General features: G+C 34.1%; 1 long non-coding RNA gene across 1 annotated transcript; it reads right to left on the bottom strand.

The window, feature by feature from the left end:
* Positions 1-53,048: 53,048 nt before the first annotated feature.
* LOC140433260 (uncharacterized) lies at positions 53,049-174,933 on the bottom strand. The gene is made up of 7 exons (XR_011949906.1): positions 174,809-174,933; positions 140,531-140,592; positions 118,855-118,977; positions 114,957-115,339; positions 66,469-66,566; positions 61,069-61,289; positions 53,049-53,473 (listed from the first exon to the last, which is right to left on the bottom strand). It is a non-coding gene; the product is annotated as an uncharacterized lncRNA (long non-coding RNA).
* Positions 174,934-288,358: the final 113,425 nt, after the last annotated feature.

Below are 288,358 nucleotides of genomic sequence, written 5' to 3'. Positions count from 1 at the left end.
ATTGCTTAAACTGGTCAATAAAAAAAAACATAGATATTTTAGTCCAACTACTGAACACAATCTATTCCACAGGAATCATTCCACGTGAAATGCTAACATCAACATTTATTTGTCTACCAAAGAAAGTAAATGCCAAAGAATGTAGTGATTATCGAACGATCAGTCTAATGTCACATACCTTAAAAACCCTGTTAAAAATCATCCATAATAGAATACACGCTAAGCTGTAGATGGATATTAGTGATTCCCAGTTTGGATTTCGGAATGGAGAGGGCATAAGAGAGGCACTATTTTCTATTAACGAGCTGACCCAAAGATGTTTGGATGTTAATCGAGATCTTTATGTGTGCTTTATAGACTACAACAAGGCATTCGATAAGGTTAAACATGACCGACTTATAGAAGTACTAAAAAACAAGAATCATTCTTGTTTTTTATGTAGTGAAGGATGTGAAGGATGTAACATTGATATCAAATTTATACTACAGTCAACGATCAAATGTAAAAATTGGAAGAGAAGTGTCAGAAGAAGTGGAGATAAGGAGAGGGGTCAGGCAAGGTTGCATACTGTCGCCGTTATTGTTTAATGCTTATTCTAAAGAAATCATACAAGAAGCTTTGGTAAACGAGACAGTCGGTATAAAAGTGAACGGAAATTTAATTAACAATATTAGATATGCCGACGATACAGTCATAATAGCCGACAACTTTGAAGAATTAGAAAGAATAATGAACAAGATATAGTGGAGAATACGGACTCTCTCTTAGCATCAAAAAAACCAAATTCATGAAAATTAGCAAGAACAACAATACAAATAAAATATTAACGGTAGGCGACCAGAGATTGAGAGAGTAAAAAGTTATACTTACTTGGGAACGATAATCACAGAAAATAACGATTATACTGCAAAAATAAGAGTCGTAATTGAAAAAGCACGTGCCAACTTCGTGAAAATGAAACATATTTTATGCAGCAAAGATCTGAAAAAGTCCTCAGAATAAGGCTAATTAAATACTATATACACAGTGTACTCTACTATGGAGCTGAATCATGGACATTAAACCAGATTATAATAAATCGACTTAACGCGTTTGAAATATGGACATTTAGAAGATTGTTAAGGATTCCATGGGTAGATAGAGTCACGAACACAGAAGTGTTAAGGAGAATAGGCAGAGAGAGGGAAATAAAAAATACAATAAAAGAAAGGAAATTGCAATATCTCGGACATGTGATGAGAGGCGAAAGATACATCTTGAGACTCATAATTCAAGAGAAAGTAGAGGGTAAGAGAAACGCGGGAAAAAGACGCGTTTCCTGGTTGAAGAACCTGAGGGATTGGTTTGGTTGCCTCGAAGGTCAGAATAGCCATGATGATTGCCAACCTTCGTGGCGGAGATGGCACTTAACGAAGCAGAAGACTAGAATTTACAGTAAGAAATGAATTTAAACATCAAATAAATACTGAAAAAGTAGACATGATTCACAAAAAAAAAACTTAAAAAACTCTAAAAGGTATGAAAAGTGGGATAACAGCAGAATTTGGAGGCATACCTATCGAAGTGGTAAAATACGTTTCAGACCAACTAATCGAAAAAATTGCATAAAAAATAAGTATCTCATGTATAAAGAGAGAATCCTTAAAGATTTGCAGTTATCATTAATTAGCTCAATATGTAAGAAAGGATAAAAAAACTTTATAAAACTAAAAAAGCTACAGAATACTTTAGTCCATCGCCAGTCGGCTGCAATTATAAAGGTATTAGCGTAACCAGTTCTAAAGAGAGACTGTATGGTAGAGTTTTAAAAGAAAAAATTGACAAATATTTCCCAGACATAGAAGAGCAAAGCGGTTTTCGCACTGGTAGGTCGTGTTTAAATAATACATTCATACTACAACAACTGGTAGAAAAAAGAGTTGATATAAGCTTAAAAACTAACGTTATGTTTATAGATTTGGAAAAAGCGTATGGCAGTGTGCCAATTACCAAGTTATTTGAGGTGCGTCAGAACTCTCGTTTAAATAATTTATATGCAAAAGCCCTGGAGAAGATGTAAAACCGATTAGCAGTATCAAAATGGGAAACAATCTATCTCAATCATTTGAAACGACCAAAGGTTTATTACAAGGATGTTGCCTTTCTCCTACCCTGTTTAAAATCTGCACGACGGACATACCATACACTACAGTTAAATGGGAATTGAAATAGAAGAAAACTTTCTGTATATCTTACTGTTTGCAGATCACCAGGCAGTAATAGCAAATGGTAAAGATAACAGAAATCATTTGGGAAATTAAAATATACTTAACAAATATAGAATATGTACAGAATATATTTACGTAGAGCTGTCATTATATATAACAGTAACAACAGAGAAATAAACAGAAGAATAATAATGTAATTTGAATATGATAAAGATCAGGATTTGAAGACCCAAATGTTGAAGTTTCGTAACTGTATATAAACATTTATAAAATATTAACAGACTTTGTGTTAGTTTTGATTCTCCTCGTATATTTAGCCAAGATTTGGAGTACAAAAATACAGACACTGTAGAACAGTAAACGGTTGTAATACTTTCTTTCAGACAAAAGACTGCTCTTTCATACATTGTGTGTTAATAAAGAACGATAGAAACATGAATGGCTTTCGTTAAAAGTGCAGCAGACATATAAATATACCAGGAATAACAGCATCAAATCCACTCTAAAACTAAAATAACAATAGAATGAATATAACGAACGATATGAAAATGGAAAATAAGTTAAAACATATATACTTACCGCAAAAATATTAATAGGCCAACCGCAAATGAGACTGGGCAATAATATTAACCATATAACAACAAATGATAGATATATGGAGGGAGGACGTCGAAGATGCAACGACCGCCACAAAAAAAATGGGATAACTGGGATAACGGGACGAATGGAAGAAGCTGATATTGCTAATAAATATGAATAAATTATTTTTGATATATATGTATATTTGATATATATATATATATATATATATATATATATATATATATATATATATATACACTTCTCAACAATTGAAGTGGATATTATGAAAATGTGTATTTTATTTTTTGCTCATAAGATCAAATAAAACAATGGAGTGATATAAATAAAGATTTATTTTTACTTCACATTTTCATCCAGATTAACCGAAAGAAAGAAATTCTTAAAAAAAAATAGAAAATAAACAAAAATTGTAAAAATAACAACCTAAAATTTCTATTCCTGCTCAATTTCTAATATCCCGAAAAGAAAAATTAATAGTGTGTGGGTCTACCTCTGTGTCGCCTTAGTGCTCTAACTCTATTTGGAAGACCTCCTATTAAATTATTAATGAACTGCTGCGGTATACGTTCCCAAATCGCGCGTAATGTATTGGCCAACTGATCTAAGGTTTGGGGCTGTTGAAGGAGCCTGTTTTGTTGCCTAGTCATTTCGGCCCAAAAATGTTTAATGCAATTCATATCAGGTGAACACGGTGGGCACTCCATTCTTGTAATGCCATGAGCTTCTATATACTCGTTGACAATTCTCGCAAGGTGAGGGCGAGCATTATCATCAATCAGAACAAATTGTTCGCCTATTGCACCAAAAAATGGAACAACTATCGGTACTATGACTCTGTCTCGATATCGTGTAGCAGTCATTGTCTCATTAATTAAGACGACTAAGTCCGTGTGACCGTCAAAACATATGCCTCCCCACATGCAAACGGATCCACCTCCAGAAAGAGTGATTGGGACTCTCAGATTTTCATTGTAACGCTGTCTTCTTTCCCTCCACACCAGTATTCGGCCATCATTCGTATACAAACGAAGTCTGGACTCGTCAGTAAAGAGACAATTCCTCCAATTTTCGAAATTCCACTGATAGTGTTCCATCGCCCAGCGATATCTGCATGCACGCTGCTCCCTAGTTAGTCGTGGATGGGTAGCGCGCCATCTAGCCCTTAAATTGGATGCATGTAACCATCTTCTAACAGTTTGATTGGAAATCGCTCGTCCAGTAGCATGCCTGAAGATACTGTTAATTCTGGAAGCCGTGAATGTTGGGATTCTTCTTGTCGTCAGAACTACAAAATGATCTTGCCGACGAGTTGTAGATCGGTCTCTTCCTCCTCCATGCCTGTATGTTGCAGATCCAGTTGCTACATACTGATTCCATGCACGACTTATCACACTTTGCGACACATTTAGCCTCATAGCAACCTCTTGTTGAGTTATGCCTTGTTGGATCCAACGAACTAATTGCTCGAGCTGCACTAGTTCTAAACGTCTTTGAGGCATAATGTTTTTGTGATAAATAGATTTCTTGACTTATTGACAACTAGTAAAGCCAATACAAGCACTTTTATACGAATGATATATTCATGTTTGGAACAACATGTCTCTCTTTGTACGAGATAAGGGCCGATAAGAATAGGGAGAAAAAAACCACATGCAAAAAATATTGGCAATAAAGATAGCATATAGAGTATAATACAGGCAATTATTTTAAAAATAGTTTTATATGTTAATTTTAGGAATTTTAAAATTATCCACTTCAATTGTTGAGTAGTGTATATATATAATGATTAGGAAATAAAAGTCGCACTGCTGTCACTCCAAGCGTGGAAGACAATATTATGTCTAATTTCGACTGCGTAAACCTGTTTTGTCACAATCATATAGAGCACATGAACAAAACACAAAATCATGAACATCGGGCAGTGGCGAAGGAAAGTATCCGACAGGACAGAATGGAAGAAAATTGTTAAGCAGGCCAAGACTCACAAAGGGTTGTAGCGTCATTAGAAGAAGAAGAAGAATATAGAGCACAAAGCTAATGTACATACATACATTTTTAAATAAAATTAATACAAAAACACGAAAATATTACAAAAAATTAACTGTTTGTATGTCAGCATTCTAAAGTACTCCCAAAAAAGACGTCAACAAAACAAACATGCACATTGTCAATCATCAGCAAAAAAGCATCGGAAACAATCAATTACTTACTCTCCTTTCGGCCCTGATCCAGGTCCGGGATTGTCGACAAACAATTTAATTAGACTAAAACAAATATCTTATTGTGAAAACGTATTGCCGCGTCATCAAATCGAAGAATCCCTTTTATTCGAGAGTTCATCGTAGGATCATCCAAGACGTTGCAGTTTCCGAGACGTTGCCAAGTTTATCTCGCCATTTATTAAAACCATACACAAAATAATAAGTCCCCGTTGTTTATTTCTAACAAACTTAAAAATATACTAAGACCATATTAATTGAGTATAACAGAAGACAAAAGACTGACACTTTTAATTTGGGCCATCACCATTATCAGATCACGTTGTTCTGTTATTGATGAAAGTATGTATAGTTATAGAGTACACTGAAAGAGTATATAGACACTGATAGACCCTAAGGCGTGCTGTGTAACTAATCTGCAAACATTAGTGGATATACGTTCAGAACAAAGTTACATCAACTCTGATAATTAACAAAACTTTATCTAGTTTGGTTTTGTTTTACTTATTTTTAATCAGCAAACAATATTATAATCTCTACTTGCTAACAACTTTAACTGGATGACAGAACTATTCAGACACTCCATACTACTACTCTGTAATCAGAGTAGAAACCTTGTAGTGGCCTATTGCAGCTATTTATTCACCTCACAGACATAATATCCTAGTTGAAGAATAAGACAGATTCTTCCAAACCCTTAGCTCGCACTTTCTAGTAGCAGGCGATTGGAATGCCAAAAGTACTCTACGGAGATCACTACTAACTGAAACGAAAGGTAGAAACCTACACATGTAGAGTAGCCCTCTACATTTGGGAACAAATATCAATAGTCAGTGTAATCCAAAAACAGAAATCCTATCACGAATCGAACAAGCAAGGAAAACATTCATGAGCATAAAAACATTTTTTACAAGATCAGACCTTAGTCTACAGCTTAGAATCCGAATAATCAGATGTTACGTTTTTTCTGTCTTACTGTATGGCTGTGAAAGTTGGACAATGGACTCTGAAATAGAAAAAAGAATAGATGCCTTTGAAATGTATATATACAGACGAATGTTGAGGATTCCATGGGTGCACAGAGTTACTAATATTAAGGTACTTCATCGCATGTGTAAACAAAAAGAATTACTAAGAATAATCAAAGAGAGGAAAATGCAATACTTGGGTCATGTGTCGAGAGGCGAAAGATATGAATTACTTCAAGTTATACTGGAAGGAAAAGTACAGGGCAAAAGATCAGTAGGAAGACGCCAGAACTCGTGGCTGAAAGACCTGAGGAGATGGTTCGACCGCTCATCCGCAGAGATCTTTCGCGCAGCAGTTTCCAAAACTACAATTGCCATTTGGATCGCCAACCTTCTAAAGGAGACGGCGCAATGAGAAGAAGTCGTAATATACTAAAACCCTTGATACTACACGAATTCTAATTATCCTAAAAATAATCATATACAATAATTATATCCTACAGTTTTATGGTTTTCAATTCGACTATTTTATTTAATAGTTGAATTTTTCTATCTCGCGTATGAAATCGATTTTCCTTCACACGATTACACGTAATAACCAGTTGGTGGCTCGATTGCATTAGGGCATTGTGCAGATATTTAAAAATATTTTTTAAACTTTCCTATGATTTCATAATTTCTGATACATTTGACAAATACGCAGTTTCTAGAAATGTTGCAATTTTCTGAAAGCTCTCCGGACTTCTTTTAAGCTCTGATAGAGAAAGAAACGAAAACCAAAAGGGAAAAAGAGACGGGAATATTCAGTGTCGTGCGCGAAGGCCTGATTTAATTATTAAAGGACTGAAGTGATAACGATATAATTCGGTACATTTAAATTAAATTGAAATTTTTTAAAAATAAAAAATGTATTAAGTCATATTTGTAAAAATTTGATAATTATTAAGAAATTGAATACATATTTATTCCATGTTGTTAATATCCATGGTAGACTTAGGCCAATTTCCTCATCTTCGTTTTAGATGCCTTACATTCTACTGAATGGTTTTGCAATTCCTCCGTACAACGTCTTCACTGTACGTACTCGTATTCATTCCATGTAAATTTCCTATTTTAGGACATTCACAGAAGAACATTCCTTGATCTCATATGTTGTTCCTGATGGCATTTACATTTTATTTAACTTATGCGCTACCTTCTTTTTCATGAACGTATGCTTATTATTTTTCTTCGTTTTTCTTAATAGCTAAAGTGACTTTTCATTTTTCGTTATCTTTATAATAGTCACACCTGCTTTTTTAGGTCAACAGGTTTAGCTGAAGACGAAAGCGACATAGACTATATGCTTAGAAAACTGGAGGAGGAGTACACCAAGTGGGGCCTTACAATTAATATACAACAAATCAAGTATTTACTTACAGAAGAAAAATCAGAAAGCCTACAAATTGAAATGGGAATTATAAAATCTACTGAAACCTTCAAATACTTGGGGGTTCAAATTGGAGGGGCAAACAGCAGCCACTAGACAGCTACACGGACTATTGTGGGATAATAAAATAACAAAAAGAAAATAAAAGAAGAATTTACAAAACAATAATAGAAAGTTTTGGATCGTACGGCGACGAACTTTGGGAAATCAAAAATTAAAGCAATGCAAATGGACTATTGGAAACGATCTTGCCGGTGTACTAGACTTGATAGGTGAGAAATGTAGATATTAGGAGAGAAATAAAAATTGACCTAGACATAATAGATACTATTGAAGCAAAACTAAACTGGTATGGACACCTGCAGAGAATGCCTAAAAATAGTTGCCAAAAAAATAGAAAAATGGGGAAAAATAGGTTAGCTCTGTTATGTTTAGGGGTATGAATTTATTATGCAGTACTTTTCCAAGTCACAAGCTAATGTACCAAGTCACGTTATTCTGTCAAAGGTTTTCTCTAATCTACGAAACACAAAAATGTTGATCTATCATCTTCGATAGATTTTTCTAATATTTGTTGCATAATATATACAGTTTCTCTACATGATCTTTTAGATCCAAACCGTTGTTATTGTTCTGCTACAGTTGTAAAAAATATTTGTAAGAACTTGTAAAAAAAGTATTTATTTATATTTTGCCTGTTAATAAATTATCGAAAATAGCAAATATTAATTGTGAATAAATTACGAAAATTAGCTGGCTTTAACTCGTTACTGTTATCTGTACGAAGAATAGATGTACCTTTTGAAATATTGGTGTATTCGTAGCCAGTGGAGTAGCGTTGGTACCACGTCGCGAGGCTCCATAGAGGACGTTACCGATAAACTCGTACGTTTCGTTCGCTGTCTCGTCTCGGTAGGAAGTGTTTCTTGAGATGGTCAGAAAAAACCCTCTGGCCGTTTTTAGGTAGTCTATGGGACGAGTGCTCCCCCATAAATCAGCGCTATTGTATGGCGCTTTTGAATGACGATAATTCAACTTAATGATCACAGTAATATGATACTTCACAACGTTTTCTACGGTTTGCAAGCAAGTGACCCAACATATCAAAAAAAGTTGAATCTTTGAACTTAAAACAGACTAAATGTGTTTAAGTCAGTTTAACAATAGGATTTTACTGAATAACAGAAAACAGTATATTTTAAAGCAGAGTTTCCCAAACTTATCTAAACCGCGACCCCTTTTTGCTAAAAAATTTGTTCGCGACCCCCCAATTTCCCCCCACTCATTTATTCAATATTATTTGACAGAAATAGCGTGCCTAATTTACAATTACCTGATGGTTTCTGAAATTTAATTTTACTTTACTGTTTAAATTTAAATCAAAAACAATTATTTTATTTTAATACAATTATTTTAATTATTGCGATCTGTCCCACTAGTAATTAGTAGTAGGTACTTCTGCCAGAATAGCACATTGTACACCGCGACATATTAGCTTGTGTCTACATCGCAAAACTCTTCCATGATAATCGCGAAAGCGCTCGCTACTAGATGGCACTCTGGAACGTTCTCGTAGCCTCGTTTTGGCTTTATATAAGCGGCGATGCACAACGAAACCTCAGTTCGAATCCAAACAGCCTATGGTGGCGAACGCGGTGTTGAGTAATGAGTAGATATTTTACGACTTACGTATTCCCGTTTACGTATTTACGTCTACGATAAATTATAAATTATGGATAAGTTTTTAAAAAGAAGTGCAGAACCATCTACGTCTGAAGTGGCAGTAGCAGCAATAAAAAGAAAAATAGATTCTACATTGATGAATATCTTAAATATGGTTTTACCGTTATTTCCAATAAACCACAATGTGTTATTTGTGGACGAAGAAGTCTTGTCAAAAGAAAGCATGAAGCCATGAAAGTTACTTCGACATTTAAATAGCAAACATCCAGATATAAAAGAGACAAGCCCGTAGAATTCTTTGAAAGAAAACTGAACGTCCTTCACAAACAGCAAGACAGTTTTCCCTTGGCAACCACTACTAATGAAAAAGCATTATTAGCAAGTTATAAATGCTTATCGTGTTGCCAAAACTAGTAATCCGCACACAATTGCTGAAAATCTGATTTTTCCAGCAGCTGTTGAAATGGTACATATAATGTGTGGGGAAAGAGAGGCTGCAAAATTAAATACAATACCTCTGTCAAATAATACTATCCAAAGAAGAATTAGTGATATGGCAGAAGATATTCAAGCGCAAGTTGTGGAAAATCTTAATAAATGCACGTACTTCTCTCTTCAAATGTGTTATGAAAACCATCATTAAAGTTGTAAATTACATTAAAGGAAAAGCTTTGCAGACCCGTATTTTTAGAAAAATTTGCGAAGACATGGGTGCTTTATTTGAAAATCTTCTCTATCACACCGAAGTAAGGTGGCTTTCAAGGGGCAACATCTTAAAAAGAGTATTTCACTTAAGAGCAGAGCTTTTAATGTATTTAAAAGATGAGAAGTCCCCATATGAAAATCAATTTTCCGATCCTATTTGGCTTCTGAAACTAGGTTTCCTTGCTGATATTTTCGAGCAATTAAATATTTTGAACAGTAATTTACAAGGTCGCGACATTAATATAATTACAGCCACAGATAAAATTAAGGCGTTTCTAAGAAAAATCGATTTATGGTCGACCTCACTTGGCAAAAAACAACTCGATTCATTCCAGTGCCTTCAGGAAATTATGGAAAATGTATCCAATTAAAGTGCTACAAATTTTGAAAAAGTTTTTGCTGACATGCATGTTACTTTGCTCAATTTAAAACAACAGCTCTGTGATTATTTCCCCGAAGAAATTCAAAACAGTTACGACAGTTGCAGATGGATACTACATCCGTTTTTAGCAGATTCCTTTCAGCATGTTGAAATACCAATAAACATGAAAGAAAAACTTATTGAAATATCAAGTGATGGAATGTTGAAGCTCCAATTTTTTCCCAGAACTCGGACCAATTTTGGACCGAAAAGATGCAGGAATACCCCTAGTTGGCGAGTGAAGCTGTAAAATGTTTGGTTCCATTTGTAACATCATATTTGTGTGAGTTAAGTTTCTCGTCTATGACTGCCATTAAAACAAGAGTTAGAAATCGTCTCGTACTTGAAAATGATATAATTGTGTGTGTCTCAAATACACAGCCGAGATTTGAAAGATTAGTTTCACAGAAACTGGCGCTTAGCTCTCATTAAGATTATAATATTTGACTTTGTTTTACTCTTTTATTTTTACGGACTTTAATATTTAGTTTTATATTTCGTCTGATAATTAATTGTTAATTTCTATTTACGGCGTTGTTAAAATAAAAATACATAATCTAACAAAGTGGTGCTTTTGTCTTATTTTGGAAATGTTCGGCGACCCCCCTAGTACCTCATGGCGACCCCCAGGGGGTCGCGACCCCCACTTTGGGAAACACTGTTTTAAAACAAATTAGCAAAATTTTGTCACTCTCTCTATTTGCTGTCCACCAAGAGTTAGTTGTTCATTATTTATTGGACTCCTTGATACTATCATAAATTTGGTCTTATATATATGTATAAAGTTACATAATAAAGCAAAAAGTACAATTCGTCTTTCTTTTGGGAAAAGTGCCTGCCCGACACTACGTAGCTACCCTACCAGCCCAATACTACAGTTTTACTATCTGTCGAACTTATATCACACAATTAACTTCTCAAATATGTATTGGAGATGTCAGAGACTCAACTTAGTTATATCGACGTTTATTTTTAGTGCATAGAGGCTCTAAAGAAAATAAATTAAGAAACACAAAATTACAAAAAAAAAAACAATGAACAAATCATTTATAAGTGAAATTGACAAAATTTACTTAAGAATAAAAAAATATAATTAAAAAAACCATTAGAAAGGAAAGAGGAGATAATTACTACCTGTGCTTGAAGCAGTCTGTAGTAATTAAATCTTTGGAAAATTTTTGGAATGAAACGACATTTTTTGAGTTAGATAGTGTGGTATTTATTCAGATGTTATCTATTACCATGACCCTTCCTTTTTATTTTTTAGATCCGTCTATACATTCCTGTGAGTCAATATGTTGTAGTAGTTGCTACAATTTATTTTCCAAGTTCTTAAAAATATTTGTTTTATTTGTATATCTAAGATTGTAGATCTTTCTTCCTATAATGTTAATCACACCATTCTATTTGTAGCTATATCTATACATTATAACTTCAAGAAATCAATTTTTTAACCCTTTTTCTATTCGATTTTTGTTCAAATATATGCCTCTTTTATTTCCTTCAACGTTTCTCTGTTCCATGCCAAATGTTTTCATGTTAGACCTCCAACACTTTTAATGTTATCACTTTACCGCATTTGGTATCTTCCTTGTGATCTATTTGCTCCATAACGTCTCCAACTCCCCATTTCTCTGTTCCATCTACAATCCTCTACGCGTTCGTTGTGTCAAGCCCACTTTTATTTTAATGAAGCTGCTTGTTCGATAACGTCTTTTACTTTTGTTCTCTCTCTAATTGATAAATTAGTTTAATGTTACCGAAATGAAATTTCCAGCATCTGTCGTTCCATTACTCTTTGCGTTTTCCTCAACTTCTCCAGATTTTCTTTGGTAAATGTCCATGTATGACCTCCACACGTCAGAACAGGGAGGATACGAAAAAAAACATACTAATAGCTAACGAGACATGATGATAATTTTTTATGACAGCTTAGATATATAGTCTATTTTATAGTAGAATTTAAAATTTCCTACAGATTTTCAAGTAATTCTGCGTTTCTTGTGAATTTGTGTGTGTGTGGGTGTGTGTGTGTGTGTGTGTGTGTGTGTGTGTGTGTGTGTGTGTGTGTCTGTGCATAAATTTCTGCTTATTTACAGTTTTCTAAGCGTTTATTGATCTTTGACTACGGCCTCACAGTTGAATAATTGTTAAAAATTAAAGACCTAGAAGTGAAATATGAAGAGCAATATATAGCAAGATGTGACGTGAAAAGAATGAAGAAAGATGGATTACCAATTATTTTACAATGACATGAAGATATAGTTGACAATCTATTTTACAAGAAATATTACTGGTGGATGAATCGGTAGAAGGATATCGTAAATTTTAAATAAAAGAAGAAGAAATCAGTAACACTTTATAAGGACGTAAACTTGGATATCACGTTAGCCCCCATACTCGCTATCATAACTTTAGTGATAGTAGCTCTAAATATTGATGTAGTTATTTTCCAAATCATTGTCGTAAGTTTTTTAGCCAAGATGTTTTTCTTCTACCAGGACCACATTTACCTTGTATATTTCAAGGTAGATCAATATTAAAATCGCGGCTGATAAAGACATTTCTTATTTTTACAAACGTGGCTCGTACCCGTTCTATTCGGCATCTAATTTCTACGGTTGGATCGCAGCTCTCAATAGATTTTACTGCTGAGATACATGAGTTTCTTTACCTTATCCTATACGGCATGTCCACTATAATACTATCACCGTTTATGTAATTTATTTATTTAAATATATTTAGATTTATTAATGTTGAATTTTAATGCCTACTATCACAGTTCTGGCTTATTTTGTTCATTAGATTTTAAAGGTCCTTACATCAGTTAGCTAGTACTAAAGTATCGTCAGCATATCTAATATAGTAGTTAACGTTTACACCATTTACAATAATATTTTCTGTTGTCTCCATACATAGGCGAGGGTATACAGCCTTTTCTCACTCCTGTATTTATATTTATTTTATCCAAATGTTCTTGTTCAACTTTAATTATTGCCACTTAATGCCAGTATAGACTTGTAATCATTCATAAATATGTATCCTCAAATCAAGTTGTTGTCAATGTTTCTACAATTTTTCATGTTGGACTTTGTCAAAAGCCTTTTCAAAATCAATTTCCCAAACGTATGTATACACTTTTTATGTCTCTACACCTCTGATTCAGTAGTTTGATTCTGAACAGAGGTTTTCTTAGCCAAACCACTTTTTATTTAGAACTAAGTATTAGTAATTAGCTCTTCTAATGTCCTGTATATTCTACTCCCTTGGAAGTATCTTTAAAAGACTCAGGCCTATTGTTCAGTAATTGCATATCATTGTACGAAGTTTCTTTGGTATTATGAGAAAAATCGACTTGGGCTAATCAGTTTCTAATATCTGTGTCATAGTGTTAAAGAGATGACAAAATGCTGACAAATTCCATTTGCTTCAAGCCACATCAGTATTTGAACACTCACTTCATCGTGCTTTTTCATTTTGTGCCATTTGCATACCCGTAAACCATCGCTTTTCGTCATTAACCCTCCGTTCATCGAGTGACCGATCCGTTCTGAAACACTTTCGGTCCGGTGTGGTCTGTAAGGGCCAAAATGAAATACCGCCTCCCGAGCAACAGCATACATTTTATTGCTAATTTGCAAATTTTGCAAAAAAAGCGAGTTTTGCGTCTTTTGCAATATTTACAATTTCCTCTCTTACCTGGCTGGGGCTCTGGTACAACGTCGACCTCAATGCCTGAGAGTCTCAAGGCCGAAGCGTCAAATGCGTGTCAACTGCTCTCCGTCGTATACTCTCCTGTAACAATTCCATACCTAGGTTTTTTTGGAATAATCTTCGCGTTTTGAAAAATTCTCCATCTGGGTTGTTGCCTTTGTAAATTACAAATGCATTAATTGCTGCGAGATTAAGGAGATTATTAACTACTACCATTGGCCAACGTTTCGTATTTCTGGAAACATTATATGATGTGATCATTCTGTCTTCAACATCTACTCCACTCTTTGTGGAATTATAAACAGTCATTATTTCTGGTTTTTTCTGATTACCAGTATCTTCATCAATCCAATCATCCCTGTGCACAGTGGAAACAGCAATCACATTTTTCCTTTCTTCGGTATATATGATACGGCAGTGTTTTTATCGGTAAATTGACGTATTTTCTCGGAACAACCGAATAATCCATTTCAAAAAAATGCACAGGGTTGCCAAGTGAAACAAGATTGCAAGAAAAATACAACTAAGAAGCAGTGCAAATATTGTTACACATTTGATCGGGTGGGGTCTGTCAGGATAAACTGCCCTGCAGCAGCTATTTAGAAATTTCAAATACAGTTTTGTATAAAAAAACGAATGGTATTTAGTTTCTACGAAGGTATTAAAAAGGTAGCAATTTAAAAAAATAAAATGAGAGAATTATCCAAAATTTTTATTTTGTCGTAGACTCACAGACCACAGCCGATGAACGGAGGGTTAATGGACCTTTTTTTTTTTTTTTTTTTTTTTTTTTTTTTTTTATGGCTTCGGCAGTTTGCCATACAGCCAGTTACATGATCTTTTAATCTCATTAGGTACAGTAAAAAGTTTTTGAGTTATTTACAATCGAATAGACTAAAATAGATAAATTTACAACATTTAACAAAAAGAAGAGAAAAAATATAAATAATACATACACATATATATCCATAAACATATACAATTAACATGGGTCACTCGTTTCACGTCCAGGGGACCATCAGGACATTATAATATATAACATACACAGGAGAACTAGGCCACGGTAAATAGGATTAAACATATAAAGGAGAGAAAACAAAGGTAAAAAGTAAAAACCAAATTTTTTTTTTTTTTTTTAACTAAAGAAAAATATTACATTTGGTCAAAAAATCGATTATGCAATCGTAAATTAATCTATTTTGAGTCGCTAGGGCAGATAAAACGTTAAACGGAGATTTACCGGTAATACGAACTATATTATTATATAATAAGGTGGATTCCAAATTATATTTGGCACAACCAAAAATTACATGATCTAGGTCACCTTCTACTCCACATTCCAAACAGTTTTTACTCTCGATCACATGAATCTTTGCAAGATGAGCAGGAAAACAAGCATGTCCAAATTTAAGCCTAGATATGGTTGTTATATAACGCCTAGGGACATTATAAGTTCTGTGCCAATGTGCAACAGGGACAGTTGTGTGTAAAGAAGTGTATCTATTTGGGTTGGTAAAACAAAACTCAGACCATAGGTCACTCCATTTATATTTTAAAACTGCCTTGCGTGAAGCAACCAAATCAGAAATACTGGGTAGAAATCCTGTGGTATCCACTGAATAAATACTTAATTTGGCTAGTTGGTCCACATGTTCATTATGTTTAATTCCACTGTGTGCTTTGGCCCATATAAATATCACATTTTTTTTATTTTCCTTAAAGTGTTTCACTAATTTTTTAATTAATATTATGTAGGGATTGGAGTATGAGGTTGGAACAAAAGGTTGGTTAATGGCTGTGAGAACTGACATGGAATCTGAAACAATAATAACGGAGGAATCTCTGTTAGAAACAAAAAGTAGGGCTTGATATATGGCAATTGCTTCCGCACTAAATATGGAAATATTTGCTTTTAATTTGAACATTTTTTCTACCTTCTCCATGGGGATGTAAAAGGCACATCCTGTACCGTCTTCTGATTTGGAGGCATCCGTGTAGATAGTACTGTAGTAATCCCAATTGGATAAAATGCTTGTTATAATGTTGTTATTTGCTCTTCCAGTGTTAACATAATTTGGTTTAATAAATTTAACGCTATAAAAAAGAGCTTCAAAATCATTTATATCTGTGTGTGATTTTAAATTAATAGCTTCATCAGCACAAACTGTGTTTTCTCTAAGAGCTTCACATAGGGTTGGAGAATTTTTCTTAATCCAATATTTATTCGTTAAATCATAATTGTTTAAATTTGTTAATTCGGTATAAAGGAAAGTGTTCTGGTGTTTAATTTTCAGTAAAAATTTTTCGGCCAAGAAATGTCTTCTAAGAGAAATTGGAGGCTCACGTGCTTCAACATAAAGGGGCTCAATAGGAGTTGTCTTCATGGCACCAATACAGATACGCAAACACTGGTTTATAAATATGTTTAATTTGTTTAGTAAGTTCTTGCTGGCAGATCCATATAACCAACATCCATAATCTATGATAGAGCGAATGTAAGTTCTATAAAAAAGTAAGGAAGTCTGAACATCTGTTCCCCACCAAGTTTTAGTTGTCATTTTCAGAAAGTTTAGGCCTTTTTCACATCTATTTAACATATATTCTATGTGAAATTTCCATGTGAGCTTGTGATCCAGTATAATGCCCAAATATTTAATTACCTTTTTAAAAGGAATTTCTCGCTGTTTTACTATAAATGTTTCGATATTGGGAATATTATGTCTACTGAAAATGGTCACTGCTGATTTTGTGGCCGACAGCTGAAGGTGATTTTCTTCCAACCATATTTCTACAACGTTGTAGGTATCCATTAAAAATCCAAAAGCTTCATCTCTCTTCTTTGTTTCACAGTAAATGCAGAAGTCATCTGCATATTGGATGATCTTAAAAGGATATTTTTCCAACTTTAATTTATGTAGGTCAGCTGTGTATAAATTGAAAAGAAAAGGACTTAAAACAGCTCCTTGTGGAATTCCTGTGAAAACATATCTTGGGCCTAATAAATGGTTGTTAAAATCCCTGGCATAAACATGTCTTTCTGAATATAATCCAATAATAGCATACACTATTGCCTTAGGAATGTTAAAATCAATAATCATTTTTTTACTCAAAATATTTAAGTTTAAGGTGTCATATGCTTTCTCAATATCAATAAAAATTGTTGGAAGAAAGTTATTTCTAGAGAAATTATTTTGAATATTTGTTACTAAGGTTGTAAGTGCATCTAGCGTACCCACTCCTCTTTTGTATGCAAATTGACAGGGCGTAAGTAGGTCTTTTTTATGTAGCCACCATTCCAGCCTATGTTTTATCATACGTTCGAAAGTTTTTTGCACACATGATAGCAGAGAAATTGGTCTATAAGAATGGGCCAAGTTAGGGTCTTTACCTTCTTTAGGAATCGGTGTGATTATAATTTTCCTAAAATCTTCAATGCACTCACCTGCAAGCATCTCATCAAAAATTTGTAGAAGAAAACTTTTTGCTATAATTGGTAGGTTCTCTAACATCGGATACTTTATTTGATCAAAACCCGGGGCAGTACTTTTTTTATTTCTTAAAGCATAATTTAGTTCATTAATGTGAAAATTATTTGCCAAAAAATGTTTTTTATCTAAGATCGTATGTTCGATATTTACAGTGAAAGGAACAGTCTGGGGAGCTACATGATTAAAAAACTCATCTATTAAATCATCATTATGTGGCTTACCAATGTTTATTGTTTTACGATTCATTTTTTTTGCTTGTTTCCATATCATGCTAGTTGGAGTATTTTTGTTGAGATTGGAACACCATTCAATCCAACTTTTTTTAGCTTTTTCTTTTAATGTTCGTTTAGTAAGTGCCATGCATTTTTGGTATGCAAGAAAATTATCTTTTGTGGGGTTTTCTTTGTATACTTGCAGTACATGTTTCCTTTCAGAAATTATGTTGTCACATTCTGCATCCCACCAAGGTGAAGGTGTTCGATTTTTGCACTTAAACGGTCTGTATTCTTTTAAAGTTCTTTGTGCCGCATTATTTATACAATTGATTAAGAATGCATATTTTTCTTTGGTGGTTGGATATTCTGCATCAGTAAAGTTATAAAAGTAGTCTTCCACAAACTCTTTATATTGTTCCCAATTAGCTCCTTTTAGGTTCCATCTATATCGCGGAATTGTGATGTCCTGCGGAATTTGCTGCATTGCAAGAGTTATTTTTATCATAAAATGATTCGATCCAAGTGTGTCAGAGTAAACTGCCCAATCTATATCACTAGCTACGTCCGAGGAGCAAAAGGTAACATCTATCATAGAATCATTGCATCCTGGCCGGGTAATACACGTGGGTTCGCCAGTATTCATAACTACAAAATCACAATTATTGCTTGCTTCAATGAGTTGTTTACCAATAGAATCGTTTTTATGGGATCCCCAAGTAGCATGATGCGCGTTAAAATCCCCACCAATAATACATGGAGTTGAAAACTGCGAAAAAATATTTACCCAATCAGTTGTGTTGGTTTTAATATCCGGTGACCTATAAACGGAAATTATACTTAAAGTTTTATTGTTGAATTTGATATTAATACCACAAACAAGAAGATCGACATTAAAATTGGAAACTATGCTTAATTCTAGGTGTGAAATCGACTTTTTGACCAAAATGCAAATTCCTGAAAAACCATCTTGTCTATCTTTACGAATTACATTATAACCTACGAAACTATATACTTTTTTGGGTTCAAACCATGTTTCACTTATTATTGCTACATCAATATTATTATTTACAAGATAATGCATTAGACTATTTTTATTCGAAACAGCAGAACGTGCATTCCACTGACAAATATTTAATGTCTTTGGTAATGGAGTGAAGGTTACTTTTTACATGTGTCCTCCAACACTTTATTTATTCCTGTTTGAATTAAATCATTATTCAAATTTTTGATATCTTCAATGGTATGAATACCTTTTAAAAATTCAACTATAAAATCTGCAATTGACTTTACAATGTTTTTGTTATTTAAATTTTGATAATTTGGTGGATTATTATTTCGAGGCAGTGGTTGATTAGGGCCAAACTGAAACGGAAACATCGGTTGTGGAGGAGGAGTGTCATTAGAAATTCGACGTTTTTTATTGCTATGGCCGGTAGGACTTCGTGTAGGATGGGTGGGCAAAACGTAATTGCTATTATTCTTAAAATTTGAGTGTAAAAGGGAGTTAGAATTTCCAGACTTAGATTCAATCGCTGGTAAAGGCGGAAAATTGGAGTTGGATAAAATAGAAAAACTATTGTTTACAGATATACCAGAATAAGACATTTCACAATATTCTTTTGCCTCAATAAAGGAAATATTTTGTTCAACCATAGCATTCTTAATTTTACGTTGTTTTTCATAATGAGGACATTTTCTTGAAATAGAAACGTGGTCATTTGTTTTACAATATAAACAGCGAATTTCTGAATCGTGACAAACATGGTTTTCAGCTTTTACATTACTACACTTAATACATAACTCTTCAATATTTTTACATTGCCTAGAAATGTGACCATAGCGTAGACATCTGAAGCACTGTGTAACTCTGCTAAAAAACCGCTCCACCGAAAAATATACACTATTTATTGAAATATAATTAGGTAAAGTGTTCCCTTCAAAAGTTACAATAATGGTTTTTTTGGGGACATACTGTATATCACCATCCTTTTCTATTCTACGATGTGTACGTTTAACATCAACTACTGTTGAAGGAGATTTTATGTTATCTAAAATATATTTCGTATCGAATTGAGTATCAATATCTTTTATCAAACCCTTAATTTCTAATAAATGATTTGGTATAAACGCTACAAGATCATTTTCTGATAAAAGAGGATTGTTTACTAAAGCATTGGCATCAGAACATGTTTTTAGACTAACTTTTATTCTATTTTTTCCAACAGATCTAATTTGGTTAATATTGTTAACATTTAGTTTTTTGTGTAAGATATCTCCCACAAATAAGGGATGAAGACGGCCGGCATTTTCAATATTTTTTCGTTCGATAAAAACACAAATATTACTCAAATTATACTTATCTCCATTTCTTAGATTAAAAACTTTAGGTGTTTTATTTTGTTTATAAATATCCTTTTCTTTATCACTAATGACCTGACGACTGGTTTCAGCTGTTGTCTCAGAACTTAAAGTGGTATCCATGTCTTGTACGGGGACCAATAAATAATTTCCTGACTCCGCATCACTTTTAGAGTTATTTGCACTCATTGTCTGTTTAATAGTTACACCTAACGGCGTCTTTCTTTTTAAAGCTTCCCCCATTTAGGGGGGAGCTATTTACACTCCGTACACGTTAACCACCGTACCACTCCGTTGGCTACCTGAATGGGAATCTTGAATACTTATTAATTGTAATATAACTATTAAATACTGTTTAATATACACACAATTATTAAAAACTAATAGGAGAACTTTTAATTATCAAGTTTAACTTTGACAGTTATTTGACGTATGTGGTTAATGGACCTATTATGGCAATATTTGTATAGTGTTCTATTCTTTTATTTTCAATTCAGAAATGTAGTTCTTTCATACTCTTAACTGATTTTTGATATCGAGTTCTCTTTAAGGCAAATAAAAAAATTATCGGTAATTATCAAAGTGAGCATTAAAATACTGATTTCCTTGTACCGATTTAAGCCTAAAATTCATCAGAATCCCTGATAATAAGGTAATTTACATTGAAACGTTGCTATTTAAAAGCGGATAAAAAATTTTGTTTTCAAAAAAAAAATACTAACGAATTGAAAATTAAGGTAGCAAGAATTTCTAATATTCTAAAAACTATGAAGGATTGCATTTTTTGAGTATAATATTCAGGAGGTAAAAAGATACAATAAATTTGAAAAGATAATCCAGTAAAACCTCGATATAACGGACCTCTATTTAACGGACTTCGGATATAACGGACAAAAATTTGGTCAAATGTAAAAAAAAAAACGTATTGTTAATATTATACAAGCTTAACCCGTCCCTTCCACTATATTTTACAAAGAATTTAGCATAAGACGAGATATTTCTAATAGTAATATGTATATATTTTTTTGATGAAATAAATAAATAAAGCATTTGTAATAGAAACCTAATATTTTATCATAGACATAATATAATGTGTCTACTACACACATGATATAAAAATTTACACATTTGTTTGACTTGTTTATTCGTTGTGAATGAACACATTTAGTGTACGCCAGTAAATAAGTTCAAATTTTTGCAATCCTACCCTTTAAAATATAGATAAATGGAAAATAATCAATCCAAACGATCAATCAAAAACTAGAGATTATACAAAAGTTGGAGTCTGGAACGTCTGTGTCTTTAATATGTGATCAATATGGTATAAAAAAGCAAACTGTTTCGGACAAAGAAACAAAAGCAAAATATATAAATTTACATTAATGTGTGATGTAGGAGAGAACAGCAATCTCAGAAAATGCATGAAATTGGCTCGTGAAACTTCATTGGTTGGAAGAAGAAATCTTAAAATGGTACGGCCAACAACGTTCTAGCGGGATCCCGGTCAGAGTCGAATTGAAATCTGCTGCAATTAAATTAGCACATCATATGGACATATCATTCACAGCAAGTGATGGATGGCTCTGGTGCTTTCGCAAAAGGCACGGAATCATGAATAAAAGAATTTACGGCGAAGCTTCAAGTGCACCAACAGAAGAAATAGAACCTTTTAGGCAAAAATTAGTGTAACATGTAAGTAACGAAATGCTATTAGAATCTTAAAGTTACAATGCTGACGAAACTGGTTTGTTATGGCGTACTTTTCCTAAAAGCACACAAGCCTCCAAATATGAAAAATCAAATTCTGGAAGAAAAATCAGCAAGGACGGGATCTTGAAGGCATGGTTCACCTCAGATATTTTCAAAAATTGGTTATTTAAAGAATGTGTACCTTCAGTGAGAAAATTTCAAGAGAACAAATTGGGAATACCGCCAGAAGAGGTGAAAGGTTTATTGCTAGATAACGCTACTGCTCACCTGTCTGAAAATATTCTACGTTCAGAAAATGACAACTTTAGCTGTATGATTTTGCCAAAAAAATACAACATCGCTTATTCAACCCATTGATCAGGGAATAATTTTGGCAACCAAACGAATATATCGCAAAAAGTTTTTAGACGAAGTAATGGTTGTATTGCACAATGGAGATAATGCAAAAGATACAAGAGGGCGGCGTGGCATACCTTGCAAAACTTTAGGTCTTGCAATTTAAAATAAACAATTTTTAATTTTGTTGCAGCATTGGAAGATGTGAAAGAGCAAACATTAAAAAAAATGCTTGGAAGAATTTGTTTGATGGCCAAGATTCAGACATAGATTTAGAAGGCTTGGAAGTTACTGATTTCTGTAGAACAATACATAATAATGTCACAGAACATGTAGCTGAAGAAGATGTTTTACCATGGCTAGAAGTAGATACAGGTGACCCTGGGTATAACATCATGACTGAAAGTGAAATAGCAGATGAAGTTATGAACCTAAGAAGTGAGGATGGAAGTGAAGATGGCGAAGAAGACGACAAATCAACACTGCCAAAAATAAAGTTATAAAAAGTAAGATCGCACCTCGACGATCTAATAACATTTATTGATTATTTATCAGATAACGAAGTTCGACTGTATTTTACGCATTTTCGTAATTTTAGAGAGTTGATCATAAAAAAAACAACAAACAACAAATCCGAAGACAATTAAATAGAATTTTGTTTGTATTTTGTTTATATCTAAATACAGTATACATACATATTTTAAAAAAAAAAGTTTTTTGATTTATTTTGAACATATTTTTATATAACGGACTTTCGGCTTTAACGGACGCCCCGTCCCCCCAACTAGTCCGTTATATCGAGGTTTTACTGTACTTTGTTTTCTTTAGCTGAGAGTCTTAACAATTGGCTCCCATCTAAAGTTGTAAGTTTTATTGTTAAATATTGGCTTCCCACTTTCAGAGGTTAGTTACGTTGTTACATCCTTAATATTGACTTCATGTATAAGGTGAGCCTTTCATAGAGAAAAATCTCTATAATGGCTCCAAATTTCTCTGAGTAAAAAGTATATGAACAAAGTAAAGGTTGTTCAAAGATTATTTTAGTAAATAATATAATATATTTTGCATAAAAGTATGGCAATGTGTTGGAGTACGCCAATGGAAGGGGGCCACGGTGCGGCGCGGACTGTTCTCTCAGAGCCGTCACTCAGTCTCCCAAACTTACCCATGATTAATGATCGCTTAGCGGCGCACAGCTTCAAACAACAAACTTTTCCCAGAGAAAAAATATTGTATATAAGAAACGAGCGTTCGAAAAGAGTCTTTCTGTATCTACCCTTCAAGATTTCCTTCATTTCGCCCTCGGGTTCTCCGGAGCGCTTTCCGAACAGCACTGACTCCTTTGACACTTTTCCAAGTTTATTTTCTGTTGTGTCTGTCCTAATTCATTATTATTTTCATTTATTCCGAGTAACTTGCTTCGTTTTGAATTATATTTTTAAAAATTTATTAGAAAAAACAGGTTGTTCCTACAAATGAACATACTCTCAGACAATTCTTTAAATATTAAATGTATAATATTGTTTGATTGTGTATAAATAAAGAAAACCTTACTACATACGGTATTAATGTTGTAAACTAGCCCATGAATCAAGCTATGTGATAACATTGCCAAAGAAACTTTATTATATCGTACTATTTTCCCGTTCTTCAAAGGACTTTCATAACTTCATTTAATTTTCGAAAAAGATTATATCCATCCAAATTAACAAATGCTATTTTGGCTTTTGTTCCAGGCTGCCAGCTCCGACCAACCAGCTACTAAAACTAATCTAAAAAGTAATACATCAAAACAGAATTCCTCAAGAATGGAGATCAAGCATCCTACCTAATACCTCTCTTCAATGAAGGAGACAAATGGGATCCGGCAAATTACAGAGAAATTAATTTATTAAACGCAATACTAAAATTAACAACCAAAGTGATATCAAATAAACTAAATGAACATAATATCAAAAGAACAACAAGGTTTTAGGTCGGGAAGATCATGCACCGAGGATATATTTATAATGAGACAAGTGCAAGAGAAATCATTCTTCTTCTTTTGGTGCCTATCCTCTGTGGATGTTGGCAAACACGTTGGTCCATACAACTTTGTTGACAGCTGCTCTAAATAGATGTATGGTAGTCATTCCTGCCCACTGTCTGATGTTCTTCAACCACGATGTCCTTCTGCGCCCTTGAGATCTTTTGCCTTCTATCTTGCCTTGTAAAATTAGTTGAATTAGTTCATACTTCGAATCGAAATCAACACAAAATGTCCAAAATTTATATTTACACAATGAAATTATCGATCGAGTTAGCAAATACAAATATTTAGGCACTTTTATAAATGAAGACAACGATAGCTCAGCAGAAATCAAAATAAGAATAGAAAAAGCCAGATCCATATTCACTAAAATGAAGAGAGTGTTCTGCGGAAGAGATTTGAGCCTTGAAATGAAACTTCGCCTGATGAGATGTTACGTACTTTCTGTGCTGTTCTACGGAATGGAGTCATGGACGTTGAAAAAGATTGATACCAAAAAATTAGAGGCATTTGAACTGTGGATGTATCGCAGAATCCTGAGAATATCATGGACCGAGAGAGTCACAAATGTCGAGGTCTTGAGCAGAATGAATAAAGAAAAGGAAGTCATATTTACGATCAAAAAACGAAAACTGCAATACTTGGGACACATTACAAGAGGCGAAAGATATGAACTGCTTCGAATAATTATGCAAGGGAAAATAGCAGGAAAAAGGTCCATAGGAAGAAGACGAAACTCCTGGCTAAAGAATCTACGGGAATGGTATAGCTGTAGCAGCAACGAATTGTTTCGGTCAGCAGTTTCGAAAATACGTATAGCGCTGATGATCGCCAACCTTCGGAACGAAGATGGCACTTGAAGAAGAAGAAGAAGAAGTTCATACTTCCCATTGCGCATTACATGCCCTAAGTATGTCATCTTTCTGATTTTCACGATACGCATAATTTCCAGATCTTTATTCATACGTTGGATCACAATGTTGTTTATAACATGATGGTGTCATCGAGTACCATAGTCTGAGAGCTCGTACGCACTCCGATATGCATTGCCCCGAATCGAATTTTCTTATTGGCTGGTAAACCTAAAAATACCATATAAATAGTAATACACTTCATGTGATTCAGATAAATATCGGTGATTTTCAGGCCAGCCAGGCCAGTCCTTCTCGGGCTCCCCTAGAGCATCTCTAGGGGAGCTCTAGGGGCGGCTCTGCTTACTATTTTCCCAGACTCTGTGGCTGAGTTTCGTTCTACTGCACCAGTTGTTTTATTTTAAACCTGGTAGTGGTTTATTTTATCTTACCTTGTCTTTTTCAAGACAAGGTAACATCAAGAGAGCGGTTTTCGTAGTTTTTAAGGGTTTTAGACCCCTATATTTATCCCCCGAAGACGACAATGGATATAGGAAATTCTGAGCATATTTCGAAGGCTTTTAATCATTTAGATGTTGCCTCCGTCAAGGTGCAGGCTTCGACTCCATATAAAAGGGTAGAAAATACATAGCATCTGAAGACTCGTGTTCTTATATCAATGTTCAGGTGCATATTACATAAAATCTTCCTGAGGCGATTGAAGACAGCTCTCGCCTTTTCTATACGACATCTTATTTCCTGTGAGTGGTCCCATTCCTTATTTAGGCTGCATCCAAAGTATGTAATTTTGTCGATTATTTTCAAGGGTTCATTATTAGCTGTGAATTGGTGCTGTATTACGTCGTTTTTACTTACTACAAGAATTTTGGTCTTCTTACAGTTTAATTTCATGTCGTATCTGTCACAAGCTTCCACTACACGGTCTATTAATGTTTGCAGATCCTCCGCATTATCAGCAATCAAAACCGTATCGTCCGCATATCTTAAATTGTTTATAATTTCATCAGTGATTTTTATACCTTCTCTTAAACCATCAATAGCTTCTCTGAACAGCATTTCCGAGTAAGTATTGAACAACGTCGGTGTTGCCCTTTGCTGTAAGTATAAATTTTTAATTAGGCATAAATCTTTGTCATCAATACTAGATTCTTTCAGTATCTAGTAAAAATAATTTTTGATGTTGCACCTTGTCAAATGCTTTTTCAAAGTCTATAAAGCATGCGTAGAGTTCGCAATTTACGTCTCGAGCTCTTTGTATCAATACTTGTATAGAAAATAGGACCTCTCGCGTTCCCAGTCCGCTTCTAAATCCAAACTGAACACTGCTAATGTTTTCTTCAAGTTTTCTATATATGCCAAAATGAATAACAGAAAAAAAGGATTTTGAGTGAATGGCTCAGTAAGCTTATAATTCTGTAATCAGAGCATCTGGTGACATTTCCCTTTTTGGGGAGAGGGATGAAGGTGTAAACTAGCCAATCTGTAGGAAATTCTGCAGTTTCATAAATTTTGTTCAGTAGACTCGTTAGGAGTTTGAGTTGGTTGTTTTCAAATAGTTTCAATATTTTAGCTTGTATGTTATCAGGTCCAGGTGCTTTGTTGATTTTTAGTCTTTTTATTGCATATGTTACTTCACTAAGCGTTATTTCTGGTCCTGAACATCCAGAAACACTGACTTCTGTCTCTTGCTCTTCCTTGAATAATTCTTCCATGTATTGCCTCCATCTCTCAAGTATTCTTTCATTTTCGTAAAGCAGATTGTTGTGCTCGTCTAGTATTAAGTTATGACTTCATGATCCTTTTCCTCCCGTTAAGTTTTTGATCTTTTTATGTAAGTTAAAAGTGGTTAAATAAATCATTAGACTATAACAAACCGGCATATTGATGTTTCATGGACATTAAAAGGGCTTTCATGACTATGTCAAATGAAAGTACGTTATTCATTTATTGTAAGCAACCTTTAGGAATAATCAAAACGATCAAAAATATCTAAAAAAACAACACAATAAAAGTAAAAGTAGAAGAAGAACTAACTGACCATATTGAAGCTGGCAATGGGATAAGAGAGGGATATTCTCTGTCCTTTACTATTTAACCTGATTATGGATGAAATAATAAAAGAAGTAAGAACTAAAAAAGGATACCAGATGGGAGAAAAAAACTTAGAATAACCTGCTATGCAGACGACGCAATATTACTCTCTCAAGGTGAAGATGATTTACAACGTATGCTGCCCAAATTTAATATAACCTCCAGAAAATTTAACATGTTAATTTCCCCAAAAAAAGACAAAATGCATGGTTGTAACAGCAAATGTACTAAGATATAAATTGGAGCTGGAAGATCAGATAATAGAACAAGTGATGGAGTTTAAATATCTAGGCATCACATTATCTAGCTACGGTAAGCTCGAAACAAAAATGGAAGATCAAGTGAATAAAGCAAACAGAGCAGCAGGTTGTCAAAATAAAACAATATGGAGAAATAAAAATGTCGGGAAAGAAATGAAGAGCAGGATTTACAAAAAATTCATTAGACCATTAATGACATCCGCGGCAGAAACACGACCTGACACAGAGAGGACAAAAAGGATGTTGGAGACAGCAGAGATGAAAACACTTGATGGTAAAACACTAGAAGGTGGACAGAGCTACAAGGTGGATTGGAAGGCGTATGGACAACAAGGACTGGTTAAGAAATAGAAGAGTAGAATGGACGATCATATAAGCGTCGATCAAATAGAGTAGTAAGGAAGTCAAGAGGCGGTTCCCCAATAGGAAGACGATCAGTAGGAAGACCACGAAAACTTACTACTGGGAGCACACAAACAGGCAGTCATGTCTACATAAAAATAAGAAAAAAAGAAGTTGCAAGCTGTAAGTTTTCACCCACTTAGTGGGTATATGATTGATTGGTAATTGTGTATTTGGTTTTGCTCGTTTGCTAATAACGATATGCATGGTGTTTTTTGTTTGAGTCTCAAATTATATATCTTAATTTGTGATATGCGGGTTAATAATATTCAGTAGTATTACTTATTTATTACAAATATAAAATGATGGAAAACATCCATCCATCCATTCAGCTCGCTGAACTAAAACTGTCTCTGCTAGTTAATCTTCCATTTTTATATTATCTGCATGATTATAGCAGAAATTTATTAACATTCTAAGAACATTTTTGTTTATATTGGTACTTTTTGAGATTCATCTTAGCGTTTTGTTGTGACTTCCAGGAACCAAAGAGTTTTCATCATTCGACCCACAAATAATTGCTAACACTACATTGGTAATGTTAGTAACCGTAATGATTGGTTTTAAATAAAAATCTACAATAGAAAATGAAGACAATAGGAAAAATGTAACATTTGGGGTACTTACTTAAGATGCTATTATCTTCATAAAAAACCTGAGGAAATGGTTCTCCACAACAACAACTAATCTATTAAAAGCAATAGTTGATAAAATAATTATAGCCAAAATGATCGCCAATATTCGAAACGAATAGGCACCAAAAGAAGAAGAATCTTTATATCTTTAACAGAATTCGGCTTGTTGTTGCTGCTGATAGTTGACATGAACTTACTTCAGGATTTTCATCATCTCAAACGGATATCTTATATTCTTGATTTATAAAGTCAATCGACAAAAAAAAGATTTAAATCGCAAAATAAATCAAAAACTAAAAGAAATTATGAACGAGATAAAGACAGAAAAAAAAGACACAACTCAAAACCATTGTACCAATACTTAAAACTAGGTAACCCAAAACGGACAGCTAATATAGCTATAGAATCAGAAAAATGGTAGAATTATTTCAAAGAAATATCAGGAAACGGATAGAGAAGAAGAAAATAAAACAATAACGAAAAAGGAACAAGATGAAGAAGAAGAAGAATTGATCTGTACAGAACTGAAAGAGAAAATATGCAAACTTAAAAACGGGAAAACAGCGGGAGAATGACGGAATATGTACCATAATATATAGAATCAGAAAAATGGTAGAAGTATTTCGAAGAAATATCAGGAAACGGATAGAGAAGAAGAAAATAAAACAATAACGAAAACGGAACAAGATGATGAAGAAGAAGAATTGATCTGTACAGAACTGAAAGAGAAAATATGCAAACTTAAAAACGGGAAAACAGCGGGAGAATTACGAAATATGTGCAGAACTTGCAAAATACGGTGGGGAGGCACAATACAGAAAAATTTACGAACTAATACAGAATATATGGATTAAAGAAATAATTCTCGAAGAATGGAAGAAGGGAATTATAGTGACAATTACTGAATATAACATATAAAGTAATTACTGGTATAATTACTTTGTACTATATACTTTTAGACAGACTGACAATATATACAGAACAAAGCATAGGAGATTACCAGTACTGTTTTAGAAAATAAAGATCCACGATAGAAGCCTAAACTTTAAACAGGCTATTCACAAACTAACCAGAAGAGAAAAGATTCAAGCCTTGCAATAGAGTAATATACCAAATAAAATTATAAGAATGATAGAAATGACAATGCGAGATTCCCAAGCAACAATAGATACCGGAAGAGAAAGAACAGAAGTAATAAACATAAAAAATGGAGTAAGACAAGGAGATGCGCTCTCAACGGTACTATTTCTTCTATTACTAGACAAGATAATAAAAAAGCTGTCAAACGCAAAAACATAAACAACAGTACAAATAATAGGATATGCGGACGATATAACCATAGCAGCAACAGATAAAAGGGCATTAAAGGAAACCTTAAAAGAAATATAAAACGAAGCCAAACTGAGAGGACTAGAAATAAATGAAAAGAAAAACTATATAAACGTAAGCAAGAAAAAGAAGACATAAATGACAGAACTCACGCTAGATCCACACAGTTTCGAAGAGATTGAAACATTCAAATATTTGGGAGTACTAGTCAACAGAAGAATGAAAGTGTAGATATAAAAAGAAGAATTCAAGCAGGAAATACATCATTTTATAGAAATAAAAAAATGTTTAGAGATAAGAAGACAAGCCGAAACACAAAAAAAATCTACAAAATGACCATAGGACCAATAGTGGTATATGCTACAGAAACATTTATATTAACAACAAAAGAAGAAGAGCAATTGAAAGTTTTTTGAGCAACAGATTATTAGAAAAATACTAGGACCAAAGAGGGAAAACGAAGAGGATGCAAGACAATGGACGAATCACGAAATACAAGAATGAATGGGTCAAGAGAACATAGTTAGAGCAATAAAAGCACAAACTTATAACGGAATGGATACCATCAGGTAAAAGAACCGGAGGCAGACCTACGAAGAAGAAGGCTTAAGGAGTATGGAAATTAGAAATATATAAAGAACGATCAAAACGAGAGAAGAATGGAGAAATGTAGTGGAAACAGCGAAGTCATACCAGAAACTGTAAAACCAAACCCAGAATGGAATGATCTCCCACACAAAAAGGATCTACAAGTGAAAACAGCTTCAGCTTCTTCGGGAGCGTATAGCTTGTATATATACTCATAAAAATATATCGCAAGAAAATACCTTAAAAATTCTAGCAAAACGATTTTAAAGTATTACACTTACTTTAAAATATATATACCATATGCCGTAACTAAATTTTAATTAGATCTGTGGAAGAACAGTCTAATTTACAAGAAGAATTAATTTTTTTGTTTCCAAAATATCAAAATAAATTATTTTTAAAAACAAAAACCATTTGTTTTTATAGTAAAAAATGTTGACTCTTTAATCCTATTGTAAAAAATTTGCAAGGTGATGGTTATAAAATATACATAGGAAATAATGCTACAAAGAATTTTTTTCTGACCTTATTTAGATTCTTATTAGACATTGGAAAAAAAAATGTAGATCATTTCCATTTCAAATCAAACTTGTGATAGTTCTTAAGTGAATAATTAATTATCCCATCTAAAGTACAATAGCCCTACTCACTATTCTAATATTTTTTCTTACCTAAGATAAGTAAAAGGGTGCAAATGTAAAGACTTACCTCAAACAAAACCTTGTAAGGATACAGTTGGGACTAGTATCCGTGGCACAGACTGAGATTTTCGTGTCACTTTTGAATCTTTAAGGCCCGACAATCATTAATCTTGTGTCCCCGAAGAATAGTTACGTCGGTTCCTTATCTCGAAAAACCCCCTTACTACGGTAGATCCAACAAGCTGCCTCTTTAATGCACTTAATTAATAAAAAAGATATGTAGGACCTCACGTCTGCGACTTCTTATTTGACACCATTAGCACATTGAGTAATTATTTATCAGAAGAAGTTGAGAAATGTTGCTTTGCGGCGGTCAGTAAGGTTTATTATTCGGTAAGTAATGCTTTAAGGGCGCAGTGGCGGACAAAACAGTTACGTACACTATCTACCCTTTGTTAATTCATTATGGTAATTCTAGGAGAGATGGCGTACAAAATTTAGAACTTGGTTATAATCTTTATTTGAAAAGATACAAAATCGTGTAAACTATCAAGTTAAAGAGTATTCAGCTGACTACTTTTTAATAATAAAATAAAGATGTTATTTCTAAAAAAAAAATGAATAAAATGAACAAAATGTATTTTAAGATAAAAGCCATCTCTCCTCTACTATATAGGAGAAATGACTCGCCACCTAAGGTGAGATGGCGTGTTCATATTTATTATTAAAAAAATAATATTTTAGGAGAATATTCAAGTCTACATATTAATATTTAGTTTTACATATTTTTCTTTCACACACATCATAAAAGTTAACGTATTTTGTACAACACTGTATCTAATCTTCGCGCTTAGTGGTCTTTTCATAATCTTCGCTGCAGCTAACGCAATGTTGCTTCTTCTTCATTGCCACTGGAAGAATCGTCATAAATAATAGATTCGTCCCCATGGTCTTCGTCAGAGGAAGAACCTTTATATTTCGTATTGTTTTTAGCGCGTGGTTTCTTAATTTTACATTTCGACACTGTAGTAGTTTTCTTCTTTTTACGATTAGTTTCAATTGTTTTTTTATCAATATTGGCGCTATCGGTTTATATAGCAGCAACTTGCTTACTTCTCTTTCTGACAGAAGCAACACTAGTTAATGCAGGTGCAGGAGAAATGATATCTAGTAACTTTCTCGGAGTCTCTTCCTCTGAATTTTCCTTTTCGGTAATAACTGTTTCTGGAAGCAGAGGAGTAATATCTCTGGAGCACTTTGGTTTGTTTATGTCAACTGAAAGATTGGGAATGTGCTCCGGAACTCTTTCGGAATTTGCTTGTGAATTGTTATTAGTACTGCTCTTACCCAAATAAGCGTATTCTGGAATTACGGATGGATCAAATGGGACAATACCAGTAGCTTTAAATGATGAAACAGCATTTTGAACTGTTGCTGGTTTTTCCCAAGCTGTGGCGAAGAGTCGACCAAATTGAAGTCTGCCTATTCTTCGTCCTGGATTGCCTCTTAAATATAAATTATATGACTTGTAATAGAAAGCTTTCAGCGATTTAAAAAATGCCCTATCAAGAGGCTGTAAAAACTGAGTAGTGCGGCTTGGAAGGCAAAACAGAATAACATCATTTTCGGAAGCGTATTCTAATGTTTCGACACTACTGCAATGTGAAGAGTGGTCATTAAAAAAAAAGGAGTAACACCATTCCTATCGTTTTTCTTGGGACAAATTGTTCTTTAAGCCATCGCAGAAAAAGTTCCTTGGTAACATACGCTGATTTTTCACCCATAAATACTGTTGCACCAGGTGGCATACCTTCTTCAAATTCCACTTTTTTGTTTTTGCCTTTAAATGCAGACCGGTGGTATAAAGGACCCCTCAGCGTTACAGCATGCAATTACTGAAATCGTTTCACGTGTTTTTGACGTGTGAAATGGACGATATTTACTTTATGAGGGGTCTCTATAATGTTCATAAATCCTATTTTGCATTCTACGATTTGTTTGACCTATGCAGGATCGGGAGCAGTATGCACAGGGAATTTCATAAACTCCGTATTGTTCATTTGGAATGTTATCTTTGATTGATCCGACAAGAGATGAAACTTTTTGTTTGGGGATAAATATTACCTTTATTCCTCTTGACCTAAAAATCTTGTCGATTTTGTCCGTGACACTTTGGATGTAAGGAAGAAAAGCTTTCATATGATGAGAGTCTGAGTCTTTGGGTTGAGATTGAGTGGAAGATTGATGTCAATGGATGCTCATATTGATGTTATTTTCACGGTAACCGTTTTGGATGAGGGCTTGTTTTAAATTAGAGAGATCAGCGGGGTCTACTTGCATCATCGCAAATGCGTCTTGATCTAAAGTCAAGCCTATTAATGACTGAATTAATTTGTGAAGGGGAATGATAAGAGCTGGCATGCAAGTAATGGATGGTATGGGTGGCTTTTCGATATTGATATGTTCAATACCTAATATTTTCGATATTAGGTATTGAACATATCTATTTGTTCATACTAATTTTGTTTGGGTTTAAGCTGAATTTGATGAATACATTAAAAAAAAATCTATTTGTGTCAGGTCCGGTGGCTAAGCTGGATATTCTATCGAATCTCGTTGTCCAAACCATCTACCACGATATTCATTACCTAGGAAACGTCTTACTGCACCATAATAGTGTGCAGGAGCATTACCTTGTTGAAGCTTTATTTCTCTAAAAAACCTCGCCTCATCGAAACCACAAGGAATAACGGACTATAATGGCCAAATCAACACCGACATATCATGATTGTTAAGACTAGAGTAAATTTTTACTCTAAAATCTTCTGAAATAGCAATCAAAACGTCAAAGTAGACTGTGGTATGCTTTTTCAAGATCTAATAAAGCTACATGTGTTTCTCTCTTCCGCTGTACCCTAAGTGTCACCTAGTGCCATAGCAGACTTTGTTAAAAAGGCTGGGCTGAAGGGACAACTTTAACCTATGGATGAACCACAATAGACCTCTTAATTCGAGTGGAAGGGTGGTTAAGCACCCTTTTAAATTGAACCTAACCAAACTTAACCTATCTGTAGTAGCCGCCCGATAAATTGTTTCAAAATTTTAGAATAAATTCTTCCTATTGTTAGTATTACCGTTATGACCCTGTAGCTTTTTGGGTCAGCTTTTGTACCTTTTTATGGATAGGCAAAATATAAAATCGCCTTCATTTTTCTGGAACATCCTCTCTGTTTAGGCATCCTTTGAAAAGTTTTTGGAACATTTCTAGTAATTTTACTAGACCAAATCGTGGTAGTTCTGGATTTATTCCCTCTGGACTTTCGCAGTTTTGTTCCTTTTCCAGCTCTTTCTACCTGTTCTAAGCTTAAATTCATCCTTTCACCGGTTAATTAAATGTTCTACTCCTTCTATAGAAAATTTTCTTGTGTTTCTTCGAATAATTCAGTAAAGTGCTATATGGTTACATTTATTTTGCCAGGCACTGTTCTCCTTCTCTTCTACTGTTCGTTCCCATCTGTTTTGAATTAACTCTTTATAAGTACTTTCTTTTGCTTAATAATTTTTTCAATGTTCTTGTTCCACTAGTACGATATATCAGCCTTTATAGCTCTTGTTAACTTTGGTTTTTGGTTTCTTAAAAATATTTTCACTGTGTACATTAAAGCAGCAACAAAGATGTTTATAATTTGTTACTCTATCGGTAAAATCTTTACTGAGAAACCCGATACAAAGCTGAAACAAAAAATAATCTTCAATGATAACTATTAGAATCCGCTGAGGGTGTCAATCCGTCGGTTTTCTTTCTAAAAAGCCAGCATTACATATTTAAAAACTGTTATTTGTCTAAAGTGCAAACGAAATGTTGCATGATTAATAACATCGGCATTTAGAAGTTTACCAACAAAGAAAATTCAACTGTAATTCATTATCCACTCTATCATCGGTCGTGTTAACTTTTTTTATAAAAAATGAAACCAGATATATACTACGATAACATACATATGTAATTTGTGGTAGTAATAAGTTAAGCATCATTAATCACGGACAGTTTTAAACTTCATTTCTAGATATTATTTTACTTAGTGGGCTTGCTGAGCATAGGATCAGCTTTATTGTTACTAAAAAGACCTTTTATTGTCTTGCTATAGCGAGTAACTTCTCGATTTGGAACTGGCACTGGGTATTTTACCAGGTGGTTTCAAAAAGTCTTAATTTTTTATACTTTCATACAAAGTTATCAAATATTTATGAAAATGTGTTTTAAATTAACTACTGAAAACTTCTTGAACATTTGTAAATGTACAGGAGGTTCGGACAATACTTGGAAACCTGAAGAACAGAAAAGCAGCAGGTAAAGACGGGATACCAAACGAATTACTGAAATATTGTGAAGCAGCAATGACAGAACAATTAACAATATTAATTAATAAAATTTTAAAACACAATAAAATACCGGAAGAATGGAGAACGAGCGAACTATTAAAAAAATGAGATAAAAATAGCCAGAAAACTACAGAGGTATAAACTTATTAAATACTATGCTAAAACTTACAATTAAAATTTTACAAGAAGTGCTAATAAATCAGAGGATAAGTTTAGCAGATGAAAAACAGGGTTTTCGTAGTGGAAGATCGTGTACAGATGCAATATTCGTTATAAAGCAAATTACTTAGAAATCACTAGAGTATAATAGACCAACATTTCTGTGCCTGATTGACCTAAAAACAGCGTTTGACAGAGTAAGACTCAAAGATGTAATCCAACTTCTGTATAATAGAGAAGTTCGCCTAAATATTATAAAAACTATCAAAAACATCTACATGATGGACAACTTACAGAACCTATAGAAATAGGCAGAGGAATAAGACAAGGGGATTCATTGAGCCCCATGCTCTTCAATTTGATCATGGATGAAATCATCAAAAGCGTTAACAAAAAAAAAAGAGGATACAGAATGGGAAACAAAGAAATTAAAATACTCTGTTACGCAAATGACGCAATATTGATAGCCCATGATGAAAATAGTCTGCAAAGACTAGTCCACAGATTTAACACAAGAGCAAAAGAATTTAATATAACAATCTCATCTTAGAAAACTAAAACAATAGTAGTCAGCAAAAAACTAACCCGATATAAAATAGAAATTAATGGCAGCTATGATACCTGGAGAAAGAAGTGAGAGATCAAGTACAAAAAGCAAATGGACTGGCAGGATGCCTTAATAAGACTGCATGGCGAAACAGACACATTAACACTGAGATGAAGTCAATAATTTCTAAAACCAGTGTGAGACCAATAATGACATATGCCTCAAAAACAAGACTCGACACAGCCACAACGCAAAGGCTACTAGAAACTGCAGAGATGACTAAGATGAGAGTACTGAGAAGAATTACAGGAAATACGCTGAGATCGAAAGGGAAGTCAAAACATTATAAGAAAATGTAACGTACAGTGTATAAACAAATGGACACAAAATAGAAAAAAAGAATGGAATAACCACATAAGGATGGAGTGACAACCTTCCATAGAGGTATTAATCCGCCAATGAACAAGTAGAATTGCTTATAAAGAGGAAGAAGAAGATGAAAACTTCTTCCTCTGCTTTTGTCTATATCCTATGGATGTTGGATGAACCTTGGTATATATAATTTTGGAGTGGATCATTGACCTAAATAGAGTATCAAATATTTCTTTGTATTGTTAGTTTTTTATGGCTGTACTTTCTGTTTGTCATAACATACTCAAAATATTTAACTGTCCTGGTTTTTATGGTGTACGAAAGTTAATTTTTTTTTCGTACACTTTCAAATGCCTTCTTTTTTCTTCTTCTTTTTATTTAGACATTAATCTGTTTTTCAATGTGCCTCCAGTAATTGGTTGTTCCATCGTTTACGTGGTCTTCCTACTGATGCACTGATGCCCTATTGGGGAACCTTCTCTTGCCGTCTTTACTAATATATTTGATATCATTCAGTTTATATGATCGTTCCTTTCTACTTCTATTTCTTACCCAGCCCTTGATGTTCTCGACCTTGTATCTACGGCGTGTATCTGTGCTTCTAGCTCTGTCCCATAGTGTTTTACTATCCATTTTTTTAAGTGTTTTTATCTCTGCTGTTTCTAATATCCTTGCCTATGGCGTTGTAATCAGCACACGATACACATACGATATTCTAAGTTTGCGGCAATAACATCAAATTTCGAAAGCCTCTCTATGTTGTGTGTTTTATCTTCATACACTTAATACACAATCTCAACTCTAGAAGAGTTTTTAATGATGTAAATGGAATCCTTAGGTCTGGAAAAGAGTATGGTCTAACAATGAATGTCAAGAAGACGAAATTTATGAGAATATCGAAAACTCAAAGAAATAACGAGCATTTTCTAAAAAACAGAACCAACGTCGAACAAGTGGACAAATTTGCATATCTGAGAACAATGATTAATTCCACAAATGATGCGACATCAATGAAAAAACTGAAATCATTCGATCTGTGGGTGTATAGAAGAATTCTAAAATTATCGTGGACAGAACACATCACAAACAAAGAGGTTCTGGGAAGGATGGATAAAGAAATAGAAATTTTAAATACAATTAAAACAAGAAAATTGGAATATCTCGGACATATACGTGGAGAGAAATATACCTTGCTCCAACTGATTATGTAGGGAAAGATCCAAGGAAAGAGAAGCATAGGGAGGCGTAGACTGTCACGACTGCGCAACCTGAGAGAGTGGTATGGATGTACATCAAATGAACTTTTCAGAGCAGCCGTCTCAAAAGTCCGAATAGCTATGATGATTGCCGACCTCCGCCGCGGAGATGGCACTTGAAGAAGAAGATAGGTCTGGATGGACAGAACATTCTGATAATAGTTGATTTGTACTGGAATCAAACAGCTGACATTAGAATTAAATGTTAGATGTCTGAAGAAGTTTCTATTAAGAGAGAAGTTCGACAGGGATGTCTGCTCTCTCCGCTTTGTGTTATTTATATGCAGAAAATATTTTCGGAAAAGCTGTGGAAAACAGAATAGAAGGTATAATTGTTAACAGTGTAGTCATCAAGAACATCAGGAGAGATGGGGAAATAGTGGAGAGAGTACAATCATACAAATATTTGGCTGTTGGGTGAATGAAAAGTGGGACATCTCAGAAAATCAAAAGCAGAGTAGAGTACACCAGAACATAATTTAAGAAGATGCTAAAGGTATTAACCAACAGAGGGTTAATTATTGCCTTAATAATACGGTTATTATGTTGTTATGTCTAACATATATAACTTGTTACAGACTATGTAAGTCTGTGTGTATGGAATTGAAACATGAAATTCCACTGAAACAATGTTTAAAATAATTGAGACTTTCGAAGTGTGCTGGTATTGCCGAATGTTGAGGATATCAGAAATGGACAGAGTAACGAATGAAGTCGTTTTACGGCATCTAAAGGAAAAAAGAGAGATTCTGAATAAAAAGGAGAAAAAATATTTTAGCTCAAGAACTTCCGCCAGTGGTATGTATCACGACACTATTTAGGTCTGCTACGGATAAAGTAAAGATCATGCGACTGGTCGTCACTGTTCTTGGAGAACAAGGCACTTAAAGAAAGAAATCTCATGACAAATTTTTAAAAATAATAAAATACGGTTAATTGGACTAATTAATCTAATTATTGGACTGTAGAGGACTGAAAAAAGTTCTATTTACAGATAAGACTCACTTTATCAAAGTTGATAATGAGTTAACCGAAGAAATTGAGATTCGTCGAGGTGTGCGTCAGGGTTGTGTGGTTTCTTCACTATTATTTAATATATATTATAGCGAAACAATATGTCAGGAAGCCCTCCTAGAGCAAAACATTGGTATGAACATTAACATAGAGTTAATTAACAATATACGATACTCTGATGACACGCTAATAGTAACAGATAACCTAGCAAGTTTACAGTTTTTGATGGAAAACATAAACACCCATACCAAAAATATGGTCTAAAACTGAACATCAAAAAGACTAAATTCATGATTGTAACAAAGAAGCTATACACCAATGTGAATTTAACCATAAATAGTAAGCCAGTTGAAAGAGTTACGTCCTACAAATATTTAGGGGTTTGCTTCACTGATACTAATGACCAGACAAGAGAAATCAAGAGGCGAATAGAGATAGCGAGACAATCGTTTGTCAGAATGAAAAAGTTCCTATGCAGCCGGGATATAAATATAAATTTAAGAACGAGAATGGTAAGGTGCTATGGTGTTACAGGAGAATGTGGAAAATACCATGGACAGAAAAAGTAACAAATCAAGATGTTCTGCTGAAGATGGGGAAGGAATGCGAAGTCATAAAAACCATACAAACGAAAAAACTGGAATATCTGGGCCACATAATGAGAGGAGAAAAGTACTCTCTGCATAGACTCATAATCCAAGGAAAAATCTCGGGAAAGAGAAATGTGGGACGTAGGAGGATTTCCTGGTTGCGAAGGGAGTGGTATGGGTGCAGTTCAATACAGTTGTTCAGAACTGCAGCAAACAAAGTAAAGATTGCTGTGATGGTAGCCAACCTCCGATAGGAGACGGTACTGCAAGAAGAAGACTCATTTTATAGTTAGGGACAGCAGCGGTCGAAATTCGTCAGGAAGTCTGACAATGAAAACCTTTCACCATCTCATACTGATAAAACATACAATTAAAAAATTGTTTTGGAGATGTTTGTGTCACAAATCAAAGCAAATAATGGAATTTGTCAAAAATACGAAAATTAATGTTTTATATTGACCCGGTAATTCGCCAGACCTCAACCCCATTGAAAATTTATGCAAAGCTTGACTGCGCAAAATCGACTTCACTACAAAAATAAAAAAGATAGAAGCGATCATCCTGGTTTGGTTTTGAGATGAAAGGATATTCCTTTCCAGAAGCTCGTAGAGTCCATGCGGGTAAAAACGGGTAAAAGCAGTAATTGCAGCCAAAGTGGGACATATTTACTACTAAATGATGTAAGTTTACCTTCATAGTTTTGTCAAAATATGATTTTTTTCTAAATAAACTGTTTTTCATCAGCCAATGATTTTATTTAATCGCACATTATTGTCCGCTTTCTTATTTCCGTCTCTTCCTACATGCGAAGTTACCCAGATAAATGCTACTTTATTTTCAAGATTGAATAGTATAAAAAAAAACAAATAGTATTGGTACCAATATTTTTTGGTTAGAGCTCTTCTTGAATGCTGCTCAGTGGTTTGGTTACCTTCATATCAAATATATATTTCCAATGTAAAGAGAGTCCAAAATAAGTTTATTAGATATTTAAGTTTTAAACTACACAGGCCTTTAAGTGAATGTTCATACCGAAAAAAAACACATTTATCGTTCCTAAAATGTCTCTGAGACGAAACCAAGCTGATATTGTTTCTGCATAAATTACCTAGACACTCAATTAAGAAATTGACTGCATTAATAATCTGTAGTCTTTAATTGATCTTAATGTCTCTTCCTGATTTACTAGATTTAGTGTTGCCCAAAATCGGTCTTGGTCTTGTTCTTGCGTTTTTTCAAGACCAAGACCAAGACCAAGACCGCCTAATTTTAGCAAGACCAAGACCAAGACTGACCGTGCAAGATTTTGATATAGATATAGATCTAAAAGACCTAAAAGCAAATTTGATGAGTTTTTTGAAATAATTCATGCATCCCAAATTGCTTTGTGTAAATTGTGCCTACATAGAAAGGTTGAAATGAAAATGAATAACAGAAACACGTCAGGTTTAAGGAAGCATCTAATATCTTTCCACAAAAAGGAATTACAAATATTTCTTCCTGAAAACCCAAAATTCGGTGGAGATATCACAAGCTTTTTAATAACCGCTGGAGAAAGTGAACATGTAAAAAAATATACTTATTACCTTATTACCTTTACATATATATTAAGAAACAGATTGACTTCCGTAGGGTATGGTAGATAGCTGAGTTAGTTAGAGCATAGGCACGGATCGCTTAGATCGTGGCTTCAAACCCCACTCGATGTCAGTTGTTTAGACATTTATTAATTTGGTTGGACTTTATTATGGCTATGTTAATTAAAGCTGTACTTACTCTGTTACGTTGTTCTAAGATCTAAAGTAAGGTTTAATAAATGGCAATAGGCTAATGGGTAACTACAAGACTTGCAAGACTCTTGCTGCAAGACCAAGACCAAGACCGGGAGTGCAATACCAAGACCAAGACCAAGACCAGCTGTATTGGCGCAAGACCAAGACCAAGACTATCTAAGTCTCGTCTTGTTCTTGCATTTGCGCAACACTAACTAGGTTATTTCAAAATTTTACACTCAAGTTTCATAGGTGTAATTTTGGTAAACATTCTCCAATGAACAGAATAATTATTCTTAATGGTAACAAAATAGATCTTGCTTTATTATTATTGACTTCGGAGAATAAAACAAAGTGTAAAGCGACTATTGTATGTTTTTCAATTTGTAATTTAATATCTTTCTGTGCATTACATGTACTGTACTGTACTATATTTATTGCTAATATATTTTTTAGTTTAATGTATCATTTTGTAATATTTTATATATAATTGGGTGGTACCTGTTAATAACAAATAAATAAATAATATAATATATTTTCACTGTATTATCTACTAGCTAATGAGGTGACATCATATAGACCAATATCACTCCTACCTGTGATGTCCAAGGTGTTTGAAAAACTCCTCCTGCGAAGAATCCTACCAATAATTGAAGAAAAGAAAATAATTCCAGATCATCAATTTGGATTTAGAAATAAGCATTCGACAATTGACCAGGTGCATAGAATAACTGCTATAATTGAAAGATCATTAGAGAAAAGAAAAGTCTGTTCTGCAACCTTCCTAGATGTGGCACAGGCGTTTGATAAAGTCTGGCATAAGGGTTTGATACATAAACTTAAATCATTCATGCCTAAACAATATTCAAATATATTACAATCATATCTAGCGAACAGACATTTTAGAGTTAAACAAGAAGATGCATACACTGATCTCAAGGATATTGAAGCAGGTGTTCCACAAGGGAGTGTATTGGGTCCAGTCCTATATCTAATATACACGTGTGATATACCTGAACTAGAAGACGACACCATAGCTACCTTCGCAGATGACACTGCTGTCTTAGCGGTAAGTGACACCGTCGAAGAAGCTACAGAAAAACTACAAAATTCAATAAACAAAATCCATGAATGGACCAAAAAATGGAAAATTAAACTCAATGAGAATAAATCAGTCCATATAAATTTTACCAATAAGAGAATTAATAATATTCCTATTAGAATAAATTATGTTCAAGTGCCCATTGCAACATCAGCAAAGTACTTGGGGATCACTCTTGATGCGAAACTTCGCTGGAAAGCTCACGTGAAGAAGAAAAGAGAAGAACTAGGCATCCGCTACAAGAAAATGTATTGGTTAATGGGAAGACATTCCTCTCTATCCATAAATAATAAACTCCTAATCTATAAACAAATACTGAGACCAGTATGGACATATGGCTGCCAACTCTGGGGCTGTGCCAAGCCTAGTAACATCAAAGTAATCCAGACATTCCAGAATAAAGTACTGAGGAACATCGTAGATGCGCCTTGGTACGTTAGGAACAACGACCTTCACTGGGACCTCAAGATGGAAGACGTCAATCAGATAATCAAGAAATTTGCAGGGAGCCATGAACAACGACTCCATCATCATGTAAACGTCGAGGCTATCCAGCTCCTCGACAATACGAACCTAGAAAGAAGACTGAAAAGAACAAAGCCTTTTGAACTGGTATAATAAGTGAGTGAAAAGCAGAGTAAAGTGTTGTGCGAGTATGCATGCTAAATTTAATGCTAGTTATTAGAAATAATAGGAAAGATACTAGTGAGTAGACACCTAATTTTAAGATTTCATTAGTAATTTAAGTTAGAAACAAATTGATAATTGGTCTTACTGACCAGATTTTAATGTAAGTACACTTCTGTGTCTTTAGTAAAAAAAAAATCTACTAGCTATTGTTTACCTAATTTTATTTACTACTGTATCATATTTTCCCATACCTCCTAATTTATTTATTTTCGGTATTCCTTTAAGGATAACGATATAAGTACTTAATGTTAATTTCGTTTATTTCATTGCCTCCCTTCACATTAGACGTTTTTTCTTTATATTGTTATTCAGTATGTCAGGCATGTACGTTTTTTTAATATAATTTTCATTACAATAAAAATGTATTTGTCAATATTTTAGACTGACTAAAAATGAAGGTGCAAAAGAAAATAACTTCCTAATTTCGAAAATACTTTTTATTTAATAAAAGATATTTAAATGCATTCATTAGAGTTTTAATATATGTACATGAATATGAATAGGAATAACTAAAAACATAATTTATTATTATTGTTACAGATTTAGGAGGTAGATCACTACTAGTATTTTTTCTTAATTTTATTAGGACCTTCAACAATAGATGGCGCCAGGTCGTATATACGTTTTAAATTTATATTTGGGCTTTTGATTTTAGATATTTTTTACTTATTAAATCAATATAAATAAAAAAAATTACATGAAAATTTGTTAAATTTAAATACAAACTTTAAGTTTAAAAACAATTACGACAATTATTATGTCTATCCTCATAATGTCATAATAATATTAGCCCAATTTCTTGTATTTTGGAAATTGCAATTGTTTTTTCTCCTTTTTTCGATTTACCTATTAAACGTTGTTTGTTTTAATTGTACAATGTGTATTAAGTGTATAGAATTTTATTGATATTACTTTGTTTTATAATCCAGGTCGCTATAAAAAAATTTTTCATACATTATTTTAGATTTTAATCCTTACCCTGTTCAGATGGAGAATTTTAGATGGACCGGACTTTAATTTGTCTCCTATTTTCTATTCTATTCTATATTTATTTTCTCCTCGCCGCACTTCATGAATGTATATTTAAGTTAATGTTAATGTTTTTCCCTATGGTAATCGACTTACGGAAAAAATATATATATAAAGTTGCGGAACACACAGTCAAAAATACAAAATATATGTCAGATGCATCAAAGAGCAAATCTAGAGTGCGCGAAAAGGATGGCAGAATGCGAATAAAACAAGAGTTTGAAGCAGAGCCGATAGAACAAAATAAGAACTAAAACAGTTGTGTATAAAAAAAATGATAAGAATATCTTTGGAAAAATATGGACAGTACTAGGAGAAGGGACACGAACAGGGCCGCCGCTAAGGTATTGGCCGCCCGTGTGCAACTTAATATTTGCCGCCCCCCTTTTAACACTTTAGACATACATACTATTATTTAAAGAAATGTGCAAAGATGCATAATATAACAATAATAATTTGTAAATAGATAAATACTTACTTGAACATTTAGACTAATCTCCATAATCAAAGTCCATATATTATCCTAATGTATATCTTAATGTATATCCTAATATCCCAATATCCCATCCTAATATCCTAATTTAAATGTCCTTTATCCTAATTTAATAATCATGATCCAATGTCCAGAATCCTAATATCCTTATTTAAACGTCCATTTAATTAAAATAAACCGTGAATAGAAACATAAACACATAAAAAAACTAAAAACGCACTTTTCGGGCTTTCGTCTCGGAAAACTTTTTGACAATGTCTTTAATGTCCAATGTCGCGCACACTTCATGTTCTATAGATAACATTGCTAAAGCAGAAAGTCTATCTTGCTTTATTAAGGATCGCAAATAGTTTTTAATAATCTTAAGTTTTTATTGTCATCAAATCCTCCGTCTCTATCCGCAGGAATATTCAATTGTTTGATACTTTTTTCTATGGTTTGGACTTCGCTTGAAGTTGAAGGTCCTAAATTTATATCCGAGTCTTCTATATTTTCATGTATGTTTTTCATCAAAAATGATTTCATAGCATCGCTAAGTTTTTTTTTCTCCTCAATTTTTGCCTCTTTTATTTTTCTATATTGAAAGCCTAAAAGTAGTTTTCTTTTTATTTCGGACATTTTGAAATTATCACTTAAGAACGAAGCCGGGCGAATTTAACAAAATAAATCCAAAAACACAAATAAGTTGTCCAAATAATTTTTCTCCAAATAATATGTAGCCGTAACGCGTATACGAATAAAATTGCTCTAATCTCGACGTTACTTTGAAATACAGTACCTACTATGCAAAAGAAACGGGTACACTACTATATTTTACAAACAAAATCGTTTATCAAAAGCGTGTCTAAATTCATCGAATTCTCAACTAAGACTGAAAATAAGACATAATAACCCATCTATAAACATAACCATAGGAACAATATTATAACAGAAACTTTACAACCACTTGCCTAAATTCTTGTAAAGTATTTGCGTGTGAAATCCCAAATAACTGAATTCCGAAAGCCGCCAGCCACTTTCAATTAAAAAGTATTTCCAAAACTGCTTTATGACTGTACCTGCAAAAGGGCGACAGTTCATACAATAAATAATATTTTCTATCATTTTTTTTTAGATTAGGATGAAAAAGGAAGTATACATAATAAATGAAACGCATTTGAGTATTATCACGTACTGAATAATTATTATTGTTTGGAATATTAGAGTTCACAGAATTATCCGAATCATAACTATTTAATTATTTGAATTTATTTTCGTTTTAAAAAAAGTATTATCATCAGTGGACTGCTTTTGGCCGCCCCTATTGTTGGCCGCCCGTGTGCGATGCACACTTGGCACACATGGTAGCGGCGGCCCTGGACACAAACATATTTGGTTTAATGGAAGGTCTTGTCACAAGAGATTCCCTAATTCAATGTACAAGTGTTGACATTGCATAAATACGAATTATAGCTTTTATGATTCATTTATAAACAAACATATATATAGTAGAAAGCGCTGGATTCGAAGAAGGCTGGGAAAAAATTAAATCAAATATCTTTGACTCGGCTAAGAAAGTTCTAGGCAAAAGAAAGATAAACAAAAATGAATTGTTTCCAAAGCCAAACACTCCATGGTTCCGTACAAAATTAAAAATCGTACCGAAAATAAGAAAGCTTACATGACATAAATGGCAATAAAGACAATACAAAGACTTCTGAAAATGGCGCGAATGAGAAGACTGAGTTATAATCTTCCTCGTTATTGAACCCTTCTTCTGACTGTATAGCATATCTTATTGTTCTGTTGCTTGTGCAAAATCCATGATGTCTTGGAGTTATAAACAAAAGTAATTCCAAAAGATCTTTTTTTGCTTTGCTATTGGATGATATCTAGTGAGTAAAAGAGAACATCTGCATTATTGCTCTATTTGTAGTAAATTGTAAATGAATTTGTTTTCTTGTATTGCAACCACTGAATCTGTAACCATTAGACTTTTACTTTTTGTATATCAAGTTTGCGATTTGTTAGATTTATTTCTAACTTCTTAGTAGAAATAGTCGTTTTCTGTCATCTTTATTACAGTAAAATGTGCTTTCTTTCGTGCACGTACTATTTATTACCTTTATACAGTCGTTAGCTACGGAAACATCTTTAAAAGAAATTTTGATTACTTATTACTCCGAAATCTTGCTCACAGGCAAAATAAGAATGTCGGCTGACTAAAAACTTAAGATGTGACACAAAGAAAAGCAACGATTTGTATAAATATATTTACCTAAATGTACAAGGAAAGAATATACTCCAGTCGCAGTCGTTAGAGACGAAAATGCCACTGAGTCTCTAAAAATCCTACGAACAAGCTAAATTTTGTTGAGAATGTCAATTTTAAGACCCCTTAAAAGATGCTAACCTACTCTCGGGCTTCTCCCTGAAACCGCCCCTTGTAGGGAGGGGCGGTTTTAGGCTGAAGTTTATTGTCTGATGTTTTTTTGCTTCGTTATTTTCAATAATTTTTTATCAATAAAATTATATTTAACTTTTATCCCCTAAAAGGTGACATTTCGATAGGAAATGTATTTTTGAACAACTTTTCTCTAGATGTATATGTACGAAATATGTACGAGAAGAAATATTGCACGCATTAAAAACAATGAAGAGTGGGAAAAGCCCTGGACCTGATATGCTTCCTATAGAAATCCTAAAAATTCTAGATGAGAAGCACATTGATGTTTTAGTGACACTCTTGAACCAAATTTATAGTTCAGGCGTATTACCCAAAGAGTGTTTAACATCTATTTTTATTTGTCTCCCTAAAAAGAATAACGCAAGAGAATGCAGCGATTACCGCACCATTAGCTTAATGTCTCATACGCTAAAGTTATTACTTAAAGTCATCCATAACCGAATATATCACAAACTGGACATAGACGTTAATAATACACAATTTGGTTTTCGCAAAGGCCTAGGAACACGTGAAGCTCTTTTTTCACTTAATATACTAATCAAAGAAGATTGACTACAACGACCTCAGGATCATATCAAATTTATACTATAAACAGCGAGCAAAAGTACGTGTTAACGAACAGCTGTCAGAAGAAATTGAAATTAGATGTGGAGTAAGACAGGGATGCGTGTTGTCGCCAATTCTTTTCAATGCCTACTCCTAAGAGGTCCTGAAAAAAGCTCTTGAGGGTGAAACAGCTGGAATAAAGGTAAATGGAGTTCCCATTAACAACATTAGATATGCGGACGACACTGTGATCTTAGCCGAAAACATTGAAGATCTTCAGAGACTGGTGACCAGAATAGCAGAGTATGGAAAAGAGTATGGTTTAACAATGAATGTCAAGAAGACGAAATTTATGAGAATATCGAAAACTCAAAGAAATAACGAGAATCTTCTAATAAACGAAACCAACGTCGAACAAGTGGACAAATATGCTTACCTGGGAACAATGATTAACTCCACAAATGATTACAATCAGGGGATAAAAATAAGAATAGAAAAGGCTAGAGCAAATTTCAACAAAATGAGAAGAGTTCTATGTACCAGGGATTTAAAACTGGAACTAAGAGTTAGGTTGGCGAGGTGCTATGTTTTTTCGACTTTATTTTATGGAATGGAATCTTGGACCTTGAATGCGACATCAATGAAAAAACTGGAATAATTTGAGCTGTGGGTGTACAGAAGAATTCTGAAAATATCATGGACAGAACACGTCACAAACAAAGAGGTTCTGGGAAGGATGAACAAAGAAATGGAAATTTTAAATTCAATAAAAAGAAGAAAATTAGAATATCTCGGACATATTACACGTGGAGAGAAATACACCATGCTCCAACTGATTATGCAGGGAAAGATCCAAGGAAAGAGAAGCATAGGGAGGCGTAGAATGTCATGGCTGCGCAACCTGAGAGAGTGGTACGGATGTACATCAAATGAACTTTTCAGAGCAGCCGTCTCAAAAGTCCGAATAGCTATGATGATTGCCGACCTCCGCCGCGGAGATGGCACTTGAAGAAGAAGAAGATATGTACGAAAAGGGCATTAAATTCACCCAAATGTACCGTAGTGCATTTATAAAAAACGCAACCCTTTTATAAAAACGCAACCCTTTGAATGGTAGCACTCCAAGGTTTTATCTTATTTGGGGGTCCATTGATTATATAATTCAATAAAACCCCTTTAACGTTGTAGTTCCCTTGTGAAGTACATAATCAATAGTCTTTATTGGAAACCAGTACAGCCGGATCGTCTAATGGGCGAATCCCAGTGCTTTTACATTGCCAAGATCACAAAACACTTGGAAGCGCAGTCGGTTGCACACCGTAATTTTGAAAACAGTTGCGCCGTGAGGTCTGGACTTAATATATAATGTTAGTTTCACTTTCGTAGTAAGGATATTAAACAATTGGTGGGTAAATACACTCGAAAGAGCATAACTCATGTCATTATCGCTCGGATCGTGGTTCTCCATCCCTATGTTTATTATCATTTTACTCTTGCCAAGCATTTTTTGAAGCCCTCCTGTTCTTCTTCATGTGTCCGAAGTATTTGAGTTAGTACTAATTAATTTCTGTTTATGGTCTTCTGTTGACGTTGTGATTTACAATTGAGTGCTCTGAACAATGCTCTGTTTGCAACTGTAATATTTTCTGACAGCTCATAACTCAAAGGAAAATATTTCTCTTCGGTTGGCGACTTTTAACAAGTATTTGATGCATACGTAGTAATTAACCTTTATTCTGTAAGGCATATTCTCTCAGAACGATGAATATATTTGTATCTGAATCACGACTCAACAATGTGTTTAACGTTCTACCATTACAGCTATATATTTGCAGTTGGCGGTCTGTAAGCCACAGACGTCGCGTCGTAACTGTTTTACAGTATGTTGGACATTACAAGTGTTCGAGAGACATTATCGTGAAAATTTGTTAAATTTCGTTGGCGATATCAGTGCATAATGAGTTATGAAGAAGAGCAGAGGCAGTTCTGCAGTTAATGGATGAAATGTTCGAGCCAAAGAAACTGATTTATAATTAGAACGTAATGATAGTAACAACAGGTTTTAAGTTTCGAAAAATTGGATGAATTTTATAGCAATAAAATTCAATATAAAGTTTAGATTTTCATTCAAAATTTGTGCAAATTTTACTTCTTAATGTTTATAAACAATGGAGATATAATTAACAAAAAAATTGTCGCTAACTTCGTTCCTATTGTTCATAGGTTTATTTTTTTTGTTAAATGTGATTTTTTTTACTAGCTATCTAATGGTTGTACGTACAAGTCTGTAGCTTAAAAAATATAGAAGTTATTACAATTGTTTATAGGTAAAAAACAGACCCCTTTTTTAAACGTTTATTTTGTAAATAATTTCGATGAAAACTCAATATTCATTTAACTTCTGAGATAGTATAAGTCTTAAAGAATCCTATGAAATTTGTTAAATGTGTCTAGCATTATTCATAGGGCAAGTACAATGGTTTAAATAATTAGTCCCAGGGATAAACAAATTGAATAACTTATAAAATATTTGACCGATCGGGGGGAAATTTCGCACAAACTTAAAGGACGGCAATTCCTCAATGTTGAAATGTATTAATAACATTTTATTTTGTTAATAAAAAAATTAATTAAATTTATAAATTAGTGCAAAAAAACTGCTTTTTTACAAATATCTCCGTAAATTATTTATCAATTTTAATTGAAAAAACGGGAAAATAAAGATATTCTTGATAGAAAAAAATGGTATAAATATTGTTTATTTAAATTATAAGGGAAAAAACTTATAGATAAAAAATCAAATTCTGACCAAAAATTATTGTTTAAAAAAAACGCAAGGTAAAAATAGGAGTATCTTTTTATCTATTCGCCATCTAGTAACCCCCACCTATGTCTTAAAAGCTTCAGATATCTGCGAAACATTTTGCCGTGAAATCGATGATTTTTGTATAACCAGACCAGGCTATAGCCAGATTATTTGTCGTAAGTTAGTTTATCGTTCATTGCATACAACTTTACTGGCACATTACATTGTAAGAGTTAATTATGTTAATGAACACTCGTCATATATCTAAATATTATTATATGTTTTTTTGTTAATTTTTACTTTTTTTACGTGATTTTTTTCTATTTTTTTACGATTTTAATCTTTTTTTTTTATATATTTTTTTTATATAGACACTTCTTTTGTTTCTATTATTTATTTTATTGTCTTTGTTTAATTCTTGTTTTTATACGTTTTTTATTCTTGTTTTATTATTTTATTTTTCTTGTTTTTTTTTATGGCATATTTACAATTTTTGATTTTATTACTTAAGCCTATTTATAATCTAAATTTACAAAGTGTTATATATGTTTGTAGACACAGTTTTTAAATTTTGTATGACATATTTACTATTTTTAATTCTAAGCCTCTTTATAATTTAAATTTAGAAGACGGAAGTTCGTAGAGACATTTTAACGTCTGCTTAATTTTTGGAACAATAATTGCATTTAAACTGACAAGTAAAGGACAATTTAGGGACGATAAAGGACAATTAAAATTTCATACATTATTTTGTCTCTACTGTCCTCAATCCAATATGAGATGTTGAGAATCACCTATTTTACCATAGAAATAAATAATATATGAATGAAATTGAAACTACTTAACAGTAAAAAAAGAAATAACATCTGTTTTTATCACTATCCTATAAATAAGTTGTGATAAAACTTTTTTATCCCTGCTGTGATTTTTGTTAATCTATAAACATATCAAAATCGTCTGGGAAATTCTAAAAGTGTTGCAAAAGAAGCTTGGTCTATAATAAACGATCTTCGAAAAACACTAACAAATCTTAAACAATTTCCTTTTCAAACCCTGAAAATCTAAAATACTTCGCTAATATGAGCAAAAATATAGCATTAACTATTTTGCCATAAAATCCCATTTCATATCTTCCCAATTCAAAAAAAAGGTCTCGAATTCATTCTTTATAGGACCAGTTGTTAAATCTCAACTGATCCAAACAATCAATAGTATTAAAAGCAAATTTTCTGTAGTGCTGATGGACTGACTATCCATAAAAATTTTCTCAAATCATCCAAAGAATGTGTTGGAAGTTCTGGTTTCACTAATTAATGATTTCTTTGAAAAAGGTACATTTCAAGATTTTCTTAAGACAGTCTTGAGGTTTGCCTGTGATAAAGGCGGTGAAAAATCTAATGCCCGCAACTATAGACCTATTGCCTTACTACCGGTGTACCGGTACTATCCAAAATCAATGAGAGACTTATAAAAGCCCGACTTATGTATTTCCTCGTTAAAAACAACATTTTACTACAAAATCAGTTCGGTTTTTTATCTAATAAATGTACCAGTGATGCTAGTTTTCTGTGCTACATGAGGTTTACCAAGTACTAAACAATAATCTTCACATTGTCACTATTTTTTGTGACTATGCCAAAGCTTTTGATTGTGTAAAACACGGAATTCGAGATATTTTTTTGAATTGGTTTTAATCTTACTTGGGGAATAAGAATCAACTGGTTAGACCAAATGATACTGACTCTAGTCACAAAAGCATTGTACGTGGAGTACCACAAGGTAGAGTATTGGGTCTTTTACTTTTTATTTTCTTTATAAATGACACCACTAATTTAAAAATCCATGGAAATTGTTTTCTGTTGAATGATACCAGTATCACCTGGAGCAACTGTAATATTGCAACTCTTCATGCAACTATAACTTCTGATCTACTTTTAATAAAAACCTGTCCGACTCTAATTTACTCTCTTTTAACGTGGATCAGACAGTAGAATTATCCTATAAAAGAGCTCTTCAACCCTTGCTTCTTAATAACCGCCAAATCAGTGTCGTTGATTCTATAAAATTTCTTGGTATTTTTATAGACAGCAACCTTAAATGCTTCCTTCATATCGATTTGATAAGTAAGGAACTGCCCTCAGCATGATATTCAATAAGATCTGTTTAAAAGGAAATCAATTTAGCATCTACCAAAATAAAATATTTTTTTACGAGTCTCATCTTCGATATGTCTTCCTTTTTAATGTTCTAGTAGGGCTTTCCAATCTGATGTTATTTTTAAATTACAGAAAAGAGCAATAGGTTATCTATTTGGCCTAAGAAGAACAACACGTTGCAGAAGCTAATTCGAAAATTACGGGATTTTAACTCTTCTCTCTTTATATATTTTAGAAACTGTTTGTTTAATCCGTACACCTACATATTTTTCCAGCAAGACCTGATCATGACTACTCCACCAGAAATTTAACTTTTGATGTTTATTTAAGTTAGTAAAGAAATGTATGTTACATTCTGGATAAAAACTATACAACCATCTCCCTTTACTTAAATCTGTAAGATCTTTTCCTAAGTTCTTTAAAATGACAAAAGCCGATCTATCGAAAAGACCATATTATTCAGTAGAAGAGTTTATTAATTAATAACTAAGAAATTACAGTACTTTTAGGTACAAATAACTTAATAGTACAAGTATTTTTATCTAAATTTGGGTATCATATCTTTAACTTATTAGTTCGTAAACTTTTATTATGCAATTTGCAATTTATTTAAAATTTGTAATTTTATTATATTAGGTATCTTTAATTTTGTGATATTGACCATTTATGTAATTTCAGTAAATTGTCATTGTAATTGTTATTTTATGACTTTTTGTAAGCTTTTTCCATAAAATTGTAAAATTTTTAATAACAATAAAGGATATTTCTAATTCTAATACACACAACAAGCGTTTATAATAATAAAATATAGTTCAGACATTAAAGAAAAATCAGTTTTATTAATTTTATGGTTTTATAAAAATCTCCCTAGACTTTTCCAATACATACATTTATATTAAGATACAACTTTCAACCAAGTATTTTTCTTATAACTAGCTAACAATTATAGTAATACCACGAGTAAGTGTTCAAATACAAACTACATATTTTTATTAATTACACTTAAAAACTAATACTCTTCGCCATGGTAATCGAGATTATTCCTGTCCAAAACTTATGGTTTCTTCCTATCTTCTACAATAAGGTCACGTTGCTTTGTATGCACCACACAAACCTCTCTAGAACCGAATTTGTCGCCTAATATCAAACAAATTCGGATCTACAGGGTAGATGTAGAGCATTAACGTGAAGCGAAGATTTAATATCGATCTAAAACATAAAAAAAAAATTACAATTTAAACTATTTTTCAATGAAGTTATTTTTATTAATTATGATCCAATTAGCTAGCTAGGTTGCCAGCTATTCAAAACGCAAGGTATCAAAGATAAAGTAAAAGACAGCTAGCTCGCCACGCTACTGGTCAGTAGTGTGAGTTTTTAAAGCTTGCGTCGATAGATATATAATAATATATTATAACTTTTCAAACCAGTGTCATTACGCGCAACACTATTTTTAACTGTATCTTTGATACCTCTGGGTTTTAACAGCTGGTAACCCTAATTTACGACCATTTTTCTCAGACAACCAAGCATAAGCATACTAAGAAAAAAAATAGTTAATAATTCGCTTTCTATTAACTTTTAGTTAATAGAAAGCGTCTTAATAGAAATAGAAAAATGATACGTGTTCCCTAGTGCTTTACGCAGGACTGGCTAATAGAATTCTCATTCCCGACGCAGTGTATGATGTTGGGAGCCAATGTGGGAGACATTTTTTAAGACAGTTGTGTTGTTAGAACTCATATACTTTTTTTCCAAGACAAACAACACACTTTTTGCACACTACATTTTAAGTAATACAATATAATACAACTGCATATCTTGTGTAAACCTGCGTCGTCAGTATAAGCCAACAATTCAAATTAACTCAGTGTGAATTAAGGGTATCCAATTTATATAGAAATACTTGTTTATTAAACTAAGTCATGGGAGCACGTTCCTACTTTGCAGTTTTATATTATGTACAATTATTAAGCAAACAAGGAGTTATGTAAAATTTCTTGCTCCCGTTTCTGGAGGGACACGTGCGGAGCCTTCCAATGAATAAAGAAACACGTCCTCACAAACACCCACAGATCAATTTAGAACATGATATAGGTTTAACATGACAAATTCAGATGCAAATATACACATTAACACATATACACCATGCGCAATCAGCATATAGCAAATGCTGCGTACCACAACTGCTACTAAATACTGCGCTCACCAATCCCGAAGTTTAACACCATATGGTCAAGGGAACGCATGAAACAAGAGAACAGTGTTGCCAAATCGATGCCCCAGAGAGCTGCCGAACTCCGGAAGATTATAGCTATGACCGTGAGTATAGCCGTGGTAAAAAAGCGTATCTCTTAAATACAAGTGTTAAGAAAACGGTGTTAAGCATCACGAAATTATTCCGTCTAGCTGTAAATAGAGTGAGAATTGCCATGCTAATCGCTAACATCCATGCGAAAATTTGATATTAACAACTAGAATAGGAATGTAGCTATTATGTAAATTGTTAGTTGAAAATTAAATTTTACAAACAATTAACATAATACCTATATTCCTATTCTAGTTGTTAATATCAATTTCCCTTCAAGGACTATCCCTTTACTCGTAAAATAGTTGCAGTCAAACGGATGATCACCTGTCACCAGTTTACCATAACGGATTTATAAAATATGTTTTCTCAAACATTTAATAATAATCCTTGTATCGGCATGTAAGTAATATTAATCACTAAATCATGTTTTACTTAATTTTTATTTAATTAATTTAAATTCATATTTAAAAAATCGCACACATATAATAATATTGGCATAATTGTTAGATATGTTGTACCAGACAGTACCCTAATATTGATTAATATATTTTCAGCATTTAGTTTACCATATACCGTTTACCTAAAGTTGCATAGCAAATTATAGTATGCGAAACCGGTCGTTAGTGGTACAATATATTGGTTGTAAGTTTTTATTTCTTCTACCTATTTATTAAATACTCTATTTTACTAACGCAAAACCTAGTTTGACTCTCTCTTGCTATGAGAATGCACTGCAGACAATTAAATGCCTTCAGTAATATCGGATTTCATAGTTTTGTTCGTAGATTAACGCCACCAAATGAGTTAGTGAGGTTCATGAAATTTTGTAAGACCAACATCTTCTTACTTCTTGGATTAGTGGTCGTATGTTTAAAACCTGTTCCCGTATTCTCTTTATAAATCCAGTGTGTTCTGGGCTATTTGTCGAGTGGTATTGTTATCAAAACTTCTTGTATATTGTACGCAAAAGAATCTTACTTGTTATCAGTGACCTTTCTTATACTGCGAAATAATTGTGAAGGTCGTTCAATCAACAAGCAATTTTAGAGTTAGCATAATTAATGTATTATTTTAAAGCTGATCTCCTTTATATCTTTTAAGAGTTTATATCTACGTCTTCATATTCTTCCAATAACGCTACAGCCCAAATTAAAATAGACTGAGGTCTACTGTTCAAAGGCAAAAGAGACCGGACTAAAAATAAATATTCAAAAGACAAAAAAGTTAACACAGGCAAGAGTTAGGAAAAACAGACGCACAGTTGAATTAGAGGACGATATTGTACTATAGTGTATTATACATTAAATACGGATGGAACAGAAGAACCAGAAATCCAAAGAAGAATAGTAAAGGGAAACAAAGCTTATTTTTCACTCGATCATGTGTTTCGCTCCAAAAACACACACTGGAGATAGAAAATCAGGGTCTATAAAACTATTATCACACCAATAGTATGTTATGGATGTGAGACATGGGTGATGACAGAAGAGACAAGAAGAAAACTGGAAGTCTTCGAAAGAAAAGTCCTAAGAAAGATATTTGGACCTATTAACGAAAACGGAATATGGAGATCCAGGTATAACCATGAACTCTACCAACTGTTTAAAGAGACACCGATCTCAGAATTCGTTAAACTTCAGAGACTTCGCTGGGCTGGTCATGTAGTAAGAATGGAGACAGAAAGATTGCCGAAAAGAGCCCTTGATAGTAAAATGCAGGGCGCAAGACAAAAAGGAAGGCCACGGAAAAGATGGGAGGTTGAAGTGGCAGCGGACGCGCAAAATTTGCTAGACGTGAGAACCTGGAGAAGATCGGTACGGGAACGACAAGGAGGCATAGATTTGGGCTGTTGTACCATTGGAGAGAGAGAGGTCTACTGTAATTTCTGCTTCCGATATACGCGGTCTTGCACAACTAGCCTCCAAGTTCTAAATTGTGCGCATCTGGTACCAATTCGCTCTCCCATCTTTTATGAGATGTTCCTTTTTTTCTTCTACCTTGCATTTTCACATCTAGAGCTCTCTAGGCAGTCTGTCACCATCCATGTTCTTTTTTCTTATCTTTATTATACTTCCAGCTATACAATAATTGTAATAAATAATTATTTTTCTCTCCGTACCACGTCTATTACTGAACATTAGCTATCATATTGGCCCTCACGTAAGTTACAAAGCCATGATGTTCTTCGACCGGGATCTCTGTTTCCACATATATGGCCCCGACTAATAAAATGGGGGATTCCGTAAAAACGTTCTGCGTATCGCATGAAATGGGCGAAATACTTTAGTTTTCGTATTTTTATAAGAAAATTGCTTTCGCCTATAAGCGGATTTCTTATCTCTTTGTTCATAGCTTAATGATCATATTTGTGTTTGGATAACTAGAGATAGTGCAAGCACTCCTCGCAGTAGACGAAATTTAGGTTAGTCCCCACTTCCATGCGAAACGCATTGTACTATGCACTGTATAATTCCACTTACAATAGAACCTTTCTGCCTTTACGTGAATTTGACTCAGCCTTCGCGCAGCTCCATGGTCAGGAGTGTTTAAACTATCTTTACCATATAATTAGTATTTAAGTGATACTGTCAGTTGAAAACTGTAGTTCTTCCCCAGAACTCGCAAGTAACACAATATCATCCGCATACTTCAGATCACTGATCTTATTTCTGTTGACCCTGATTCCGACATCCCTGGTAAGTGCCTCTTTCGAGAATATGCTCGTAGTATAGATTAAAAAGTAATGGTTACAAGATGCTCCCCTGTCTAACCCTACAAATAATTTCAATTGATTCAGAAGAATTCTGAAGAAATTCTGACATTTTCTTGCTGGTGGTGGTATAGATTTCGTATAATTCTTAAATTTTTTTTGTCTATTCCTAATCGTTTGGTTAAACACAGACAGTGCGGTTTGCGCCGCGTCTGCGCTCCGTCGGCTGCCGCGCGGCTTAAAACACATTGGGCGGTTTAACAGTGGCAGTAGTTTTGCCATTGTATTCGGTGTTATCAAATTTAGTCGAGTTTTGGACGTAGAATGGTATAATGATGTCTCTAGAATCATTAGTGAAAGTGACGACGATTTATTTTTCCTAATAAGTGCAAGTTTACTTCATATTAGATCAAAGAAGAAGAAGAAACGCAGGTATTGGATACATCCCATAGTAAATGAACGAAAAAATAAAGGAATGTTTTACACGTTAGTTAAAGAAATTAAAGATGACCCAGAAAAGTTTTTTAATTTTATCCAAATATCTAAGCAATCTTTTCAAGAGCTATTAGAAATTATTAAAGAGCCATGTTCAAGAAATAACACCCATATGAGAGAAAACATCACCAGAAGAAAAACTAATAATAACACTAAGGTAAGTTAACTACGTAGTTGTCACATACTTTATATGTATCTTAAAAATATATTTTTAATTTTAACTCGTTGACTGCGCATGTTTTGTAATTTTTATTATGTATGCATTATTTATGTGTTTTGTTTATTTAGTTTTTAACAATGTTTCTCCCGTTTGTTGTATTTTTTTAAATACAAAAAAAATATAGAAAAAATACATTTTATAAAATAAATTTTTAATTTTATTTAATTTATCGATATCTATAGCATCCATAATATATACAAAATTTGGCAAACACTCACAAAAGCAACCAAATAAAACCGCTGCAAAACAGTCACATGTCTGTGTTGAAGCACGAGATATCTATTACTGATGTACCGCCAGAAGTCATAAAACCGCCGACGGCGCATGGTACTCGGCCGACGCGGCGAGCTGACGAACGACGGCTCGTCTGTGTTGCACAACATAAGTACCATAGACGAGAGACCGCTTTCAACACCGCCGCGGCCGCCGACCCGGCGCAAACCGCCCTGTCTGTGTTTAACCTAAGAATTTCCATCAACGTTCAATGTCTAACCTTGTCGAATGCTTTGTCAAAGTCTATAAAGCATATATACACAAGATTATTGACATATCTACACCTCTAAATCAGTACTTGCACGCTGAATATTGCTTCTCTTGTTTAAAGATTATTACGGAAAGCAAATTATATAAATAAATTCTATTACTGTGCTTTAAATTACTTGTTTATACTTTAATAAGATATTTGAGGAAAAATTATAAAACAGTAGACATAGAAATAGACATAGAAATAAGAAAGACTATTCATGTAGTCACAAAATTTAAGAAATAAAAACTATCTAGGTATGCGCGTAAAATAAATTATTTTATGTACCGCCGCTGATTTATCCCATATGCTTATCAGATAATCTGATATAAAGATAGAATAATAATAGTCATTACCTTTTGTTATCACTAAACACCATAACGTTAGCCTTCCTGTATTCCGTCCTCTCGAAAACACAGACTGTTCGGTTATCTAGGAACGCGTGACTTCTCTTGCGTGACACTGCGAAAGTTAATTTGATTAGGTCATTTAATTAATCCGAATTGAGACCTAACAGCCGATGTTTACAACGCCGAACTTGCTAAATTGGTCGGAATGGCTCATTTAGTTTAGTTACATTTCGTCTATTTTATGCCTGCTCAATTGGTGACACGTTCCACGGAAAATTTTACGTTCCGGATGTGTGTCTCGTTGTTCTAATTATTTTTGGTAATTAGTATGTTTAATTTGTGTGGGAATTTTACATTAGTTTAATGGTTAACCAAACATTATATACTGACTGAATTCTGAATTGAACAATTGCTAGGATGGAGGTTAGATTCCAATTGAAACTTTTGTAAAAGATTCCTATTTATCGGTGTGTAGTAGTATTTACTACTATATTTAGTATGTAACGCCACTACATCCTTACGAAGGAGAAAAGATTGAGGAGGAGTAGTATTTATAAAATTGCACATATCTTTTAGTTAAAAAACTTGAAAACCTGATTTAAATTTAGCTTCCTTAAGCTATTTAGAGCAGTGCTATTCTTCTTCTTGTAGTGCCTATCCATTCCGGATGTTGACGACCATCATCGGCATCTGTATTTTGTAAACTGCTGCTCTGAAAATATTTGTGGTTGTTGTGTGAAACCACGTACTTAGATTTTTCAGCCAGGAAATCCGTCGCCTTGCTGGTCCTTGCTTTCCTTCTACTTTTCCTTGAAGAACTAATTGCAGCAATCCATTTCTTTCGCTGTTCCTCATGATGTGACCGAAGTATTCGATTTTGGCTGTTTATTGTGGTTGACAACTCTTTTTATGGGTACTGATACTGATAAATCGTGACATTTGAATAGCCATTTTTTGAAATAAATATCTTGCTGTATTCATTCTTCAGTGCTATTAAAAATACAAATCGTCATAATTATGACTAATATTCTTAAAGGAGATTTACACAGAAGCAGAAGCAATCAACTTGGTATATAAAAATTAATCATTGGAAAAATTTTATTAGTTATTAGTTTTTTGTCTCTTTGTATTCCTTCTTTTAGTGCCGTGATATAGATACATTTGGTATCTATCCAAATAGGGAAGTTTTTGATTCGCGTTACCATACTGTCTAAAATTTGTGAGCCATGAGGTTCTTCTTCCACGTTTTCCCAAAAACTTTCCTTGCCTCGGATGTAGTACCTACTTTATATTTTTAAGTTATTCGATGCTGTATCAAAATTTATCTAGCCTCTTCGCTTAATAATTATTTCTTTGTCGTTACCTATTCTCACTCAAACATGTTGAATTCTGACTTTGTGTATCAAAATATTTTATATTAAATGGTGAAAAGATTGCCAATGTCATATTATACTAACTAATATAATATGACATTTTTGGTATATGACAAAAAAACATCTTTTGGTATATGCCTAAAATTATTAGTGAAACGTTATAAACAAATTAGTTTCCTCTTACGACGGCTTTATATTCCAAATTGAGCCTTGCGTAATTTCTGCCTCCACAAATCCAATTTTATTACCTTAGTTCTTCTTGTCAATTTATCGTCATCCATCCTCAATACAACCTAACGAAATCTCCGAAATCTAGACAATCTTGAGATAGATGCTGCTTTCCTTGTTTAGATCCAAAGATCTTTCTTAGGATTTTTCTTCAAAGTAATCCAGTTCATTCAGTGTTTTGGTTACACATTTGTTAATATATGTTTATCATGGATCTTGTGAATGCTGAATTAGCTTTGTTCAGTCTTTGTTTTAGTTCTATATTATATACCTACCATATTACATAAAAATAAGCCTGTATTTATTAGTGTTACTGGGTAATTTTAATGGTTATATTTGCAACTGGGATTCACTGTGATTTGGTGTTTTGGACCATTTTTAAAACAAAGTTTCAAAGATTCAAAGTTCATGTTGATTTTTTTCAAAAATTTAAAATAAAATCAGAATTTTTTTAGGCAAAACCAAGTAATTTAAGGAAAGCAACGTGATATATAGAATAATTATTTAGAGACGAAATGAAATAATAAATAAGAGTTAATAAATATTTTTAAATAATATTTAAATTTGTATTAAATAGTATTTACGGATACTTACCATTTTGTTTTCGTTTTATTAGCTTGCGATTCATAATTTGCATCTGAGATTGCGTCGTCAATTTCAAAATGTTTTTTTTTGTTATCCTCTTATCCACTAGTTGATTCATAACTTCTAAAAGTTACTTCGTGTTCCATTAAATTTGGTTAATATTCAAGCACACTATCCATTATTTTTTTTATTTATAGGAGAATTCATGGAGTAATTATTATTCAGAGGATCTAAAAACAAAAATATGGAAATTTTATTGATTTTAATACTCTTTCATATATGAAATAACTATCTAATAAGACCCTTATCAGATTTTCGAGTGCATAATACATTGTATACAGTCTAACTTCCAATAAAGACCACTGACGATAGTGTTGCAATTTGTCGCTATAAAGAGGTGTCTAATAATTTGATGTGACCGAAGAATTCTAGCTTGTGATCAGTTGTGCCGAACATGGAATGGAATTCTTCATCGGCGAAGAGAAGTAGGAAATAAGTAATAGAAAAAGAAAAAATATAAAGACGGGAACCAACATATCGTGGAATACCGTTTTTCTTTTCAATATTTTATGGTTTATGATTCTTAGGGCTACAGCAACTGTGTATTTATGGCTCGCGCGTGATGTTCCTGTGTTTGTCGGTAAATCAGCACAGTTGAAAGGCAATCGGAAGCTGATGCACTGCATATGCAAAATTTCGGAGGCGGTTAGGGAAGGTACAGTCAGTGTAGTGGTAATTTTATTATGAATATAAGTGAGTATAAATTACCCAACTGGACGTTTTTCACATTTGGGACCAGTGAAGATAGCCTCAAGTTAGCAGTCAATTTAATTTTACAGAACAAAATATTGCGTTGGCAGTGTTGCCATGTTCTTATAATGTATATATTATATGCTTCAAATACAAATAGATAAAGCTTTTAAAATGTACATGTTTATTACCTATGTTATTTTATGGATTCTGCAATTTTATACCTTACATAAAACATTAATAAATTAAAATTTGTTTCGTTTGATATTAATTGCAAATAATTATTAGAAAATTTTTTTGGCAATTGCCCTTTGATAGCTTAGCGGATAGATTTGGCAATAGAGTCAGGACCCTCAAACCACCAGTTGCCAGATCGCAATAGATGTGTTTTTAACTTTATTATTTATACTGATATTTTACTATTTATTTTGACGTGACAACGTCTTAAATTAGGTTGTGGCTCGAAGTCATTTATGAAAAAGTGTAACGCCCGCTCACGTCTGTTACAGTGAGTCACCGAACGAGAGAGAGGCCCGCCGGACCGGCGAATGCCTTGCGTCTCTCTCCCACTCAAACATGATCGGTCCGCTGCGCGCGCAGCACTAGAGAATTAGGCGCGTTGAATCGGTGCGTGCTTCCGTGCTTGTGTCTCTATCTTTCTCGAGCGTTCTTGGCGTTCAAGACACATTACAGCAGAAACACTTCCTTTCATTTCATATTTCTCCTATCATCGTCCTATCCTCAACAAAATCACTCACAATAGAAATTAGTTAAGTTTAAGTTTACATGTACAATGTTTTAGTAAACAAAATATATTTCTATAGTTAAAATTTGTGCAATTCTTATTTTCATTCAATTTCTTGTTCCTATTGTGCAATTTAATAATATTCATATCAATAAATATTCTACCGAGAAAAAGACGTTGTCACGTAAAATCTTCGCCCGTAAAACCGACTTTACAGGCAACCGATTTTTTTAAGAATTGTTTTAATATTATTTACTTTTTCTTTTTTTGGTAATTGTTAAGTATTAGTTTTTAAATTTCTTATTGCTTTTGATTGCGTATGTTTCATTTGTAATGTAAATTTCAACACTGCCAAACACCAAAATTTCATTTTGTCAAACCCATTTGACGCTATCTTCACTGGGCCCAAATGTGAAAAATGTCCTACACAATTTGCTAAAATTTTTTCTCGCAACACTGTTGTACAAAAGTAAACTAAACCCTGATCTCAACCAGGGGTGGCTCGTCGAGGTAGGCAAAGTAGGCGCCGCCTAACCTTTTCAAATGTACAATAATAAATTATTTATTAATATAAATTACTTATTTCAAAATTGTAATTTATAAATTTTGACTTAATACCTATTTAAACTAAAAAAGCTATTTTTTTATATTCTCTTCGAAGCTAATTACTTTTCGTAGTAGGAAAAGGCACTTCAAATTTTCGCCTAAAAATGGAATAAAACGTATATATGTATCTCTGTCTTACGCTTTAACACGAGCAACAGACCTACAAGCTGTGAATTGTGAATATTTTGTCTCGATAGGCGAACCCATCGGCCGCCTTAGATGAGTTTCGGAAAGTCTCGTTAGAACCATATATAACACTTGTTCTGGACAAGGTTAAAGTTTTTGTTTATATTGGGTCTGTGTTTTGTCTTCTTCTTCTCATTGCGCCGTCTCCTTTCGAAGGTTGGCGATCCAAATGACAATTGTAGTTTTGGAAACTGCTGCGCGAAAGATCTCTGCGGATGAGCGGTCGAACCATCTCCTCAGGTCTTTCAGCCATGAGTTCTGGCTTCTTCCTACTGACCTTTTGCCCTGTACTTTTCCTTCCAGTATAACTTGAAGTAATATCTTTCGCCTCTTAACACATGACCCAAGTATTGCATTTTCCTCTCTTTGATTATTCTTAGTAATTCTTTTTGTTTACACATGCGACGAAGTACCTCAACATTAGTAACTCTTGTTTTGTCTAGTGCTGGTGAAATTATAATAATTGTTTTTTGTTTGTTACTAGGAAGTTAAGTATTTTATAACTAGGTAACGTTTTATTGAGGTAGGTATCAAAAAGTAAATATTTATCAATTTCTCCCTTACATAGGGTGCCATCCGTTGTCTCACGTTTGCCGACGTCAACTAGCGAAGAGCGTCATTCAACGAACTGTCTGATTCCGTCGAAGAGACATAGCAAATACATAATAGAAAAACACAAAAATTTAAAAACCTAAACCAATCGAAATTGGAAGCGATTGGAACCCATCAAACCTTACAACGTAACTAGAGACTGGTACGACCAGTGTCGTGGTAATTTTACTGTGGAGTGGTCTAACGAAGTTGTGTTCGATTTTTTGTCATTGTAAAATTACTCCACTTACTAAAGTTTTAATACTGGGAGTCTAACCACTGATCTCGAGGGGACACGCTTCATTGGGTTAATTATCAAAAAGTAAATATTTATCAATTTTACACTCACATGAGGTGCCAACCATGCGCTCTTTCCTTTCGACTGTATATATTTTCTGTTTCTCTTTGCCGACGTAAACCATCGAAGAACGTATTTCCAAAAGCTGTGCGACGCCAGCTTTAAGGCCTCCTCATTTCTCACTCTCTTGACTCAGCTTATCTTTAGTAGTCAAAATACCCACATTTCAAAAACTTCCAAACGTTTAAGCATGACCTCACTTCCATGCTTCACACCATAGTCCACGCTTCCACACCATATATAATATAATTCCACTATTTGGAAGAGTGATTTCATCGTTTGAAGGCAGAGAAATGGGGAAAGACGTATGAAAAATCCAGTGCCGTACACTCATTTTTATTTCAACGTTAATTATATTATATTTTTTAAATATTATTTGTTCGAAATAGGCCACAATATAAATTTATTTATAGGTTTTTACTGACGTTTCGATCTCTATATGCAAAGACCGTTTTCAAAGATATACACGATAGTTACATTTATTTTATTTGTTTATTATATATCTATTTATATAATATTGTTTATATACAACTTATTTAATTTCTTTTTTTTTTCTAACTTTAAAAACGGTCTCTGGAATAGAGATCGAAACGTCAGTAAATTAACTATGTAAATAGATATATTGTGGCTTATTTTCAAAATTCTCCCTAAAAATACAGAATTCCACAAGCAAAAATCTATAAAAAATAAATATATCTATCATTTATATATTTGAAAACGGTCTCTTTATAGAGATCGAAACGTCAGTAAATTAAACATTTGAATATATTTTGTGGCTTATTCCCTACATTCCCCTAAAAATACAGAATGCCATAAGCAAAAAGCTATAATTGATGGATTCGACCGTTGCTTGATGGGAATTCATTTTATGTAACAATAAAACACTGAAAACTTTGTTTTCGAAACTTCCACAAAATTTTCTATAAAATCTTATCACTACAGCTGTTTCGGCAGAGGAATTTTATGTGGAATTTTACGCCGAAAATAAAATGTCTTGTCTCGTCATCCAAAACAATGTTTTTGGTTGTTCGTCCATTATATTTTAATAATCACAGAATATAATTAAAAATTTACTATAAAACGAGAAACTCCAATAACACTAGAATTATCACCACAAACTTCAACCGCAAAAAATATAATCACAAAAGGCAACAGAAGCACTCCCGCCATCACCGCCTATGTAAATGATCGGAATCGACTACACTGTACGGCATATTGTGGTTACGTCTGCTATAGAGAAGCACAAATAAATGTACTAATTATACATTCTATGATATCTGATGAGAAAACGCAAATTAAACGGGTAGTTTTCGGGGGCCGCTGAGTACATTTAAATTTAAGGACATTCGTCGTTTAAACGATGAAATCACTCTTCCAAATAGTGGAATTTTAATATAGTTGTTTACTATTTTGATTCAATTTCACTTTAAACTAAGTTTATTGTGACGTTTCGATTTCCGAAGTGGAAATATGTATGAGTTAATCTTTATTAATTGGCATAACTATCCTCTTGAACAAACTTCATCCATATTTTGAAGCATCTTCCCTTTTTGGTTGCTTTGGGTTGAAAGTCTTCTAATATACAAGTATACAGAAATATCTCTAACCGCGAAGGTCACTCAGGTAGGAAATCAAGAGAGAGGACTTCAGTTAAACGCATTGCTGCAAAGAGTAAACCTCCATTTAAAAATCATTGTCTACGCAATCAGTGGTTTTGCGACATTGCTACATAAAATCGTCAATTAGTAGTATCTCAAGAACACTGAAAAAGCTTCATTCGATTCATAATAAAAATGTAAAAGCATTATAGAACTGCTACCAATTTTCCTGTGAAACAGATAACAAATAAAAAAATCGAAAAACCTTTGAAATTCGATTGATCTGACAACGTCGCGTAACCAAAGTTCTTTATCGGTCTGACCTTGGCGGTTTCAGACATTTCTGTCGACCTGTACCTTATTAAATATGAATATTATTTACACCTATTTTACAACACCCAACTATTTTTCGTTCTGACAATTTTACAGTAACTTTTGTTTCGTCTCAAGTTGTCGAGTACCTCAAGAGGTCAAATAAAATAAATATAATAAATAATAATAAATAAAATGTTATATTTTTTACAACAATAAACGCATGTTCTATATTTTATTTTACAGAAAAACTATTTGATTACCTTTTTATGATATATAGGTTCCTTTCTTTATTACTTTAGCACTATTCTTTTAATTATAATAAGTTTTTCTTCATACATCATCTGTCAAGCAACGTTATCTAAAAAGAAAAAAAGTTGTTAACATAACTATTTAAAAAGCCGAACAATAAAATACTGAAATCTTTTGTTTTCAAAACTTTCACAATATTTATTACGACTACAGCTGTTTCGGCAGAGTGCCTTTCTCAAGTGAATTATTTTTGGCATTTGGCATGTGTTTACACTTTATAGTCTTTAACTGAATACGTTAAGGAGGGGAGAACTGTTTGTCTTAAGTTGGACTTTTAGAATGTCTGTATTTTTAAATTTGGTAATATTGTAAGGCAGTACAGCTGTGTACAGTTTTGACAGTCGATTTAATAATAGCAGGTGCTTTAAAAATACAAACAAAAAATTGTATAATATGTATCTGTTTCTAAGTTTATGACATATGGGATAAGAAAAACATTTATTTTCAACTTTGTAAGTGAGAATAAGTTTTTGGTATGTCCAAATTTTCTCCTTTGTCAAGTGTTAAGTTTTCTCATATGTCAAAGGTGCGCGGTTAATTTTCCTCCCTTTTATTTTGTACCAAATTCTGTCATTTCCATTGGTACGTTTCAATTCTTAATTATTGATTATCTAATATATGCTCTAAATATATGCTAGAACAATATACCCACGTACCAAAGCTCACCGTTGTGTCCTTCAAAATATCTGAGCGCCGGTGTGTAAGGTCCCCATTATTCCTCCCAAACAAGTTAACTTACAAACTTATGTACATGAAGGACATACTCGTACTACGCCGAACAGTTTTTCAGATAATATGAGATAAAATGGTAAAGGATTGTTCAAAAACCTTTCAGAAGGAAGTAGGTTGGTTATCATTCACGGTGGAGGGCAAATAGATTTTATGGTTAACCAAAAAATCGTTAAAAGAACAGTTAATTTCCAATTGGCGTGTAGCGTCTGTTGCCAGTGACAGTACCATAATAGAGCACCTTCTATCAATTCTAACAAAGCGGATATGTTATCTTGGGTAACAGAAAAATACAGCTACCATTTGTTACATGAATGTTGAAACCGCAACTGTGTAAAATCATTAAACGACACAAGAAAGATCATATTCAATATAAATTCGACAAGTTACTGCAAAATACATATCCTTAAAAAATCCACCACATTATCCAGACTTAAACCCTATAAAAATGGTTTAAACGCAAATAAAATATGAAATTGGAAAACAGAATGTAGAACAGGATTTTTCAAAGTAACTGTAGATATCTGGAAGAATGTCGCATAGTTGTAATTACTGGAGAGTTAAGGATCGGTTTCAATGATTGCAGCGTTGACGGTAGTGGATCTGATTATGAAAGTGAATAACATAATATAATATGTATTAGCATATAATGTACTCACAAATGTTTTCTTTGTCTACTATTCATAGGTATAGAAGTAGAGGTTGGTTCCTTTGGAGCTTTAGATCAGAGGCTACGGGATTTTAAAACGGTAATCATAACAATAATAATAAGACATAAATTTTAATTTGGGCTTTTTAACGTATATAACAAAACCACACCTAGCAAAAGCACATGGTTTAAATAGTCTCTAATAAATCAAGCAATTAACCAAACAACCTTTGGGTGTTAGAGGCCTCCAAAAATTAACCTATTTTTCCCATCAACCTCCCTTTAATTAAACGGATAAACTAATTCGTGAGTATGTAACGGTAAAGGACGGATAACGTGTGGTGGTCTCATTCGAAAAGGGAACAATGGATTGCCGTTGACTAGCGAACTTTTCGGTATTGCCAACATTTAACGAGCAACGCCATTTCAATGGCGGCCGAAAATTGGCAACGTGAGTGACAGCGTCCCTCATTCAAATATGTTCGGCTCCAATTCGAACCCTACCCCAGATAGGGGCATCTCTGTCGATTGAAGAGAGATCGTTCGATTTAACTGGATGAAACACAGAGACGTACTTAGGGGTGTATTTCATTATTTACTTTTACAATATATTTTAATATGATTTGAGTTAAGACATTAAAGAAAATCGCTATCGCTTAGAAATATAAATTGAGTTGATTAAGACATGATTATTTAGTTATTACGTTTTTGAATAATGTATAAAAATGGAGTCAAAAACTACGAAAGGATAAAACTATTGAGTAAAAACGGCGATAAAAGAATGGGTGAAATTAATTAAAATAAGTTTTTCTATCGGTAAAAAATCATCAAGTGGTATTAAAAAAAAATAAATAATGTTTGATATTTGGTTTATTTGATGTAAAAGCAATTTATGAGACCAGTATGTTTTGAGCTACGTGATCAAATCGACCAAGTAATATACTTTTATTCTTTATATTTCTTATTAAAGTCAAAACGGTGCCGGATCTAAACATTTGGCTTGGGAGGATGAGACTTTCAACTTGGGGGGATCATCTAATGAAACACCAACCAAAAGACATAAAAAAGATAAACGCAAACTACATAAAAGACATAAACAATAGGTTTTTTTAAATTTTGGACCGTGGGGTGGAGTGAATTTCCCCATTTAACCCGATTCAAAATTATATGGAATTTTTCAGATACCTTAATAGAAAGAACCATTTAGTAAAAGTTAGATTCTAATAACCAAAAGGTCATCCCGATCAAAAAAAGTAAAATAAAATTTTTTACACTACTTCATCTATAAAACTTTCTTGTTTCAATCTTAATTCAAAAATATTTTTATTTTTAATAATAATAATCATATAAAGCATATTACCAAAGTGAAATAATTTTCAAAAAATCGATTTTAAAAACTTTATAGACGATTTATACTATCTTGTCATGTTAACCGCAACTGCTCACTCAAGGTATGGCAATTATTCAGGTCATGGCCGTCTTTAATTTATCAGATCGTTACATTAGATGTGTCAACACTGTCGATCTGTCAAATAGAGGGCCTATCTATAGATCTAATAGTGAGCCTATAACGGGAAGAATATAATTTTAAAGAGTTATCTTTGAATTAATTAACAGAAAATGTATATTATTTATTTTACTTAGATAAAAAAAACCATGTTATTAATATACAAAATACGCTGCGCGCTAAAATTAACGCACAATTTTAAAATTCTATTTTCAGTAGTAATAAAAAAACTGTTGTTTGTTCTTTTGTTCTTTAAGGTTGCTTTTAGAACATCTGAAATAAATTTTTTTTCTTTATTTACGAAAATAGTATTAGAGTAAAACTGCCTAACATCATAAATAAATGACGGAATTGAAAGTTCAACAAAATCAAACTAATAGTGACTATTGCCTCCTCTCCTTTTTCTACATCCACCTCATCAGACGAAGAGGAGATTTATGGTGATACTGCTGACGATTTTGATCCAGACTATGAACATCCTTCCTCTAAATCAAATACGCTTTCAACTGCTTCGTTCAGTGACACCGAATCAAAAGATGACCAGCCGCTGCCTTCATGATCTAGAACTGCGAAAAAGAGATCTGAACAGTACAGGTAGGAACAAACTAACTTTCGGCACATAAAATTTTTAACAGAACGGTCTTTCTATGCACCCGTTGACGAGTATACAACATATTGTATAGAACATATTTTTCAGCGATTTGTTTGCCTATATATCCAATCAAACTAATTTATAGAAAAAATTAAAGTGTTTATCTACTAGATACTACTACGTAAGTCATCTATACGTAATTATTATTTTATTATTGTGAAAAGCAAACGTGAAATAATAAATATACACCGTACAATCATTTTGTGAGGTTAGCTGCTTTAAGTAGCTTATAGTAGCATGCGATTGGTTTTTCATTTACCAGAGTCGGAGTAAGGCCTTCGCCACCGCAGCTTAAAATGACTTCACACAATGTAAACACACCTTCCGATCTAACCAGTCCAGTAAATCAACGTTCGAATATCACAAACAGTTATGCTTCAGCCGCTTCACATTCTTTTCCGAGTAAGAACCAAGCAATTGTATTTAGTTGTATCGATAATGCTAAACTGCAGGATTATCCCATTCCTTTGGGTACAATCATCAACCCAAAAAATATTATTTTTTCATCTAGATTATCTCATAATAGAATCTGCATGTATTTGGCAAACAAAACCGTAGTAGATAACTTCATGACACAACATGGCTCTATAGAAGTACTCGGCGAAGTTGTAACAGCACGAAGACTTGTCTCTCCAGCAGAAAGACTAGTCTTGTCTGGAGTCTGCCCATCAATTCCTCATCAAGTATTAGTTGAAGAATTACAGAATATCGGTTTAAAGCTTATTTCCCCAATATCATTTCTGAAAATTAGCTCGACTCTTCCCGAATATAGTCACATATTGAGCTTTCGGAGGCAAGTTTATATAAGCCCTATAACATCACCAATTCCAGATTCTATTCTAATAAATTTCGACCAAACACCTTACCGCATATTTTTGTCTCAAGGTACACTCACCTGCTTTATTTGCAAAAATACAGGACACATATCATCCCAATGCAAAACCAGTTCAGTAACGGAATCAACTCATATTGAGTCAAACAATGAAGTACCAAATCAAACAGCTTCAACAAGTATACTACACAAGGTACCAAACACCCAGCAGTCATCAAGTTATCCATTATCAAATCCGAGCATATCACCTACACCTACAAATCTCCACAACAAAGAAACTACTAATACTCCTACTCATAGCAACACTTTTAATCAACCTCATTCAGCGGCAATACCGTTTTCACAAACTTCGGAAGCAATATTTTCCAATCTATCAGCTCCTTTTCCATTAGATAAAACTGCAGAAAATTCTAATAAAACTGATACATCACCACAATTTTTTGAAACAACCAATTCAGTATCTCCAGTACTTCCAAATGTAATAAAGCCACATCATCTAAGTGAAAACTCCAATAGCAATTGCGAAAACGCAAGTTCTTCCATAAAACGCAGTATTGGTGAGATCGACACGCCTTCCTCAGATTCAGCAATTTCATCAGAAAATCTGTTGTGCAAAACCCAAACTCTCTAAACCAAAAAAACCGCGCTCATCTAAAGTTCAATCTACACGGGAAACTCTTGAACATTTCATTGATAATCATACCCCACCATTCGTTTTAAATTTCCACCAATTGTCCTTACTGATTGATAATGTCCAAGGCTCCCCCGACACTATTAGCGTCGTTAAAGAATTTACAACTGATATGGTTGGTTTACTCCGTCTCTTACAAAGCAGCTATCAATATGCAAATGATAGATCTACAAAAAGCAAGTTTACAAAACTTCAAAAAAAACTACACACACACTTAGGGAAAGAGATTTCTGACTTAGATAGTGACTCTTCTGTAGACAATCGTTCAGTATCATCTAACTCCGAATCTGTTAACAACATTCAACTCGATACTTCAATGGAACATTGATGGATTCTTCCATCGTCTCCCTATGCTACAGGTTCTTTTATCTGAATATTCTCTAGATATTATTTGTCTACAGGAGACAAACTTAAAGACCAATCAGTTGTACAATTCAAAAAATTTTACTTGTTTCCGCAAAGACCGTACAGATGCAAGTCGTGCAAGCGGTGGTGTAGCAATACTAGTAAACAAATCCATCGAGGCGATACAAATTCCAATAGTCAGTGATTTGGAGGCCGTTGCTATCAGAATCATATCTACCAGTTTAGTATCTATTTGCAATGTTTACCTTCCTTGTGACAGACAAGTAAGTTCTGATAGCCTTTGCAGGTTATTAAAGCAACTGCCACGTCTCTCTACATTCATTAAAACACATTTTTCCGAAACATCCTTTTGAAAAGTTGCTAAAATACCAGCTTTCCCAAGCTCATGAACATGGAAGAAGCGTCCAGTTTTTATGGGTTCCCTCACACGTCGGAATAACAGGAAATGAAGAAGCTGACAGGATTGCACGAGAGGCAATTTTAAGTGATTTGTCGGAACCGATAGACAAGTGTGTTTCCAGTGACTTAAAAGCTTATTTTAAAAATAAAGTGTTGTGTTTGTGGCGAAATGAGTGGTCTCAAACTAATTCCAATTTAAATAAAATCAAAAATAATGTGTCTCAGTGGTTTCCATCGTCGCGCAATAGACGAGAACAAATTGCGGTTGCGCGTTTACGTCTAGGATATATCAGATTAACGCACTCCTACCTCTTCACAAAGAAAAATCCACCTATATGTGATCAGTGTAACGTCCGATTAACAGTCGAACACTCTTTAACAATTTGTAGTAAATATGATCAAGAAAGACAGCGCTACAAGATCCCAAACGCTCTACCACAGGCTCTAGGTCAAAACTGTTCCTGTGACAATATAGTGAATTATCTCAGATCCATAAACATTTTGTATAATCTGTAGGTGTTTAACTTTGTTATATTTGTTTGTTTATATTTTGTTCCGTCGCTAATAACCTTTTGGTGGATGCGACATCTTTTTCTAATAAAAAAAAAAAAAAAAAAAAAAAAAAATTTATACTCCACTCTATCAACAGGCATATCTATCAACACAAACTCAGAGTAATGCCAGTAAAGAGATTCAAGAAGATGAGTCATACACTTTCAAGATAACAACATCGATGCAAACGTTGACATATTGTTCAAAATATGGCCCGTACTAGAAAAAGTACGTCAAAACTGTTTGTCTTTGAAACAAGAGACACTGTTTTCTAGTGATAAAATGATGATAGCACATAAGGAAACTAAGGCAGGTAACTTTCGTCAATATATGCCCAAGAAGCCTAAAAAATGGGGACTCAAATTGTTAGGTCGTGCAGCAGTGTCAGGTATTATTTACGACTTTTTAGTGTACCCAAGTTCGAGCACTTTTAAGAATATACCATTTTCAAATTATTAAGAATCGTTGGGGCTCAGGGCTAAAGTAGTTATATATTTATGTAAAACAATTGCAAATCTGAACGAATCTATAGCTTATTTTGACAACTTTTTTTGTTCTTTGGAGCTAATAGAATACCTAAAGAAGGAGAAAGAGTTGGCGAGTCTTGGTACTATTCGTAGTAACCTACTACAAAGTTGCACACTGGAAACAGATAAAGCGCTCCTCCAAAAGACAGAGGAAGTTTCGATTACAAAGTTGACAACACAAACGGTATAGCAGTAGTCAAGTGGGGTGACACTAAATGTGTCACTTTGGCTAGCTCATACATTTCTCGCAGCCCCGTACTCCAAGCAAAACGATATAGTAAGGAACATAGTATAATATAGTCAACAAAAAGTTGACGTGCAATGTCCTCAAGTAGTGAGATAATATAATAAACATATAGATGGTTTTGATCTAGCTGACATCATTATATAAAACACCGTTAAAATCGAGAAGGTGATATCTTTGTATATTCAGCCAGCTCATAGATATAGCAGTGAACAATGCTTGGTTGCTATTTCGTCGAGATATGGAGGCATTGAGAAAAAGTATGAAAAAATTTTGCATTAATATTGGAAGGTCCCTCATTCTCTCAAAAATATCAGAAAATCTCGATATTCAAGTGCAGATCAACAGCCACGAAACAAAATTAATTATCCGGTAGCTCCTCGCCCAACGATGACGTTTGATTTGACAACATATGTCACTTGCTAAGTTTTGTAGATAAAGGTAGATGTAAATTGTGTACTGATAGATCAACTAGGGTTTATTAGGAAAAATGTAAAACTCATTTATGTCTGGTATCAGGAAAACAATCTAGAAATTGTTTCATCACTTAGACAAGGAAAGAGATGGGACGCGTAATCTTATGGAATTGACTGAAACCTAAACCGGCACCAGAAAAGTTGCCAGGCCATATTTTATTTTTTCCGTGATTAAGAATAATGGATACCTATCAATAAATAGATTTTTTTCAAAATTTATAATTGAACACTGATATAATGAGCACTTTTTGAACATGATTTTATCATTACATATTTTTTATTAGATGGATATAGCGTTTCAGTAAATCAGTAAACTAAACATGAAATCAGTAGATCTACTGAAAAGTCAGTAGACCTGGTAACCTTGCGAGAGGTAGTAATGGGCAACGTACGGACACCAAAACATGGCGGTCACATCGAAACTGGTTTCACTGTGCGAAGATTTATTAAATGAGCGTTACCTCTCCTCTCTCTTTGATGCTATCTGATTTTCTTTTTGATTCCACTTCCATTTCATGAGACAATAAATTAACTTACAAATAAAATTTTCAATAAAAGTACAAAAATACGGTATCATATCACTAAAGCCATTGCTGTTGTTGTTTGTACTGTCTATTTATAATTCATTTCCTGCTTTCCATTGGACTGTTCCTGTTAGCATCATCTTGCTTTGTTAATGTTTTGAAAGTCCTGCAAATATTTTTGAAACAGAGTAGGTCTGTTTCAAAAATATTTCTCTAAGAGTAGGTTTTTTTCTTGAAAAAGTTTTTAATATACCATCAGCAGAGTGCATAAACAAACACAAACAGATATTTTCAAAGGCCTTCTATTCACTGTTGCCGAATTTCCATGATGTTGCATAATGATTACGATGGCCATGCTCAGGTATATTAAGCGATCCTGTAAAGACAATGAAACCGACTTTACTTAGCAACATGGCAAATGCTCAACACACACTACACATACACACATACACAATATACACACGTCCAATAAGCCAATTGGTAGGCGACAGGCGTCTACCGGTATTACGTAACAAATCGGCTAATATTTAACCACTAAGTGTGTAGATTGTTAGGAATAAAATATAATAATAGAATATTAAATTTGTCCAGATAGTTTTCCTATCGGAATGTATTCGTTCCACTTTTTTATAATACTGATCTTCAGTAAATTAATATAGACATTGTGATGTAATATTCCCTTGTTTATTGGTATGCCATTGGTATTGATTTATTGTCAAAATTGCCATTGTTAACATTTTACTGATACCATGTATAGCATGCTAATAGCGAGATTCTATTCTGTATTTTGATTTTAAGTAATGTACTAAATAAAACAAAAAAGTTAAAGTAGTAAAATATGTTCTCACGGAAGTAAATACTAACAGCAGTAAAATAAAAATCAACATGAAAAATCCATCAGGTCTCACACTTTTATCTACATCGGCGAGCAAAAACAAACAATAAAACATTCTTTTCGAATCCGAGCCTGTGTAGATGCGAGATTAACTCCATAAAGGAAATGGAATAGTGACGCAATTCGGATGTTGGGTATAGGTCGAAAAACGCAAAGTTCTTTTATTTTTCAGGGGATTTGATCGGTAAATTATACATATCTTTCAAAATTTCCGATCAATTTTCTGGATATTTGCTTCTATCTATAAAGTTGTGTAAAAAATTGTTCTCGTGTCGTTTTCAGGGGATTTTATCGGTAAATTATACACATCTTTCAAAATTTCCGATAAATTTTATGGATGTTTGCTTGGAAAATCAATAATAAATCTAAAAATCTGTTCTTGTTATAGTTTGTGTTTGTTTTTTGGTAATTGCTTTATTACTTTATAATTTTAAAAATAATCGCAACAATGAATGAACACCACTGTATGTTTTAAAGGACGTGTACGAACTCATCACTATATAGCCCCCCATAAAATTATTAGACCCTCGGAGATATAGTAAACTGATCACCGGCATCCTTTGGAGATTGGTAAACTCATCACCGCAGATAGGTAAACTCATCACCGGGATTTTTGCCTGGTTTCTAATGCGAAAGATTGCCTCTTACCTGTTATACTTTTCGTTTATGTGATAATTTAATAAATTCAGAAATAAATTATTTTAAGCAAGTTGCTTTAAAATTTAACTGAGATATTAATATGTCTCACGGTGTGGCCTATTAGACGTGTTACGATAAAAATCCTGGCCTAAAAATAACCGTATTATATTATGACTAATGCTGTTCTGTTTTAGAATATACGAGACCTTTCGAATAGCTGGCATAAACTCCAAGTAATAAAAAAAACTGGTTCCATTCGAATCTTCCGGAATTAGGCCTGTCCATTCGAGGCGAAACCAGGTCAATTGAGGTCAAAATCCATGGGATTCTAGAGCAGCTGTTTTCGTATAAATATGGAGGAACTTTTATTTTGAAAACAGTTAGTTAATACTCGGACGACGCGCTCGCGATAAAATGTTACGTTCGCTTTTTAATAAATTATGTATGTTTAGTGAAAATAAATAAATATCAGTCATTGTGCTTTTTAATGAATTAAGATAAGAACAAGACATTATAAATTAAAGACTTAACAATTAATAAATTCACAACAAATGGTGTCAGAGTGAGATCGAACATAAATTAGACTTATAATAATAATACAAGTGAATATAAAATAAATTGTGAAAATGGCTACGATTTATGAGCTGACAGTGACTAATTTAAGAAGACATCTTGAAGACAGAGAATTATCTTCCACCGGAAAAAAGGCTGAGTTAGTCCAACGACTAAAGAACGCTTTGCTAGAAGAAGGACTAGATCCAGAGACTTATATATTTGAAGACAAACATGATGCTGTCATCTCGTCGATTTCGAAATTGGAGAACAAAGTTTCTGACGATATTTCGAAAGTTTCTTCTGATGTAGCCAAAGTTTCCGGCGACATCGCATCATTAGAGAACAAAGTTTCCGACGATATTTCGAAAGTGTCTTCTGATGTAGCCAAAGTTTCCGGCGACATCGCATCATTGGAGAACAAAGTATCCGGCGACATCGCTTCTTTAGAAAGCAAAGTTTCTAACGAGATTTCTTCTCTGGAAAGCAAAGTTTCTGCTAACATCTCTAAAGTCACTTCTGAAATATCTGCTCTTGACGATAGAGTGTCTTCGCTAAAAAACCAAGTTGCTGCCGATAAGTTGGCCTTCGAAGAAAAGATTAAAGAGATGGAAAGGAAGATGGAAGAAACAGGGACAGCAGAGAGAGGTAACAATCCGATTACAGTGGAGATAAAAGAAGACGAGACGAAATGTAAGTTGGAGACACGGCCGAAATTTGAAGGAAGTGGAGGTTCTATTCATGTTAAAGTCCCAACTTTCGACGGAAAATCATCATGGAACAACTACATGAAACAGTTCGAATCAGCCGCAAGAGCAAATGGATGGTCTGAAAAAGAAAAGGCGGTAAACCTGACTATCGCTCTTCGAGGAGATGCCTTAGATGTGCTTCAGACCATAGCAGTAGAGGAGACCGATGATTTCGAACAACTGAAGAAGAGGTTAAATATGCGATATGGCCACGAACATTTGGAGCATGTATATCAGTCGCAGCTTAAAAATCGTAGACAGAAGAAAGATGAGGCTCTTCAAGAATATGAGGTAGATATTGCCAGATTAGTACGATATGCTTATCCAACAGCTCCCGAAGACATGATGGAAAAATTGGCCGTTCAAACGTTTATTGATGGTCTTCGTGATCATGAAATGCAGAGAACACTACGATTAGCTCGTCACAAGACGCTGGTTGATGTCTTATCCGCCGCCCTCGAATACGAGTCAGCTACGCAGGCCTCTGGTGGGTACAGTAAAGTTAGGACTGTAAAAGAGGAAGGAGATGAAGATAAACTTGACCAGCTCGTTAATATGATGAAAAGCATGACATATAAGAAAACGAAGACCATCAGATGCTGGAATTGTGGCGAAATAGGACACGTGCGAAGCTCCTGTAAGCACCCTAGGTACGACTCAAATCAAGAAACTCACCATCAGGAAAACTAGAACGGGTCAGCCTTAGGGGGGCAGCTTCGACCCAGAACTTTTCCAAAGACCCTCTCATACTAATAGCTTCTTTGAAATGTCGTGAAGATAGTGTATATGTAGATGGAGACATAAATGGTAAAAAGCATACGTTGTTGGTGGATACCGGAGCGACCAGAACCATTATACGCCCGACAGTTATAAACAGCCGAAAGAAACTGTTACCAACGAGGTTGCGACTTCGGACCGCTACAGGTGAAAATGCTAACATTCATGGAGAAATCCAGGTACAATTGGGAATTGGAGCAGAAAAGTTCGTCCATACTGTTATAGTTGCTGACATCGAAGAGGATGTTATATTAGGAATGGACGTAATGAATATGCATGGATTCCAATTGGATTTTAAGAATAAGGTAATCAAAGTTGGCAACGAAGAGGTATTTCTCCATCCACATAATGACAACACTGTGCAAGCAGCCATTACAGAAGATACAGTCGTGCCTGCGAGAAGCGAAACGATCATAGTAGCGCGACTACAGGGAATTGTAGACGAAGGCACACCTGTTATGATGGAGCCTTGGAACCACGACGATGAGGTTGGCCGTGGAATCATAATTGGAAAGGAATTGGTGACTTCGGCCAAAGAAATTCCTGTGAGACTTATCAATGTCAACGACTACCCAGTGACCATCAAGAAAGAGACAAAGGTAGGAACTTGTGTACCTGTGACATCCATAATCCGTCAGGCGACAACATCTGATAATTCCAACGACAAATTCGACCAAATGGTTGCAGTTGCAGGACAGTCTCTAAATCAGATGGAGAAAAGGAAATTAAGGGAATTTCTTCGGCAGTATCGTGATATTTTCGTACCGATAGGAGGAAAGACGGGAAGAACTACCGTTGTTAAGCATAAAATTGATACTGGTAATGCTAAGCCAATCCGTCAAACAGCTCGACGATTACCACAGGCGAAGAGAGAGGAAGCTGAAACGATTGTTCAGGAAATGAAGAAAGACGGGGTGATAGAACCTTCTACGAGCCCATGGGTCTCTCCGGTGGTCCTGGTTAAGAAGAAAGACGGAACGACGAGGTTCTGTGTGGATTACCGTTTGCTGAACAACGTTACCAAGAAAGATAGTTATCCTCTGCCTCGGATCGATGACACATTGGACACATTGGCTGGAAGTAAATTGTTTTCTACTTTGGATTTGAAGTCTGGATACTGGCAGGTAGAAATGGACCCAGTAGATAAAGAAAAGACAGCCTTCACCACAGGATCTGGATTGTGGCAATTCAACGTTATGCCATTTGGACTCTGTAATGCTCCTGCGACATTTGAGAGGCTTATGGAAAATGTGTTGAGAGGGTTATCTTGGAAAACATGCCTGGTTTATTTGGATGACATAATCGTCTTGGGGGAGACATTCGAAGAACATCTGAAGAATCTAGAAAACGTTTTTAATCGACTTAAAGCTGCCCAATTGATGTTAAACCCCAAGAAGTGCCAGCTATTTCAAGGTAAAGTCAATTATCTGGGTCATATAGTCAGTAAAGAAGGAGTGGCCGTGGATAAGGGAAAAATCGATTCCATTAAGGAATGGCCAAAACCAACTGACAAACATCAAGTGAGAAGTTTTCTTGGACTATGTACTTACTACCGGAGGTTTATTAAGAAGTTTGCAGATATCGCTAAGCCATTAACGCGACTTACGGAGGAAGCAAGAGATTACCGCTGGGATACAGACTGCCAAAATGCCTTTGAGACCTTGAAAAAGCATTTAATAACAGCACCAATTTTAGGGTATCCACTGCCAGAAGGAGAGTTCATCTTAGATACAGATGCAAGTAATGTGGGAATTGGAGGAGTGCTGTCTCAGATTCAAGGAGGACAGGAACGAGTCCTCGGATATTTTAGTAAAGTTCTTTCAAAACCTGAGCGGAATTATTGCGTCACGAGAAGAGAACTTCTGGCAGTAGTGAAATCAGTAGAGCACTTCTATCAATACCTCTATGGAAGAAAGTTTCTAATCCGAACCGACCATGCCGCCCTTAAGTGGTTGATGCAGTTTAAGAATCCAGAGGGTCAGATAGCCAGGTGGATCGAACGACTCCAAGAATACGATTTTAAGATTGAGCACCGGGCCGGAGTTAGCCACAGAAACGCTGATTCTCTTTCCAGAAGGCCATGCTCAGCAGAGTGTTCCCACTGCAACAAAACGGAATCCAAGGAAGCAGCAGTGCTAAGAACGACGATTGTCAACGACGACTGGACGCCTACTAAGATCAGGGAAGAACAAGAGAGAGATCCAGTTATACAGAAAATCCGAAAATGGAAAGAGGAAAACCGTCGACCACCTTGGCAGGAAATATCAAACCTATGCTCAGTAGTTAAGACGTATTGGGCCCAGTGGGACTCATTTATCATCGAAGATGGCTTGCTTAAACGAGTCCTGGAAAATGATGACGGTTCAGAGAAGAGAAGACAGTTGGTGATCCCAAAGAGCAGAATAGCCGAAGTACTTCGTCAGTTACACGACAGTCCATCGGGAGGGCATTTTGGTGTAAGGAAAACCCTTCAGCGAATTCGGGAACGGTTTTATTGGATGAACAGTTCCGACGATGTAAAAGACTGGTGTAAGAAATGTACTATTTGTGCCACGAGTAACGGGCCTTACCGAAAAAGGAGAGCTCCTATGAGACAATATAATGTTGGAAGCCCGTTTGAAAGAATAGCTTTGGACATCGCTGGGCCATTTCCAGAAAGTGAAAATGGAGGCAAGTACATGCTGGTAGTAATGGATTACTTCACTAAGTGGGTCGAGATTTACGCACTTCCAGACCAGAAGGCCGCCACCGTTGCAGATAAGTTGATCCAAGAATATATCAGCCGATTTGGAGTGCCTTTGGAGATCCATAGTGACCAAGGCAGGAACTTCGAAAGCGATCTATTCCAAGGAATATGTGATAGACTAGGCATGAAGAAAACAAGAACTACAGCATATCATCCGCAATCTGATGGTATGGTAGAACGGATGAATAGGACAGTTGGCAAATATTTGACAAAGATGGTGTCCGATCATCAGCGAGACTGGGACCAATACCTTCCGTTCTTCACAATGGCCTACAGATCTGCTGTTAACGAATCAACAGGCCAGACACCAGCGAAAGTCCTATTCGGACGCGAAATGCGACTACCTTGTGATCTAGAGTTTGGGTGTCGACCTGGAGAAGATGTAGCAGGTGAAGATTATGTGATCGAATTACGAAGAAGAATGGACGATGTACATGAGTTGGTCCGTTCCCACCTTCAGATCGCTAGCGACCGAATGAAGAAACGGTACGATACACAAGCCGAAAAGGGTTGCTTTAAGAAGAACGACAAAGTATGGCTGTATAATCCCAAGAAGCGAAAAGGTTGTTCTCCCAAATTGCAGCAGTTTTGGGAAGGTCCATACCTCATTATGGAGAAGATCAACGATGTCATCTACCGAATAAGCAAGATTCCGAAGGGAAAGCCGATGATAGTACACCATAACCGGCTGGCGTCTTTCGAAGGTGACCACGACGTAGATGAAGAAGTGGAAGTAAACCAAGTCCACGATGTGTCTGACCTCACGTTTGAGGAATTCATGGGTGCCTATGGAGGTACCGGTAAAGCGAGACATGGTGTTACCACTGAAGAAAAGCAAGATCTACTAGCGCTCCCCGATGACTACTCGCTGGCCCTCACCATCCCGGCCAGTATCAAAGACGCACCAGGGTTGGCATCCGTCTTTCGAAGGAAGTTTGGTCGAGTTGCAGAACTTCAATGCCAGGTGCCAGCTCCCGGTAAAACCTTGAAACTCCAAGATGCATCACGTTACCTTTTCTACCTGGTAACAAAAGACACTGCCCGTGACCAACCTACCTACCGAGATGTATGGGAAGCCTTACTTCAATTGAGAGAGCACGTACTAGAGTCCGACGTGCAAAAGTTAGCCATGCCAAAGTTGGAGTGCCGCCAATTAGATTGGAGGGTTATCCGAAATATGGTGGAGGAGATCTTCAAAGACACCGAAGTCCAGGTGTTAGTCTGTTGCAATCCGCATAGTTACTGGTGCGGAGAGAAAACCGTCCCTTGTCATTTTTATACAACTGGAAGTTGTAAAAGAGGGTCCAGTTGCCGATACCAGCATACAGTTCCGGTTCCAGTCCCGACAAGGTTCCAGGAGGAACCATCTTTTAAGAGGGGGGCAATGTTACGATAAAAATCCTGGCCTAAAAATAACCGTATTATATTATGACTAATGCTGTTCTGTTTTAGAATATACGAGACCTTTCGAATAGCTGGCATAAACTCCAAGTAATAAAAAAAACTGGTTCCATTCGAATCTTCCGGAATTAGGCCTGTCCATTCGAGGCGAAACCAGGTCAATTGAGGTCAAAATCCATGGGATTCTAGAGCAGCTGTTTTCGTATAAATATGGAGGAACTTTTATTTTGAAAACAGTTAGTTAATACTCGGACGACGCGCTCGCGATAAAATGTTACGTTCGCTTTTTAATAAATTATGTATGTTTAGTGAAAATAAATAAATATCAGTCATTGTGCTTTTTAATGAATTAAGATAAGAACAAGACATTATAAATTAAAGACTTAACAATTAATAAATTCACAACAGACGTATCTGCCAATCTAAATGGTTTTGAGATCTAAAAATTTAGTTACATAGGATTTCGATAGTGAACTTTAAAATGAAAATATTTGTCAACATGTGCTATTTTTGTTTATATCGGAAGTAGTCCCAACTTCGTTATTTGATTTTCATTGCATTTTTATATTTCTCATTGAATTCTCGAGATAATTTGTTAAACATACATTCGGTCTAAGTCTTACTGTTTTGGCGTTATTTGACTATCTTGAAAATAATAGACGATTTTGGACAGGAAGTAAATATAAAATGTCTAAAAAATAGGAAAAGTAAAAAAATGGGTGTGCTATTAGTGCGTTGAAGTCAAAGGAAACTTAATTTTTTACACGTGCAAAGCTTTACATTTTATGGCATCATTGGCGGAAATTTTTAAATTTAAAGTAATCAGCAATGCATTTATTGTGACAGAATGCATCAAAATGCTTAAGTACAGTTTCCTGTACTTTATCTTTCAATGACTTGTACAAAGATTCCACAATTAGAGTGCTTTTAAAAGCAATTTTTTTACATTTTTTGGTTAGTTTTCGCCATTATTTGTAGGACTCAGATGAGTTGTTCAATTCATTTTATAAACATCATGACAACTAACCTCAATTAGTGTAAGATACAAAATAATTTTTATTCTGTAATTTGTACTAATTTTCTTTATTGTAGCACCCTGATGATGCAAATGATGATGATGAAAAACAGTACTTCTTTATCCTATCTTCAGCTGCACACCCAAATAGTTGTGTTTTGTAGTCTAACTGATCAGCGTTGACTACAAGCGTTTATCGCTTTTTCAGTATATATATATATATATATATATATATATATATATATATATATATATATATATATATATATATATATATATATACAGGGTACACAATGTGACTTTAACAATTTAATTAGAAATCTCAAAATGTAATATCAGAAAAGGTAATCTACAGCAACAAAGTAATATTATGCCTTGCCTACAAGAAACATCTTATACAGTTAACTTAAAGAACTTAATTACGCTGATTTTTTCTGTTTGATCAGGATGATTCGCGAAAATCAGTGCGAAACAACTAAACAAAAACGGTATAAAATTTCTACTCACCAGTTGTATGACATTTAGCCTTACACCCTTCCGTCGCACAAGTCCACTAGTCCACAAAAGGCAATTCAATTTTTTTAGAGTTTTTCGCAATTGAAATTTGAAATTATTGATAACCATTATTTTTTGTCCGCGTTGGCTCAGGACGTAATCAATTAGAAGTTCACTATCCATGTTGAAGAAACAAGGGCAAATGAAGAGAAAATTTTTCTTTTCGCATGATTTTAGGTACCTATCAATAGAATTTTGTGGAATTCCCAAATAAAAACCAATAAATTGCAGTTGCATTTAAGACATCTGGATTTGGATTATTCTGTGAAATTACCAAAAACTAGCCGTTTGCTGGGATTTTATGGTCTATACCTGATCCGGGGTGCAGGTAGGCCAGTGATCAGTTTACCAATCTCTTAGGGTCTATTTTGAAAACCCTACTTTTATGGCGGTGATGAGTTTGTACTATGTACGAGGGCATTTATGGTAATTGGTGATGAGTTTACGTGTACCCGTTTTAAAACAAGTCATCTATTTATATAATTTTTAAAGTTATAAGGTTCTTAACCACAGAATTACGATTGCTATTTCCAAAGCAGTTTATTTTAGATCCTTAAGAAAAATTTGGGTTAGTTAATATCATATTTAGTCTATTTAAATAGCTGAAACATCTGCCCAAATAATATCGTTACAACTGGTACTTCAGAAATCCTTTGCTGTAATTTAATTTAGATGTCTTTCATGTCACGTCATTCTTAATTCTGTAAGTTAGGTCTATTAATTCAAAAAAAAAATTGACACTAAGAATCTTTTATCTACCTATAAACAGAATATGTAGGAAATAGTGGCTTTCTTATATAATATAAACCTTCTCGAAGCCGGACTACAGCAACTGAGCAACGAAACTAAGCAACGAATGAAGGAAATAAAATAACTACTAGCGGAAAATAAGAGCCATACTCAAGAATACGTCGAACTAAATAAAACAATTAGAAAGGAACTAAAATGTGACTTCAAAAACTGGAACAAGCACTTAAATAACAGAGGCTTAAATATAACAATAGGTGTTCCAAAGATTATCAAAATGAAAGACACCAATAACAAGGAAAAGAAGGACAAATACAAAAAATAACAACGACAGTTGAAGCCTTCTACAAAACCTTGTACAGCTCGCAATACGAGCCGAGTGAACCAACAAAAGACAACGAAAATAAAAATAAAAAACATGGGATCAGATTTAGTATCAAATATAGAGGAATTCAAAATAGAAAGAGCTTTAAAACAGCTAAAAAATTATAAAGCTCTAAGACATCAAGGTACAATTACCGAGCTTTTGAAAATGAGCAAAACAACAATAATCCCAATATTAACAGGGTTTATTTACTTTGCTCGCATTGCTATTTATAATGCTCCACAGTAGCACAATGTCTAAAGACTGAACGAGAGTCTCTAGTAATTCTTATTATAAAAAAGGGGACAACAGAATTATCACATGTGATCTACAGAATTATCGATATATATATATATATATATATATATATATATATATATATATATATATATATATATATATATATATATATATCATCATCATCATCATCATGTGCAGCTTTATCAACCGTTTCCAATTACGGTGCAGCCTCCCTTATTTCAATGTTATTTTATGTTCTTATTATTATTCGACGATGTCTTAGTTATACGTTGTTCTAATAATTTGCGCTCATTTGCGCCCATATTTTTCTATCTTGTGCTATTCGAGACCACGTTGTTCCTGTTAATTTTCTAATATCATAATCCCATCTGAGATTTGGGCGCCCCTTTGGTCTCTTAGCGTTCCTGGGGTACCACATAGTTGTTCTAGTGGTCCATCTGTTATCTGTTCTTCTTGCCATATGTCCTGCCCATTGCCATTTCAGGGATTTTATTCTTTGGATTACATCAGTCACCTGGGTTTGCCTCCGTATCCATTCAATTCTTTTACGATCCCTCTTTGTTATCCCTAGCATACATCTTTCCATTGCTCTTTGAGTTACTTGGAGTTTCGACGTTATTTCTCTCTTTAATATCCAAGTTTCACATCCATATGTCAAGACGGGTAATATGCATTGATCAAATACTCTCTTCTTGAGGTATAGTGGCATTTTGGACTTGAAGACTATGGAATTTCGTCCGAATGCTGACCACGCTTGTTTTATTCGTCTGTTGATTTCCGGAAGTAGTGATCCCGATTTATGTATGAGCTGTCCCAGGTATATGTATTCATCTACTACTTCTAGCGAGGTTTCATTAATTTTTATTTCCACGTTGGCGATCAGATCATTGCACATTATTTTAGTCTTTGCTAGGTTCATTTTTAGGCCTACCTCATTGCTGGCTGTATTAAGGTCATTAATTTGCAGTTGTAATTCTTCAGGACTTCTAGCAATTAGAATGATGTCATCAGCGAATCTAAGATGGTTTAGGTATTCTCCATCTATACATAGACCTTGGTTGTTCCAGTCTAATTTCCGGAAGATATTTTCTAAGGTTGCATTGAAGAGCTTAGGGGATATGGTGTCTCCTTGTCGGACTCCTTTCTGAGTGGGAAATTCTGGGGTATTTTCATATATGCTTACTCTAGCTGTGGCCTCTTTGTATATATTTGCTAGCGTTTCGACATATGGTTTATCTACTCCTTGGTCGACAAGAGCTTCTATGACTGCTCTTGGGTATACGGAGTCAAATGCTTTCTCGAAGTCTATGAATGCTAGCGCCAGTGGTAGATCATATTCTTTTGTTCTGCTCATTACTTCCCTTAATGTTTGAATATGATCCATTGTGCTGAAGCCACTTCTAAAGCCTGCTTGCTCTCGGGGTTGTGCAGCGTCAAGTGTGTTCTGTATTCTGTTGTTAATGATTTTGGTGAATACCTTGTATATCACAGGTAGCAAGCTGATCGGTCTATAATTTCTAATGTCTTCCTTGCTACCTTTCTTGTGAATAAGGATTATGTTGGCTGAATTCCACTTTTTTGGAATATGTCTCGATTTTAGGCAGTCTGTGTATATTTTTGCTAGGATTTTCCAAGTTGTTTGACCAGCAATCTTTAGAAGTTCGGCTGTAACACCGTCATTACCGGCTGCCTTGCCGTTCTTCATGCTCTTAAGAGCTGCCTCTACCTCATCCACGAGAACATCTGGTACATCTTCTTGAACCGCAATTTCTTCTTCGCCTATTTCTTGTGCTTCCGGAGCTTTATATAGACCCTCATAGAATTCGGTTACATGTTTTATTATTTCATCCCTATTTGTGATCCTTTCGTTGTTGTTTCCCAATGCTATTATTTGCTTTCTACCGATTGCCAACTTCCTCTTGGTTTTCCTATAGTTTTTATGGTTTTCGATTGTATTTTGTACAAGTCGTTCATTGTAGGTTTTTATATCTTCTGCGATTTTTTTCCGTATTACTTTGCACAGTTCGGTATATTCAATTCTATTAATATTGGAGTTAATTTTCATTTCTCTTCGTTGTTTCAGGAGAGCTGTTGTTTCATCTGAAAGTTTTCTATTGCTGTTGTGTGCTTGTGATCCTCCAACTTCTTTGGCGCAATTTAAGATTGTTTCCATTAAGTGTGTGCTATTCGTTGGGTCTTGTAATTTTTCTTGAATTAAATTTTGATAGCGTTCCGAGTTGTTGCTTAGGTTAGTGATATTTACCCCTGCAGTTGGTTTCTGGAGTAATTTCATTCTTTCTAGTTTAGTGTTTAGAACGACCCGAGATCTAATTAGTCTGTGATCGCTACCTGTTCGGAAGTTGTTGAGCACACTTACATCCTTTATGGTTTTCAGCTTATTAGTTAGGATGAAATCTATTTCGTTCTTGGTAGTTGCATTGGGAGCTAACCATGTCCATTTCCTATTGAGGTTCTTCTTAAAATAGGTATTGGCGATTGAGAGGTTCTGGTAATGTGCGTATTGAACCAGTCTCTCTCCCCTTTCATTTCTTTCTCCAATGCCAAACTAGATACTTAAATTGGCTTTTGTTCTTGTTAAGCACCTCAGTTATTTCATTGTAGAATTCCTCTATTTCCTCATTGGAGTGGGATATGGTTGGTGCATATACTTGCACAATTTGGATGGTGTATCTTCTGGATAGTCTTAGACTTAGACTAGCTACTCTGTCTGAGGTGCTTGCTATGTCGATTATCCTATCCTTCCATTTCTTATTAATTAGGAACCCCACTCCACTTGTTCGTCCATTTTCTGTTCCTTTGTGATAGAGGATGTTGCCCGATTCAAGTTCTATTAACTCTTCGTCCTTTCGTCTTACTTCGCTTATTCCGATGACATCCCATTTAATATTGACTGCTTCATTTTCTAACTCTATGAGTCTTGCCTGGTTATATATATATATATATATATATATATATATATATATATATATATATATATATATATATATATATATATATATCGTTGCTCAGTGTACAAACTGTTTATAAGAATTATTAACAACCTTTTAGTTACCAAAATGGATAATTACCAGCCTGTGAAACAGACTGGCTTGCGCAAAGAATATAGTACATCAGACCATCTGCTGACACTGAGAACATTGATAGAGAAGGCAAATCAACTACCCGTGTTTCTTGCCTAAGGGAATTTGATAGTATCGACATGTATGCCTATTAATAATTTTTTTTTTTTTTTTTTATTCACGCTGCAACCACAAGGGTTATTAGCGACCTAAAAAATATAATACAGGTAAAGGTAGAAAAAATTACAATAATTGATACAGTTCTGAGTCTTTAAGATAACTTATTGTGTTTTTTAATATTCATGTTTTTTCCTAAGACTTGTGATGGAACAGACATGAAGTCAACAGTGATATTATTATTCTTTAGAGGAATTATTTACCGATGAGTCGGAATCTTCTTCCGATAATGAAGTTTTCACTGTAGAGAGTAAACCTATGTGTTTGCCAAGTTTTCGTATTAATTTGGTGCTTATGGTTTTCATTCTTTTGTCGATGTAGTATGAATGTAATTCCGTTAGAAACTTTATAAGTACATAAGAGTCTTCTGAGTACAATTTTGTTACACTGATTATGTCTTTTGATCCTTGTATATTTTCGAATAGATCCACTACTTGATCGAAGCTTAACAATTGCTTTTCCCTTTCTACATATTCTCTAACTGGTTCCAATAATGTTTGGAGATTTGGTATATCATTTCTTAAGTTTTTGTCATCAGTTTTGGTTTTTTTCTTTAATTGAAGCTTAGGTTTTTCAAAGTTTTCTTCGGAGGGTGGCGTGATTGCATCTTCTAGGGTTCTTTTTCCGGTTGCTTTGTTCGAAGTTACTTGGGGTTCGTAAGAATTCAAATGTGTATTTTTATTTGGAGGTAAGTGTTGACTTGTTTCGGGTAAGGTTGATTTATGTTTTTGGGTATTATAGGATGACTCAGACGATGTAGGTGTTGCGATTGTAGTGTTAACTGAAGAAGTGGTCAAATGTATGGATGTATTTTGTAGTGAGCACTGTTGGGTTTGGTTTATTGATAAATTTGGGATTGCTACTCTTTGTAATGTGGTTTGAGAAGACGTAGTAAGTGTGGAGGGAGTGGTATTTGAGATTGCGGGAGTATTTTGTAGATTATCTTGTTGAGTATGATTTATTGATGAATTTTGTCTTATTTCTGTTTGCATTGCACTATCATTGTGAGGATGGTTAGAAGGTGAAATATTTGGACAATTAGCTGCCTGGTGTCCAGTTAATTTGCATTTGAAACAATTTTCGTTTTGGGCTATAAATATGCGGTATGATGTTTGTTCCAACTCGATAATAAAAGATTCAGGTAGTACAAAGTTGTCTGGAAAAGGTGAAACGAAAATTTGTCTTCGGAAGCTTAGAATATGACTAAAGGCAGGATTGGTTGCTCCTATCCGTAGATATGATATGTCTGAGAGAGGATTTAAACCTAGTTTTATTAATTCGTCCATTATTATGTTAGAAGGTATGCTTGGACATACATTGGACAGAATTAAGCGGACTGATGGGAGTTATTAATCTTCTCGCTTCTAGTATATTTCCATTTACTATTATTTTCCTTGTTTCTGCTATGAATTTATTTACTAGGTTTTTGGATGATAGATATATGCATATTCTACCGTTCGATATACGGGATGCGAAAATTATATTTTTCGGTTCTATATGCTGACTCAATCCTTCAAGATAGCCATTAATTGTACAATTCTCTAGAGTGTTAAATAAAATAGCTTGATCTCTGCTTGGGATTAATATACTACGTGGTTGACTAACTGCTTTTGAGTATGATGCATTTTGTGGTAGCTGATTGGAAGATGACATCTTTTAAATGGATTTTAAAATCCGACTAAAACCGGTGCTGTTTTACAGCTTTCGTTGTGATACCAGTTCATGTAAATTGGATAATACTTATAACTGATTGCAGTTGTTCACTTAAATATATAAATCCAAATAGATGAAAAAAGTATATTTTATCTACTCACGATTCCAATATTCAGTATACAAATCACTTTCACTTTTATACTTAATTACATTTCTTAAGTTATTAAACCACTATAAAATTAACTTCTTTGTGAGCTATTTTAGATTAGACTCGAACATGATTTTGATTTTAATATAATTCACTATTTACATGTTCAGAACTGAAGAAATAATCGTTTAAATATTTTCCTATTAATAATTGTAGAATATATTAAACAAGGAGATCAGACCATGGTATTTTGCGGTATGTGGACTATATATTATAAGTATGGGAGGACATGCATCTCCTTTCCTTATGCTATGGCATTCTGAAAAGATGAAAAATACTCTTATTAATTAACCTTCTGGATTAATCCTTCCTATTCTTACTTTTCCCTACCCCAAATGGCTATTATGTTCAGAGGGCAGACGGGTTACTTTTTTCTACTTCTCTTACTTCTTCTACAACTACTTCTCACCGAATGATTGCCGGTATAAGCAAACCCCCACCTAATGACCAACGGCTTCGGGCAAATGAGTTTGTGGTAGGGAACTGTAGGTAACCAAGAAATGGTCAACGGCATCAGGATGTAGAAGGTCAGGAGAAACCACTAACTTAAGATCCTTGTGGATATTTCTAGTCCAGCTTTCCAGGGCAGACAAGGAAACTATACATACATTTAATGATCATGGAATTTGGAAACCAAGATTCGGTAGGGAAGGAAGATCACAACCAGACCAAGGAGCCTCCCAGGTAACTAACCACTAAAACCCCATGTCATGGAAGTCCACAAGGTAGCTACGTGGAACGTCACAACTATGTTTTAAACTGAGAAATTACAAAATATTCAGCTTAAAATGGCTAGACTAGACATTCCCATTCTAGGTATCTGCGAAACAAAATAGCCTGTTTTAAACATATTTGACGGGTATATGTATATTATATTTAATACATTACATTGTATACCACTCAGGAAAGACAGAATAACTCAGACGTAAAGGAGTCGCAATCATTGTCAAATAAGAGATTCGTAACTGTATTCGAAATCTCGTTCCTTTCAATGATCGGTTATTACGGAATTTTAATACATATAATACAAATATATGCACCAACAGCTGATAAACCAGATGAAGAAATTAAGCAATTCTACAGCCAAATTAAACAAATTCTCTGGAGCACAAAATTACATGAAGATACTATTATTATGGAAGACTTCAACACAAAAGTTGGGGGCGAAATTAGACAAGATATAACCGAAAAATATGGACTTGGAGAACGGAACGAAAGGGACACAGACTAATACAGTTCTGCCAAAAAGTAAAATGCATTATAGCAGATACTTTGTTTCAGCAACCTAAAATACGACTATATACCTGGATTTTTCCAGCTGATCAAGATAGTCAGAAATCAAATTGACTAAATTATGATTAATAGAAGGTTCAGAAACAGTTTTACATTAGCAAATACATCCAAGTGCAGACGCAGTAACTAACCATAATCTGTTCTGTGCTGGATTCAAAATAAAACTAAAAAGAATAAAAGCTCCGACCACTCAGATAAGCCTAATAATCGACTCCTAAGAAATGCCATAATAGCAGATGAGTTCGGAAATAAGATAAATCGTGAGAGTAAAAACAGTTAGAAAGATCTGAACAAGAAAATATCGGCCCAAATCTAGATATAATTAATTCTGCCATGATCAGCATAGCAAATAAAGTTTTGAAACCAGAAAAAGACCCAATAAAGAAAAAGGATTTGATGTAAGATAAAATACTAGACCTTTTTCAACAAAGACAAGTGGAAAAATAAAGAGGAGAGTCAATATAGAGAAATATTTCGACAAATATATGGATGGAACGTTCTGGAAATGTTCCTGGATGAAACAAAGATGTGAAATGGAAGAATTACAAAGAAAACATGACGAGTTTAATATACACAAAAAACTTTTTTACACTTTGGGTAGACCCAAAATCAACAGTCGAGGATATCGCAAAAAGCATTGCCTAACTCAAATTGATCTTAACAGGTCACACTGCTAGAAAAAAGAATGCAGATGAGATGGGCAGATGACATAAAAAAAAATAGCCAAAACAAATTGGCTAAGTATATTGTACAGGATAGAAATCGATGGAAGGAGTTGGGAAGACCTATGTCCAAAAATGGACGATAGAAGACTAAAAAGAAGAAGACAAAACGAAAAATCGTATTTTATAAATACACGAAATTAACTATTTGTTTACGATTTCCATTTATGGTAGAACATTGTATAAGTAAATTGTAGCTAATTCTTAAAACATACTTGTGAATTAAGTATAAAAATAAAGAGCCCCTTTCAAATAATTCATACGTAAAAAGTAATGTTTTCATTAACGGTTGTAAGTAAAAAAACAACAAATCTTCACTGCTAATTTATCAACTCAAATTGCAAAAGAGCAACATAATAACAGGAAAGAACATGTTCTTTAAGACGAGTACGAAACGTTCCTGCATATTTTTTGTACCCCGTGCGTACCTGATACGAGTAATAAGCAATATTTAACGGTTCATACTTTTGAAACTGTGTACGAATATTATCTTTCAATGTGTGTATGGAATATTAACTGCATTATAAGCATTTCTAGGTGGATATGTTTATGGACCGGTGGATATTAAAAACGGTATACTTAATAGGGATGGGCATACAGACGTTTTAGATATACTTAACTGAAATGATGGTTAATGTGAAGTTGAATATTTAACGATTAAATTTATTTGTGGATCTTTGTTCGATAGCCACATGTGGGAATAAAATAACACTAGTTATTTTTCAAAAAAAATATTTTTTTTCTCAATACAATCTCTTACATGTTCATAACACTTATATGGATCGATATCGATAACTTTTTGTAGAGTATAGGTCGCTTAATATTTCATGAGCTCTTTTAATCCATTTGACGTAGTAAATTAGTTTGCATATATGCTTGAGGACGTCTGAGGTGGGTAGGCCATGTAATGCGGATGGAGCAAACCGACCCAGCTAGAAAAACGCTCCTTGATAGACCTATTGGTCAAAGAAGAAGAGGAAGACCCAGAACAAGATTCCTAGATAACATAGACCAAGATATGAGAAATATGGAAATACGTGCTTGGCGGAGGAAGGCGATGGATAGGGACGACTGGAGAAAAATTCTTGGGGAGGCTAGGACCCACACAGGGTTGTAAAGCCAAAATGATGATGATGATATGCTTGAGGTTATCTCTCAAATATTGTTGTGTTTATTTTGCTTCATCTAGTATCTTCTTCCACTCTCTCCGGTCGTAAATCTTTTCTCTGCAGTTTGCAATTTTCATCTTTCATATAACATCTAGAAGTTGGATTTCCCATCTATTTTTGTTCTTCCTCTTAGTCTTTTTATTACTGGTTTCCAGCTTGCTATCTTCCTAATTAGTTCGTCTTCTCCTCTTCTATGCAAGAATCCAAACCATCTTAGTGTGCTTTAATAAATTTTACTATTATTTCATGGTTCATCAGTCTTGTGTATTATCCTTGTTCTGTCTTTATTGGGCTGTGTATCCTTCTCATAATTTTTCTTTCAATTATTCTTGGCTTTTCTTTGTCCTTTTTAGTAATACACTGCTTGTGTTCCATATGTTACATTGCTGTTCCATATATATTTTTGTCATTGTTTTTTTACTCAGATGTTTGTCTTTGAGTAGTCGGTGATATTTGCAATATTCCCCATTCCCTGCTTTAATTCGATTATTTCTACACCTATTTTTGCCGTCCACTATCACCCTTAAGTATATAAAGCAGTCGACCTTCTGGAATTTATTTTCAACTAAATATTTTTATTTTTGTTATTGTGTTTACATAGTCTCTTATGCTTATAGGTATTTTGTTTTAGACTAATTGATTAGTAGTCTTCTGGTTTCTGTTTCTCTCATCAGCGTTAGAAGTGTTTCTTCTAGCTTTTGTTTGTCACATACTACTAATGCTAGATCGTCCGCTTATTCTATGATTTGTGTTGAACTTTGAATAATTGTTTTTTCAGCACTGTGTCTTTGATCACTTCTTCCAGAACGATATTAAATAGAGCCTTGTCTTAAACCACGTTCTATATTGATGTTGTTTATATATCCTTCATTTGTTTTAGCTCTTGCTGATGATGAGCCCTTCATTGTCATGCTAGTCAGTCTTAATAAATCTACTATTATTTCCAGCCTTTTCATTTCTTTTAATAATTGTTGTCTGTATATGCTGTTAAAGTATGTGTTAAAATATGTGTAGTTTAAGGTCATGTTCATAGCTTTTTTCGATGGTTTGCGTAAGTACGTGTACGTGGTTGCGTCTATTGTTGATCTCCTTTTTTCTAAATCCTTGTTGATACTGTATTGTTTTTTCTGTATAAGAATTCGGTTTCATATAATTGTGGTCTGGATCTTATAGGTTGTTTAGTAACATAACAGCTCTATAGTTGTGGCTCTTAGTTGGATGCTTCTTAAAACTGTGTATAATGTGTCCATATATCCATTTTGCAGGCATGTCTTCGCCCTTCCAACTTTTGATCATTAATTTGTACGTTCGCTTTCGCATCTCTTCTCCTCCGTTTATGATTAGTTTATAATCAGTCAGATAAGACACTACGACGATTTCTAAAATGAATGGATTTTTCTATAACAACTAAGTAAGACATGACAGTTATGCCGGTTACTTATTATAGTTATAGATAAGGCACTTCAAACAGAACAGAAGCAGTACTGACTAAAGATATCGACAAGGAAAGTACTAAGACAAATCTAAGTAGGAAGAAAACAGATAACGGATGAAAGCTAACGAAGAGCTCATGGAAACTCTATGGGAACAACGGAAGAGTATGACAACGATAGCCAGACTATATGGAAAGACTCTTGCAATACAAAGTGACAAAAAAATACTAAACTAAAATGATGAATGTGTTGCTTGTGTGAGTCCATTTCAAAAGGTAAAAAAAATGATAAATTAGACTTACTCACAATCAATTTAATTTAACTATCCAGACGACCGGTTTCGCTTTCTACAATATGCAAAGCATCTTCAGGGCTCGAAACAAAGTTAAATAAATGCTGAAATAATAAACCCATATTAGGGTGTTGTCTAATAAAGATAAACAAAGATAGATGGTATAAATTATATAATGTACATGTTCATTACAAAGAACATTACTTTCATCAAACAAACAATTACATTACACCTATCTCTACTTCATTGGATAAAATCTGTCTCCTCAAGAACTTCCCCGTTTACTGTCAAACAATTACAATAGCAGACTTGAGTTCTCCAATCAACAATAAAGGATAGTTTGAACCATGTTCTTTCAAACATCAATTAATAGAGTACCGGCATGTAAGTAATGTTTTATTTATTTGTTCATTCATTAATTTATTACAGTTTAATAGACTATTTTACCAATTTGTGGGTCTTACCTTGTCTGCTTAAACATTTTATTCATTTTGAAAAACCACAGACATGTAATATTGGCATAATTACTGTAATTTATATAATTTATATCATATATCTTTGTTTATCTTTATTAGACAACACCCTAATATGGGTTTATCATTTCAGCATTTATTTAACTTTGTATCGAGACCTGAAGATGCTTTGCATATTGTAGAAAGCGAAACCGGTCGTCTGGATAGTTAAATTAAATTGAAGTCTAGTTTATTATTTCTTTTACCTTTTAAACTAAAATGATGTCTGGAAATAGAAGAAAGGGAAGACCAAGAAACAGAATACGATCATCTATATAGAGAGATTGAAATGACTGTGAGATTGAATTGGCAGTGCAAAGCTATTAGAAACTTGTTAACAGCACAATTAAAAATCTCCATTATTTTTATATGGAAACAATTTTTTATTTTGGAACCACGAAATCTCCATTTGATTTTGTTGCTGTTTCTTTTTCTACAAAATTAACTAAAACATTCGGTGTTGTAGGTTATACCTCATTTTATAGAATCAATGCATCTTACCAATGCATAATTTTAAAAATTACTCATAACATTTTAGTTTTTTTATTTAAAATTAGCCGTAACAACCATATTGGATATTAGGCTTAGAAATCAGATTAGACAGACATGTTCATGCCAATTATAACGTATTAATAAAAAGAACACCTACAGACTGTTAATGTCCATTAGGTATTTATAAAATAACAGTTTTATAAAATAAATAACTTCCATCTCTAGAGCATAATAAACTTATATATATATAGAGGTAGGTACTAAGAGAAGTCAAAAAAGTGCAAATGTGTTTGCAAGACTATTTATTATTTTGTAATGCACTTTTTGCATAATGATAGCATATTATTAGTTTCTAATTTATAATATTAGTTTCTAATTTCAGCTATCAGTAGACATTTACATAAGATAGGATGGGTTTTAAGTTGCAAATAGATGTATCTGGTAGGTATTTACCTTTTTACGCTGAAGTAGTGAAAGAGGATAGTTGTAACTGTAAACAATCTTATACGAAATTGATTATATTGATACATTATTATTGATACTAAAATACACATGGGAATGAGAAAAATAAAAGGGTAGTGAAATAAAACTTATAAGATATTAAATGATCCAAGAATATTTTATGTATAACTGGATTGTTTAGGTCGATACATCGTCTGTATTTTTAAGTTTAAATTGTAGTCCACATTTTTTGTGTTTTATGATTATCAAAAATTATTTCTCGGTTTTATTTATGAATATTTTTGGTATATACGATAAAACACTGTAATATTTAATAATATCCTGTTTTAGATATTTTTGTAATTTCCCTGAACCTCGTCTGTTTCTTGTCTCATGTGGCGCTATTCTGTTAATCTGTTTGTAATAGTTTTACCACAAAAAAAACCGGAGCCACAGTTTTTAAATATTTGAATTCCAAAAAACAGAAAATAATGCTCATAATAAAGAAAAAGTCCAAACGTAAGGACCCATAAAAATGTAAAAAGAAACGAAAAAATGTACAAGGTATAGACAGATCTATTTCAAATTCTCTTTAGAACGGCTCGACAGAAATAAATAAGGGTGCAATAAAAAAGGCAGCAAGTTTTTACTTAACATGCTATTTTCTAACTTGGCTGAAGCGTACTGAAGACGACCAATAGTCAGAAATACGTATATACGGTTGCCTTCCATCGATATACCTTTTTTGGTATTCTGTTTTGCGAGACATGCCATTACATTTTACTTTAATTATTTACTCGCATTATCCTTTTCCATTTGTTTTAAACGTTTCAATGTTTGGCATTCCTTTCCCCAGGTAGTTGTGGCTTCCTCCGTGTTTATTGTTAGTTGTTGCCCTGGAAACCATCAGGGTCTTCTAACTCTAATAATCACAAATTGGTCGCATTGCTCCTGTAGTGATCCTTTCCCAAGTTAACATGCTCCTTTACTAACTTTTCTGCCATACTGAATACGACCAATAGTCAAAAATACGTATATACGGTTGCCTTCCATCGATATACCTTTTTTGGTTTTCTGTTTTGCGAGACATACAATTACACTTTACTTTAATTATTCACTCGCATTATCCTTTTCTATATATATATATATATATATATATATATATATATATATATATATATATATATATATATATATATATAAAGCACAATGACTGATGAATATCCGGACTTTCATAACAGTTCGAAATAAAAGAAGTGCATATATAACGGATTATAGTTGTTCATTGTTAGCGAGTTCTAATGACAATTTTTTATACTCAACCATTTTATTTACAATGAATACGAAAAACAAAAATACACAATTCCAAGAATGTTATTGTTGTCATATCTCAGCCAATAAAGTAACTGCTTAATACAGTAAAGACAGCTAACTACATGTACGTTGGGTTTATTTGTTTCCCGGTGCAACACTTTGTCAGTCTTATTTATCTGAAAACAATGAATTTATTATGAGTTCCGAATCAATATTAAATAGTAAGTGGGCATACAACAGTTACAGTAAATAGGTCAAGAATAAACTGCTAGTGACAAGAACAGACGACTTACTTCAGTCGTTTGCATTTTGTTTTTTATTTTATTGTTCTGTAAGTTATTTCTGTAATTTAATTTAATTATGTTATTTGCGATCTTTGGCTGTTTGCCAGTTAGAATTAATTTGATGTTTATAATATATTAATGAAGTTTTTTATGGCTAAAAATCAAATTTACAAATAAGATTCAGAACCCTTTTTCATCCTATCTCAAAGAAAAAGCCAGAAACACCAAGAAACATTTCTTTCAAAACGGAACCAGCATCGACATTAAAACGAAATTACAAAACTTATTTTAACAAATTTAATACAAAACCGTTCAGCCACGACAGACTACGTATACATGATGACCGTATGAAAACAAAACAGATACATTATGAAAAACTGTAACATTTTTTAAAAACCCACAGATACATTGATTTTGATTAAAGAGAGACATTATTTCGGGTATTTTTGATTATTTTACTTTCACCCATAAGCCAATATGGCAATGCAATATGCCATTTAATGGCAATAGGGGTGAAGTAAGATATCGTTTTAAAGCTGTTGCTATATGGGTTGTCCCATACTATATTGTATTTAAATCTTTAAATACGGTCCAAATCTTTATTTGATTTGTTTAAAAAGAAACACTTTTTAAACTTTAAATTATATCATCATCAGCCGTTTTGAGTCCACTGCTGGACATAGGTCTCCCGGTAAATAATTCCAATGCGTTCTATCTTGAGCGCCCTGAATCCAGTTGTGCTGAATGCGCTTGATGTCATCTGACCACTTTGTTGGAGGACGCCCTCGATTACGATAAGCATCGTGTCTAGGTCTCCATTCCAGAATTTTCTTCGTCCACCTTCCATCTTTTAATCTGGCAACATGCCCCGCCCAGTTCCATTTCAATGTTGTAATCCTTTGAACTGCGTCAGTAACACCAGTTTTTCTCCTAATTATTGTATTTGATACTCTGTCTCTGAGAGATATATTTAGCATTGACCTCTCCATCGCTCTCTGTGCAACTTGTATTTTATTGATTACTTTTTTGGTAAGGGTCAATGTTTCTGCTCCATACGTTAGAACTGGGAGTATACATTGATCAAAGACCTTCCTTTTCAAGCACATGGGAATATCTGATCTAAAGATTTCTTCAGTTTTCCGTAAGCCGCCCATGCCAGTCCTATTCTCCTGTTGTTTGATTATCTCTTCCTAATTTAATCTCGTGGCCCAGATATTTATAGCTGTACACCTGTTCAATTTGCGTGCCGTTAGTTAAGTTGTTTTTCGCCAGTACTAGGTTGGTCATATATTGTGTTTTGGAGAAATTAATTTTAAGTCCAACTCGTGTACACGAGTTCTGAAGATCTTGAAGAAGCTGGCAGGTATGATGTACCCGTTCTGCAATAAGGACTATGTCGTCTGCAAATCTCAAGTTGTTCAGAAATTATCCATTTATGTTGACTCCAATATTCCCCCAATTATTGTTTCTCATAGCACTCTGCAACAAAGCGGTGAATGGCTTAGGAGAGATAGTATCTCCTTGCCTAATACCCCTCTCGAAGGGAAATGTATTTGTGTTGCCATAATACATTCTAACTGCAGCTGTTGCGCTATTATATATATTCCGAAGAAGAGTAATTTAAATTATATGTACCTGCTTAATTAGTTAATTAAGTTCGACAAAGGTTTAGATTTTATTCGCGTGGTTTTTATTGTAATATAGAACATACAGCATAGAGCTTCAGTGAAAACGCTCCATCGAGTTCTATTTTGCGCTAAGGCCTTCACCCATTCCAAGACTTTCCTTGACCTCTTATCTTGTCCATGATGGATCTTCTCCAAGTTTGTACTGGGCGACCTCTTTTTCTTCTTCCTTGGGGATTCTACTCTAGGGCAATCTTTGCAATACTGGAATTTTTTTTCTGAGTGTGTGACCAATCCAACCACACTTTCTGGACTTTATTTGATGTTCTACCCTTTTTTGATCGATCAGGTGTACTAGATCTTCGTTTCTGATGATGTTATGCCAGAAAATACGAACTGATAAATACAATTAAAGATTTCTACGTTTCCAGAGAAAATTAATTCATTTATGTGAAATGGAAAACAGACATTTAGTTTTCGTAAGTTTTCATAAAAACATGTAATATTTCCTTGTTGGTTTACAAATTCTAATAGGATGTGTGTTAAATCTCCATATTTACCATAAGTACAGTTTGGAGTGTCTGCTAAATTCATTTTGTACATTCTTGAAGGTGTTAGAGCATGATTTGACCTCAGCCTATTAATAGTTTTAATAAAACTTCAGTTGGACTCTGAATGAAACCACCTTTTTTGAAGAAGTGTGGGTTGTCAATATTTAAAGGATGACTGACTTTCGGATTCCGTATAATTGGCTTACCATTTTAATTTGAGCCGATGTTTACTACATACATCTATATCTGACACCGGTAGAATATTGTTGTCTATGGTTTCTCCGCTTGATAATGCTTCTTTTGCCAAAGCATCTGCTATTATATTACCCTTTATCCCAGAATGGCCTTTGATCCATGTTCTGTATTCTTTATTAGTTTTTAAAACAGGAATAATTCTAATTTTTCGGTCTGTTCAATCATGTGGGTCACTATGTACTATGTATATCCCTATTAGCGTGTTATCGTAAATACCACACATGCCGCATCGACCGTAGCTATCATAAATACCTATATATTTATTGTTGGTTTAACAGTTAAAAATAGCGGGTTACGAAATAACAGTTCACAGCCGTCAATAAAAAAATACACTGCTCCATCAACAAGAGACATGTAGTTCAGCAAAAGTCACTAAACATTTAACTGCCTACAAATTTCGGTTTATGACTATTTTATAGCCATATTTATGATTTGTTAATAAAGCTTTTAATAGCCCCAAACAGATGTTCTAGTAAAGAGTGAAACCTGGGTAGAATTTGCTCGGAAAGATTTACGAGGACAGTTGTAAATGCCTACCTGAAGTTAATTGCTCTCCATAAACGGAACAAGATTTTTTAAGACGTGGAAGTGTCAGAAATATAAGTAAAAAAATAGTTTATGGGTTTCTTGTTCAACAAGATATAACCATAAAAATATTGTCAATTTAGACTTTCATAGAACCAATTACAGATCATGGACGGGTTAACTTGATGTAAAGCTAAGCCAATGTTTATTCTACTTAGTGTTGAGTGATAAAATATAAGTACTTTCTTGATATTTAGTGTATCTGATTCATCTATTCAGACATTATTTACATATATTCATATATTTAGTAAATATTAGAGAGACAATGAGTAAAAACTTCAGTAGTTATAAGTCTAAAAAATGCTAAAAAATTACAAAAGAGAAAACATTTAAAATTGACTTTAAAAATTTGTTCTGAGATGGAATTTTTAATGCCTTTAATATATTGACAATAGAAACTTATAATATTAATTATAAGTTTGGAATGCCAACATATTAAAAGAATGAGTGAAATGAAAGTAGACGAAAGAATAACGATTCATATGATACTGAATGTACAATTAAAAAGAATGTCCCAGAAACGAGAAATATTGTATGTATAAATACTAGAGTATATATACAAATTATTAAAACGAGTAAAAGAAGGAAGTTTGAACTGTTGCCTGCTGTTTGATTGTAATTTTTCAGTAACCAGTTTTTCACAAGAGTAATAAACTTAAGGTCGAAGAATGAGCAGTACTCAGACAACCGTATCAGTCTGAGACTGTGAATCTGAGTCCGCCTTCATTAAACGCAGTGCAGATTGGATCCACAAAACGGTACGTGTCAAGGAACGTACTACTACTACTAAGGATTTTCACAGTTTTCACTGTCTTCCTTCACTCAACCGTTTTCTCCAATTTTCCCTGTCATTCCAGTCTCCATCTCGCAGGGTTCTTTTCTCCATAGCCTCGTCGATTTCATCCCTGAATGACCTTCCGGGTCTTCCTCTCTTTCTTCTTCCAATCGGGCTCCATTCTGTGATTTTGTTTATCCAGCGTCCTCTGTCCGCTCTTCTGACGTGGCCGTACCAGGATAGTCTCTTCTCCTCTATATAGTCGATTATGTCTGATTGCACTCCCATTCTCCGCTTAATCTCTGCGTTTTCAATTCTGTCTCTTTTTGTAAGTAAGTCTACAGCTTCTCCTCAGGAACTCCATTTCTACTGCTCTTATTCTACCTCTATTTCTCTTGTTTATTGTCCAGTTTTCGGACCCATATGTCAGGATACTTCTTGTCAGGGTATTATATATTCTCTTTTTTGTCTTTATCGTAATGTTCTTATCCCACAACACTGAGTTTAGTTGTCTTATACAGTTTCTTGTTTGTCTCAGTCTGTTGTTTATATCTTCTTCTGTTGTTCCCTGGTTCGATATTATGGTTCCTAAATACTTGAATTTATCTGTTCCATTTACTTGTCTTCCCTCGTCTATCTCTAGGTTTCTCATATCCTCGTTTTCTGTTGTTAGGTATTCGGTTTTCTCTAAGTTTATTTCCATTCCGTTGTTTTTATATTCTTCTTCTAGTTTTCTGAGCATAAAGCTGAGATCTTCTTCATCTTGTGCGATGACTACTTGATCGTCGGCAAAACTTAAGGTGTATAGGAATTCGTCTCTTACTGGTATGCCCATTCCTTCGCACTTTCTCCTCCATGGTTTGAGTGTCTTTTCCAAGAATATTTTAAACAGAGTAGGGGACGTAGCACAGCCTTGTAGAAGTCCTTTTGTCGTCTTAAATGGATTGTAGGCTTTATTTCCACATTTAATAGCTACTTTGTATAGTGGTTTAACTGCTTTTATTAGTGTTTGTCGGATTCCGAGATCATTCATTGCTTCCCATAATTTGACTCTAGGTATTGAGTCATATGCTTTCTTTAGATCAACAAAGGCCAGATGGACCGGTCTACCTTTTGACATTTTCTTCTCTATCAGTTGTTCTAATGTGTACGTATGATCTAGGCATGATTTTCCTACTGTGAACCCTGCTTGGTCTTCTCCAATTTTTCCTATTATTTCAGTTTCTAGTTTTTCCTTAATAATTTTCCCGTAAAGTCTACCTACCGACGATATTATACTAATTCCTCTATAGTTTTCTCATTTTTTCCTGTTTCCTTTCTTATGTATGGATGTGATGTATGCTTGTGTCCATTCCGCAGGTATTTCTTCTCCATTTAGTCCTCTTTCGAACATTCTATGTAGCATGCGGAATAACTTTTCCGTTTCGTTTTTAATTAGTTCGTTTGGTATTCCTCCGGGTCCTTTGGCTTTTTTGTTCTTCAATGTCTTGATTGCTCTCTTAACTTCTGCCAGGCTTATTTCTATCTGGTCGTATGCCCCATTTCCTGCATGTTCTATATTCTCTTCCTGAAATTGGGGACGGTTTTCTGTAAGTAGTTCTACGTAGTATTCTTGCCACTCGTTTTCACTAATTTTGCCGATCTGGGTTTTCTCTGTCTTATTTCGTTGAAGTGCTTTTAATATTCGCCATGATTCTGAATTTCTCGTTCCTCCGATATGTCGTTCTATCTTTGTGCATGCTTGTTCCCATCGTTCGTTCTTTTCATTTGTTACTCTTTTCTTTACCTCAAGGTCAAGGAACGTACTTTAGATATATAGGAGCATGGAATATGTTTAAATGAGATATAACCAAAAAAAGAACAACTTGGATCAGCTGAGAACATGATATCCGCAGCAATGTTATTACCTAAGGATAACAGAAGGTCAACTCTACGTCAACCAATCCCCTGTAGAAAGAGTGACGCACTACAACTACCTCGACACCATAATAATACCATAATAAATGTAGAATGGACCAACAACCAAAAGATTAAAGCACGCATCGGAAAAGCTAGATCCACCTTCAATCGGATGGGGGCCTTCTTCAAGAGTCACAACCTCTCTCTTGATACAAAAGTAAGAATACTGCGATGCTACGTCTTCTCTGTCCTTTTTTATGGTGTTGAATCGTAGATCTTGAACGAATATATGTGCAGAAAACTGGAATCATTTGAGATGTGGCTATATCGGAGAATGCTTAAGATCCCGTGGACTGACCGAGTCACAAATGAGGTGGTCCTCAGAAGAATAAATAAGAACCAAGAAGTACTGACCACCATCAAATCTAGAAAGTTACAGTTCTTCTGTAAAAATTGCCATGATGATCGCCAACATTCGTAACGGATAGACACATCAAGAAGAAGATGTTATTACCTACATATATGTCGTAAACTTGTTTCTGCGAATTCAACACAGTAGAATATATAGAATATTAAAAGAAAATATATACATATATTATCTAATTGATTTCGAAACAGTTTTATCAATGTGCGACAAAAAATACTAAAGACAGTAAAGACTTCGAATAATTACAGTTAAATAGGTGTGATCGGATTAAACAGTGATAAAAAAAGAGTGAGACAAGGCTTTAAACTCTTACCTCTACTCTTCGACCTATAGCCAAAAGAAATATTTAAAGTTCTAATGAAGGCACTGGGGGTTAATCATGTAACCGTGAAAAACATCAAATAGGCCGATGATTAGTTCTGGCTGACTGTAATAAGGATCTTCAAAATCTAACAAATATAATTAGCCAGACCTATGATCAGTATCGACTACAACTATAACTCAACGATCAAAAAACTCTATAAAAAGATGGCATTAGAATCGGAGATGCAGTACTAAACATAGTACAGAAATCCTCAGTCGTAAGCTTCGAGTTTAATGGCTAATTGGCATAAATGGCATATTACTATATTTTATCTATATTACTATGTAGAGTAGAAGTAGTGACACTAAGTAAAGCTACGCTTTGGGTTTGGAAAAGAAGAGGTAGACAAAGTCAGAAATGGGAAGGTATTCAGATGGATGAACCAAAAAACACATACTACAGAGCAGGAACTTTTTTGTCAGGAGAACATCGTGGCCAGAAAACTTTGTTTGACAATTGTATGGAAAATCAACAACATCGTTATTCGAATAGTGTACACAGAAACAAACAAAGTGTAAGTAATGAAAAACACGCTAGAAAGAGAATTTTTAAAGAACTATCATCCTGATAAAGATTTAGACTTCACAGAATAATTAGAAAGAAGATATAGAAATCTAAAAAGAAGGAAGGGTAACATAGGTGTTCCTCACACCTCTACTGAAGAAGTCAGACAACTGATCAAGTTTACCAACGCCAAGAAAGCTCCAGGACCAGGACGTTACGAACAGAGCTCTGAAAAATCTGCCAACCTAGTATATTATAGCAAATATAATCAACAACATCCTAAGACTAAGATACTTTCCTTACAGATGGAAGAAAGCTCACGTAATAATGATCTAAAAAGATGAAAATGGCATATTTTCACAAAACTATCGACCAATAAGCTTATTACCATCTATAACCAAAATCGTAAAGCGGATCATATTAACTATAGAGAAAAACAGAATCAGAACAATACCGGAAGCCCAGTTTGGATTTAGATCGGAACACTCATGTGATGTTCTGAGACTAACCGAATATATCACGAAAGTGTTGAATGAAAAGAAATATACAGCAGCAGCCTCGCTAGATATCAGTAAAGCTTTCGATAGTGTATGGCACGAAGGCCTGCTATATAATATGAGCCAGTATAGTTATAGCGAGGCGATAACCTGTCGCCTGTCGTCATACCTAGCCTACAGAAGGTTTGGAGTTCGGATAGATCCAACTCTGTCCAAAGTCAGTACTGTGGAAGCTGGTGTACAACAGTGGGCGGTGCTGTCGCCATACTTATACACCATATATACGGCAGACACACCGTTTGAACCCAATTCGATGCTAAGCCTGTACGCAGACGATACAGCGATAGCTGCTAGCAGTATTAACACAGATCTAGCTGTGAGACACCTACAAAGAGCACTCAACGAACTTGAGGCATGGTGTGTGAAGTGAAAATTAGCCGTCAACCCTAACAAAACACAGGTCGTCATGTACCAAAAAAGAAAAGGCAAACCAAATGAGGTACTGTCCCTATTCGATATGCCAATCGAATGGTCAAACTAAGCCAAATATCTAGACATAACGTTGGAGAAAAACTGATCTTCACAGAGCACGTAAAACAAACAGTCAACAAAGCTAAAGCACTCAGGAGTCAACTCTCATCACTAATAGGTCGAAAGAGTAAACTGGAATTTAAAACAAAGCAAACTGCATAATTTTACCAACACTAACATACGCCTCAGCTGCATGGGAACATACGTGTAAAAGCAACAGAAAAAGGATACAGATCGTCCAGAACTTCATGATCAGTGAGGCTCTGAATAGTCCTCAGTACGTCTTATTAAGGTACGTATTTGAGGATTCACAATAAAAGAGAATCATGAGAACATTGCACTTGTTAAATCCAGCGTACAGTCCTTTTTGTGTTTTTTCATTGACAAAGAAGAAAACATCAAATAGAAACCAGCACTTGTCTGTAATTTTCTTACCATAATGATCTCTCCTAGTTGGATACTCTATAATATTTAACGTAAGTGAATCATTGTTAAATTAAAATTAGTTATTTACATCACTCACACATCACAAAGGTGGATGACTGATAAGATCCTTCTTCTCATGGACAATCGGAGAATAATGAAAGGAAAAAACGAACAAAGGTATAAACAAATACAGAAAGAAATCAAAATAGAAATTAGAATAGCAATGGAAAATTTTTATAAAAGAAAATGTGAAGAAATAGAGCAATTGCAGGCAAAACATGATATTTTTAATGTACATAAAAAAGTGAAAGAACTTGCAGGAACACAAAAACGTAAGCAGCCAAATACCCTGTATAATGTCAACGGAAACATAATAACAGAACTAGAAGAACAGTTGCAGACATGGAAAAACTATATTGAAGAACTCTTTGTAGATGATAGACAACAATCTGAGCTAAGTAACATACAAGGAGACGAAGGTCCAGAAATAACGGAAGAGGAAGTAATGTATGCACTAAAAAGGATGAAAAATGGTAAAGCCCCAGGTCCAGATGAAATACCAACGGAAATCCTTGAACTAATAGAAAAAGACTCGATTCATATTTTAGTTGAACTTTTCAATAGCATTTATACATCAGGAAAAATACCTCAAGAATGGCTTTTATCCACCTTTGTTATTATACCAAAAAACATAAATGCCAAACGATGTAGTGATTACCGTACAATCAGTCTGATGAGCCATGTACTGAAAATATTCCTGAAAATTATACACTCTAGAGTACACAGAAAACTGGAAATGAACATCAATAATACCCAGTTTGGATTCCGAAATGGACTTGGAACAAGAGAGGCGTTGTTTGCACTGAACGGTATGTCTCAAAGATGTCTTGACATAAATCAAGATGTATTCATGTGTTTCATAGATTACAACAAGCCCTTTTATAAAGTGCGGCATGATCACCTAATCAGACTCCTGACAGAAAAGAATTTAGATAAACGAGACATCCGACTAATAGCAAATATGTACTAGAATCAGAAAGCAGTAGTGAGAGTAGAGAATAATACCACTGAAGAAATTGAAATAAAGCGAGGTGTGAGACAAGGGTGTATACTGTCACCAACTCTGTTTAATCTCTATTCCGAAGACGTTATGAATAGAACACTCTCTGAGCAATCCGTAGGTATTAAAATAAATGGTGTTAGATTAAACAATCTGAGATTTGCCGACGACACCGTTCTGATCGCAGAAACACTTGAAGAGCTACAGACATTGGTGAATAAGATAGCAGACTGCAGCGAAGAATATGGACTATCTTTGAACATAAAGAAAACTAAATTTATGGTAATATCGAAATCAACACAAAATGTCAAAAATTTATATTTACACAATGAAATTATCGATCGAGTTAGCAAATACAAATATTTAGGCACTTTTATAAATGAAGACAACGATAGCTCAGCAGAAATCAAAATAAGAATAGAAAAAGCCAGATCCATATTCACTAAAATGAAGAGAGTGTTCTGCGGAAGAGATTTGAGCCTTGAAATGAAACTTCGCCTGATGAGATGTTACGTGCTTTCTGTGCTGTTCTACGGAATGGAGTCATGGACGTTGAAAAAGATTGATACCAAAAAATTAGAGGCATTTGAACTGTGGATGTATCGCAGAATCCTGAGAATATCATGGACCGAGAGAGTCACAAATGTCGAGGTCTTGAGAAGAACGAATAAAGAAAAGGAAGTCATATTTACGATCAAAAAACGAAAACTGCAATACTTGGGACACATTACAAGAGGCGAAGGATATGAACTGCTTCGAATAATTATGCAAGGGAAAATAGCAGGAAAAAGGTCCATAGGAAGAAGACGAAACTCCTGTCTAAAGAATCTACGGGAATGGTATAGCTGTAGCAGCAACGAATTGTTTCGGTCAGCAGTTTCGAAAATACGTATAGCCCTGATGATCGCCAACCTTCGGAACGAAGATGGCACTTGAAGAAGAAGATTTACATCACTATTCTCTATAGCTCTGAAGATGGCTTTGTAAGCCGAAAGTGCTCAGCTAGGAATTAAAATTGTTTACACACTTCAAAAATACTTGTCATAAGTGTGTACAAAAACATATCAGTCTTTTTATTTGTTAAATATTTTTAGATACCGCACAACTTATTATAAATAAGTAAGTAATATGCTAATACCTACCCTGTATATTAAAGGTGATAAAGTTATTCCCTAGTGAGCAGCATTGATGTACTGCAATATTGTTAATGCGTTATAAATTTCATTAAATAGACACGCTTAAGTAGCCACGGCGGATTTTAACAATAAAATATCCATTTAATGCATTAATTCAATTAGTTTAATTGGAATCGAACTGAAAGAAATTTTATGATCATAGTACCAATTTACGTACTGAATTATAACTCAACCAGTTCACAATAGTATCTGCAGTGTGAAATTTATGTGCTCAGATTTTATTAAGAGATATAGGCAAAGTAATATTAGTCAAGTTAGGGTACGCCCAATGACTTCTGGGCAAATAGCTAACACCTTGCAAAAAGTTGCGAAGAATTTTAAAAGGCTAAAATAAAAGCATTATAAATAGTAAAAGTTGTTTGAGATATATGAAAGTAATAGAATTAAAGATGTTATGAGTTTTTTGTAAGATTCTTTTTTGTAAAATGATATTATTTCCTGTTATGCTGTGGCTGCTCGTCAATATGTGATCGTCAAACCCACAAATTTGGAATATATATGTAAAAGGGCAAAACTGACCGACAAGGCATAAACATAAACGGAGAAAAGCTTAGCCATCTAAGGTTTGCAGATGATATTGTACTAATAGCTAATAGGATAGATGGGGCCAAAGAACTTTTAAATCAGCTCTACCTTTCCTCGTTAGAAGGGGGATTGAAAATAAATACATCTAAAACCCAGATGATGACAAATCTTGTAGTCAGCGAAGATATATGCGTAGGAACAAGATCCATAGACCAGGTAATGGCCTATAAATACCTAGGTCATGAGATTCGCATAGGAAAAGATAACCAAACCGTTGAGCTTCTCCGTTGTATAAGACTGACTTGGGCAGCCTTCGGCAAGCTGAACCATATTTTCAAATCGTCTGATATAGTATATGCTTTAAAAGGCCAATATGCCTTAAAAGAAAAATGTTTAGTCAGTGTGTTTTGCCAGTGTTAACTTACGGTGCAGAAACGTTGACCATGACAAGGAGAACAGTTCAAAAGATCCGTGTGTGTCAAAGGGCGATGGAGCGTGCTATGTTGGGCGTTTCACTACGAGACAAGATCCCAAATCGCCAGCTACGACAAAGAACAGGAGTGGCTGATGCAGTAGAGAGAGTAGCAACACTGAAATGGAACTGGGCAGGTCACGTGGCTCGAATGACAGATAATAGATGGACAAAGCGGATACTGGAATGGACACCAAGAGATGATGCCTACCGAAGCAGAGGTCGTCCACCAACACGTTGGACTGACGATCTAAAACGTTGTCATAGGAATTGGATGCAAGAGGCACAAGATCGAAATAGATGGAAAATTATGAGTGAGATCTATGTCCAGCAGTGGATAAGCGAAGATTGAATGATGTGGCTGCTGTTGTAACAAATTTACAACAATGGTAAGTATTATATTTTCAATAAACAATAATCTCAGTGGGCGATTCGTATATAAAAGCTAGGGCATAACTTTGTTTTTATGCTTAAGTAAACTTTTTGCGTTATCGAGTGATGCTCAGAACAATTGTCGGAAAATAATTTGACCAACAGGAATAAAATCACGTGATTACAATTTATGTCTTGAGCACTGGTGGCGCGCCAAATTATATCGCATATGTTTTTATAGTTGCTTGCGTGGTTGTTTCTTGTTTTGTTAAGAGGTGATCAGAAGTAAAGTTAGAAAGACTTTTGTTGGAGAGTGATGATGAATTTGATAGTGTTGTGTTAGCGGCCGAAGACAATACCGGAATTGAAAGTTAAGAAAATAAAGGCGATATATTATATAAACTATCCATATCAAAACGGAGTTCAGGAGGACTATTAGGTTCGTTCCTTATAATTTAGTTGCTAAAAAATGTTTACTTCATGTTTGGTATATTCAATGTTTATATCACTTTAAATAATATAATAATGATACATTTCTTGTTTTTTTTTTCTATAAAAATGAAGAATTTTGGAAACGGTACAAATATGTACCACCCAACTTTTAAAAGTTTTTCTGAGAACACTCAGTGGTTCGTATGTACCTCCACAAAACTCAAAAACTAGAATCAAATGATGCTGTTATTATAACTTTTTATTAAATTGTATCCCGCTCCACACAGTAATAATAATAAATATAACATTTAACAGTCTCTTTTATTTTACCCGTTAAAGGATTAAACAAGATCGCTGAGTTTCTCTCGAGAATTAGCTGTAAAATGGCTCATGCTGTTGGGGGACCAATTTCAAAACACACTTATTTGAGGAGACTGGAAAAAATGGAATATGGATTCTCCAGGGTAAGTTTTTACAAGCAACATTTATCTTAAATATTCAAATTTATCATAGGAAAAACCTCGTCTCACAAATAAACAAAAAAGAAAACGATTTTTATGGACAACAGTGCACATAAACTGGCTTCAACGTCAATGGGAAACATTTATTTGGAGTGATGAATAAATATTGCAGTCTTTGGTGGCGGTAAATGAAGGTTAAGTTCCCGGTATCTCTGATGGTCTGGAGCTGTTTAATCTATCAAGGAGTTAGACATCTCCTTTTCACAGCACTGTTAATGCCATGAAGTGCAAAATTATTTTACAAGAAGAATTATTACCTTCCATTAATGAAATTCCTTCATTCCTTTCATGGCTGAAAAATCTAAGACAATGGTACGAAAAAACGACTACATTACTATATAGAGCTGCTGTCAATATAGGTCACAATAGCTAATATGGTAGCCAACATGATATCCAATGATCGACAACGGTCATGGAACTAAAATAAGAAGAAGCAGAAGAAGAAGAAGAAAACGAAGAAGTAGAATAAAACTCCAGATGGGGAATTTATATTTCAACAAGACGGCGCAGCATGCCATACAGCTAAATCCGTATCATCATGGTTTCCGGAAACAAGTAGGCACTATGCAAGACTCCACCAAGTGGTAATGCTGACTAAATATTTGATCAAATTAATTTGCACCAGATATCACTACTTTTCCTTTCTGTCTACTTTATAATTATTGTAGTTATAATGTAAAATCACATAGTATCAAATAAGCACAACCGTATTCGTTCAATTCATAGAGGCAGTTGTAGTACGCAGTGATAGTGACAGTGATGATTAGCAGACAAATAAAAATGCTGATAGTTTTTTTTAGTGACACAATAATATAGACTTTGGAGAAAATTAGCAAAAATCACATTAACAGTGACAAGAAAACAGTTTGGCTTTATGCAAGGCAAACCAACAACAGATGCAATTTTCATTATAAGGCAGGTGATAGAAAAATTAAGCTATAAAGAAACAAACGCTCATATGGTATTCATTAATCTTGGGAAAGCATATATCAGAATTCCTCGTGAGATGCTCTGGTGAGCTCTCAATAAGAAAGGAATTCCCGGTGCATGAGTAAAGGTTGTGAGAGACATGTATTATGGAGTAACAACTCGTGATAGGACAGGTGTGGGAGAAACTGATAAATTTCATGTGAAAGTAGGATTGTACTAAGGCTACAGTAGGTTTATAATAGATGGCTTCCAGAGAAAAAAGAAGTGCACCAAGGCTCAGTGCTTAGTCCTTATTCATTCTCATTAGTGTTGGATCAGATAAAATCGAAACTACAGGGTAACATTCCCTGGTGTTTAATGTGTGCTGACAATGCAGTGTTAGAAAGAAATAGTAAATGCGATCTAGTACAAAAACTCTGACAGTGGAGACAAGCTATTGAGGAAAAAAAGTTTTAAAACTTTGTAGGACAAAAACGGAATATTAGGAATGTTCATTTAAATATGCAGCTACTACAAATAAAATGATAACTTTGGATAGAACAAGTGATTGTGTTAAGTAATAGTTTTAAGGATCTAGTATCGGTAATACAGAGTAATGGGGTAATATAAAGAGATGCATGTAGTACAATTTGGATTAGATGGATGAAGTCAAAGGAAGCGATTGGTGACAGAAAAATTCACTGAAGATGACTGGAAAATTCTATAAAACCGCCTGAAAACCCGCTATAGTGTACCAAATTGAATGATGGTCAGGTAAAAATAAAGAACAACGAATGCATGTGGCGGAAATGATAATGCTTAGATGAATAAGTGGAGTGACCAAAAAGGAAAAAATTAATAATGACTATATTAAGGGTAGTTTAGGGGTGGCACCAAGGGATGTCAACATGAGAGAGCAGTCAAGACATTTAACATTCAATCAAAGAATTGCTGAAGTGCAGATTACTGGAAGGAGTAGGAAAGGAAGGCTGATGAAGGCACCGGCGGCGGAGACGTTTGCTTAGACAGGCAGGACATGGACAATCGACAAAGAGGATTGTTATTAGCATGATTCAAGTTAGAAATCTATGGAGAAATGTAATTAAGGAAACCGACTCCGCGTGGTGATGATGATGATGATGATGATGATGATGATGATGATGATGATGATGATGATGATGATGATGATGATGATGAAGATGATGATGATGATGATAATGATGACATCATTATTATTTTAAAGAATAACAATAGGTGTACCACCTCAATTCAAAAAACTGAAGTGGTACAACTATTAGCAAATTAAACTAAACTGTAGTTTATTGAATATAATGGGAGTATAATTATAATAGACATATTACTAGCAACAACCTTAACGAAAATAATGTCCTATAATTTTTTTATAAAAGATAGAAACGACTGGATTTTTGCAAAGAAAAAATTCTACCAAAAAAAAAGGGTAGAGAAATAGGAATCATATATATATGAAATCAACGATGGAACAAATACGAAAAGCTTCAAAAAGAAGATACTGTTAAGATTTGGTAAAAATATTACTTAAAGCAAAATTAACAGTAATAAAGAAAGATGAAATGGAGACAGACATGTGGGATAGACTAAAAATTGAGATAATGGAAGAATCAATAAACAATAAAATAATCAACAACTAAAAAAGATAACAAGACATATAAGAATAACAAGAATAACAAAAATATAAACGAAACCATTTAGATCGTTTGAATTTTTAGTAAAAATGCACAAAAGTAAGATATTGAAGATGAAAGAAAGAATAAAGAAGAAAAGAAATTAAACGAGTTAGCAAAAGAATGAAACTCAAAGCAAGGAGAAGGTCGAGAAATAAAAAAACTTGGAGCAAAAAAGAAACAAAAGTAAAAGAAATGAATCGTGTTATAAATGATCGTAACTTACGAAGAAAGTGGAAAAGAAGCTTAAGTACAGATATTCGCAAATTATCGTGTAATAGGATATGTGAAGAAGAAAATGAGGAAAATTAAAGTAACTTTAAAATTAATATTTTATTCTTTTGTCATAATAAGAAAAATCATGTGACATATAAAAATGGTGAATGATATTTCTCCAATTATTGCAAATTATAAATAATATGAATAAATATAATAAAAATTTATTTAACTAGAGTGAACAGGACCATTTAAAAATGAAAAAAATATTTCAAATTAATCAAAAAATTTAAATATTTCTAGTAACGATATACCGGGATATGAAATAAATTATCCAACCTCATAAAACTCTTACCAGCTGATATGCGATTGGTGTTTCCCTTAGCAACAGATTCGGTATTGCTCGGTTTCCAGAATCCCTGATCTGTTAAAAACCCGTTGAAACATCCCTGACTAAATTCATCTTTTGCAAAAATTTTATATCAAATTAGTTTATAGTAAATTTGTTAAGCATTATAAAGTGTTTGTAGATGAATAAAAAAGGCTTTTAGAATGTTCTAGTAATTACATTAATTAAATTATATTTATTGTACAAACATCCCGTATTTGCAAATCAAAATCGCAAGCCAACTAGTGAAATATTATTAAAAAGATTAAAGAAATGATTAAACTCACCTGTCCACGGGATTAGATGATAAAGAAGTTGAAGAAATCACAGAAACAGAAAAGATTCAGGCACTTTTCGCGCATCTTGTTGACAGAGGACGAAGCTTGTGCCATATCAGACCGAGGTGCTGAGGTTGATGTGTTCGTACAGAGGGAGGGGGTGGAGGGACGGGATGGCGACCCCTTGATGCTCGATCGATCCTCTCTCACGCCCTGTTTTCTGGATGGTGCGCCGCGTTTAAGGCGCGTTATATATCCGAGTCCTTGGAGTCTGTAATCTGAGAGCCCCTTTGAGACTCCTCCATCCCGAATTTTGCCGTTTTCCCCTTTTCCTGGCCGAGCGTCGCCTTTTGCTTCCTCATTCCAGACTGATTAAAAGGCGGGTGCTGAAACTATTTCATTTCTGGTTTATATGCGGCGTAGGTTTAGATTTAATTAAAGCAATGTGCTAAAGTTTTTCGTTTAGAATATTTCAGCGCGGGCAATCTGTATTATACTTTAAAACCCCGTGAAAATTATAAGCGACTTCTTAATAATATGGCCAAACACCAATAAAACAACTATATAATTGTGTATACCGGTTGTATCATTACATTTCTATAGAAAGCTCTATCGAACTGGTAGTGATGCTCTGATTTAATAAACCAATTTTAAGTTTAGTAGTAAAAATAACATAATTATTAATCTAACAATAAAACACTGAAAACTTTTGTTTTCAACACTTTTACAAAATTTATTAAAACATCTTATCACTACAGCTGTTTCAGCAGAGTGCCTTTCTCAAGTGATCTATTTTTAATATGCGTTACACTTTATAGTCTTCAACTGAATAAGTTGAGAAGTAGAGAACTGTTTGTCTTAAGTTGGTCAATTAGAATTAAATCTGTATTTTTTAATTTGTTAATTTCTTTGTATTTAATAAACAGGCTTGAGGCCTTCATTTTGAATGTGAAGAATTTGAATTTGGTCATTAAAAGAATTATTATGGTCTAAAAGGTGAAATTTCTATAAAACATAATAAGGAATCAAATTGATAACATAATGGTGAACAAGAGATTCCGTAATAGATGCCTATCAGTTAAAAGTTACCCTGGTGCTGACGTATCGTCAGATCATATTCATGTTATTAGTAAATTTAGCTTTAGATTTAAAAAGGTTACAAAAAAGGATAGTAAGAAAAAATGTGATATGAGAAGACTAAAAGATAAGGACACAAAAGAGACAGTGGCACGGATTCTCAGAAAAGCTAAGTAACATGGAGCAAACATATGATCCAGAAGAATCACTCCAGAATATATGTGAAACTTTTAACAAGATCATAGAAGAACATCTAATAGAAAATAAAGAGAGAAGGAAAAGGTGTACGAATGACAATATACTGCAACTCATAAAAGAAAGAAGAAAATCAAAGAATAACAAAAGAATGTACAAAAATATTCCGATACAAATAAGAACCCAAATACGAAAGGCTAAAGAAAATTGGTTAAAAACACAGTGTAAAGAAATAGAGTTATTGGAACAAAAACACGATACGTTTAATATGCATAAAAAGGTAAAACAAGCAGCTGGTCTTCAAAAATCTAACACAGCTAGCAAACTGCAAGATCACCAGGGGAACATCATCAAGGATAAAAACAAGAAATATGCGTATCGGCCAAATACATACAAGAACTCTTTGGTGATAATATGTCCGAACAATCTCTGTCCTAAGATGTAATGACCACTTACCAATCACATCAGATGAAGATGAAAAAGCAATATCACTACTAAAAGATGGCAAAGCTCACGGTACTCAACGACTAACAAAAATATTCAATGACATTTATTTAAACGGAGAATATATTTGATCTGATAAAGAAAACAAAATTCGTATTCTGCACTGATTTCCGGACCAGCTTAATGAGCCACATTTTAAAGTTATTTCTAAAAATCATACATCAAAGGATATATAGTCTACGCAAAGAAAAAATCAACTGTACACAGTTTGGTCTTCGGACCGCAGTGGCTACGAGAGAGGCTCTCTTTAGCGTACAAGTGCTATTTCAACGACGACACAACACGACAAGTTTATGGAGATATTAACAAATATTAGAGAGTTTTTGTGCAAGCAAATACGTATACGTAACGTATCTTTTTGACATATAAGCATGCGCATTAATGGTTGAACTAACGTATCTAGATACGTATTACCTAACGTAACGGGCTAGTACCCTGGTACGTTACGTTCATACGCATCCCTATCGAGCCGAAGGTAACCGAATGCGCAAGGGAATCTTACCCGATTACCAAAATTTCAACATCCACATTTCATAAGCACACGTGGTACGTGTATTTTTACATTTGTGGTTACGTATATTTGTTTTGATTTTTATAAATAATGAAAAGCAGTAGAAAACGACTTCACTTCAGCAATGAAGATGATTTGTTCTTGTTGAAGGAAGTTGTAGGCAAGAACCCTTACGACCATCCAGAAAGGTGGAATTTAATTTCAAAGCTAAAAATATTTTTAATTGTATCACAATTAAAGCGGCCGTATAGTCGTGCAAGATGTGGAGAAGAAGGGCATCTTCTATGTCTTCTTCATCATCAATAAAGGCACCTACATTTAATATCGCGTCCATGTCAAAAATTATAAAAAATATTTGTTATTTGTTTTGAATATCAAAAATAGTGTTAAATGACAAGGACAAGACTGGCACTGACAATTTATTAGTTAATCACTAATTCGGTGAGGGCAACACCATCGTTACGTTACGTGCAGAACAAAAACTATCAATTTAACGTTCATCTTCTTCGATACGTTAGTTCTTTACGTATAGGGAGATACGTTACGTTAGGTAGTTACAAAAACTCCCTAATGTAATAAACACCTGCGATCTAAGAATTAGCAATCTTTACTAGAATCAAACATTGTCTATCCGTACAGAGGAAGGAGAATCATATGATATCAAAATCAAACGGGTCCGACAGGGATGTATAGTATCACCCTAGCAGGGTGAACAGAGATGTATAGCAGTAGAATAAGTTGAAACCGGAATTCGAATTAACGGAGAATGTATTAATAACATCAGATACGCGGATGACACGGTGGTATTCGCTGACAGTTATGATCCCTCCAGAAGTTAATGAATAGAATCACAGAAAATTAAAAAAAAAAAACAGCTTACATCAACACAGAATTAGATCCAGACCAAGAGATCAGGGTACGAACAGAAATGGCAAGGGCAGCGTTCTTAACATTCAAGCAATTGTTCTGTGGATGTTCTGAGGAAGTGCTGAGAAGGATGGGTCGAGACAAAAAATTGTTGAGAACAATAAAAGTATTATACCATGGACACATACTGAGGAATGATAAATATAGTCTTCTGCAGGTCATCATGCAGGGTAGAGTCGATGGCAAAAAGGGAATAGGTAGAAAGAGGAAGTCATGGCTGCGAAATATTCGAGACTGGACAAACATGACTGTAGACGAATTATTCCACGTTGCAAAAGACAGAGAAACTTTTAGATATGTGGTCTCCAACCTCCGTTAATGGGGACGGCATAGGAAGAAGAAGATATACAGCCCATTTAAATACTACCAATATTTAAAGCGTGATAAATTATTAATTTCAAAATTTCACACTGTATTATTCGTTATAGACCCTATATAATATAGTCAATGGAGATCTGGTGGTTAATTAGCATTTTAAAACATTTAAAAATATACAGAATGTTTTATTAAAAATAAAGATGATGGACTATGCGAGTAGTGTGTGAACCATTTAAATTTCTGTTTTAAAGTTGACGGTTCCCAGCGTTTTGTAAATTTGTTTAAAATAGGAATACCTACAATTTTATTCCATAAGTGGTTTCCACACTCTATGTACATATTAATAGTATTTAATAAAAAAATTATTATACTTACCAATTAATTAACTACGCGCTATGTTCCATATTAGTTTCAAAAAATGTAGTATATACCATGAAATATATTTCCATAAACGGACAGAATAGATTTCTTCATTATTTTGTCTTGTTGTAATAAGCTCTGTAACAAAAGAGAAAATATTGAAGGACTAAAGATATAAAAAAATATCGAAATAAAAAATTGGAGATTACAAATTTATTTAAACATCTAAAAAAATTCAGTGAACGTACATTATACAATTTAAGCATATATCCCAATATACAAATGATGCGACTTAAGATCGACATATTGGTGACACAAGATGGCTCGATTCCGGCGAACTAAATACAACCAATTGTCGACTTTTCTACTCTAGTAGTACCGACAGCCAACATCGGTATGGAGTAGCAATTAATGTCAGTAAAAAAGTTGCAAAATCAGTTGTATGCTTTATACCAATATCGGAAAGAATTATGCTAATACAAATGATGACAACACATGGGAAATTGAAAAATTTTACAATGACCTTCAAAAAACAACAATCTGGAGATATAACAGTAGTCATGGATGATTTTAATGCCAAAGTTGAAGAAGGAAGATGTGAGTCTACTGTAGGACCATATGGACTCGGTGTTCAAATGAGAGAGAAGAACGCCTTATAGAAACATATAGAACTGCCTAGAACATAATCTTGCGGTAATAAATACTTCTTTCAAACTGATTAAACGACGCCTTTATACTTGGAAATCGCCAGCTGACAAGGTCGATAAAATCGTTAGAAACCAAATTGGCTATATTTTAATAAACCACAGATACCGAAACGGAATACAATCGGTGAAAGCGTTCCCAGGTGCAGACATGGCGTCGGACCACAATCCTCTTGTAGCAAAATTTCAACTTCACTTAAAAAAGATACAAAAAAGCTACAAAATTGATAAACTAAACATACAAAAATTAAAATCAGAAGACGTCAAAGAAAAACTGAAACAAGAAATTAATGCAAACCTAGAATCCACACCCGAATCAATTGATGGTGATGTAGAACAACAGTGGCAATTATTTAAAAATGCAATTATCGAACCAAATAGAAGACTTACAAAACAAATATGATAACTTCAATCTCCATAAGAAAGTTAAAGAATTAGCAGGGGTAGCAAAACAAAAAACCTCAAGCATACTAATAGACAAACAAGGAAACATTTTAGTGGATACAGAACAAGAATTAGGAAGATGGAAAGAATATATAGAAAAATTATTCCATGACCAGACACAGGAAAATACATATGAAAATAATCAGAGTAAAGACGAGGGACCCGAACTAACAAAGTCAGAATTTATGCATGCAGTAAAGTCCATGAAAAATAATAAAGCTACTGGTCCAGATGAAATACCAAGTAAATTGATAAAAATGGTCAATGAAATAAAACATAGATCTTTTAGTCCAACTACTGAATACAATCTATTTCACAGGAATCATTCCACGTGAAATGCTGACATCAATATTTATTTGTCTATCACAGAAAGTCCAAAGAATGTAGTGATTATTGTGGACATTAAACCGAAATACCATAAATCGGCTTAACGCGTTTGAAATGTGGACATTTAGAAGATTGTTAAGGATTCAATGGGTAGATAGAGTCACGAATACAGAAGTGTTAAGGAGAATAGGCAGAGAGAGGGAAATGGAAAATACAATAAAAGAAAGGAAATTGCAATATCTCGGACACGTGATAAGGGGCGAAAGATACAACACCTTGAGACCCATAATTTAAGGAAAAGTAGAGGGTAGGAGAAGCGTAAGAAGAAGACGCGTTTCCTGGTTGAAGAACCTGAGAGAGTGATTTGGTTGCAGCTGAAGGCAATTGTTCAGAGCAGCTGCCTCGAAGGTCAGAATAGCCATGATGATTGCCAACCTTCGTCGCGGAGATTACACTTAAAAAAGAAGCAGAATATACATTAATTATATTGTTTCTTACTCTAGTTCTACAAGCTCTTGTGGATTTTGACTTGAATGACAACTTTAATCCATTCCTTTCTATCGTGTGTGAATCTCACTATTTTTGGGCTTTCGTAATTATTAAATAATTTTCGACATCCGACCTGTTTTTTTATTTATCCTTATCTCTTCGTCAATAAATTCGGTTAATTTTAAGTATTTGAGCGCCTTCCGAAGCTCTGAAGACTTCTTTGGCATGAGTTTTAATTAATATTTCTTCTCCTTGCTATAAATAATATGAGTACTGCTGAAGTTCATAGTAGGATGAAAAATGAGAAAATTGCATGGCTATATATTACAGTATACTCCCTCTATAACGAACACGGTTATTACGAGTTTTCGCTTATAACGAGGTACATTACATGTAACGTGAAATTTCTATTGAACTAGAACCCTCTATAGCGAGGTAAATTTGCTTATAACGAGAGAAAATCAGATTGAAAAACGTCTTTTTTTATGTTTTGACCCGACCGCAGCTATAAATAAATACCCTTTTTAACTATCGTCCGCAATAAACTTTTTACAATTTATGATTCTTAGTTGGAAATTTACAATTTATGATTCACAAGTGTTATTGTAGGGGTTTGACCATTCACACCTAATAATATAGGTCCTAATAGACAAGATGTGGAAAGTGTTTTAAAGGTTGTCAGAAACTTTATCCAAAGAAATAACGCAAATGAAGAAGCATAAATCTGTTTCACATTTTTATAAAATATGATAGATAGAATACTAGACAATTTAAAGCAGTCAAAAATGACAGACTTCTTCTAATTGCAGACGCAGTATGATGTTCTTTATTTACATGTTCTGCAAGGGCAGATCTTTCCGGATATAGTCTGCTGTCGCTATGATAACTGATTAAGCGACTACCTAGGCTACCTAGGCTACGTGTGGTTTGTCCCACATATACCAAATTACAATTATTGCACGGAATCTGGGAGACTATGTTGGAACAATCTTTGATGTCACTTTTATCTTTAACCTTGGAATATATAGATCTTGCAGTTAATGAAGTTTTAAAGGCTATTTTTAAATTGGTGAAATCTTTAAAAAGTCTTGTCAGTCTGGGTGTTATGCCTTTTATGTATTTTAATGAAGTATATGAGCAATTGGCATTTTGTTCTCCTCTTGTGACAATAATTTGCACCTCATCATTTTGGCGTGCTATGTTCGGGGTCAAACTGAATAAAATTTTGGTGACTAGGTGTTTTGGGTATGAATTGTGATTGTCGATGAAAAGGTTAGACAGGATTTTCAGGTTCTTCTGATGGAAAGAAGGATCACAGATTGATTGAATTGATTTTTATTGAATGTCTACGATATGACCAATAGTTGAGGAAACGTCCAGAACTATGAGGTTTTTTATGCCAGTCGATAATCAGGGAGTTGTTCTGGGTTCTGATGAACCGGGTATCAAGAAAGGGGACTGAGCATAGATCATCCTCATGTTCGATTGTGAACTGTAATAGAGGGTCATAACTATTGAATACATTTAAGATTTCTGTGGATCCATTGCTAGGAATAGCTAGAATTAAGTCATCCACATACTTTTTTACAAAAGGAATCTTCTTCTCATTGCGCCGTCTCCTTTCGAAGGTTGGCGATCCAAATGGCAATTGTAGTTTTGGAAACTGCTGCGTAGTTAGGAATATGAAAGGACAATTCTGGAATCACCATATCTAGTAAATGATCCATCACATAACCATCGAGGATGCTTTACTAACAGTAGCACTTTATTTCAGTTTTTCCTGATGATGAAAATAAACATTTTCGAAAGCTTGAAACTTAGTTAAAAAAGTACACTTATTTCACCGCTGCAAATCCCAATAAACCTCAAAGCTCCGCTATATATATATATATATATATATATATATATATATATATATATATATATATGCTTATAGTAAATTAATAGAGCATTTAGAATGCACTTATTAAAATCCCGTATTATGATTCACTTTTTCGTTGGACACCTTTCCATATCAATTGAATAGCTTTGATAATATGACAATAGATCATTGTCTAAGTCCCCAGTTAGTAGACGCAGTTCTATTACTATAACGAGATATTGCGTTGTTTTGGACATTAAAAACTAGAAATATTGATGGTGTTGTTTAAAATTTTTACATAGATGCATATTTTCTAATTAATTAAATCTATCTGAAATGTTTAACGGTCGTATCCGTTTAGCAACGACCGAGGCTCCCTATCGTTACACATCACAATTTAAATATGGATTGCTGGGCTGCCACCATCTGTGCTGTAATTAATGTGGTAATTTTATGAAGAGTTTAGCGCTATAAAAAATAATTATTAACATTGATGATTCCCGCGTGTTTATATACGACATTTATTATTTTTTTAGTCTCTTTAATGAAAAAAGAAATTAACGAACAATTAAAATTATTTTTTGTTGTCAAGGTATTCCATTTTATAAGTGGCGATAATATATATAAAAAATTATGGATAAGCAGATGAGCTCATTTAAAAAAAAAATCACTAGGACGCTAAATAATTTCAACACCGGAAGTAAATTATTAATGTTAATAAAGAATAAGGAAGTTAACAAAGAAGAAGTCATTAAAAGCGGAAAATTATTTTGTCAAGACGATAAAGGGAATCTGGTGGGGGAAACAGCAGAAGTGGAAAATTCAACGGAGACTTTTTTGACAATATATTAAATATCAACGTCCTCGACTGAACAGAAAATTTATATCTATAGGTCGCCGAAGCCTAAAACGACAAAAGAGAAATTAAATAAAGTATTTAGTCATCTTAAAAGTAAGAAGAGAGTAGGTATAAACGCAATTGTTAAAGAGCTCATAAACGAGTAGGTCGAAAACTTTAAGAAGCTTGATATAATCTGATAATGAATACAGAAAGAGTGGAAAGGTGAGAAAGAGTAACAAAATGACAGGAGGCAATATTTATCTCGACATTTAATAATGATGTGATCAAATCTAATAATTGGTGTTCGGGTTGTCAAGTTTTACCTTGGCAGTTTCATTTCCATGTCTGGGCCAGCCCATTCAAACCGAATAAAGCATCTCGTGTGGCCATACCATTTCTAAATCCAAATTGTGTGCCACTAACTTCATGTTCAAGAATTTTAACAATTCTGCTGAAAGAATTGCATTATTATATATAGTACATACGGTACTTACCAATGTTATTAACACAAAGTTAAACAAACAGAAAGGAAATATAGTTGAAGATTACCAGAAAGGATTCAGAAGAGACTGACCTACTACAAACCATATATTTACAGTAAAACAATAATTAATATATAGCAGTTAGAAATGAAATTTATAAACATTTATGAAAAACGTTAAGATTCCTATAAAATTAATGAGATTGGCAAAGATATCGGTAGAAAACAGGTCAAATATGATTTATGTAATGTGTCAGAAATTTACAGCTTTCCCAATAAACCGAAGCACGAGAAAACATCTCATCGACTACACTATTTAATTTAGTTTTACAAAAAAACTTTAACCCATAAGTGCCAAGCGTAACCATATGGTAACAAAGATCATTTGAAAGAAATTGCCAAGTTGGCTGTGTAGATTTCCTTATTTCAAGTTGACTGCAGTGCCATTTTGTTCCATTCAATATGTGTGAAAGTTTTAGAAATTTTAAATCAGAAATTGATATTGACGAATGGTAAGTATTATTTATATTTATTCTGTAATTTGTAGATTTTTTTTTTGTATAATATGTACGGCTATATAAATATTTAGGTTTTTTTTTTAATTTAAAATAATTATCTTGAATCGAAAATTTAGAAAAAGATGTTTATCTTTTTCCTCTTAGGGTGCCTGTCCGTTCCGAACGTTTTCGATCAATCTGGCTATGATGACTTTGTTGGTTGCTATACGGAATAGCTCTGTTGAGATCTTTCTATACCATGCTCTCAAGCCAGGATATTCTTCTTCGTCCTGGGGCCCTTTTTCCTTCAATTTTATCTTGCAAAATGCATTATAGTAGCTCGTATCTGCCTTGATTTCTCATTATATGTCCCAAGTACTGCAGCTTACGGCCCTTCACGATGTTGACCAAATCCGCGGTTGTGTTCATCCCCCGCAGTACTTCTTCATCGGTGACTTTGTCTGTCCATGGTAACTTCAGGATCCTTCTGTATAACCATAGCTCAAAAGCCTGAAGTTTTGATAGAGTTTTCGCCTTCAATGTCCACGTTTCTATGGATCTTCAGGATCCTTCTGTCCGTACAGAAGCACTGAGTACACGTAACATTTAAGGAGCCTTATTTTTGTTTCTACGGTGAGGTCATGGCGCTTGAACACAGAGCTCACAGTCAAGAATGCACTTTTTGTCTTTCCGATGCGACATTTAATCTCCCACGACTAATTGTAAGAAGTATTGTCCCACGACTCATTGATTATAGTTTCCAAGTAATTGTACTGTGAGACACGTTCAATTCTCATTTGGTTCCCATACAGATTTGCTCCAGTTATGTTTTCCTTGCTGATGATCATTAGCTTGGTTTTGCTGGTGTTTATGTCCAGTCCATATGTTCTACTTGTTTCCGTTATTTTGTTCATTAAGTTTTGCAGGCCTTCTATGGTATTGGAAAACACTATTAAATAATCTGCATACCGCAGGTTATTGAGCTTGATTCTATTTATTGAGATGTCTTCATCAATATCTTTTAGAGCCTCTTCAAAAATGTGCTCCGAGTACATATTGAATATCAGTGGTGAAATTATGCTCCCCTGTCTCATTCCTTAAGATTTTGACCTGATCTGTATCTTCTCCATCTATTTGGAGCACCGCTGATTGATTTTAATACTGGTTAGCTACTATTTTTAAGTCTCTTCCGTCAATCCCTGTTCTCTTCAGCACCAACATCATTTGTTTATGCCTGACTATCGAAAGCCTTCTTGTAGTCAATCATGCATGCAAAAACATCACAGCTGACATCTCTACATTTCTGAAACAATACCTGCACGCTTAATAAAGCTTCCCTCGTACCAACGGCGTTCACAAATCCAAACTGATTGGGCGCAATTTGTTTCTCGCATTTTCGGTAAATTCTTTTGTGGATGACTTTTAAAAACAGCTTCAGCAGATGGCTCATTAGGCTTATGGTCCTATAGTCTTCACAAACTTTTGCTCCTGGTTTTTTGGGCAATGGTACGAACTCCGATTCGAGCCACTCTACGGGTATTGTTCCTACCTTGTATATATTTATGTTACCATATGGTAACATTGGGCATTTGTCGATATATGTGTAATGTTACGTCTCTGAATTATATATTTATATTTTAGGGCATGATGGAGGGATGATAGATGGACCAGAAAGATTCTGGAATGGCCACCAAGGCAAGAGGCATATCGAAGCAGAGGACGACCACCGACTAGATGGACGGATGATATCAAGCGCATCACCACAAACTGGATGCAAGAAGCACAAGATAGAAATAGGTGGAAAATTTTACGGGAGGCCTACGTTCAGCAGTGGACAAATATAGGCTGATTAATGATTTTAGGGCATTGGTAGCAATACTTGCTACTGGTTTTAAAGTAAAGAAAGCATTAGAATTGGTAACCATGTTATTGATATTGACGATATTTTTATTGCTTTTCCTGAACCTGATGTTTCGCCAGACAAAGATGCCGGGAACGAGGACGATGGAGCAACTGCAGATAACCTGAATCACAGACAACTTATGGAGGATGCTGAAATTAGATTTATGCATCGAGAATTAGATATTAAATATTTTAAACAGATTGAGAAGACTCGAACTTGGATTGAAGAAATCTTTGAAAGTCACCAGAAATATTTTTCTTCTTTAGATTACTCCCAGTTTAAAGATAAATTCCCTTGAGAGTGATGTGAAATATTTTTAGACCAACATTTTTTCAACAATGTTCTCAATGCAGACATTACAGAAGATGAGACCAAGTGCTTTATTGGTATACTTCTAGCAACTGGGTGTAACAAGAATTCTACTAAACGCCATTACTGGGCCACAAAAACGAAAACAAGAAATGACATGATTATAGATTCAATGAGAGATGATTTTACGATTTTTACATTGTGAAGATAATCAGATTGATAAATTGTGGAAAATAAGACCTTAGATGGAACTGATAAAAAGTAACTGCATCAAATATTTTGTTCTTGAGAAAGAACTTTCTTATGATGAAAGAAACCAAACCTCTTTAGAAAGTTTGGTCCCTAAATGCAACTCAGAGATATCTGGTAAACTTCGATATGTATCAGAAAAAGTCATAACGTCAGAATGATAAAATAAGTACCACATTTGGCAAAGCAGCTTTACCACTTGTAAAGATAACAGACGATATTCCAAATGAGTTGAACTGTCTACTGTCAAAAATTTATTTACTAAGTTAGATGAGACAAAAAGACTATCGAGCACGAAATCTTTCTAAAAATGACGTATTGACAAAAAAGGACAAAGGCTCTTTTCTGTCTACTATAAGCAAAAACGATAATATATTTTTGGTAAAATGGGTTGATAATGCGATGATGTCGATAGCACCTAATATGTTTGGGGTAAATTCTATCTCTAATGCTTAAAAAATATTTCCAAAAAGGAAAAAAGAAAATGTAACAATTACTAGGCCGTAATTGTTAATATTACAGAATACAACAGATTTATGTATTTATGCGTGAAACAGATAGGATGAATCAAAATATAGTTATAATATAAATGTGGGCAACAAAAAATGGTACTGGCCACTTTTAATATGGCTCGTCGACATAAGTGTACACAATGCATCGATAATATGTCAAATATCTGAAAAAACAATTTCTCGGTTGAATTTTCGCAGAGAAGTAGTTGCAAAACAGCACCGTGCTGCTTATTATACTGCAACTTGGAATCAGCATAATTTTAAACAACTTATTATAAAACGAAGCAATGCGAAGAGAAAAATTATTTTAAAACAATAACAGGTTATATCTTTCAATGAGAAACTCGCAATGATGTAATAGGGACATCATGTAACAAGGGAATCCTCGAATTGCAAAGGCTCACTATACTGACAGCTGGATGTGAATAGTTAATATTTAATTATAATAGTTAATAATAGAAACTTGTGGATGAAATACAAATCGCACAACTTTAAAATTGAATAAAAATAGAGAGAAAGGGAGAGAGAGGGAGAGAGAGATAAAGAAGGAGAGAGAATAAATACATCAAACGGGAGTGAAACGTTAGGGCACAGAATAAAATGAAATAGATAAATCGCTAACCAAACTATATGCCTGCAATACCTGTAGCTCTGTAGACCTAAGGATGTCGTGGACGGACAAGATAACCAACGAGACTGTACTACGAAGAGTGGGAAAAAAGGAGAAGCAATGTATACGATTAAAAGGAGAAAGTTAGAATATATCGGACACATAATGAGAAATGGCACTAAATACAGATTACTGAAAATAATCCTTCAAGGCAAAGTATTCGGAAAGCGAGGAATTGGGAGAAGAAGAATATCATGGTTAAAAACTTGAGGAAATGGTTCTCCCCAACAGCAACTAATCTATTTAAAGCATCAGTTAATAAAATAATTATAGCCAGAATGATCGCCAATATTCGAGACGAATAGGCACCAAAAGAAGAAGAAGATCTGTAGCCCTAATATAATATTCGAGAATACACAGCTTTATAAGAATCATAAATTCTAAAAGCAGAATAAACTATTCTTGAAACCGCAAGTTAAAATAAACAACTGATATTACTATTGATATCACAAAATAGCAGGAATCTGTTTTACTACAAACTTGTACGAGCGAAAACACGCCATCAAGAAAAACATATTAAAAATTTCTGATTCCTTTGTTTAATAAACAGCATCTCTAGGGCCATCACCCTGATTGAAATTTAATGCCCCGGCGTCTCTCAACCACTTTACAAAAACAAAACAACATTGTTACGATAATATTTGCCTTTCCAAAGTCCATTGACTTGTCCTTGGAGTCTTGTAAAAGTCCTTGAGGGAAGTTCTCATTTCCCGTTTCTAGTCGTTGAGACGCTTTTTGATGTTTCCGCTTTCCATCACTCTGATTAAACGGCGAACGATGACACTATTTAATTTTCTACTGGCAAATATGTCGGAAAATGGATTTTTCGTGCCGACACGATGGTAGAAGGATATTACCAAGTGCTCGTTTTGAATAAAAAAAATTACTGTTATGTTATACAGGCAACGATATAGAGAGTAAACACCAAATAAAACCTTAGATCAAGATAGATATCGGTAAAAAATATTCTTTTGTTTATATTTTGACCAATATTGTTTGGAAAAATTAAGGGTATTAAACTTTGTTTGAAAATTGGTGTCGGACCGTAGTGATTTTGACGATGATGACAGCGTAGCAAATCCCGATTTTATTCATGACGATTTGTCACCTGACCGTTCAAGTCTACGAGATAATCAGATAATGAATGAAAACATGAACGTTCAGCATGCGATTGAACAACGTATGGATGATTACGATTCTGACGACAACAGAAATATTAAAGTAAATACAGCTCTAAGAACTGGCATGATACCAACTACAGAGCGTCAAATAAAAGAATATGATAAGAAATAAGAAAAATGGATGGAATTATCACATTCAGCCGTTAGATCGTCAAATTTTTAGTAACTTAGAAAATTATATACATACTGAAAACATTCCAGAAAATGCAGATGTGTTTGCAATATTTGCTCTTTTAGTTGATGATGATTTCTTTGAGTTGGTGATAGAACAAACCAACCTGTACGCGCTGAATAACTTATTGCAAATAATTCTACAGGTCGTTTGAGTCGCTGGAAACCGGTAAACAAAGAAGAAATGGAAAAGTTTTTGGGCATTTACTTGCTAACTGGTATAATCAGATTCCCTACATTAGAATGCTACTGGAAAAAAATCCCATTTTTTATCATCCTTTGTTGCACCAGATACAAATGTCCTACAATCGCTTCGTAACAATTTTACGCTGCTGGAATTTTGTTGACAATACTATTGAAAGAGATACCAGTAATCTCTTGTACAAAATCCAACCAGTTATAGACATTGTAATGAGAAACTGCAGAAAGTTTCTTTCACCAAAAGAGTGCGTTGTTGTGTATGAACCCATGGTTCTCTTTCAGGGGCGACTGCTGAGTCGTCAGTATAATCCAAACAAAACTCAAAAGTATGGACTAAAGATTTACAAAGCCACAACTGATGATGGAAATGTTTAAAAATATAAAGTTTATTCTGGCCAAGATCCTCAAATCTCTAATCTTGATAAACCTGGAAGCGTAATTGTCGGGCTTTGTGAAGAACTTTTAGACCAGGGGAAAATGATTGTTGCAGATAATTGGTATACCAGTATTCCATTAGCTGAATACTTGCTTCAACGCAAAACTGATCTTTGTAGGACATTGAGAAAAAATTTTAAAAACTTACCTTTATTGGTCAAAAAGAAGAAACTAAGGCGAGCAGAGCAAATTGCTGCACAAAAATATAATGTGACAATCCTAAAATGGAAGGACAAGAGGGCGTCCTTATGATATCTACTTGTCACGCAGATGAACAAACTATAACTACAAGTCGAATTCCGCGTCCAAAGCCTAATATGATATTGGAATATAATAATCGAAAAAAAGGTATCGATCGTTCTGACGAATTAGTTACTATTCACCAATTCGCAAGACCTTGACCTGATACAAAAACGTTACTCTCGATGTTCTGTTTGGACATATAACGTTCTTTTGGATATAAACGTTGTCCAGACACCTGCTATACCTACGCCGTCCACGTCACAAGTACAGCATTTAGTAAAACCGCTTGATAGAAAAGATGGAAAAATTACTAGACCTAGGTGTGCAGGATGCTATAATGAATTTCGTCAAAACGGAGAAACATCAGCAGCTGCCACTAATAAAGCCAAAAGAGTTTCACAAATATGCAACATCTGTACCAAACCGTATTGTCTGCAATGTTTCCAAAAATACATTGAACATGTAACTTTTTTTTCGATACTTTTTCTTTTTCGATAAATATTTACTTTTTAGGTATTATATTATATATTATTTTATCTTACATATCCATTATTATTAATTACGGTAAAATTACACATTTTTTCTCTTTGCCCCAACACTATTTATAATATATGGGATATCCACGTCTAATAAAGGCCATTCTCCCCACGTCCACTTTTATAAACAACCTGAAAATTGTATCGACGAACGTCTGTGAACGGTAGTGCTTTTAGTCCACAGACCATATGTCGTCTGTCTGTGGACAGTGATCCTGTTTAAACCATTAAGGCGTGCTTATTATTTGCATTTTACGACAAACTTTGTCGGGGGTGGGGGGGGGGGCTCATATTATTTTATTCGTCCTTTTTGATTTTAGGAAAATTACTGGTTTTATCTTCACGATCCTACTCCATTTGTGCTTAGATCATCACTTTTTTTCCAGCTTTCCTCATCATCCTTTTTCCTTCCATTCTTTTATGTTCCACCCACTTCTGAAGACATGACCCATCCATGTAAGTCTCCAGGATCTGAGTCTTCTTGTTATTAAGGGCTGTTTAGAGATGTTTCTAATTTCTGCGGTCGAGAGAATCTTCCAATTACCTTCAGGATCTTGCTTGGACCCTAAAATCTTTTTTTATATTTTGTTTTCAAAGGTAAGGAGGCGTTATTGTCCTTTTAGTGTTAGGCACCATACCTCGCAACCGTATAATACTACTAGTGTTATAATAGTATTATAGATTCTCGGTTTATTTATAGCTTCCCCAGTTTTATTTCCCGCTATTATTTTCGCTGATTTTCCTCTTCAACTTGAATATTCCTACCCAGTCTTGTACCCAAGGGCTTGAAGTTTTTTATCCTCTTCAGATTGTCTATCCGTCTATATCGAATTGGTACCAGAGTTATCCCAGTTTCTTCGCGGCACTTCCATAAATTTGTTCTTGTCTGTGTTGACAATCAAATTTTCATCGTAAAACAAATTCTTATCCATTGTTATATACATACCAGCACAAGTGTTATTCGTCGATAATAAGGCAGCCTACGATTCCATGGATAAAAGGAAGTTAACAGCAGTGCTAAGAGAATTTGAAGCATCGATAAGCAACTAAGGTTGTTTTTCTTTCAGAAGCCGTTTGTTATAACCGATTGCAGTCAATTGGTTTATTATACATCTTCCAGTCGCGTACCTTTCTGGTTCAGTTTTTAGTGTTGACGACTACATACGTAGCCGACAACGACCTCTTTACATACCTTCCGGAGCCTGGTGAAGTGTGTATTAAATTAAAACCAGCTGACGTAAATCGAGAAAAAGATTTATGAGAAGCGTTACGAGCGTGAATGCATAAGGCCAAGATTTCAAATTTACTTTGAAATACAGTTCGTTGTAAACTTATTACCTCTATACGTTAGATATTTAATCGATCAAGGCCACCAATATTATCTGTTAATTTCCATCACACATCCTTTTGTCAAACGATATAGGATGCAAATCCATTGAGAAGTAAATAAATTTCTCTGTAATGTCTCTCACTCTCTCACTTACATTACTTCTCCGATCTATTTTTTTTTTTTTGATTCTTTAATTTTATAGAAAACATTTGACTTTCCATCGATCATTATGCTTTTGCGATTTGATCAATATTTGCCTCTGTAAGAGAGCAGACCTGACTTGTTGTATGCCCATAAAATAAATTGTAGTACCTCTTAGGTATTTTCTCGTGATGCTTGTGATAGAAAATACCGACACGACGGCTAATGAATAAATAAATCATTAATAATGTCATATGGTATAAAAGAGTATTCGCAAAAGCCGATGACAAGACGGTAACAACTAATAAAAAAGATCACCGTGAGATTACGCTGTTTTAATAATGTCGACAGCTTTAATATATCTAATAAGACAAATGCATGCAATTCTACCTAATTACCAAGATTTATAACAACTTTTTTATGGACTAGTAATATCTGGACACATTACTTCCTTTTATTAATTAGGGAATATTGTAATTGCAAATGTTACCTTTACATTGTAAAGACGGCCAATACGTTATAGATCTTTGGCGTGCAAGCTTTCTTAATTATCACAATATTTTGTTTTGCAGCCGAAAGTGAATGGAGACTGTGAATCAGCATTAATGAAATGGCTGCGAATCAAGAAATATTGGTGCGGTAAAAATCGACTACGGCTCCAAACAAACCAAAATATTCTTTTATAACCTAGGGAGAAAAATATTGTGTAGAATAATATAATGATTGAATTATATATTGTATTGAATTCTTCTTGCGTTTAGCTTCTCCTTTGACCATTGCTAATCAGCATCATAATTCTTACTTTAGATACTGCCGCACGGACTACTTCACTCAAAACTGTTCAAACCATTGTTGTGCAGCCAGGAATACCGACGTCCTACAATTGTCCATGATTACATTACATATTGTAATGTAAGTTGTAGTGCAATTAGGGTGCAAACGAGTAAACCAAAGGACATAACGTTACTACACCCTCTGTAAAGGATAAATAATAGAGAAGTGTGCCATTATAGTATATATAATGCGGAAACCATGGCATTATAAATATTCAATTTAAGTATTTAATTGATCTGTAGTGGGATTTCTTTTTGTAAATATTATCAGTGTTGTTTAGTTGTGTTGTGGATTTATTAAGACTAGGATAATCTTTAGGAATGGACCTTTAAGGAACGATTGAGAATTATAACTGTTTAAATCTGTATACTACTGCGATTAACCGCAGAAAAGAATAAACCAAGAAGAGACGTAGGAGAATCTTGACACTTTAACTGTACAGGATATTTCCTGTACAGTTAGTTGCAACGCGACAATGTGTAGCATCAAATAATACATTAGAACTTCGATTATCAGTGCGCGGATTATGTGGCCTGCGGAATATCCGTATATTATCGAAATGGCGGGCAACTAAATATGTCTAGAGAAGAGTCGTTACTGTGCGATATTAAACGCAAGGGAAATGTTTTAACGATTTTGATCTAAAGAAAGTTCAATTTTTACACTGACAAATGCATGGATTGGAATGAAACCGAAGACTTGCAAAAGAGCATTTTAAAAAATAATGACGCTAGAGGAAGATGAAACCATCATGGTATATGATGATTAAAAAACTACCACAGCCGAACTGACTGCATAAGTGCGTTACACCGATGAGTTTGAAGAAATTAATGAACCCGAGGTTGTGACAAGGATAAGCAGGTTATTAGCACCTCAGTAACGATGAAATTGTCGAACTAGTTTTGAATCAGCCCAGTACCTCACAACCTGATTTATCCGAAAATAAGAATCAAGACGAAAAAAGTGATAGGGGGTATCAATCAATTGAGTAACTGACCGGGAAGCTTAGAAAGCTGCCAATGTCAAGTACTATACTATTTTGAGCAATGAGAACCTTCGTACCATGTGGACATTTTGAACTTGCGCCGAATATGTTAGAAGATTCAAAATTCGAAGACTTTTAACACAGACAAAGGCGACTTTTTTTCAAAAGCAAGACTGCCTAAAATATAAAACCGCTTTATGCAAATCCAAATTAATCTACATACCTATGTAGTTTTAATCTTTCTGTTTAGTGTAAAAGTTTAATTATGTAAAATTCTGTTTTTTTTTGTTATGTATCTATTTATGCAATTTAAAAATTAGTTACTACAACTTATGAGGTACATATTTATATACATATCAGCGAGCACGTAAAGGTAGGACTAAATTCGTTAAACGCTTGATTTAGCCATTGGGTAAAAAAAGCTCAGTCATGTCGATTTTATTTTTCAGTTGCGAATTTTCTGCTGAGCTCATATTTTTGATAAAGTCATCACTGTTCGAGTTATGACGTGATTATCATTTTTTTAAATGGCAATACCTTTTGCCATTTTAAAAAATGGTAAAAGCAGTGAAAAAAATAAAAGCGACACTAAGAATTCTAACGAATGTAACAACACATCGCGCGACCACACACTTCGCTCGTCCAAACACTACAAGAACAGTAAACGCAGTGCCATACGTGTTTATTAATAAAATAGCATTAAATAAAATAAAATTTACTATTTTTGATAGGAATAAGCCGCAATTTAAGTTTAAAATAAGTTTTATTTATATATATTTTATACAATAAAATAAAATTCAATAATCGAAACGAATCGTATCGCATCGAATCGAATCCAATATCAAATCGAAGCGATTATCGAATCGAATCAAATCTATTATCAAATGGAATCGATTGACGAATCGAATCGATTATCGAATTGAATCGATTATTTAATCGAATCATATATCGAATTAAATATCGAATTGAATCTATTATCGATTCGATAGAATCGAATCGATTATCGAGTCCAATCGATTACCGAATCGAATAGATTATCGAATCAAATCGAGTCGGTTATTGAAGCGATTATCTTATCGATTGTCGAATCAAATCGATTATCCAATCGATTATAGAAACGATTATCGAATTGATTATTGAACCTAATATCGAATTGATTATCAAATCAAATCGATTATGGAATCGAATCGATTTTCGAATTAAAACCATAAAATGATAAGAAAGCTATGCTTTCCTCCTCCGACACTCCCTGAGTGCCGCATCCCATTTTTTTAAGAGTCACAGTTTTTTAATGTCACATAAAATTTTCAGAAATTAATTCGGGAATACTAAATCACGTATTTTTCTCATTTTCGCTGTGCCGCTGCTCGTAAATAGTTTTTAAAATTACTTTTTAACGGTTTAAATCTTTTAGTAGATAAAAACATGTTTTATTAAGACTAAATTGCACGAATTTGACTTCAAATAATAGTTAGCTATCGAACAATAACTGTGTTTTAAAAAAGTTATCGACATCACGGCCCTTTTAAGCAAAAAGCACAGAGATTTGAATGATGATAGGTTATGAAAATAGGACTCGTACACAAGCTGAGATTTGTAGCTTGAGGTGAACAAAATCGATCAAAATTTAGAAAGTAAAAATTAAAGTATCTAAACGTCTGTTTTACTGGACACAAGATAACCCTCATTGGGCGGTAGAAGAGCACACTCAGTATTCACCGACAGTCAACTTGTGGGCGGGAATATTTGGTAATTAAAATTGTGGGACCATTTTTTATTGATGATCCTCAGCTATCGGACAATTCGCTATTGTACCAGCAAGGTGGAGCACCACCGCATTATGCAGGGCATTGACGTGAATACCTAAATAATGTTTTTCCTTACAGATTGATTGGCAGACGAGAATTTTTAGAGTAGCCTGCTAGATCTCCTGATCCGTCCCCACTAGATATTTTCTTATGGGGATACCTTAAGTTTACATCAACAAACCTATATTGATGAACTCAAAGATATAATTACGACCGAAATTAATGCTGATACCCTTAATAATGTTTTACAAGGGTTTCAACATCGTGTTGCATATTATCAAGCTAAAAATGGTTTGCAATTTGAGCATTTAATTTAATAGTTTGTAGGTTTACATAGTCCTGTTTATATTTTTATAAATTAAATACGCATAAGGTTATGCGTGTTAAAAAGTTGCGCTCTTTTCGATAATAGTATCAAAATAATGTTTAACGATTAAAAAAATGATTATGACGTCATAACTCGAGCAGTGATGAAGTGCCGTCATCAAAAAATATGAGCTCAGCAAAAAATACGCAGCTGAAAAATAAAATCGACATGTCTGAGCTTTTTTTACTCAATGGCTAAACCTTTCCTACCTTTATGTACTCACTGTATAAGAAATACATGTTCGGATTATCCGTGCCACGTCCGATCACGTGGAGCACGAATAATCGGGGTTCTACTGAATGCAAATAATCAACGAAATTATAGACATACGGGGGATTCCGTGTTAGACAGGAGTAGTTACTTCTGTATAATATAGCTCCTATTTATATCATTATGTCCCCTAAACATTTTTATGTATACAACGAAATTTTCTATTTAAATTCTCATTTTCAAATATACTTTTCAACTATTTTGTTAAAGTATTTGTACATATTAACACAATCTAATATTAAAAAAATTCAACTTATTCCAAGCTGTTGTACTAAAATTGCCGTACTAAAAAACATTCATTTAACGAATGACGCTGGTCTTTCGAACGTGCCGCTTACCGGGAAGTTGGCCATACCAGACGGTCGAAAACTGGTTTAGGAATCTGACCCCAGAGTATCAAGAATTGTGAATTCATCGCATAACAAATCCCACCTATACTCCGAAATTGCCGAATCGACCTAATCAAAGACGTTTTGCCAAAACAATCTTCCCAATCGATGTAAATATGTCTAATAAAAAGTTTACCTGACGATGTACAGGGTGGACCGAATTGGATTTTAAAAAGGCAGTGGAGATTATTGTTTTATTCAAAATAGATGATCTGATTAATTTATTTGTACACTACTATTGGATTATATATTAACTTATTTTGCATTGTATATGAAGTTTTTATTAATAACGTTTCGGAACTAAAAATCAAAATAAATTGAAACCGTACGCAGTTATCCAACTAACTTTTAAATAAACAAATATGCTTGACAAACGGCATTATTTGGGCTGTAGATGAGGGCATGGGCTCTCATGCTGCAGTAGTTAAATATTGCAGAATATTTCGACAAGGAAGAGAATCTCTTATCATTTTGATTGTATTTCTTGTAAATTAAGTCTGCTTCAGCTACATGGTCTGCTTTTTCGTTTTTGATATAGATAAGAAGAAGTCGACATAAATTTGATCATGACGTTTTTGTATATAATTATTTGCAAGTATAGTGTCTTTCTTGGATTAGGAGATTTGCTCAGTACCTAAATGTTTCTTATGGAATCGATTGAGGAAAGAGAATTAATACATACAGCGATGTTTGCTTCAATTTGTTGGCAGTCAATCAACCAGTTAGTTTGCTGGTATTAATTGTTGGATCAAGTTGTTCATTTTTCGAGCAGGGATAAATATGTTCCCTCAATCTTCCGTGACTAACATTCGGTCTGTCAGACGGACCACTTCGAGTTTTTATTTATCGTCGCCGCTCTCAGTAGAGTAGCTGCCTAGCTGTCTAGTTTTAGTGTTGAAGTTTGAGTCATCAGTGTTAGGTGCTTATGCATTTATCAGCAAGTTTTGTTTTTTTATTGATAAAAAATAAAGTTTTCGTATATTTTTAATCATTATATGAGTTTTCTTGTGGTGCTCTTTCATTTACTTTTTTTTGTATATAATAATTATGTCGAAATAGCTTTGTTGTTTCATATCACACTTTCGTTTCAGAAAATAGCTACGTGCAGTTATGAAGCTGAACAAGAGAGACTTAGACGACTTTTTGATGAAGTTGCATCTGATGTAGCAGAGGATAGTGATTTCAGCTTAGTTGACGACCGCTTAGATGTTCAAAATGGGAATAGGGATTTGAAACAAAATGTGTCCGACGATGACCTCTGTTTTAGCAGTTGTGGGAACGACCCGTGAACTTGGTTTCTTTGGACGTGACGGTACTCAATGGAAAACACATTTATATCAACACAAGAACGTGCGAACCTGTGCTGACAATTTCGTAACTTAATTGCCAGGAGTAAAAGGTGATGCTAGATACAAGAAAACAGCAATCGAAATATATAGCTTGTTTTTCACAAATGAGATGTTAGAAAAAATAGTAATTCTACACAAACTGACATATCGAATTAAAACATGCTTCTGAATGCAACAGGACAGCAAGGTTAACAGATATAGATGAACTGAAAGCCTTATTCGGATTACTCTATATTGCTGGTAAAAGCAAGCAAAATCATCAAAATGCTTCGGACCTTTTCAGAACTAACGTTATGAGCACAGAATATTTTTGATTCACCATGTCGATGAAAAGATTGAAACTATTACTTCAGAACTTGCGTTTCGACGATACTACCTCAAGATCAGAGAGACAATCTGTTTATAAACTGGCTGCTATCCGAGAACTGTTTGATGAGTTTAACGCAAATTTACCAAAGTACTTCTCTCTTTCACAGTACGCCACAGTTGATGAGATATTATGGGCATTTAGAGGTCGGTGCGGTTTAGAGTATATATTTCATCCAAACCAAATAGGTATGATTTGAAGATTTACTCTATAGCTGACGCTAAAATGTTTTATACGACAAAAATGGAGGTATGTGTCTGAAAACAGGTAATAGGGCCGTATGAATGGATAATTATTTTACAAGCACTGTTTTAGCGGATAAACTTCGGAATGATCATGGACTGACGATAATTGGAACTCTTAGGAAAAACAAACCTCTAATTCTAGTTGAAATGAAGATGAATAGGCCTAAAAAATCTATTACGTTTGCATTTTAAGTCAAAACAACTTTAGTTACATACATTCCAAGAAAAAATAAAAATGTATTTGTTTTTTCCACAATGCACCGTGTTGACGAAATGAAGACCGGCAAACCAGATATAATTTGTGATTAACAAGACGAAAGGAGGTGTGGACACGGGCGACAAATTGAGTGAGTCTTATAACTGTGCACGAATCACAAGACGTGTTGGATTGTTAAATAAAACTGGTATTAACTCATTTGTTATAATTGACAATAATTCAACAGAAAAACAAATAGAGAGAAGAAATTTTTTGGAGGATCTTGGGTACCAAGAATTAGTTAAAGCACACATGAGAAAGCGCACTAACCTCATCGGTGTACCAAGAAGAATTAAACTAAGGATTCAGAAAATATATAACATTACCGAGGTCAAAGAGGAACCTTCAAGAGCTAAATGCCGATGTTTCGTTTGTTCCAATAAAATAAGCAGGAAGACTAATAGATTCACATGTCATCATTGTAAACATTTCATATGCTTAGAACATGTGCCTCCCTTCTGTGAAAAATATACTCAATGTGTCGATGAATTTACTATATAGTTTTTAACAATGTATGGATATATTTCCAAAATTTTTCTTGTTTGTTTTTATTACTGATGCCATTGAGAATTGTTATTCAGTTTTGTTATCTAAATAACTATGATATAACCATAACCAGCTTGATATAATTAAATTTGACTTGTCTGTTTTTGTTTTCAATATTTTTTTGTTTGGTGTTTTGTTAATGTTTAGGAGGCTAAATAAATTAAAAATAGGTATTATTCTTGTTTAATTTCACTCCCTCAAGAAGTAAACAAAATCCTACGCTTGAATCAATGGAAATATTTTTTTTATGTTACTCTCTGAGACCGATGTTAGCTTTAATGTCCAGAAAACCTGATATCCTATAACACCGAACTCGTGTCACCACATTGTTAAAGTTTATTATTAATTTTTTTCATGTAGTCTAAAGGTTTTAATACCTAGATATGTGTCAAGTTTCAACTACTCTTAAGACGTTTTACTGATAATGGTCCAACTGGATCGAAAATGTTTTAAAGATAATTTTAATCCATTTGGATAATTTTTAAAATCTTAATAGAAATATACCATCAGAAATTTTTACTTTATTATAAGTTTACTTCATTGTAAGATTCTAACTTATGAGGTAATAAAAATTTACATTTAGACATTTAACGAAAACTTAAATTTTTTTGTGGTAAAATATAGGGTAAATTCAGGGGTGGATTATGGTTGCCGATAAAGATATATACAGAGCCGTATTAAGAAATATATTTTGTCGATAAAGAAATATCTGCAACAGTGATGATGACGAAAATATAAAGTTATTCTTACCTGTTCCAAATTAGGACGTAGGAATTACGGTTTCAGCTACAAAGTTCAAATAATAGAAGCACCTGTAAAAGAAATTAAACATAAGTGAATTGTAAATTACAGAATACTAAAATACAAAATACTAAAAAATAAAATAGTTACAATAGCTCTAAAAGAAAAAAACTTTTTGTCACTTAAACATCGCTTGCTACATTTGTGAAGTCGCTTCATGAGTTTTACATGATCCGATTTTTTACCTGCTGAAACTGTTTTCGTAAAATATTTTATTTATACGGAACTAAACAAAACTTGATAGTCCAGTCAGGATAGCATTTTAGAACTTTGGGCGAATTGCCCAAATTTTACTATTCTAACCTTTAGGGGTGAAACGCTAGTGTAAATTTAAAATCGCGATTGAATTGAATACCACTGTTGCATTAGCCGCCAACTTGACTTCAGTGGCGAACCATTTTTGCTCGATATTTCCACTATTTTCAACTTTTCGACAATAATGGTAAGAACTGAAATTGTTGCAAATACGATTTACTACAATTTAGTAAGTAGTAGTAGTAGTCCTCCTCTCCACAAAATAGTAGAAGGGAAGGGAGAAGCATAATTATTGAATTATCTTTGTTTATTATTAACGTAACTACATGAATATACGTAAACAACAATGGAGAAAAGTATATTTTGTACATTTTTTTTTCAAAATCAAAGAAATCAAAATTGTACAAAATATAAGTCACTCCAGTTAATAAATAACAAGATAACTTAATAATTATACATAGTGTTCATTTTGTCGAAAAGTTGAAAATGGCCGAGGTATTGAACAAAAATAATTCCTATATAACCAATTCCCGCAAGATCTTACGTTCCAGCTTTTACCGAATACGTACGACTTGAAAGGCCTCCACATTTTTGTTTAGGTACATTCTTGTCGTAAATTTAATAATAAACGAGAAATCAATAATTATATTTTCTCCTCTTTCCACTATTTCCCCTTAACTCTGAAAATATCGACTGCACGAAAAAAAAAATTTAAAAAGAAATTGTAGGAAATCGAATTTGCAAAAATTTCAGTGTTTAGCACTTTTATGGAAAAATTTGAGATTGAGCAAAAACGGTTCTCCTTAAATTCAAGATGGCGGCTAACGCAACGGTGAGATTCAGTCGCGAGTTTAAATTTACACCAGTATTGCAGCACCTTCTAAAGGTTAAAATAAAAAATTCTAGACATGAGTTTAATTAATGACAAATCTTATACGGAAACTCCGGATGATTTGAGAGAAGTCCTCCGCAACAGTCCGAGTTAAACCGGAACCGTGGTAGACTGTGGGAAAGATATCAAATTTCTGAATTGGACTTAGCATTTCTACAACAAGTATCCCAAGAAATGCCCAATGCCTACGAGACCTATTCGAGTGTTAGAAATCAGGAAAAATAGCTCCCAATTTATCTTTCACAAGAATACCTATTCTGGGTTATTTGCAAGCTCGCTGTTTAAATGAAAAAAACGAAACTCGAAAAGAAATTTAAGGAAAGCTCATATTACAATTCCGGAAGTTACTAGCCACAATCATTCCGAAGTTTTGTACAAAGACCCACTTCCGGTCAAAGCTGCTAAGTTACAAGATCTCCTCCACTTGACCACATATTTGGAAAACCTAAACTCTAGAAAGTTCTACACTAATTTACAAGGTACTGAACAGGAGGTAAATTCGGAGGAAGAAACATTTTGTGACGTCAGAAGCTTGAAGGTATTGGGGAAGAACATTCATGGTCCAAGCCGGCACAATCAATTTTTTGTATGATCTTTCGGAAATAAAATATTTTTGTGTCTTTCCTCTGTCAACGTACCACTGAAAAAATTTGCAGATTTATACAGTTGAGTTACAACAATTTGTTTGAATTTGAAACATTAAATTTCAATTTCCATGAAAAGCGTTTTTGTGGACTCAGATTGTTTTTCTCCCTGACTCCTCAATTTATAATAGTAATTGGTAATGAAACATGAATAAAAGTGAAAAATTCGAAAAATAGAATATCTACACCTGCTTGGGCTTTAGTGCCACTATAAAAGTCATTGAAATGGAATGAGGCAAAAACTAAAGATAGAGCAGTTGCACATAACAACCAACGAATTTTTGAAGAGTGGACTACTAAAAAATGTTGAAATAAAAAAAATCTAAATATTTAGAATTCAGACTCTTACACAAAAAAAAACACCATAATATTTTTTCGATATAAAAGTGCGGTAGTGCGAGTGGTACTTTTGATATAATACACTATCTATTAAAATAACACACTATTATCACCTATGTATTAATCATCTCTAACAAACACGCCAAACACCAGGTGTTATTTCTGATTCATAAAAAATTATAACAGTACTTCATTTAAAATTTGTAGCTACCGCATCCTCACTGAGCTAAATCAAAAGTCAATGAACAATTAAATACTGGTCTTTTACTACAAAGTTATTTATATGCAAATTCGTACCTCGTATATTTTACGAGTTTTTTAAGAACTTCTTTTCTTGGAAAATTATAATTTATTGTACACTAACTAACACAACTTGTATACTATTTTTATTTAAAGACAAACAGACCAGTAACCTTAGATAGCTTTGTTTTCAGAAATACAGTAAGTAGTTTTTCCTAAGTCGAATTAGACGTAAATAAAGCTGTTGTTGTCAAAAAGTTGTTCGTTTTGAATATACGGGAATGCAAAATTATCCGGACACTCAAGATTTTTATGTATTTTTTCGTTTTTAGACAAAAACTTATTAAATTTTGTTGAATTTTATGCCTTGTTAGCGATAACGTTTTTTTCTCCTTTGAACCCGTTTAGATGATTTTGCGAACAACAACCGTTCTACACTTTGTTATTAACCCATGAAGGACGAAGTTTTCGAAAATCTTTATTTTACATAAATAATACAAATAACTCTTATGAATAGACAAAACTTACTTAGAAAAAGACAAAAATAATTATTAAATATATTAAAACCTAAAAATATTGCCTGTTGCCAAATGGCAACGCTAGGTTCCTATGGCTACATTAACCGAATGAAATAAAAGTAAAAAATATTCTATGAAATTGAGAGATAATCGGCAAAAAACTTTCTATAGCTGTGTATGAAATTTAACATTACACTTTGTGCACAAACCTACTTCACATTTGGCGCATCTTGTTCTCATGATCGACCTGCATTCTTCACCTGCACACCTAATTTTCTTTTTATTTGGTACTGGTTCCAGTAAATGCCCAACTCCATCGTATCTAATATCATCAGATACTCTATGAAAGGAACGACTTGAGAGTGAACTAGACGGTCGGCCACCTTGTTTTGCAGGCACTCCGTATTTGGTCAGATAGGCTTGCACAATTTCACGCCTAAACTCTAACTGTGTCAACTTGTTGCCGGATTTTTTATGTAGCACCCACGCATTTTGTATAGTCGCATCTAGCATCCAGGTAATCAAGCTCCAGTACCATTTTTTTGCCCTCATTCCTATTCTAAAGCGGTTTATATTTTCGTCCATTAGGTCGGTGCCCCCCATTGCATTATTATATTTACCAATCAGGCATGGACTTTGAACCTGGATGATTTTCTTTTCAGCTTGTGAATATCTTTTCACGAGCGATTGTGGTTCCACCCCATAACATGTTGACGCTACACTTACGATGCTGTTATCCAACCATCTTACAACTATAATACCAGTTTCTCTCTCGAGAATCGACTCTACATCACCCCTTTTGCGTTTCTGCATATTAGCTTTCGATTCTATAGGGCAGTTTTTGGGAATGCGATTTTCCCGTATTGTTCCGGTAAGGCTATAGCCACGATCCTTTATATGTTTCAAAAGGTGGAGGCTCGTAAATAAATTGTCGCAGAAAAATTTGTAGGGTAATCTTGATTTATCATTGGGCAGTTCATCGAGCATTGTGACGAATGGAGCCGCACATGCTCCAAAAACTTTATAATAATGATTATTTGCTTTGGGATCGGTTCCTTGGTACATGTTGAAGCTTACAAGATACCCACTTTTAGTGTTGAGGCACCAAACTTTGTATCCGAAACGAATCGGCTTTCCTTTTATGAACTGTTTACATGAGTGGCGTCCAAAGTATTGCACCATAGATTCGTCGTAATTTAATTAGCCTTCAGGGACGTAATATTCTTTATATTTTTTCTGTAAATAGTCAGCTAAGGGTCTGATCTTGTAATATTTGTCCCTTTCATCGATGGCTTCATTATTTGCAAGGTGGAAAAAACGCCAAATTGTAAGGAACCGATCTCTTCGCATAGCGTTCATGACCATTGCATTACCCATATCGCCTTTCGTATCCCAGTAAAATTTTTTTCCCGGGAGCCAATTATACCCCGATAGAATCAAAATGGCAAAGAAACACCTCATTTCTCCTGCGGAAATTTTGGGGTCGGGAAAGTTCTTCTGTAGTGCATAACTCGTGCATTGGTTGAGAATGTAACTAATTATATCCTCGTCGAAAAATAATTCGAACATCTCGACAGGTGTCAACGTATTGAATGGTTCCTAGCTATATTCTGGGAAACTAGCGGCATTGTCGACCAAATCACCCGTTATCCAATTTAGGGACTCGTATTCAATTTTCTTCACTTGAGAGGTAGTTTGTGGGATGAAACTTCCGCTGCTTTCCTGGGAAATATCCATCGCTTGAACTGCATCTTGTTCGATGTCGTCATCCTCCTTGTCTGCTTTTTCGCCATACATTTGCACCTCAACATTTGCTTCCAGCTGTTTTCTAGACAGATTGTCGATGAATCCTCCTCGCCAGAATCTTCATCAGTGAGGTCTCCAATATTTGGGGGCTCAACATAAATATTTCTAACGTTGACGTCATCTTCGTAAACCATGTTCAAAGCTTCTTGTAGAGAGAAACCCCGCCTGAAAAAACAAGATGCCTGTAGATACTAGCGTTGCCATATGGCAACGCGATGAATAAAAACAAAATATTGTAAAAGATCGCTTTTTTTCAAGGGTTGTCAAATATTCACAGAGGGAAAATGACCTTTCTATTAGAGCATAATTGTTACTTTAGCCACTTAGATATAATAGTTATTCAGAAGTAATTGACAAATTGAGCTACTTACACAAATCTTATATCCATTTTTACAACCATCAAAAACGGTGACTATAAAATCTCACAAACACCAACGAATTAAGTTTTTGTTAGGTGTATATCTTCAAATCACTTATCTTCTGCAGACCGGCACGTTCTTGGAAACAAAACAAACTAACATAACCTCAAAATAATAAGATTCGTACGTCAATACCAGTGTTGCCATATGGCAACTGGAGTCCTTCATGGGTTAATGTGAAATAGCGTTTTAAATTGAACAGAATTATTTTAATTTTATTTAAGTATTCTATGTGTTTGCAAGTTTGCCTTTAGGTTTTTTTCTTTTCTCCTTTTTCAAAATTGCAATAAAAAAATGATAATAACAAAAGAAGTAGTACAAATTGTTGTTTTAGAGCAGGGGTCACCAAATGGAGGACCGCGGTCTGCATCCGGACCGTGAGCTTTTTTTGTGCGGACCGCCGTTAAATTCAAAATATAGTAATAAAATTATAGTGTAAAATTATAATCACATCTAAATATATAAATATCTTTACATTTTTAAAATGCACAGTATTCATACTATATAGAAGTACTCGTAATCTAAACAATATGTTTCGACTAAGCGGTTTTCCAAAATTTCAGGAAATATCTACCTACAAATAATTTTTAAGCAAACTACAATAGGGAAGCTGTCTGAACACTAAAATTTTAATTTGCATATTTATGACGTACGTAGTAACCAGTCTATAAGAAAACTAAAATGTTTTTTTTTCAAACTTTCGGGTAATAGAACCATAATAAAATGAATTTCTTTCGTATTTCAAATTTTGAAATTCTTTTGTATTTCATAATAACATTATTTCAATTTGCATATTTCTGACACAGTAACTATTCTGTGGAATTTTATAATAATTCTATTGTATTTAATAAAACTAAAGATTACTGGGGTTAATATTGGATATTTTTATTTAACATTGATTTAGCATCGATTTTTATCGAATACCTAAATATCTATGCCAAGGAGTACGATGTTTATCAGTCATCGATGAATATCGCTCATCCCTAGACTCGAGTATCAGTTTTGCTTGTCGCATTGAAGTTTTCGATCAGTCGTCATTCTGAGTGTTGTTTACATTTTTATTCTTTTTATCGTGCTTCTAGTTAATACTTTTAAGTGTTGTTTTCTATATAGATCTAGCGTTGTTTATATTTTACATTCATATCAATATGGATAAGAAGAAAAGAAAAATTGAATCAGAAAACAGGCAGTTTCAACCTGAATGGACAGATTTATATTGTTTTCCTAAACGAGGTGGCCTAGTTGCCTGGTTTCAACTACCTACCCAGGATGATCTGAGGGAGGTTACAACTACTATCTGGGTAACACCAGCAGATCAGGTCAAGATACACGAAGAACCACAGGTCAATTTGAAGGTTACTTTTTTAGATTGCAAGAGTTACGCGATCGCACACTTCCGCGACCAGTACTTATTCAACGATTAACTGACGTACATGGCAACACAGTTTCCATTTATACCATTCGAAGACGCTTAACAATAAGGATTAAGATCCAGAATAGCTATCACAGGACTTTTATTCACAGCAGAACATCGGAGGCAACGTTACACTTTGCTCGCAAACATCTGCTCGCCTTGCTGTTCACGGATGAATCAAGATTTAACAGATACTCATCAGATGGGCGGCATAGGATTTGGAGAAGAACTTCTGAATGTTATCACCAATGTTGTTTTACTGCCAGAGTTCAATTTGGTGAATATAGTACAATTGGGTGCACAGGCATTTTTCTAGAGGCCCATACAAAAATTCTAGGAGCAATTTAAACGCTAAAATGTATATTAAACAATGTTTGTGTCCCATTTGTTAGAGAAAACTTTCGTCTGGTGCAAGATAATGCTCGTCTACACATTGCAAGACGAGATTACTTGGGTGAAACTAAGATTCCTTTATAACCACGGCTCTAAGGAGTCCAGACCTGCATCTAATAGAGCATGCATGGGATATTCTGTGACGACATATTCAACACAACCATGTTCAGTTTCAAATCATCAATGACTTGGAGCAAGCAGTTTGTGACGAATGGGAGCAAATTTTTCTGGAAGAACTTGCTGCTTAATCCGAAGTATGCTTGATCGAATGATCGCAGTAATTAAAGCTAATACACACTACTTTAAAAAATTGAATTTTTGTTTCTTTGCAGGTTTTCAAGTTTTTTAAATTTTTTCTTTTTTCCTTTGTTAAATTCTTGATTTGTAATAAATTTTACTATTAGATTTTGTTTGTTTATTAAATACTAAAAAGAAATATCAAAACTTTTTAAAACGGCAGTTTTTAGGAAAAATCTGGGTATCCGGTTAAGTTTGCACTCCAGTGTATTAAATTTCAGTTAAAATCTCTAGCCAAGTGTTTTTGTTACTACATTTTCGTAAAGGGACGTTACAACATCGTTGTAATGTATATGCCATTCTGCAGTTAACTTATAAAGACACATCTTAAAATTTAACTAAAATATTTCAATGACGCTAGCTTAAAACTAAATGTACGGCATTGCGGCCTATATATGAACATCACTAAAACGAAATTAATGATTTCCTCGAAAATACAAACAAAAGCTATCCTTTGAAAAGACAACACTACCATTGAACAAGTGGGTGTCCTTCAGATACTTGTGCGCTATTAAATAGAAGTTGCGATTCGACGAAAGAAATTCTGTCAATAAAATTGATTATATTACGACAGACGTTTATTGGTATGAAGAACTTCTTTATAAGACGTGATATATAGTCTAGAGACCTAAAACTGAGAATCCGTATGCTATGTTCTTCGTTAGAGAAACGCATCGACGCTTTCGGAATGTACATAACATAATGAAGAGGAGCAAGGAGAAGGAGCTAATTCCAACGATCAAAGAGCGTAAGCTAAAGTGCATCGGACGCCTATTGTGAGGGGGTAGATATTTAATACTTCGGTTAATCATCGAAGGCAAAATTCAGGCGAAGAAATCAATAGGAAAAAGACATAATTGGTAATTTACTTAAGACAGCAGATGTTTTTAGAATTTAGGTAGAATTCAAGGGAATAGATCAATAGAAACAAGACAGAATTCGAAATTCACAGATTACAAAATTTAATTCGACAGAAGAAGTTTTTTATTTTAGAATTTTCAGAGACCGATATCAAAAACGAAGCAAGAACGATAGTATTACATCGAACTGTTGTTGAGGACTTATACCCCAGTGCATTTACTGAAGATATTTATCAAAATCGGAATAAAAAATATTGCTCGATATTTCAAGATGTGCCTTGTACCGAATCATGTGATTATATATTACGACCACTTCGACTCTAAAGCAAATGTTTCTGATGATATTTGTTCCTGAATAATGATTAACGAATCTACTAGAAGAGATTAGTACAATATTATGGAGCAACGTTAAAAAAAACTCAATAGACTGAACATCCATAAAAATTAGCTGCATGAACACAGCATGCAAAAACACTGTTAAAATATTGTTGAAAACTTTCGTTTCGTTGTCGTATTTACACTACATTGTATAGTAGAAGAGTGCACTGTCGAAAAAATTTAAAAAAAAACCAAAAAAGTAGAATAAAAAACATATGGTAAAAGAAACTTCTTTGACAGAAGTTACCGCTTGCTTAGGACTGTTATCTCTTAGCTGACTTTTTCGATCAGTAAGACAAAATTTGGTAAATTTATGGGCTTTTGATGTAACGCAATTCATATGTAATTAAAATGGTTTCAGTTTTTTAGAAGTAGATTTAACAAAGAAAGTAATAGAGAAGAAAAAACTTATATCAATAAAATGGGGCCAATTTGGGATATTTTTGATCACTTTGCTGATAACTGGAACTTTATTGTACACACTACCTCAGTATCTAATCATTTTGATGAAAAGATGAAATCTTTTAGACATGCTGTCAACTAGACTTAAAAACATTACATGAAACATTATGTTTAGTAAATAATCCGCTAGATACTCTTTGCTTAAAAATGTACTTCAAAATTATGGATTTGTATTGGTATCAATAGGAATAAAAAAAAACAAGCATGAAATACCCTCCGGAACTATTCAATAGTTTCAAAAATAGCGTATTAAAAGATGTGAAAAGTATTATACGTGTCCAAGAAAGGTAAAAATTAGATTCTGATTTCGACGTCATATTAGCCTTTGCCCGCTTCTTTTGTATCAGGAAGTTACCAGCTATAAATGCGATGGTGATTTTAAATTGTAATAATCTCGACTTAAAATTAGCAATACTATTCTTGAAAGGTTTGGGTTTGGTACGCCATATGGTGAAATGGGAGTAAATTCTATTCATTTTACAAATTCCCAATCGTCAATAGAACCACGTGTAAGCCAAACAGGGTCGTACTGATGTACGACCTATGTATCATATGATTTTTAAAAATATTTACTTTTGAAACTGTTAGTGTAAGAATTTCTTGAAATTTAATCATTCATTAATCATTTAATCACAATTAAACTAAACTCTAAAAAATAACACAACCAGTAAATAACTTAACAATAACTATAACATAAATATGTATAACACAATATATTAACTTAAAAATCAACACTATACAATTTGAATTTAAAATGCTGGCAAGTTGGGATCTGTAACATGAGAATTTGTCTCGCTTACGGTAATAAATTATATTTAATAGCCTCTTGACGAATGAGACGGCGAATATCAACAAGTGCTCGTGTTTACTGATGGGAATTTGGTAAACGAATGAACTTTAGGAATATTAACTAAAAAATAATTTTGTTCGAAGAGAACGTAACAAACAGAGTTCAGAAGGGGATACGATGAGAGACGATGTCTTCGGCATCACAAGAAATTTGGCTAGAAACACTTTTATATTTATTGTAAATCATGTGATATAATAGGTAAGTGTATTTGTTTGAGTCATATCAATCTTACTTGTGACGAATGTGATCTCTATGAAGAACAAACAAATTATAAATTTTTTTATTTTATATTTTTAAACTTTTTCATAATAAAATAATTTTTGACTGATGTTTTTTATTTAATTTATTTATTTATTTAATTTCAGAGTTTTCAAAAATTTTGTTTTGTAGTAAATAATGCTGTACGTTTTTAGGTTACAGCCGATTTTTCCATTAAACCTTGAATAATAATTGTCCCGAACTGTATCTCTGCATCATTTAATATTCACTTATTTATCGATATAAATTTTTATTGTCGAAAAACAATACACACTAATTTTGTATGTGAGTGTATGTCAAACATTCTGAATTTTTTTAAGTCGTTAACACCTAACAATTTGTTGGATCATTCTTCCACTTGTCATGAATTTGTCAACTACATTGTAGTGATAAGTGGTTTATTTGTTGTGAGCCATCGACTTTGGTAATTACTTACTAATCGTCTGGCTAATGACAGTTTATGTTTTTAAGAATTGTGTTGGGCGTCGTAAAACGTAGAGTCAGTTATGAGTTAATTATGTTTATTCGATTAATTTTATTAATGATATGAACGATGTTTTTAGAACCGAGGTCTAGACTCTACGTGAATCAGTTTCATTAATGACGCAATATCGGTACGCATTTGAAATTACAAAATAATATCTAACATAAAATTATATATATTTATTAATTTGTATGTACATATATCGTCAAAATTACATCACCGTTATTTATTAACATTAACAAAAAATTATTTATTCCATCTATAAGAAATGTCAATGTGACATCTATTATTGTGCCCCTCCCATTTGTCTCGATTTATACTTTATTTTCGTCTGTATCTTCTTCATTGGACCTATATATCTTCTTCTTCCCAAGCCGTCCCCATTAACGGAGGTTGGCGACCACATTTTTAAAAGTTTCTCTCTCTTTTGCAACGTGGAATAATTCGTCTACAGTCATGTTTGTCCAGTCTCGAATATTTCGCAGCCATGACTTCCTCTTTCTACCTATTCCCTTTTTGCCGTTTTTCTTAGTATGTGTCCAAGGTATGAAGTCTTGCGTACTTTTATTGTTCTCAACAATTTTTTTTCTCGACCCATCCTTCTCAGCACTTCCTCATTGGTGACCCTGGCAGTCCATGGAATTCTCAACATTCTCCTGTATATCCAAAGTTCAAAGGCTTCAAGCTTCTTAACTATTTGCGCTTTTAATGTCCATGTTTCTACCCCGTACAATAGTTGCGACCAGACGTAACATTCAACAAACCTCAGTCTCAGTGCAGTATTCAGATTTTTGTCACAGAACAATTGCTTGAATTTTAAGAACGCTGCCCTTGCCATTTCTATTCGCACCCTGATCTCTTGGTCTGGATCTAATTCTGTGTTGATGTAAGCTCCCAGATATTTATATTTTGTCACTCTCTCTATTTGCTGTCCACCAAGAGTTAGTTGTTTATTATTTATTGGACTCCTTGATACTATCATAAATTTGGCCTTATCTGTGTTAATGTCAAGTCCCATTTGCATGCATTCACTATTTATTGCATCTATTAAAGTTTGTAGTTCTTCTATACTCTCCTTCTATACTCTTCTACCGTGTCATCTGCAAATCTCATGGTGTTTATGATTTCTCCACCAATTCTTATTCCCTCTTTTATTTCCCATAAGGCTTTTCTGAATATGGAGACAAGACGCATCCTTGCGTAACCCCTCTCGCAATCGGTATATTATTTGTTTCTATATCGTTCACCTTTACTACTGCTTTCTGGTTCCAGTATATAGCCTTAATAAACTCAATGTCTTTTTTGTCTAAATTGGTGTTTTTTAATTCATCTATTAACTTTATATGCTGCACTCGGTCAAAGGCCTTCCCAAAGTCTATGAAGCATACATATGCACTCTTATTATATTCCCGACATTTCTGCAAGAGTACCGTCAACGCAAATAATGCCTCTCTTGTACCCATGCCTCCTCTGAAGCCAAACTACGTTTCATCTATCTGCTCCTCACATTTCTTATAAATTCGGTTTTGAACAATTTTCAAGAGAATCTTTAAAGGGTGGCACATTAGGCTTATCAATCAATTACATGATTTGGGATTGTTGTTTTTGGTAGAGGTAAAAATATCGATTTAAGCCATTCTTCCGGGATGTTGCCCTCTACATATATGTGGTTGAGAATTCGGGTGAGTCTCTTTATATTACCGGCATCTAAGGCTTTTAACAGTTCAACTGGAATTTGATCAGGACCCGGTGCTTTTCCTTGTTGTGCATTCTGTAGGGCATTCTTTACTTCTGAGGGTAAAATTTGTAGGTATTGTTCTTCTTTACCTATATCGTGTTCATTTTGGACCTATATATATATATATATATATATATATATATATATATATATATATATATATATATATATATGGAATTAAATTTATAAAAATAGACAAAAAAATTAATATCAATCAGACAATAGGAAATATATTGAAAAACTAGTTCATGAAACACTAGGCAAGAAAATGAAAATAACAATCAGAAAAGCTAGCAAAAAAAAATTTGTCAGTGGAGCAAACGGCTTTGAGTTCCGTTTATTGATATGCCTTCACTGATGTCTTATAGTGCCTCTTTAAACATCTCTTCTGAGCACATATTAAAAAGTAGAGGAGATAGTACACATCCTTTTCCTACTCCTCTTCTTATAGGTATCTCTTTAGATTTGTATTGGTCTACTCGTATTATGGCTTATGATTACAATATCGTAATATTATTTTCAAGACAAAACAACAAAATATTAAATATTTACATTTTTAAAACTTGTGAAGTCTATTGATGGGTAAAATTTATCATTTTCTTTCAAATATACCTCCTATAGATGGATCAAAGATATTTGCAAATGAATTCAAAGTAACGTTACTACTTCAACCTCTAGAAATATTTAGACGGATTGTTTAGTTTTCAGGAGCAAGGTCCGGAAAAAATATATTGAATTAAAATTTAATAAACCTAGAAATTAACAAAAGGCCACAAGGCAGATGATAACGAAGTGAGCCTGCGAAAACAAATCTAAAGAAAAGAAGAAAAAGTTATCACACTGCGGAAAGGTGGAGCACACATTTTTCCTAAGAGCTTAAAACATCACTTTGTCACATTTTTTGGTGTAGTAATTATTTGAAAGAAGAGGAATTTATTCTTGGAACTACAGAAGTGTACCACTATTGAGAAGAAGAGTGCGAATAGAGAGTTTAAGGAACGAAGGAAGAGACAAACACAAGAAACTCGTGTATGTAAAAGATTTTTCCGCAAAACTTTATGCATTTCAGCTGATAGGGATGAAAATGCATAAAGGAAAAGGGAAAAGAAATATGTGCAGCCGATCTCTCGATTACCATTTTTGTTTAAATATTTATTTTCTGATGATTAAACAATCATAATGACCGATCGAATAGACATACTGGCAGACAACTGTAAGTTGAAAATACGTATGGTTTATTTTTTACTAGAAACTTCCAAAAACACAGCTTGTAATAAAATATAAGAAAAGGACACGTATTTTTAGACATATTGCATGTGCGAATTAAAACTGATTAATATAAAAGTTAAAATATATCAAAGCCAACATTATTCTCATATCATAAAAATTGTTAATTATTTAAATGGACACATTATGTTCATTCCCTTTTTTGTCTCTACCCATGTTACACATTCGTTAATTTTAATTTTAATATTATTAAAGCGTGAGGCTTATACAGACACACAAAGATGATAAAAGTAACAGCTGTTGGCCCAATTAATTCTTCTAATATATTCCAGGCATATACCGGAATTACGGATTAGAGCTACGACACTGGTAATACCATTGAATTGAAATGAAACGTGGACTATATTGTACCGTTGAAGACCATGCCGGTGCTGTTACGTGCTTCTTCAACGGACTTGTGATTATGAAAACAGAAAACACGACAGATTTTCAGCAAGCTCATTATATTTAAATGTGACATGCAACACGAAACAAAACTTGGCTTAAATGTTGTGTGTCGCCTATCAATATCCATATATGAGGCGGTAAATGTCCAAAGTGATATCACATTTTGTTTCTTTTAAAGAAGACCATAACATTTAATATCCACAGTTAAATATGTTAATCGTATGACACAGCTTTTCAATTGTTCATTCATTAGAAACAGTAGCAATTGGCAAATTTTACATATTCTGCTTTTATTTTTGAGTCAAAAAATGAGAATAAGCAATCTTTTGATGGACTATTTGAAGCAATGTAGAAATACTACAGGCAAACTAAATTAACTAATTGGGAAGTAAAAAAATGACAGAGGTGTGAGAATGACCTCAATTTGACAAATATAGAAGTTTATTACTTAATACTTAAATAGTTTTAAATAAACAATATTTTTCTTTAGACCAAAATATTCGATTAACAAAATTACTTTGAACTTTTTTTGAACCAGTAAAAAAAGAATAATAAAAATGTATTCCATAGAAACAGTTACAGAGTACTGATATGATTTCCGAAGGTTGAATAAATCGACAATTTATTAAGAAGTGGTTGTTTTATTTTATAATATATAACCAAATCCTAATGTCTACATTAAATTACGCTACTCGTATGACCCAAGTTACAGCTTTCCAGTTCTTTACTCAGTATAACCAATAGCAATTGGCAAATTTTTATACTTGGAGTTCAGTTTTAGGCTTCATTTTTTTGTACTCCATCCATCCAATGACACTACAGCCCAAATCGGGCCTTGGCCTCCTTCAACAGGCTTCTCGATTCAATCATCTCGATTTACCGCTGTTCTTTTCCATGAACGCGTTCCCAGGCAGTTCCTGGCATCCGCATCGACTTCGTCTTCCCATCTCTTTTTAGGTCTTTCAACAGATCTTTTTCCCTGCATTCTTGCATTTAGTAATTTTCTGGGGATTCTCTTCTCATGCATGCGGACCACGTGCCCTGCCCACCGTAATCTCTGCAGTTTAGTGTATTGTGCTAGAGTTGATTCGCTATATTGCTCGTATATTTCTCTATTATACCTAATTCGCCAGTTGTTGTTTTCACTTATTGGGCCCAGTATCCTAAGTAATATTTTTCTTTCAAACACATCTAATGCATTCGCAGATTTCTGTGTCACCACCGATGTTTCACAACCATAACTTACTATGGGCCTGATTATTGTTTTATAGACCCGGAGTTTTGTTTTCCGGTGTACGTCTCGCGATTTGAATATGTGGCCCATCGCGAAATAGGCTTTATTTGCCAGCATAAGCCTTCTATTTATTTCCGGTTCTTCTTCATTGCTTACGACCAGATCCATTCCTAGGTATGTGAATCTATTTACATGTTCTATATCGTCAATAAAGTGTTGTTGCACCGGTCTATTTGATCTGGTTTGTATGAGTAGTTTTGTTTTATTTGTATTTATTGCTAGCCCTACTGCTTCTGCACTCTGTTTTAACTCAACGTAGGTTTCTTCCGCTGTATTCACTGTTCTGCTCATTATGTTTAAATCATCTGCGTATGCTGCTAATTGGGTAGACTTGTTTATAAGTATGGTATTTCCGCTCACCGTCAACCGTCTAATTACATATTCAAGATTTTTTTGTACTATATACTATTATTTTTGAGTAAATTAGTTGGTTTCTGTGTATTTTTCTGCTTATTCTGTTGATGCCTGAGTAGTATTGTATACAGAATGAAAGAAGTTGTTTCTGATGAATTTGAGATTCAAATGAGAAAGTTAGCTGTCTCAAAAAAAGGAAGATTTTAATTATTTTTGAAACGGTTGTATTTATAAGAGAAAATCAATCAATCAGTTTTTTATTAGGGTGTACTTGTTACTTGTTTTTTATCAAAATATGTACCTTGTTTGATGCGTATCTAGTTTGAGACAGTAGCTACCTTCACTGTTGAATGTGCAGTTGATCCGAGCCATACACAATACAGTCGCTAGAGAGACTTTAATTTTTATCATGAAAAACAACTAACAACACAAGAAGTTCTTCAAAAATTAAAAATTAAATTAAAAAATATAAACTCTGAGAATAAGTTATGGAAGATGGACTAAGATAATTTTAGATTGAAGACCCTGAAGATATAAACGAAAATGAGGGAGACCACAGCCATAGGTGAGTTGGGTGGATGATCTGAAATACCATGCTGATTCGAGGTGGATGCATATGGCTCGTGATAGAGAAAGATGGAGAAGCGAAGGAGAGACCTATGTCCAATATTGGATGTCTCAATGGTAATAGATAGAGGGACTTTAAGGGTAATGGTAAATAAGCAATATATTGATTTTCTCAACCGTCAACTATAGTACCATATTGAACGTCTTAATCTCAAACTGACCTAAAAATATCGACGTAGAACTGCAAGTAAAACCTGAAGTCCTTAGTACATTAAAAAAAATCTTCTGCGATTAGTTTACAGATCACGAGTGAAGCTTATTATTCTTACAGAAAAATGTAACGATCTTGTGCTGATATAGCAACCTGTAGCAAAAAAAGCATCTGCTGATTTTGTTTACTTCTATTTCATTTGAAAATAATATCCTACATTTTATACGAATAATAGTAGTAATTTTAATATTTGACGAGGATTTTATAGACTTTAAACATTTCGTTGCTAAAAGAACCTAAAAGAAGTGAAGTATTTTATTTGTTGTCTTATTGTACGCTTTTTGTGAAAAATCAAATACACACTTTTTTCTTATGAGCTTTCTCTCTCTCTTTGTTACCGTCTCTTGTAAACGAGATTTGAACACTTTTCGGCGTTTCTTATCCAATAATGAAAGATGACTGATTGGCTAGATAAACGCATCCACTTCCGTCAACCCAGTGAAATTTGATCTAGAAGTCCTCTCTAGTCCTCTTTCTTTTACTATCCTCTCTATTTATTTATTTTGGTATTTGAACTATCACATCAACGTTCCATTCATTTGGTAGGTCTTCCTCAGATTATAGCTTGCTAAATAACTTTCGTATGTGAATTGCCGTTTGGACCTCCTCTAGCGTTGGGGGTCTAGTTAATTCATTTTCTTCTCCATCTTTCCCCAGTTCTTGTTGTTGTACCTCCTGTCGTGCCTGCTGCTGCCACAGTTGTTGTAATGGTGGTTGTGTCCCTTTGTTTAGTAATTCCTTAAAATATGTCATCCAGGTTCTCTTAATTTCGTCCATATCGCTAATGATTGCCAGGATGATTGGAACTGCCTGGGAACGCGTTCATGCAAAAGAACAGCGGTAAATAGAGATGATTGGAGAAGCCTGTTGAAGGAGGCCAAGGCCCGATTTGGGCTGTAGCGCCATTGGATGGAAATAACTTTCGTAGGGTCATAACTTTGATATGAACTGTTTTGTCTTAAATATTATTTTCGTCCTCTACTAATTAATAAGTAGATCGATTTTGATTTTCTGTTTATTTGAAAATCTTGCTTTATTTACTTACTATTCTTGATTCTAGCATCTTTTATGCAAAGAATAAAAATAGATTCATTAATTCCTATTCTTCTTAGGTCTTCTTCTTTATTCTAGGCGAACCGCTTGTTTACACTACACACACCTGCCTCGACGTTCAAATTGTCCTGCTGGCGATTTATCTCGAGCGATTCTCGCCAATCTTCTTTCTTTCATTCTGCTAATGTGTTTAATCTATCCATTTTCCTGTTTAGCACTCAATCGTTAATATCGTCTACCCCACATGTATTCCTTATGCCTTTACTTCTTTTCCTGTCTAGAAGAGTCTAGCTCTGCCACGAAGCACCTTACTTTCTGTTGTCTTAATCAATCTATTAGTCTTTGTTGTTTCTTGTCTAGTCTGTGCGATGTATGTCATTATATTAGTATAAGTATATTCTCGATTTAGCCTCAATGCCAATGTTTTTGCTATGCCGTATTGTTTAGGCAACGAGCTCTTGTTGTTTGTTCTGTCCTTCTGCTTCAACGTCGCCATAGCCTAATAGTTCTATGCCTAAGTATTTAAACTTCATCTCTTGCTAGATAATCTACCCATTCATCTCGAGTTTACATCTTGTAGGTGTCTTTAATATTGTCATACATTTTGTTTTAGTGACTGATATCACCATGTTGAACGATTTGGCTGTGAGGTTAAATTTCATCGTTCTCATATTTAGCAACCAACCATCTGCATAATACTAGATTTTAATCATTTAGAATCATCCTATATCCCCTCATTTGGGCACTTTCTTTATTATATCATCCAAAATAATGTTAAAGAGCAACTGGCTCAGTCATGACGAATTACATTCCCTTCTGGTACTGGATTAGTACGATCTCCTTTTATTTTAGCTTGAATTTGATTCTCTTTATACATACCTGTATTCTACAGTTTTCATTAGATTGTGTAGAATTTGTCTATCATACATGAGTTGTCTAATGTCTTTTAGTTGGACACGGTCGAAGACCTTCACTAGGTTAATGAAACATACGACAAAGAATATAAAAAACAAAATGAATGGCCTTATATCCTTAGAGGACGAATAACAAGGATTCCGATTGGACAGATTTACACTCTTCTTCTTAAAGTGCCTATCCGTTCCGGACGTTGGCGATCATCACGGCTATCTTCACTTTGCTTATTGCAGCGCGGAACAGTTCAGTGGTAGTAGTGTTATACCACTTTCGCAAATTTTGAAGCCAGGAAATGCGTCTTCTTCCCGGTCCTCTCTTACCATTTACTTTCCCTTGGAGAATCAGCTGGAGAAGGCCGTAACGTTCTTGGTTTCTCATTACATGACCTAGATATTCCAACTTTTTAGTTTTGACGGTCATGAGAATTTCACATTCTTTCCCCATTCTACGCAGGACCTCCACATTAGTAACTCTGTCAACCCAGGATATACGTAAGATGCGCCTATAACACCACATTTCGAAAGCTTCGAGCCGATTCATAGATGCAACAGTCAGTGTCCATGCTTCCATTCCGTAGAGCAGAACTGTGAATATGTAGCAGTTCAATAGACGGCATTTTGTTTTTAATGATATGTCTCGACTGTTGAAAATAGTTCTCATTCTAACGAATGCTGCTTTTGCTTTTATTATTCGCTGTTTAATTTCTGTTGAGTGGTCCCATTGGCTATTTAAATTGGTGCCTAGATATGTATATTGCTCGACTCTTTCGATATTCTGTTGGTTGATTGTAAGTTGAGCGTTTAGTATTGGTTTTTTACTAATTGTCATAAATTTGGTTTTCTTTATGTTAAGAGCTAGTCCGTATCTGTTGCTGACTTCTGTTATGCGATTTGTTAATATCTGTAAGTCATTCAGATTATCGGCAAAAACTATAGTGTCATCTGCATATCTAATGTTATTCAACCATTCACCGTTTATTAGTATTCCTTTCGCACAACCGTCTAAAGCTTCCTTAAATACCCATTCAGAATAAATATTGAACAACAATGGAGACAAAATACAGCCCTGTCGTACTCCACGTTCTATTGCAATTTTATCAGTTAACTGGTCTTCTATTTTGATTTTGGCCGTTTGATTGTAGTAAATGTTTCTGATAATTCTAAGATCTTTGTTGTCAATTCCAATTTCTTGCATTAGAGTCATTAATTTGTCATGTTTTACTCTGTCAAATGCCTTCTGGTAATCTATAAAGCATACGTATATATCACAATTCACATCCCTGCATCTCTGAAATAGCACCTGTACAGCAAAAAGGGCCTCCCGTGTTCCCAGAGCATCACGAAATCCGAATTGTGTTCTTGTTAGTTGTTCCTCACATTTTGTATATATTCTTTTGTGGATGACCTTTAGAAATGTTTTAAGTAAATGGCTCATAAGGCTTATAATTCTATAGTCTTCGCACTTTCTCGCATTGGGTTTTTTTGGAAGATTTATAAAAGTTGACACTAACCACTCTTGGGGAACCACGCCCGTATCATATATACTGTTAAATATATTTGTCAACCATTTTATGCCATCATAGTCCATAAGTTTTAAGAATTCTGAGTGAAAATTATCAGGGCCTACTGCTTTACCATCTTTGGTGCTTTTGATGGCATATTTTACTTCTTCGACTGTAAATGGTGGTCCAGATTCGCAATTGGTGTTTGTTGTAATACCAGTGTTACTTCGTATATCTTCAAAAGTTTTTTCCACGTATTTGATCCAAATATCTCTTTTATGCTCTATTTCCAGTACTATGTTTCCCTGATTATCTGTCAGGAATCCAGTGTTCTTGTGTTTATATAAGCCTGCCGCTTCTTTAATCTTTTTATGGAGGTTAAATGAATCATGTTTTTGTTGTAATGACTCTATCTCTGTACACTTCGAGCTAAACCAATTTTCTTTTGCTATTTTAATAGCCCTTTTTATTTCGTTATTTATGTTGTTGTAGTAATTCTTATTATCTTTAGCGTTTCTTCTGTCTTCCATCATACATAGAATCTCCTCCGTCATCCATTCCTTTTTATTTGTTCTTTCAGGTTTTAAGTATTTTTCTGTTATTTCTTGACTTACTTTGTGCAAATTTTCTAGTTCTACATCTGTGTTATCTGTTTCTGTACGGGCCCATGGTTTTTCTGTACGAGCCCACGTTTTTTCTTTTAGGCGTTTTTGTACCTTTTCCTTTACTGTTTTATTTTTCAGTTGGTTAATATCGTACTTCATAATTTTTGGTCTTTGAACTTTCTTTAAACTAAGTTTCATTTTGGCGATAAGTGGATTGTGGTCCGAATTTATGTCGGATCCCGGGTACGCTTTAACAGATGTTATAGAGTTTCTAAATCGTTTGTTAATAAGAATATAGTCTATTTGATTTCGTACTGTGTGATCTGGAGTATCCTGGGGAGATTTCCACGTATATAGTCGTCTTGGAGGAAGATCATAAAAGGTGTTTGTCACTACGAGCTGTTCTTCAGTTGCAAATTCAATCAAACGGTCTCCGCGTTCATTACGTTCCCCTAGACCAAAGGATCCCACTAAATTTCCACTTTGTCCTTTGCCAACTTTGGCATTAAAGTCTCCCATTATTAGTATTATTTCGTTTTTCCGAATCCTTTTGACAATATTAGTAAGGTCATTGTAAAATTCTTCTATGATTTCTTCTGGGGCGTCCGCTGTAGGAGCGTATACTTGAATAATGTTTGTTTTTATGGGAGTTGTGTTTAGCTGAACTAAGAGCATCCTTTCTGATACAGGTACAAAGTGACTGACACAATTGGCGATTTTATTATTCATAATTAGGCCCACTCCATTTATATGTTCGTTCTTAAGATTTCCTGAGTAAAATATTTTGTGATCTTTGATAACTCGGTATCCCGTATCTGTCCAGCGCATTTCGCTTATTCCCATAATATTAATCGAGAGTCTTTCCATTTCTTGAATGGCATTATAGATTTTTCCCGCCTCGTACATTGTTCTAACGTTCCATGTACCTATCTTTATGGCTGTTCGCAATACTCTTAGAGATCCATCATCCAGAATGTAGTTTGGTTCGTGAGGATTTCTCTTGATAACGACCTGGAAGGCCTCACGGTTTGAGCTAGATTTACCTTCCCTGCCGGATCTTGAATTCCGATTTTCATGATCAGTAGTCGGAATCTTAAAGTTTTTTATCACCATGATAATTGTACTAGAGATACTTACAAGAAGTCTTTAATGCAGTGGTTTCTCCTTGCCTTCTGCATCCTTATGCCGTTCACTAAAAGTCTTAGTTCCTCCGCCTTCGAAGCCGATTTCTCAAACTCCAGGACAAAAGAGTGCCCTAAGATCGCAGTATCACAGCCGCTTAACTCATGATGTGAGTGTCGCCTGTGAGTATCTGGAATTAAGCCTACAGGATTTTTACTTCCCACAGCCTTAATCCAGTAATGACATTACTGCTGCCTAATGTCATATCCTCAGTTGATCCGCGGGTACTTATTTGGCAATGCCTTATTCGTACCTGTCCTGCATATCTGCAGGAACTTTCCCTATCAGCCATATGGGACGTGCCGTGTCGAGGTTGAGGATATCCCCCGCCCAGTCTGTCTTCAGTGAAGTACAGAAGAGCCCCTACTCAGTTCGGAGCTCCTCCTCCACGGTTCCAGATTTACACAGATTTTACTCCAGATTTACACAGATGCCGCCATTGTCCTAAGACCAGTAATAGTAAACATTAATAGCATACAAGCCCACCTATATATGTTTTATTAACCAATAAATATTACATACATTAATTAATAATTTGAATTAAATTTCACCACCATACAAAAATTATAAATTAATTTGTTGTAGTATTACAAGTAGGTCATATAGAAAGAAAAAAACGCTCTATAGTAGGTTTGGCACGATCTAGTGGTTTAATACAATGTGTTTTTGGAATACTGCCAAAAAATATTGAGCACTTATCAAATACTTTGTAACTGGAGATTTAAATGGACCACGAAAATCTGGGTGAATAAATAAAAGATATCTATAAATCAGAGTTTAAAAGTTTGAGCGAAGTGAAAATTTATAGAGACTATTACATAGCTATGTCAATTTACTACTCTGTTTTAGCTGAAGATACCAATTAAATTAGACCAAGAATTATGTTTTAAATCAAGAAAGACTATAAATATCATCATTTGAAAACTGTTCGTATAAAAATATTATATAAAAAAATTATATAAAATACAGTTGGACTCAGAAATATTTGCAAGATTACCCACGAAACAATTTTTACCTTCAGATTCATAAAGGTAAAAGGTGAAGAAAACTTTCTAGTTTAATGTGATGATATGTAAGTACAGGCTACTCAATAATTAGAACTACCTAAAATATATTAGAGAACTTCCACTTTATAGACATTAATAATAATCCGGGGTTGGTGTCTTGGGACCAAAAAAATCTCTTAAATTATTGTAATTCGAAAGTCGAGGAGTATTGCTTTGACGTTCATATTTCAACTGGTTTCTAATTCATCCCATTTAAGAGAATGTTTTTTTTTATTTCGGGGTAAAGCTAAGTGCTGAACTTCGTAAGGTGATTTATCATTTCCTTCTCTGTCAACCTTTATAATCCATATTAAAATACCATTATAACTATGGGCTATATATGTATCTCACATCAGCTCAAAAGGTTTACTTGGCCGCTAGAGATTTAAATACTCTCTGAATTGCACTTAGCCCTTTGTCCTGGGCGAACATGACTGTTACTCTCATTTCTATCTAACGGTGTTTTTTTTATTTTTATATTATTTATAGTTTACTGGGCAAGCTTTAATATGCTTTCTCCAAGTCTATAAAGATCATATGTGGTTTAATATTTTTCTCTTTGTTCTTTTCTGTCACCTCCTTTCTGTCACTGTCACATGATGAACATTTTATCTAGACACGATCTGGCGTTTCGGAATCCGGCTTGTTCTTGGCCATAATGGTCCATGTGTTGTTCTATTTTTTTTTATTACTGTGGAAAAGATTCTTGCTATTGAAGGCGTTACACTGATTCCTATAGTTATTTGGTGACCTTTTGACACGTTTTTTGAAAAAGGAGGACATGTATGATATATTCCACTCCTCTAGATATCTCCTTTTCTGCTTCGATTTTATTGAACAACAATCGTATGAATGACACGATTATTGCGCCTCCATATTTCAGCAGTTCCACTTTTATGTTCTCTGGTCCTGGTGCTTTGTTGTTTTTGGCTTTCTTTATTGCTGTAGTTATAGTTAGTTTAAAGCAAAGACACAAGTGATAAAAGTTTAAAGAAAAAGAAAAATATCTAAACTTCAAAGTGCCCTAGCAATTTCTTTAATATGAGTTGAACTTTGATCACCTCATCATTTGCCTTTTCTGTTAAAATATTTTTAAACACATTTATAATATATTATTATATTCTTAATAATTGTATTTTGTGTACTAATGACTGTGTCTATTATCTAAGTAAAATAAATAATATTTTGTTAATTTAATTTAAAAAATCTATCTAAAATTGTATTCTTCCCGCTATAGGCCCACTATTATATCGTTCTTCTTCTTCACGTGCCATCTCCGCGACGGAGGTTGGCAATCATCATGGCTATTCTAATCTTAGATGCTGCTGCTCTGAATAGTTCAATTGATGTGCATCCGTACCATTCCCTCAAGTTACGCAACCATGAATTATATCGTTGGTTGTATGCAATTGTGGCTTAAAAAATTGAGTTAACATCACAAGAGGGCTTGAAAAAGCCTTATTTACGACCTGCAAAACTGGCACAATAATAATAGCAACAATGTCCGCTAGACGTCACTTGTGTCGCTATGAGATGTTGTTGATATCAAGTTTCTATGCAATACCGGCACTTTCGAGTTGTTCCACTATATCAGGAAATTTTAGATATTTTTAAACCGTGTCAGTGAGAATTTTGGAGTGGTGTCACATTAAATAAAAGAAATAAAATAAAAATCATTTCAAAATTTCTTCCATAACTCATCGCTATTTAATTGTCGGCTATACTCAAAATGAGGGTGACAGCTGCCACTCTTTAATAGAAAGAATCTTTAAAAGGAGGGCATATTTATCTACCGACTCATTACGCTATAAGTACACAAATTATGTCATAATGATTTTTTTTTAACCTAAAAAAGTTAAATTTCAATTAGACAATTTTCAATGAAGACGTCCAAGAAAATACTTTTAATTTCAACAATATTTGTGAAATTCCTGTAATGTGCAGAAATATGTCTAGGTGCCATTAATATTTCCTTGTATAGTCTTTCCACTCTACTTAAAACCGTAAAAATCGTAAACAACCAGCAAATAAGTACTTTTTAAAATATAGTAGCAACATTACTAAGCAAAAACATGCTTAACAGGACATTGACATTAGAAACGTACAGAAATATAAACACACAACACCATCATTTTTTAGTAATTACAGTAAAACTCACTCAAGCACCTTGACCTTTAAAAGCTAAAATGTGCAATGTCAGAAGAAGGTAGAGAAAACATGGATAGTGCATGTCATGATGTGGCTCAATATAACTCTTGACCTACCTTAACTACAACAAAGATTAATGATATTGCGTTTCAGAAGCGGATTTCTCTTGGTGAAGTTTCTGTCTTTTCGGTTCGCTTGTTACTCATAAATAATGTAGAAATCGATATTATCTTTGAATCGTTCACACCCTTATGTATTTTTAAAAATAGGTACCGAAAACGGGGTTGTGACAACGCTGAGAATTGCACGCAAAAAAATATATTTTATTGATTATTCTTTTTTCATACAAGCACATTCTGCCTGTTTTTTATTGTGTCTCTGAACAATGACCATAAATAAGTTGCTGTTTTATTGTTTTTTTAAGATTCTAACCACAGTAGTTTTAATGGAAATTAATGGTTTATACTCATATAATTTATATTCTGATTTTGTAAATTTTTATCTTTTATTGCTTCCCATTTTGCTTCACAAATTTCTGTATTTATCTTAACTATCTTTTTCTATTTGTTTTAAGTTCTTGGTTTACTCATTTCCCTCTTACTTGATTTCTCCTATTGGACAATTTTTTTGCTATGAAGATCACCTTATGGAAAGGATCAACATAATTCCCTTCGTCGTTATCCCTTTGCGGGATTGATTGTTCTAACTACATTTTTACAGAGTTTTTAGTGTCGGTTTGTATCAATATTAATTTCTTTTATATACAGGTTGTCACAAAAAGATTGGTCATAAATTATACCATGTTTTTTAGGAATGAAAATGAGTTGATTTAGTCGTACTAACCTAACTTATCTGTATGCAAAAGTACAGCCAAAAAAGTTACAACATTAAACCTAATTTTTTAATATTGCTTCAAAACGGTTTAAACATTTTTTTTTGATTTTTCTAGATGTTTAGAGGGCCTCCAAACCTTTTCTCCACAACTTTTTTGTATTCTAATATTTGGTTCCAAATGGGACGTCAATAGAATGAAATACCCAATTTACAACTTTTTTTTCAGTTAGTATTACTTTGTAATGAGACATCCAGAGAGGAATAACCTTCTACACCTCATAATACAGGGTATGATCGCCGGAAGGAGAGGCCCAGGCCGACGAAGAATATCCTGGCTCTGAAATCTCCGGGAATGGTATCAAGAGACCACCGCTAATTTATTTAGAGCCGCCGTAAACAAAGTTATTATTGCCAATATGATCGCCAACGTTCGATAACCTTAGAGGGTACTGAAAGAAGAAGATTACTTTGTAAAATCATTAATTTAGAAGACATAACCAAATTTTTTAATGAAATATCCAGATTTAGCCATAGGTACAACTCACACTCCCTCTAAGGGGAAAATTCACGCATCCCTAATAACTACGCTATCAAAACGATTGAGATCTGGTGGGACTTTTTCCGTGTTATCGAGACCTAGGTGACTTCGCACGTTGGAGTATTTCCGCATGGTCTTATACAGGTGTTCACTTAGACCTAGATGTTTTATGATTTCTAGGAAGTTTTTCGGAATAACACCAATAGTGGATAGAATAAAAGTATTCAAAATGACCTTACCTATCCTATAACAAGATTTAGATCGTTTCAATGAATACTGAATATTTTAAAAACTTAAATGTCTGTCGAAATGCATTAGCAGCTTCTACGGTTCTTTAAGTATTCTGCACTACTTATTTCCACGGAATAAACATAATCTTTCATAAATGCCTTAAAAAATCCATTGGATTAAGATCTGGACCACGCGGTGTTATTCAATTAGGGCATCGGGCCCATTTCCAATCCAAACTGCTGGATATTGTTAAAATAAAAATTCTTAACCTTGGCGCTATAACGGGATAGAACACCATCCTAAAGAAAAACACATACTTTATTTGATCGCTAACGGTACATCTTCCAAATAGAGAGACAAAATTTCAGCAGTAAACGTCGATATTCTTTTTTCTTCTTAACTACTCAATACTTCAATTGCGTACATTATTATATCATAGTCTTATGGCAATCTTGTAATCTTTACGATTCTGTGATAAAAAGGAGTCTGTACCACGCCCTAAGAGTACTTGGAATTTCAGAAAAGATGATCAGAATAGTTAAAATGATCTTAATGACGACTGACAATAGAGTGAGGATAAAAGAAAGCCTAACAGGAAAATTTGAAGTATTTGAAGATCTGCTGTCCACAATCCCCCGGAAGAAATGACGAGAGAGAGAAAGAGAGAGAGAGAGAGAGAGAGAGAGAGAGAGAGAGAGAGAGAGAGAGAGAGAGAGAGAGAGAGAGAGAGAGAGAGAGAGTGGAATACGAACGAAAGGTATGATTTATGACAACATAAGCCAGGTCCTGGCCTTAAGGAGCGATAAGGGTCTACCGCTCGCTACCTGGAACGAAACACGGAGCTTCCTTGCTGACAGTCTGTGGATGAATGAAGGTAGTGCTTCGGAAGTGATACCGGCCTTACAGCGGCCATTCCGCTTTCGGATCGCTGTATAACAGAGGAGGGTCTGGTTTAACGTAGACTCGGCAACGAGAGGGTGTTTTAAAGTACTAGGGAATTATCGCTGTGAGTACAAAGAACGAATTCTGCACTAAAATAAAGGTCCTGGCCTTTGCGGACGATGTAGTGTTAATGGAAAGAACTAAAGGGGGACTTCTAAGGATTTTCCAACTCTTTGAAGTGAAAGATAAACACTATGGACTGATTATTAATAAGCAAAAAACAAAGTCTATGGAAATGTTATTCGTTCTAGCGCACTGAGATTTCTTTGAAACTTTCTACGTCATTCACGAGATACAAGTAAATACTTGTAAGAGACTGCGAGTAGCGAGTGCTTGTATCTTCTTCCACAAACATATATCGACCGTGAGCAAATGTTGTGGTTTTCTGTGGAGAAAAAACATTTCTCCTTGATCAATATGTTAAGATGTTAAGACCAGAATGATGATATGAACGTACCCTAAAAAGGATTCTAAATATTAAAACTAGTTCAAAAAATTACCAAGTGGCCATAAACAGATAGGAGAGAGTAGATTATGTAAAGGCGCATGTAAATACCCATCTGTTTTTAACTTCTCCTACAGTAAATTAGTGAAGAACTGAAGTATAATATAAATCATCATCAACTACCTACCCTAAAATATTTTTCAAGGTTCGCCACTGTCATCAAATTCAACATAAAATCCCATTTAAACTCCATCTCTCATTGTTGTCGCCTAGCTTATTTAAAATAATAAAATGAACACTGACACTGATGTGACAAATAAATTTTATCCTACTTACACTCACCACGCGAAATATAAAACTGACCTCATAGTCTAGGTATTTGGCAACTAGATGAATAACAATTTAACTCTTTTTCAACAATGCCACCACCTACAACAATAATTGCTGGTGTTTAGAAACAATTATTGTACAGGAGAGGAATCTATTTTAATGAGGAAAAGTGGAATAGAATTACTAATTAAGAGTTCATGTGGCGCAATGAGAAAACCTATTTTTAGAATTGTCTAATTCGGAGACATTCCAGAGACGTCCAGTGAAATTATTTTGATATTGCTACATACAAATACGATGATTCTTCCGAAAATTATTTTTTAATATTTCTCTTAAACTTGAGAACTGTATATAATAAACTTAACCATGACAAAATTTATGACAACGTAGAAATGAAAAACTCTACAACTTATATTCTGTCACGTAGGCATCACCACTCACCTTGAACTAACACCACCCACCTCTTTTAGTGGTGGGTGGTGTTAGTTCAATTCAAAAAGTGTAGATCTTGCGCTTTCATTTCCCATTGTTTTACCCTAATCATAGATAAATCGGCTTCAACATCATCCTGCCATCTTTTTCTGGGACGGTCTACTGATCTTCTACCGTCTGGTCTCCCAAAAATCACTGCCTTTAGCACTCTGTCTTCCTCTGATCTTATTACATGACCTCTTCATCTTATCCGGGCTTTTTACTTTTTGTTTTACTTTACATATTTAATAATATTTGAAAGTCAGTTACGATTTCTCGTAAAATAAGCACGTCTCAGAGCTCTGGTATATCAAAATATTCTTTAGAGTTATCCCTATTATGTAAGGATTTATTTATTACATATCCTTTCGGAAAACGTATCTTATTTATGGGCAAAATCCTCTACAAAGTTTTTGCGAGACCCCAAAATGGCTAAATATTCTCCGAGTAGACACTCTAATTCTGGCTTACATTTTAATGCTGCACATGTTCCCTATTTTACATTTGGGTATCCGCCCCATTAAGTTTTGGAATTCTTAATTTCTCCAAAGTATTTTAACTTAATTAATAAAATAGTTTAGTGTCTATTAACAATGCAATTAGCATTTGTTTATTTTCTTGTCGCTAACTAAATTTGATATCAAAATCACGTAGAAATTTCAGAGCAGATTTTTGCTTAAAATTCAGAAAAAATACAGAACAAAACAAAAATTATCTCACAGAATTGGAGTAAGAGACAAGCAGGAACCAGAGGTGGTAAATAAGGTGGACAATTAATTACATTGCTACCCTGAGACAAAAAAAAACTGGAAAATGGCATAGATAATCATCACATATTTATATACTACAAAGCAGCCTGCGACTCTGTAAATAGAAGATAAACGTTCAAAGCAATAAAAAAGCTAGTAGTGCCAAATCAGTTGGTAAATTTAACAAAACTAACTCTCGAAAAAGTTAAATGTAGAGTACGAATCCAGGAGGAACTGTCTGAACCTTTTAAAACAAATAACGGGCTGCACCAGGGAGACCCTATCTCCTGAATACTGTTCAATCTGGCTCTGGAAAAAATTAATATGTATGTCACAAATCACGATCACAAATCACCGGTTCAATATATAACAAATCAATGCAAATCCTGATATTAATATTAGTTTTTGGGAGAACGGAAAACGCTAGATGAGATGCCTATGTAGCACTAAATAAATCAGCTACAAAAATGTATTTAATAATAAACACCAACAAAACAAAGTACATGGAAATAAACACGCAACCACAAATCCTACAACTTGTTATAGAAAACGACGTCATCGAAGCAGTGAACAGTGAACGAATTTGTAAACCTAAGAGCGCTCGTTAACACTGAAAATACCACAGAATTTGCACGGCCAACAGATGCTATTTTGGACTCAATCTCCTGCTTAAATCCTCAATTATATCGAGAAATAGAAAGGTAAATCTCCACAAAACAATAATACGCCCATTTCTAACATACGGTTCAGAGACCTGGACTCTAACAAAAAGTAATAAAAACATAATGAGTTGGAAATAATAAAAACGTGTTAAGATGTTTCGAAAAAAAAACTACTAAGGCGAATATATGAAGTGGTGAATGACAATGAAGTGTGAAGAAGACAATACAACTTTAGAGAATATTCCAGGAACCAGATATCGTAAAATATATTAAGATATGACGTCTGAGATGGATAGGGCATGTAATGCAGATGTAACAAAATGACCCAGCTAGAAAATCGCTCCTTGACAGACCCATTGGTCACAGAAGAAGAGGAAGACCCAAAATAAGGTTCCTTGATATCATCGATGAAGAAATAAGAAACATGGGAATCCGTGTTTGAAGGCGATAGGACTGGAGAGAAATTTTTGAATGAATGTCAGAATACTAATTGTAAGTCTAAAAATAGAAGATGCATTTTCCGACCAACTGGAAACATTTTAAAATCATCTTTCTACTAAAACCAAGGAAGGACGGAAGAAGACCCGAAAGCTACAGGCCAGTATCCATCCTGGAAATATAAGGAAAAATCCTGAAGAAAATCATCTATGGAAGATTAATGAAGCATACAGAAAGAAGAAGAATCATCCAAGACGACCAATTCGGATTCAGAAGAGGAAGAAACTGCGAACTCTAGCTAGCAAGAGTCATAAGTGATCACTTTGACATCGAAAAGGCGTACGAGACAGTCCGGAAACTCTCATCTACAAGATGGACAAAGCTAGATTGCCTTAATATTTTGTTAATATATGTGATACATATTTATCTAATAGAAGATTTTAAGTTTCAGATGACCAAAATGTGTCCAGGATAAAAGAAATCCAAGATGGGATGCTACAGGGCAATATATTGTCGCCCATTTTGTACAATATCTTTGTTTCAGATCTAACAACAGATACAAGAACTAGTACAGCTCTATACGCGGATGACATGGCAATATATGCATTAGAAAAAGACGACAGAAGAATAGTCCATAACATTGAAAATCACTTAGGAACGATAGCGGAGTTCACAGAGAAATGAAAAATCAAGATCAACACCGAAAAGACGCCATTCATCATATTCAATCAGGAGAAAAATCCACCAGTAGTCGAGCTCACAATGGGAGGAAACAGAATCCAATCAGAAGAATCAGTTAAATACCTAGGAGTTCATCTCGAAAAGAAACTTAACTTCACGAAGAACACTCAACAAGTCAAGGTAAAAGCTACTGTTAAAAAAAAAAAGACTAATACGACCTTATATTTTTAGATCCAGCCCACTATCGAAGGCCAGGAAAATCCAACTTTACCAGACACACGTGAGATCGGTGATATTATATGCAGTTCTAGTATTAAGTTCCACATCAAAGACCAACTGGAAGAAACTGAAAGTGCTATAGACTTATCGACAGGGCAACATGGGAAGATAGAAAAACAAACGCAACTATCAGAGAATGGCTCCAGTATAGTGTGACCACCAAGTCACAAGAAGACTCGTAAAGACCAGGGACATCCCCGCTAAGAACCGAATACAGAGGATGTACAAACAAAAACACAGATTGACTGACCGTCTGATCAGAATCTAGTCGGATGGTTGCCAAAGACAACCGATCAGGAAAGTAGGTACAAACCCAAAACAAGTACTCACAGAAAAAGAAGCCAAGGAATCCATGATTGAAATAACCACATTTCTAAAAGGAGGAATAATATTTGGAAATCGAGGTCCACGAAGAGAATCGAATAAAAGAGATGCTTTTATCTAGTAGCAGACAAAACATATGGAGTTATCGAGAAAAATTATTGACAGACAATTGATTTTATTGTCATAGATTGGAAGATTGTCACCCAAAGGTGTCAAACGAAACACAAGAGGCATACCATAATTACAAGACAATTAAAAACGAAATACATGCACTTGTAGAAAAAATAAAAAATGATCACTGTGAACGCTTTTCGAAAGAAATGGAAGAGGTCAAAGAACGGAGGTAAAGGAACTAATAAAACCAAAACACATAGAAAAAGATGCGTGGATTGACTACCTAAAAAAGCTATATGCAGAAGAAGAACAAATGACGCTAGAACCGGAACACCAGAAATTCTTTATAGTCGTTATAAAGCAAATTACTGAGAAGTCACTAGAGTATAATAGACCAACATTTCTGTGTCTGATTGACCTAAAGAAAACGTTTGACAGAGTAAGACTCAAAGATGTAATCCATCTTCTGTATAACATAGAATTATAAATATTATAAAAACTATCGAAAACATCTACCAAAACAACAAAATGGAAGTTAAAATAGATGGACAACTTACAGAAACTATAGAAATAGGCAGCGGAATAAGACAAGGGGATTCATTGAGCCCCATCCTCTTTAATTTATTCATGGATGAAATCATCAAAAGCATTAACAAAGGAAGAGGATACAGAATGGGAAACTAAGAAATAAAAATACTCTGTTACGCAGACAACGCAATATTGATAGCCCAAGATTAAAGTAGTCTGCAAAGACTGGTCCACAGATTTAAAATAAGAGCAAAAGAATTGAATATGACAATCTCATCTCAGAAAACTAAAACAAAAGTAGTCAGCAAAGAACCAACCAGAAAATACCTGGGAATTACACTGTCTAGCTATGAAGACCTGGACAAAGAAGTGAGAGATCAAGTACAAAAAGCAAATATCTATATGGCGAAAGAGAAACATTAAAACTGAGATGTAGTCAAGAATTTATAAAGCCAGTGTAAAACCAATAATGACATATGCCTCAGAAACAAGACCCGACACAGCCACAACGCCAAGCCTACTGGAAACTGCAGAGATGAGAGTACTGAGAAGAATTACGAGAATTACTGAGAGATCGAAAGAGAAGTGAAAACATTAGAAGAAAATGTAACGAACAGTGTATAAATAAATGGACACAAAATAGAAAAAAAAATGGAATAACCAAATAAGCAGAATGGAGGAGACCAGTGTCGTCAAAATAGCAAGAGATAAGTCACCAATCGGCAGAAGTATCGGACGACCGCGCAAAAGATGGAGTGACAACCTTCCATAAAGGTATTAATCCGCCAATGAGCAAGCAGAATTGCTTATAAAGGGGAAGAAGAAGACGAAGATTGGAAGATTATAATGTACAATAAAAAATAAGAGCAACAAATTCAAATTGTCTCATGTAATTAAATATAAAATGAATAAATAAAACCCAAAGGCAGCAAAATTTAAAAACCCAAGAAATAGTGAGAATAGCGCAAAGTGACATTATAAAGGAAGACATTTGAAACCACATTAAAGAAAAATAGAGCAAAAGAAAATTAGGCAAGATATGCAATCAAACAAAAAAACGAGAAATGAATATATTTTATTGAAGATTAAAGCTATGGTATAGAAGCCCCTACAAGTGAATAAACGATATTAAATAAGTACTAGGTATGGTAAAAATAACAGGAAGCTTTAAATCATGTAAAAAGAAAAAAGTGTTGTATAATGATTATGTGTTTAGGATATTTTTTTAATTTTTAATCATTTAGTAAATTGATTTTTAGCATAATACATAATATATATATAATAAGTGAAAAAGTATAGCGAATAATTTTCTAGTTAATTCCACCCGTCAAAATATATAATTCTCAAATAAACGAATCAATTAACGCTGAAACAAAATTATATAGAGATAATTTTCCAGTGCCAAAGTGCTAATCACCCAAAAAACAGTAAATCAAGTAGAAAATGGCAGTAATCCATGCTTGAGAAATTCACTTAATGTAAATGTGCAAAATTTTGGTATTGATCCATGAAAACCGCCACACATGCGCGGTCCATACTCAGCGCACGCTACTGAAATAAACAATGGTCCATTCTCGCGCCAATCGATGTGCTAACTACCAAAACCGTGCAATAAAAAATTCAAAAAATATAAAAAATATTGCTAAAGGATTCGACAAACACTTAATATATAAGTATAAAATATATTTTTTTAAAAAGTATATTAAAATAGTTATTTTAGTGAAATATTACAACTTAATTTTTATTTTTTAAATAGTACTATTGTCATATTATGTTTTAAAAATACCTAGTTTAAAAAACTTACCCTCACTGTAGAAATTAAAGAAAATCTCCATATTAGTCGACTGATCTCTGTGGCAAGAAAAAGCAGAAGACTAAAAAAAGTTGTGAGCTTGAAGTCGAGCGCGCAGTCAAAAGCACACCACTATAGTTCACGCTGTTTCGTTAGCAACTGGCGTTTCGCAGTTCCCCGTCCGTAAGCTCAACACAAGCTGGCTCGAAAACCATTAACATAAATTATTTGGAGACAGTGAATATTGGGTCATAAACCTTGTGGGCTTTTGAAATCTAGGGTCGGAATAACTCTCTTCTTTTTTCATTGTTGATTTTTGGATGTTTTTGAACCTTGTGAATCTTTACCTGCGAGTTGTAGAAACGATTTTTATTCGATGTGGTTGACTGTTTGATTGTGGAATTTGGTGACAGAGAGACAAATATTTTTTTAAATTAAAACACATCTATTTACAGGGTATGCACTAAAAGACCAGCCCAAAAGCTACAGTGTTCATGTTTTGATACAAGTTTTGCTTTTATAGGACATTTTATAAATATACAGCATGATTTAAAATAGTTAGCCACTATAAAGGAACGGTTTTTCGTTAGAAGTTAGAACCCGTATATTTTTTTAAAAATTTCAAATACAAATTAAACGAGGCCATTATTTTCAAACCTTGCTCTTTACTCGAAAGTAATTTTTTGGGAAATCGAAAAAAAAAAACGATTAACGGCCGAGTAATGTTTAGCTCACAACGTAAAGAATTTTATTAATGTTGCTTAGAGGTTTTAGCAATAGAAATTTACAGATTTTTAGAAAGTAAGTTGTGTTGGGTTTTGGATTTTTAAGGAGTTTGAAAAAAGCCTTTGCTTTTACGATATGAACACGATGCTCAGTGGCTAACTTTTGCCGAACAGCTAAAGAAGTTGCTACTTTCAGCTGCTCCCCCTTTGTTCTTAAGCAAGTGGAGCAACAGTCAGTCAGCGGAGTTCCAAAAGCGATGTTGTAGGGTAAGCAATGTTTCGATAATGTTCGAAGAAAAGTTTCTTAAAATTTAAGTCACATAGCAAGTAGACCCGTACGCTTGTCTTGCTTCTACAGTAATGCACAGACTCTGGACATGTTATGGATTTTATAAATTTTTTTATGCAGTTTCTTTTTTTATCATTTTTTGGACCCACTCTGTTGCTACCTCTACGTTCCCTAGGTAGCCCCCCAGTAACAACCAAATTTCTTACAATCCTTTGTATGCGGTCCTTGCTTAAATTTGTGATTCCTAGAAACGACTTGGCACATACTGTAATCATCTTACACTCACTCAAATGTACACGGTATTTTATCGACACTGCAGCATGATTAGATTTCCCTCTTTTTGGTTTCTGTCACTTATCCTTATACCAAGCCAATATCAGAAGGTCTTGTTTTCTTTTATCTTTTGACTGAAAAAGGTAAGCATGAAAATCTATCACTTGCTTCATCGTGAGTGTGGTACAATAACACTGCAATCCGGGTCGTCCGTTATGACCACAAGTTGAAAAGGCCGGCAGTGTTTTTGGTGTATTTCTGTAAAAACAAGTGGAACTGCATAAAAAATCAAACGATTGTCGCAGAAGTCTAAAATCATTAATTTTAATATGAAGCGCTTACCTGGCAAGTTTATCCACATTCCTTTTATGTGTTTCTGACCGAAGAACTTTTTTGCGCCCTTTTCCCTGTGGACTAGGATTAACAAAACAACCATTTTCACTTACTAACTCCATAAAAATAAAAAAAAAAACTGTTCCTAATTCGCCAAAATACAACTGTTTAATCGCTTGAATAATAATTATAAACTACTAAAAATTTGTTTCTTTAACACAGCTGTTGTAGTAGTCCGTTCGTCACGTGAACCAACCGGAAAATTTCATTGGTGGTAGAGCAAACAGCGAGTTTTGCATGTAGACATTCAAAGCGCTAGTTCTGCAAATAACTGTAATTTTCTCGACAGCTTTTTCTATGTTAAAGAACGAGTTTTGGGAAATTCTGATTATATTATTCGATTCCTATTTAAAATTGAAATAAACTTATCAAAAAAAAAATAATTTTTGAAACCTTTGGCAATTAGCGAGTTTTGCAAATAATGGCCTCAAATAATGGCTTCAGAATATATTGAATATTTTAGAGATATAGTTACATAAAGCTATAATATATTAAATATTTTAATCTCCTATTGAATCTTTTAGAATCGGTATTCCACATGACATTGAAGTTTTCGAAATGTACGTTTGTAATACTAACATTCCTAGTACTAAAATAATAACTATTAAAGCTTACCGAAAAATGTGGAAGAATAAAGAAGACATGCCAAAGATCACAGAGCGTAATCTAATATATAACGGGCACCTAACGAGGGGGTATTGATATGAGAGACTTCGATTGATCAGCGAAGGAAAAATTTAGGAAAGAAGATGAATATGGAGAAAACAGAATTCCTGGACCAAAGATCTACAACCATGTTTCGACAGGACATGCTTCATCATTTTCAGAACTACAATTTCATGGCCAATTGAACCCACCATTGATGGGAGACGGCACAAGAAGGACAACAAATAAAAGTAAAACAAATTAACAGCCAATATTTTTAAAGAGTTAAATGAAAAGTATCAAGTTTTATAAAAATAACCAAAGAGAAATGAATGAATGAAAACTGCGAAGAAATTTAAACTGTAATAAATCAACATGATTCCTTTAATTTACATAAACATAGTACAAGGGATGAGCAAAATATCTAAAAAAAGTTTCATCTTCACTAATAGACATTAACACCAACATCATTGTTAATAAAAACTATATAAAAAAACTTCCCAATACTCGTATGATGTTTTAGCCATGTGAAAAATAACGAAACTGCATTTAATCTAGATTAAATTGAAGATCCACGAATCATGGAATTAGACGTAGAACAAACGGTAGAACATGCAAATACTAGAAAATTTCTTTATTTACATTAAACAACGATCTAGTTGTTTAGAAAATATAAAGGTGGTAAAGTATAAAAAAAATAAAAAAAAAAACGTTTATTGCCCTTAATATGATTACATTTCACACCTAAGATATTTTAACTTAAGATATCGTAGCCTTCTTTCTTGACGTCCCGCCTCCGCACCGCCTACTGGTTGGACTGCTTCCTCTCGGATCTTAAATTTTTCTGTCCTGGACTCCTTGGCGTCTTTTTCTGTACGTACTTGTTTTTGGCATCGTACCTACTTTCCCGATTGGCCATTTTCGGCAAACACCCGACTAGACACTGATCATATGGTTGATCAGTCTATGTTTTGATCTGAACATCCTCTGGATCCGATTCTTGGTGAGGATGGCTCTGGTCTTTAGGAGTCTTCTTGTGGCTTGGTAGAAGAAGCATCTTGTCCTTTTCTCAGCCACCTCCCTCAGTGGTGTATACTGGAGCCTTTCTTTAATGGTTGCATTTGTTATTTTTTCTTTCTATGTTAATGCGTTGATAATCCTGTAGCATGATGTCTCTGTAGCCTCTAGTTTCTTCCAGTTGGTTTCCGATGTGGAGCTCCAAACTAGGACAGCGTATAGCATAACCGATCTAACGTAGGCCTGATATAACTGGATCGATCTTCTTGGCCTTCGTTAGTGAACTGGACCTAAATATATATGGAAGTATTAGTATTTTAGCAGCATTGGCTATTACCTTGATTTTTTGAGTGTTCTTCGTGAAGTTTAGTTTCCTGCCGAAATGGACTCCTAGGTACTTGACTGAATCTTCTGACTGGACCCTGTTTCCTCCCATTGTTATTTCTACTACTGGTGGACTTGTCTCCTGAGTGAAAATCATGAATTGCGTCTTTTGGGCTTTGATTTTTATTATCCGTTTTTCGGTGTATTTTGTGATTCTTCCGAGGTGGTTTTCTGTGTTTTGGACTATTCTTCTATCATCGTTTCCTGTTGCATTTATTACCGTGTCGTCTGCGTAGAGGGCTGTACTTGTTCTTGGATCTATTGGTAGGTCTTAAACAAAGATGTTATATAAAGTGGGCGAGAGTATACTTCCCTGAGGCGTCCCTTCTTGGATTTCTTGAATTCTGGACGTCTTTTGTTCGGCTAAAACTTAAAAGGTTCTATTAGTTAGATATGTGTTACATATATTAAATAAATAATGAAGTAATCTAGCTCTGTCCATCTATTAGATTGGTGCTTTCTTCCAGACCGTGTCATATGCATTCTCGATGTCTAGGATGGTCATTCCTGTCTTCTGTTTCCTGTTAAATCTGATTTTCGTGTCATTGATGACGTTTGCTAGTTGAAGTTCTCAGTTTCTTCTGAATTCGAACTGGTCCTCCTGACTGATTCTTCTTCTTTCTGTGTGCTTCATCAGCCTTCTGTAGATGGTTTTCTCCAGTATTTTTTTTAAATTTTCCAGTGGTGAGATTGGTCTGTGCCACTTGTTTTCTGTGAGACTCCTGAGGTGAGACTCCTGAGTTCTTATTCCTATTTTTTCGGAAAGTTTGTTTCCGTACCTGCCTTTTTGTCCTGTTTCTGTCCTTGATGATGTCCTTCAGTTCGTTCGGTATGATTAGTGCTCTATTGTTCGTCATTATTTTAGGGATATTGTCCTCCATAACTTGCTGGATTTTCCTTGTTATTTCTTTTATTTTTCTTTCCACTTTTTCTGTTGATTGGAATTCTCTCTTTATTTCCATTTGGTTGGTGGTAAAGTAAAACTTTATACTACTGTTTATAACATTGGCTAATTGCCCTAGACTGGCTAAGATTTATATTTATAGCGTTCTTTAAAAAATCTCAAAGCAAGAAAATGTTTATAATATCGAATAATAAGTCTGATAAGCCACGACGTAAGATTTTCCTACGAATAATTTGCAGATGAATAAGACAAAATTGTGAAGAAAATTTTGAAAACACGTAGTTTGGTTTTAGAAACACATTTGAGAGTAGAGCAACACTGTTTGCGTTGAACGTCCTGTTATAGAGATGTCATGGTTAAAGAAAAAATGCTTTTGCGATTTTTTGGACTAAAAACATTTGATAAATTAATGGTGATACTAAAAACTATAGGAATTTCCGACAAAGATATTCACATAGAAATGTGTGCTAGAGTCAAACCACCAAAGTAAAAGTTAAAAATATTTGTACCAACCATATATCTATAACAAAAGTTGTAGTGTATCCCCAAAAATTGTTCAATATATACTCAGACCAGTTATTAAAAAAAAACTGAATAAAAATAAATAAAGGAGGTTACCTAATATAATTAGGTATAGTATAATTAGATATGCGGATGGTACAATAATTATATCAAATAGATATAAGTTTTGCTCAAGTTTTTGCTAAGGTGGCCTACACTGATGAAATCCTGAATGGGAAAGAGAATCAACATTTATACAGATAGTCAAGCGGTTATTCTGTCAGTAAAGAATCCTCTCAACAAATCAAAACTGGTGAGGAACTGCAAAAATCTCATTAATAACCTGGCAGAAGATAATAAAGTCTTTAAAATGAATGCCGAATCATGAAGGGATGGATGGGAATGAACGAGCAGATTTGTTGGCAAAATTCGGGAGCAACATTTTTAAGTCCAGAACTATTCTGTAACATTACTTAATATGCTACAAAAAACTAATTCAGAAGTGGCTGACAAGAAATCATCCAAAGAAATATAGAGCCACTTAAAGGCAAATACAGTCGAAGAAAATGATCAAGAATATTGTAGTCCATGTTGTGAGACTGCTATCGTAGAAAAATGTATATGATTCTGTTTCTTTGCGGATTCTTATTTAAAAATGTCCGCTTTAATCACATCTGAAGGGTTCCTTGCGAACTTTTTGGACAGAAATTGTTTTTTTAAACAATTTCCAAAAATCACCCAAAAGTTTTTTTTGTCATTTTAAACAAAACATTTTTCTCCAAAGTTGACAATTATAAGCGATTTAAAATCTGCAAAATTCACGCATTTTCGAGGCTTGAAACAATTTCTACCCAAAAATTTCGCTCAGCACCCTTCAGATTTGTTTTGAAGGGGACATTTTTAAACAAGAAGCCACAAAGGATTCGAATCAGAAACATTTTTTTACGGGAGCAGTCTCACAACATAGATATTATTGATAGAAAACTCTCGGATAATTTAGTGAACCTTAATAAACGATAGATCATTTATACAGTGTGCAAATCACTTACGGAAATAAATTGTTTGCGCTCGTATTTTAGAACTTTATAAAAATCGCTGGGACTCTTCAACTTTTATATATAAATGTGCGCTTTTTGAACATAAATTTAAATATACAGAGTGATACAAGCCAGTGTAGAATAATTCATTATCTTTATTTTTAATGAAACACACTGTATATTATGTTTTTAACAGCTCCTTCATTATGTCGGGTATATTATAAATAATACAAAGTGAAATTTTGAAATTAGGTATAATTTTCATCAAGACATTTTATAAATAAAAATTTTGAATTAATAATTTATCACGCTTTTTAGTATTTTTTTTTAAATGAGTTAAATATAGATATCAATTTTACTAAATATCAATATAATGAATTTTGTATTCAATTTCTTGACGAAAATTATACATAATTTCAAAATTTCAGCTTGTATTATTCATAATAGATTCAACAAGTATTAGTGCAGGTTGTGAGGCCGATCCCGTAGGAAAAATGTTTCTGATTCGGTTTCTTTGGGGATTCCTGTTCAACAATGTCTCCTTTAAACAAATCTGAAGTCAAACATATAAATTTTTTGTGAAAGGAAAATAAATTTTTTTAAACCAACTTCGAAAATTACGCATTTTTGTAATTTATTATTAACATTTTTTAAATATCTAAGATATTAAGTTATTAATTATTTATAGTTTATTATAATTGATTTTTTGCCGTAAATTAAAAGTAAATATTAAAGTACATATAAAAATTAATTAAATCACAAAATTTTATTAAATGTCAAGTAGGTACTTGTTGGGAATTTGTTGCGTAAGTAGGTAAGGTAGGTATAGTTATGAGTTATGAAAGGAACATGCTCCTTTCCTAACTTGGCTGCACCGTACTGAAGACAACCAATAGTCAGAAATACGTATATACGGTTGCCTTCCATCGATATACCTATTTTTTTTTTTGTATATATATACTTTTTTATTTCCTGAGTTTGTCAGACAACCACATGCCATGATGATAGTAAAATTCTTCTGTAAGTGATCCATAGTAAATCACGAGGAAAAAAAACAGGAAATAAACTTCATAATACTATCCCGACATGGTAAGTATTTGGTCTTACAATTAGTTTACTTTCAACAAACACCAAATTCTGATTTTATATGTATATTATTAAAAAAACATATGTATCCTCGATATGTTACTGACTTACTGATAGTGGTATTTTTCTTTTATTAACTTCCTCTTTTAATATGGGCAACCAGATCCTACTGCATTCTGCTGAGAAATTTGCGATCCAATTGGTCTCATTTAGAATAATTAGAGCCGCTTCTTTGATTCTTCTCTTTTGATCATCTGTTTCTTTTAGGACTATACTTGAATCATTCCATTGAACCCTAGTTCATTTTCCCATGCATGTTTACAAATCTGAGATGTATTTTTAATATAAGATTAATGCTCACTTATTCTAACATTTAATGACCTTGATGTTTGACCTAAATAAAACTGATCAAAAAACTAAGTATATAGAATAAGTAATAAATATATGAAACGTGAATAAACTTATTTTTAACCTCAATTCTTTCTTATTTCCATTAAAATATTAAATAATAAATGTATAGAGTATTTAATGTAATTCTAATTCTAATATGTTGCATCAAATTTAAGAACAATCAAAGTAAATATTTTTTGAACGTTGTATTTGAATTTGTAATTGCCTATAAAAGAAAAAAGATGGAAACCAGCCAAAGAAGCTGTGACGCATACAAACATATACATATCTCGTCATTCACCGATCACCAATGACCCTTTTTAACAGCTGTCACTCACAATTCTCGTAGACGAGATGAGGGTTCCTCCATCCGCCCATTTTATCATGGCTACTTGTCACTTTTAAAAAGAGACAAGTTTGATGCTTATTGTATGAATTTTCTAATAAAAGATAGGTATGAATGGAGTTAAACTGGTTTACATTGCATTCGTTTTTTTTGTGCGAATTGTATTAGTTTTAAAATGACTATGCCTCTTTCACTGATTTAATATCTCATAAAGTTGGAAGACTTTAAATGCATTTAAAATATATTATATATTGTTAATCACTTTTTATCTTTTTTATTACCTATCCAAAACAAATCAACAAATAAAACTACTAAAATTAATATTAAACAGGAGTAAGACATATAAGCGATTACAGTAAAGTTTTAATTTACATATAGAGTAAGGTTTCCTAATTTGGGCCACTTTTTAAATATCTATTGTATTACACATGTTAATAAATATTTCAAAATTTTATCAAAAAAATTATTTACTAAGTACTGTTTATATTCCAAAAAATTACAAATAGTAGATACATGATAGTTTATGTTTATATTTTATTTTTCAAATGAAACAAATATAAAAAAGTCTAATTTGGGATACCGGCAACTTTAATTACCATTAGCGCCCTAAATTGAACCGACATTAAAACCTATATTTAAACATGAGGAACATTAATTTTTAAAAATATATATTAACATCCATCCATCCATCCAATGGCACTACAGCCCAAATCGGGCCTTGGCCTCCTTCAAAAGCTTTCTCCAATCATTTCGATTTACCGCTGTTCTTTTCCATGAACGCGTTCCCAATCAGTTCCTGATATCCTCATCGACTTCGTCTCCCATCTCTTCTTAGGTCTTCCAACAGGTATTTTTCCCTGCATTCTTGCATTTAGTAATTTTCTAAGGATTCTATTCTCATGCTTGCAGACGACGTGTCCTGCCCACCGTAATCTATGCAGTTTAGTGTATTGTGCTAGAGTTGGTTCGCTATACTGCTCGTATATTTCTCTATTATACTTGATTCGCCAGTTGTTCTTTTCACTTATTGGGCCCAGTATCCTACGTAATATTTTTCTTTCAAACACATCTAATGCATTGGCAGATTTCTGTGTCACCACCCATGTTTCACAAACATAAATTACTATGGGCCTGATTATTGTTTTATAGACCCGGAGTTTTGTTTTCCGGTCTACGTCTCGCGATTTGAATATGTGGCCCATCGCGAAATAGGCTTTATTTTCCAGCATATGCCTTCTATTTATTTCGGGTTCTTCTTCATTGCTTGCGACCAGATCCATTCGTAGGTATGTGAATCTATTCACATGTTCTATATCGTCAATAAAGTGTTATTGCGCCGGTCTATTTGATCTGGTTTGTATGAGTAGTTTTGTTTTATTTGTATTTATTGCTAGCTCTACTGCTTCTGCACTCTGTTTCAACTCAATGTAGGTTTCTTCCGCTGCATTCGCTGTTCTGCTCATTATATTTATATCATCTGCGTATGCTGCTAATTGGGTAGATTTTTTTGTAAGTTATTTAAGAAGAACGTATGAAAAAACCAACAAGTTTCCATTGCACATAGTAACACAACATCGTAAATGACTGTATTTCTTGTTCAAGAATAGTTCACACGGTGTAACACATGTTACAACAAATAAATGCAATGAACTACAGTAAAACAAAAATACTGAGCCGAGTCCACACAAATATAACAATACAAAATCATACCATAGAAAATGTTGAACATTATATATATGATGTCATGTCATCAAACTAAGAAAAACAAATCATGATGCTGAAATTAAAAGAAGCACACAACTGGCATGGGGCGCTTTCGGCAAACTAGCATATATCTTGAAAAACACATCCATTCCTGTTCACTTAAAGAAAAAGGTGTATAACACATGCATACTACCAGTTTGTACCTACGGCTTGGAGACAGTAGTCCTTACCAAAAAATCTGCTAAAAAATTAGAAACAACGCAAAGAGCAATGGAACGAATCATGCTTGGAATATCACTGAGAGACAAGATAAAATACATCGAGATAAGACGTAGAACGAAGATTAGGGATATTGTGGAAGAAATTACATAAATGAAATGGCGCTGGGCAGGTCACGTAGCCCGATATAATGACAACAGGTGGACACGGAGAATTCTAGAATGGAGACCAAAGATGACAACAAGAAGCATGGGAAGACCTCAAAAAAGATGGGTAGATGACATAAGAACAGTGGCAGGCAAACAGTGGATTAGATTGGCGCAAGACAAGATAGAGAAAGATGGAAGCAATTGGGAGACACCTACATTCAAGAGTGGATGGAAAATGGTTGACAAAGAGAGAACACATGAACGTTAACTGAACAATGATTATTAATCTTTGATTTGCCAATGATATTGTTTTCAAGAATTAAAATACGACAAGAAATCACCTCTCCTTTCCAAACAACAAAGGGACTAAGACAAGGCTGCTGTCTGCCACCCACCTTATTTAAAATCTATTTGGACACATCCTTAGTGAAATGGGTAAAAAAAATGTAGAAACATGGGAATAAAGGTGGAAGAAAACAAGCTATATAACTTTTCTTCGCGGATGACCAGGTAGTAATTGCCGAAGACAGCTACGATCTTAGCTATATGGTAAGAAAACTGCAAGAAGAATATGAGGTGGCAGGTCTAAACATGAATATGACAACATGTGATTATCTCTCAGTGGGAACAGATGAAATATTTAACCTAGTCTTGAAAGACGACAAAATCAAAGGCGTGCAATCCTGCAAATATTTGGGGGTCATTTTCAACAAGAAGGGAAATAGTGCAGATGAAATCAGGGAAAGAATAAACAAGACAGAGCAGCGACCCATGCCTTAAACTCTCTTCTCTGGCAAAAAACAATTCGACGAGAAACCAAAAAACACATTTACGGTAGTATAGTCCAAAGTATTACACTTTACGGTTCGGAAGTATGGGAAGTCACCAAAGCTAATAGAAATAAACTTATGACGACAAAAATGGATTATCTCAGACGAAGCTGCGGTAGATCGAAACTGGAGAGAGTTAGAAACGAACAAATAAGAAACGAAATGAAACTGGAGCGAAATATCAATGATGACATAGAAAGAAAACAATTAATCTGGTTCGGACATGTTAAAAGAATGCCAGAGTACAGATGGTCTAGAAGAGTACTGGAATGGATCCCTCCTGAAAGAAGAAAGAGAGGACGCTCACGGAGAAGTTGGCGCAACGATATTGATGAAGCAATGGCGGCAAGAGACTGAGAAGAGGCAACTGCATATGACAGAAAAAGATGGAAATTGGGGGCGGAGAAGCGGCGATAGCCGTAATAAAATAAATACAACCTAAATAAAACTTAAAGTTTAAACCTATAACAGGAATATATTCTGCTGTGTAGTATTCTTTAATTTGCAACCTTGCCCTATACTCTCTATTCACCATCCACAAAGCATATTCATAACTGATAAATAACATAATTACTAATTCGAGAATTTATGGTAGCAAAACAAAAGGATCTACTTCCTTGAAAGTAAATGGAAACAAGAAGATTTTAACAGTTACAATCGGATAACTTAAGATATTTTAAATGGAGAAAGATTGTTGTACTAATTTTGTTTACCTAAAATATATGCCTATTAATGTTGATAGTTTTCTCAAATCAATAATTATTATTGCTTCTTAAAATATAACACCAATTTTTTGTGGCTCTGTATTTATCACAGAACTTCCCAAAGCCTGGAATGATATGCAACACTATTTACACGACATAAATTTTGTTATTTTCCTATAGATATTACCGAGTATTACACAATTAAAATTGAATTATTAATGTGTTAATAACATTTACTTTTCATAATATCTTTGCCTACGTTTGAAAATTGTTAAAGACTTCACTTTTTCAAATGATCGTATACCAACGATAGCAAGTTATTTAATATTGCCAATGAAACAATAATATCGAGTTTTCTTTTTTTATCTAGATGTTCATACTAGGTAAATTATTTTTAGATATTAATTTGTTACCCACGAAGAATTTATTAGACATATATTTATTACGAAAATAACCTAATGCTAAAATACCAATTTACAACAGTAGGTACTTTTTAATTTGGTTTATTATTAAAAGTTAACAAATCTGTAAACAATTTTGCACGATTTCCGTGTTTGGGGATAACTTTTCTTCTTTTCAAAATAGATATTCAACATAGATATCTTTGTTATTTTTAGTTAAAAATTTAACCACTAAGTAAAGAATTAACCGTTATAATGAAAATTATTTAAAAATTAAGTACGCATGTTAAAACCAAAAATATAACATATAAAAATTGGGAATACATACTTTATTTTGACGGCATATTAAAGATATAAAATGACGTCACAAGCGACATCTAGTAATAGTTCCTTCAAACTTTATTAAAATGGCGACAGTCAAAGCAGATTACAAAATCTTATTACATAAGAACCATAAGGTCAAGAAAAGCTTTTAGCAGTAAAGCTTATATAACTACAGTTTATTAATATAGATTCAGAAAATATTAATTAGATTTTAAAGTGATATGGAAATCCAACAGATTCGTTTAATGTCAAATTAACCTCAATTAAAGAGGTTATTTAACAATCCTTTGAAGATTATACCAAAGAATATAGACGCTTCTATATTCTTTGATTATACGCCAGAACGGCTAAAAGAAAGTAAAAAAAGTAAGTCAAAGTAAAAACGTGAAATTAAAGTCACTATGGAAAATTTACATACCTTGGATTTCAGTGACTATACTGTTTGTACAGGTACTGCCAGCGTAGCTGTACTTAAATTATTGCAAGATCATGACAACCCGAAGAATTTAAAGGAGGTTATAAAACTGCTTTCTCTTCACAAACTGAAAGGAAGAAAGGAAGAAGGCACACTTTCCTATGCAGTGATGCAGGACCACCTGAGATAGGAATGGCTTGCATGTTAGTTCTTATAGATTCGTTGGTCTTCCTTTTCTGCCTTGATGTTCTAGCAGTCCTTCCAAATAATCCATTTCAACTGCCAACAATCTTCTCTTCAGGTCTGCATTAATTGTCCATACTTCAGAGCCATAACAAAGAACTGATTCAACCATGGATTGCCCTATTCTTTTTTTGTTCCTTTTGGAAATGTTGCAATCCCACCATAAAGAGTTTAGACATCCTATAATTTTACATCCCTGATTAATTCGGTGTTTAATTTCGGTTTCTCCCAAGCCGTTCTTAGCAATGAGTGCACCTAAATATTTAAATTTTTCCACTTGTTTCATTTCCACGTCCTCGTCTATCAACACTTCAAAGCTTGCATCTGAATTGATAACTAAATATTCTGTTTTCTTCATGCTGACTTGTAAGCCCCATTTTACATATTCTCTGTATAGACGCTTTATCATAAATTCTAGATAATAAGAATCTTGAGCTAGGACGACTTTGTCATCCGCAAAGTTCAGGGAGAACAGTACGTCATTTGCTATGGGGATTTCCATTCCCTGGCAGTGGTTTTTCCAATTTTGGAGGGCTGCCTCAATATATAAATTAAACAGTAAGGGTGACATACTGCATCCTTGTTTTAGTCCTTTAGTTAGTTTTATTGGCTGTGATAGAATATTTCCGATTTTTAGGTAAGTAGTGTTATCCCTGTATACCTACTTCTGTGATTATTCCTAAGAGGTATGGATTAATGTCGAGTTGTAAAGCTTTCCACAATGCAAGTCTTGGAACTGTATCATACGCCTTTTCTAGGTCGATGAAGGCTAGATGTACTACGGTATAGGTAATGGATTTTGACAAGAGCTATGACCTTGTAAATAACAGGTAAACTTGTGTAAGGCATCGGTATGACTCGTAGCTCTTGTCAAAACCCATCCATCACCTCTACCAACCGCTGTTTTTTTTAATTAATTGTTGGAGTACAAACAAGTTATCAGTGCAAGATCAAAGATCAAAGATTAAAACATCAATAAATTTATTTTAACTTTCAATTGAGGCTTATTTCCATTAAAATAGTAATTAGATCTTATCTCTGTCGTTGGCTCGGTTGGTGTTTCTCTTCTTCTTCTTTCTTTCTAATGACTGCTCGGATGTAATTGTGAATACTATTCCATCCCTCCGTACTTCCCATCATCTTCATGATCATCTCTCTTACAGTCACAGGGTTCATACCTATTTCTTTATACATTCTGTTTCACTTCACTGTACATCTGTTACACTCCAGCATTGTGTGAGTAACAATGTCGGAATATTTGCAGTATAGGCATTTATATGTATCTGTCTTTCTTAACCTATGAAGATACGCCCTAATACAGACAATCTACCCAGTTCCTTAGGCTCGGGATAGGCATCTTCCATCGTTCCACTTTTCTTGCCATATTTCCATTGGTTTTTCCCTTTCTTTTTTTTTTATAGCTGTTTTCAAATGCTCTCTTATCTCATAGAGATGACTCTTTTATGTCCTGTAGGCGCATGCTACTCGCAACAGACTCGTTTTGTCTACTTTTGTCTAAGTATAAGCCTAATATTAGGTATCTATATCTAAATATAATGAAAAATATTATTACTTATTGTGTATTTATACAATAGTTATTGTGTTCTACATACTTAAAGTGGTAATTTAATTATTCAATTAGCTTTTTGGACTTTTTGTATTGTGTGTGAAAGATAAGTTACATTTTCCTACTATTCTTTAAATATATTTTACTTTATTTGCCCTGAGGGAGGGAGGTTAACGCCCAAAACCCCCCTGGATGTGCCACAGACCACAAAGCAGCTTGTATTTCTAAAAATAGGCTAATTTCCGGTACTGTTTGTATTTACCAATTATTGACGAATAATGTATAATATGATATCAATAACAACGTATATCATTCCAATACATTTAGATTGAATGCAACCATTTATAAAATAATCCTTAAACTGTAGGTAGGAAGTCCCTACTGCACTGCTTTATTACTTTATAACCTGTCTTTTCACAACACTTTCTATAATGGATTTTTAAGAAATACGAAATTTTTGAATGACTATTTGATATTCATTAATTTATAAAGCATGCACGTATTTTTAAACGGTTTTTTATAGAAATAATCTTGGCAACGTTTTTACTAAATCTTGTATATTCTTTCGTTAGAACAGTCTGGCGGTAAAATAAAAAAGTAACAAATGTAAAAGAATTTTATTTAAAAGTAGATATCTTTATAATACAAGAGTTACAGTCCAGAGAGCCTGTCGGACAGAATAAATGTTAATCGTGACGCCCTCTCTAAGTCGCATTCAACAACGTAAAAAGTCTTGACTCAGCAACTATTTGTCCTGAATGGTAGTAGTTTCACGAGTTGTCACTAGATGACTATACCAATGAATAATATTAAAAATGATATTAAATTTTTTAATTCCGTATAATATATTACAAACGTTAAAAGTATTTACAGCAAAAGTAATTATTATGCTGAATTTTCCAATGATATTTTCTACACCTTTTTTTTTATATTAAAACTAATTTGCCAGTTAAGGTTACGTGAAATGGTGAAATAATATTTTTTCCTTTTAATTTTTACTTTTGATACATTCGTATCCCAAATAGTTTTATGCGGTGGACACGTTCCACAGAAAAACGCATATAAAAAAAGTAGGGATATGAACCGTAGCTTTCTAAAATTACATAAAACCAAGACAAAACAAAAAAGTTTTCAGAAATTAAAAGAAATAGACTGCATGATAAATTACTTCGAATATCGGAGAGAAATTCGTACAAAAGCTTAAAAAAAACTGCTCCATGTTTTTATTCGTTTTTATGACTATTTATATTTATTCATATCGTGTCGATAAACAAGAAAAGAGTGGAACCTGTTTATTTTACTAGTATTGTTGTGGAAAGTAAACTAATGATATATTTATAAACTTCGTCTGCAGGTCGATGTTTCTTTAAAGTTGTCTTGTTCTAAAACGTGTTTAAAATAGTCTTATTCTTCAATACTTTTCCAGTTTAAATCATAATGCTTTCTATCAATTTTCTAACATCAACTCCTTTTTCTTGTTTTACTTGTTTTTTATTTAAACAAATATACCGCATCAACCATTAAGGGTTATTAGCGGGGAGACATACACAAACAGTAAGATACATATTGTTACATAAAAAAAATATTTTTTACAATCTGGTATATAGTTTAGTCATTTTAAGATAACTTAATAAAGACTGTAAGTTTGACGTTAGTACACTTTTTAAATTGTCACTAAGGGCACACGCAATTCTTTCGTTCTGGTACACTGGACACTCGACAATTATATGTTTCACTGCCAACTGAGTGTTGCACTTGGTACACATCGGAGCAGCCTCCTGGTTGAAGATATGCTTGTGGGTAAGGAAAGTATGTCCTATTCAGAGTCGGTTGATGATGACTTGGTCTTTTCTATTACTTGGTAAGATGAGTTTGGTTCCTACTTGACTTAGAAATTCCTTGAGTTTGTTGGCAGTATGATCCTAAGTAGTTTGCCACGCTCTGTACATGTGGGCTTTGATATTTACTTTGTGATCAGTCCAAGGCATGTGATTTATGATAGCAATACTTTGGTCGATTGTTGCATTTCTTGCCAGAGAGTCCACTTCCTCATTACCACTTATTCCCATATGGAAAGGTACCCATATGAAGGAAATATCTTTTTGTTGAGTCTGTAGATAAGATAACTCTTCTTTGATCTTGAGAAGTATGGCGTGAGTTGTATATAGCTGTTTTATTCCAAGTAATGCGCTCATTGAATCGGTGATGATAGCAAATTTGCTTTCATTGATAGAACCACATTTTTTCATGGCCTGGTGAATTGCCGTAAGTTCTCCGGTATATATATATATATAATAATTTGTGTTGGGATTCGTATGGTAGACTTGACGTTTTCGTAGATGTAGGCTGCAGCATGTCCTTCATCACATTTGGAAGCATAAGTGAAGATTTGATGGGTTGTTAGGTATTTGGATATTACATGTTTATAAGCTTGCTGTATAAGGAAAGGATGTGTGGAATGTTTCGGTAGTTCTTTTAGAGACGTGTCTATTTTTGGAGGTTTAATCATCCAAGGAGGAAAATGTACATGAATAGGCATAGTAAGATTGAACTGTTCTAAATTAAGACCAATACATTTTATTAGCTCAGGAAATGGTAGTTTTTTTATTGCAATGTTTCTGTAACGATCGGACGATATATTTGTTTAGTGATAGGAGTTGCCTTCGTTGGCTTAAGGGCAGTTCATTAGCCAGAGCTTGTAAGCTACTTACTGGACTAGTTCTTGTGGCATCTAAAACTAATCTCAAGCACATATTTTGAATGTAGTCAAGTTTTTTTAAAGATGTTTTGTTAGCAGTATCGTAGCATAAACAGCCGTAGTCTAGTTTACTTCGTATTAGTGATCTGTATAGAGTAAGTAAGGTTGTTGTATCTGCCCCTCAAGAGGTATTTGACAGCATTTTTAATGGATTAATTCTGGGTTAGCAAGAACGTTGCAGATTGGTTATGTGGCTTTCCCAGTTTAAGTTACGTTCAAAAGAAAGTCCTAAGAAATTTATTTCTTCTGCGTGTTTCAGTAATTATGCTGAATTTTCCAATGATGTTTCTTATACTTTTTTTATATTAAAATGATTTCTCAGTAAAGGTTACGTGAAATGGTGAATATTTTTCCTTATGTATAATTTTTACTTTTGATACATTCGTATCCCAAATAGTTTTATGCAGTGGATACGTTCCACAGAAAAGCGCATAAAAAAGTAGGGATACGCCCCATAGCCTAAAATTACATAAAACCAAGACAAAAACAAAAAAGTTTCCAGAAATTAAAAGAAATATCCTGCATGATAAATTACTTAAAATATAAAAGCTTAAAAAAAAACTGCTCCATGTTTTTATTCGTTTTTGTGAGTATTTATATTTATTCATATCGTGTCGATAAATAAGAAAACTGGGGAACTTGTTTATTTTACTAGTATTGTTGTTGAAAGTAAACTAATTATTTATGAACTCCGTCTACAATTGGATGTTTTCCCAAGTTGTCTCGTTCTAAAACGTGTTTAAAATAGCTTAATTCTTCAATACTTTTCCAGTTTAAATCATAATGTTTTTCTATCAATTTTCTAACATAAACTGCTTTTTCTTGTTTTAGGGTAGACTGGGTACGGTTGTAACAATTTTCCTTTAGTGCTTCATAGCACAGCTATTATAGCTGTAAGCAACGATCAAAGTCTTTGATGTGAAGTAATATTCATTTGTCTTTAAATTAATGTCAAAACCAATAGTTCAAGTAAAATAGTTTGGAGGGAATATGTCATTAAAGTGTGTGCGATTGTTACAACCAACCCTATACCAGGGCCGGTTGTAACACGAATAGGGGACAGTTGTAACATTCAAAAATAATACTAAAATGATATTTATTTAACTGCTGTCTTTATTTAATTTATAATGTCTTTATTAAAAGGTTCTTATTTTAATTTATTAAAAAGCACAATAATTTATATAAGTTTATTAACCACTAAGAATACATAAGTAATTTATTTTAGGCGAACGTAACAATTAAAATCGCGGCCGCGGGTCTTCAGATATTAACTGACTCCTTCAATGAAAAATCCATTATTATATATGAAAACACAACTGGCCTAGAATTCAGGAGAACCCTCTGATTTAGACTAGAAGGTCAATCCGGGTCATCGTTTCGACCTTTTCTTTCAGGTAAATTTTCTGCCAGCCGCTAGAATTATCTGGTACAATCTACAACATAACAGAATTAGTCATAATATATTTACGGTTATTTTAGGCCATGATATTTATCGTAACAATACATAAAGCACACATATAAAATCAGTTTTATTATTTTTAATCAGATTTATTAATCAAAAATACCAAACAAAATCAAAATCAAATTATTAATAAAAATTTATTAATAGTTTAAACAAATTATATTTTCCTATATGTATTTAATCAGACTAATCACAGTTGTGTACCATCAGTACAGGCCACGTGAGACCATAGTTTGCAGCTACCTTGGCACTGAATCCAACTGTCTCCAGATCGACTCGCTGAATATGTCTCTAAGCAAATAAGACAATAATATTCTTCTTCTGATGATGATTCTGAAGGTGTATTAATCTTCATTTTCTTCGCTTTTCCTTTCCCTTAATTTTTGATTACCTGTCCAGTAGATGATTCGAGTACTTTTTTCTTTGTTTGTCTATTTTTCAACCGTTTCTGTCGCTCTTCATACTCCTTTCTAGCAGCATCCTTTTCTGGAGTATCTGTGTAGATAGCAGACTTTTTGGTTTTTCGACCTCTGTTTCCTAGTTTTCTAGGTGGAGCTTTAGAGTAAGGCCGTAAAGTCTCAGGCGAGAACACAGAGTACTTGCTTGTAGACGGTTCTGATGGCTGACACAAAACAGCATCACGAGGAGAGATGTCTGATTCCAGATTCATTGTACCAGCTTGCCATTCTTGGCTAGGTTCTAGAGATGTTTGTCTAGGCGGTGTTTTTGTTGCTTCGAGCTCAGCTATTTCAATTGGTGTAAGAATTTGATGGTCAATGAATGTTTCCTTTTTAGGATTGGCTGGGCGTACTATGATATTTGAATCACTGTTAGTAAATGGCTGCGATGCAGCCTCTTTAGTTGAAGCTCTATTTTCGGGCTCAGTTGGGCTTGCTGCGCTGAATGAAGGTGGATCCTCATTCAATAACGAAGGTGATAGTAATTCGTCATCAGGTGCAAGTCTAATGTTATGTTGATTAGAAATGCCCACCTCTTCAGTAGCATTTGGATTAGGCCTGTCTGTCGCGAACGATGGCGCAAAATCAATTTCTTGAAAAAAATCGGGGTTGATTGGGAAGATGCCTGGCTTTCGAAACCCGGCCTGGATATTCACCTGAGTGAGAGCAAGTGGCATTGCGATAGTTATAATACCCGGTATGTCGTAAATATTCATGACTTTTCCTGGATGATTTCGCACCCAGGCAGCACAGGCAGTATTAATGGCTTTTTTGAAAGTCCCACAAACGGATCTATCTAAGGACTGTAGCTTGTGAGAGCAGTGGAGCGGAAATGACAGTAATACTATCCCATTATCTTTACAAAAATCTAAGCAGATGATATGTACATGGGACGAATGATTGTCTAGCACTAATAATATCTTATGCGACAAAGAGGCATTCGTATGTTTTTGAAAATGTTTAAGGAATATAATGAATGACTCTTCTGACTCTGACTCAATCAAATTAATTAAACTAATTAAAATGGCAATCAGTAATGTAAGCGTGAACGTCAAATACAATGGAAAACTTTCAGACAGTTTCGAAACCAAACAAGGTTTAAAGCAAGGAGACCTGTCGAAACCTGTAGACTGGAGATAGTTTAAACAGAACAGGGGCTTTAAGAACAAAGAGCTATCAGATATTGGCTTATATGGATGCTGTTGCGATTCTGGCTAGATCTGCAGATGTATTGAGAGACGAATGCGGTGTATTACAAACCTCAGCAAAAAAACTCAACCTAGTCATTAAAGTACATGATATTTACAGTACCTCAAACAGGATTAAAAGATTCGGTAATCTTCAAAATCAACGAGAATGTAGATATGGACCTAGAATTTAAACAAGTGGAGAATTTCACTTACCTGGGAACTAATATACACGAGAGCGGAAAAGATGACTATGAGCTGGACGCAAGAATAGAGAAATAAAATGTATTACACAAAATTGTTACATCTAGAAATGTATGGAGCCAAAATAAATATATACTAAACAGTTTTAACACCGACAGTCCTCTATGCAAGCGAAACATGGGTGCTAAGCCAAACACAAAAAGTATTTTTAAATAGCCTACGACATAAGAAGTTGTAAAAGCTCAAAGATTGAGTTAGTTGGGATATTAAGAAAGAAGAGAAGATGAAAGAAAGAAAGAAAAAGAAGAGAAGGTTGACCAAGAAAAAGATGGTTAGATGAAGCAGAAAAGGATCCTAAAGAGAAAGGTGGTTAGTGATTTGCATTTTAGAATTTCGAACGAGAATAAGCACAACAATTCTGCACATTGCCAGATAATTCTAAGCAAAGCCAGGTCGTGAGAATTTTTATTGGCGATAGAATAGGAAGATTCCCATTTTTCCACAAGAAAAACGAACTAGTCGATACTTAGATAGCTGCATATTACAAAAAGACTCCGAAAGGATATGGTCTGGAGAAGCTGATATTGTAGAAATCGGTGCAAGAAGCGAGCAAAGCGAAGAACACCAACAAGATTTGTAAACGACATTACAAATAAAGTTGGAGCCCCTCTAAAATATTGTTTTAGAGTTGCAGAAGACTGAGGAAGACGAAAACAATTCTAGAAAACATGATGGAGAATTCATGGAGGCACGATGTCCAAATCGGAAAACCGGCTAGGAAGAAAAATAATGTCTATTATTACTATTAACGTCTATTAATGTAACAATTCCATTCAGGAATTTTAGCTAGGAACACACTTTTTCCGTTACAGTAATCTGTTAACTCTTTTTCCTTCACTATAATTCCCACCGTATTTTTAATTTTATGTTGTTTATGGTTTTTAACGTATTTGTTTTTATTTAAACATCCTGTAAAACGGGCAGTAAAAAATACGAAATACGTTTAGTGAAGAAAGCATCGATGCTAAGGCTGATATATGTTATACAAATAAACCAACGATCTGAATACAAAAACTGTTTATATGCAAAACCCCTACATGCAAATATAGTTCCTCGGTAACCTTTTCTATATAAACGTCAGGATCGAAAGAGTGAAGACTGACACAAAAGACTTTATTTTGATGGTTGACCACCAAACCTTTTGACATGTTTCAGTAGGAAAACGCATAGATTTGCATAAGCGATGCGTAAATATGTGGAATAGTGGAGACAATTTATGTCCTTTTGTGTGTACGATTCAATTTTTAATCCTGTAGGTTGTAAGAGATTTGTTGCTTCTATTTTGAATTGTTTGCGTGTTCGAGAGGTTGATATCAAAACGTTTCTTTACCAGTGACAGTGAATAAAACGATGTTGAGTAAAAGTGGGTTAAAGATAAAGTTATCGGTTGGAAAAATACTCAAGTTATTTTAAAAATAAATTATAAAATGCAGACTAGGAATTTGCACTAGACTTTAACAATATATTTTTCTTGATTCGTATTTATAAACTCTCATTTTAAGGCAATACTATTAATGTTGACCGATCCCGCAACTTCCTTATAGTAATTTAATGTCTGTTATTAATTTTTTTAGGAGGGCCATGGGATGTATCCAATTTTCTCAATCCTATACCAAAATTTAAAAATGTTAAAATATTAAAATGTGATCGTTTGACTTACACCGATAGTTTAAGCAACATTTTTAAATTTATCTGAGTCATAAAAGTCATTTGTTCTGAATACTCGCTAGAGAAACTGCTTGGTAGGTATATTAAGAATCGTATATTGATTGAAAGTTCGATATCTCAGCGACAATATGCGTGTAGTTTAGGATTCTCCACGGAAACAGAAAGTGACAAACTCTGGGAGATTATAGCATCTTTAGGGAGATTATAGGAAGTTCAGAAATAAAAATCCATCGGGAACTACCTGAGATGCAACTCCGGTCGCGGACTCTGTCTCCACCCAAAATATTGAGCCAGAAAATGTCCAGAGAGGAAGAGACTGAGTCAATTAAAATTCGCCCATAAAGAGCTTAGCAGAGGAAGATAAGAAAAGAGGCCAAAATAGCTGCTAGCACATGAATAAAGGAAAAACTTGATGGAAAATATCATAAAACCCTCCAGCAGAGAGTTGCTAAGAAACCTAGGAATTCTAACGAGCAGATTTGGTCAAGTGGTAATGCCACAAAATTATTTAAACGTATTTTAACCTTTAATTGTGGCTTATTCCCATTTAAATAGTAATTAATTTAAAATGCCACAAGAAAATAGCTTCAGAACAATATTAAAATTATTTAAGATGGCGGTAATATACAAATACCATCCTGATATTCAACTAGACCAGGCTCAAGAAGATCTGATCATTAACAAACTGGAATAAGAAATGGATGAGGCTCCAATCGAAAGTCAGAATCAACTTCTACAGTTCCATAAAAGATCTTTCAGCCAAGGGACCCTGAGGGTGATCTGTGCTGATGAATATACCAAAAAATGGACTGATAATATGGTGAGGACTATGTAGGGCCTTTAGGAGAGAGTGTAGTCTATTCCAGTAAAAGGCCAAAGCGTTCTATGGACCTCACTCGTGTCTCCGACAAAGAGATTGATGAAGCAACTAACAGGATCCGTCTAAGGAAACAAAATCAAGACTTTAAGACTGGTTATTGAAAAATCGGGAACAATGCACGTATCCTAGTCTTCTTAATCGACGAGTTCACATTCGATTGGCCATTGAGGGTTACTTATTTTATGGCATATTATAGACTTGGAAAGGTATCCTCTAAGACAATCAGAGACCGCGATGGCTCCAAATCAGTGTCCTGCGGTTGACCCTCCAGTAAGGCAGCTTCGGCAGAACTTACCGTTGTTTAGAGAAGGTTCGATGAAGCTTTGTTATAAAAGTTATGGGTTTACCAGGGTCAAATTTATTTATAGTTCTATCGGACATTAGTATAGAACTTATATAAAGCCAATGTGCCAAAGTAAGGACACGTATAATAGTCAGACTATGTATCAACTACATTAGTCAAACTATTACAGTGATGAATCTCTATTCCAGAGATATAAGACAGTAAAGATAAAGATAACATAGGGAGATAGTACGAAGAAGATAATTCTCTTGTTATTAATATGGGAATGACGAAAAGAACTCGACAGACTGACGAGACATAACAATATATGTAAGATAACACATACATATACCTAACATATTTGTATACAGAACTTGATCTGTTGATCTTCTAGTTCAGTTGCGAGCTTTCCGTAGCTAGATAATGTGATGCCTAAATATTTAACTCCATCACTTGTTCTATTATCTAACCTTCCAGCTCCAATTTACATCTTAGTAAATTTGCTGTTGTAACCATGCATTTTATCTTTTTTGGGGAAATTAACGTGTTAAATTTTCTAGCGGTTATATTAAAATGGGTGAGCATACGTTGTAAATAGTCTTCACTTCTAGAGAGTAGTATTGCGTCGTCTGCATATAGCAGATTATTTTATGTTGTTCTTCTCCCATTTGGTATCCTTTCTAGTTCTTACATCTTTTATTATTTCATCCATAATTAGTTTGAACAGTAGAGGACTCAGGGAATCTCAATGTCTTATCCTATTGCCAGCTTCAATAGGGTCGGTTATTTTTTCTCCCACTTTTACTTTTATTGTGTTTTTTTTGGTAAATATTTCCGATCGTTTTGATTATTCCTAGAGGTATAGCTCTTGCGTACAATAAGTAGATAACGTCCTATAATTTAACCTGGTCAAATGCCGTCTTAAGGTCCTCAAAACATGGATATTCCGGTTAGTTGTTTTCTAATGACTTCTCTTGCACTTGCCTCGATATAAATATGGGGTGGGTGCATGATCTTCCCGACCAGAAACGTAGTTGTTCTTCTACTAGTGTTATAATTTCATTCAGTTTATTTGTTATCACTTTGGTTGTTAATTTTAGTGTTGTGTTTAATAAATTAATGTCTCTGGAATTTTCTGGGTTCGAGTGGTTTCCCTTTTAGAAGGGAGGTATTAGGATGCTTGATCTCCATTCTTGAGGAATTCTGTTTTGTTATATTATTTTTTGGATTAGTTTTAATACTTGTTTGGTCAGATCTGGTCCTCCATGCTTTGGAAGTTAGTTCGGTATTCTGTCCTCTCCTGCTGATTTTATATTCTTTAATTTCTTTAATGCTTCCTTTACCTCTTCCTCCTCAATATTTATTTCTTCGTTTGTCTTCACCTCTGCTGTTGGTGGTTCATTATCGTCACCTTTGGCAAATAGGGATCGAATGTAGTCTTCCCATGTCTCCTTCTGAATGTGTTTCATTTTTATTAGTTAGTTTTTTGTATTCTGTATTTTAAAAAGGCTTTCTTCTTTTCTTCACATTTTGTCTTCATTTCTTCTCTAAACCATGGTGTTTTCTTTTTCAATATGTTTTTCAAGTGTTTGTTACTTTCCTCTTTCCAAGTGATTCTGTTGCTTTACAGCTTTACTAGATGTTATCGTGATCTAATATTTCATTCCCAGCGATCTTCTCTGATATTCTTTTTCTGTATAAGTATTCCGTAGATTCCGTATTTAGTCCTTCGACTTTGATTTTTGTTCGTGGTGGCGCCGCCCTCTTGGGTGTGAAGTAAGTATTTCGGAATGATTCTTATTTTACATAATACTAGGCTATGGTCGCTACTTACATATGCTGTTGAGTTGAGGCATCCTGAAAGTTCTCAGTTTTAATTTTTTCTTTTTTGTCTCAGCCCTCTCAATATTTTCCAACAATACGAAGTTCTTGTACCTGCTAGGTACGATTCTAGGCAGAAAGTCTGCACTCATTCTACATACTTTTTTTATTATTTATTTTTCCGCATATTTGTCCATTGTTTATAGGTTTTATAATTTTCTTGTATATATTTGATATGTTCGTATGTATTTCTGATAGCTGCAAATCTTAATTTTAGTAGATTTATTTCTAGTCGCCATTTATGGGTTTTTAATTTGTATCGTTTAGAAGTGTTTCTCTACCTACTTCATCCATCATTAAGATTGTGTTATAGTGAATTCAAAATTTACTTAGATATATATTTCTTATTCGTTGAGAAGTTGAATTGCACAGTCAGAGATAGAATGCAACCTTAAGTGCATCTCTAGAATGGACTTTAAATATATGGTGTAATATAAGCTCCCAAAACTCCAAAATCATGAAATTTACAAGGAGGAATTTATAGGAATTTAGTCCTATAAACCAGAATGGTTGAAATCTAAATCTGGTTAGTGAAACAAAGTATCTTAAGGTAATATTAAACTTGTGGCTTAATTGGAATCAGCAGATTTAATCAATTACTAAGAGAGCGGTGACTAAGTTAATGGTAGCCAGACGCTTCTTCTCTTCTTGATGTGCCTATCCGTTACGAATGTTGGCGATAATCATGGCAATCTTTATCTTATCTGCAGCAGCGCGGAAAAGCTGCACAGATGTTGTATTGAACCAGATTCTGAGATTCTTTAACCAAGATGTTCTTCTTCTTCCTAGACCTCGTTTTCCAAATATTTTTCCTTGCAGGATGGCTTGAAGGAGAGCATATCTGGATTAATTTCGCATAATATGTCCGAAGAACTGTAACTTTCGAGATTTGATGGTGGTCAGTACCTCTCGGTTCTTATTCATTCTTCTGAGGACATCCTCATTTGTGAGTCGGTCAGTCTACGAGATCTTAAGCATTCTCCGATATAGCCACATCCCAAATGTTTCCAGTTTTCTGCACATATCTTCGTTCAAGGTCCAAGATTCAACACCATAAAAAAGGACAGAAAAGACGTAGCATGGCAGCATTCTTACTTTTGTATCAAGAGAGAGGTTTTGACTCTTGAAGAAGGCCCCCATCCGATTGAAGGTGAATCTAGCTTTTCCGATGCGTGCTCTAATCTCCTGGTTGTTGGTCCATTCTTCATTTATTATATAGCCAAGGTAGTTGTAGACGTTACTCTTTCTACATGGGATTGGTTGACGTAGAGTTGACCTTCTGTTATCCTTTTCTTGCTTATTATCATCAGCTTATCAGCTTTGTCTTCTTAACGTTTATATTGAGTCCATATTGTTGACTGTAATACGTGATTTTGTTCATAAGAACTTGTAGGTCTTCTAAGTTGTCCGCAAATACTATCGTGTCATCTGCATTTCTGATGTGGTTTAGCCGGTAACCATTTAGTAGAATACCTTTTTCAGTTTCGTGCAAAGCTTCGATAAATATTCTTTCAGAGTACAGATTGAAGATTAGAGGAGACAAAATACAGCCTTGCCTCACTCCACGCATGATTTTCACATAGTCAGTGTGTTTATCTTCAACTCTGAGATTTGCTGTCTGATTCCAGTAAAGATTTCTAATTATTTTCAGATCTTGGTCGTTCTTTCCTGTTTTTTTTTAGTATTTGCATCATCTTGGCGTGCTGTACTCGATCAAACGCTTTCGCGTAATCAACCAGACATGCGTATACGTCGCAGTTGACATCTCTGGATCTTTGGAATAAGACAGCATTTGTGAACCCGAACTGGTTGGGGAAAATTTGACTTTCACACAGCTTGTAGATTCTCTTATGAATTATCTTTAGGAACAATTTTAGGAGATGACTCATGAGGCTTATAGTACGGTAATCTTCGCATTTTTTGACTCCTGGTTTTTTTGGAAGTGCAATAAACTCAGATTTTGGCCATTCTATTGGTATTTCTCCAGAGTTGTATATTTTGTTGAATATCTTTGCGATTATTGCTATTGATTCGTTGTCCATTAGTTTGAGTAGTTCTGCTTGTATATTATCAGGGCCTGCCGCTTTGCCATCCTTTAACTGTGTTATTGTGGAATAAACTTCCTCCTGTAATATTCTTGGTCCATTGTTTACCTCTTCTTCTAGCTCAAAGGCGTTAACTCTTTGGTCTTCAAATAGTTTTTCTAGATATTCTTTCCACGTTCTTATTTTACTCTGTTTGTCCAAGATGATGTTTTCGTCAGAATCAGTTATATTTCCTTCCTGCCTTCGTCTTAGTCCCCCTGTGAGTTCTTTAACTTTCGTATGTACATTGTGACTATCGTACTTTTATTGACTGAGAGCCAGACGCACTCATGGAAATATGTGGGATTTAAAACCGGACACGTCATAATGGATTTATAATATGGTGTTAAAACTAACAATAACATATGCATCAGTAATATGATGGCCAAAGGGACAGCCAAAAAGTGCCATCCTCAAAACTATGCATTTTAAAAAGACTTGCTTGAATTGGAATTACTCTGGAAACTCCGACGGGCACAACAGCATTTATAAGACTTCTACTGGATCCACCACTCAGGTTACAGAGTTATACCTAGTACACAAACGGGTTTGTGTAAAAGGGCTGGGTTAGGAATATAAAGTACTGGTGCAAATATAAATATTTTTATTCCACTAGGAGAATTTACGTATACAGACGTATAAATATAAACAGCAGTGAGAAAGTCCAGCACTATATTCTAGGCCAAATTCTGAAACTTGACAAAGAGAACCAAAGAGCTGGAAATCACTAGAAGGGCAAGACTAGCATAGACAGCATTTGGAAAACTCAGTTGGATAATTAAGAACCATAAAATACCTCAATACTTGAAGAGCAAAGTGTTTAACAAGTGTATCCTTCCTGTCATGAAATATGGATGTCAAACCTGGATCATAATCAAGGCAAATATGATAAAACTGGAAAGAAATGAAAGGGCAATGGAAAGAGCAATGTTAGGTAGACGAATGTCAGGTAAAAAGAGGGACGACTGGGTAAGATGAGAAACAAAAGTCGAGGATATGACGACAAAAATTGCTAAATTCAAATGGAGCTTCGCAAGTCACACTGCTAGACAAAAAGAAAAAAACATTGGAACGTCACAAAACAACGTTGGAGACCTTATAAAAGTAGACGACCAAAGGGAAGACCACAGATATGATGAGTAGATGACAGTATGTTGCTCAGGATAGAGATCGATGGAAGGATTTGAGAGAGGCCGAGGCCTATGTCCAAAAATGGTCGATAGAAGGCTAGGACGAAGGAGAATTTAGTTCTGTAGTACATATGGCGGTACAAAGGAATATAATATAGAATTGTCGTACAGCGGAAAACAAACAGGAATCATAACAGGCAACAAGATCGTTTTTGTATATTAGTTGCTTATTTTTTATAATGGCTTTAAGTATCGCATTATTTAATACTGGAGATAGTAAAGAATTATGGGTTAACGATTCTTCTTCTTCAGTGCCTTATCCGGTCCGGATGTTGGCGATCATCAAGACTATCATGGTTTTGTTGACTGCTCTGCGAAACAGCTCCGCTGAGGTCATCCCAAACCATTGTCGGAGATTTTTCAACCACGAGATACGACGGAGTCCCGGTCCTCTTCTGCCAAATACTTTACCCTGCATAACAAGTTGAAGAATTCGATATTTTTCTTCGTTCCGCATCACGTGGCCGAGGTACTCAAGCTTGCGTTGTTTAATTAAATTAAGCACTTCTTTTTCTTTTGTCATGCGCTGTAGGACCTCAACGTTGGTGACATGGTCCACATAAGATATTTTTAGTATCCTTCTGTATATCCACATCTCGAAGGCTTCGATTCGTTTTTCGGTGGCTTGCGTCAGTGTCCAGGCTTCAACTCCATACAGTAACACTGGAAGAACGTAGCACCTCACTATTCGCATCTTGGTTCCCAAACTGAGATCACTGCAGCACAGCAAGGATCTCAACTTAATAAATGTAGACCGTGCCATTTTAATTCTGGATCTAATCTCTTGAGCGTAGTCCCATTGTACGTTGAGGGTAGTTCCGAGGTAAGTGAATCTGTCGACTCTCTGGATCTCTTCGCTACCTGCCATTAGTGCCCCGGGATCTAAATTTGTACGGCTGACAACCATGAATTTAGTTTTCTTAATATTAAGGTTCAGTCCGTATGTTACGCTCACAGTTCGCACTCGGTCTAGTAAGGCCTGCAGATCGTTTAGGCTGGTTGCTAGTAACACAGTGTCATCGGCGTAGCGGATATTATTGATGTATTCACCGTTCACTCGGATTCCCATGTCTAGGTTTGTGAGGGCTTCATTAAAAATCTCCTCAGAGTATATATTGAAAAGAGTCGGCGATAGCACACATCCTTGTCTTACTCCTCGCATGATCTTCACTTGGTCGGTCAGCTGGTCTTCGACCTTGACTTGAGCATGCTGGTTCCAGTATAAATTCATGATGATCCGAATGTCCTTCTCATCCAATCTAACTCTTTGTAGTGCGGTGACCATCTTCTGGTGCTGACAACGGTCAAATGCCTTGGCGTAGTCAATAAAACAAATATAGACATCATAACTGACATCGCGGCATCTCTGAAGTAGGACTTGTAAGGTGAAAAGTGCTTCACTTGTACCCATAGAATTGCGGAATTCTATGGGTTAACGATTGCTCCAGTTAAAATACTTTTGTTGCTAGTTTTCTTTAAGCTAATTTTTATAAGGGTAATCGACTTGGATCAAATTATAATTTGATATTTCCAATTCTCATTGATTGGTGAATTTATTACTTTTGTCATATAATAGCTTTCAAATTACACCTTTATACACTTAAATTAATACTTGGATACTATTTATTTATATTAGACACTCAAGGACGTGAGCTATTGCCTCCCGTGTCTCTGACTCATATGAAAAACAAAACAGCTACATTTCTATTAATAATTTTATTCAGATTGGACAATTACAACAGTAACTATTAATCAAGATTTTACATCCTAACTCTTCTTGTTCCACACATACACACATGTTACATCTACATAAATAAAATGAACAAAATAAAAAACAATGTTTGAGCTAACGATATAAACACTATAATACAATTTTACAATATCATAACGAAAAAATGACGAAGTTTTATTTTGTACTTTAAAAAATTATAATAAATTTCATAATGATTAATGATTTGAAGGTAAAAACTTCTAAAACACGAAGATTAAGCTAAGGCAGATTTGAGCTATAGTTATAGCACTTTGTTCGCCTACAAACAGTAAACAATTCAATACGATATCTTCTACTTAATGTAATAAAAATATTATCACAAAACGGTTTACACATATCGCTTAGTATTTGAAGGGGAACTTACATAATTTTAACATTACTTCTTTTAATGATTGTTGCTGTAATTTCCCCTTTAATTGTAATACCTTAAAACATCCATTTGCTACATAGATTGAATAAAAGTGAAGAAATCGAAATAAAAATAATTGGAATCATCTATTAAAGAGCTTAAAAATAATCAAGCACCAGGAACTGATCAAATTTATAGTGAGCTCTACAAGAATGGTGGCGACGCCCTGCTGCAAGCACTGCATAAACTTATACTTCTTGTCTGGCGAAATGAGATCATGCCCTGTGAATGGTCTCAAGGCGTCATATACCCGTTACATAAAAAAGAAGATCAGCTCCAGTGCGACAACTGCAGAATGTCAAGAGAACAGTACTATACCAATCAATGCGTATGTTTGGTATACCAGAAAAAATTATCCGATTAACGAGAATGACAATGTCTAACTTAACAACATATGGTGCCGAATGTTGGACGATGACAAAGAATGAACGAGATAAAGTAGACGTTGTGGAAATGGATTATCTTAGAAGGTCATGTCGAGTATCGAGAATGGAAAGAATCAGGAATGAGGAAATACGAAACCGTACAGGAATTAGAGATACTCTTTCAGATAGAATACAAGGAAGGCAATTACAATGGTATGGTCACGTGATGAGAATGGAGGAGGAGCGGTGGCCAAAGAAAGCCTTAATGTATGTTCCGCCAGAAAGAAGGAAAAGGGGAAGACCACCAAATTCCTGGAGAAGAGAAATTACAAAAACAATGCAATCTAGAGGCTTAGAAGAGGGAGATTGGAGAGATAGGAAAAGATGGAGGCTGAAATGCGGGAAGCGGCAATCGCCGTAGGACCCCCGTTATATGATGATGACAATGTCTAACTTAAAAGTCAGCGTTAGGATACAGGGAGAAAATTCTCGATCCCTTGAGATAAAGGATGGACTCAGACAAGGGGAGGCACTCGCCTGCCTCCTATTTTCTTTTCGTCTTTTCCAAGGCAATGTTAAGTACAATAGATCGATACAAATTTTAGCATACGCTGATGACATTGACATTATAGGGCGCAGCAAGCGAGATGTTAAGCAATATTTCCTAGAAATAAGGCAATAAGGAAGCGAATAAAGAAGGGGAAACAGCATTTGGAAGTCATATCTTTGAACGTGTTGGCAGCTTCACATACCTTGGCTTGATAGTGACTACTACTAATAAAACAAGCGAAGAAATTAAAAGACAAATAAACCTTACAAATAGGGCGTACTAAGGACTCCAAAACCAATTCCACCCAAGAAATATGCACAGAAAAACTAAAATTATTTCATACAAAACACTGCCGAGGCCGGTCCTCGCATACAGGGCGGAAACATGGACTCTAACACAGAAGGATAAAAGACTTCTGGGAATATTCGAGCGTAATATACTCCGCAAAATATTTGGAGCTATAAATGATCAAGAGTAGTGGAGCAAAAGATTTGTTTTCGAATTATACCGACTCTTTAATGAACCAGATGTCGTAACATTCATTAAAATACAAAGACTTAGATGGACCGGACACATAATACGAATGAAAACATGCTAAAAAGCTAACGACAGGAACACATATAGGAAGAAGAAGCAGAGGCAAACCGCAAATTAGGTGGCTAGATGGAGTTGACACCGACTTAGGGATACTAGAGATCAGAAGATGGCAACACGTTGCCAGAAACTGAACAGAATAGTGACTAATCTTAGAGCAGGTCAGGATCCACAGAGAATTGTCGAGCCAAAGATGACGATGAAGAAAGTATACGGCTTAACAAGAGTGTAACTTTTTTAATCGAGACTATTGCAAAAGGATCGACCAAAAATGTATTAAAATAACTTAAGAGAACTTAAGTTCTGGACTAAATTGAAGAAAAGCGTAAGAGTTTATTCAGATATGCCTATTTTATTTCATATTTCTTTTTCTAGCGATGTTCTATATATATTTTAGATCTATTGTTTATAAAATTTTCTGCACTGTATTATATTTCGTACATAAATTTTCTATATATTATACTATTTCACTCTAACGTTGTGCTTTTCTTGTCCTGTTCAGCTGTCTATACCTACTATCAAATGCGGTTAAGTTATCCAGCTTTTCTCGATATTCTAAACCACATGTAGTATTTGGCGTTAACTTTTATTACTTCTTAATCTTTTTACCTCTTTGGGTCAGTTTTGCTCTCTGGGTAGTATTGTAGAAGCTACAATAATATTATTATTATTGCTACAATAATAATATTATTGTAGCTTCCTTATCACGTAACTCAGACCCTGTGTATCTTTTATTTTGCTGATTTTTCTGATCATGTTCTATTATTTCTATTTATTTTATCTAGAAATTGCTTACTTGTCTTTAAGGATCATATTTTCTTACGGATTGCGGTCTTTGGTTCTTTAAGAGTTTCGTATAGTGGTCTTCTAGTCTGTCTTACTTTAATATTTCCTAGTTTAACTTTATAAGCAAATGGCACCATTTATATCATTAAATTTTACTGTAATTTTTAAATGGTACCTCGGTTATTTTAGTTTGATGTTTATTTTAATAGAATTTTTAATTTTAAACCTTAAGCAAATTTATAGAGGATATTTCAAGACATCTATAGTCGAAGATCCCATCGCCGGTGACTCCGTGAACGTTCATTTATTGATTCCTACCGGAAGGAGTAGGATACTAGATTTCCGGAACATATATGCTTAAACAATTCATGATAAAATTATTATCTTTAAATCATATTATGGACTCTATCAAAAAGCTTGATTCTCACTCAATACACTTTCACAGGGATCCCGTGACATGATCGTAGAAATATAATATAATATGCTTACTTTATAAACTATCGCAAAGCTTTTGATTGCGTTTAACACCAGAAACTAGCAGAAATACTCTAAGCAATGAGTACAGAATTTGATTGACATCAGATAGCTCAAGTAAGGATACAAAGTAAGATATCGGAGGAAACAGCAATAAGAAAGGTTGTATGACAGAGGCTCTTTAAGGTAATAGCGCAGGAATCATAATCAAAGGCAAAAAATTAATATGCCGATGATACACTCGTTCTTGTAAGCTGATTGCCGGAAGTATGAAAACTTATAGATTACATTTTAGAATGTAGCGAGCTTTATAACCTATATATAAACATCACCAAATTACAAACATATGCTGCCCTCGGACTACATGACAGAATCGTTAAACAGGTGTCATCCATCACATACCTGAGTGTACTAATAAATACTAGTTGCGATTGGATAAAAGAGCTCCAATCAAGAATTAAACAGGCTAGGAACACGGTTATCGGAATCAAAAACTTCTTTATCCGGCGAGAGCTAGACATGAGAATTTGAATCCGAATGATGCGCTGTTATGTATTCCCAATTCTTCTTTACGGCTGTGAGAGCTGGACTGGAAAAATACCTTTACAGGACAATACTATGTATTTCATAGGCCAAAAGAATAACAAACATCGATGTTCTTTACAGAATACAGAAGAACGAGGAACTGATGCCAACGAACAAAGAGCGAGAAGTAAGGTACATTGGTCATGTAATGAAAGGAGACAGATTCAGGGGTAAAGGTCAATAGAAAGAAGACAAAACTCTTGGCTCAAGGACCTACAACGTTGACTTGGAAAAACACCTCAATTGAGATTTCTAGAGCTGCCGTTTCGGCAGATGGAACATAAATGGTAGTTCTTGTGGGTGTGGTTTTACCGATGAATGTGTAAGAGGAAAAATGATAATCGTGTAATAACAGGGTATCAGGTTATTCACCCTGATGCCTGGAGTGAGATAGAAGAGGTTTTTAGTTTGTTGCCAACCGTTTCGGAGTGACCGGACGGAAGAAGTGTCACAAGTCTGACCCCTTCGGGCATCTCGTCCTGGCACAACTTCGTTAGGGTACTACTCAGGTTGTGTAGGAACCCAACACTACCTGAGTAACAGGTGTCTATATGCAGATTTTTCTTTTTCTCTTTAAAGATGTAAAAAAAGAGATGAAACACAACAACAGCATGCCAATAATTAATATCTAAGGAATACAAAATCAAAATTTCCACTAATACCATAAGATTTTTAGCAAAATCTTTGAGTATTATTATTCTTAAAAAATTGTAGCAAGGATGAACGTTTTAAGGAGTATTTGGTATATAATTTTATTAAATTCAAGTTAAAACCCAATAAATCTATTCGCTCATTTTTTCGCTATGCTTTTACAATCATTCTCAGTACGACATTGCGTCTATATTGTAAGATATACTGTTTTAAGGGGAAAATTAGTTACCTTAGGTAGAAAAGTTTTATATAATGGTAAATACATATTTATTTTAGATCGCTTTATAAATTATAGCTTGAGATCTTTTGGAACCAATGTACAAAAAGTTGTTGACACTTAATGTTATTATGAATAATTTTATTTGTTTCCGCACACATTTTACAGGACTAAGTAAGTCAAAAGATTTGCTCCTGCAAGCCTTAGAATATGAGAAATAAATTGAGCAAAAAAACATTTATTTTATTATTAATAATTAAAAAACAGAATGTTCAGTAAACTTTGTCTTTTAGAATTGTAGAATTAACATTTTTATTTGTAATTTTTATTTTTTTTATGAAAAATTGAATGGCTGAAGAATGCTTCATGAAGGTGCGTTAAAAAAGCGTTGAAATGCACAAATGATTTTTTCAAAAGTTATTCACATGTCAGCTCTTTTAAAACCCGACGCTTTTTAATTTAGCTGTGTAGCATTTCAAACGCTTAGTGTTGCACTTTCGGTTAAATGTATCTTATAGCATTGCTTGTTTTTGTTCAGACAAGGGATAAAAAAGCGCTGGTGTTGCGTCCATTATGACACCTACTCTCATAGTGCCCGATCGACAATTTTTAAATAATTATCAGAATGTGCAAATAAACTTCTCGAAAAATGACTTCCGAGTTGGTTTACATATAAAAATGATCTAAAAATGTATTTTTTGAATCTCCGCTCAGTGCTACAATGTAATTTTTAGTCACACTCTTTATGGATTAGGAAATACATGCAGAATGCCCTTAATGAATGTCTTTTCTCATTCTTGCATTACATATCGCTGTTTGCAACTGTTTTTTAGAGTTATTTTGCAACTAAAAATGTAACGTAAGTAATTTTAAAACATTTAACTGAAAAAACATTTCCAGAACGTTTCAAAACGTCAATGTCGAAGAATTACAAAGTTTTTTTACGGTATTGCAAACGAGGCTTTATTCTAAAAGACTTTACTCATAAAATATTAATTATATAATTTTAAACAGGTCTTTATCATGCAGTATCTATTTTAACTATCTACAGTATATCTTCAAAGTTCATTCACTCAATACGCAACTAAGATGTAATAATTTATTCTTAAAACCATGACATTATTTACAGAAAGGTGAACTAGTATTTACACTTTATCCTTATAAGTATATAATCACACTTGTTTTCTTCTCAAACTATAATCATAACTATTTTTCAGAGGGCTCATCTGAAGTATGTCCATTTTAATATCTATTGTCTACAAATGAAAGTGCTAAAAATGCTCCTTTTCTAACACAGAATAAACTAATAAGATAGGCAAACTTACAGAAGATTGATTTAATATTGTCTTTATATAATTGCCGATCCACAGAATTCATTTTGCATGTCAAGACTACAGGAATGCCTCTTGTTGAATACTACTGTACATGCATTATCATTCGTTATCATTTTTAACACTATCTTATGCAACCGAATACTTTATCTTCTCTATTATCTGATACAATGTAAATTCGCTGAATTTCTGATTATAAAAACTGAAAAGCCCCCCACCAAAATCTTGTTTTCATAGACTTATTAGCCTGCCTAAGAAAACTGATAGAAGAATATAACGACTAGGGAATGAATGTCAATACAACAAAAACCAAATATCTTTGTATTGGAAACGAGTCAGATAACATAGACCTCGAAAACGGACAACATATTTCCTGCTGTCAGAGCTATGAGTACTTGGGTGTTGCCTTTGACAATACAGGAACTGATACACGGGAAATAGAAAAACGAATCACTCAAGCAAAGAAAGTCTTAGGATGTCTCAATGGTATACTGTGGAGTAAAGAGATAACGAAAGGAAGGAAATTTAATATATATGAAACCATGATTAAAACTACTCTTCTTTATGGCGCTGAAACATAGAGAATTAGTGAAAAGAACAAAAAGCGAATAGAAGCAGTAGAGATGAATGCAATGAGAAGATCTTTAGATATTTCCAGACGAGACCGAATCAGAAATGATGTAATAAAACAACGTATGGGAATAGAAGGAAATATAACTCAAGATATAAAGAAGAAACAATTAAGGTGGTATGGGCATGTTCAACGGATGCCAGCATCAAGACTCCCCAAAAAAGTAATAGAATGGCAACCGATAGGTCGACGGAAAAGAGGAAGACCCAGATTAGAATGGCAACACGGCGTAAACAAGTCCATGAGCGAAAGAAATTTAACAACAAACGACTGCGAAGATAGGAAGAGATGGTGTTTAGGTATCGGACAACGTCGAAAGACGTTCTAAACCGATGTATATATATTAGCCTGCTGCAAGTGCTTGACAAAATAATTGATGGATCACTACAAAACAGAATAAATGGAGCAACTTTATATGATAGCCTAATCTCAATATCAATTTGACTGAAGGGAACAATATTCTGGAGCAATGTTTTACAGAAGTAAATTTAGCCAAGAATTGGTCTAAAAACGAAGAACGTTTGTACTGCAGCATTTTTAGACTACCTTTTAAATTAATAAATTATTATCAAAGTTATAACCTTATACAAGCTAAGATATTCCAAAGCTAAGTAAGCAGGGGATTTCTTATACTCAATAGATACCGCTCGTGTGTCGATAAGAGATGCAACAACTATTTCTTCTTTGCAGACGATCCGGCAATAATACCTATTGATTAAAATTCAATATTTGTCAGAAAAGTTACAAACAAATCTGAATATGATATAAAATTGTCTCCAAAAGGGAAAATTGAAGTGTACAACAAAAAATTAGCTCATTACATTCCTATTAACAATAAACCTTCAATTTTTCTCAACGATGAACTTCAAGTGAAATATTTAGGTATTCGTCGCATCATTATCAACATGAAAATCACACACTAACGCAATTAAAACAAAACTATCTATAGAAAAGAAAGTATCAATTTAAAAAGTCATTTTAAAGTCCATATGAAAGGTCTTCATCTTCTACTTCTTGAAGATCTTTCGACCTGTTTAATTCTGAAGCTGTCTCTGGTTAATTTCCTGGGAGGTAGGTTGCCAACTATCCCTCCATCTTTTAGGTGGTCTTCCGGGAGGTGTCTTGCACCGGGAGGGTTGTTTTCTAGGGCAATTTTTGGGAGTCTATTCTCATACATTCGTCTTACATGATTGTACCACATCCTCTTACGCTGCCTTCCCCATCTTACAATATCTTTTGCCCACTATTGTTCTTAGGGTTTTCATTTCGGCAACCCTTAGCATCTGTTTCGTTTTGTTGGTATCTTCGAGCACTTCTATGCCATATGTCATTATCGGTCGTATGCCAGTCTTGTAGATTCTAATTTTACTATCTGTGCGCATATACGGATTTGACCAGACTATCTCCCGCAGACAACCCGACAATGCGGATGCTTTGTTGATCTAACTCCTTAGGTCCTTTACTGAGTCGTGTGTGCTTGATATATCTATGCCCAGATATCTGAATTGCATCACCTGTTCTATGGGGTTGTTCTCAACCACTAACTTACATCTGAGCGGATCTTTTGCTATTGTCATACATTTATTATTTTTTTTTTTTTTGGTAGAAATGGTCATATTTAGTTGGCGGCTGATTTGAAAGAACTGAAAGAGCTGTCTCTGAAGATCATCTTCTGATTCGGCAATAATTGCTGCATCATCTGCGTAACACACCATACCAATTCTTTTGTTGCCCATTCTGTATTCGAGATTGAGAGATGTTACTTTGTTTATAATTTTACCCATGAGTAGGTTAAACAAGAAGTGGCTTAAACTGTCTCCTTGTCTAATTTCTCACGGTGTTGATGAATTGGTCTCCTGCTCTAACTTTGGTTACTTTGTTGTGATTTAGGTTATGGACTATCTTTGTTATGTTGGTCGGTGTTTTATTTTCTAGTAATATATTTAGAATGTCTCCCAGGCGAACCCTGTCAAACGCCTTCGTCAGATCTGGCATGCTGAACTCTTGTCTTGAAATCCATTAAAGAAAGAAAGTTAGCATACTTCGGACATATAGTGAGAAATGAAAATAAATACAGAATCCTACTATTGATATTAGAAGGAAAGATAGAAGGAAATAGAGGATCAGGACGCCGCCAAATATCCTGGCTTAAGAATTTAAGACAGTGGGCAGGTATGACCACCACAGACCTATTTCGAACAGCTGCTAATAAAATACGATGGGCCATTGTGGTAGCTAACATCCATAGAGGATAGGCACTAGCAGAAGAAGAAGATGCCGAACTCTATAGCTTTTTCTTTTATTTGTTTTATTATGAATACAATATCTGTTATAGACCGCCCTCTTGTAAAACCTGGTTATTCAGCATTAGTGATTTGCCTTTCCAATTTGTCCTTAAGAATACTCGTAAAAAGTTTAAAAAAAGTTAAATTGTTGTATTTAAGAGGGTTATTTCTCTGTAGTTTTGTGGTCAAGTTTTTTGTCCTTTCTTAAATATGGGGATTGTGATGCTCCTATGCTATTCCTCTGGTGTTTCTGTGTTGTTTAAGATTTTGTTAAATAGTTGTGACAGTTTACCTGAAAGTTCAGGGTATATGGTTCAGGGCATATGAAAGGTACAGGATTGAATTACAAGGATGTGTTATGACCTAAATTCTATGGACATATTACTTTCTTTGACTGTACTTTACCTGTACTCACTTATGGAGCAGAAACATTAACACTCACAAAAAAGGTAGTTAATAAGATTCGCGTGACTCAGATGGCTATGGAGCGCCAGATGTTGGGTGTCTCTTTGAGAGACCGAATCCCAAACGAAGAAATACCTCGTAGAACAAAAATAACAGACGCCATCGAAAAGATCGCGTCGTTTCAATGGAATTGGGCAGGACACGTCGCCAGATTATTAGACAACCGATGAACAAAACGTATTTTAGAGTGGGGACCAAGGCACGAAGCAATACGGAGCAGAGGACGCCCATTAACTAGATTGACTGACGACCTGAAGGGTGTTAGCGGATGCAAGCCGCACAAGACAGAGACAAATGGAAAGAGCTGAGAGAGACCTATGTCCAGCAGTGGACGCATACAGGTTGATGATGATGATGATGATGTGAGAATGTAAAATTATTTGAGTAATATATGGTGGTTGTAGAAATAACGTGAAATGTAGATAACGAGTCAGAGTCTCTTCGAAAATGAAAATCTAGTGAGATTTTGAGAAAGACCAGAGGTAGTAAATCTGTAGGACGGACAGAGAGGATCTGTAGAAGGTGAGTTTGAGATAACGGAAAATGGTACAGGATCGATAAGACTAACATCTTACCAAAAGGTGGTAGAAAATGTCCAAATAGAGTTGATGATTGCTACCCTTTGATAAGATAAGCCACACGAAGAAGAACAAATTATGTATTGCCACCTTTATTAATTAATCTAGATCTACTTTAGGTACGTTTCGATGAACAAATTTACATAAGATATATTTACAAACCAGGAGCTTAAATTTTACCCTATTATATAATCTAATAAATGTCGATAAAGACATATAGATATTTAAAATGAACATCTTTCCGCTGATACCCCTGTTCACATTAAAGATAATAAAGTGAGCGTAATGTCTTTTTTGAAAAAAGTAAAAAATACAATAACATTCAAAATAATAATTTCCATAACAATATTGCACAATCAGATGTATTTTTAATTCCTTTTGTAGAATAAAGGTTACGTGACAGAGTATATAAAACAAAACAAAGCTGATTTGTAGTGGCTTTAATTAAAATTAATTCCAAATATTTTTAGAACTACTGATAATCCCTTCTTATCATTACATAACTTAATAAAATAATATACAACAATATCAGGAGTTCGTAAAAATATTTTGGCAAAGTATAAATTTCTCATATACATCCTACTCTCTGGTTGATTCTTATGAAGATGGTATTATTAAAAAACCAGCTGGGAAACTTGTCACTACTATTTTCACAGCTATATATAGTAACCAATACGTCAAGCGTTTATTGGCACAAAACAAAGAAGAAATCGTGGTACTCCATGACGTTTCACATGTTTACAACGCAAGAGAATAATTGAACACCCGTAAACTGACCCACAAGAAACTAGCTAACAATTTAAGCAAAGCACCGAGCTCCCTTTCCTATACTGAGTGATTTCCTCATAAGAATATCTTTTAACATTTAGAATATAATACAGTTTCTTGTTTCTTGTCTTTCAATTAACGGTATCCATGTTTCCTCGCCATGTGATCCATCGCGTTACCACGACCCGAAGACTGCTCCAAGATCCGATTTTGGCCTAAGATGGGCCGCAGTCTCCGTTATAGGTGGCCCAGGGCTAGCTGTAGGGACTTCCGCAAGCGTAGAGACCGCGCTGCATGCTGCCCATACCTCCCATCCCCATGGCCTGGTGGAATGCATATCCTTCGTCCTGGAGGGACGCCAGGTGAAAATCTGAAACACGAGATGGTTTTTGAGTTTTAGTGAATCTACTGGTGGTGCGTTTCAGTCAAGTTTCATAGGGATGGAAGGGTGATTTGCTTAGCAACATTTTTATTGGTTTTATTTGAAAAACGTTCAATTACCAGTTTCCATAAAAATTAAATCTGCATTTTTCTTATTGTAATTTATGAATAACTATTTTTTCTAACTCTAACATTCACTGATTAACGTAAGCCTACCTCTTCAGATTCATTCTTTGTTTTAAGTTTTAAGAAACTGTAACTTAAACTGAATTAATGTCTTATACATGTTTATATAATACAAAATTTTAATTTAAACAACTTAAAAGCTTAGCCACTATGTTTATATCGTTTACTATGGTATAAAACATTCATTTTTATAAGTTCTACCATATATTGCTGACCACATAAGAAAAATTGTATCTGAATTCAATTCAGAAAAAGTTTTTTCAACAGCATGCATCACTTGTTTATATTTAATATCATTATTAATAATAAGAATGCTATTATAATATCTATTATGCTATTATAATCTATTTTAAAGACAAAAAAAAAATAATTGTTGATGTGTAATAAAATTCATTACACATGAAACCAAGATTTTAAAGAACTCTTAAATAACACTTCTTCCTTTGTACCATATCAGAACTATCCAACGTTGGCGATCACCACGGTTCACGGTCTTCTACATTAGGAAAAATGTATTCTGCGTTTCGTATTTTGGTTCAATCTCGACTTTTTCCTAGCGTACATCTCTGACTTAAAATTTTGCCATTGAGGATCACCTACAATATTCCATATCTATCTCGTCTCAATATATACCCCAAATAATATATTTTCATACATTCCATACAGTCTGTAGTAATGGGTCTGTGTGGTATTTTCGTAACTCTTCCTTAGGATATTACACTCAAGAATGTACAAGATACTAGAAGAACTTAGCGGGTCAACACAATTCGGTTTTAAGGGAGGACTAGGAACAAGAGAGGCAATTTTATGTTTGAACACCTTAATACAAAACTGTTTAGATCAACGAAAAGATGTCTACCTCACCTTCATCGACTACGAGAAGGCATTTGAGAATATTAAACATGATATCATGATGCAACTACTAAATAGGGCCAACATTGACCAGAAGGAGATCAGAATTATTCAGAATCTATACTGGAACCAAATGGCAAAGGTGAGGATTGATCAAGACCAATATACGGATGAATTTGAAATCCGGAAAGGTGTCCGCCAAGGCTGCATACTCTCTCCGATGCTTTTTAATTTATATGTTGAAAATATATTTGCGGAAGCATTAGAAGACATGGAATTAGGCATTAAGGTGAACGGCATACCAATTAGCAACCTACGCTATGCGGACGACACAGTGATTATAACTCATAATTTGGAAGACAAGTTTTTGTGAAATTCAGACCGCTCCTATGTAATCAAAACCTAAATTTCGAAATACACTACAGAATGGTCAAGTGCTACATATGGTCCATCTTGCTTTATGGCATGGAAACGTGGACTTTGAAAAAAAACATCTATCAACAAACTTGAAGCATTTGAAATGTGGTCATTGAGAAGAATGATGCGCATACCTTGGGTAGATAGAGTTCGAAACGATGACGTCCTTAAGAGAGCCGGCGTGGAAAGAGAACTCTTTGAATTAATTAAAAAACACAAGATTGGCTACCTTGGGCACATATTGAGAGGAGCAAAATATGAAATACTACAGTTAATCCTACAAGGGAAGATCGAAGGTAGGAGAGGAGCCGGCCGCAAACAATTATCCTGGTTAAGGAATATTAAAGAATGGACAGGAATACACAATACAGGCGAGCTGTGTCACGCCGCCAAGAACAGAATTCTAGTAATGAGATAGTCGCCTACGCACTTCGGTGTATGGCATGTTAAGAAGAAAGGTATTTTCGTTAATGTCTGGAGAAAATCAGATGAGCCTTTAAGTTGATTGAAGGCATTTGTAATAATAATTGGAGATGGCGTTATTTTCACTGGAGTAGAATTGCTGATGGTGGTTTAAGGCTGATGATGTAGGGGTTTTTAAGAAGTACAGTATTGCCCAAAATAAACAGTACTGAAATTAAAACATAGATGTCTCTTTCTGCGCGCTGTCATATTCAAATTAAATAGTATAGACCTGTCAAGTAATACTTAAACAATTAATTATTAAGGCCTAATTGTTAAAAATGGTGTTAAGTACAGAGGAGAAAGTGTTTATTGTGGAGCATTATTTTCGCTCATATTGAAATGTGTGTGATTAATTTACACAACGGTTTAATAAACGTTAATAAACGTTAAACAAGTAATGCTGTAATTTTGAAGGTTGTTGAAAAGTTTAGAAATATGGGTAATGTATTGTTAATGTATTGTGCCAACGAAAAGGGCATCGCAGTTCGTCAATTTCTTCAGGGACATTTTCCAAACAAATTCATTTCACAATTTACTGACTTCCCCTATCCTGCACATTCTCCAGATTTAACATCTCCAGAGGCTTACATTTGGGGCATGGCTAAAACTGCTGTTTTTAAACGGGCACCCTCTTCTTCTTCTTCAGCCTATATTCGTTCACTACTGGACATAGGCCTCTTCCATTTGCTTCCATTGATTTCTACTCTTGGCAATTCTCATTCACTGCTTGCCCGCGACTTGTTTGATATCATATATCATCTGCCCACCTCTTCTGTGGTCTGCCTACTCCTCGCATTTTCTCTCTTGGTCTCCAGTTTGTTAATCTCTGTGTCCATTTTTCGGGATTATCTCGGGCAACATGTCCGACCCATTGGCACTTAAGCCTTGCTGTACGTTCTGCGACATCGGTAATCTTTGTTCTTTCACGAATGTCGATATTTCGAATCCTGTCTCTCAAACTAATCCCTAGCATGGCCCTCTCCATCGCTCTTTGAGTTGTACTGAGCTGCTTAGTACAACCCCAAGATTTTCTTTGTAAAGGCCATGGTCTCCAGTCCATATGTAGTTACATAAACTCTACGTTTTAGATACATTGGTATATCTTTATTCTTCAAAATAAAGCTGAACTTGCCGAAAGCTACCCAAGACAATTGCATGCGTCTTCTTATTTCGGCTATTTGGTTTTCTTTGCCGATTTTAATGGTATGTCCAAATATATATAAAATTTAATTCCTTGAGCATTTGCTCCAGTTCCTTGATATCTGTACTAAATAATACTATGTCGTCCGCAAACCTCAAATGACTCAAACGTACACTATCAATGTTTAGACCTTTTTGCTCCCAAAAAAAAGGAGCAAACGGGCACCACAAACCATCAATGAGTTAAAGGATGCGGTTAGAGCCTTCTTCGCGGACTTGAGACAACCTTTATTCTATAACATTACGAGAAATCTGGAATATCTGTATGAAAACTGTTTAGAGAGAGAAGGAGCTCATCTACAACATGTTATAAAGTGTCAATAATATGTATTTTTTAAAACAATAAAATAAGCTCCAACAAGATCTAGCAGCATCAGGTCTAGTGATTAATGACTCAACTGTTCGAAAAAACTTTTGGAGAGTGGTAGAAGGGCAATGCGTCTACAGAAAAAAACAACTTTTAACTGAACGAATGGAAAAACAAAGGCTATCGTGGGCCAAAAAATACTTTAATTGGACTGTGGACGACTGAAGAAAAGTTCTATTTACATATGAAACTCACTGTCACAAATCAAAGTAAATGATGGAATTTTTCAAAAATAAGAAGATTAATGTTTAAGATTGGCCCTGTAATTTGCCAGACCTCAACCCCTTTGAAAATTTATGGGCCATTTGCAAATCTAGACTGCGCAAAATCGACTGTACTTGAAAAAGAAAAATGATATATGCGGTCATTCAGGTTTGGTTTCATGATGAAAGGATATCTGGAAACTGTCAGAAGCTCGTAGAATCTATGCCAAAACGGGTAAAAGCAGTAATTGCAGCCAAAGGGGGACATATTTCCTACTAAATGATGTAAGCTTACATTTATAGTTTTGTTAAAATATAATTTTTTTCTAAATAAACTGTTTTTTTATTAAAAAGCCTATGATTTTATTCATTCGCACAGAACTCTATATACGACTTATGAATAGATTATTCAGTGTCAGCTTTTTTTACGTATCTAAGCCTGTAGCAAATATTCTCACGAAAATTTCTTCCGTCTTTTACATGGACAGTAAGATCATAGGGGTACTAGAAATAGAATCATACAATCTAGTCTTGCGACATATTGTTTTAAATATTATACAATATACTTGGTAAAAGCCTTGTTACACTTAATTAAACGACTTTTTTTGCTAGTTTACTTTGACAAGGATTAAAACAGTTCCTTAAACTTTCTTGTTTTTCAAATAAAACTAATAATAAAGTCTAGGCATGCATATTTAACAATAACTACAAAAAAATATGGGTTAGAAATTGATGCCATCGTTAAAGCTGCTAAAATTTTATTTATTTCTTAATGTTAGTTATCTAATTACAAATCCATAAAAAAATTCACATTAAATGTTTAAATAATCAACAGAGTGTATCAACTAATTTTTTTTTAAAATAATTTCTGTTGTTGGTTTATCACACTAAATCTACCTATATTCCAAAAAGGAGAGAAAATCATATTTCAGACTAGAAATATTTACATGAAAAGACAATGTAAACTACAAGCTAAATGCAGATTGATCAATTTAGGGAGCACATCTACAGTAGACAATCAATAAAAGAATCACTCATTAGAAAAGGAAATAGTTAATAGTAAGACACCGTCTGCCTTACCTTTATCCATGAAAGTGAATACTAAAGATTATGTAAAGTTCACACACACAATCGTGTCTTTACTTTTTTATAAATAAGTAAGCGTAGACAAACTTCTAAATAATGTGGAGATCTTCGGAAGGGTTGTTTAGATTTGACCAATTATCTTCGAATTATTGATAAGACTCTTCGTTGACATGACAACATTCAAGAAAACAGGAAATGCGAAGAATAGAAAATCATATAATCAAAAACGTCCAAGTCGAAAGAAATACTGTATGTCTACAAGTTTTGTACAATCCTCCCTCCTAACATTTCGTATGAATTTCTAAGCCTTCGAAATCGCCTTACTTCCTCCTAGACATGAGTTTCTCGCATTTTCGCTTCAATGTTTGGGGTTTTTATGTCTTATCACCATTCTTTTAAAAATTCTTTGTTGATTGCGATATTGGATTTTATCGCCTACTTCTTGGGAGGTAAGCAATTTATGATACTTTATCTGTTTCTGTTGTGCAAGCTCATCACTACATATATTCTTCTTCTTCAAGTGCCATCTTCGTTCCGAAGGTTGGCGATCATCAGGGCTATACGTATTTTACGGCTACATATATTATATGCTCTTATTTGTTCATCGGTAGGTTGCCTTTCTTTTTCCAAGACTTCATAGGCAGATCCCTTATGCGATTATACTCGTAATATGTGGGCATAAAGCATATTTGTATCGAGGTTTACATACGCACTATTGGCCACCAACAAAAAATTAAAAAATATGAACAAAAAGACGACAGCCATAAAAAAAATTAACCTGGGCACGAAGGGCCCACATACTCGGGCACCGAGTCGCCGAACTCGGCGCAACCCGGAGCGGGGACTGGAGGCCCGAGCAAGCAATTTCAGTTTGATGATACGTCACTAGAGAAAGCAGGAAAAGAGCGCCCTCACGCTAGCCTGCATTAATCGGGTTAGGATAATGTATTGGAGTTATTGTACCCAGAACTTCCACACGAAGAGCATTTGGCTAATAGTGAGTCCCTATCGCGCATCAGAGTGCAATAGGGGGGAAAGGGATGGCCTGGAGCATTGGAGCGCGATGGAGTGGTTCCTGATATGGTAACACCCGAATGTCATTTTAAGTGGTGTGCAAGTCTCTCAGACTTGGTTAATCAAATTGCTTTTAATTGTTTTCGTGTGCTGTCACAGTAAAAGTTGTTTTTATCAAACTTTGTTTCCCTCTCAGTTGTTTCGTAGTTTTCGGTTGAGAATTGATTGTTTTTGAGCTCGAAATATCAGTAACTGCCCGATCCATATAACTCTTTTTTTGACTAAAAATCTCGAAGAGGTCGTTTTTGAGGAGCACTTCACTTAAGTATTTTTTTAATCTAGTGTATACACAAGAGTTAATGGTATTAAAGAATAGTTTAAATGCATAGCGTATTAAAATAATTAATCTGTTAAAATTTCCTCGCATTAATTTTTTTCAAAAATTGGGATGAGAATTGATAGCAGACCGTCTGTTAGTAAGTTTTCATTTTAATTTATGTTGTTCAAGAGCTTGGTAAGGGCTGTAATGTAGTAATTCTCCAATAGCTGTAAAATTTCTCCATGCAGGTCATCAGATCCTGGCGATTTCTCATCTTCAATCGGTTTAATGGTCATAAATTTGAACATGAGAAAATGCAGATGCAAATCTCACTCAAAAATAGTGGAACAGGGAAATAATAAATGCTTATAACAAAAGGGAAATAACAAAGGCAAAATAAATACAATTGCGTATCAAGATATTGACAAAAACAGCCTCAGGACGAAGAAGAATATCCTTTCTTGCTAACCTGAGAGCATGGTATAAAAAGATCTCAACACAGCTATTTCGTATAGCAAACAACAAAGTCATCATAGCCAGAATGATCGCCAACGTTCGGAACGGACAGACCGTAAGAAGAAGAATGCATTAAATCTAGGTGTAAGATGCAACAAGGAATATTTTCTCTTTTAAGAACTTAATCTCCAAGAAAATATGTTTAAAGGTATTAAAAGAAGAAGATTGTAAGAGATCTGGTACCATTTTTTACTTAAATGGTGTAGAGTAAGAGATAGACCAATAACCAGAAACTACGTTGTTAATAATTAACCTATGTCTATCCAAAACCGTAAATTCTACCTTATGTGTATTGAAAAATTATAAATACGGGAAACTACAATCTAATTCGAATTCCTTTATTATTTTGTCAATTTCTAAACGGCAAAAATGAACTTAATGATAAGCTAATACAACATATAAAGCATATTTGTATTTTGTATGTATTAGTTATTGGAACTATTAAACTACAATGTATATACAATTCAAAACTTCTAAGTGTTCCCTGTGTGCTCCGAATTTGTTTCAAATTTGGCGCTAACAAAATAAAAAAACGAAAATAAAACAAAATAAAAATACCTATATAATAACAGAATCACATTCAAAAAACATCCTAAGTTGCAAGATGGGCAAACTGACTAGGATGCAGATCAAATTGATAAGGGTGACCATATGGGGACATATGATAAGGAACGATATTCATACTGGCCATCTTGTGTTCCTTCTTCCACTTCATCCGTCGATTTTGAAACCAAATTTTTATTTGTCGCTCAGTCAGGCAGAGAGCGTGGGCTATCTCGATTCTTCTCCGCCTTGTCAGGTACCTGTTAAAATGGAATTCTTTCTCCAACTCTAACGTTTGGTACCTAGTGTACGACGTCCTTTGGCGCTTCGTTTCTCCGTTGGCGTTCACAGTACCTGGAACAAAATATACGCAATTAGAGAAAATTAATATACAAACCAAGATTTAATTCATTATCAACAAATTTATAGAATCAAATAAGAATGTTAACTATTACAAGCGGTAAATCTTTGATTTAATTTGTTCTTGTTCGTGATTTTTTAAGCAGATGTTTTCCTAGGAGATGGATTGGTAAACGAGGAAAAATAGAGTGGTCCACAAATTTTGCAAGATTTAAAAAACAGAATTAAATTGAAAATTCGTAATATTCCTTCAAGAAGATTGTCGTCGTTGGTTTAATTACTGCTAAGAGGAAGGTGGCAATATGAATATTAATTTAAGCGAAAACCATTTTTTTTGTCAAATAGATATTTTATTTTTCTATTTTCTGACATCAGTAAAGTGTATTTCGTATTAAATAAATTACATACATACTTCTTTTTGTGTAAATTAATTTAATTAAACAAGGCCACCGTGTATAAATACATATATTATGTTTATATCACTGAATAGACAATTGAATAACCTTTCAAATAAAATAGCACGCGGTCCCTATTATAGTCTAGATAACGTCTTTAGTATGATACATATGCCAAACAATTATAATTCAAAAATAAAAATCGACCTGTTTCGGGATTTGTCGTTAAAGTCGCCTACTCTCGAAAAAATGAATTTATTCCATAATAATTTTGATCCCCACTATATATGCTTCCCTTGTCAAAAATCAATAAACTACTTAGTCCATGTTATGAGACCGCTCCCGTAGGAAAATCTGAAGGGTGCCGGGCGCAAGTTTTGGGAAGAAATTGTTTAAACAATTTTTTTAACAAATTCCAAAAATCTCCTTTTTTGCTCCTGAAAACATTTTTTTTGTTATACGTACATGTTATACGTACTTACGCGAAAAAAATCCCAACAACTATTGACATTCATTAAAATTTTGTAATTTACTATTAACATAGTTAATTTTAAAATTTATTGTGTACTATTGTTACAAAATTTTAATAAATGTTAATATTTGTTGGGAATTGGGAATTGCTGGAAAAGTGCGCCAGACACGCACCACCTCCATATGAAGGAATAAGGCCTTCAATCAGGTTTGGCACACAGGCCTGATCGAAAAGCAGCACCTTCTGGACTGCCTTTTCCCTTCGTAAAACTAATCCATTCCTATCTCTACAATCGGAGAATTCGTGTCAAAGTCGCTAACACGCTATCAACAGTATTTACTCCTCAAGCTGCAGTTCCCCAGAGTTCAATTCTAGCACCAATATTATACACATTCTACAACAGTGACATCCCCCAGCCGTTGACCAGATCAGAGTCAATATTATTATTTGCTGACGATACTGCACTCCTCTCTGCAGGAACATACAACGGGCCGCAGAGGGCACATACTTACTAGGCTCCCCCTTACAAAAGTTTCATTCCCTCCAGCCAAGCTTCTACACTTTGCTGGTAATGAACTTCCTGATAAGTACTACGACATCCTCGAAGCAACTCCCCTTTAATATCGCAGATAAACTAACTACATGCCAAAAACACTAATTCAAAGCAGTTCCAGGTATGGCTGGTAACACCGGAGATACCTTCTGTTTATGGCCCTCATTCTCAAATTCTCGCTCATAGCGCTCCTTTTCTATGTCACCAGCATCTAAGCTTCCGTTCTATAGCCGCATACCACTCACTCGCAACTAACGTTGGTCGCCCCCCTTAAAGGCTCCCGCAAAAAAGGGAGCAGTCTCTCCTTGAAGAAGCATAAGCTTAAACAAGGCATCAACTGTCACTGAATGATATATTTAACATTGACCTCTTCATTGCCGTCTGTGGCACTTGTATTTTATTTATTACTTTTCTGGTAAGGGTCGGTGTTTCTGCTCCATGCGTTAGAACCGGAAGCACACACTCATCGAAGACCTCCCTTTTCAAGCACATGAGAATATCGTATCTAAAAACTTTACACAGTTTTTCATAAGCTGCCCATGTAAGTCATATTATCCTGCTTAACTCGTTGTTTTGGTTGCCTCTTCCTAATTTATTTCAATGGCCCAAATACTTATAGGTAACACTTGTTCAATTTGCGTTCCATTAGTTAAATTTTTTTGCCCAGAACAGGGTTGGTCATGCTTTATGTTTTGGAAAAGATAATTTTAGGGCTAAATAATTTACAAGAGCTCTGAAGGTCTTCAAGAACTTTGCAGGCATATTATACCCGATCTGCAATACGGACTATGTCGTCTGCAAACCTCAAGTTGTTTAGAAACTCGGCATTTATGTTGACTCCAATAAATTATTTCTCATAGGACTCTTTAATAAAGCAGTGAATAGTTTAGGAGAGAGTTTATGTCACAAGAAGCTACATTTTTAGTCCTTGTTACCATATTTCTTCTTTCCTTCTTTTCGTTCAAGACAGTATTGACTCTAACCATTCTATGGTCACTTTAGATTGAAAATTGATTGAATACAGTTAGGTCTTGAACAGCAATTTTTTTCTTCTTCTTCTTCTTTTTCTTCTTCTATATTGTGCTTGTTCATTTACGGATTAATTCCTCTATGAAAGATAGTCACTCCATCTTTTGAGCGGTCGGCCGATACTTCTTCTGCCGATTGGTGACTTATCTCTTGCTATTTTGGCGACACGGGTTTCCTCCATTTTGCTTATATGGTTATTCCATTCTTTTTTTCTATTTTGTGTCCATTCATTTATACACAATAAGTTACATTTTTTTCTAACGGTCTACAGCCAGCTTAGCACTCTACTGATAGACTGTAAAACCATGCAGCTTATAGAAACAGGATTATGTCTTATAACATCTTTTTTGTTAGTAAATATAAAGTCAATTACATTTCGCTAAACCTGTTACATTTCGGTAATTAAATCAATATGTAGGTCATAATAAGTGATGATAACAATGTTTGAAAACAAAACTGAGTTGTGGAACATAATTGATTTATGTTACAGACAACAGAAAGTGCAGGGGTATATTAAAAAATGGGTCTAGACAACGAGAAGTAAGCAAGGTGAATCTACCTCATTATATTACCTCATTTTATTACCCTAGTAATAGCAACAAGCAACAACTTACTAGTCATGGTTCTCCAAGAGACTAAGATTCAACAGACGAAGGAAGAACAAGGAACACGAGACTTCGTAGGTCGTCAATCAGCGGAATCTTTGCTTATTAAAATTAATTATTATCTAGAAAGACATTACTTAATTTTAGAACAGAAACTTGTCTAAACCTTTTAAAACAAATAACGGAGTGTGCCAGTGAGGTCCTCTCTTTTATATACTGTTCAATCTAATTTTGAAAAAAGTAATACTTATGTCACAAATTACAACCACTGGTTCAATATATAAAAAATCAGTGCAAATCCTTGCACATGCTGATGATATCGATATTATTGGGAGAACGGAAAACGCTGTACGAGAAGCGTATGTGACAATAAAAGAATCGGCTACAAAAATGGGTTTAATAATAAACACCAACAAAACTAAGCCCATGAAAATAAGCACCCAACCACAAATCCTACGCCCACTTATTACATCGAAGCAGTTAATGAATTTATGTACCGCAGATAAACCGCAGAATTTGCACGGTTAACATATGCTATTTTGAACTTAATCTCCTTTGTAGATCCTTAATTTTTAAGTCCTTAAATATGGTTTAGAGTCCTGAACTCTAACAAAAAGTAAAGAAAACGTTAGGATGTTTCAAAAGAAACATAGTAAGGCGAATCTACGGTGCGGTAAATGACAATGGAGTCTGAAGAAGACGATAGAATATATCAGAACCAGATATCGTAAAATATTTTATGATAAGACGTCTGAGGTGAGTAATGGGATGGAACAAAATGATCTAGCTAAAAAAATGCTCCTTGATAGACCCATTGATTAGAGAAAAAGGAAGGCCAGAACAAGTTTTCTTGAAACCATTAAGACATGAGAAATATGGAAATACGTGCTTGGCGGAGGAAGGCGATTGATAGAGAAGACTGAATAGAAATTCTTGGGGAAGCTAAGACTCACACAGTGTTGTAAAGCCAGTATGATACTGATGAATATTGAATATTAAAGATAGATGTATTGGGAATAAGCCAAACAAGCTAAAAAAACTAGAAAATAATGACTATTCTGAAAACAGAGTCAAGCAACACAGATGTGAAGTCAGTAGATCTGTAAATTATAATCTAACTGCTTTGTAACAATCTTCATACATATAAAAATACTGTGTGATAAAAGCCTATTATGTCATACTTTATTTTAAGCTTTTTTTTATTCACGAGAACAAGTATGATGATCTCTCCAATATCTATGTTGTGTTGTTGTGTAGATCCTCATGTAACATTTACACAATCTATTTTTATATTTCTTTTACAAGACTACTACGACTTTTATTATTACTTGTTTAGATAATAATATATTTTTTAATTAACTGTATGAATGATACAAATAGTTCTAAAATTCTCACAAAGAACATCTTTATTGTACTTCGTCATTATTAGGTTACAGTTGGCGATGATTAAGAGTGTTTTCATTCTTCTCGCTGTTGCATTATTACATATTTTGATAGGTATTTTTACTTCCTGCCTATAATAAATCTTTACCATACTATTCTATTTGACACTATAAATAAATCAGGATTGTTATCGACTTTCTTCTTTTTTAGCTTGGATATGCACGGATTTCCGGTCGGGGAAAGATATGCGGGTAAGGCGGTTTTGAGAACTAATATAGTAAATATTACAAAGTGTTACATTTCCTATAATCCTAACAGAAACGGTATTGACAAATTAGCTTGAGGCACTAGTCTCAATGGAAAAGTCGTGATAGAAAGCTACAACTTATTCCAATTTTCTTTAAAATACCATTATATCATTGTTAACTTAATTCTTAACCAATTTACATAAATCGTTTACAAAATCGACAGCAAATACTGTACTTTAAAATATGTCCATAAAGGAGTCTATTGGTCAATACAATAAGGGCTTGGAAAGTGAACCGTTCTTAGTACATAAGTGATTTTGTTAATGTTTGCGGAGTCCGTTGATTTTCGTGGAACGTTATTTACGGTATGATGGTAATCACTGTTGAAAATTAACAATCATTCCCCTTGAATTCAACAACACATTTGACACCGATTGCAAGAAAAAAGTTTTAGTTGCACAAGGGTTACTGACAATATCTCTCTCCGTCTAACCCCTTTATTGACTATAAATTTTTTAATTTTTCTTTTTGAATTTTTATATTTACTACAGTTTACTACTGTCGGTGTATTAAAGTCAACATGATTTTATAGACGGTGTTTAGTAGAGCCAGTTCTCTTTCATCATCATCATTATCATCATCCAGCCTCAAAAGTCCACTGCTAAACGTAGGCCTCTTGCTTCCAATACCGATCCCGGCCCCCATAGGTAGTTGACCGACGCTACTCTTGTCTTCTTGTGGTTCCCATTCCAATAACCTTTTTGTCTATCGCTCATCTGTCATTCTAGCTATGTATCCTGCCTATCTCCATTTTCGTCTGGCTATTCTTTCAATGACGTCAGTCATCTTGGTTCTTCTCTGGTTTTCTTCCTTTTTTATTTTGTCTCGTAAAGTTATTCCTAACATGAATCGCTCCATTGTTCTCTGTGTGACTCTCAGTTCTCTGTAGTCATTTAATATTTGGTGGTGGTCTTTTTATGGATCGTCATAATTTTTTTTTCCTCCATTCTCCTGATATCCTTTCCTCATCCTCACATATATATTTAGCACGTTGAGCCCATTCCTATACCTTGGTTGACCATTCTCCTTAATATTTTTTGCCCCTCGAGTTCATTATACAATTTGTATTACTTTTAGATCTTCTATATACATAACTATATCTTCTATACATTGTTTTCCATTTTGTTCTTGGTCGACCTCTCCTCGTACGTCCTTCTATTGTACTTGATATTATTATTTTGGCAGTCTGTTTTATCTCAGTAGTTGTACCTTTATCACCTCTAATATACTGGGTTCCCCATATAATTCTTCTAGCTCTTTATGTTTTCTTCTCATCCAGTCTTCATTTTCCATTCTTCCTACAAATATTCAGTATAGGCCTAATGATCATTCTGTATAGTCTTATTTCTGTGCCCTTTGATATGCTTTTATTTCGTAGTAATTTATTTAACGCATACTTGTTTCCCTTCATAATGTTTGGTTTTCGAGTTATAACTGATCCTAGATATCCAAATCTTTTGACTTCTCAAATAAATATGTATTTTTGCTTGTTTTCACTGTTATGTTATTATTCCCTTTTATATATTATTTGTCAGTGCACTCCATGTATTTTTTTTGTGTTATTAATACACAATCCTTTTTTATAGGTTTTTCTTCTAATTTTTTTTTACTATATGTAGTACTTCCTGTTTCCTTCTCTCCAGTATTGCTAAGTTATAGGCGAACATCGGTATTGATGCTTCTTATGATATACCTCCGTAAGTCTTGTTTTATCTACATTACCTTCTTTTTTAAGTGGAAATTGAACAAAATAGATGGCGGTGGATCATCCTTGTCTTACTCCTTCATTTACTAGAAAATTTTCTGAGAGCTTATTGTTTTTCTTAACTTGGTTCTCTGTTCTTCCTTGTCTAAAACTTACCTGGTATTAAAAACTCGAACAAGGAAGTTAAAAGCTTCTGTTGTAAGTGGTATATTTAAATAAAAAATAAATAAAAAAAATTAAAATGGATTAAAAAGTTGTCGGACTAATCAGTTCATCTTCAACGAACTTTGGAGTAATTACGTAACTAACAGCAAAGGCAAACAGTGGTTTGACAGTTGGTTGAAAGGTTGAAAATATACTTGAAAGTAATAAATTTTACGGCAATATGCCGATGGAAATGGACTACTAACCAAGAACATACGTCTCTACTCGAAATAAAATGTTTCTACAGTCAAACTGTTAAACAGGAGTTTGCCTGCTATTATCCAATCATGTCATCCATTTTTATTTCTAATATATGCTTTGTATGTGTGCTTCTTATAGAGCCATGCCCGTGTAATTTTGGTATTCACTTTAGTCTCGTTTTATGAGACATATTACGACTTCCGACTAATCTTTTGGCAGTTGATCTTCGTAGCATATTTTTTCTTTTATTAATTGCATTTCTCCCTGAATTCGATTTCCTTCAATATTTGTACATCACGGTTGTTATTTAGTCGCTTCCTGGGCTTTTGTTATTTTTCAAACTATCTATCATATTTATTACTCCTTCATTAGTAAGATGTTTCCCGTCGATTCGATGTAGGTTTATCTGTCTACTTGGATTTTCTTCTTCATTACCTAAGCTTATTTTCGTATTTTCTTGTTCATTTAGCAAATGTTTAATATATTCTTTACGACTGTTTAAAAGAATTTTTTCCTTTTTATCTCTGATAAATACAGGCTTAGTACACTAGCATTTCTTTTCATTTTTTGTTCCCTGGTACAAATTTATTATGTCCTAAATTCTGTAATTTTCTTTGACTTCGTTAAAGAGTTTTTCTCTATATCTCCTTTTCTTTTCTCTAACTATTTTTTTAGTTCTTATTCGTCGTTCTCTGTACTTACATTCAGTCTCCTTTGATCACAGTGCATCCTTAATTTTAATTAACTTCACCATTTAGTTCTTTTCTACATTTGTCGTTAAACCATGTTTTTTCTCTTCTGCTCTACTTGGTCTTAGTTGAGTTTAACATCATCATCATTAGTTGGCGCTACAACCCTTCGTAAGCCCTGGCCTGTCTCAAAATATTTTTCCCTGTCGAGTGTCTGCAGTGTCCATCACCTTACTCCAATCTCCCTTAAATCGTCCTGCACATCGTCCAAATACCTACTTTTAGATCGCTCCTTTTCTCTTCTTCTTATGACCGGCCTATTTAGCATGGTTATTTTATATTTAGAAGGATTACTTTTATCCATTCGCATAACGTGGCCCACCCATCTTCTATACCCGAACTATAGAGTTCGAAATTATATAGAGTTCGAAATTATATCGCCTTCTCCACAGACCCTGTTCGTTATTCCGCCATATATGGTCCTCAATACTTTTCTTTCAAAGATTCGTAGTAACTCTTTCAGGTTTATACCCGAATCTTTCATAACTTTTTCTAACGCTAGGTTAAACAGCGTGCATGATAGCGCATCTCTCTGGTGCAGTCATCTGCTAGTTGTAAATAGTTCTGAAGGATCCTTTTGTACCCGCAGTTTACATTCAACTTTCCTCATTGTCATTTTAGTTAATTCTACCGATCCTTTTAGTATTCCAAATTTGATCATAGCCGTATATAATTGGGGTCTGTCAACATCGTACGCTACCTTAAAATCTAAGATGTAATGGCAGTCTATCTCGTACTCTTTCGTTTTTTCTTATATTTGCCTGATAGATGATATGTGATCAATGCTATAATCTGTCATAATGACGGTATTAGATTTTTGTTTTGATACAGGGCAGCGACAGCCGCTTATACGTATTTCGACCTCTTCTGCTCTGAGCAGTGGCTATACCGTTCTGAGGAGACCTAAAGAGGTCGAACTACGTATAAGCGGCTGTCGCTCCCCTGTATCAAAACAAAAATCTAATACCGTCATTATGTTTTATTACTTACTTCGTTTGGAGTACCAGAAACTGAATTCACTACATACTATTTTGACCAGGATGAACGGCATGTGGAATGCAATTTTAGATTCCCTTGTCGAGTAATTTATCTAGCTGTTTGTTTCGCAAGTTTTAGGAAACACAGTGGTAAAAAATTGAATTCGGTTTCGATAGGTAAAAATCGTTTGATTTCTCTTTTTGCTATAATCTGTTTTTCAAAAAGCTTCTTTGGTAGGATCCTATTATATTGAAAGTATACTGCGCCAATTGTTCGTTAAGTATCAGGGACTAAATTTTGTATGCCATATTAAGAATGGAAATTCTTAATATGGCATACCTCCAGGTGACTTGTTTCTGGCTAAAGACTGAATAATTGCTTTATTTATTTCTTCCAAGTCTAATTATATTTTAACATGCCTAATTTTACGTTTTAGTCCAGATCTCAGCATCCTCATCTCACATAGCTTTAATTAAATTGGAGTTTCATGTTTATACTATGAGTACTTGTGGCTTTACTGTTAGATCTTGAGCTGTTTTTTATTTGGTTTCTGATCTTCTTGTTTTGTTTATTGTAATATTTTAAAATAATCAGTCCAAACTTTTTTAAACTCTTTATAGTCCTGATATATTTTCATATCTATTTTTTATGCAATTTTTTACCTTTCTAGGTTTTGCTCTGTGGACTAATTTTCTTACACTTTCGTGTTACTGTTAGTCTTTTTTTTAGCCTTTTAAAGTCTATTTTTGGACATAGACCTCTCCCAACTCCTTCCATTGATTTCGATCCTGGGCAATATACTTCCAATTTGTTCCGGCTATTTTTTATGTCGGTTACTTTTCTTAACTTGTTACTTTTTTACTTTTTCGTGTCTGGATCCGACTACAGTTTTTCTGCCCAATATCGGGCTATGTCTAAACCCTTTGTATTTGCGAGCCATAAATCATCGAGGGTGCACTGTGATGGGCAAAGTCTACATACTCTCAGGTGCTCCACGTTCTGTATTTCCCCACGCTCTCTGTCTTGATGCCCCATTTAATGAGGGTCTGTTTTACAGGGGTAACACCTGTGCGTATGCGATTCAGTGTCCGCCAGGTTCTCCAGTCCAGGTTCATTCCATTAGGTCGTTCTGGATGTAGGGGGAACAGTTCGGGTGGTTCGACGCTGACATTTCTCATAAACCTTTTCCTTGATTTAAGTCGGCTGATTCCTGGTGGTTCGTCAAACCCGTATAATTGGTGCCTTTCATCGAAAGTTTGCCTGAACTTCTCCACATATTGTGAGGCGCATCTACGGTCATCTGGTGATGAGAATCCAGCTACCCGGTACAGTAGGGACAGGGGGGTAGGCTTCATACAACCGGTAATTATTCTGCATGTTTCATTTAACGCCGTGGTGACTTGTTGGGCGTGTCTAGATCTACCTCAGATGGGACAAGCATATTCCCCTGTTGAGAAACATAAGGCCTCAGCTGTTGTCTTCAAGACCTGGGGGTTTGCACCCCACTTGCTCCCTACAAGTTTCCGGAGAAGGTTGTTTCTCGTAGAAACCTTTTGTCTTGTATTCTGACAGTGGAATTTATACGTTAGTGACCGGTCTAGTACTGGATCTGGATCTTAATTTGTTTTATTTTATCATCTAAGTATGTTTTTATAATTTATAATTTTGTATTCTTCCTTATATTTCTATTCTTATCTTTTTAATCACTTTTATCTGATTTTAATCTTTTTTTTTTAATCCTGTAACATTCTTCGTCATACACATTCTTGTTTTTTTGGTGTTTTGTTTTATCACTTCATGTTTTAGAGGACTAGGTTCATTTTAGTCGGTTATCTTTTGAGTCATTAGTGTGCTACTGAGTCCTTATCCCCTTTACTATGTATATCCATATGTTGATATATAACAATTTTTTCATATAAACTGACAGGTGTGATTTTTATATCATTATTTCAAGTCGATCTATAAATATCCCGAATAATTGTTTACGTTGCCGAAGAACGGAATCCCTCTTTTCCACATCCCGTTCGGAGTGAATATGGATAGTAAATATAGAATAACCTTTTATTTTTTTATTTGAATACCGAGATTTACAGCGTTCACAAATGCTAGCTTATTTCAAAAGTGTCAACATGCCAAAAATATAGTTTTATACGCACATGCTGGGCAAAATAAAACACGTACGATCGGATTTTTTGCTTCCTTCTTGCCAAGACAAATTTATTTATATAAATTAATCATTTTTAAAATGAATCACGGGAATGGATTCGTACAAGTCGCTTGAATTAGTACGAGCAGGTCATTTATCTGAATATTAAATTGGATTAAAACTGTCAAGCATCTGCAATTATTACATACTAATTTATTCAAAGAAAATCTCGCAAAAAGAAACGCGGGGCAATAACAAGTCAAATTTTCGATATGCTTAAATATTTGAATATACTAGACACATTGTCAATTTAATTTTAAATCAATAGTTAGAATTTTGTGTGTTCAATTTCGATATAAATAGAAACAATGAAATAAAGGAATAGACAACAAAGATGCGGACCACCCATCATAATGGCGACCACAAAAAAATAACGAGAATGACCAAAATAAAAATACTAAAAGCTGTCAATAGAATAAGTGTTAGAAATAAACTTAAAAGCCATGATATTAAAAGAAAGTTTATATTAACGGAATGCTAAAAGATGGGACTATTTAGTAGCGTTACTGACTTTTTGTAGCATTTTTGATGTACTTAATTTGAAATAAGCTTCTTGCGTCTTCTGTTCGATTGTAATAGCATGTCTTCGTTCCTACCTGTTACAAAAACATAAATTGTTTTCTGATATTTTTAATTTTATTCTCCTCTCTAATATACTTTTATCTATAAACAGGCAAACAATCGATCACTTCTGACCATACCTAGAACCCTAGCGATATTTTTGTACTATTCATCCATTTCATTAAATTTTCTTATAAACGTTTTCTTATATTAAACAATAACAATAATAATGCAACAATTTACTGGTGTTTGCAATTAACTAATCAAAACATATTAATTGTAGTAAAAGCTTAGAGATTTTGTTGAAATACATTTCTGTTGACACGATGCCTTGAGTGGGTGTAGGGGGCTGGTGACTTCTTGGGTTACACCGGCCTTCGTATCTCGCCTGCAACGCAAGAGCTTTTTTACAACGTGAAAAGCATGCGACAAAATAACCACATGAAACACAATACAGGTAGTTATATTACCTGGGTGGGGTGTAGTGTTGTGTTATAGATGTAGCAACTTTTATCAGAACGGCCACATCGAGCGTCATAGACGAAAGATGGATTTTAATGACTGGTGCTCATAAGACACCCAACTCCCACTTATGGCTCCACGTGCGACACCCTGGATAACTGATTGGTGTGCAGGCTAAACTAAGTGAGGGTAGCCAGATATGGCGAAATCGCCGAACGACTATCGGTATAAATGGTACCCTTTAAATCTATCAACAGCTTCCTTGAGAAGATGGAAGTGGTCTGAAGTAGTTGCACTCTGTTGCCCTTGACTTAAGAAATCAACTCTACAGGGGAAGAACCAATAAGGTCAACAGCATGAGGATGCCGAAAGCAAGAAGAAACTACGGTATTAAAGATCCTTTATGGATATCTTACGAAAATCAATTATAATGGCAAGTAAAATCAAGAATGGCCCTGAGTACCGGCACTTTTTAAATAAAGCAGGGTTTGAAGAATCTCCGGACTTGCTATAATAAAAAAATCGATAAAACTTGGAACATGGAATATTTGAAGTCTACTTAGAGCAGGAAAAGTCCATAATGTAAATCAAGTAATCAGCAGGAATACCATTGAAATATTAGGATTAAGCGAAGTAAGATGGTCCGGTACAGGAAGACTAAAAATTGATAACCATGTTGTCTTCTTTTCTGGAGAAGAAAATACCTGTTCTCAATAATATGGCGTCCCATTTATCATACACAAAAACATTGATAAATCTTTAGAAAACTTTACCCCTTACTCCGAAAGGATACCGCTACTACAACTTAAATGTAAAAACACTATACTTAATCTAATAGTACATGCAACCACAGCAAATAAAGAAGGGAGTTAGGTAGAAGAATTTTATGCAGGAATAACGGAGACCACAAAAGCCTCAAAAAACACCACATCAACATTTTAACAGGCGACTTTAATGAAAAAATCGGCTGAGAAAAAGTAGCTAATATCACTGGAGGATACCGATTAGGTACAAGCAATGGCAGAGGTGAGCGTTTAATATAATTCTGTCAAAAAGAAGATGAAACACCTGGTTTAAACTAAGTCCCACGCGAGTCCATATATATGAAAATCACCTCAAAATAATAATCAAAAGATTGTAAGGAAGATGTAAGGAGTGATTTTGCTTTGATTAATCATAGATTTAAATCAAGTGTCTAGAGTACAAAAACCAACAAAGGTATGAATGCAGGATCAGACCACAATCCAGTCGTTATCAATCTCAGACAAAAACTAAAAAAAATACTCCGAAATAAACCAAAAAAGTGTAATATTGAAACGTTTTAATATTGTAAAATATTGAGACGAAGCTAATAAAGAAAAAGTAGCAATTAAACTTTATGAAAACCCAAAAACAACAATCATAACAGAAGACAAAAATAAAAAATATATGGCAATCTATAAAAAATACCATCTTTGGAGTACAAAGTAGAGTAAAGAATAACGCTTAAGAATACGAAAAGTAAAAAAACGGAAACCATGGATGGCCGAAGATTTTTATAACTTATGCAAGAGATAAAAAAAACACAAAAACAAAGGAAGAATAATTATAAAAAGAAGCAAACAAATTCAAGTATGGGAGGAATTTATCGAAAAATCCTTTGTGGATGACAGACCTGAATTGCAACAAACGTCGGCGTGGGAGATGAAAGGCACCCAATTTTAGTAGTAGTCTGTTCAGTCTATTGCGGTATTTTATTTTTGTAGCTATAGGTTGATGATCCCGTTTCACACAAGTATCGACATTGTTGGAAACTGCATAAGAACATTCAAAACATTTGTGCTTCCATGCATAATTCCATGCTTCTGTCTAATATCATTTTTAAAAAGGGCGGCAAGCTCCTCTGTCAAAACTACAGGGGAAATTCCTTGCTGTATTATGGATATAAAATATTTACCAGTATACTTAACCATAGACTACAACCCCTCGCAAATAAAATCATCGAGGAATATCAGGCAGGATTTAGGCAGGGAAGATCAACCATGGACCAACTATTTATGGTTAAGCAGGTCTTAAGCAAAGCCTAGGAACATGACAAAGATGAGTATAATATTTTCCTTCACTTTAAACAGGCATTTGACTCAAGAAACAGGGACTTATACAAAATATTAAGTTAATTTAAAATACCCTCTAAATTAGTTAGGCTCATCCGAATGACGATGTCGAATACACTATCTAGGTACAGATACTAACAGGTGCCTTAATAGCAAATTTTTGTGTATCTTACAATGTTTAAGTATACGCGTTTTGATATATTCTAAAATATGTGATTGGGTTTTTACTCATGACTCGAAGTACTTAAAAAAACCATTTTCTAGTTTTTTTAAAGGGTAATAAGAATATTGAAATTAACTTTTTTTTACTTCAATTGTTGAAAGGTAGTTGGTAGTTGAAAGGGCTTGAACGAGTCATAAACCACGAGTGTACACAAATTTCGAACAGCCCTATTTTAACCAATTTTTGCCTTACAGAAAAATAAAAAACCAAAATAAAAATTTTTGTCTTACAGAAAAATAAAAAACCAAAATGTTCAGAAAAGCAAAACCTATATTTTACTTTTGAAGATTTTTCATATTGCTAATACTTTTTAAGTTATTTGGAAAAAGAGGCATCTTTTTTTTTAATTTGAAATCATTTTTTTTTCAAAAATAAGCACTTTAAACCGGTTACATTTACAAATCATATAAACAATACCTAAATAAATTAAATTGTAAAGTGGTAACGATTAATTTCATTTGGGGTGCTAATTTGGGGGTGATTTTCACTATATTTTCCCCAAAAATGGGACCAACTTTATTTTGATCGTATTTCGCTTAATTAAAATAAAGCTTTTTTAAACATTTTTAAAAAGTTTTGATTAAAAAAAGTGCTGCAGTTTTTGGTTATTTCACATTGAAATATTCGATTTGGAATTTGACAAATAATAAAATAAGGAGCTACAACTCTGCTTCTACTGGGTATACAGATTTCATAACCCATAAGCTACATTTTTGTTACGCATAATCCTGTTTCCGTTTTTAGGCATAATCTTGCGAGAAGAACTTAATATAAATGTACAGGAAGTGCAGAAAATACTTGAAAACCTGAAGAACAGAAAAGCAGCAGGTAAAAACGGGATATTAAACGAATAACTGAAATATTGTGGAGCAGGAATTAGACAGAACAATTAGCAACATTAATTAATAAAATTATAAAACACAATAAAATACCGGAAGATTGGAGAACGAGCGAACTAATTCTACTATTCAAAAAAGGAGATAAAAAACAGCTAGAAAACTACACAGGTATAAACTTGTTAAATACTACGTTAAAACTTACAACTAAAATTTTACAAGTGCTAATAAATCAGAGGATAAGTTTAGCAGATGAACAACAGGGTTCTCGTAGTGGAAGATCGTGTACAGATGCAATATTCGTTATAAAACAATTTACTAAAAAATCACTAGAGTAGACACAGAGTAAGACTCAAAGATGTAATTCATCTTCTGTATAGTAGAGAAGTTCCCCTAAATATTATAACAACTATCAAAAACATCGACCAAAACAACAAAATGGAATTCAGAATAGATGGACAACTTACAGAACCTATAGAAATTGAGCCCCATGCTCTTCAATTTGATCATGGATGAAATCAACAAAAGCGTTAACAAAGGAAGGGGATACAGAATGGGAAACAAGGAAATCAAAATACTATGCTACGCAGACGATCTATATTGAGAGCCCAAGATGAAGATAATCTGCACAGACTGGTCCACATATTTAACATAAGAGTAAAATAATTTAATATGACAATCTCATCTCAGAAAACTAAAACAATAGTAGTCAGCAAAGAACCAACCAGATGTAAAATAGAAATTGATAACATGAGTATTGAACAAGTAATGGAAATAAAATACCTGAGAATTACACAGTCTAGCTATGGAGACCTGGACAAACAAGTGAGAGATCAAGTACAAAAAGCAAATAGACTGGCAGGATGCCTTAATAACACTATATGGCGAAACAGACACATTAACACTGAGATGAAGTCAAGAATTTATAAAGCCAGTGTAAGACCAATAATGATATATGCCTCGAAAACAAGACCCGACTCAGCCACAACACAATGGTTCCTCTAAACAGCAGAGTTGAGAGTGAGAGTACTGAGAAGAATTACAGGAAATATGCTGAGAGATCGAAAGAGAAGTGAATACATTAGAAGAAAATGAAGAAAAAGAAAAAGAATGACCATATAAGTAGAATGGAGGAGACCCGTGTCGTCAAAATAACAAGAGATAAATCACCTACTTATTAGTCGGTTTATCCATTTCCGGATTTATTTTGAATGTTTTTTTACCCACGAAAAGGGGTGTCTTTCAACCCCCAAGGAGAAGCAACCCTCGGCTTCAGTCCAAAGGTGAAGTAAAGGGTAAGAGGAACCTAAATCCAACTTTTTAAGCAAATCCATCGTGACGAGTAAAATTACACTCCAAAATGGCGAAATTACTGGCGAAATATGACTGATATTATTTTTATCTGTCGTCAGAAAAAGTAAAAGAGTTTCCAGAGATGCACATAACCGGTCATATGAATGTTATTGTTTCAGACTGCTAATATATAAATTAAATAAAAGAATAAACATATTAACTAATGATCAGTAATTTGTAAAAAAATGTATCAGGAGAAAGTTGTTCCAAAATCACAAAGGATAGTTAATAACCTCTGGTTAGTCCAATAATACTTATTAAATTTAACGTTATGACAAATAACAATGTTTTGAATAGAATGATGTATGGATACAAAAGACAAAATGTATTTATTAATCATCAACTGCGTGTCCCAGACAGGTCAATTTAATTTTAAATTTAAAAGATTCACGACATTAATATAAATTGGATGTATATGTCACAAAATGTTCACTTAATCGTTGTAAAGGTCTATATTGTATACACGATAGCTGTCTTAGCATTTTCATCGTGTCCTTTTTTTTATTTGTTTAATTTTTAATATTTATTCGGATTTTATTTTAAGTATTCACCGCATTAGTTTTATAACTTTCTTACCCAGTTATTTTAGTAACAATAATTTTACGACACTTCTGTAAAATTTGTTCCATATAGAAAAAGACGCTCAACGAAAAGAAGAATTATTAAAATTCTAGAATATTGACGTTGACAGTTCAAGTAACAGTTAATTCAGTTTTTGAATAGTTGTCATTGAGTTAAATATGTGATTAAGTATTGTAATATTTAAAAAAAAAACTGATATGGTTTTGTACACATTTATGTACAAGTACTGGAAAAGAAAAGTATTTTTTATATAACTTTTTTACATACTTTAAAAATACTTTTTTTCTATTCTAATATTGTTTGCTATTTCAATAAAAGATAAAAGAAGTGTGTCATTAAATTATTTACAATCACTTCATAATGACAGAACTATGTTTTTTTTATGAACATTTTTGTGTAGTTTCGAAAAAAATTTAAAGTCCGGGAAAAAATTAAAAGTATCGTTGCAATATTGCACAAATACATTATTTACATATTTAAAATGCTGCTTTAGCGAGTAAGTGAACTCTTTAATAGTTTTAATTTTGGTGAAGTTTTAGAAAACTATCAAAAGAATTGACATTATTGCTCATAGTTATATTAATTACATTCAGACATGGTGGTAAATACTCTATTTACCAAATGTTGGCAATATGGACTTATTTGAAAGTATTGGCAAACGTGATGTGGTCTTCGGCTACAACATCGCCGGCTACAACATCTCGGCCCAATATTACATTCCCCACATACCCATGTCCGCCGGCGTATGCTACTTTATATTGCCTCAATGATGCAACGTGTTTTACTGTCAAAATTGGAGATTCCCTTCTTTATAATTGCGAATGTGCAGAAAATTATGTTGGACCTCGATGTGAATATAAAGATTTAGATGGATCCTATTTACCAAAACAGAAAATGCTCGAGACGGCGAGTATCGCAGGAGGAGCAACATTAGCTGTGTTTTCTGTAGTGTTATTGTGTATTGTAGTATATCTACACTGCAAGCGTCGCGCTAAGGCGATTAGTACTAGTACAGACTGTGTAGATAGTGGAACAATAAGTGTAAGTACGCCCACGTGTGGTACTAGATGGCGAACAAATCCTCAGCAGTCTTCCACAAATCTTCCTTTTCGAGTACAAGATCGGGGAGATATGAAGCAACAAGGTAGTAAAGTCGAGTTGCAACAAGTGACGACTTTACTTCCTTAGTCAAGTGAACCATAATGTGTTAGTGTATAGCTAGCAATAAAGCTTATCGATTTAAAACCGGTAGTTATTATTTTTTGCCAATGTTTAGTTTTATAGAAACAAACGTACTCTAATTTATATAATTTATTAAATGCATTAAAATTAAAGTATATTTAAAATTCCTAGGTTTTGTCTTACAACTATATATTTGTATAATCTTTTCACAAAGTGTAATTTCAGAAATACGTTCAAAAATAATATTGTAAGCGCCATCATCCTAGGATGTTTTAATTTAGAAATTAGAAGAATAAGGTAAATCCGGGTTACATGGACAAATCTTCACAAAATATTTTTTTCTCGCATACGAATATACTTAGAAATTATGCGTATTGTTAGTTTGCTATATTAGGAGTAAATCGACAGTAAAAGTTTTATTGTAATTTTAAAAATTTTGATACACTTTTTTATTTTTGTAAATGTGTCAGAGGTCAATGTTGTCCACACTCTTAGAAAACATTAACTACGTTATAAGCCAATATTTACTAATGGCCGAGTAATACTGACATACAATAAGTTAATTATGCACTATTTTTGCTACAAAATTTATTTAAAACCCAAAAAATTCGAAAATAACAAGAATCAAAGTTAACAAACAGTAATCGCTTCTATTAAAGCAAAATCTAAATTAAATACGTGCATCCCACGCCGAGTTGTAGGATTTGGCAGAACCCTTACTATATCTTTTAGCAAAACCGTGGCTTCGTCAGCAACGGTAGGACATACAAAACCTTTTTTTTTTCTCAGGAAAGTCACTGCTACTTCAATACCTTCGGAAATAATTTCTGTTACCTTTTGTTACGTTCCAAATTTAAAGTAGAAAGTCCCACCTCTATTTTATCAAAATTTAAATAATTCAGGACGTGTAAGAGCGGTTGCCTATAATATATTATAAGCAAGGTGGCGAAAATAAAATTAGTAATTTTTAAATAGGGGTAATGTCTGGCAAATTGTGCTGAAGTTAAGGGAACACGTCCTCTTTTTTGTGAAGAAACTAATTTAGATCGTTCTTTCTAGAGTTATCTTGGAAGAATTGGGATCATAAAATTGAAATTTTTGAATCTCGGTATTATTCGGTGACCTCCGTGTGTCAAGTTGTCAAGTGTTCGGAAAGACGACGGAAAGAAAGTGATTCCAGATTTGACGGTGTTACTGAAAGGTTGGGCTAGATTAAAAACGGCATTTTGTTTTTTTGCTTTTGCTGCTGTTCCATGTGGGATCTGGACTAGTCCGAACCGTGTGGATATTCAAGGGGATTTGCTGCCTTCGTGGAAGGGTTTTTTTGGAATATCCACAATTTCGCTAAAAAAAGCGGATCTACAGTACACGTGAATACCGGGAGTCGTATTTAGATCAAGAAATTAGCCTTAATCACGAGTCCAAATAGCCGGCTACGCTTCGGTCCAATTTGGGATATTTCAAACCCCTAATCTGGCTAAGAAGGGTGAGTGTTAGAACATTTCGTTTTTAATTAATTAAAAAGTTGTAGTTATTTTTTTATCCCATCTCTAAAAAGCTATTCACATTTTTATCAGTTTTCATACATTCAAGTTCGGAGACAAGTTTTTTTTTGTATTGCTCCATTATCGCCAAAAGGCAGATAAACAAAGTGTTAAAATCAATATATTTATTTCCAAATAATTATTTTAGACACAGATGGTAATTAATGTTTTCTTGCTTCAGGGTTGGTTGGTTTGTTTGTTTTTTTCTGCTTCTTCTTCTTCGTATTTTTCCGTCTGGCTGTAATTTTTAACTTTTCAACATTGTCACACAAGTCTATGTACAGCGACAAGCGTATGGGATTTTGGATTGAAGACACGCTGAACTATAACTGGAATTCCACGCGGTGAAGTATATGAAAATTCGAGGTATGGATCGATAATTAATTTTCAACGGAAGATTTAAGCGCCGTCTAATTTGGTTTGCGGAATACAATAGTTTTTTTAAAGATTATTTGCTGTTAGTTTTTATTTTCATATTTACAAATACTTTACAGATTTTTTTTAAAGATAATTTGCGGTTTATTTTATTAATTCAATATTTACACATACCTATTTTAATTTTGTAAACTGCGTCTAAGGGGGGGTTATATATTTGAGATTTATTTTTTTTATATTATTTTCTGCGCACGCACTTGAGCTCACGTGGTGTCCTATTTGCGTTAATTATTTTTTTTGGTTGGTATTGAACCGCACACCCCTTAGCGTCCGGTACTTTTGATACGTCTTACCTTTCATTTTGTTCTGTTAAATAGAAATAACTTATGAATTTTTGTTAGGCAAGTAGAAGCCGCATTTTTATATTATTTTTTTATTAAGCCTATGGTAAAGTTAAATAATATTGTAATATGTAGTATGTATGTATTTATTTTCAACTATCTTGGGAATCTATTTATTAAAATTGACTAAATTCTAATCTGACAATTTCATTTATTTTTTTATTTATTCAGATTGTATACTGTTACTTAGTATTTTAGTAGTAAACCTATTGGTAAGTTGGTGGTTTATGGAATAGTAACGTAGGGAAGGCTGTGGGCCAATTTACCTGGCGCCCCTGATATAACTTCGGATTTTTTTTGTTTTGTGGACCGCACGACCATCTCCACTGTTTTGTCTAGCCGCGAGCCATTCCCAGACTGTCACCGTATAGTACTTTTCTTTCCGGGTGTACGTATGATTTATATTTGGTACATTTTGTAATTTTTTTTATATAGATTCGGTTTTGTACGCCACATATTTTGGCGCCCAACGTGGGGCCCTTAATTAATTAACCCTTTTGTGTCAACCCCTTGTGTAGATTCCTTTTAATTAGTTAACCTAACGTGTTTGGGCTTTAATTGACTAACTTTGATTTATTTACTTTACCACTGGTTTTGCACTTAGTAGTAGTCTTAGAACTTCGTGTTTAGTGGAAGTGTATGCCAAGAAGTGCTTACTAGTTTTTTTTTTTGTGTGACGTGAAGTTGGAAGAAGCCAAAAATGGAACTTAAAAGAAGATACTTTGAAGTGGTGTTGTGGAACTTAGAAGAATTATGGATATATTAGGACTTTGAAATATTTCTATTTCAGTTGGAGTTCAAATTTATTTTTTTGAGAAGTTGGACTTCGAAATTCTACATTGTGGTTTAACTTACTTATGTTAGGGAATGTAAAATCTTTTTTTGAGATTATGTTGTGACTTGTAATTTGTTCTGAAACAATGAAATTTTGAAAATCTTTTGTGAAATTTTATAGATTGAATAAAGCGACTATTACTTTTATTTTGCTTTTGGTTTGCTCCCATTAATAAAGTAAACTGTACCTGTGTGTTAATATTTTTACTTATATCTTGATTTTGTTTGAATATTTGCTCCTTTCGGTGGATACATTTTTTTAAATTTTGAACTTTGGCAAGATGGTGCGAAAACTTGTACCCAACTACTTAAGGAAAGAGGAACTGGAATATGAACTCAAAATTCGTGGAGTGTCTACTGGCACTGTTGAGTCTATGAGGTCTAGTCTGTCTGATGCACTTAGTCGTGAGGCAGCAAATGAAAGCTTTAGATATCCTGAGCACCCATTCACCTTTTCACAGGATAAAACTGCAATCGAGACTAAACTTGCGGAGCTGAATACGGCTGTTGGAAAGTTTGCCGGAACTCCTACTTGTGCTGAGTCCTTGAGATTGCGGACACAGATTAACCATGTCTTGGGGAGAATTGATCTTATGGTATTGCCAACAGGTGACGATGCAGACGCAGCCCAGGTTGTTAAGTCAGACTTTCTTGCTGAGATTTTGAAGTTGTCACAGGATTTACATGATAAGCAGCATCCAATCGGATCTGGTTCGGTACCAGTAGCGCTCGATGTGATTTCGGTTTTAAATCAGTCTTTTCAGGCAGGGGTAGGACAAGTTCATGCTTCTTCTCCTGGAGCGATGTCACAAGCTGGTAATAATGTTTTTTCAGGGTCTGTCTCTAGTTTTTCTTCTGGGATGATACTTCCTCATAAATGGGGAATAGAAAAGTTTTCAGGTTCTGCTAGGGGTATGTCTATTTCTGCATTTTTTGAGATGGTGAATGAATTGAGTCTCGCTCGTCATGTACCAGATAGTATACTTTTGGAATCAGGTATAGATTTATTTTCGGATAAGGCCTATCAGTTTTATAAAGATGTTCGTCTACGTGTAGGGAGTTGGGCTGAATTAGTTGAAGAGTTTCGTAGGGAGTACCTGTCAGCTCACCATGGGGAAGCGCTTTTTGAAGAGCTTCGGAGGAGAACTCAGCATTCGTCTGAGACTATTGGAGTTTACTTGGCAATAATGAATAGTTACTTTAATCGCTTGCGTTGTCATGTTCCAGAGGAAGTTAAATTGTCTATAGTTATTAGGAATTTGCATCCGTTCTATCAAGATAGATTACGTGATCCTTTGCCAGCTACCTTGGAGGAACTTCGTGTTCTATGTCGCAGTATGGAGGAAAGACGTGATTGTATTAGGAACTATGTTGAACCGAATAGTAGGAAAATGAATACTTTGGAAAAGGACCTAGCTTATATCAGTGTGGATGCTGAAAGTTGTAGTAGTGTTAGTGAGGGTCCTGTTGTTTCATCCGAATCGGAGTCCGCTAGAGGAAAGTTTAGGACTTTAATCTGTTATCGTTGTAATCAGTCAGGCCATAAGGCAGTAGGGTGTCTAATGAAGAAGGAGGCTGTTCACTGTTTTAAGTGTAAGAAAGAAGGGTTTACAGTCAGAACTTGTCCTTCGTGTAATTCGGGAAACGGAAGGAAGCGCACCTAACTGGTCGAAGAGGTGTTGCCGACGTTGACTCGACCAACCTACGTCCTATTTTAGACTTTATTTTACATCATTCCGAAGGAGATGAACGTCCATATTTGAAAGTTAAAGTCTTAGGAAAGGAAATTTTGGGATTATTGGATTCTGGTGCTTCAAAGACCATTGTAGGAAGAACTGGTTGGAAATTTTTACAAAACTTGGGTTTAGAGTTGGATACTTCGAAGAAGACCGTTTGTAGAGTGGCGAATGGTCAGATGTGTGAATCGTTGGGGGAATGTTTAGTACCTTTCATGGTTAGGGATCGCTTGCGTGTCTTGCCAGTATTAGTTATTTTGGACGTACCGCACATTCTGATTTTAGGATCTGATTTTTGGCGTGTTATGGGTATCGTTCCAGATTTGAGGCATAACGAATGGTATTTTTCGGACGCTCCAGCAATGGTAGGTTCAGTGGATCATCTCCGAGGTCAAACTATTTTGACCGATGCAGAGAAGTCGCAATTGGAGGAAGTTATTAATAGAAGTCGTGAACTAATGGGCACTTCTCTTGGTTGTACTGATGTCACTGAGCATGTGATTGTTTGTAAATCTGCACCCATAAAACAACGTTACTATCCTGTATCCCCAGTAATCCAAAGCCATATTGATAAAGAGCTAGAAGATATGTTGGCGAAAGGAGTAGTGGAGCGATCGAATAGTGCTTGGTCGTCCCCGATTCTCTTGGTGAAAAAAAAGGTTCCAGAAGGTGAAGAACCAAAATGGAGGTTCTGCGTAGACTATCGAAAGCTTAATGCCGTAACAGAGAGGGATGGCTACCCATTACCGTACATCTCTAATATTTTAAATAAATTGAAGAACGCGCATTATCTTTCCACCATAGACATTAAGTCGGCGTATTGGCAGGTACCTGTTGCTAAGGCTTCCAGACCTTATACTGCTTTTACGGTTCCTGGTCGAGGTCTTTTTCAGTTTTGCAGAATGCCTTTTGGATTACATAATGCCCCGGCTACATGGCAGAGGTTGATAGATCGTGTTCTCGGTCCGGAGTTGGAACCCTATGTTTTTACTTACTTGGATGACGTGGTCATCGTGACAAAGTCTATTGAAGAACATGTAAGGATCTTAGAGGAAGTCTTTAGACGCTTGAGAGAAGCTAAGTTAACCGTTAGCTGGGATAAATGTCAATTTTGTAGACCGGAACTAAAGTATTTGGGTCATGTGGTTGATAGGAATGGACTACATGTTGATGGTGATAAGGTCAAGGCTATGCTACGTATCCCAACACCCACATCCGTCAAGGAAGTTCGTAGCATCATAGGCACATTTTCCTGGTATCGAAGATTTATTCCTTCCTTTGCGACACTACTAGCTCCAATTACAGCGATATTGAAGAAAGGAAGAAAATTCAATTGGACCCCGAGTTGTGAAGAATCTTTTCAGAAAATAAAAGAATGTCTAGTTTCTGCTCCGATACTTAATTGTCCTGACTACAATTTGCCTTTTGTTGTCCAATGTGATGCCTCAGGATATGGAGTGGGCGCCGTGTTATTGCAGCCAGGCCCGGATGGTGACGAAGTAATTAGTTTCCTGAGCAGATCACTAACGCGTCAAGAAAGGAATTTTTCCACGACGGAACGAGAATGTTTAGCTGTGTTATGGGCAGTCGAAAAACTGCGTCCTTATTTGGAGGGTGTTCCGTTTACGGTCGTGACTGATCACGCATCCCTCGTATGGCTTCAAAATTTGAAGGATCCTACTGGAAGATTAGCTCGATGGGCGGTAAGATTGCAACAATATGACTTTAAGATTGTGCATCGGAAAGGAAAAGAACATGTTGTCCCCGATTTGTTATCTCGGTCAGTTCCCGTGCTTGATATGGTTGAAGAGGTTGTACCGCTTCCTAGTGGTGATAGTTGGTATGATAAACTTTGTAGAAAAATCGAGTCTAATCCCTTGAAGTATCCTCAGTGGAGAATGTCTGGTGGCAAACTTTATAAATACATCCGTCCCAGTCATGGATTTTTGGTCGAGGAAGTGGACAATTGGAAGGAAGTCGTTCCTAAGGGTCAACGATTGGAAGTGCTGAAGTTGTGTCATGATAGTCCTTTAGCAGGTCATATGGGGATCCTGAAAACTTATAAGCGTATTAACGAGAAGTATTTTTGGCCGAAACTGCGGAGTGATGTGTCTCGTTACGTTGGACGTTGCTCACTGTGTGCCATGCATAAGGTGGAACAAGGTAAGCCCAAAGGCTTTATGACTCCTCAACCTAAAGCTACTCAACCATGGGAGATAGTAGCAACCGATCTTATGGGACCTTTCCCAAGATCAACTCAAGGCTATAAGTTTATCTTAGTGGTAATGGATGTGTTTAGTAAATTTTCTTTGGTATTTCCGTTGCGATCCTCAAAAGCCGTGCATGTCGTTAAGAAAATAGAAGAGGAAGTTTTTCTCGTATTTGGAGTTCCACGTCTGTTACTATGTGATAATGGTGTCCAGTATACTTCGGGTATTTTCAAGAAAATGATGGAAACCTATGGTGTCTCAGTTCGTTATAATGCGTTGTATCATCCACAGTGCAATCCATCTGAACGCTATAACCGAACCCTTAAAACAATGATGGCAACTTATATAGCTGACAACCATAGGAAGTGGGATGAAAATTTGGCCAAACTAGCATGTGCTACGCGCACTGCATACCACGAGTCGACTGGTCAAGATCCCTACTTCATAAATTTCGGTCGGAAGATGGTAGTGGATGGACGAGATTTTTCCCGAAAGGACAAACTCGGAGACCCGGAGGACGAAGTAGCTAAAATGGGATATAATCGATCGCGTGGACTCCAGGAATTATTTGTTGATGTTAGAAAACGTTTAGATAAAGCTTCGGCTAAGTGTGAGAAGACCTATAATCTACGGAGACGTCCAGAGGAATTTCAGCCCCATCAGTCAGTATGGCGGAGAAATTTTGTGTTGTCAGATGCCGCTAAATATTTCACGAAAAAGTTAGCTCCTAGATGGATAGGACCCTACTTCGTGAAGAAGAAAGTTTCCCCCTGGACATATAGTTTAGAGGATGAAAATGGCAAGGATCAAGGTATTTGGAATATTAAGGATTTAAGGATTAGTAACCCGACTGGTGATCCCGATAGGATTTAGGTCGGAGTAGAACGGACTAGCAAAGTTTTGTCTAGTCTAAGTAAATTCTTCTGAAATTGGTTGTATTTATTTTTTTTTGTTGTGTCCGTGAAGGATGACTGAGTGTTGGCTATGATCGGTTCTTAGGATGTATTTGGATGGTCAACCGATTCGTTTTTTTTTTGTGTTAGGTAGCCAATACGAAGTCGTAGGGTTGCGGTAGCCTTAATTTCTTTTGATTTATGGAATTGAATGTCACTTAGGTTTGGTCAGAAATATGTTGTCTTCGATGATATGGCGTTGGGATTTGTTTTGATGTTAGTAAGCCATTCTATTTAATTGGGATTTTTTCGAAGCCACATAATTATGTTTTGGTGAATCTTGTTGGATAATAGCTTAGTTTTGGATGATTCACTAAATTTCGTTGTATACGGATTTAAATTCTGGAAGACCTATCTCATTTTTATTTTAATGAACAATTGGAATTACACTACTGTTTCGGTAGATGTTTCTCGCAGTATCAGTAAGAGTGGAATGGTGGAGAGTTTCTTATGGACTCATGTTATGCGAGGTATAGTGAAGTACTAGCGATGCCCCAGAGCTGGGAGGTCGCGAATAAGGGCAACATCCAGTAACCGACCTAATCAGTGTTGTCAGATTGACGTTGGAATTTGAAACTATTCTACTTGATCTCATACGATGAGAGATGACTGTTGTGTGGAAGTGGAGTAAGTGTTGTAAGTAAGTTGTTGCTTTGTGCGTGTGGTTTGAGATTGGTATGTCTTTCGTTGTCCAAGTACTTGCGCACGGTGAAGACGGTGTGGATGATGATTGTGTTGTGGACTTCGCTCGGAGTTTAGGTAGTGCGTCGCTAGCGCGAGGGAAAATTTTCTTCGTCTAGTTTTTCCTCGTAAATTTTCCTCTGGGAAAGGGAGGTGTTGTTACGTTCCAAATTTAAAGTAGAAAGTCCCACCTCTATTTTATCAAAATTTAAATAATTCAGGACGTGTAAGAGCGGTTGCCTATAATATATTATAAGCAAGGTGGCGAAAATAAAATTAGTAATTTTTAAATAGGGGTAATGTCTGGCAAATTGTGCTGAAGTTAAGGGAACACGTCCTCTTTTTTGTGAAGAAACTAATTTAGATCGTTCTTTCTAGAGTTATCTTGGAAGAATTGGGATCATAAAATTGAAATTTTTGAATCTCGGTATTATTCGGTGACCTCCGTGTGTCAAGTTGTCAAGTGTTCGGAAAGACGACGGAAAGAAAGTGATTCCAGATTTGACGGTGTTACTGAAAGGTTGGGCTAGATTAAAAACGGCATTTTGTTTTTTTGCTTTTGCTGCTGTTCCATGTGGGATCTGGACTAGTCCGAACCGTGTGGATATTCAAGGGGATTTGCTGCCTTCGTGGAAGGGTTTTTTTGGAATATCCACAATTTCGCTAAAAAAAGCGGATCTACAGTACACGTGAATACCGGGAGTCGTATTTAGATCAAGAAATTAGCCTTAATCACGAGTCCAAATAGCCGGCTACGCTTCGGTCCAATTTGGGATATTTCAAACCCCTAATCTGGCTAAGAAGGGTGAGTGTTAGAACATTTCGTTTTTAATTAATTAAAAAGTTGTAGTTATTTTTTTATCCCATCTCTAAAAAGCTATTCACATTTTTATCAGTTTTCATACATTCAAGTTCGGAGACAAGTTTTTTTTTGTATTGCTCCATTATCGCCAAAAGGCAGATAAACAAAGTGTTAAAATCAATATATTTATTTCCAAATAATTATTTTAGACACAGATGGTAATTAATGTTTTCTTGCTTCAGGGTTGGTTGGTTTGTTTGTTTTTTTCTGCTTCTTCTTCTTCGTATTTTTCCGTCTGGCTGTAATTTTTAACTTTTCAACATTGTCACACAAGTCTATGTACAGCGACAAGCGTATGGGATTTTGGATTGAAGACACGCTGAACTATAACTGGAATTCCACGCGGTGAAGTATATGAAAATTCGAGGTATGGATCGATAATTAATTTTCAACGGAAGATTTAAGCGCCGTCTAATTTGGTTTGCGGAATACAATAGTTTTTTTAAAGATTATTTGCTGTTAGTTTTTATTTTCATATTTACAAATACTTTACAGATTTTTTTTAAAGATAATTTGCGGTTTATTTTATTAATTCAATATTTACACATACCTATTTTAATTTTGTAAACTGCGTCTAAGGGGGGGTTATATATTTGAGATTTATTTTTTTTTATATTATTTTCTGCGCACGCACTTGAGCTCACGTGGTGTCCTATTTGCGTTAATTATTTTTTTTGGTTGGTATTGAACCGCACACCCCTTAGCGTCCGGTACTTTTGATACGTCTTACCTTTCATTTTGTTCTGTTAAATAGAAATAACTTATGAATTTTTGTTAGGCAAGTAGAAGCCGCATTTTTATATTATTTTTTTATTAAGCCTATGGTAAAGTTAAATAATATTGTAATATGTAGTATGTATGTATTTATTTTCAACTATCTTGGGAATCTATTTATTAAAATTGACTAAATTCTAATCTGACAATTTCATTTATTTTTTTATTTATTCAGATTGTATACTGTTACTTAGTATTTTAGTAGTAAACCTATTGGTAAGTTGGTGGTTTATGGAATAGTAACGTAGGGAAGGCTGTGGGCCAATTTACCTGGCGCCCCTGATATAACTTCGGATTTTTTTTGTTTTGTGGACCGCACGACCATCTCCACTGTTTTGTCTAGCCGCGAGCCATTCCCAGACTGTCACCGTATAGTACTTTTCTTTCCGGGTGTACGTATGATTTATATTTGGTACATTTTGTAATTTTTTTTATATAGATTCGGTTTTGTACGCCACACTTTAAAATGTAATAATGGATTTCATTCCTACGCTTATCAACTGTAAATTTTACCAAAACCCAAGAGTTAATCCCACTTTTGGTACAATCGTGTTCTTTCGTTGTTGCTTCTGCATTGGGAATACCTTCTTCATCTTTCAATAGAGGTGCATCTAAGTCTAAACCGTCATCCATTCGTAAACTACCTTTGCTCTCACAACTTGATTTAATTGTTTTCTTTTCCTCCTTTATCGGCTTTTTATTGGTTTTTCTCAAACTTCTTGCAGTTTTTTCTGAACGAATTCTTTCTAAAACCTCAGCGCTAGTAAGACATTCAGCCAATTTTCATTAAACTCTATTCCGTTTCAGTGTTTCTGGTCTTTTTCTTGCCTTTTTAGTGCTGATAATAAGAAGAGTTCTAAGGTTTTTTCGGTGTCACATCTTTCTGTATGGTGGCTAAACGTATTGTTAAAATTTACATCATCTGTCTGTAAGTTGCGATCAGACTGAAGTTCTAACTTTTCTGGAAAAATTGGAGCAGCTCCTTCTTGTTGTAGATCTGGAGTAAACGTGTGTGCTGATGACACTTCGTATGTTTGTAATATCTTATTCTCATTTAAAGGATAAATACCTGACCCTACAAATCCGCCAATTGGATTTACTCTAGATAAACATCCTGTCTTGACCAATGTTTTAAGCAATGAAAGAAAATGAAAGAGAAGTAATTTTGTCTACATTTTTGCATCCCGTAGCACGATAATAATCTTTTAACCCATTGCGTCACGATTGCTTTACGCCTTTAAACACCCCCACATCTAAGGGTTGCAAAGCATGAGATGTGTGGGCCGGCAATTACAAAAGTTCAATATTATTGGCACAGGTCATTTCGATCAATGGCACGGTCAAGTGTGAATTGTGATCATCAAATATTAGAAGCTTAGGGCCTTCCAGTTTTGCAGTATGTAGCCAGTATGCGGTATTCGCCATCCCAATGACAAACAGTTAAATACAACATCGTCAGGGCCGTTTTAGCACCAGGTAGAATACAAGTGTAAACCTTTATAATTTACAAACAAAGGTAAATACTCTCCTATTGCATTACAGCAAACCAGAACAGTGTACGTTGATTTTGTTACGGTACCTAGAACTTTATGTGGAGTTTTAGATCCTTTTCGACATATTCTTTTTGGATTCCAACGTCTGTTTGATATATTATGACATTTGAATATATTTTGTGGTTTATTTTCTAATCCACTCTTTTCAATAGTGTTTTTTAGCTGTCGGTAAAAGTCGCCTAACACTTCAGCCGAACAGGGTTCAGGGTACAAGTTAGTAGGACCTTCCAACGTCCCTTTACCTTAAATTCAAAACAAATATTGTTACCAGCAATCCAATCTTTTACCGACAATCCATTTTTAAAAGGATTTATTCTGTCAGTTCATTTTAGGTAATCTTGTATACACATTTTTTAACGCATTCGATCAAATCCAAATTTCCAGTCGGCTAATTTGGTTAATGCATGAACTACTAATTGCTCTTCTTCTTTGGTAAGTAAAGTAGATTTTCGTACATTTTTACATGTAAAATTATTTACATGATTCAATAAAGTTTCAACAGTTAATTAATAACGATTTAAAATAACTTACCTTATACAGAAAACGTAAAAATTCACTAGGATGACATATAATAATAAAGATTTTCTAATCATGTAACAGTCAAATTCTTTTATGCTCAATTTTAACAACTTTTTAAAATTTAAAATGCACTATTAAGCATCTTTTACTTATTGTTACAAGAGGGCAATACTACATGTCAAACTTCCATTTTTCTTGGGCGTACATAACCTAAGCGGTATATTTGAAAATGTGTGTCAATGTTTGCTCCCTGTCAATGTTACCTGGTATTACCTTAACTCTTTCGCTTGTCTTTACTAATTAAAGCTACTTCTTTCCAGTGATTAATCTCTTTCTCTTAAAATATTCATTTATGAAATTATGCTACTGATGCATTACGTTGACTCGACCAGTGTCGAATTAGTTTTAAGACAGTAAAGGTCCATTACTTCCAGCTTGTTGGCAAATATGATTACACTGGGTCGCAGTCATCTAATTGAGAATTATGGTAGTAGGTATTAGCAAGGTGACATCTTCTACTGGAGGTTTGCGATCACTACATCAAAATGTTCTCTATTCTGCGTAGTTCTTACTCTTGGTTGTTGAACGTTCATTCCTGTTCAAGTTCTGATATTGCGAAGCCATGACATGGCTCTTATGTAATAATGGTCATGAAGCCATGGCATTTAATTTTAATGTCCAGGCTTTAATTCCATACAGAAGGACTGACCAAACGTTGGATTTAATAACCCTAATTCGGATGTCTAAGCTCAGCTTTCGCTTATAGATAATTTGGTTCCATTTATTGTACATATTGAACTTGTTCTAATTGAGTGTTATTTAGGTTAATGCGACAATTTTCATCGGTTTTGCTAATCACCATTACTTTAGTTTTTTGAAGATTTATTGTCAGCCCATTGCTTCACTGATCTTTCCACTTAGTCTTCCATTTTTTCTGCTATTAGAACGGTATCGTCTACATACCGGATATTGTTAATATATTTACCGTTTGTTTTTATACCAATTTCGACGCCGTCTATTGCTTGTTTGAATTTGCATTCAGAGTACAAGTTAAAGAGCAATGTAGATATGACACAGCCTTTCTGGAAACCTCTTTATATGAATATACATAAATTACTAACTTGTTCAGTTATGACTTATTTTATTAACAGTTTAATAAAATAAGTTTCTTGCTCTTGGGATATTTTTAACGAAATATTCACAATTCTACAAAATTGTTTAAATAACCACTTGATGGATGCTTTAATGTATACAATGTTAGATTTGAAAGTACAAAACAATATAGAGACGTAATTAAGTATTAAAAATTACGTGCGACGCTTTTGTAGTAACACATGTTTGGCAACACCTTTGTCTTTTTAGTGTTACTTTGATATATAACTTTGTGCGTGAGTTATGTGGAACGGCTCACACTATAAGTGAAAATGGAGCCAGAAAAATTAATAGACCAAATTATCTAGCAACGGCTTCATTCTAAAAATATTCACAATGCTATTGTTAATAAAAAATCACTAGAATATTTCTATCTAAAGGGATATCCATCAATAACAAAAAGAGAAATGTGTATTATTTTGTCGTATATAGGAAGACATAGTCAACCTTCCAATAAAATATAAAAATTATTTGTACTCTATTTAAATAGTAAATTATTATCCTAAAATAAGACCAACTTTGTTAAGAAGCAAAGTCAGATGTCGGTAAAAGAAAATTAAATATGTCGGAAATGCTACACCTACATGTCTACATGATTAAAATAGTTCTCTTCACTAAATAGTTGAACAACTAAAAACTAATTTTTCATGAGAGATATCACCGCCTAATCTTGTCACAGATGTAAATTTATGTGTATCAAGCTCACAATAGAATATAGAATGGACTAATACACCCGACTTAAGATACGCTATCAGATGGTTTTAAAATGATGAATAGTCGTAGATCACGTCATTTCATTTGAAAATAATTGTTGTCGTTAGTTAGTGCAACCAGATAATATAGTTATTTAAGCTTTAAAGGAAATTAAAAATGTTTTAATAACTCAGTGTGTAGCATTTAAATGTTTATCGGTAACTGATGCATTGTTAATGTCAAGGTGTACACGGACAAAAATATAAGAAAATTTCTTACATACTGTCCGTTTTTATCAAAATCTGGCAAGCTAATAGCATTATCCTTCGAAATTTATACATTTTATTTTATTTATACAATAACGTACTAGTTGTCCTTAATTTTGGTGATTACATATATCTTTTTCTTAATCCCATATGCTTTTACAAAAATTAGTTTGAAGAAACTGATCCTTGAATAAAACTGTTTACGTGATTTATATCTGGAATGATACTGGGAATATTTTACGACATCTCACTAGCCTTAACTAAGGTTCCTTCAGCTTAGTTTTATAGATTATTTACTGTTCGCTACCTCAATAAAAATATTTTCACCGAACATCCAACTATTTAAGTAAAAGTCACGTCAACAAGCGTTTGAGTAGCCTCCTATATACGAAGCCACTGTCATGAAAGTGTCGATTCTGAAAGAATCCAAATTAAGAAGCAATTAAAACATCACTTAAGACATTTCACAATTCCATCCATCGTAAGGGTCTCTTCCCCTGCATTCTTGCTTTCAAAAGTTTTTTTGGAAGCCTGTTTTCTTTCATCCCAAATACATGGCCTGCCTATTGAAGACGCTGTAGGTAGATATACTAAGATAAAGGTGGTTCTTTATATATATATTATATATTTTATAATTTTATCGGATTCTCCACCTGTTGTTCTTATTTATAGGGCCTAATATTCGTCTCAGTAGCTTTCTCTCAAGGATATTACAGATTTTTGAGCGATCACCCAAGTTGCACATCCATAGCTCACTATCGGTCCAATTATGGTCTTGTAGATTCATATCTTAGTTCTTTGATCACCATGTCATGATTTAAATTTCGGGCTAATAGCAAAGTATGCCCTATTGGCTAGGATTATTCTTCTGCTAAGCTCTGCATCGTCAATGTTATCCTTTGTGATGTTAACTCCTAAATAGATAAAGCTATCTACTTTTTTAAGTTGTTAACTGTCAGGTAGGGTCGTGTTGTTTTCTCCGATCGACTTCGTATTAGGATTTTAGTATTTTTTGTGTTTATTGACAGACCCATTTGTTTAGCATGTGATTTAAGTTCCGTATACGTATTTTCACGTGTTGCTTCGGTTCTGATCATGATATTTATATTTTCTGCATCTGCTCCAGTTAGATTTATTAATCCTTGTGTTATTTGAAATGGATTTGTTATCTCCTGTTGTATCTGTATCTGAGCCTGTGTCCGTAATTCCCACTAGTTTGGAAGATATTTCAAATTCACTTAATATTTCGTATAAGTCAACGAAAATACAGACATCTAGATCATGTTCATCAGACTTTGCTTAAGACTTTTTTAACCCTGCATAGTTGGTCGATGGCAAAATCACTAAAATAGACTGCCCTCCAAATTAAAAGAAATCCGATCATATATATACAGATACTAGGTAGTCCACCTAGAATGGTTGTATTGTGGATCAATAGCATAATAATCACTCTTGCCGGTTCCATTTCCAGATAAAAGAATCAAGTTATAGCGACTGGTCAGTCCACCGGCCTATGTAAAAAAATATCGCTAAAAATCTAATTAAAAGCCTTGAACTAGACAGGAAATTTAGGACTAAGCTACGGAAAATGTAGATGAACAATGTAGATGTATTTAAATGTTTACGACATTCCATGATGTATTGGATAGCCAAATTTTGACGAAGTAAGTCTAGAACGTTATATATTTTTTCCAACCATCAACCTCGAGATTTTAAGTTTGCCATGTTGTGAAGCTCTAAGCTCCACTTGGGAGTTCAAGAACCTTATATATATATATATATATATATATATATATATATATATATATATATATATATATATATATATATATATATATATATGTTTCTTTCACTAACAAAAAACGTTTTTGGGCTTATTTTAGATACCTCTGAAGATGCTCTGAGAGCGAAAGTACTTGGACAAGAGTTAATAAAAGAACTGTGCTCGATATCTGCCTTTTATTTGTAAAAATACAAATAGAAAAGGTCAATGCAAGTGAAGTAAAGGCAAAAATGTAATGCATGTCTCACAAAACAGAAAACAAAAAAAAAATAGGTATATAGATGGAAGGCAACTGTAAATATATATGTATACACATCAAATCCTTACATCAGGTAAGGTGTCACTGAAAAAATCGACCGAACTCTTAAGTCAAATGGAACACTTAAAGCATGAGAAAGACAATATTTCTCCCAAACAAAAACTTTCAATCTTTCTCTTCGCAATTCCGACTCAATTTTAGCTCTATGTAACACCATCTTCATACAGGTCACAAAATTGAATTTGAAAACTCCAGAAGCATAGCTTCCATCCGCTTCTATAAACGAAGAATTGTGCGAGAAGCCATATATATTGAAAAAAGGCTAAATTGTGTCAATAAAAGAGATGACGGCATCCGGTTACCTTCGACATGGAGACCTCTCATAAAGAAAATTTGTCCGCTCCTTCCGCTAATCAAAATCCTACTTTCAGAAATGTTCGCGCCAACCCCCGCGCCAATCCTCACGTTAACTCCCATGCCAATCTCCTTCACCCAAACCAGATCACCATCGACCTTATAAATGAACAGTCCTCCTCTGTTTGCAGTACCAGTAATGCATTGGTTAGTGATAATAAGTGTAGTAGTGTTCGCAGTTCGCTCTTCACCCGGAAGACTGTTGAGTTTAATATTAATTCTGTGTTTACTGTGTAATGTGTTTACTGTTGTTTGTTACTAATAATAAGAATAATGTACCCTAATTCTCGTGAGAGAAAGATTCTTGAACTACTGAAAAGTTCTGCGAATTCTTTTACTGCGTTTACAGGTAAGCTACCTGTTTTGCTCATTATTTTTTAATGTTTAAAAAATATAACCTCAAAAAGTTAATGTAGTTATTTATTACCAACCTTAGACTAGCAATATTATAAAATATATTCTACAACCAATATTATAAGCCTAGTTATTTTAGAATCCAATAATACACCAAGCAATGATGTTTTAAATTAAGAGCATATTATTAGAAATGCCTTGAGTTTTGATGAAAAAGATGAGTCTTATATAGACAAAAGTTATGATGAACTACTCGTGGTGGAAATAAAATCGGATCTGCATTACTGAAATGAGCAGAAACCGTCATTCCTGGCAGTAAATTAGAAGAAATCAAACTATGGTCGGTATGGCCAGAATAAAAATCTTAGCATTATTATGTGTTTATTTTGGATAGAATATCAGTTCGATTTTCAATAATATCTTTAGGATTTGTTGTTTCAATAAAAGAAAATCAGTAACCAAAATGTTTATGATAAAAATAATCCAATAAAATAGAGTTGCCATATAACTATACTAGCAAAGTATACACAAATACTCACAATCCAATGTTATTACTGGATGATATGGTTATACTTTACTAACATAAACAGCTTTTCTAATAAAAAAACACAGCTATAAGGATTCGACATATCTAAGAAAAACAAACTACAAACTTCTATGTATAACTAACAAAGTAAATCTCTAGTAAATATCTGTAACGAAATTAATAAACACAAAATTATATACAACAGAATGGAAATTCCTATTAACGAAACTCACATTATATTAGAAAATATAACCAAACAATACAAATATTTTAATTAATATACAAATCATAAAACAACTGTTTCTATTTTCCTTTTTTACCTAGTTTATACATTTTAAAGACAGGTTCGTGATCGACTAATCACAAAAAGCAGTAATTTTAAACGTCCAACCTTCAAAATATTCTTTTAACCAAAAACTTGTAATGAATCACATACTTTTTTTTTTTTATTATAACTAATAAATTAACAATCAGAATAAAACAATGTATTCTATAAGTTAATGTGATGAGTTTAGGTCCTGTCCCTTGGTTCTGGCGTGATGTGGTCCCCTCCAGTGAGAGAATCACGGGTCCATGTTACTGGTCTGTTGGCCAACGTCGCTTTAGTCTTCTGATAACTCGATGTTGAGGTATGGCGGAAATTAATGGATTGGAGTGTGTGTTCACTTTTTGAATGTATTGTAATTTCTTTTGCTGGTATACTTCTTTCACTGTTGAGATATTGAGATCCTCATAGATTCTTTGGTTGGTTACGTACCAGGGTGCATCAACAATTGCTCTTAAGATTTTTGATTGGCATCTTTCCATAATAGCAATATTAGATTTACTACTACAGCCCCATAGCTCTATGCCATATGTCCATATTGGTTTGATAACTGTTTTATAAATTAGAATTTTATTATTTATTGACAGCTTGGAGTTTTTTCCAATTAACCAATTGACTTCTTTTTGTCTTAGTTGTATTTGTTTTCTTTTTTTGGTGATGTGTTCTTTCCAACACAGGGTTTGGCCCAGGTGTAGCCCTAGGTATTTGGTTGTTTTAGTCCTGGGTATTTCCTCATTGTTGATATATATTGGTGGTGGTGTTTCTCGTCGTAAAGTAAAAGTTACGTGGGTTGACTTGTTTTCATTTATTTTTATTTTCCATTGTTTTAGCCAGTTTTCAAGCTCATACAAATAGTCTTGGAGTTGTTGTGTAGCTATGTTAATGTGTTTGTGACTTGTAAGTGCTACTGTGTCATCTGCAAACGTGCCAATTGTTACATTATGTGATGTTGGTAGATCAGACGTATATAATATATATAATAAAGGTCCCAGGACGCTTCCCTGTGGAATTCCCGCCTTAATGGGATGCGTTTTGGATATTTCTCCATTTACTTTTGTTCTAAACTGTCGGTTTTCCAAGTATGATGTAAGTATTCGAAAGAATGGTGGTAATATTTGTTTAATTTTATAAAGAAGTCCTTTATGCCAAACCTTATCAAAAGCTTGACGTACATCTAGTGATACCATTGGGCAATATTCCTTTTCTTCTAATGCGGAATTGATTTTATGGGTTATTCGGTGGCATTGCTGGATAGTTGAGTGTTCTCGTCGAAATCCAAACTGATAATTTGGTATCCAATCTGCGCCTGTAAAGTCTGGATCTATTCTTTTTATTAAAAGTTTTTCTAGTAATTTGGAGATTGTTGATAACAGACTGATAGGTCGATAGGATGAGACTTCACTTGGATCCTTTCCTGGTTTTGGGAATAATAGTATTTCTGCAATTTTTAGATTGTTAGGCCAATAATTACATCTTAATATTGCGTTAAATATATATGTAAGGATTACTATACCCTTTTTGGTAATTCTTTTAGCATTTTTGGTGTTATTAGGTCAATTCCTGGTGACTTTTTGATATTTAGTCTTAAGATTTCTTCTTTAAGTTCTTTGGGTGTTGTTAATTTTATTGGATTTACTGATGGTTGTTCTGAGTTTAAATAATTAATAATTTCTTGATCTTCTTCATTGTTGTGTGGTTGGAATACTGATGCTAAATGTTCAGCAAATAATTCTGATTTTTCTTTATCGCTTCTTGCCCATTGGTTCTGTGTGTCTGTAGTTTTTCTTACTGGTGGGAATATTGCTTGAGGTTTTAAGGATGATTTGATTGGTTTCCATATTGAATGGTCGTATCTATTAAGTTGTGTTACATATTTTTTGACTGACTCTTCTCTTGCAATTTTTAGTTGTGTTTTTAATTTATTGGTTAAGCGATTGTAAAAGGTTTTATCCGCTGGGTTCCGACTTTGTTGCCATTTGGCTCTTGCTCTTCTTTTTTCAGCAATGAGCTTTTTAATTTCTAATGGAATATTTATTCTTTTCTCGATTTTATTTTTATCTGCATCGTTCGGTGTCGCTTCTTTTGCAGCGTTTTGCAATAAAGTTATAAGGTTGTTTGTAGCTGCTTCTATTTCTGAAGGGCTTTTTAGTCTTACATTTAGTTTAATGTTTTCATCCAGTATTTTTCGGTAAAGGTTCCAATCTGTTCTAGGTCCATGCAGTTTTGGAGTAGGTTGTTTGTTAATAACGCATGTGCTAATTGTTGCAATAATTGGTGAATAATCTGAAGATAGATCATAACTTGGAACTATGTCCATAAAGGTGTTAGATATTCCTTTTATGATGCAAAAATCTAAGAGGTCTGGTCTTTTTTTGGGGTCCGTTGGCCAGTACGTTGGTGTTCCTGTTGATAAATATGAGTATTTATTTTCTTGCATTAAGCTATAGAGCTCTCTCCCCTTTGTTGTTATTAATCTTGATCCCCAGTAAGTGTGTTTACTATTAAAGTCACCAGCTGCGATAAATTTTGGACCTAGAGTATTGAAGAAGGATCCGAAATCGGTTTTTTTAATATTGTGCTTTGGAGGGCAATATACTGCTGCTATTGTTATTTCGTAAGGTAATGAGCACACTTTAATTACTGTAGCTTGGATACAGTCTGTTATATAACTTTCCATCATGAAATGTTTAATTGATTGCTTGATCAAGATTGCTGTACCTCCATGGGCTGTCTTGTCTGGGTGGTTAGTATGGTACGTTAGATAATGAGGTATTTTAAAATACGATTTGTCTGTAAAATGTGTCTCACTTATTAATAATATATCTATAAAATTTTGTTGTAGAAATATTATCACCTCGTCCTTATGATTCAGCAGGCCATTGGCGTTCCATTCAGCTATTCGTAAAAAGAATTTTATTTGCATACGAGTTTACTTAGCATGTTTATTACCATGCTGTTTTGTTGCAAGATTTGATTAAACATGGCTTTGAATTCTTCTAAAAACTTCATAAGAATAGTGTTTGAATCTTGGTTATCTGAAGGAGCAGCAGGAGGTTGTCTATTACTCGCTGCATTAGCATAGCTTACATTTGGTCTTACTGTATTGGGTATAAAGTTTCTGTTACGTGCTTGCGACATATTTTGGTGATGATTATATGTAGTTGGTGCTATATTTTTATTTCTATTTAAATTACGATAATATTCGCATCCTTTATAGTTAGCTGGGTGATCTCCTCCACATAAAGCACACGTAGCTGGTGTGTTCTTGTTCTTTTTACAGCTGTTTGTACTGTGCTGCCCTCCACATTTCACACAGACATATGGTCTATTGCAATATGTTTTTGAATGGCCATATAATTGACATCTCATACATTGGATGATATTTTTGTTTTTTATGGGTGGTTCAATTTGTATATTGCAGTGTTGTAATTTCTGAATTTTATAAATATCTTGGTTATTGTCTGATGGTTCAAGGTCAACAAAGAACATATTTACCGGCTCTTTTGTAATCCTATGTTTAGCATTAATGATGTTTCTTACCTTGTGACCCAGTTTTGTCAGTTCTTCTTTGATATCTTCTGTTGCATGTGAATAGTGAAGGTATTTAATTACGACTCTATAGGCCCTTTCTTCCTTTGGTTGATATGTGTGATGAATAATGTTGTTCTCTCTCATATATCTTGATAATTTTCTGTATATTTCTGGATCGCTACAAATTATTTTGACTGTATTATTTGCCATAGTCCTGGTTTCGTATTGTTCAGCTTCAGCTATTTCTGTAAATTTTTTCCTCATTTCTGGGAAGTCGCTTACACCGTAAACAAATATTGGTGGTGGTTTAGGTTTTCTTGGCGCTGTTTCATTTTGATTGGTTTCATTTTCTTGGGTATCCGTTAGTGTATTATATTTGTTCGATAGTGTAATGGTATCATCTTCTTTGTCTGTTTCTACATTTAATCTGATTTTTCTGCGTTTTGTAGTTTTAACTACTTGCCATGAGTTTTTTGTTGACACATTTGCACTTTCTGGTTCGTCATCGCTTGTTGATGACATTCTGTAGTATTGCTGGCTATTTCTGTTATTTATATTGCTGTTGTGTGGCGCATTTTGTTGATTTATATATTGTTCTTGATTGGGCGGAAATATCATATTCGTCGAAGAATTGGTGGTTGGTTGATTTATTTGCATATTGTACATACCTGGTGTTTGTGATGAGATTTGTGGATAACCCTGTATATTGTTGATTTGTGATTGACTCTGTGTGTTGTTTGGAATCTGCATTTGTGGGTAACAATTCATTTGGTTTGATGGATACTGGATTGGTAATGGCTGGCTGTTTACATTCTGCATTTGTTGGCTAACTATGTAGTTGTCGAATCCTGGTCCATTCCCCGTTGGAAACATTATAAATAAATTACTAAATTGTTTTTAAATTTAATTTGATGAGTTTATTGTTTTTAAGTCTATTACTAATTGATTGCTTTTTAATCACTTAACATTTACTTATCTGTTCCATTCGATAAAACCGGTCGCACGTTGATAACGGAGAACCACCTAACGTCCGCTCGGTTTGGAGTATCGATGTGAACTAATCACATACTTGGATTTAATTAGTTGACAACAAAACATATAGAAAGTATTATAGACGATATCAGGAAGTAATTGGTCAAGTAAATAACCAATTACCTGCTGTAAATTGACTCATTTAAATGAAATAGGTGGATCATTTAATGAATCATCATCACTCAGAAGTTTCTACTAAAGGATCACACCCACATGGAGGCGGACACTGCCCATGCGCTGATAGAGCGAAAGAGAAAAAACTTAACAGAATTTCTATTTTAACGCCCTAGGACTGGCAGCAGTTAGTCAGACAAAACTCAATGACATATACCATACATAATATGGAACTAGAAGATTTTAAAAAAATTAGGTCTTTGTATGATATCAAAACATCCCAAAATCCGCCTTTGATTAATAGAAAAAGAGACATTAACAAACAACAAGTTCGTCTGTCAAACTGTGTTTAACTGCAAGTAAAACAAAACAGCATGGGAACTCTGTTATTGAAAAGTAATTTTGTTGATGAAAATCATGAACTTGTTAGTCTTCTAAGGCGACACCTTACATTGCCAAAAGATTTGCAACTGGTATCACAAAGTCTAATATATATATCACAACAAAAGTATAACGATTTATTAGCATTACTGCCATATTATGTTCCTAAATTTTTGCCACGATTTTTATAAAAACTTAAAGCATACTAACTAGTAATATTAATAGTGACTATCCAGAAGGAGACTTACTTGACGATGACTGAGTCGTTTGTACATAAAATACCATTTTGGTTAAATACATAGATGTATTATTTGTATTTGTAAAGGTGAATTGTATGGTTAAATAAATTTTGTAAGTCAAATAGTATTGTAGTTGTTATTGAATACCCAAACCAAGTGTTACACTAGAATAACTTTATTAGAGGGATACACTATGGCAATTAAAACGGTTAAAAAACACAGAATAAGATTGTTTTTTAATTATCACAAATGCATTATGTAGATAACAATAGATATAATGTTCTGTTAAAATATTGTTTAAATATCTCAATAAATAGCTGCAGAAATAACACTTTTTGTGGTACCGTAAAAACGATGGTACCATAACAGGGAAAACACAATAAGCACTAGAATACACAAAGGTAGAAACATTACTAGACGTCTTAACAAACTCTCTACAGAAGTATGGGACGTTAGTAAAGAGAATAGGAAAAAATTACAAGCTACTGAGATGTACTTTAGGAGAAGAAATTGTAATTATTCATCATCATCATCATTCAGCCATCATTTATCACTTCCACTGCTGGACATAGGCCTCCCCTAAACTCCTCTATTCTTTACGATTTTGTGATCTTTGTTGCCAATGTTTGGTGATACGCCTGATGTCGTCAGCCTAACGTGTAGGTGGTCTTCATCTACTACGTTTGTCTGCTCTTGACTTCCAATTTGTAATTTTATTCGTCCCTCGTGAGTCGTGCATTCTCGCTACATGGCCTGTCCAGTTCCATATCAGTTCCGCTATGCGTTCCGTAGATTATTAAGGATGCATAAAGTACACACTGAACAGATAAAACCAAAAATGGAGCAAAACAAAGACATCCTAGACATTCCAAAGATTAAAACAACAAACGCAATTGACATGTTTTGATCATTCAAGCAGCATGACAGACGAGATATGGCTAAAAAAGGTATTATAGATAGTGAATACCAAAGGAACGAAGGAGAAGCTATGAATGAAAGACAATTGGACACAGAGGAAACCCAGGACAGGAAACGTTAGAAACTAGGGGCAGGAAAACATTAGCTTTCTTTATCATTTCTGGAACACAAAGTTTTTAAGCCTCCCTCTTTGTATTGTTGCGTGATAACGCGACATCGGCAAATTATATTAAGATTGCACAAGACACAAAAATTAAAACCAGGATTCTGTTGCATCTCGTTTGAAATGGTTAAAGAAAATAACTGAAGTACTGGAAAGTACATGACGGATAATGGGTGGACCAAAAAAATCTTGGAGTGGAGACCGAGAGCGGATAAACGAAACCCGGGAAGACCACCCACAAGATGGACTGACGACATAAAGAGGATTTGTACCAACTGGATTGCAGCAGCGCAAGATAGATCTGAATTAAGGTTTTTCGAGGAGGCGGTGTATGTTCAGCAGTGGACGACTATGGGCTGATGATGATGATGATGATAAGGTTGACCGAAAGATAGACGAAATAAGTAGTGGTCCGAATTTCAAGCCTTCAAAATCGTCATCAATTGTACAAACAATCTCTACAGACACTAAAAGAAACAAGTTACTAGTCAGATGATAAAAGTATTCTTTATGTATAACTCATTAAATAATAATATTGGCGGCATATCTCAATGAGTCAATGGGAACGATCATATAAGCCGAATGACAACAAATAGAGTAGAAAGATGGCAAAAGACGGTTACCCAATAGGAAGACGATGAGTAGGAAGACCACGCAAACGATGGAATGACAACTTACTGAAGGCACATTGAAAAACAGACAGAGTCATGTCTATATAAAAAAAGAAGAAGAAGAAGAAGCATATATCAATGGGTCAAAACTTAGATGAAGGATGGTGTTGATGAGTAATTTGAAAAAAAATTAAGACAAGCTTTCAGCTGTCGTCAATAGGTGTGAGTAAATAAATAGAAGACTTGGGAAGAATGAAACTGTACTTAATAATAATGGCTTTGCAGTGTCAAAAATTTTTATAGTTGTGGAGATTGAGGAAGAGGTATTATAAGATAAAAAAGAGAATATTTAGTAACAAATTCTGGAATTCACTTATGTGAATAAAACTTAGTGTTTTTATTTAAGTACTGTTCTTTGAGTTTTTTGCTTCTTTGTATTGATTATTTTGTTTTATTTTTCCAAATGTGACTTTCGAACGGATTTTATTTTAGATTATGACTTGTGCTGCTCATATTTTTCTGATCATTCTAATCGTTGACTACCCACCAATATCGTTTTATATTTAACAGTATTTATTTGAACTTTATTTCAAAATTTTTATTTTCCCTTTCTATTATTATGACACACATGCTACAAATTTACCATGAATTTTTCTTTTACAACTTCATCACTACTACGGCTTCCCAGCAAAAGTCCTTGCACTTCCATTTTTCGTTTATATATATATATATATATATATATATATATATATATATATATATATTATTGTGATATTTAAAGTCTTGGTGCGCCAAGCAATAATTAGCTAATTAATTTTTTGATTGCTCTATATTGCTCATTGTTTGTTTTGTTTCCCGTTGGTTTTCTTCCATTTTTAGTGATGTTTCTTGTTGATTTCTATCCATTGTTTGTTTTGTTTCTTGTTGATTTCTATCAATTTTCTTTGATGTTTCAATTTGGTTTTTCTCTATTGTTTGTGTCTGTATTTGCATCATTTCTAATAATTTTTCCAGCATCCCTGTTTCTTTTCTTTCCTCCATTATTGTAGCATTTCCTTCATTATCCGATCCTTCATCAATAATTGTTTCCTCTTCTCTGTTATCCTCCTTCCTTTCTTGCATTTTGCTTTGACTCCTTGTGGTCGACATGTTGTTTCTTTTCGTTACTGTTTTTGTCCCCGCCAAATGTGAAATTTTACAACACTCTATATGTTTCAGAACACGACAATATTTCTCCCTAAATGTATTAAATTTTCACGACAAATATCAAATATGCAATCAGTAAAATTCAAATAATTCAAAATAAATATCAAATGTACGATTGGTAAAGAAAATAAAATCAAATAATTCAATAGCAGTAAATATCCACTAACTACGATCAATCAGTAAATCAAATTTATATTCCCTGGAAAAATTGTCAAAATACTTTCAAATTCAAATTCCCTCAATGTTATATGTTTTTATCTCTGGATCACCTGTACTTATTCCAGATCTCTTTCCCTTCCTTCAAATGTAAAGCTGCGATATTTTCAAGCCCCACGTTTTGGAAGCCAGTTATTGTGATATTTAAAGTCTTGGTGCGCCAAGCAATAATTAGCTAATTAATTTTTTGATTAATTAAAATTATTTAAATGATATGATTATGACTCTATCACAATTTTTAATTCTTTTATCTCAGGGTTAAATTCGTGCTTCAATATCTATGCTATTACATGTGAAAGGTAAGGTCCAAAGAATACCGGAATAATAAAAAACACATATGATCTAACACTATATATTGAAATAAAAATACTGAAATAATTCACACTCAAAAGTTTTCAATAAACAAATCTCATATAATGATTCTCAAAATTGTGTTCTACGTACGTGAACAATCAAAATTAATGGTACAAACAATATTAATTGAAATCTCAAAATCCCAAACTATTCTAACTCTCCTAATCAAAATATTTATATCCTTTCTAAATTAAGTGTAAAAATTGTGTTATCAATAAAAGAAAAAAAACTGCAGAAAACAAAATATCTCTCTCTGATGATGAGTGGTCCAAATCCTTGTTCCTTGTAGACTATATTATCTCCTCTCAAACGCTCCCTATGTAATCTGCAATCTTACAACAGATTGTTGCAAGTATATCGTCCTTAATGATCTCCTTCAAAAGCACAAATCATTCAAATTATGATAGCCTTTCTCCTCTCGATAAACTGAATCTCTCGTTGGCCCGAGTGAAAAATGACTCTTGGAATATCTTCTCTTTACGATAAACTGAATCTCTCGTTGGCCTGAACAGTGACTCTTGGAATATAAGTAGAAAAATATGACTTACAATATTTTGTTGCTTCAGCTTCTGTCAGATACACTAACTCCACAAAAACTCACTAACATTCAACACTACTGCTTGCTACTTCTCGGGAACCGCCAGAGAACAATCACTGTTCGTCTTACAGACTTGGAAAACCAACTGATTATCTTTTCTCCCTCCTAAATCTAGCTAAACTTTCATTCCTACATACCTATCCCACCTTTTTCAATCTCCGCCAATCAAAACTCGTCACAATTCCCCCATTTTTTCATTTCGATAACAAACAAATTTTTACCTATAATTATAAAATTTCCTAAAACTTATTTACAAATAATATTTTTCTATAATTCTTAAAAACTAACAAAAACCTCTTTCTAAAATCTCTTCTATTGTCTCTAATCACTGCATTAATGTTTTTGGAAAACCCGTTCAATTGTCTTTGGATTTCACTTAAAATTATGCGGGTCACTCAAGTATAACAAAGAAATAATTTATGTATAGCTTATATTTTGTTTAGTACAGGTAATCCAAGAATTTAATAACTTTCCTTCTTCGAAATGTTTGTTGGTTGTTATCTTACTTATCTGAATTATTTTAATGTTTTTGAACTTTGAAATATTTTTAAATAAACCAATATTTTTCTCGATTTTACATATCATAACAATATATATTTATTGCCGTGTATGCATCTTTGCTTTTTGTATTCTAATCTTTCTTGTCCATATTTTGCATCTATATACTAATAATTGTGGTATATTTATCATTCCTGCTGACCAATTATGATCTGGCATTAGTTAACCTAATATAACCTACTATAGATTCTACTCTGATAACATTACCACTTAGTGTTCAAGATAAGTTTTAATTTTATGTATCCTTGAGTTTATTGATTAAATGTACCTGAGCTAAAAATTAGTCCTAGTTCTTAACTACAGCATAACGATGACGAATGACCACACAAACATGATTTAAGAAACCTATTATAAAACTTTTATTGCATAAAATATCAGGTTCAGTCATAACCAATGAATTATAGCATTCCGCAGTTGTTAAAAGTTCTTCACCTACCCACGGAGTCCGAATATTTTAAAGAAAAAGTACAAACTTCGTTTCTAATCCAATTATATCTGGAATAACATAGCGGCGCAATCTAAAAACTGACATCAAAATGATATACAAACATTTTGCAATCCTTGGACACGGCCAAATGACACGGCACGCAGTAATTCATTTTGGGGCATAGGTGTTTTGTAGCCCGTCTCACTCAAAACTTGCGTCTGCCACTGAATAAATCAAAAACTGGCAAAGCGCCAATGATGGACGCCTACGAAGAACCCATTTGTTTCGAATTTTATGTTGGAAGCAATCGGTTACTAAGCGGTGACTATTTATAGGCAGTTTAACCATTTTTGGAAAATATTTCCTATTTTTTTAATCCGAAACAAATCCATCAGTAGATATAAAAAGTTAAAGATAAGTTTATCACAGGAGCAGCTGTATTTAATTATTATAAATTCTCCTACTTTTTTCAATAAATCAAATAGCAACTCTTTTTGTATGATCTGCTTCTTTAACTATTCTTTAATTATCATTTATGTAATAATGACAAGTTGCACAGTTTTTACAAGGAGAAGAGGTAAAGGAAGCATTAAGGAAATTAAAAAATAGAAAATCACCAGGAGAGGACAGAATACCTAAAGTACAAAAGAACTCCCAAAGTACGGAGGACCGATGTGACCAAACAACTATTAAAACTAATCCAAAAAATAATAGAACAAAACAGAATTCCTGAAGAATGGAGATCCAGCATCCTAATACCTCTCTTCAAAAAGAGAGACAAATCGGACCCGAAAAATTATAAAGGAATTAATTTATTAAACACAACACTAAAATTAACAACCAAAGTGATAACAAATAAACTGAATGAAATTATAACACTTGTAGAAGAACAACAAGGTTTTAGGTCGGGAAGATCATGCACCGACGCTATATTTATAATGAGGTGTGAAGTGAAAGAGAAATCATTAGAATACAAAAAACCGGCATATTTATGTTTCGATCTATGTTTCGTGTACCTTAAGAAGGCATTTGACAGGGTTAAATTAAAAGACGTTATCCACTTACTGTACGCAAGATAGATGTCTGAGAGAGAAGCCTGAGAGAGAAGCTGGCGATGGGATAAGAAAGGAAGATTCCCTGAGTCCTCTATTGTTTAACCTGATTATGGATGAAATAATAAAAAAAGTAAGAACTAAAAAAAGATACCAAATGGGAAAAAAACAACTTAAAATAATCTGCTATGCAGACGACGCAATAGTACTCTCTCAAAGTAAAGATGATTTCCAACGTATGCTGCACCAATTTAATATAACGGCCAGAAAATTTAACATGGTAATTTTCCCAAAAAAAGACTAAATACAAAGTTAAAACAGCAAATTTACTAAGATGTAAATTGGAGCTGGAAGCTCAGATAATAGAACAAGTGATGGTGTTTAAATATCTAGGCATCACATTATCTAGCTACGGAAACCTCGAAACTGAAGTGGAAGATCAGGTGAATAGAGCAAACAGAGCCGCAGGCTGCCTAAATGAAACAATATGGAGAAATAAAAATATGGGAAAGGAAATGAAAGGCAGAATTTACAAAACAGTCATCAGACCAATAATTACATACGCGGCAGAAACAAGACCTACACAAAGAGGACAAAAGGGATGTTAGAAACAGCAGAGATGAAAACACTTTAAAAACACAGCAGAAAAATTGATGGTAAGACACTATGGAACAGAGCTAGAAGTACAGATATACGACGTAGATGCAAGGAGAATATCAAGCAAGAACTGGGTAAAAAATAGAAAAGTGGAATGGAACGATCATATAAGCCGAATAACAACAAATAGAGTAGTAAAGACGGCAAGAGACGGTTCCCCAATAGGAAGACGATAAGTAGGAAGACCACGAAAACGATGGAACGACAATTTACTGGAGGCACATTGAAAAACAGACAGAGTCATGTCTATATAAAAAGAAGAAGTTTTTACAAAGCCTAATTTATGGTATAATAATTGGAACCAATTTCCAACGGGAAAATCTAAGCAAGGGATACAACAGAATGGAGCGGAAAGCTTGCGGAAGTCGAGACCCTTTAAAGTTATAGCACCATGATTATAATGGTAATGGTATATTAATTCTCAAATTAAAATGATCTTAAAAATTTCTGTCAATTTCTTTTAGTTCTTGTAGTTATTCGTGAAGATCTCGCCAAGTAGGTAATATGTTTAGTTTTGTTTCAGTTTAAATATAATATGCAGTGGACATATTTAAATCTCATTTTCTGACAATTTCTTTAAAGATGCAAAAGCAAGTTGTGTCTAATTGGGACCTACATCGTTATCTTATTTTATTTTCCATATTTGATGCAGCTAATAATATTCAATAAAAGCGTATGGAGAATGGATACACAATTCAAATCACTTATATGCCATTTACAGACAAATAAATCAATCCTATATTAAAATCCTGATGAAGTAGTGTGAGAGACGAAGCACTATTAAAGAAAAGATAGTTGTGGTAGTGCTTTCCAATCCAATAGAGTGTGGAAGAAAAAACTAAAGAGCAGAAAATTTTTAAAACAAGGTCTAAAGAGTTTTGGAGATCTTTAGAAGAAAATCGTGAAGAATTTATTATTCCATTCCTTAGATGAGTAAATCCGGGAATACGCTTATTTTACTTTAGAAAATAACAAATAAATGTTACTTTGTGAACATTTGTTTACTGTATCTCGTGTTATTTGTGTGTTTCAAAAACATAGCGTTGTTATGAAATCTATCTATCCAATATAATATAATCGATATATTATGTACGATCGAATAAATGTTTTTGGTCCAATTTATACTTTCATATAGAATTATTAATTGTTTACGCCATTTAAGCACAACGCATTAAAAGCAATTAAACATATAGAATGCGAACTTGTAGCCTACATACTCCTTGCTGCCAGCACCTGCTTACAGTACCCACCTTATCAAATGAATTATAACACGGTTATAAAACAGTTAAGCATTTTGTATAAACAGAGAGAATATTCGATAAATTAGATTCGCAACAGGACTGCGGCTTTTTGCCGATGCCGGTCACCCACCGACCCGAGATCCGCCCAAAGAAAACACACCGAGATATATGATCCGATGCTTTTCATCGCGTAGGAGGAAAATTATTTATAGGAGCTTTAATTTTTGATTACTACTTAGGACAAAGAGAAAAGGAAACAATAATCTTATAAAGATTGACACTGTTCATATATCACAATTAACAATATGGCGCTTAAAACGTGGTTATTTTTATTGATAATACTGTCATATTTATATGCATGTGAATAAAAGTTGATGCAGCATATGTTACCAAAAGAAAATAAAATTACCGACCGCGGAATCATGTATGCGACTGTTGTTATTTGCAAATAAAACTCCTTTTTTATGTCCCAACATTTCGCTAAATATCTATTAGCTTTATCAGGAGAAAATTACAATATAATTTTGAATAAAAATTATAAAAAGATAAAACTGATGAAGCTAATACATAATTTAGTGAAATGTTGAGTTTGTTCTGTCTCAATATTTCGTCACGATTTTGCGACTTCTTCAGGAGAAAACTGTAAATTTATTAGAATAATTAATTATTATATGTAAACAAAGTGAATATTTCAATACTTACAACTATAAGAGTAAAAATTTAAATTTTTTTAACATATCTAAATAAATGACATTTTTGTTTGATTTTTATTTAGGAGTTATGGTAACCGCAATATTTTATAGAGTGAATTCCCATTGTACAATTTTTAGAGAATAAGTTATATATATATTGTTATGATATATATTTATTTGTGTTGGAAGTGAAATGAACTTATTTTCGACGTATGGTGAATTGTGAAATTTAAAATATTAGGTAAAATTAAATTTAAAAATGTGTATGAATAGATAGTGTTTCGTTTCAAAATTCAGGGAAAAACGATTGAGCTTGTATTTAACGACACATCGGGAAAAGTTTGAGAAAGTTAATTTATGCAAAGTCTTTTGTTAAAATATATTGGATGGATTTCTGAAGAAATGAGAATTCTACTAGTATGTTTGAAATACTAAAATATGACTGGTCGGAAAGAGAGAAAGATAGAAGTAGTTGTATGTTTAATAGAATTTTGAAAGCAGAAAAAAGGTCTGCCGTGTCCTGTTCATGAACAGAATAACATCTGAAATTGAAAACAGATTGCATGACGGTGAATTTGAACGGTAGAAAAAAATTAAGTTGTTTAAATTAAAAAGAGATTAAGATCCGAATTGAAATAGCAAGATCCAAATTCATCAAAATGAGAAAGCTCTTAAGCAACCGCCACCTAAGCGTTAACCTCCGATGGCGCGCCACGAAATGCTACGTACTCTCTACGCTACTTTACGGAGTTGAAGGGTGGACGTTAACAGCAGCAACTATAAAGAAGTTAGCGGCTCTAGAAATGTGGCTGTATCGACGCATACTGAGAAGAATACCTTGGACAGACAGAGTGACCAACACAGAGGTATTAAGACGAATGGGTAAAGAGATGAAATTGTTAACAACTGTTAAAAGGAGGAAAGCGTCATACCTGGGCCATGTGTTCCGTAATGATAAGTACAGTCTGCTACAGCTTATCGTGGAAGGCAAGATTAAAGGTAGAAGAGGTTTGGGTAGAAAGAAGAAATCCTGGCTGAGAAATTTGAGAGAATGGTTTCAAATACCAGAAGCCGCGAACATAATACATGCGGCACAAAACAGAGAAACCTATCGTTTGATGGTCGCCAACCTTCGGTAGAAGACGGCACATAAAGAAGAAATTAAAAAGTAGTTTTGTTTGCGAAAGTGTTTGAAAAAGTGGTAGCAGTGGCAGTTCCATGTATGCTGACTAATAACAGTACCGGAGTTAATGTTAAAAGTATTTCTAAGTACCAATCAATTATCATTGCGGGGCAAGAAGCTTGGGCTTGGAGAATTTAGTATCCAAAAGGAGATAGGAGTATTGGTTAGAACGTGAGATCGAGATTCGTTTATGGGAGCAGATCCAAGGAGGGAGTTTAGCTAGCAATTTGACGAGAGAGTATCCGGGTCAATTTTAGAATTGAAAGAACTTGAAAGTTGATTGGTTTGACAGCGTTGTAATAGAACAACGATAATAAACCTCAACAAAATATGGCAAATTGATAAGTTTAATGAAAATAACTAAGATCAATCTAGTACGAATGTTTGGTTTTAAAATATTAGTTTTGCCTCTAAAATCTAGACCATCAGAATAAAAAATACGCGAACAATTGGTTCATTTTAAAGATGATGCTTTTCTAACTTTAACTGTGTTGAAAAGTTCTCGTAACTTGCCTATTATATGTAGCACTTTTTCTTTTGAGGTATGCAATGTCCATGAAATCTTGAAAAATCTCAAATATGCCAGTTTATTCTGCAATGTTGAAATATATTTTGGATTTTTCGGATTGTCAAACCAAAGTTGGAATCCGCAATCAACACTGTATCATTGGCCTATCTGATGTTGTTAATACTTATGCGATTCACTAAATCCATTCTTGGATTACTCCATTGCCTCCTTAAGTAGACTCTCGACATTAACATTTAATAGCAGGAGTCACAAAACACAGCCTTATCTAACTTCTCTCCTAATTTATACTTCTATGGAGGTGGAACCTTCGATCCCAACTCTGGCGTTTTGGTTCCAGTACAAGTTTTTTAGTAGTTTGATGCAATTTCCATCTAAACCACTTGCTAAGGTCCTAACAGTAGGCCCTGTCTTACTTTACCAATTGCTTTTTGGAAGTCTATGATATAAACGTCTCGGGTGCTTTACGAGTTAACCAGAATAGGAAAAGATAATAACCAGTGTCAAAATAGCAATAAAAATGAGTATGAAATCACTAAATATGTATTAATATGTAGACAATGAATGTAGAGAATGTTTTTAGTATGCAAAAATATCCACCTTGAGATTGCTCCAGGTCACCCAAATGAAGAAATAGTTGGGAATATCCAAGGCACAAAACTTTAAAAACTTTTATTGCAGCCTATGGATCGACCATGCAAAACTGTTATCCAAAAAGTAAAGTCCTTGTATAAAAATAAACAGTTCATGCATATTATTTCTCAATATAGTGATATAATGCAGAGCCTCATGTAATTGAATTTAAAAGATGTTGTATTCTCTCTCGCTTACAAATGGAGCTCTGTTTGCCCTGGTTTAATCCAATCATCATGAAAAAGGCTACAGCCTACAATTATTAATGCTGTATCACAAAAAAAACTGAAAAATGTGATTACAAAGATAATTTACCTATCGACGATTGGTTTCAAAATTTATGAGAAAAAAAGAGAAAAAAGTTAAGAAGATTTAAATTTGTGGTTTGAAGGGACCGAAGAAATAGAGCAAATTATGACAGATAAAGAAATATGTGAAGCAATACAAGAAGAAAAAGAAAGCCTAGTAGAAATATAGTAGAAAGCCACCGACTACTACAGCTGTAAAAGCAAAACCAGTTACAGCATTTAATTATTTTCTCAATCCTGCTAACATGGACTGCAGAAAATGGCGTATTTGCTAAATTACCTTCTTCGCTGAATTCTTCACAACATTCTTCAATTAGATAAATGTAAGATATGTTACAGTTATAAAAAAACGTGTAGAATATGAACACAAATACATACTTGTACTTATTCCCTTTGTGAAATGTTTTATTATATTTGTTATAAATCTTTTTAAACAATCCAGTAATCCGAACATTCCAATAATTCGGCACCCTCTGTTTTTTATTATAATTATTTAAAAACAGTCTGTTACAGTGCCATCATCTTGCTTTATCCAGTTAGTCATCTTACTGAATAATTCAAATACATATTGTTTTTTGGCAGTTTATGTAAATGTTAACAGCGGTTTTAAAATATCGGACAAGTAACTATATTGGGGGTTATTGTTATAAGCTATAATTCAATAATTAATAACAATAAATTAACAAGTTCAGTTAAATAATTAGTAAATAGAAAGAAATTATGTTGTATATAATTGCAGGTTTTAATAATACATATAATGAAATCATAACAGGAAAATCAAACTGGACTTAAGTCCGGTCTCTTGTATTTCCATTTATCGCTGTTATTGGTAATATGACTCAGGGATTAAAAGCTTAAATAACGTTTGCACATTCTGACCGAATTCCGTTTGTACTATATCTAGAAATTAAAGGAAAATCTTCTACCCTGAACTATGATAATCGATGGGGACCAAATTCATGAAATTAAATGTTAACTACTAATTATAAAACATTAAATATTTATACACTTTTATTCCGCAACATTGCAATGTAAGTGGTGTTGTTAAAGCCAGTTTTGGGTAGCTCTAAAGTAATGGCATGAATATAGGTCTGGCCAAAACATAGTATCGTCATTAGCATGATGTTTGTGGACAATCCGATGCAATTTGGAAAGGCAAATATCAATATAGCCCTGACTACTCAAGGTGTCATCCCTTACTCTTCCCACAAAAGGTCGGAGTTCACCTCTCTTAGAAGTTGCCTATACCTATACCTATATTGCGAAAATTTGGCTTTGTGTTTGTATCTAACATTGCCAGGGCATTTTTTGACATTTTCCGTGTAAAATCCATTGTGTTCCTTCATTTCAGAATTACTCAAAGTGAAATACTTTAAGTCATCTTAAATAATATTTTTTTCACTGGAAAAGTGTACCCGACTCAGTTGACGACAGCATCTTGGTATATGAAGAAGTTGCTATGGAGAGTGTTTGGGGCACTTACATCGCTTTCAATATTTAAGACCATTCCTCCTCAATTCCAACGATTTCTTACTCTTAGAAGTTTTGTATTGACGAGCCAGTGTCTTCGTTGACATTCCAACTTGATTTTTTCCTCTTCTTACCAATCTCTCCGATCTCTATGCAATAAATGCACGTGGTCTTCAACTGTTTGTGAGATTCAGACATGGTATTCCCTGCTCGCACTTCGCTCTTGTTCTATAAATGGTTCTGCATGAAATGTTTTCATTCTGGAATATTCGACATATTTCAGCTTTTGGTACCCGCCGAACCAACTTGTAGACACTTTTTCTGCTCTCTAATTTATACGATATCTTAAAGCGAAAACACCAAATAAAGGAAAGAAACTTTTGTTTCCAAAGGCAACTTAATATTATTTTATTTTTTTTTTTAATATTAAGGCCAATGAATTTTGTGCCAAAACTTTTAGGATATATGTTATTTATGACAATCGATGGAGACAAAATCTGTGGAATAGGACGAATAAGGAATTATTTTAAAACTTAAGTAAGTCTCGGTGTAGGCCATATAGTTATTAATAATCCTCGTATAACCATCCGGTAGAAACTATCTGATTGTCCAGGTATTATCAAGTACATATTTTAATTACTTTCCTAATTAGTCAAATTAACTGCATTTATTTAAATTTTCCGTTAGAAAATATTAAATATATACACACATAATAATATATTCCGCAACATTGCAAGATGTCCATAAAGACTTCCCCTCAAACCTTATAAAGATGCGCCCCGAAAAAATAAAAGTCGACGTTTACCATCACTTAATGAAGGTTAGTAGTGGGCTGGCCTCAAAATCTCGAAATAATCTTTCGAACAAGAGTGCCATTGTCCCTTCCCTTGGGTTAGACGAGAGGCATTCACGCCGCTTGACTGTCACTTCTAGCGTTCCCGGTAAAATAACAACATCTGACAGATTCCCCATGTTTCCCATTCCAGGATAGTTCCAGACGCTGTCGCGACTCATCTCGATTTCAGACCTCACATATCATATATCTGAACGTGTGATTGGCATGTTTTCTTCTTTATTTTTATTGTGAAATGTCCAAATTACATCCTGCTAATATGATGGATATGTTTATTATTAGTCCCGAGCAAATTCTTTTATTCAATCATTTTTATTATATATGTAATATAAAAATGTATAGTTTGGACATCAAAATATATCCTATATAATAAAAATGTGATCATAATAAGAAATATTAAAATGAAAATATAAAAGTAAGCAGGCTAATAGATATAATAATATAATATGACAAAACATAGGAACAAAATTTATAAACATGTAATTAAATGTTATAATAAAACATCTCCAGTTTGTCGAAAGTTATAGTATTAGATGAATACGTATATTTGGAGTACAAAACTTAAAAATAGTTAATTCTCACAGCTATTTAATAATAATTGATGAGGTACAAATAATTATGGACTTAGCATCGAAGAAGATGAAAGTAAAATATATAAAATATACACTAAAATTTTGTCAAAAAGCGCTTAAAGTGCGTTTAATCCACTAGAAATTTTCTAGTAATTTACATCTACGTGGATTTATAAAGGAAAGAAAACTATATACATCAAGTTTTAAGACTCTATAACCTTTATATTAAGAGTTATCTGTAATTTTCGTGACTTTTAATCTATTTAACTCTAAATTCAATTTGGTTCTTTCTTTCACTTTCAAGAGTTAAAGCACAGACTTTTTTCTCTTCTGTTGCTCTGTATATTAGACTGATTATTCGATAGACCTGGTCCATAGCTATGTACTTTTTTCTGAATCCAAACTCGTGAGTTGGCATCAGTTTTCTTTCCTCAATGACTAATAGTTTTCTTTTATTTTTTTAGGTAGTGCTTTCTCATATAATTTTTTCATTACTTTGAATGATTCTGTCCAATTATCTCTCTTCTGTGCGTGTTTCTTTGATTCAGAGAATAAGCAACCAGTCATGTCCTTTATTTGGTTCGACCACCGTACTGGAGATCTTCCTCTGAATCCTTTACCCCCTACATTACCTTCAACCATCATTCGCTACATGTCTTCTCTTGTTCTAGTTATATGTCCAAAATATTTCAGTATATTTTGGTTGATAGTAGTGATTAGTCTAGTTGTTTTGTTAAGTTTTGCTAGAATTGAGATATTTGTGCGATGGGCGGTCCATGGTATATGCAACATTCTACGGTAGACCCACATTTTAAATGCCATTATACGCTTTGTATCGGGTTTTCTTATTGTCCAAGTTTCTGAAGCATAGGTGGCGATAGGAAATATTAATGCTCGAACAAGGCGTAATTTTGTGTTTTTTGTGATGTCAGTATTCTTCCAAATTTTTGTGAGTTTGGCTGTTGCCAATCTGACTATTGTGATGCGTCGATGGATCTCGTCTTCGATCCTCCATTGTTAATAATATTGGAGCCTAAGTAATTAAATTGTTTGATCACTTCGTAACCTGCCATGTTTCTTATCTCTGCTTGGTTGTTTTTGATGCTATCGATGATCATCACTTTGGTTTTCTGCATATTTATTTCCAAACCATATTCCGTACTTCATCACTTATAGTAAACGAATTGGTATTACTTCATACAGCGATTTGTATGTTAAGTGATAAAATGAAAATAACAAAATTATAGTATTACCTACTTTTTCGTGTCCAAGCGTGATCATTTCAGGTGTTTGGCCCAGAATCGGGTGCAGTTTATTGCCTTGGTGTTAAGCCACAGGTAATGGAAACGGGCATTGGTTGCACTGGAGCAGGTCGTCCATGTACTGTCTTTGGCCGCACATGCATATGGTGTTATTTTCATTAATCTGGCTTCATCTTGCTTTGTTGGTCTTCACAGCGGCGACGCCCGATCTCTTTTGATTCATTATTGGCCATGTCCATCAGTCGTAGTTCAACCAGTTGATGTGGTTAGTATTGGAGGATACCAGGTTGCAGGTTCCACGGGAACGTCACTGAGTAAACCTTTCCTGGATTTCGGTCGCACGTCGTCGTGTGAGTGCTCTTGGCACATCACATGTATGCCGCCAAATTACTGTCTGAAGCGCTCGGTGTAATACGTGGTTCGTCTTCGCAGGTCTGGTCATTCGATTCCCATACATCGATATAGTTTCTTTAGTGGCGTTGCTGTCAGGCACTCTGTTGCTATTCGGCATGCTTCCTTTAGGGTCTCGTCCACTTTCTTAGCGTGTGCCGATCTACCTCAAACAGGAAATGAATAAAAGAGGTTATTCTTTGTATGTGGGTATATTTTATTTTATAAAAACCCTTAAAAGGGCAACATTACAAGCACGAACGTTTTCGGAACAACTGTTCCATCATCAGGTTAAAATGCCTAAAATAAGTATAAACCATTTAGTTACAACAAACGTGGTTTAAAATTTTGACTAAGGTTAAAAACAATGAAATGGTTATACTTACAGGTTAACATGCCTGAGCCACCAAAATATTTGGGTAAAAACCCTTTAAATTGAAAAATGTTACCGAAGAATGTACATGATGTTTATAATATTATATGATGTTTAATATTTTAATTAGATTTTACTTCAGGTAACATACACCCATGCTTAAGTGAGTTCCAGTGTCCGGAGAGTACACCTCTTCAAACGGACTACGGTTGGCAACTGATTGATGAAATACTCATGAGCGGTGTCAGAAACAAAATGTCAATGAACCATGAAACAGTGTTAGTTAAACATTATATTACTACAGCCAAAAGATTAAAAAACTTTGATGAAATTAAAATGATAACAGTAATCCAGGTGTTGGAATTTAAAAATTTCTCTATAATTATTTAATATTGGATGTAAAAGATGTAAATTACTGGTGTTGTTGAAGGTCATGTATAAGAAGATGACGTATGTATTAGGCAGCTTATTTTACTCTTTATCGTATGGAGTGTGGTCTAAAAGGTGTAATTTGTGAAGAATTAGCTGAAATATATGGAAATGTCCTTTTATGTTGCTAACATCTAGGACAAGGAAGAATAATTAGTATATATTTGTAGCTAATGTAAGACTTTTTTAAGTAGATGAAATTGTTTAATACTGCTAGTATCGTAAAAATTTTTTTAATATAAGTGAGTCCAATAGTTTGAGAAAAAATGATTGAAAATCTTCCGGCTGAAGGAATTAAAGTTATAATTTATGTGATTAAATTTAAAAATTTTATGGAAAGACTGAGATCCTCAGAGACCTGGCAGGAATAACAGTAAATGGAATGACTAAAGAATAAAGGGGAATGGGTTAAAGGGAAATGAATGAGTTAATCAACAAAATTAGAGATGATAGAGGTCCTTCATGCTTAAAGCATCTAGCACCCTGAACAAAATATATTTTGGTTGTGTTAAAATCTGATTTTATCAGATTTTAACACAACCAAAATATATTTTGTTCAGGGTGCTAGATGCTTTAAGCATGAAGGACCTCTATCATCTCTAATTTTGTTGATTAACTCATTCATTTCCCTTTAACCCATTCCCCTTTATTCTTTAGTCATTCCATTTACTGTTATTCCTGCCAGGTCTCTGAGGATCTCAGTCTTTCCATAAAATTTTTAAATTTAATCACATAAATTATAACTTTAATTCCTTCAGCCGGAAGATTTTCAATCATTTTTTCTCAAACTATTGGACTCACTTATATTAAAAAAATTTTTACGATACTAGCAGTATTAAACAATTTCATCTACTTAAAAAAGTCTTACATTAGCTACAAATATATACTAATTATTCTTCCTTGTCCTAGATGTTAGCAACATAAAAGGACATTTCCATATATTTCAGCTAATTCTTCACAAATTACACCTTTTAGACCACACTCCATACGATAAAGAGTAAAATAAGCTGCCTAATACATACGTCATCTTCTTATACATGACCTTCAACAACACCAGTAATTTACATCTTTTACATCCAATATTAAATAATTATAGAGAAATTTTTAAATTCCAACACCTGGATTACTGTTATCATTTTAATTTCATCAAAGTTTTTTAATCTTTTGGCTGTAGTAATATAATGTTTAACTAACACTGTTTCATGGTTCATTGACATTTTGTTTCTGACACCGCTCATGAGTATTTCATCAATCAGTTGCCAACCGTAGTCCGTTTGAAGAGGTGTACTCTCCGGACACTGGAACTCACTTAAGCATGGGTGTATGTTACCTGAAGTAAAATCTAATTAAAATATTAAACATCATATAATATTATAAACATCATGTACATTCTTCGGTAACATTTTTCAATTTAAAGGGTTTTTACCCAAATATTTTGGTGGCTCAGGCATGTTAACCTGTAAGTATAACCATTTCATTGTTTTTAACCTTAGTCAAAATTTTAAACCACGTTTGTTGTAACTAAATGGTTTATACTTATTTTAGGCATTTTAACCTGATGATGGAACAGTTGTTCCGAAAACGTTCGTGCTTGTAATGTTGCCCTTTTAAGGGTTTTTATAAAATAAAATATACCCACATACAAAGAATAACCTCTTTTGTTATACGTGGTATACAGCCAGCTACAGGAATTATTTTCCTTGTGGATTTAGGAAATGAATACTCGCTCGTGGTGAAACTGAGAGATTTAGCTGTAGTTAGTACATTTGGCTGGGCACCCCATTTACAGTAGCACGGTTTCCGAAATAGATTGTTAGGGGATGTTACCTCTAGAGCTGTCTTTTGGCAGTGCTCACTTACCAAGCATTATAAGGAGTGTTCTGTCCAGCTATAGTCCGAGGTATATTGGATGCTCCGCGTGTGCTAGTTGGTGTCCGTTTAATCTGATCTTGAGTTTTCTTTTCGTAGGTGGAAAATCAGACTTTGGTTTTGTTGGTTTTAGCAAGTTTCTGTCTTAGTAAATTGTAAGGTCTCGAAGTGCTTTCTCGAGCCTGGTTTCGATCCTTTTGAAGGTTCTCTCCTGTACGGCCAAAGCAAGGTCGTCAGCAGACAGGAAGTGCTCGGCAGTTTTGGGAGGGATATATGAGGTATAACAACTGACTGAAGGATACATGACGAAAAGAAGAGAATACTTTACGTATATACTGGTTAAAAGCTAGTACGTTTAACGATTGCACTGAATGATTAAAACAATATTGCATACCAAATTTATTTATCATTTTTTCAAATAGAATTTTTGTTTTATTTTGATCTAAAAATGCAAGAAATATTATTGCGTAACGTGAATGTCGACGATACTATATTGTTATTATAGATCAATGTTAAATACTATTTTGTAACCTAATAATTACTTTGTCAAGAAAAAAAAATCTGGCATAAAAACTCATATTATTTGATAATTTTAATAGTTTTAGATCAAAAAGTTTTTAGAGCTACTGATATTTCCGCTTTTCCGTTTAATTATGATGGATTATTATAAATATTACCGTTAAAATGGGGGTAAATAGAAAGGATTTTCAATAAATGTGCGGGTAATTTCCTTCCATGTAAAGTGGTTTTTTCGATATAAAGTTTTAACTACAACGGATGTGCATTTTTTTATACCACTTTATAAAAACATTGATTATTAATTCCACTCACAGAGTGGATTATTCGTAAAACAGCACCTACAGTATATGCAGAATACAGGACCGAACGTGCAACAAATGTTGATACATCTCAAACTTGTACCTGATTTGTATTTATGTAGTATATTTATGTGGATATCAGTCGTTTAGAGCACTTATGGGTCATATCACGCCTAGGCTAGATATTTATATGAACAAAAAACATTTTAATGGATTTTGAATGAAGAAAAAGTTCATAAATTAAATATGCTGCTACCTACGTTTACTATAATATGTATATAGTTCCTTCAAAATCAAACTTATAAAGTAAAAAGAATAAAATATTCAGATCCAATTTCATTCTAAACCTAAATGGAGAGCTTCCTAAATATAAAGATTTTAAAGCTGTATTCTAGTATATTTCTGACTTTTATATGCTCTATCTATAACTTATTTATTTAAGTACTCTACCCATAAGGTAAATGGGTAGAGAAAAAAACGGGAATGCAGTAGAATCTGATCCTTCAAGAGTGACAGCAGATGCTTGCCTGACATATACTTTTATAGTTTTGTCCAAGACATTAAATGCAAAGAAATGACAAGATCATCGAACAATCGGTATAATGAGCCACACACTAAAAATATCCCTGAAGGTCATACATTGAAGAATATATAAAACTCTTAACGAAAATATTAGCAAAACTCAATTTGGATTTAGAAATGCGATGGGAACGAGAGAATCACGATTAGCTATAAACAATTATACTATAGTGTACTTATACAAAGATGCGTGAATGTCAATCAACCAGTATACCTATGTTTCTTAGATTACAACAAAGCTTTTAATAAAGTTAGATACAGCCGACTTATCCAATTACTCGACAAGAAAAACTTAGACACCAAGGACATTTTAATTATTATCAACCTCTATTACAATCAGAAAGCTGTACTATATAAAGAAAATAAAGTATCAGATGAGTTAGAAGGTAAAAGTAGTATTAGACAAGGATGTGTCCTGTCGCCTGTTCTGTTTAATTTATTTTTAAAAATAAATAATTGAATCGGTGAGATGAAAAACAGTGTAAGTCCAAAAACATGATTTTGAGTAAATTACAAAAAACTTTTTAACGAAAGATGTACACATTTTACATGTATAGTTTATTGGTAGATTTCATTATTATCCATCGTTTTAAATCGAAAAACTCTAAAAAATATTCTTCTTCTTCTTCTTCTCGTAGCACTACAACCAGGGGTGGGTTTTGGCTGACTGCACAACTTACTTCCATCTTGAACGGTCGTCCATAATAATTGGGTCAGTGGGTAGTCCCATTGTTCTTGGATCTAACCATATATTGTCTCTCCATCGCATTCGTGGACGTCCTAAGGGCCTTCTTCCTGTGGGAGCTTCTTCCCATATTAGCTTGGCAAGGCGGTTATTAGGGAGTCTGTGGACATGGCCAGCCCATCTTAGACGTTGGGATTTAATCTCTTGGACTATATCGCTCGCTCTATACATCTGCTTGACCTCAGCATTTGTTCTCATTCGGTATTGGTTGCTATTAATGTCGTGATAAGGCCCAAAGATTCTTCTGAGGATTTTCCTCTCAAAACATCTAAGTTTTCTTTCAGTTTCTTTGGTCAGAGTCCACGTCTCACACCCGTACATAAGCATCGGTCTAATCATCGTTTTATATATTCTAATTTTTGATGTTCGTGTTAGGCTTTTAGATTTAATAGTATTGTGGAGGATGTACATACATCTGTTTGCTGCCTGAATTCTTCCTTTAATCTCTTCCGCGATATCGTTATCTGCAGTGATTGTTGCTCCGAGATAATTAAAACTCTCCACTCTTTCAAAGTTATATGGGTCTATTGTAACATTTTGCCCTATTCTATCTCGTCCCTTTTGTCTGTTGATGCACATGTATTTGGTTTTCTCTTCGTTTACCCTTAGACCAGTTTTCTTTGTCTCTACCTCCAATTTATTATAAGTCTGCTTATTTCGAAAGATTCTGAGAGTTTGATGTCTAAAAAATATGTAAATCATAAAAAGTAAGTTATGGACTTGCACTGTTTTTCAACTCATTTAACCTCTTGAATTAAAAGAAATAAGTTTAAAAGCTTTTGTCTATAGATTTTCTATAGATAAAATCTATAGACAAAAAAATAAAAATAAAAAATAATTTAAATAGTAAAACTAACGAAAGAAGATATTCTTGCTTAAGAGTGAAGCTGATACAAAAGAAATACAAGTCATAAAAAGAAAAAAGTTCATCACCTACACTTATTAGGTATTACTTTACACTTATTACCTACACTAGATATTTTTAAATGTCCGTTTCTTCAAGAGTAGTCATCTTCCAAGAAGTAACATAATAGTACTACTCCAGATGACAGACAAAAACTGTCTGTAATTAGACACGGTGAAATTTTCTTTTTTTTTGCATGACTTCCAGGCATTGGTATTGAAGAAGCTGCTTTATTATAATTGATCGGCCACCAATTTTAAAAATTCCTAGAATATCTGGATGAACAATCTCCTAACTGTAAAAAGTATTTGTTGTCTTGCAGAACAGATTATATTTACATATTTATATATTCTTGACGAATGCAAACCTTATCATGTTTCCTCACAACTTTTTTAACTGTAATAAAATCTCTGTCACAAGGTAAGAATGAGTGACCACGGACGGGAAAACAGTGATATATTTTTGAAGCGTTTTGTTCCTTGTAGGGCAACAAGACATCTTACCATTTTGATTCTAATTCTGTTCAGAACAACCATCGGAAAAAAGATGCAGTTCTGTTATTTCTTCTAAAATATGCTTCAGAGTCCTACAGAAATGAACAAATATTTGGACATTTTAAAACTTAAGCTTCATTATAAGTATAAAAGTGTCCTGAAATCCTTTTAGGTGAGGATGTTTTTTTATGAAAAGGATATACATTATCTTCACGTTTAATTTTGTATCTAGATAATGCAGAGGTTTGTTTGAATAGTGAGTAGTTTTCACGAAAAAAGGTTTAATATGCTCTTTAAATTTCAAAATCAAGTTTGCCGTTATAGCACGTGGCCTATTTTGCAGGCCTCTTAAATCTCTTGACGATTGTCCACTGAGAAGTTGGTTATTCAAACGCTGAAATCTAACTTGTGATATAGCATAACGGCTCAAAAATGCTGCTTTGCATTCTGGAATTCGCTTGAATTGATGGTGAATGTGATAAACAAAATCTGAGCCATTTTGAGTATCATTCTCATCGATCCTTTCCGTCTCCTGGCAATAGGTTTAGCTTCTATAAGTCCCCGTAGGAACGTATCCTCTTTATTTGTTTGTTTGCTAATATACGTTTGTTCGCCTTTCACTCATTTAAATTTCGTTTTCTGTTTTTTTCAACCTCCAATATTAGTCTCTTCCTCTAAATTGGCTTTATTGTTGAGGCACTATTGTAGAAATAAGCATCGAAATGTAGATCAAACAAACTTTTATCAGATTGTAATTAATACTAATACTACCTAATATATTATTAGTGTGTGGCATATTGTAGCCATTTTACGATTCGCCCCGAAGCAGGAGATACCTGA

Source organism: Diabrotica undecimpunctata, chromosome 2, assembly GCF_040954645.1.
Source record: "Diabrotica undecimpunctata isolate CICGRU chromosome 2, icDiaUnde3, whole genome shotgun sequence".
NCBI lineage: Eukaryota > Metazoa > Arthropoda > Insecta > Coleoptera > Chrysomelidae > Diabrotica > Diabrotica undecimpunctata.
Note: the sequence above shows the minus strand (reverse complement) of the source record. Positions and strands in the feature narration are given on the sequence as shown.